Source organism: Xenopus laevis, chromosome 9_10L (assembly GCF_017654675.1).
Source record: "Xenopus laevis strain J_2021 chromosome 9_10L, Xenopus_laevis_v10.1, whole genome shotgun sequence".
NCBI classification, from domain to species: Eukaryota; Metazoa; Chordata; class Amphibia; order Anura; family Pipidae; genus Xenopus; species Xenopus laevis.
This window is the reverse complement of record NC_054387.1, coordinates 134,824,070-135,108,902: the sequence shown is the minus strand read 5'-3', so window position 1 is coordinate 135,108,902 and position 284,833 is coordinate 134,824,070. Positions and strand designations below refer to the sequence as shown.

The 284,833-nt window shown below is 43.6% G+C and overlaps 26 protein-coding genes and 2 long non-coding RNA genes across 34 annotated transcripts in view; 12 read left to right on the top strand and 16 right to left on the bottom strand.

The window, feature by feature from the left end:
• LOC108703835 (oocyte zinc finger protein XlCOF7.1-like) overlaps window positions 1-15,423 on the bottom strand; it is a 43,720-nt gene extending 28,297 nt beyond the window's left edge. Inside the window, exons 1-5 of the mRNA XM_041576353.1 lie at window positions 15,175-15,423; window positions 14,641-14,817; window positions 14,400-14,537; window positions 14,210-14,264; window positions 10,520-12,178 (exon numbers count right to left, since the gene is read on the bottom strand). Coding sequence (XP_041432287.1) covers window positions 10,520-12,178; window positions 14,210-14,264; window positions 14,400-14,537; window positions 14,641-14,781 — 1,993 coding nt within the window. The 5' untranslated portion in view covers window positions 14,782-14,817; window positions 15,175-15,423. The remainder of the gene's footprint in view (window positions 1-10,519; window positions 12,179-14,209; window positions 14,265-14,399; window positions 14,538-14,640; window positions 14,818-15,174) is intronic.
• Window positions 2,046-9,226, top strand: LOC121398096. Its single transcript, XR_005964098.1, has 2 exons — window positions 2,046-2,394; window positions 8,826-9,226. It is a non-coding gene; the product is annotated as an uncharacterized LOC121398096 (long non-coding RNA).
• Window positions 15,424-20,159: 4,736 nt separating the features above from the next.
• LOC108703836 (oocyte zinc finger protein XlCOF8.4) lies at window positions 20,160-23,438 on the top strand. The gene is made up of 4 exons (XM_041576594.1): window positions 20,160-20,211; window positions 20,301-20,427; window positions 21,736-21,999; window positions 22,459-23,438. Exons 1-4 carry the CDS (start codon window positions 20,179-20,181, stop codon window positions 23,415-23,417), a joined length of 1,383 nt encoding a protein of 460 aa, XP_041432528.1. The 5' UTR covers window positions 20,160-20,178; the 3' UTR covers window positions 23,418-23,438.
• A 30,789-nt stretch (window positions 23,439-54,227) lies between these two features.
• Window positions 54,228-64,122, bottom strand: LOC121398086 (histone H4). Its single transcript, XM_041576636.1, has 2 exons — window positions 63,886-64,122; window positions 54,228-54,587 (listed from the first exon to the last, which is right to left on the bottom strand). Coding segments are annotated over exons 1-2 (312 nt in total). The 5' UTR covers window positions 63,888-64,122; the 3' UTR covers window positions 54,228-54,277.
• Window positions 55,328-55,786, bottom strand: LOC121398076 (histone H2B 1.1-like). Its single transcript, XM_041576627.1, has one exon. The coding sequence runs from the start codon at window positions 55,753-55,755 to the stop codon at window positions 55,375-55,377; it is 381 nt and encodes a 126-aa protein (XP_041432561.1). The 5' UTR covers window positions 55,756-55,786; the 3' UTR covers window positions 55,328-55,374.
• Window positions 56,106-56,613, top strand: LOC121398074 (histone H2A type 1-like). The gene has a single exon (XM_041576625.1). The coding sequence runs from the start codon at window positions 56,162-56,164 to the stop codon at window positions 56,552-56,554; it is 393 nt and encodes a 130-aa protein (XP_041432559.1). The 5' UTR covers window positions 56,106-56,161; the 3' UTR covers window positions 56,555-56,613.
• Window positions 64,123-66,173: 2,051 nt separating the features above from the next.
• On the bottom strand, window positions 66,174-67,107 carry LOC121398056 (histone H1B-like). The gene has a single exon (XM_041576608.1). The coding sequence runs from the start codon at window positions 66,894-66,896 to the stop codon at window positions 66,225-66,227; it is 672 nt and encodes a 223-aa protein (XP_041432542.1). The 5' UTR covers window positions 66,897-67,107; the 3' UTR covers window positions 66,174-66,224.
• A 7,977-nt stretch (window positions 67,108-75,084) lies between these two features.
• Window positions 75,085-75,496, bottom strand: LOC121398089 (histone H4). Its single transcript, XM_041576639.1, has one exon. It carries the CDS (start codon window positions 75,445-75,447, stop codon window positions 75,136-75,138), a length of 312 nt encoding a protein of 103 aa, XP_041432573.1. The 5' UTR covers window positions 75,448-75,496; the 3' UTR covers window positions 75,085-75,135.
• A 650-nt stretch (window positions 75,497-76,146) lies between these two features.
• On the bottom strand, window positions 76,147-76,630 carry LOC121398078 (histone H2B 1.1-like). The gene has a single exon (XM_041576630.1). The coding sequence runs from the start codon at window positions 76,571-76,573 to the stop codon at window positions 76,193-76,195; it is 381 nt and encodes a 126-aa protein (XP_041432564.1). The 5' UTR covers window positions 76,574-76,630; the 3' UTR covers window positions 76,147-76,192.
• A 289-nt stretch (window positions 76,631-76,919) lies between these two features.
• On the top strand, window positions 76,920-77,428 carry LOC108703789 (histone H2A type 1-like). The gene has a single exon (XM_018240107.2). It carries the CDS (start codon window positions 76,980-76,982, stop codon window positions 77,370-77,372), a length of 393 nt encoding a protein of 130 aa, XP_018095596.1. The 5' UTR covers window positions 76,920-76,979; the 3' UTR covers window positions 77,373-77,428.
• A 1,142-nt stretch (window positions 77,429-78,570) lies between these two features.
• LOC108703799 (histone H4) lies at window positions 78,571-78,966 on the bottom strand. Its single transcript, XM_018240117.2, has one exon. It carries the CDS (start codon window positions 78,931-78,933, stop codon window positions 78,622-78,624), a length of 312 nt encoding a protein of 103 aa, XP_018095606.1. The 5' UTR covers window positions 78,934-78,966; the 3' UTR covers window positions 78,571-78,621.
• Window positions 78,967-88,201: 9,235 nt separating this feature from the next.
• Window positions 88,202-89,114, bottom strand: LOC108705953 (histone H1B-like). The gene has a single exon (XM_018242687.2). It carries the CDS (start codon window positions 89,033-89,035, stop codon window positions 88,367-88,369), a length of 669 nt encoding a protein of 222 aa, XP_018098176.2. The 5' UTR covers window positions 89,036-89,114; the 3' UTR covers window positions 88,202-88,366.
• A 23,952-nt stretch (window positions 89,115-113,066) lies between these two features.
• On the bottom strand, window positions 113,067-114,014 carry LOC108703798 (histone H4). The gene has a single exon (XM_018240116.2). The coding sequence runs from the start codon at window positions 113,428-113,430 to the stop codon at window positions 113,119-113,121; it is 312 nt and encodes a 103-aa protein (XP_018095605.1). The 5' UTR covers window positions 113,431-114,014; the 3' UTR covers window positions 113,067-113,118.
• Window positions 114,015-114,169: 155 nt separating this feature from the next.
• Window positions 114,170-114,751, bottom strand: LOC108703796 (histone H2B 1.1-like). Its single transcript, XM_018240114.2, has one exon. It carries the CDS (start codon window positions 114,592-114,594, stop codon window positions 114,214-114,216), a length of 381 nt encoding a protein of 126 aa, XP_018095603.1. The 5' UTR covers window positions 114,595-114,751; the 3' UTR covers window positions 114,170-114,213.
• Window positions 114,752-114,851: 100 nt separating this feature from the next.
• On the top strand, window positions 114,852-115,566 carry LOC108703786 (histone H2A type 1-like). Its single transcript, XM_018240104.2, has one exon. The coding sequence runs from the start codon at window positions 115,001-115,003 to the stop codon at window positions 115,391-115,393; it is 393 nt and encodes a 130-aa protein (XP_018095593.1). The 5' UTR covers window positions 114,852-115,000; the 3' UTR covers window positions 115,394-115,566.
• Window positions 115,567-116,093: 527 nt separating this feature from the next.
• On the bottom strand, window positions 116,094-118,041 carry LOC121398087 (histone H4). Its single transcript, XM_041576637.1, has one exon. It carries the CDS (start codon window positions 116,453-116,455, stop codon window positions 116,144-116,146), a length of 312 nt encoding a protein of 103 aa, XP_041432571.1. The 5' UTR covers window positions 116,456-118,041; the 3' UTR covers window positions 116,094-116,143.
• Window positions 118,042-118,643: 602 nt separating this feature from the next.
• On the bottom strand, window positions 118,644-119,149 carry LOC121398065 (histone H3-like). The gene has a single exon (XM_041576615.1). The coding sequence runs from the start codon at window positions 119,100-119,102 to the stop codon at window positions 118,692-118,694; it is 411 nt and encodes a 136-aa protein (XP_041432549.1). The 5' UTR covers window positions 119,103-119,149; the 3' UTR covers window positions 118,644-118,691.
• A 708-nt stretch (window positions 119,150-119,857) lies between these two features.
• LOC121398062 (histone H1B-like) lies at window positions 119,858-120,703 on the bottom strand. The gene has a single exon (XM_041576612.1). It carries the CDS (start codon window positions 120,569-120,571, stop codon window positions 119,909-119,911), a length of 663 nt encoding a protein of 220 aa, XP_041432546.1. The 5' UTR covers window positions 120,572-120,703; the 3' UTR covers window positions 119,858-119,908.
• A 5,297-nt stretch (window positions 120,704-126,000) lies between these two features.
• Window positions 126,001-154,906, top strand: LOC398339 (zinc finger protein). Of its 4 annotated transcripts, none has more exons than XM_041576574.1 (5): window positions 143,512-143,648; window positions 151,570-151,725; window positions 151,832-152,053; window positions 152,187-152,265; window positions 152,781-154,906. In XM_041576574.1, exons 2-5 carry the CDS (start codon window positions 151,606-151,608, stop codon window positions 154,229-154,231), a joined length of 1,872 nt encoding a protein of 623 aa, XP_041432508.1. In that variant the 5' UTR covers window positions 143,512-143,648; window positions 151,570-151,605; the 3' UTR covers window positions 154,232-154,906. The 4 variants fall into 4 exon arrangements, with proteins under 4 accessions (XP_041432509.1, XP_041432508.1, XP_018095528.1 ...); XM_018240038.2 differs by lacking the exon at window positions 143,512-143,648 and adding an exon at window positions 149,854-150,021; XM_018240039.2 differs by lacking the exons at window positions 143,512-143,648; window positions 151,832-152,053 and adding an exon at window positions 149,805-150,021.
• Window positions 129,654-134,292, top strand: LOC121398052 (oocyte zinc finger protein XlCOF6.1-like). Its single transcript, XM_041576598.1, has 3 exons — window positions 129,654-129,706; window positions 129,796-129,919; window positions 131,840-134,292. The coding sequence occupies exons 1-3, from the start codon at window positions 129,674-129,676 to the stop codon at window positions 132,886-132,888; spliced, it is 1,206 nt and encodes a 401-aa protein (XP_041432532.1). The 5' UTR covers window positions 129,654-129,673; the 3' UTR covers window positions 132,889-134,292.
• Window positions 154,907-162,121: 7,215 nt separating the features above from the next.
• LOC108703776 (oocyte zinc finger protein XlCOF7.1-like) lies at window positions 162,122-166,440 on the top strand. Its single transcript, XM_018240085.2, has 3 exons — window positions 162,122-162,174; window positions 162,309-162,378; window positions 165,367-166,440. The coding sequence occupies exons 1-3, from the start codon at window positions 162,142-162,144 to the stop codon at window positions 166,422-166,424; spliced, it is 1,161 nt and encodes a 386-aa protein (XP_018095574.1). The 5' UTR covers window positions 162,122-162,141; the 3' UTR covers window positions 166,425-166,440.
• Window positions 166,441-173,478: 7,038 nt separating this feature from the next.
• Window positions 173,479-218,011, bottom strand: LOC108703756. Its single transcript, XM_041576352.1, has 12 exons — window positions 217,976-218,011; window positions 217,768-217,846; window positions 212,961-214,579; window positions 197,381-197,487; window positions 191,132-192,105; window positions 190,685-190,918; window positions 187,936-188,003; window positions 186,626-186,778; window positions 186,385-186,522; window positions 186,211-186,289; window positions 183,661-185,014; window positions 173,479-174,576 (listed from the first exon to the last, which is right to left on the bottom strand). The coding sequence occupies exons 1-12, from the start codon at window positions 218,006-218,008 to the stop codon at window positions 174,075-174,077; spliced, it is 5,340 nt and encodes a 1,779-aa protein (XP_041432286.1). The 5' UTR covers window positions 218,009-218,011; the 3' UTR covers window positions 173,479-174,074.
• LOC108703762 (E3 ubiquitin/ISG15 ligase TRIM25) lies at window positions 190,020-199,542 on the bottom strand. Its single transcript, XM_018240060.2, has 2 exons — window positions 199,411-199,542; window positions 190,020-192,105 (listed from the first exon to the last, which is right to left on the bottom strand). The coding sequence occupies exon 2, from the start codon at window positions 192,102-192,104 to the stop codon at window positions 190,560-190,562; it is 1,545 nt and encodes a 514-aa protein (XP_018095549.1). The 5' UTR covers window position 192,105; window positions 199,411-199,542; the 3' UTR covers window positions 190,020-190,559.
• On the top strand, window positions 199,500-204,362 carry znf585a.L (zinc finger protein 585A L homeolog). 2 transcript variants are annotated; one of them, XM_018240029.2, is made up of 5 exons: window positions 199,500-199,638; window positions 200,133-200,260; window positions 200,364-200,501; window positions 200,637-200,715; window positions 201,406-204,362. In XM_018240029.2, exons 2-5 carry the CDS (start codon window positions 200,168-200,170, stop codon window positions 203,154-203,156), a joined length of 2,061 nt encoding a protein of 686 aa, XP_018095518.1. In that variant the 5' UTR covers window positions 199,500-199,638; window positions 200,133-200,167; the 3' UTR covers window positions 203,157-204,362. The 2 variants fall into 2 exon arrangements, with proteins under 2 accessions (XP_018095518.1, XP_018095519.1); XM_018240030.2 differs by lacking the exon at window positions 200,364-200,501.
• An 8,091-nt stretch (window positions 218,012-226,102) lies between the features above and the next one.
• LOC108703747 (oocyte zinc finger protein XlCOF22-like) lies at window positions 226,103-237,792 on the bottom strand. Of its 3 annotated transcripts, none has more exons than XM_018240033.2 (3): window positions 237,784-237,792; window positions 237,330-237,453; window positions 226,103-228,608 (listed from the first exon to the last, which is right to left on the bottom strand). In XM_018240033.2, the coding sequence occupies exon 3, from the start codon at window positions 228,346-228,348 to the stop codon at window positions 226,744-226,746; it is 1,605 nt and encodes a 534-aa protein (XP_018095522.1). In that variant the 5' UTR covers window positions 228,349-228,608; window positions 237,330-237,453; window positions 237,784-237,792; the 3' UTR covers window positions 226,103-226,743. The 3 variants fall into 3 exon arrangements, with proteins under 3 accessions (XP_018095522.1, XP_041432502.1, XP_018095521.1); XM_041576568.1 differs by lacking the exon at window positions 237,784-237,792 and adding an exon at window positions 237,543-237,594; XM_018240032.2 differs by lacking the exons at window positions 237,330-237,453; window positions 237,784-237,792 and adding an exon at window positions 229,011-230,471.
• Window positions 237,793-246,032: 8,240 nt separating this feature from the next.
• LOC121398093 lies at window positions 246,033-247,766 on the top strand. Its single transcript, XR_005964095.1, has 2 exons — window positions 246,033-246,277; window positions 247,675-247,766. It is a non-coding gene; the product is annotated as an uncharacterized LOC121398093 (long non-coding RNA).
• Window positions 247,767-247,955: 189 nt separating this feature from the next.
• On the top strand, window positions 247,956-251,447 carry zscan29.L (zinc finger and SCAN domain containing 29 L homeolog). The gene is made up of 3 exons (XM_018240019.2): window positions 247,956-248,095; window positions 248,185-248,308; window positions 249,038-251,447. Exons 1-3 carry the CDS (start codon window positions 248,063-248,065, stop codon window positions 251,074-251,076), a joined length of 2,196 nt encoding a protein of 731 aa, XP_018095508.2. The 5' UTR covers window positions 247,956-248,062; the 3' UTR covers window positions 251,077-251,447.
• Window positions 251,448-255,002: 3,555 nt separating this feature from the next.
• LOC108705889 (oocyte zinc finger protein XlCOF7.1-like) lies at window positions 255,003-275,252 on the top strand. The gene is given in 6 exon segments (XM_041576351.1): window positions 255,003-255,126; window positions 255,216-255,339; window positions 256,084-257,840; window positions 257,842-257,862; window positions 271,882-272,002; window positions 272,747-275,252. Coding segments are annotated over 6 exon segments (3,663 nt in total). The 5' UTR covers window positions 255,003-255,093; the 3' UTR covers window positions 274,354-275,252.
• Window positions 275,253-284,833: the final 9,581 nt, after the last annotated feature.

The following is a 284,833-nucleotide window of genomic DNA, read 5'->3' as shown; positions in this document are numbered from 1 at the left end:
TAGCTTTTATAAGTTAGTACACCACAGCTATCAGACATGTAGGCAACATTATTCGCCAACATTGGTATATATTACAATCCTGCCATCAGAATATAATGTCATTTCAACAGGTACCTTTACTGCTGAATAAACGTGGAAAAGCCTCAAAGATCAATTGTTAAAAGCTGATATTGGGGGAAAAACGTCTTCTAAACATCTATTTTTACAAAACCCCAAATTCTCTTTCCCTTGTTTGCAGTGCAATCAATGTAATTCTGTCATAAAGGGTAGTTTTTTTTCATCACCCGCATAGGGGGAATAAATACATGATAATTAAATACTTCATCTGCAATTCATCATATGTGGTGTATTTCCTGAAATGCCTCTGTGGTTTCCTTTATGTAGGAGAGACTACACAAAAGATACGTGATCATATCTCTAAACACAAATCCACGATGTGCAAAGAACTTACCGCATTACCTGTCTCAGCACATTTCCATTCAGCCCGACACTACATCAGCCAACTTAAATTTCAGGCCATTGACACTGTGGAGATGCCTAGAAGAGGTGGCAATAGGCTCCTAATGCTTAAGAAATTGAAGAAATGATGTGGATCAATAAATTGGACACAATTTGGCCCTGTGGTCTTAACAGAGATTATACTCCGGCCCAGGGCCGGACTGGGATTAAAAAGCAGCCCTGGCAAAAAAAATCAAAGCAGCCCACTTCAGGTATGGGGGTTATTCGGAAACCCATTTTCCGGAAAGCTCCAAATTACAGAAAGGCCATCTTCCATAGACTCCATTATATTCAAACAATCCAAATGTTTAAAATTGATTTCATTTTCTCTGTAATAATAAAACAGTAGCTTGTACTTGAGCCAAACTAAGATATAATTAGTCTTTATTGGGAGCAAAATTATATTATTGGGATTATTTAATGTTTATATGATTTTCTAGTAGACTTAAAGTATGAAGATCAAGATTTGGGAAAGATCCATTATCCTTAAAACCCCAGGTCTGGAGCATTCTGGATAACAGGTCCCATACCTGTATATATGTGTGACATTGGCAACCAAGCTCCCCCACCCACACAAGCTATAAATAAAACATTGGTGGTCAGGGCCCCCAATAAAATTAGGAAAAAAAGGTGGTCCAGGCCTCCGATAAGTAAAAAAACAGCAGACTGTGCAGAGAGGCCCATGTGGAGGGCTGGTTTTACCAACTGTGGGGCCCAATTGAAACCATTTTGGCATGGCCCCCTAAATGGAGTTTTTCCATTTGGCACAGGGTTCCAAGGCTGGGTGACGAAAAGTGACTGCCTTTCCTTTTGTCCCATGATAATTACTCATTTCACTTATTTATTTCTATAGAGTTCAACTGCAAACATAACACAGGAATTCATTTTCACAGTATTTTTGTATTTTAAAAGAACTACCTTCAAACCTTCCTGTTATATGGTAAATAGAACAGGGGAATACCTATGCTGCCATCGTTTTATGGGATCTCTCTGAACAGACTATGAGCAAACTTAGGGACTGTTCCTGCTGAATTGTGCTTAGTACAGGGGAATACCTATGCTGCCATAGTTTTATGGGATCTCTCTGTACAGACTATGAGCAAACTTAGGGGACTGTTCCTGCTGAATTGTGCTTAGTACAGGGGAATACCTATGCTGCCATAGTTTTATGGGATCTCTCTGTACAGACTATGAGCAAACTAAGGGACTATTCCTGCTGAATTGTTCTGTGACCATGCCCACTATGGGAGGAATATTGAATATAGATAGCTAAACATTTATTTTTAAAAAAAAGACACTGATGCAATTTAATTTATAAAACCCAAAAGACACAGTTGCAATTCCATGTATACTACCCCAGAGGAGAGTAAAAGCAGGATGAACACAGTGAGAATTCCGTGAATAAATACCCCCAGAAATGGCACAAATGCAATGGAAAGGGTTAAAAAGGGTTAAAAAAAAAAATCACGAGGCAGTGTAATAAAAATGATTTGTATCCTCTTTACTTGCCCAGCATTCTTTCTGAACTGATAGTCTGGGGCGGGGGGGGAGAGGATGAATCTGCAGCACCAGTGTCTGCAATCCATCCTGCCTGTCAGCTGAATACTGGACAACACAGACATACACTGGCACCTTTTTCCCTACCTGCAATTGGCTGTTATCTGTGACTGTCCCATAGCTGAGAGCACACAGGTGACGTATAGGACGCTTCTTCTTCCAGTCCCACCTCTCCTCCGCATACTTGCTTAAACCCCCACCCCCCTCAGCAGTCCAGACACGGGAAAAAAAAAAACAGAAAAGAAAACATACGCGGCCCTTGGGGTGAGCTCTTCAGACTGAAGAAAATGATCTGTTTATCGTCTGCTACTGTGCGCACAGAGGATCTTGCGGGAGGAAGTAAGCTCCTTAATTTTGTTATGGTGCGGTGCGCACTGCCCCGCGGCCCATTTACACTGCACAGGCAGCGGCCCAACGGGCATTTGCCCGTATTCACAAACGGCCAGTCCGGGCCTGCTCCGGCCTCATTTTCAGGTAATTAGGAAGTTCCTTTGTGAGCATTTTCAAGATTAACCTTGGACAATTTATTTTCACTTGTATTATGGACAATTTATTAATTTTTGTCAACTACTTTGTGGCTTATTCCTTGGTTGTTGTCATTACAAGGAAAGGGTGGAATCTGTAGGATTTTGATGGTGTAACACGGGGCTTGATAAAGGGTCTGGTAGGCCCGAAATGTTGCCTTTTCTATGCTATGGGCTGAATAAATTCTTCATTGAACAGTATTGCAAATCGTACAGTGTGCTGCTGGTAATCTCTTCAATGCATTGACTGTGTCAACCATAGTGACAGAGAAACCCATGCTTCTGACTGAAAGCTTGAGAATATCCAAGGAGGCTTCTGCACAGAAGTCATTGAGGAGTTTAACTTCTTCAACAGAATTTAAAGTATCTTTTCTACTAACCCTTTTTTATAGTGCTTCTTCAGCATTAGTTATCCAGGTGTTATTGGCTCTGGTTATTTCTCCTGCAACAGAGTAAATCTTTTTTAAAGCTGAATCTTGTCTTCTCTCCATGGGGGGGCCTAAGGGAGACCCCTTCGTCAGTAGGTAAAGTGGTTCTTTTTGCTACTCTAGTAATAGCTACTGCTATTATCCTTGATGGAGCACACAGCTGCTCTTTCTATATAATCTGACTAACTCACTCTCCTAGAGAGTCTATTAAATAAACTACCCTGTGCTTGCTAACATCGTTCACAGGGTTTCCTGGTCCCTGACTTCATCTCTAAAGGTACAAGTCCCTTTAGGGCGGTGGTGTACCCAGGCTCAATGGGAAACACCTAGCTGGAGGGACACCAGGAGCCAAAGGGGAAGATCCACCCCTTTCCAAACACTATAAGGAAGTGTTGCAGGAAGTGATCATTGCACCAGTTGGCCAATAACTACTGGTTATGCAAATACTTAAATAGATACATAGGCCTTTGCCTAGTAACTAGGGAAGTAAAGGAGAAGGGTATGGATTTAAAGTTATAGGAGCCTAACAGATCCTATAGGTCCCTTCACAAAGGACAAAGGTTTTGTAACAAAGGGCACTCAATAGATAAGTCGAGTGGTACCTGTAGCTAGAGGTGAGCCGCAATCAGAAGATAAAGATAACGAGCACTCCATGTCCACTCATAGGTCAAAAGTAATGAACTTTATTTTATCTTGTTAAAACCATTACATATCACATATCCTGACTGGCACGACCACCCCTCCCGGAGTGCTGCAGCCAAACTCCCCCAGCAAGTCTCCCCCTGTACTGTGTCACTTGCCTGGGTCTCCAACCCCCACACTCCCTCCCCTCCATGTCAGGGAGAGAAATGAATGGATCCTTTCCGGGGAGCGGGACTGACTTCCCAGGAGCTGCTCTGGGCAATATATGCAGCAGCCAATAGAATGAGAATCAGCGGCACAGACACACCCACTTACTGGGCCCTCCGATCCCATACAAACTGGGGCCCATTTCTACTCAGAGCCAATAGAAATATGATCCCAATATTCAGCCTCGGGAAACACAGGCACCTCCGAGCTACAGGTTAGAGACTAGGGACAGAGTGAAGGGGTGGGGAAATAAGAATCAGCCAATAGAAAGGAAATTATATACCAACACGTGACCAATCGGGGCACAGGAGATATGTATATAAGGAGGACGAGGCAGAGCAAAGTTAAATATTTTGTTACACTTGTGTATTGGTGCGAGTTTAGATCTTAGAATGGCTGAGACCACTCCCGCCCCTCCCCCGGCTGAACCCGCCACTAAAGCCAAGAAGAAGCAGCAGCCCAAGAAGGCAGCGGCTAAAGCCAAGAAACCCTCCGGTCCCAGCGTGTCCGACCTCCTAGTGAAAGCCGTGTCCGAATCTAAGGAGCGCACTGGGGTGTCCCTGGCCGCTCTCAAGAAGGCTCTGGTTATAAAGCAGCATATCCACATCCTGCTACTGGGCAGCGCCAGACCCGATCCAGTACCTCCAACAGTCCGGCCACTTCTGAGAGTGAACCATTGCCTCCACGACGGCAGCAGCAACGACAAAGTGACAGAGTCAATTGGCAGAACATGGCTTTTGATGAGAAGAAGATTCAGGAGCAAGAGCAGAAGAGAAAAGAGCAGAAAAGCTTCAAGGTGAATCTCCCACAAACCAGCACAAGACCTAAGCTACGGTATGAGGATTCATCTCAAGCTGCTTATGAGATTTCATCTGATCAGGACTTTCCAGAGTTGCCTAAAACAGCAGTGAGACCATCAGAAGATCCAAGTGTCCGGCGCCGGAACCAAACAGAGGGCAAGAAGGTCTCACATAAAGCAGCCGAGAGTAGCCCAGAATCTTAAGTGAAAATGGAAGTGGCGGCTTTGTGTGTGTGGAATGAAGTGGCTGAGAGTGTGGTCACAGATAGGAATGAGTGTGAGCAGATGGAAGTGAGAGAGAGTCAAGCTGAAGAGGCAGAAGTGAGAGAGAGTGCGGCTGAGCAAACAGAAGTGAGAGGGAGTGCAGTTGTGCAGCCTGGACAAGAGAATGCAGCTAAAGAGTCTGTGACTCAGGAGGCAGGGTTAGAGGTGGAGCAATTTGGTCATATAGCGAGCCAGTCAGATCAGGTACAGCAGAGAGTGGAGGTAGAATCTATTCAGGTAGGAGGGGTGGATGAAACGGCAAACAGTTTTTGGGGAAAGCGAAGGCTCTTTGCAACCCCAGACGTGTCCCATGATAACCAACCCTTTAAGAGGAAAGATTGGGTACAAATTAAATGGGATGGAGAGGAAGAACAAGTTCCATCTAGAAGGTTTCTAGTAAGAACAGTCATACTGGATAGTATGGGTTTCAGGCCTGGGGATTTATCAGCTGTTATAGCACAAACCAAAACTGATTTTGATGTCACTTTTAAGCTTCAGGAAGCACTTGAACACTTTTGGCGAATCTATAATATGCAAAAAGGGAAGGTAACCAAAATTGGGAGCATTTTGTGGTAATCCCTATGACAAAGCCTGAGACAAAAAATATCACGATTGCAACAAAGAATGACGCCATTCCTCAGGAATAGGGATGGGCGAATTTTCACGCCTTGTTTCGTCACAGAAATTACCCCCATTGACTTGTATGGCGTTGTGCGACAAAAAAAGACGCGCGTCAAAATAATTTTGCCTCACAACAAAAATTTTTTGAAACCCATAGACTTTAATGGCCGTAGGTGCCATTTCGGGTCAAATTCACCCATCCCTACTCAGGAAGACATTCTCATATGGTTGCGCAGGCGATGTACAGTTCGTACACCTCTAGTTAAGATTTTTGATGAGGATGGAGTCTGGAAAACACAGGTTAAGTAAACATCTCAGGTAACGTTCCACAGCACCTGCCCAATTCTTTTTTCATTGGGAAAGAACGAGGTACCTGTTTTTATGTTGGGCAGCCCCATAGGTGCTTTAAATGTGGAACAAGTAACCATTTGGCCAAGTCATGTGCAGTCCTGAGGTGCGCCCCATGTAATGCAATTGGTCATGTTGCAGATGCATGTGTTAATGTCAGGTGCAATCTCTGTAATCAAATGGGAGACGTGCATAGGAGTTGCCCTGAGGCCTACCATAATATAGTCACCCTTTTCCCAGAGATTGACAAGGAGACGAGGAAGGATTTTGTAACACCAGAAAGAGAGACCAGTGAGGAAAGTGAAACAGAAGTGAGGGACTCACAGAGTAGTATTGTTCCAAAGAGGCCTGTGGAGAAAACATTGAGAACAAACAGAAAGAAGAACACAAAACCAGTCAGAGAGATAAGGGGGAAAGCAGTGAGGAGCAATACTAACAAGGAAGGTAAAAAGGATGAGAATGGCTGGCAGACAGTCAACACAAAAAATAAAACCAAAATGCAGGCTGACTTGTTAGACCCAGGGGAAGGTTCTGCTACTTAATTCTTAATTACCACCAAAAACAAATTTGTGGTTTTGGTGAAGGAATCTGAGACCTGGGGAGACAGAGCTGAAAGAGAGGAGCAGGAGGAACTAGAGAAAGAAGTAGAGTGAGAACTAGAACAGGAAAATACAGAGGAAATGGAAATCCAACTCCCTTTAAAAAAAAGAGGAAGGGAAGGGAGTGACCAGACTGATCAGGACGGAGAGAGTGTTTGTCTTGAGGATGGAATGAGGATGGAATGAGATCTCGCTGTGGTCCTCAAGTCAAGCGATATGGGGAGGAAGCTGTAAAACATCCTCACAAGCATTCATGATGGGGCAGCCTACAATAAGATTCTTGAGCTCTAATGTTTGCAGTGTGAGATTGCCGCGCACAAGATTCATGGCATTCGAAAGTTTAGCAAACTCAGATGCTGAGGTTTTTTTCCTTCAGGAAACCCGACTCACTACCCAGGCAGATCTTAGAAAGGCAAGAGCTGATTGGCGCCATGGGCCTTACTTCTGGTCTATAGCAGAGGAACCATGTGGGGGAGTAGCAATACTGTTTCGGGGTGGCCTCAATATTACAGTACACCGTTGTTTGCTACTGGATGTCACGATAAGCGTAAGTCGTTTCCGTCTTATAAACATCTATGGGCCGCAGTCTATGGCAGCCAGGAGGGCCCTACTAGTTGAAGTGAGACCTTTTCTGCACACTTCCCTTCCAATCATCCTGGCTGGTCCTTGGACCAGGAGATCATTCTGGTAAAATGAGAAAATCAGAAAGTTATTATTTAAACATGCTTATTCAGCAGGCTGGTCTGGTTGATGTTGCAACCTGGGGTGGCTGGAAGGCCTCACATACCTATAGATGTGCAGAAAGAAGCAGCCATCTAGATATGGCTTTTGTCAGGGCTGGTGAGATCACTAAATGTGAAGGAAGTTGGGGTAGATAGTCTGATCACTTGGCATTCTCAGGGGCTATCCTGGCCCCTCCGCCGCCTGAGGCAGCAGCAGAGAGGGCTAGTACGCTAGCGCAGAGAGTCTAACTGCGCTCTCTGCACTAGAAGAGCCAAATTTTCGGTTTGAAAACCGGAAATTCGGCTCTTAAAAGTACCAGGAGAGGCATTTTTGCTGCCCCTGGTACCTAGTGGGGTGCTGCCGCCTGAGGTGACAGCTTCAACTCGCCTCATTGCCCCCGACTCTCTTTTACAGTGGGATCCTCATCTATTCCAGTGAAGGTGGCTGAGTGTGGATTCCCTGGAGGGTGAGTCAGTTCAACAATCTTTTGAGGCTCTTCTTTGCCACCATCTCGACAGAGTCAATTTTTACAACTCTGTCATTATGGTGGGAGGATGCCAAATTCTCATTCCGGACCTTCTTCCGTAAGCTATCTGTACGTAGGGAGGGCAATAAGTATAAGAAGTACCTGACTCTTTTTTAAAGAAGTTGGAGTCCTTTATTTCGGATGGGGTGGAGGGGTCAAAAATTGCACAGCTGAAGGCCCAGATCAGAGAATGTCAGTACAGCCGGAACAAATCTCTTGTGCAGGAAAGGGACTATGGGAGTTTTCACTTGCCGGACCCCTTTTTTTTAAAAAAAATATTTTATTACATTTTTTCACAAAAATAACACAAAAATGAAATAAAAGAAGAGAAAAAAAGAAAATATAGGAAAAGAAAGTAGCATTTACATTATCTCCTATATGTAACACACCACATCTAAATAATAATACAAAAAAAAAAAAAAAAAAATTCCCCAAATAACCTCCCCTCGGCAAACAGGGTTTTTATTTTATATTTTACAGCATTCATCCGCTTAAGCGGTAATCCAAATCAGTCTGACCTTTTTAGACGTGCTGAGCAATGTATCATTTTCATAGTTTAACCATGGAAGCCATATTTTATTGTATGTTTCTGTATTGTGTAGTAATATATGGCCAAGCTTTTCATTAGCTGCTATCTGGATTATTCTGGTTTTAAGGGATGACATAGATATATCTGTCTTTTTCCAGTTGCTAGAAATATTTATCCTAGCTGCCATAAGAATATGTTGACACAACCTGTATGTTGCTCTAGGCATTTTTTTTGGTCTCATTCCTAGTAGCATGACAAAGGCGTCCTTACTAAACCTGGAACGTAACACTTTTGATATAAACTGGGCTACCTTGAAAGACATTTTCCTTTTCTAGTTAAAGAAACTAATGTAGTAATTCCCTTGTTGATCCACCACCCAAAGTGTTGCTGCGACAGTCCTGGGATAAATTCCCGGTTATTTAAAAAGGAACTAAGCAACGAAGGGAAAGAAATTAGATCATTCTTTTTTGCGAGTGTTCGCCAGAGGCTTAACATGTCAAACATAATAGGAGATAACTCTATAAAGTTTTGAAATGGTATTTTTGATTTTTTTTCACCAGACCCCTTTTTAAACTGCAAAGAGAATGTTGGGCGGAAACTTGTCACCGGTCTGGTCGATCCCAAGAGTGAGTTACAAACATCAAGGGAGGGCACATCCTTGGGATAGTAAAAGACTTTGACGGTTCTCTGTTCTGGGCCAAAGCTTTGGATAATGGAAGGACTTCATCCTTCCTGGAGGCAACCCCAGAGCCTGATGTAACTAATTTGAACTTTGAGCCTTTGACAGCTGAGATCACGGAGGATGAAGTCAAAGTTGCCATCGACTGCCTCACTAAAAAGAAGGCTCCAGGACCAGATGGCCTTACAGCCAAATGTTATAAGAAATTTAAAGATCAGCTGGCTCCGGTTCTCATATGTAAAACCCTGCTTCATGTCAATAAACCATATTCATAATAATATACTTTTTATAGTAGTATGTGCCATTTAACATTGCAATCCTAAATAGAAAATTGCCATTTTAAAAAATAAGGACAGCCCCTGGGATCGTAGGATTTGCAGTGTAAACAAAAATACCAAACAAACCATACATGTTAGGTCACATGAGCCAATTAACAGACAGAAATCTTTATTTTGCTTCCACAATTCTTCCTGTTACCGTTAAGAGTTGTAGTATTTCTGGTCAGGTGATCTCTCCCTGTTACAGTTAGAGGGGTGGGCGTGTCCTAACGGTCCCTGCCAGAAGCACAGTAGGAGGGGGACAGCCAATCACAGGCCTGCAGTCACACAAGCACAGACAGGCTTCAGTTTTCCTATCAGGTCCTGCTAGCCACCGGCTCCCCTGCACAGCCTGGGAATTCAGGGAACAGGAAGTGAAAGAGAAGGGAGGTATTATTAGGGTTTTTGCAGAAATAAATCTCCTGAATAAATCAGCCTGAAACACTACTTTTTTAGGGAGTCATTTTGTGTAAAAAATAAGGATGTACCAGTGCATTAAACTCATTTGGATATAGAAGAATTGTGCTTAAAAAGTAGTGTTTCAGGCTGAATTATTGAATATTTCTGCAAAAACCCTAATAATCCCTCCCTTCTCTTCCACTTCCTGCTCCCTGAATTCCCAGGCTGTGCACTCAGCTCACTGCACTGTAGGACAGGAACCAATCAGAAGCTAACAGGACCTGATAGGGAACTGAAGCCTGTCTGTTCTTGTGTGACTGCAGGGCTGTGATTGGCTGTCCCCCTCCTACTGTGCTTCTGGCAGGGAACGTTAGGACATGCCCACCCCTCATTTGAAACACAGACAGGGACCAGAGAACATCTATAGGGAGCTCCAATAAAGGGGCTATTTTTAAAGATAATATAAATTTTTAGCACCATGTAAAAGCAACACCATATATTTCTTATAATTGCCTACAAAATTAGAGTTTTTTCATTTATCCTATTTGTCTCCTTTAAGAATTTGGGAAAAAAAGAATATTGGGATTCTACCAAATACCTAACAAATTCTAAGATATGGTTTGCAAAAGCGAATGTTACCATAAATGCAAACGAATTTCAATATTCTGTTCTGTGGTCACATGACTGAGGTGTGTGTTATGTTTCCAGGGGCTGAAGAGACTCTGAGAATACACAGTGCATTTAATTTACCAAACGAGCGCAGACGTTTATTGGAAAAGTGGCATTTGAACTCGAGAAAAACAAATGAACCGTGTGTTACTGAATAATAATGTCTGACATTCAGATTTGCGAATGTTTTATTGTTCCATTGTGGCTTCAGTCACTTCCTGTGAGGGACAAGCAGAGTAGGAAGTATTTCCCTCTTCCAGGGGAGAAGCCAGATATCCCTTATGACACTTGAGGTGTCTGGTGAGATGCGAGCGCCGTGCAAAGCAGTGGCCACACACAGGACAAGTGAATGGCTTCTCTCCAGTGTGAATTCGGAAATGTCTGTTGAGTTCAAAGCTATTATAGAAACATTTGTCACATTCAGAGCAGGCGAAGGGCTTCTCTCCCGTGTGAATTCGAAGGTGTCTCTTAAGCTGAGAGCCATGTACAAAACACTTCCCGCACTCTGCACAACTATATTTGTCTCCTGTGTGATAACGTTCGTGACTTTTCAGGCCCGAGCGATGAGTAAAGCATTTCCCACATTCGGAACAAGAGAACGGCTTGTCCCCTGTGTGAAGCCGCCAGTGGATTTTAAGGTCCGAGCTGTATGCAAAGTGTTTCCCGCATTCTGTACAAGAAAAGGGTTTTTCCCCAGTGTGGATTCTGTAATGGATTTTCAAGTCTTTGTTGTATAAAAAGGATTTCCCGCATTCGGAACACGAATACGGTTTCTCCCCCGTGTGAATTTTAAAGTGTGTTTTCAGGGCAGAGCGATCGGTAAAGCATTTTCCACACTCAGAGCAAGAAAATTTCTTTTCTAACTCATGACTCCTTTTATGATGTCGAACAGCTCCCCTTTTACTGTCAAACGATCTGTTGCACACGGAGCACTTGTATATGAGCTTCAATGCTGTCGGGGATTGATTAGTAATATTGTATCCTGGCAAGTCATTAGTCTGGCTAAAAGCAGTAAAGGAATCTGCTCCATGCATCTGATCTGAAATTGTAATAATTGTGTAGTCTAAATGATTCTCCTCTTCATGTGAAGTTCCTTCTCCCTTAATAGTGTTCAGTGCAGAATCAGAAGACAAACTGTTATTCAGGCTGCCTCCCATAACAGGAGAAGGCACATCTGATTCCTGTAGCTCATCAGAAACAGTGATGATTCTGTAATCAAAGTGATCTTCCCCCTCAGATGATGTTGGCTCCTCTTTAATAGCATCCAACATATAATTAACCGATGGGATGTCATTTGAGCTGCATCCCATGATAGGAGTAGGTGTATCTGTTCCCTGTTTCTGTTCTTTAAGTGGATTAATGCTGCAATCTGATTGGTTTCTTCCTTCCCATGAAACTGCTTCCTCTTTAATAGCAAGTGATATGTAATCCTCTGCCAAGCTGCATCCCATGATAGGAGTAGGTGTATCTGTTCTCTGTATGTGCTCTGTAAGTGGATTAATCCTGCAATCTGATTGGTTTCCTCCTTCCCATGAAGTTGACTGCTCATTAATACCATTTAATATATAATTATCTGTCAAACTGTTATTCAGTCTGCATCCCATGATAGGTGTAGGTGTATCTTTTCCCTGTATCGGTTCTGTAAATGGATTAATGCTGCAATCTGATTGGTCTCTCTTTTTACATGAAGCCACTTCCTCTTTAATCACATTTGTAGGTGTGTCCCATTGAATCAGAGAATTTTCAGGGTTTGTGAGATTTCCTTGTTCACAAAAATCTGCTTCTTCTACTGCCACAATATTGCTTGGCTCATTATTATACAATGTTGCCTCCAGGCCAGATTCAATATCTGAAAATGATAAAAACAGGACTATAACAGCCAATGGCAATCCCTAAAATATTTTTTTTTTAGTTACATTCTTCCTACCCACAGATAGCAATTACATTTTGGGATTTTACCTTCTTCCCTAAATGATTTTCTCTCTCTCTCTCTCCTGAAACATTTGTGTAAAGATAAAATAGTTTGATCTGTCCAGTGCAAAGTGCATCAGCAGATGAGCAAGTGGAGAAAAACTGCAGCTACTCTTCACTTCCTGATGTTCCGATCACTCAGCCTATCAGCCAACTGAATTAGAATCTGTCTGTTCAGCCTGCATGCTGATTGGTTGGCTACTGAAGAGTACTGACCAGTATGGCAACCTTAGCTCCCCCGATTCTAACTTTACCCCCCAAACAACTCTTCCCTCCACTTTCCCTTCTCCCTATAACAAATACAAATACTTCTAATCATGATCTTACATTCATAGCACAAAGTCCTTTCTCAAAGCCTGCCTAAATGCCCGGCCCATAAATAAACATTATCTATCTATCTTAATATCACACTGCCAGATTATTCTGCGGCACCTACTGAGCTGGGCCTAAAAGACACAGGTGGGTGAATTTAATTCTACCGTCTGAAAGAATCCTCTGCCTTCTTGTTTGCTTAACTTCTTGCATAATTATTTTACAGTCACATGGGCAGTTGTATTTCAACTGAATTGACATTTTGTCAGTACTCCAGTGTGTTATTTATCGGTAGGCTTTTTCAATTTCCTTCCTTATTTGGCTTCTCTCAATTCCATCACAATCATTAACATACTGAAGATCTTATCTCTTTAGAGGGATCCTATAGGCCTCTCAGTTGCTCAGTGATGAATATAAATGTGTTACTCCCAATGGCAACATATTCCTCAACATATTCAACTCTGCAGAATATTTTGTTGTTTAACAAATACATGATAATAATTATATACACATATATATATGCTCCCACCCTTCCCAGCTATAGTCAGGTGATCCGACTGGTGTCTAATAAAAGGGCAGCCAAGTTTGCGAGTTTTACTTTGAAAGCACCAAGTAAGTTGCAGGTAAAACTTAGTCCCTTGTATAATGTATAATGAAGCAATAGAATTCTTAATGAATCAGATGAAAATTGAGCATAGGACTGGCCAGATATGGGATGAGTTTGACGTAGTTGGCCAGCTTAAATATATTGCAATATATGGACAAACAATCCCTGTTTTGTTTAAAGGGTAAGGCATTTTTCAGTAGAAGTATGCACAAAATGTCTCTGTCTTAAATATATTGATAATGGGTTGAGTGCAGAGGACTTGTATTTGACTAGATGTATTTTGTGGTCACAGCCTCATTGCACCCCCACCTAATGGTTTTAAAAATTAATGGTGAGCACAACTTTCCCTTGTTTGTAATATATCTATCTATCTATCTATATATATATCTATCTATATCGATCATAATTACAAATAATCTTCTGTTGCCACTTACACATCTGATACACACACCTTAGATGTCACTCCCAGTGACCCCAAAGCAGGAGCTTATTTTTTGATTCAGGGCTTGGAGGAAAGTTTCGGTTGTATAAAAAACAGATGCACTGCCAAACAGATTCTCAATGTAGGTTGACAAGCCATATAGGGGCTACCAAATGGCCAGTCACAGCCCTTATTTGGCACCCCAAGAACATTTTTAATGCTTGTGTTGCTCCCCAACTCCTTTTATTTCTGAATGTTGCTCACGGGTTCAAAAGGTTGGGGATTCCTGACATAGGGAGTGATATTTTGAGAGAGTTTGCATTGGTTCTCATTTTTTACTATTTGTGGTTTTTGAGTTATTTAGCTTTTTATTTAGCAGCTCTCCCGTTTGCAATTTCAGCAATCTGGTTGCTAGGGCCCAAACTGCCCTGGCAACCATGCACTGATTTGAATAAGAGACTGGCATATGAACAGTAAGAGGTCCTGCACAGAAAGAGGAGTAATAAAATAGAACAATACATTTGTAGCCTTACAGAACATGTTTTTTTTTAGGTGGGGTCAGCACTTACTTATTGAGAGGAACTGCTGGGGTTCCACCTTCTTTCCTTTTATATAGTCCCACTCCTATAAGAAAAAAATAGATGGAAACATGATGAGTCCTTATGGCAACCTGTCACACACAATGTTCCAGTCATCCCCCAGCCAGAGAAAGGGATTATCATCCACTGTTACTAAACAATAAGGGGCCGCTGTACCCACCTCTCCAGTCAGCAGCTGGATGATGTTGGACATGAGTTCCAGGATCTTCTTGTCATTCTTGTTATTTTCCTTCTGTATGACGGAGCCAGGGGCATGCAGGGCCCCCCCATCATCTGACATCTTCCTAGGGATGTAGTGCTAAATATTGAAAGGAAGAGAGAATGGTGTTTGAGCTGCAGAGAGACCCCCTTTGTACAGACAGACAGTCTCTTGTCAGTGTGCCAGTCACAGTGCCCCTCACCTCTCCAGTCAGCAGATAGATCATCTCCAGTGTCAGATTCACCATTCTCTCCTTCTTCCCCCGCTCCTCCTCCTCCTCATTTTTATCCTTCTTCTTCTTCCCCTTCATCCCTGTGTCACTCGCTTCCTCCCACATTCCCATTGGCTCCTTGTGGGAGGGACTGACCTGGAAGTGACCCTGGAATTAAGCACTTACACATTTCTATACAGGATTATTCCCAGCAATATCCCCCAATAGAATTACAGGGGCCGAGATCCATAGAATCCCTCCCTAGGGCTGGTGTCTCTACAGCAGGAGAGTCTTTCCTTTATTTTGTTGATGAGCTGAATGTACAAAACACAAGAGACACAAATGTCTGTGTATAAGGCACAACTTGCAGGTAGTCAGACTAAACTCCCAGGCCTCACCAGTGTCCTTAGTCACATAACCATTAGGGCACAACAACAATGTTTAAAACTGTCACACAGATATCAGTCCCCAGTGCACGGCCAACCAAACCTGATAGTGTCAGCACAGACTCTGCCCCTTACTCACCTATTCCTGCTTCCCAGGGGTAGAAGAGCTGTGTTGCCTGGAGATATGCAGGAGACAGCGGAACCCACTCGTTCATTGATAAAGAGGGGAAGGAGCGAGATACAGACGGTCACTTATAGCCAGTGAGCTCCCCTTGTCACCCAAACATGATCGCCTTAAATCAGACTCTGCCAATTTTTTGCGTCACGCTTCCTGTTTCCTGTTTTGGGAGAGTTTGCCAGTAGCTTTGCAGGAAGTGACGAACATATCAGCTTGGTAGGCGGGGTCGGGCAGAGTGAGCCAGGATTGGTTAGTGTGTCCTGTCAGCCAAATGGGAAATGCCGCTGGATTTGTGCGTGTGATGCATAGCGGGGAGGGGCCAAAGAGTTAGGGATTGAGGGTAAATGTGCTGAAGTTTTATAAGAGTAAAATTCTCTTTTCTTCTTGTTTCATATGCTCAATAGCAACACCATATGCACCGTCTTTGGTCATTGTCATTAAGAGCAAATGATTAACCCACGTGCAGTCAGTAAATGTCCTCCTTCCCTCAGGTGCAGCAGTGGCAGCACAATGAATTGACTCTCATATATATCACTGCATTCCTGTATCCCCAAGAGACTATCCCCAGAAATACATTGCAATCCCCTATAGACTCCACTGGCTCAGCTCTCCCACAATACAAAGCAGCTGGGGAATGGGGACCAGTGTTGTGGTTTAGAAGACTGTCAAGCAATTCAGCTTTCATTTTGCAGGTGACAGAATAACTAGGGGTCATTATGGAGCCAAGGGGCACTTGCAACTCATTTGGTAGTTTATATATTTATATACGGGGCAGGAGAGATAAACTGGAGCTGATGGTTATATAACACCCTCTTGGCGACCCCCCTGCTGGCAAGGTCGTAGCATCTCACCAACTCTGCTCCTGAATCCCCTTTGCAAGGTAAAAGGCTACTGGAAAATTCTTCTCATGGCAGTGCCTCCACCTAATGGGATCCGGTAATAGACCTGCGGGTGGCCTCATTAAGAAAAACATTCACACACTTAGTACTGTATAACAAATAACTTTATATATAGAGAAAGTGCAGTTTGAAGGGTAAGTAAAACTGTCATAGTACACATATGCATTTCAAATAGCATGGCCCACTACCATGGGGATCCTGTGACAGTCCAGTCATGGCACTTCCCTACCAGGCAAAGTCCTGCACTACTTGGCAGATACAGAGTCTCCGTCCCTTATCCCCAATGAGCACAATTGGTCCCAGGTAGCGCTATTGCCAAAATACCTCTCCGCTGGATCCTTTCCTTTTCTACCCTCCCACAGGCCACTCACCCGGGGGCTCACACAGAGCTGGAACAGGCTTCCACAAAGGCTCCAGGCTCTCCTAGCCGAACCCACAACTTGCTTGATCCAAATGACAATGGCTCCCAGCACTGTCCATAGCGCTGGCACACAGTTGCTTAATCCATAGCTGAACTGTAGCTCCCAGCACAGTTTATAACGCGAGCACTCCAAATCCAGATTTGGAATTAGGGAGCTCTAGTCCCTCCTGGTGTAACTCCCAGGCATGGGGCTGCCGCACCCCAGCCACTGCTGAAATGACTCTCTCCTCAGTGAAGTAGTATCCAGCAGTAAGACAGTAAGATCAGTACAGACACAAGGGCTCCTGCCCCTGCCAGAACCCTAGGAGACCCCATAGCTCAAGTCCAAACAGAGGACTTCCACACCATGTGGTTTAGACAGTAGGGAATTAACCCTATGGGTCCCTACAGTTACATCTTTCATTGGCAAATTGCTGAGAACAAGAAAAACAAAAAAAAAAAACACTTGATAAGTTATTAGACTCACTCTAAATAAGAGAGATGCCTGGATAAATGGAGGAATCAGAACAAGCATATTGGAAACCCTCTGTGCTAGAATGGAGTTGCGTTACTGAAACAACCAACATCCTTCAGGTCTGGAAATCTGCTGTGGCCTTTCACATCCTCCGTTATTCCGTGTTTATTAAGCCTAACTCGTCTCTGTAATAAAACCAAAAGCTGCAGAGAATATGAAAACAGAAACTGAAGGAGCTGAGCAAATAGCAGCGAAATGAGAGAGGGGGGAGAAGAAGGAAGTAAAAAGACACAAGATGATGTGAAAGGGTAATAGGGTTGCAAAAAAGTAAAATAAATGAAGTGAGGGTATTTCACACACCACGGGGAGCAAGTGCCAGAGTCCCCTCCTTAGTTCTCCCTTATACAGTAGGCATTGCTGGGATGTCTCTGCACTGACACTAGTAGAATTTTGTGGGTCTTCAATAAAACAGTAAAAAATGCAACTTTTCTAAGCACTTTCCTTCTCTATTCAGAGAACTATATTGCACTGGTATGTGTTTTTTTTGGCTTTGTTTTGGCTTAGCATTGCAGCCTATGTTTGCCTGTGTAAATGCCGGGCTGTGATAGCAGGAGATTTAGATGACACCTTGGTATTTACACTGCACCACATACAGTTAGTGATGGGTGAGGTTGGATCATTTTGCTTCACTGAAAAATTTGCGAATTTCCAGCAAAATTCATGAAACAGCTAAAAATTCACGAAACGCATTGAAGTCAACGGGAGTCAAAACTATTTTGACGCGCGTCAATTTCGACCCCTGCATCAATTTTTGTATGCGAGCCTATTTTGTCCAGATGCATTAAAGTCAATGGGCTTTCAAATAATTTTGACACGCGACAATTTTTATGAGAACAACTATTCTGACGCAGCACATTTTTCACCACCAAAATTTCACCGCAGTTTTGCAAATTTATTCGCCCGCAGCGAAACGCAGAATTTCACCACGAATTTTCACCTGCCGAATTTATTCACCCATCACCAAATACAGTAGGTGCCTCTCTTGAGCTGGTTCTAAAATTGTAATAATAGTGTAAGCTTGGTTTCCTCCTTCCCATTGGCTGGTGGGGGCTGTTTCACTGGAAAACAGGGTTTGGAAGATTTACGTCTGAACAAAAATCTGCTCTTTGAGTCTCAATGTTGCTTGGCTCATTATTTTTACATGATGTTCTTTGCAGGTCATTTGTTATAACTCTCTTATTAGTGTCTGAGTGGCCAACCAGGAAAACCCCCAGTGGGCCCAGGTGTCAGTGGGTCCCTGATGCTGCTCAACATTTGACCTATTTAATGGTCTTTCCCTATTTCTCTGACAGGGGGTGGGCCCCTGGTCAAAGGTTTATTTGATGGGCCCCTGGTGTAAGGTTTTTTGGTGGGCCCCTGGTCGAAGGTTTATTTGATGGGCCCCTGGTCTAAGGTTTTTTGGTGGGCCCCTGTTCTAAGGTATCTGGGTGGGCCCCTAGTCTAAGGTTTTTTGATGGGCCCCATGTCTAAGGCATGTGGGTGGGCCCCTGGTGTCCACACTGATTATTTTCATATTCACTTTATGGAAAATAATAGAAGCAGGGAATAAAATAAACATCCAGTGTCTGATGGAGGCGCCCGGGTTGGGAGAGATCCCCCTCCATTCTGCTTTGCTAAATTCCCAAATTCTGCAGGTATCACCCCGACATTTACTCCCTCTTCTCCTTACAACGAGTTCTATTCACTATACAGACACTGTTGTTTATGATGTAGACAAGTAAATCATTATAAACAGCACAACTTTATTGACTAGCTCATGTAGACTGAACCAAATGGTAAATGTTCTATGATAAGGACGGAGAGTCGTTAATCTAAGGCAGAGTCACTGGCTCCAGTCAGTTACAGTTCAAGTCATGTATCTAAAGCTCAATGCGACTGATGTAATTCCCTGTGTGGAACAGACTGAGCTCTTTGTAGTGATGTAAACACGCTCACTGATTGGCTGACAGTAGAGGGGCAAGTATACTCTACACCAGGGATCCCCAACCTTTTGAACCCGTGAGCAACATTCAGAAGTAAAAGGATTTGGGGAGCAACACAAGCATGAAAAATGTTCTTGGGGTGCCAAATAAGGGCTGTGATTGGCTATTTGGTAGCCCCCTATGTGGACTGGCTGCCTACAAGAGGCTCTACTTGGCACTATACTTAGTTTTTATGCAATTAAAACTTGCCTCCAAGCCTGGAATTCAAAAATAATCACCTGCTTTGAGGCCACTGGGAGCAACATCCAAGGGGTTGGAGAGCAACATGTTGCTCAGGAGCTACTGGTTGGGGATCACTGCTCTACACTTACAAAAGCTCTTTGACATTTGCTCTCGGTCCCTAACTTCCTCTTTCACTCGTCTATTAGCCAATGAGGGCCTGGTCCCGCCTTCTTGTGTCCCGCCCCTTCTGCAAAGCTTCAAGCAGCGCAGCGATTCTTCTCTGGGAAACAGAAGCAGGTCAGTAAGATAAAGAGATTCAGATTTTGGGATATAATGAGATCAGCTGCATCAGTTCCCTCCTCACATGTCTTCCTCTAGTAACATTAATATGCCAACTGCAAACCCAACCTTCTCCCCATTCTCTTCCTCCTTTATCTTCTAACTCTTTCCTTCCTGCCCCAGAGTCACATGGGCACAATCATCCCCAGTCTGACCTCTCAGAAGCAGGGAAATGGCCCGATAGGGGAGATTAATTGGGGGATATTGCTGGGAATAATCCTGTATAGATATAGAAATGTGTAAGTGCTTAATTCCAGGGTCACTTCCAGGTCAGTCCCTCCCACAAGGAGCCAATGGGAATGTGGGAGGAAACGAGTGACACAGGGATGAAGGGGAAGAAGAAGAAGAAGAAGGATAAAAATGAGGAGGAGGAGGAGCGGGGGAAGAAGGAGAGAATGGTGAATCTGACACTGGAGATGATCTATCTGCTGACTGGAGAGGTGAGGGGCACTGTGACTGGCACACTGACAAGAGACTGTCTGTCTGTACAAAGGGGGTCTCTCTGCAGCTCAAACACCATTCTCTCTTCCTTTCAATATTTAGCACTACATCCCTAGGAAGAAGTCAGATGATGGGGGGGCCCTGCATGCCCCTGGCTCCGTCATACAGAAGGAAAATAACAAGAATGACAAGAAGATCCTGGAACTCATGTCCAACATCATCCAGCTGCTGACTGGAGAGGTGGGTACAGCGGCCCCTTATTGTTTAGTAACAGTGGATGATAATCCCTTTCTCTGGCTGGGGGATGACTGGAACATTGTGTGTGACAGGTTGCCATAAGGACTCATCATGTTTCCATCTATTTTTCCTTGGACGAGTGGGACTATATAAAAGGAAACAAGGACCTTTACAGCGAAGGGATAAAGGAGGAGGAGCCCCAGCAGCTCCGCCCACTGGGTGAGTAATGTGTGCAGGGCGCAGAATATCAAAACATCTTGCTTAATTAAACTTTTTAAAATGAGCACTACAGGGCTGTCTAGCAATAAACCCAACTATCCTTCGCATAGAGAATATCAGAACCATGTGTAACAGGACTTATTATCTTTTTTATTATTATTAATAATAATCATCATCAGTACGAGGATAGTCTGGTCAAGGTATTGGCCTGTGCAGCATAAATGCCATGGCCCATAATGGGTGCCAGTGTGATCCATCTGAATTGACTCTAAAGCACAATAAAGCCTGTTGAGTAAAAGAGGTGGTAGAGAGAGAATAAAAGCTTAGTTTAAGCAGATAACTGTATTGTGTTCTGGCTTGATTTAAAGGAGACGCTTTGTGTAAAAAATAAGAATGTACCAGTACATTATACTCATTTAGATATAGAAGAATTGTGCTTAAAAAAGTAGTGTTTCAGGCTGATTTATTGAATATTTCTGCAAAAACCCTAATAATCCCTCCCTTCTCTTCCACTTGCTGCTCCCTGAATTCCCAGGCTGTGCACTCAGCTCACTGCACTGTAGGACAGGAACCAATCAGCAGCTAGCAGGACCTGATAGGGAACTGAAGCCTGTCTGTGCTTGTGTGACTGCAGGGCTGTGATTGGCTGTCCCCCTCCTACTGTGCTTCTGGCAGGGACCATTAGGACACGCCCACCCCTCATTTGAAACACAGACAGGGACCAGAGAACATCTATAGGGAGCTCCAATAAAGGGGCTATTTTTAAAGATAATATTAATGTTTAGCACCATGTAAAAGCAACACCATATATTACTTATAATTGCCTACAAAATTAAGGTTTTTTCATTTATCCTATATGTCTCCTTTGACTTTTATAACATAGAAAAAACGACCACTAGTCAGAAATGGAAATTCTGAGATAAAATGGAAGATAGTTAAAGTATCTGCTGTTTTAAAAAGGCTGATCATGTAAGAGCAGCACAGAGAGAAAGTGCATTTAGCAGTTCAGACCCCAAAGAAAAGAGATTATGAAAAGCAGGAGGCAGTCAGCAGAAGGAAAGGTAGTTTGGGGGTGGCGAGATCCCCAGTAGGAATTTTCATGTCCAGTGGACAGTCTGGTGGGAGAAAGACAACAAATTCAGTCCTTAAATCCATAATATTTTGTTCATAATTTATCATACCTAAATATATATATTCACAGATTATGAAGTGAATGTAAGAGTAATGTGACAGTTCATTAGAAAACAGCATTTTTCTGTTAACAAAAATACATCAGTTTGACCAGTCATGTTTTTGTATCTTTGCCAGACTGTGAATATGAAGATAAAAAAGATATCACAGCTGATCTGGGAGGAACATTATGTTCTAATAATGAGACAAGCAAGATTGGGGCTGAAGGAACAGATTTTTGTGTCAACGGAAATCCCACAAACCCTGACATTTCTCCAGTGGAACAGCCCCCACCAGCCAATGGGATTAAAGAGGAAGTGGCTTTATTTGAAAAGAGAAACCAATCAGATTGCAGCATTAATCCACTTACAGAACAGCTACAGGGAACAGATACACCTACTCCTATCATGGGATACAGCCTGAATAACAACTTGTCAGATAATTATATATCAGATAATATAAAAGGTGACATGGCTTTATGTGAAGATAAACATCTGTCTGATAACAGGATTATTACTGCTTTAAAAACTGTACAGGAAACAGACACAGCTTCTCTTATCATGGGATGCAGCCCTAATAACTCCATGTCGGCTGATTATATATCTGTTATGTTTGATGAGGAGCTAGTTAGATGGGAAGCAAGAAACCAATCAGATTGCAGCATTAATCCACTCACTGAACAGATACAGGGAACAGATACACCTACTCCTATCATGGGATACAGCCTGAATAACAATTTGTCAGCTAATTATATATTAAATGAGATTAATGAGCAGTCAGCATCATGGGAAGGAGGAAACCAATCAGATTGTAGCATTAATCCACTTACAGAACAGATACAGGGGACAGATACACCTACTCCTATCATGGGATACAGCCTGAATAACAACTTGGCAGCTAATTATATATCAGATGGGATTAAAGAGGAAGTGACTTCATGGGAAGAGGGAAACCAATCAGATTACAGCATTAATCCTTTTACAGAACAGACACAAACAATCGCTGATATAAATTATCCTTGTGCGAAATGGGGGAAATCTTTTCCACAGGGATCAAAGATCACTTTGAATGAGAGAAATCACTCAAATGAGAAGTTATTTTCTTGTTCTGTGTGTGGGAAATGTTTTGCCCTTAAAACAGAGCTAACTATTCATTGCAGAAGCCACTCGGGAGAGAAACCCTTTCATTGCACTGAATGTGGCAAATATTTTTCACATCGCTCAAACCTTAGGAGACACCAAAGATATCACACAGGGGACAAACCATTCACTTGCTTCGAATGTGGAACATGTTTTGTTAATTATTCCTGGCTAATGCTACATATCAGAATGCACACAGGGGAGAGACCATTTTCTTGTTCTGAGTGTGGCAAACGTTTTGCGCGGCGCTCAGTTCTGGAGGCGCATCAGAAAATCCACACAGGGGAGAGACCATTTTCTTGTTCTGAGTGTGGGAAAGGTTTCATAAAGCAATGCGACCTTGCTAGACATTACAGGACTCACACGGGGGAGAAGCCGTTCCCATGTCCTGAATGTGGAAAGTGCTTTACGCAGAGCATGCAGCTTATTCGCCATCGCAGGACTCATACGGGGGAGAAACCATTCGCTTGTTCTGAATGTGGGAAATGTTTTGCACAAAACTCACACCTTACTCAGCATCGTTTAGGTCACACAGGAGAGAAGCCGTTTTCCTGCTCAGAATGTGGGAAATGCTTTTCTCGACGCTCTCACCTTGTTGCACATCTCAAGAGTCACTTGGGAACTGAGCCACTAAATGCCAGTAATACTGCAATGGAAATCACTCCTTACTGCCACTCATAAATAATAAATGTGTCTATTTCATGCCATGGGTTTTCCAGTTTATGTGTGCTGTCAATTACTCTTTCCAATTACGTTAGAGGACATTATAGACAGATAGCGGGGGATCTTTTTCCCATAAAAAGGATGAATGCACCAGAGCCCCCCCCCTCTAGAATAGAGGAACAGAATTTTCATTTAAAGGAACAGAGTAGGGGGTTCTGAAGTTGGTTAATGCACTGCTGGGCAATGTTGTAAGTGCAGATTCTGTTAAAGGAGAATTAAACCCCCCATTGTGATAAGTCCTCATTGGCCTCCCCCCCTGCAAAATCTTATGCCTGAATTCTGTCCCCTCTAGAAATAGCGACTGCAAATGCAGAGTGAGCACAGCGGAGCTCACGGGCGCCATCTTCTTCTTTTCGGTAGGAGGGGCCAATGGAGTCTTAACACAATGTGGGGTTTACTTCTCCTTTAATGAGCTTGGATGATTTCTTGGACAAGCATAATGCCTAAGGTTAATTTAGTGTGAATATATATATATATATAGATACAGTTCAGGTACAGGCACTATAAGCAATACCAGCCTGCGCGAAATCCACAAGATGCACTGAAGTAATAGGAAACAGAAGGTCCCACTCACAGTATCAAATTGAGAATTTATTTGTGGAGGCTGATGTTTCGGGTAACAAAATAGCCTTTATTCAAGCAAAGAGGATGTAGTGAAGGGGAGAAACTGACATCATAATGATATCACTGAAGTAAACTAAGGCTTGAAAAAGAAAAGGTAAGAACAAAATTAGAATAAAAACAATGAAACTGAATCCAATCCTGTAAATGAGATAAATCCAGAACATAAACATCAGCTTATAGTCAGAAGTCATAGTGCAAACATACACATATTATTCAGCATATCATGAAATCTTTAACTGTGTATCCAGCAGCAAAACATGTCAAAAAAGCAGTTTAAGGGGGCGTGGCCTGAACATGGTCAGATCAGGACGTTTGTTCCAAAGCTCTGTGTATAGAGACATTACAAAGAATACAACTCAACTCCATCCCTAAATAGAATGGGTAAACTAAAGAAATGCAAAAAGGGTACAGAAGACCAAGATTTACAACAAAAGACGCACTTATCAAAGTTTTTCCAGAGACGTTCGGCCTCATGTTCTGAAGCAAAAGGGCGGGCGCCATCTTGTAATTCGCCTTCCCCTGAACGTGCTGCGCAATGCCATCGGCGGGACGAGGGAGAAGCAAGGGAACCGGCACATACCTCTAAACAAATGCCGAGTACAGACACACTCCGGTTCAACCCGGCGATCAGCAGGCGGAGGCCTCACCGAGCTGGGACAGTGGAGATGACTGGCAATTACCGACTGCGTCACTCCTGCCGACAAGCTCCCAGAGGGACGGAGCGGATAATGAGAACTGCACACTAACTGCAAGTACCTCTCTACCTACTATTAATCACTCTGCCTCAGATGTGTCACGGTCGGCACCCAACACCAGAACAAATGGCAGCACCCTGGTCTCGGCTCGTGCTTCACCTGTAGTGTGACCGCCGTTGGCCTTGGGAGGAGCCCTCAGCTACTTGGATGCCACCAGGACTTAAACGAGAGGTGCAAGGCAAGAGGTTCTGGATAGGCAGAGGGGCACGACTGTTAGCGAGAGTCTTTAGTCTGAGGGACACGGTACAAAACAGGAAACAGAATCGTAATCAGGCAGGCAAAGGTCAAAACCGGTTAATCAATCAGAGAGGAGGGTTCAGCAGAATGATAGTCGATATTAGGCAAGGGTCAGATATAGAAGTCAGGATAATCGTATAGCCAGGCAGGGGTCAAAACCAGAAACAGAATCAGAATCAAAACAGCTCACAAAGCACCAGGAAAAAGATCCTATCACGGGCGGTTTGCTCAAGACTGAATTCCCATTTTATACCCTGGTGTTTTCACGCCATTGCGTCCTTTTGCGCGTCAGTGTCATCACGCCAGCGCGTCAATAAAGGAAACGAGACGCGGGCGCGCACGCCCTAAGAAGCAGCAATGGTGGAGGAAGAGGAACCATGCGGCGGGCATCCCCGCCACACCACTGGACCACCAGGGTGACTAGATTTTATCACAAGATGACTCTGATAGGGGCTCGACAACTTGTAAGGCCCCTCACATTACTGGATAATGAGTTGAGTGCGCACTTACTCTCCCTGCCTTCTAGACAGGACATTGAATCTCTTATTTGTAACTCGTAAACAGCCCGCAAATCCAAAATAACGGCATTACACACAGAGCTTCAGCACATGGGGGAAAGGTATTCCCAATTGGAAAAGTCGGTAAATGCAAATACCGCACATACCAACAATATTCACTCAACATGAATCTCACTTCCTTTACTAGATGATCAAGAAAATCGTTCTAGAAGAAATAACATCAGGATCAAAGGCCTGAAACGGCAGATCTAACAGGCAGCCGGCAAGATCTCTGTCCATAGAAAGCATACTACACCGCTCCCACGCTCAACTAAATGCTCCCTGTCAATGAATCACTGGCGCTCGCAGCTCTTCTGTAGAGCTTGGCTGGCGCTTCAAGCAGTATTGGAACTAGCGAATAGGGTCACGACCCAGAAGAGGAGTTATAACGTTTGAATGCCAGATTCTCAATGGCCACGGCGAGCTCTGTGGCATGCTGGCAGTGAGTCCTGAATGGCCCCGGGGCCACACGCAATATCGAGGGGCGAATCTAACAGCAATGGACAAACCTTCTCGCTTGCTCGCTCCTTTGCTGTCTGCTCGTGCTTGTGGGCAGGGACGAGCGCAAGCAGCCCTGAGAAGGACCCCGACGTGATTGGCGTGGCGCCAAGATTAGACTGAGAACCAGCACCTCCCCCTATGTACGCCCAGTCCTTCTCAGTGGCTGCTGCTCGCAGAAGAAAAAGACAGGGGACAGGGAGATGGCCGACGGCCGCCCTGCTTTGCAGCACAGATACCAGCACCGGAAATAAAGAGAAAGGGAGGAGCTACATAAGAAACACAAAGATAACAGAAAAACTGGACACAAAAGGTATATGAGACACAACGTTTTATTCAATTTTATTACAAAACCAATTGATTGAGCCTAAATTGAAAAGTATGGTATATGTCCCCTTTAATCTACCCCAAATTGAAATCCCTGATTGGGAATCATTCAACCGTCTCATCTCCTTGACGTTCTCAAAAAGACACTAGTGCCTACAATTGTTCGACTATTCGACCATTTGATAGTCGAAGTACTGTCTCTTTAAAAAAAACTTCGACCACCTACTTCGCCACCTAAAACCTACCGAACACCAATGTTAGCCTATGGGGACCTTCCCCATAAGCTTTCTAGGCAATTTCTGATTGAAGGAAAATCGTTTGATCGATGGATTAAAATCCTTTGATTCGTTCAATCGAACGAAATGCGGTAAATCCTTCGACTTCGATATTCGAAGTCGAAGGATTTTACTTCGATGGTCGAATATCGAGGGTTAACATAGTAACAAGCCCGTTAAATTTTTAGCGAAAGCAACTAAACAACGTCAAGGAATCTCTTTCATCCCTGCTATTAAAACATACAATGACCAAATAATTCACAAGGACCAAGAAATAGCCAAAGCCGTGCATCAATATTATACTGAACTTCACAACATTAATTCTCCACATAAAAACTACACAGAAACTCAATCAAGTGGATATTGATTTCTTAGAAACCCCACTAACTCAAAATGTGTTACAACTCTCAGGGGAAGGCCCCTGGCCCTGATGGGTTTCCAATCATATTTTATAAGATACTACAACCCGACCTCGGTGGTCTGATGCTACAAGCCTTTGATAACTTGGACACAAACCCTAGCTCTCCCTCGGCAATGCTTGAGGCACATATCTCTTTAATCTCTTTAATCCCAAAACAAGGGAAAGACCTCCTTTCTTGCTCTAGCTACAGACCCATATCATTACTGAATGTGGATATTAAGTTATAATCGAAAATCATAGACGAAAGACTTAAAACTCACCGACCACACTTAACTCTGATCAAGCCAGGTTCATTCCCGGTAGAGAGGCAAAAGACAATACTCTAAAAGCAATATCGATCATAGATCCTGCCAGGCGATGTAAGATCCCCCTGCTGGCCCTGTCGACAGATGCTGAGAGAGTGTTCAACAGGGTCAGCTGGGTCTTTTTAAGGGAATCATTAACCCAAATAGGAATGGGCCCGAAAGCCACTCAATGTATTATGGAACTTTATAATAAACGTAAAAGAACAAACTTACACTCGCACACCCTGGCCGTCCAGGAAAAAACGAATCCCAGGTGCTCGATGATAGAGGAATTGGGCAACCTCAAAAGCAACGTAGACACAGAACACACCGGCACAGCATGGGTATTACTAGCAGGTATAACCTTGCTCGTTTATTGCGGATGCAACGTTTCGGGGTGTGACCCCTTTCTCAAGCTTGAGAAAGGGGTCACGCCCCGAAACGTTGCATCCGCAATAAACGAGCAAGGTTATACCTGCTAGTAATACCCATGCTGTGCCGGTGTGTTCTGTGTCTACTTTATAATAAACCCCAGGCCAGGATTAAAATTAAAGGTTCCTTATCAGAACCCCTTTAAATTAGCAATGGGACTAGGCAGGGGTGCCCTCTCTCCCCCCTTTTATACGATCTCTTGGTCTTTATCACTCAGCCAATTTTATCCCTGCCCTCTTTGTTGAAGGAGAAAGAATATAGTCTATTTAGCAATTATAAAATCAATTTTGATAAGTCCGAAGCACTAAATGTTTCTCTACCTACTCAATTGCAACAAAATATTCAATCAAATTACCCCTTCAAATCGAAGTATGACTCTATAAAATACTTGGGAATTCACATACCAGCAGACCTCACAAAACTATCAGCTATAAACTATATGACGTTAATGTCACAAATCCAAACAGATCTGAAGAGTTGGCAAACTCTCCCACTGTCTTGGTTTGGTCGTATTAACCTGATCAAGATGAACATATTACCCAGAATTTTATATCAACTACAGACTATCTCAGAAGCTCCCCCAAAGCGTTTCCTTGTTACCCTGCAAACTGCTTTGGCACCTTCATTTGAAATGGTTCCAAGCCTAGGATTAACAAAAATATATTAGCAAAACCAAAATCCCAGGGTGGATTGGGCCTACCCCATTTGGATAATTATCTGAGCGCAGTTACATTAAGCAGAATACTAGAATGGTTCTATTACCCTACCAGCAAAAATTGGATTCTGTTTGAACAATCCCTGGTAGATAGACCGTTACAAGCTTTATGTCGGACTTTCCTGGCCATCCTCCGTCAACATGGATCCAAAAACACTAATGGGTATTTCCCTCTAGCTCCGAAGCCAGGACAGAAGGACCAATCTTGCACGGCTATAAGACCCTCCCCTTCCTGTGAACCGACAGTCTTTTTCCTTCTGTCCGAGCTTCGGACATGTTATTTTTTTTTTAAGCACTCACGTGGTCCCCTTGGATCACGATTACCGGGCGCAGTCCTTAGGAGTTCCCTCCGCCCGTTGCCCCAGTCCCTGTGTAGCAACGGCGTTGCTTGGGCGGGGACCCCTGCGGCGGGGTGTTGCTGTTTCAGCAGCTTCTACGCGGCGCTTCTGTGAAGGGCGCATCGCGTGACATCATCAAACGGCGCAGAAGAGATTTAAGGAGCGTTCGGCGCGATTCCGTGCCGGTGTTGTTCCACTGCTGCGAAGATGGATCCGGCAGCCAGTAAGAGAGCCACTCCCAAGGCGAGAGAGTGAGTGCTTGTTTTTTTCTCTAACTACGAAAGGAACTCCCATTATTGCTGGTACTATTATACCTTTTCAGTATGTCTGCCCCTTCAGAAGAGCCTGAGAAGAAGAGGGATAGGCTAGAAGCTGAGAGGCGCTGTAAAGCTTGTCATAATCCTGCTATGAGGGATAAGAGGGTGTGCAGAGAATGCTTTTCTGAGATGGCTAGAGAAATTTCAGGCTCCACTTCTGGAGAATTATTATCTGATAATACTGCCATTCCTTCTACATCTGCAGCTATTCCTGATCAGCAAACACTATTGACATGGATTAAAGATACAGTGTCTCAAACGGTCAAAGACTCTATGCATACTATGTCAAGACCAGTACACAGAACCAGAGATTCTATTTCGGTTCATGATAGTTCCTCTGAGTCTGATATGTCGTCAGAAGAGGAAGAAGAGTTATCTTCTGCATTTGACCAAAAGCATTTGGGCCCATTGATTAAAGCAATTAAGCTTACGTTGAATATTGAGGAGGTGGATCCCCCACCAGCCTCTCTGCTTTTCTCTAAAAAGAAGAAGTCAGTCTTTCCTCTACACAAAGAGATCAAAGATCTGATTTTGTTAGAATGGAATAAGTTATCTAGGAGGATACCAGTTGAAAGTAAAATTGAAAATTTATATCCTTTCTCTGATGAGATGGTTGAGATTTGGAATACGCCCCCTACAGTTGATGCGCCTGTAGCAAGGCTGTCAAGGAAGACAGCGTTACCGATAGATGATTTATCGGCCCTTAAACACCCTATGGATAGGCGCATGGAATCAGAGTTAAAGAAGGCATATATGTCGGCTGGAGCCACAAGTAAGATAGCTATAGCTTTGGTTTCCGTGACTAAAGCTTTGTCCCTTTGGGCAGAAAGATTGGAAGTGGCGGTTAAAGATATGTCGCCGGGGGGCGTGGCCGCATTTAGAGGAGGAAAGACGCACTAACCTGCGCTCCGTCCCGACACCCGCCAATCAGCCCATATATTGTGAATCCTAAGGGCCGAACCGAACCAGCACATCTCCCCTTTGCTCCGCCGACTCCCCAGCAGTGCCGCCTGCGGAAGAAATGGGACAGAAGCGCACGCAAACGCCTAAACAGAAGCGAGCACGAGGAGAGAGGGAAATCCAAGATGGCGGCCGCAGCTCTGTGACAGGCACGGCGCATGGGAAGCACGGTGAGCCGCGTGGGCATGATATAAGCGCACATACTGCACAATAACTAGAGCGTTTTGCCAGAGAGCCCAAGGATAGAGGCAGCAGTGGCAGCTCTGTTGCCCCCACCCTAGACATATCCAGTGTCGCCATGCAGGAGCCCCAGATTTCAGTGGAGCTGGGGGAGGGTGCAAGCCAACAGCCACCTGCTCCATCAGAGGCTGAGAACATGGTAACTAACCAGGCCTCCTCCCTGTTTGAAAGTGCTGCGTTGGCAGAGATCATGTCTGTATTAAACAGCAACCATGCCACCACTATTGGTAAAATTGATGAACTACGCTCAGATTTTACTATTCTCCGGCATGACATACAAAACATCAGGGAACGCACCCAAGAAGTTGAGAGAAGGGTTGGGGAACTCGAGGACACAGTTAACCCTATTCAGGTGCAGATGCAGTCCATGGAACAAAGACTGGCTAACACAGAGGCTAAAGCGGATGATCTGGAGAACAGATTACGACGCAACAATATCAGATTGCTCGGCCTACCGGAAAGAGTGGAGGGGGGGCGGCCTGAGGTTTTTCTGGAGCAGTGGCTTCAGACCGTTTTTCCAATGATAACCTCACCCACCTTTGCAATTGAACGCGCCCATAGGGTGCCAGGTCGACCCCCTCCTCCAGGTGCCCAGCCACGACCCATGATAGCACGATTGCTCAACTACAGGGACAGAGACAAAATACTAAGGGAAGCACGGGTCAAAGGGGATATCATGCATGAAAACTCCAGGATATCCATATACCCGGATTACTCGATTGAAATCCGCAAACAACGTATGAAATTCACGGATGTTAAGAAGCGGCTAATACAACTACAGCTCCCATATGCCATGCTATATCCAGCGAAACTGCGGGTGGTTGACAACGGCCAAACCCACTTCTTCACTACTGCCTGAGAAGTGGACGCATGGCTGGAAAACAGGCCTGGGAGATCTCCCCGCAGATAAGTATGGAAATGCTCTGCACCATAGACACACTATGTTTTGATGTACTTACAAAGGAATACCTTAGGATGCACATACATATATCCTGAGAAGGGACCGGTGTGGGTCTGCAACCCAAAACCGACATTGGAGAACATGTCTTTTCTTATTGAGACTCTGGTCTTGTCACTTTTGCTTATTCGAACACTTTTTGGGAGTCAGATCCACTGTAAGTTGGGGTTGATGGTGGATAGGGTGGGGGCAGGGAAAGTTAAGCATTACTTAATTAGCTCATGTCTTAAGTATCAAGAAAGACTTTACACTCAGAATGGATCAACATGCCAGATACTATATCGGGACACTATCAAGAAACTGAAGGTTAGGAGGGTAATGGATAGATATACTACAGGTCATTATTTGTATGTTTTTCAATGTATAGCATTAAGTTGATCTCTTGGAATGTCAGGGGCCTGGGTGACCAAATCAAAAGGGGACTGGTCAACAAATTCCTGAGGAAACAGAACCCACAGATAATATTGCTTCAGGAGACGCATCTAGATGGGAGTAAACTAACCACGCTTAAAAAACCGTGGGTTGCGGCAGCTTATCATGCGCCGTACTCCAGCTACTCCAGAGGGGTATCCATCCTTATTGCCAAAACTTGTACGTACACCCTGCACACTGTAATATCTGACCCTGGGGGACGATTTCTAATACTGCATCTCTCTATAATGGGCAGACACCTGACGATCGCCAATCTGTATATCCCGCCACCATTTGCTGACACTGTATACGGTCATGAGCAAAATTTCTTCACTCCCCTTGGCTCCTATAATAATTATGGGTGACTTTAACAATGTACTTAATAGAGATCTAGATAGGTTGCCAGTACCCACTATTTCCGACCAGGCACTGCTGAAATGGGTAGACACGTTCCACTTGACAGATCTGTGGAGAGCCCGCAATGAAGGAGTGAAGCAGTTTACTTGTTTTAGTCCTATTCATAACACTCTTTCTCGCATTGACCTGGCGCTGGGCTCGCCAGAGGTTGCTCGTGCCACTATGGGAATACAAATATTAACTAGAGGAATCTCCGACCATTCTCCTATCAGCCTAAATATACAGGTTTGCCCAGAGCCCCGAGACAATATCTGGCGGCTGAGCCAACACTGGATAAATCATCCAGAACTGGTAGCACCTATAGCCTCCTCTATCACTGACTTTCTATCCCATAATGAAGGTACAGCAGACGATACAATGGTTTGGGATGCTCTTAAAGCGTATATTAGGGGGGAATACTCTATGCTGATTAGTCAAGTTAAGAGGCAGGCCATGGCTCACATAGAAGAGAAACAGGAGGAAACAGAATCTAAAGAAGCCCAATATATAGCCAATCCCAACGCAGCCACCATGGCATTATGGCAAAATGCACAGACAGCACTCCTTCTTGCCCAAACGGAAGCGTTTAAGAAAAACATCCTCTATCACAAAACCAATATCCTAGAGTTAGGTGACAAATGTGGCAAATTACTGGCCTATCTTAGCAGGGACCCCTCCCAGCAAACAGCGATACCTGTAATAAACAAAAAGACAGGGGTCACTACCATGGACCCCAGGGAAATTAATGACACTTTCAAGGAATATTATACAGCTCTTTATGACTCTAAATTGGTCTGTAACTATGAGGATATATTAAGGTACATGGGGAAAGTTGACATGTCCACATTGGACATGCCAGGAAGGCTACTGTTAGACACTCCTATAACAGCCCAAGAGATTAGTGAAGCCACTGGATCATTTCCGAGAGGCAAAACTCCAGGGGTTGATGGGATCCCCATAGAATGGTACCGGTCTTATACAAAAGAGTTGACCCCCAGTCTGGTTAAGCTGTTTAATAATGTCAGAGAGGGCACACCACTCCCAGAATCGATGAACAAGGCCTTGATTATAGTTCTCCCAAAGCCGAATAAGGACCCTAAGGAATGTGCCTCCTATAGACCGATATCTTTAATGAATTGCGACGCCAAAATACTGGCGAAGGTTCTGGCCCGGCGCCTCAACACAGTTATCACTCAAATAATTGATATTGACCAATCGGGGTTTATTCCACAGAGGACCACAGACATAAATTTAAGAAGGTTATATACAAACCTCATGGTAACTCATGACAACTCCAATTCTAGAGTTATTGCAGCCCTAGATAATGAAAAAGCGTTTGACTCAGTGGAGTGGCCCTACTTGTGGGCAGTGATGAAGTGTATGGGCTTCCCTGATAATTTCATGAAATGGGTAAAAATGCTGTATAGGGCTCCGGAAGCATCCATCCGCACTAACCATAATTCCTCTCAATCATTCAGGCTCCACAGGGGGACTCGTCAGGGTTGCCCTCTCTCCCCTTTGCTTTTTGCTGTAGCCATGGAACCCCTAGCCTGCATGATAAGACAATCCCCTAGGATAGAAGGGCTAAAAATAGGAGGGGTAACTGAAAAAATATCCATGTTTGCGGATGATACGTTACTTTATCTGGCTAACACTGATCAGGACCTGGGGACAGCACTGGATATCATTGATGTACACACCACATACTCTGACCTAAAGATCAACTGGGGTAATTCGTCACTTTTCCCCATAGATCCTCTACCAACGCCTCTACCGGTACTGCCTCAAGGCTTGACTTGGACAGACAAATTTAAATATTTGGGCATCACCATACATAAGGACCCAGGTAAATTTTTAGACTTAAATTTAGCGCCCTTACTTCAGGGACTGGAGTGGAAAATTAAACTATGGACCCGTCTACCACTGTCACTGATAGGGCGTATAAACCTCTTCAAAATGATCATGCTCCCCAAATTTACATACATGTTTCGGCAATCCCCTGTAAGGATCCCGAATAGTTTCTTCCAGAAAGTTCGAAAGTTCCTTATACAACTGTATTGGCATCCATCTACCCCAAAAATAGCCATAGTCAAGCTCCAACTCCCAACCCACGCTGGGGGACTGGCTGCTCCGAACCTCTTTCTGTTACTTGGCAGCGAAACTGGCCGTAGCAAAGTGGTGGATAACCCCATCGCTAGACAACCCCGCCATACGCTTAGAAGCCCAAACCATAGGGTCATATGAGGAACTTAAGAACCTCCTTTACAGAGGTTGTAACTATACGGCAAAGGCATGATATCCATGAGAGAAATTGTATGGGCATGGAAAACAGCTAATGGTCTCTTTCCTAAACTGGCAGCGCATTGCTCAGGACTCACCCCTCTCTGGTGCAACCCCAAATTGCCACACATGCACACTGTACCAGATCCTCAAGCCTGGGCTATGCACAATATTAAGTATGTTCAGGACATTATGGTTGATGGTAAACTACTGGACTTCCCCACCCTTAAAAATAAATACGACCTGCCCAACAAAATGTTCTTTAGGTATATTCAACTCCGGCATGCCACGCATTCCCAATTTAATGGGGGGCCGGTGATAACTACCCCCTCCCAAATAGAAGTGAGGGCATTGGCTGACGCGCATACTAAAAATCTGTCCGTTTTTTATGCCATTCTCATGACTGCAGGGACCTCCCCATTGGGTAAATTACTGGAGAAATGGCAACGTGACATACCCGAATTGGATGCTGAGGCATGGAAGGAGACACTTGATTCGGTCTTTGACCATATTGTGGCATCCAGAGACAAAATGATACAGTTCAAATTTCTGCATAGAGCATATCTCACTCCAAGTGTATTGGCTAAAATGTCCCCGGCCACGGTTGATGAATGTCCACGGTGTCATCATTCCCCAGCGAATTTCATACACATGGTTTGGTCATGCAACAAGATACAAAGGTTCTGGGGGGCTATAGCGCAATACATTTCTGATATGATGGAAATTCCTATCAGGGTGGAACCCCTAGGTATGTTACTGAATCAGGTAGCAGATCTAGCACCAACTATAGCTGAGAAATCGTTACTCTCCATAATGTTTGCCTATGCCCGAAAGTCCATAACCCTGAAATGGAAGGCACAAATAGCCCCAACTGTTGGATTTTGGGAATCCCAGATCATACATGCAATACCGCTATATAAACTTCTCTATACGAGAAGAGGCTGCCCGGCCAAATTTGAAAAAATATGGTCCCCATGGCTGGACATCCACGTTGACCATAATTGACCGCTGAGACATTGCCCCTAAAAATTTCCTAGTAATGTGGTAGGACAGGCAACCTCCCTCCTTCACTGTCCTATGTTTTCTGAGTTGACTTTGATACACGTACAAGGAAGTAATGCATAAGTTAGGTTAGGTTAGTTCTTTATTAAAATGGTAGTAAAGCGATTACACGATATGAATATCAGTACATGCATGGTGTAATATTGGAAACTGTGATATGTTTGATGTCAGCCGATACCACTGTATGCAACGGTGGCTGTGATTTAAGGAACGCTGTATAAACCTGCTTAATGACCATGTTAATGTACTCTACTTGAATAAAGCTTTTTTGTTAAAAAAAAAAAGATATGTCGCCAAGAGAAAAGATCTTAGTGGCAATTTTTTCAGGCCTTCCAGACCCAAGGCCCCTAGATCGCCTAAACAGCAACCCAAGGCCCAATGATGGTCAGCATGCCCTACCTCCAGTGGGGGGAAGACTTCTCACATTTTACAAGGTTTGGGCAAGAGAAGTTCAAGATTTTTGGGTTTTAGCCACGGTGCAAAGAGGATATCGTTTAGAATTTCAAAAGAAGCCTATTTTGAATCATTTTGTGGCCACAAGCGTGCCAACAGACAAAGAGAAACAGAAAGCTGTCCTGCAATATATTCAACAGCTGCTAGAGAAACAGGCTATAGCTCCAGTTCCAAGTCAGGAATACGGAGAAGGGTTTTATTCGCCTCTCTTTCTAATCACAAAGGCGTCGGGGGATCTACGCCCGATTTTGGATTTGCGCATGTTGAACAAATATCTAAAACGACAAACCTTCAGGATGGAAACATTAGTGATGGTGAGGAAGGTCATTCACGAGGGAGATTGGTTGGCGTCCTTAGACCTCAAGGACGCATATCTCCATATTCCAATAGCACTAGAACACCAGAGGTACCTATGTTTTTCTTTCCAAGGCCATCATGTCCAGTTTCGTTGCTTACCTTTCGGTCTAGCGACGTCTCCGAGAACATTCACCAAAGTCCTTGTAGTAGTAATAGCAAAATTGAGACTCCAGAAGATCGAAATATATCACTATTTGGACGATCTCCTTTTGGTGGCCAGGAGTCCGGAGACTCTGAAGAAGAATGTGTCGATAGTGAGATAAGTCCTGGAGGACTTTGGATGGTTAATAAACGAGGAGAAAAGCCAGACTATTCCATCCCAGAGGATGGTGTATTTGAGGGCGCAGCTGGACATGCGTTTAGGGCTCCTTTCTCTTCCTCAAGAAAGGATACAGCGGATAATCCGAACTGTGTTTCAGTTCAAGAAGAAATCTTCGGTGGGAGCAAGAGAATTCATGAGTCTGGTGGGTCTCTTAACATCCACAATAGGCCTAGTCAGGTGGGCCAAATGGAGGATGAGGCCAATTCAGTTATCTTTCCTGAGGCAATGGGATCCCGTGAGACAGAATTGGTCTCAAAAGATTCATATCACGCAGGAGTGCAAGAAGCAGCTAGTTTGGTGGCAGGAACCCAGCAATCTGAGATTGGGGTTCTCCTTGGAGGAACCTCCTTGGGTGGAGATCTTCACAGATGCATCGGGCATAGGATGGGGAGCCCATCTGCAGGATTTGTGGGCTCAGGGAAGCTGGAGCAGAGATCTCTCGGTGATCCCATCCAATGTGCTGGAGCTCAAGGCGGTGTTTCAAGTTCTTCTAGCATTCCAAGATGTTTTATTGGGTGCAGCAGTGCTTATCAGGTCAGACAATGCAGCAACTGTTGCTTATATCAGAGGTCAAGGGGGTACCCGGAGCGCTTCTCTCTTCAGAGTGACGAAACCGATAATGGATTGGGCTCAGGAGAACCTGTTAGACATAACAGCTCGGTACACAGGACCGCCATCAGAAATCACAGGGCCCCATACGACAAAATTTCCTGGGCCCCCTGGGCTGCGCCCACTGCAAGCCCCACCTACAGGTCTGCCCCCCACCACACAGTAAAAAAACAAAAATAATATTGGTGGCTAGGGTTCCCACATGTTAATAACAAAATAAAAAGATATTGGTGGTCAGGGCCCCCCATAAAAAAACATTTGTGGCCAGGGCCCCCCCATTAAAAAATATTGGTGGCTAGGACCCCACATGAGAAAAAAAAATTGGTGGCCAAAATTGGTGGCCAGGCCCCCCCCACATTATAAGAAAATTGGTGGCCAGGGCCCCTTAAACGTGCATGCCTTCCCATAGTCAGCAGCTCTCAGAAAGATGGGGGCCCAGCTAATCAAGTAAGTGTGCCGTGGCCGGGCCCCCCTTACCCTCGGGGCCCCCTACAACTCTCCCCCCTGTCCCCCCCTGATGGCTGCCCTGTCGGTACATACCGAGCCCACAGAATGTAAGAGCAGACTTCCTCAGTCGACATTGTCTCCCGAGGGGGGAGTGGGCCCTGTTTCCATCGGTGTTCACTTGGATAACATCACGTTGGGGTTGTCCTCAGTTGGATCTGATGGCGACAGTGGACAACAGGAAGCTTCCGGCTTTCTTTTCTCGAATACCTTGTCCAGAAGCCTTGGCGACGGATGCGTTTGCCCAGAGTTGGGACAATCTTTTTGTTTATATCTTTCCCCCAGTGCCAGTGATAATGAGAGTGTTGCAGAAAATTTGGCATTCCAAAGTAGAGGTGATAGCCATTCTTCCGAATTGGCCCAGGAGGCCATGGTTCCCATTATTGAAGAGGCTAATTCTCAAATCTCAAATTCCGAGCCTTCTAGTCCAAGGAACATGGGAACATCCAGATCAACACAGATTCAATTTAATGGCCTGGAGGTTGAGAGGGGAATTTTGAGACAGCAAGGGTGCTCAGAAGTAGTCATAGATACTTTGATCAAAGCTAGAAAACAAAGTACTCTGGCCAAGTATCATAAAGTGTGGGAATGCTTTTCATCTTATGCAAGACTACATAAGTTTAACCCAGTTTCTCCTACTGTTCCGAATATTCTGGAATTCCTCCAGGAAGGATTGCAGAAAGACCTAAGTGCCAGCACTCTCAAAGGTCAGGTCTCGGCTTTATCAGCGATTCTTGGTAATAGATGGGCTAAGGACCCTCTAATTCAGAGGTTCTTCCATACGGTTAGTCGTGTAAAACCTTCAAAAAGACCAGTATGGCCTGCCTGGGATCTACCGTTAGTTCTGGGAGCGCTCATGGTAGCACCTTTTGAGCCGTTGGAGCAGGTGACTTTATGGCTGCTCACATTGAAGGTTGTCTTCTTAGTGGCTATCACATCAGCCAGACGCATTGGGGAACTTCGGGCTCTGTCAGTTGACCCGCCTTATACCATCTTTCATGATAATAAAGTAGTGTTAAAGCCTGTATTGGAATTCCTACCAAAGGTAGTGTCATCATTTCATGTTAATGAGCCTATTATTCTACCAGCCTTACTTTCGTTGGAGATGTCTCAAGAGGATCTCTCTGCTTTGGATGTCAGAAGATGTCTACAGATATATATAAAGAGAACAGAGGAATTCAGAAAATCGAGAATTCTCTTTGTAATCCCTGCGGGTAAAAGGAAAGGAGAGCCAGCGGCCAAAGCTACCTTAAGTTCATGGGTTGTCAAGACCATTTCAGGAACAAGGCAAATCTCCGCCATTGGGGGTGAAGGCTCATTCAGCAAGGGCGGTGTCAGCATCTTGGGCAGCAGAAGCAGGAGTGTCCATGGAGACCATCTGCAAAGCAGCTACGTGGGCTACACCAAACACGTTTATTAAACATTATAAGTTAGATGTTTGGTCAGTTTCTCAAGCCCTGTTTGGGCAGTCAGTAATTTGTTCTGTTCAGAATAAATAAGTGTGTCAGCATGAAGCAGTAGTATTATTCCCACCCTGGGATTGATTGCTTGGGTATAACCCATTAGTGTTTTTGGATCCATGTTGACAGAGGATGGCCAGGAAAGGAGAAAATCATTATCATACTTACCGAGATTTTCTTTTCCTGGCCATCCTCCCAGTCAACATGCCCCCCCTAATTCTGTGGTTGTATTTTTCACCTTTATAATAGACTGTCGGTTCACAGGAAGGGGAGGGTCTTATAGCCGTGCAAGATTGGTCCTTCTGTCCTGGCTTCGGAGCTAGAGGGAAATACCCATTAGTGTTTTTGGATCCATGTTGACTGGGAGGATGGCCAGGAAAAGAAAATCTCGGTAAGTATGATAACGATTTTCTCCTATACCCTCCCTTAGACCCCCTTTAACCTCTCTCCCTAAAATCTGCCGAGAAATACTTTCCCAAGCAGATAAATATCTCAAGAGGTCTTAAAATTTGTTTTCACAAGAAGGCCCTCTCACCCCTATAGTGGGGAACCCACAATTTGCCCCTGGTATGATGAGTGCAGGCTTTCTTGGGAGGAGTGTTAGAAAATAATGTTTATTACCACTAACTCGCATTTGCCCCAATGAACTGGACACATTTTTAATTAGGTTTAAATACTCTCAACGTCGTCACTGGTTGATGGCCCCCCAAAGGGTGAATTTGAGAACCACCCCTCTCACCCCATTTGAAAATCTATGTGTATTTAAATCCCCAGCTAAACATCTAATCTCTACATTATATAAGTTAACAGACCCAAAAGGAAAGTCGGCATTACCAAAATATGCCATTAAATGGGAGAGGGTATTGCAATCTGAATTTACAGAGGAACAATGGGAGTCCTGTTTCACCCTAACTCATACATTTTCCATAGCATGTAAATCACAAGTGCTACGCAATATGTTGGCACTATATAGATACATGTTAATAATAATAATAATCACAAGAAACTAATTATAAAATAGTTTCTAGATGGTATAAGTGTCAGACCTTTGCTGGAGGTTTAATGGGGAAGTCGGTTCTCCCTTGCATATTTGGTGGCATTGCCCAATCCTGAAACCCTTTTGGACATCTTTCAAACATTAAAGGGGTTGTTCACCTTCCAAACACTTTTTTCAATTTAGTTGTTTTTAGATTGTTCCCTAGAAATAATGACTTTTTCCAATTACTTTCCATTATTTATTTTTTAAGTTTTTTCCAAAATCTAAGTTTAAAGTTGAATGTTCCTGTCTCTGGTGTTTGAGTCTGGCAGCTCAGTAATCCAGGTGCAGATTCTGAACTGTTACAATTTTGCAACATTTAGTTGATACATTTCTCAGCAGCATCTCTGGAGTATTAGCAACAATTGTATCAATTCTAACAGCTGCCTGTAATGAAACCCAGAGATTCTGCTCAGCAGGGACAAAGATAAGAAATGTATCAACTAAATGTATCAATTTAGAACAGTTTACAGGATCGGCGACCCCCCCTCCCAGAGCTGCTTCAGAAGGAGAGAAATGACACTTTATACTTCAATATTAGAAAAACCGTGACACATAGAAAATAGAAAGTCATTGGAAAAAGTCGTTATTTCTGGTGATCTATCTGATAACAACTAGTTGTTTGAAGGTGAACAACCCCTTTAAGAACACTTACAGGAGTGACTTTACAGGTTGAACCGTCCGTGGGCCAACTTTCCATGCTACCAGGCTCGCCCACCAAGCATAAAAAATTGGGTACTGTCTCAGTGCTGCTAGGGCGGTAATTCCCCGACATTGGCGTTCCTCCACCCCTCCCACAATTACAGAATGGTGGGCAGAAATGGGTTCCATCATGAGAATGGAAGAATTGTTAAGCCACACATAAGGGAAAACAAATCTATTTGTCAAAACTGTTCTGATGAAATCCGAGTCTCATTCTCACTGTTAACTGGACTAGGAGCATCCTACAGCTTTTCTCAGACATAATTTCTAATTTAATAAGCAGATCCTCTATGGTATTTCGACTATAAACATCTTTGGTAGTGTAATAGGGCATCCAGGAACAACTGAGCACTCCTTTTTCTTCTTCTTTTTCCTTATTGATTTATTTGTCTAATTTTCTACGTGTAATCTTTTATTCTTTTTATTCTTATTTATAAAGCTCTATTTATAGACAGCAAGAGGCATTAGTCCTTCAACATATCCTAATCCTCAATTGTTATAATGGTTACCATATTGAGTAAGGATTGCACAAGTATTCTCCAGTAACTGTAATATTCAATTTTTTGATTGCATATATATGTAACTTGGCAACAGCAGGGTCCGATGATAGTTATGTTGTTATTGTGAACAATAATCTGTACAACTCGTGTATCATGATATAATTATCTTTCTGCTTATTTTTGGGTTCCCTTCCCTTGCTGGTTAAATAGAGAATATACACAAAAAAAAGCAGTTTAAAGAGGAACTCCTGCTTCCAAAGCAAAATGTGTTAAATAGTCCCACATAACACAGAAACCCCTAATATACCCATCAGAATTACATGTTTTTTTCAAAAAGTATGAATAAATGCCAGTGTCTATGCTGAAACCCAGCTGTAGCAGTTCTTCTCTTTCTGTATCATTTGAAATCCTGGCAGGGAAGGAGGGACTAAACACTAATGTTACACATTGTAACAACTTCTCCACAGCTTACAGACAGCATGCAGGAACTACATAACCCATAATGCATTGCACTTGGATGTTCCTTTCCTTATTGAAATCACATGTGCAGGGAATTGTGGGGTTTGGAGGATGCAGGCTGAGGACAGATGGCTGTTGATACAAAGTAATAGTAGTCAGACAGCTCAGCAAAGTAGTCAGACAAATGAGCAGGAGAGTAGGGGGCTAGGCTTAAGGAACTGTTCCAAACCATTAAAAATCATGAAAAGTCTGCATATTTTTTTAATTGATGTATATTGCAAAGTTGCGTGAAATTATGTTTACTTTTCAAAAAGATTTAATTATGGGGGGGGCGTGGCTAGCGCTCAAGGAAGATGGCCGCATAAGTGTGAGCTCCGAGTGAAATCATCCCACTGACCACTCTCACCGGTGATAACATGGGGAAATCGCAAGGAAACAAGCCTCTTAAGGAAGGAAGCAAGACTCCAAAGCACTCCGGTCACCAAAAAGAAATCCCAGCGATGTTCGGTAAGCCCGGGAGAGACGCGCCGCACACAAAGATGGCGCCCGCAAGGCCCGACCAGAGGGAGAGTAAAGGTGCTGCAGACTATCATACACAAGACTCATCGGATGCGGAAAGCGATGCGGACAGCTCAGTTGATATGCAAACTTACCTGCGACAGCTCCCATCGAAGAAAGATATCAAAGACATGCTGCACTCCGCCATGGCCGAAATACGCAGTGACCTCCAAGGCATCAAACAGGATATGGAGAGCATCGGCAACAGGACGGACACGCTGGAAAGAAATCAAACAAAACTTGTAAGTAACCAGAAACAGCAAAACGAAGTATTGCATAAACAAACCCAAGAAATAGCAGAATTACATAGACATGTGGAGGATTTACAGAATAGAAGTCGTAGGAATAATATCAGAATAAGGGGTATACCAGAGACTGTACAGAAGGAAGATATCATGCCAGCCCTTACGCAGTTATTCAATGGCATTTTGGAACGTGACCAGAACACAGCAATAGCAATAGACAGGGCCCACAGAGTGTTCAAATCAAGGAACGCTCCTCCTGAGGCCTCCAGGGACATTTTATGCTGCATTAACAGCTTCCCGCTGAAGGAAGAAATACTGTCTAAAACACGGGCCGGGAAAAAGCTGACATATGAGGGTCACCCCATTCTATTCCTGCAAGATCTAGCGCTTTCCACACTATTAAAAGGAAGCAATTAAAGCCTCTGACTGACCAGCTTAAAGAGAAAGGAATACAATTCCGTTGGGGCTTCCCCTTCAGTTTATCGGCTAATAAAGATGGAGTACAGGCCTACATAAGATACCCAGAGGATACAAGGGACTTTATACAGAAATTTCAACTTGTGGAAGTACAGATTCCAGGATGGCTGGAACCATTCAACGATCAGTCAGGAACCTACCAGGAGTTGGATAACACCTGGAGAGACATTCCACAGTTACAAAGAACCCCCAAGACACCAAGACATAAGATAAGCAAAATGTTAACACCCAACAAGAAAATGCCGAATAATGACTGGTCGGAGACATGAATATGCTGATGTTGGTGTAAGTTACAAACATCACAGATCTTAAGGAGATTGAAACATGCCTATGCTCACATGTTATTTCCTCTTCTTTTCTCTTTATTGATGGGTTAATGTGTTAATGCTTTCAATTTACCGAATGTTTTGCTGTTTACTATTTACTGTTTTCTATGTGAATTGCTTGAAACAGGGAAAAAAGAAGTGATTTCTTACCCCCCAGAAATGTTATCACTATTGTTATATTGTGGTTATAAAAGGTCAGTGGGATGCACTACAGTGACCACTTCACTTTACTGCCAAACTCCAGACAACCCACCCCCCCCTAGTGGTTGACACACCTAGTCTCATCTAGGTGGATTAGACCCAATAAAAAGGAACACATTCACCTCTGTTTTGTGTTCACTTCTTCTTTTATTTTTATTTTTTCACAAAATGTTACAAATGTTTATTGGGCATTCCTCCCCAGTTCAGAATCTACTATTCTATCTTTTCTTCCCCTCTCCCCGACAAGGAAGCAGACTTCAGAAGATATATAGCCCAATCTCAACTAAAGATGGGTCGCAACATACAAATCAAACTATGGTCACAAAACGTTAACGGATTAAACAATCCACGTAAGAGAGCTCAAATTATAAATAACTGCCACAGACAGGGTACAAAAATTTTATTTATACAAGAAACGCATATTAAAAGTTCACATGCTGCAATAATCAAAAATAAATGGTTCCCACATGTGTTTTTAAGTACGAACCCTGAAAAAAAAGTCAAAGGCACAGGTATATTACTACATAAGGATCTGCCTATTAAAGTTTTGGATTCCAAAACGGACAAGGAAGGGCATTATACAATGTTGAAAGCACAAATCTATAACACATGCATGACTTTATGTTCAGTATATTTACCAAATGTCAATCAGGCCAAATATGCAAAAGAAGTAATATCCCAACTTCAGGAATTCGCTGAAGGGATCATCATACTTGGAGGAGACCTCAATGTAGCTCTCAACCCTCTAATAGACTGTTCATCCGGGAAATCCGCCATTGCCTATAAGACGTTGAAAAAAATTAAAACCTATTTAGGACAATTAAACATGATAGATATATGGAGAACGCACAATCCCACAACGAGAGACTATACCTTCTATTCAGCTGCAAAAAACACTTACTCAAGAATAGATAATATACTAATTAATCAGAGATGGCTGCACCTCATAAAACATGCTCAAATTGACACTATGATTTTTTCGGATCATGCCCCATACATTATTGAAATAGAAATACCAAATACATTGAAAGAAACCTACAGCTGGAAATTTAATGAGAGGCTATTATTAAGGAAACAACATAGAGATAACATAGCTAAATTTATTCAAGAATCCATCCAAAACAACAACTTACCGGAGACAGACCCCTCAATCTTGTGGGAAACGATAAAAGTAGTAACCAGAGGAAATCTCATAGCCTTGTGCGCTAAAATTAAAAAAGAAAGAGAAGGAAAAATTAAACAATTAATAACTGAGATAAAAACATTGGAAAATAAACATAAAGAATCACTAATGAAAGATGTACAGGTAGAATTAGATAATAAGAGAATCTCGTTAAAACAACTTTTAAACACATATACGGAACAAGCCTACCTGAGATGTAAAAAAGACTATTATGAATGGGGCAACAAACCTTCCAAACTACTAACCAAAAAGATAAAAGAGCAAAAAAACAAGACTTACATAACCCAGATGAAAGACTCTAAACAACAAATTCATTGTACCTATCCGAAAATAGCCAACTGTTTTCAGGAATTTTACCATGCCTTATACAATCTGGATACAGAGCTACAAAAAGAAGAGAAAACAAAGAGAATTGAGTCTTACTTACAACAACTATGTTTACCCAAAATTACCGAAACGGTAAAAAAACAGTTGGAACAACCATTTACATTAGCAGAGCTAAACAAAGTCATTACAGGGGCCCCAGCCAACAAAAGCCCAGGCCCGGATGGATTTAGTGCAGGCTTCTACAAGGAATTTTACCAGCAATTATCAACAGTATTGCTAAAACATTTCAATAGCATTTCGGCAACCAAACATTTTCCCAAACAAGCACAAGAAGCCCAAATAACTGTTCTTCTTAAACCAGGGAAAGATCCGGCTATATGCAGCAGCTATAGGCCCATATCCTTAATCAACCTGGACCAAAAATTCTACGCTAAAATATTGGCTAACAGACTCCAACTGATTATACCCACTCTTATCCACCCCGATCAAGCGGGTTTCGTGAAAGGTAGGGAAGGTAAGGACAACTCGACCAAACTCATAAACATCCTACACCATGCAATTCAACACCAGAGACCAACACTCCTTTTAACAACTGATGCTGAAAAAGCCTTTGACAGGGTGGATTGGAATTTTTTGGAATTGACATTAACGAAATTTGGTTTTGGCCCTAAATGTGTGGCGCAAATAATGGCTCTCTATCAAGCTCCGCATGCAAGAATAAAAGTCAACGGAATCCTATCTCAGCACTTTGATATCACTAACGGAACCCGACAGGGGTGCCCCCTATCTCCAATTCTCTTCATATTGACTATGGAAACATTTATAACGTCCATCAGACAAAATAAAGATATAACCGGAATGAAAATGGGAATCCATGAACACAAAGCTGCAGCGTTCGCGGATGATCTATTATTAATAATCTCACAGCCGGAACTATCTCTACCAAACATCATCCTAGAATTCAAGAAATTCAGTGAAGTCTCTAACTTTAAAATAAATTACTCCAAATCAGACATTTTAAATATTACTATACCACAGAACCAAACAGAACTGTTAAAGAGAAAATTTCCCTTTAAATGGGCTACAAAATCAATTCAGTACCTGGGAATCAACATCCCATCACATCCCAACAAACTATACGAAATGAATCATCTACCGCTATTATCCGAAATACAGACTCTACTCGCCAAATGGAAAACACAATCCTTATCCTGGTTTGGGAAAATTAATATACTAAAAATGATGATTATGCCGAAAATTTTATACTTACTACAAATGATTCCAATAAAACTCCCCAAACAATTCTTTTTAAAAATTAACTCTCTTTTCTCACAATTCATATGGGCTATGAAAAGGCCTAGACTTAAACTCTCTATTCTTATGACAACAAAACCTAAAGGAGGACTCTCTATACCCAATGTTGAAAATTACTATTTAGCCACTCACCTACAGAGAATCTGGACTTGGAAACAAGACGGATCTTTTAAGCTGTGGAAAGAAATAGAGCAGAATGAGATGCAAATTAATATAAGCAACATCATGAATATACACTACGACAATATACCGACTTCAATCAAAACACATCCCACTATAGGAGCAACGTTGGAAGTATGGCATGGTTTACAGAAGAAACATGATATCTCTCCTTATCCGTCTCCAGAGACCGAGCTATTAAACAATCCGGACTTTCCACCGAGTTGTGATAGAGGCCAAATTGATAGGTGGGCCTGCACACAGGGTAAACCCACTAAACTCAAACAATTTATTAAACGAGGACGAATAATTCCATTAAATAAAATCCAATCTAGATGGGGCTGTCACCCCAGGGACCAGTGGAACTATCGTCAAATCTATCATTATTTAAGCTCGTTAGATCCCAAGAACATCACCAGACCATTGTCAGAATGGGAGGTATTGTTGAATCAACCTGTAATTACCCACCCTATAGCTAAATTTTATAAGAAACTATCAGAGGAAGATAAAACTAGTAACCAGAAAACCAAAGAGAAATGGGAACGAGAACTGAACATTAAAATTGGAAGGAAGACATGGGAAAATATAATGCTGGCAGCGCATAAAGGATCGAGAACGACAAAAACACAAGAAGCCAACTACAAACTACTCAGTAGATGGTATAGAACACCAGTATTCTTAAACAAAATTTACGACAATGTTTCTGAGAAGTGTTGGAGATGCAACCTTGAATTAGGAACATATAGCCACCTCTGGTACAAGTGTGCTAAACTCTCTACATACTGGGAGGAAGTATTCGAAATAATAGAAACCCTAAGACCAGGAACTTATCAGAATTGTATTGAGACAGTAATCCTCACCGTCAATAAACATACTGAAGAAGTAATAAAAGATAAATTGATACTACAGATCATACAAGCAGCCAGAAACCAAATCCCAAGAAAATGGAAAATAGAAGAGCCACCAAGTAAAATAGATTGGATTAGAGCCCTAGAAGAAGTTAAAACAATGGAAGAACTTATAGCTTTAAAACAAGGAACAATGAAACGTTTTGAAAAATTATGGGAGCCATGGAATGAACACAGACACGGAAACCATACAAGCCAAAGACAGGTGGAATAATGCTAATAACAAAACTACTTACCTTTACTCTTACGTATCAAGTAGTCTCGAACTGGAACAATATTGCTGGAAATGAAAGAAAAGAAGATCTAATCTGCTTCTCTCTCTCTTGTCCCTCTATCACCCACCCCTCTTCTATCTGTTCATCTCCCACCCCCTCTATAAAATACAATAACTTAGTACTAAACAACGATAGATCCTACGTATTAAAGTGATTCTAATGATAAACAAAAGAGAATAGAGATAGTCAGGACTTCATTATAATATGTGTGGAAATGTACTATGTTATTGTTTATACATATCTGAAAAACATAACTGTTTATTATTACTCATTCCCCCTCCCTTTTTCCTTCTGTACCCTTAATTTTTCTTTAAAATTGAAAATAAAGACTTACAAAAAAAAAGATTTAATTATGTTTGTGTGGAGTTCCCCTTTAAATGTATGTAGAAATGTTTTCAGAGGAAGACACTACATTGTCACTAAAGGTTGCAACATTGTAGTCTTATTAAGAGGAAAGCACTAATATAGCAATGCAGAGTTATTATTAGTGGTTCTTGTTGGAACGGCAGTCAGGCTACAGTGTACTGATTTACTGTGTAACACCAGGGGGACTAGAGGTGCTTCTATGTGTGCACAACACAAGTGGCCAGTGTACAACACAAGTGGCCAGTGCACAACACAAGTGGCCAGTGCACAACACAATTGGCCAGTGTACAACACAAGTGGCCAGTGCACAACACAATTGGCCAGTGTACAACACAAGTGGCCAGTGTACAACACAAGTGGCCAGTGCACAACACAAGTGGCCAGTGTACAACACAATTGGCCAGTGTACAACACAAGTGGCCAGTGTACAACACAAGTGGCCAGTGCAGAACACAGGCTGTGCCTAACAGGCTATTAAAGTCCCAGGGGGTATTGAGAAACTTTGTTTGAGCTTGGATAGAAAATCCCCTGTGTCTAATGATCTTTTTTTAAAGGTTTGAACTTGTTGAAGTATTAGTATTGGAAACTGTTTGGGGGACCCTTTCCTGTTTCAGCACAATAATGTCACCATGTACAGAGCAAAGTCCATACAGAATAGGTTTGCTGACTGTACTGAGCCCAGACCTCAATTCAACTGAACCCCTGTGGGATGAATTGTAACCCCGTCTGTGAGCCTCATCCCCAACATCAGAGTCCAACCTCATCCCAGCAACAATGTTCCGACATCTAGTGGGACCTTCCCAGAAGCGACGGGGCAGTTATAGCCGCAAAGGGAGGGGCAACTGTATAATAATCCCCTTCTGTTGGAAATGAGATGTTGGACAGGCAGGTGTCTGGATATTTTAGTCGTAAAGTGTAGTTTCCATTTAAAGGAAAACTATACCCCCCAAACAATGTAGGTCTCTATAAAAAGATATTGCATAAAACAGCTCATATGTAAAATCCTGCTTGATGTAAATAAACCATTTTCATAATAATATACTTTTCTAGTAGTATGTGCCATTGGGTAATCATAAATAGAAAATTGCCATTTTAAAAAATAAGGGCCGCCCCCTGGGATCGTAGGATTCACTGTAAACACAAACAAACCAACAAACGATACATGTTAGGTCACATGAGCCAATTAACAGACAGCGTTCTGTCTTTTGCTTCAACACTTCTTCCTGTTACAGTTAGAGTTGAAGTATTTCTGGTCAGGTGATCCCTGAGGCAGCACAGATAGAGTCACGAAATGGTGGCTCAAGGCAAGAGATGTAAAAGGGCAATATTTACTTAAATATATATTCCAGTTTGGTAAGATTCTTTAATATGCCACTTAATATGATATGAACTATCTGTTGCTTAAGTGTTCATTTTGGGGGTATAGTTTTCCTTTAATGATTCTGATTTTGGTGTTTAAGTTCCCTGATTAATGTCTGTCCTTTGGTACAATCGGAATGATTGTTCTGTTCTATATATTCCCCTAAATCAACGTTGTTTATCTTTGCTTAAAAATAATATTGTCACACTATATGTAGGGGAAAACCATGTTTGTACTTGCACAGGGGAAGGTATTTGCTGGTGCACATGTGCATAAGTAAAAAGAGGGACAAAAAATTTTTTCCCGCACGTAGCGCAGCAATTTTTTGACCACATCCCTTTCTGTGGCCACACCCCCTAATTACCATGTTTGTTTTACAAAATTTGGCAGGTTGTGAAAGTTTGAAAATATTTCTCCTTATCTTAACTGTGTTTTTGTGTCTCAAAATTGTTACAAAGTATCTTATTTGCACCTGTTAAGTGAGAAACTTTGTTTCTTTTTCTGGCTGTTCAGTGCAGAGAAAAGAGGGACTTTCCAGTACAAATGAGGGACTGCGGGTTGAGCTGTCAAAAGTGGGACTGTCCCTCCGAAAAAGGGACAGTTGGGAGTTATGCATGTGCTTCCTCTTGAACAAAAACAGAATCCAGAGACACAAGTGTTAAATTGAGCTGGACTTTAGTTGTGGAAGCTGAGTCTTTTCATCCCTCTCTCACAGGTCATTGCTCACATAGTAACCATTGCCATGATAGAAATCACTTAGATCTTGTTTCTTCTTCTGGAATCCACAATCACAGCAAGCAGGTAGGAGACATTTTTATAGTAAACTTTGTATCATTCCTAAATCTTGTGTATGTGGCAGGATGGGGGAGCTGATGCCCACGCCCAGGATACACAAGTACAGTCACTAAGAGGGTAATGTGAGGGGGCAGTGCCAGTGCAGGAAGTGATTATAGAGAGGAATGTGAGGGGGCAGTGCCAGTGCAGGAAGTGACCAGAGAGAGGAATGTGAGGCGGCAGTGCCATGAAATAAAATGAGGCATAGGGGGGGGAGACAATATTTGATTGACAGTTGAGATTTTTTTTACATGGTTTTATAACAGTAATGGATGTTTATAAAAGAAAAAAAATGGGCTTCATGATGAATTTGAAAAGGCTTTTCTTATACAGCTTTTTGTGTCTGGTGACAGGTCCCCTTTACATTCCATTGGAGATAATAATGGGGCATCAAGCACAAGGGGTTAATCCCAGGCCTTCACCAGCACTTTTTCATGCAGTTCTCACTTTCACTGCCGCATTTACAATCAAAGTGTTGGTTCTGTTCCCATGTCCTTACTTTAGTCTGCTGCCAGTCCTGCCATGTGAACCCTTAGAGTTCTTGCACTCTGGACCCGACTGGAGAAACCTGCAATTGGTGGCACCCTTGGGTTACATACATCAATACCTTTTAGCATTAGCAGGGGATAGAAACAGTCCCAAATTCTGTTGTACCTGGTAATTTCCCTGGGCTCTAAAAGGGTCTTAATAACCATTTCTGACCAAACCTGCACTCATGAGCATGAGCGTCTGCAGAAAATATACCTGGGGGGGGGAGGGGGCAAGGAAGAAAATATATTATACAAATGACTTGTAACCATATTTTGGTTTCCACACAAACCTGTTCTATAAATATATAAAGTAGTGACTGTTGCACATGTATAGCATTGCCATTCTATTAATGACACAAACTCGTTGTTTGCCAGGACAGCACTTGCTCTTTTCTACTTTCTTATGAGAATTACTAGGCAGCAGCTTGTAGAATGTTATTCCCTCTATAGTTTTAATTACAGCTGGATATATACAGTGAAGCCTCCCTTTTACTTAGCCTCATTTTAAAGGAGACATATAAATGAAAAAACCCTAAATTTGTAGGCACTTATAAGTAATATATGGTGTTGCTTTTACATGGTGCTAAAAATGAATATCTTTAAAAACATCCCCTTTATTGGAGCTCCCTATAGATGGTCCCTGTCTGTGTTTCAAATGAGGGGTGGGCGTGTCCTAATGGTCCCTGCCAGAAGCACAGTAGGAGGGGGACAGCCAATCACAGCCCTGCAGTCACACAAGCACAGACAGGCTTCAGTTCCCTATCAGGTCCTGCTAGCTGCTGATTGGTTCCTGTCCTACAGTGCAGTGAGCTGAGTGCACAGCCTGGGAATTCAGGGAGCAGCAAGTGGAACAGAACAATGTACAAAATAGGGGTGTGGAAGCACTCTAAAGGCTAAGTAATAGTATATTTAAGTATAATGGAAGTGCTAGTTTTAATGCACATTCCCTGGGCCCCGTCTCAAAAGTAAGTTTACAAAACAACTTAAATATACTATTACTAAGCCTTTAGAGTGCTTCCACACCGCTATTTTCTACATTGTATTGTTGCCAGAAGCTGTGGCTGAGCTTCATGTGGTTTTTAATAGCACCCCATACCTCCCCTTAAACTAATGGGGCCCTATACCTTTAAAAATGGGCGTTGGTTGGACAATTCCTCTCCCTTAAAAGCTGCATACTGGCGGGGGAGGGTAGATCCTTTTCACTGAAACCAAGGTTCAACAGACACTGATTACACTGAATGCTACTATGCAGTAAGACTTTTTATACTATGGCCGAAAGGCAAATAAGTTAGGGACCGCCATGTGGGGTTTACCTTGATGTGGTATGGGGGCTTTTCAACTTTATGATCATAACTTTGTAACTAAAAACCCCTGTTTTGTAAACTTACTTTTGAGACAGGGGACCAGGGAATGTGCATTAAAACTAGCACTTCCATTATACTTAAATATACTATTACTTAGCCTTTAGAGTGCTTCCACACCCCTATTTTCAGCAAGTGGAACAGATGGACTGGCTAGTTTTTGTAGAAATTTACAGAAACCCTACTTTTTTAAGAACTAATATTTAAGAGTATAACACACTGGAACATTCCTGTTTTTCACATAAAATATCTCCTTTAAAATATTATATGGGGCCCCTGACTACCCATGCTAAGGGGGGGGGGGTAATCTGGCCAGCAATTTATTTTTTCAATTTTCCATGGGGCCACTGTGACCACTAATTGTATTTTTAACTTGTATAAGGGGGAGGCAGCAATAGTTTTTTTTTTTAACTTGTAGGGTGTTCCTGGTCACCAATGGCATACCTCCCAACATTTTGGAAGTAAAAAGAGGGACAAAAAATTTATTTCCGCACGAAGCGCAGCCATTTTTTGACCTCACCCCTTTCTGTGGCCACACCCCCTAATTTCCATGTTTGTTTTACAAAATTTGGCAGGTTATGAAAGTTTGAAAATATTTCTCCTTATCTAAACTGTGTTTTTGTGTCTCAAAATTGTTACAAAGTATCTTATTTGCACCTGTTAGCTGTTCTGTGCTCTCTGCTAAAAGCCAATTATGTGAGAAACTTTGTTTCTGTTTCTGGCTGTTCAGTGCAGAGAAAAGAGGGACTTTCCAGTACAAATGAGGGACTGCGGGTTGAGCTGTCAAAAGAGGGACTGTCCCTCCGAAAAAGGGACAGTTGGGAGGTATGACCAATGGGTTTTTAGTGGCCATGTTTGTGATGCTTTGTGGTGTGTGTGTGTGTGGGGGGGGGGGGGTGTAGTGGTGGGCGGGACCATGGTTTTTTATTGTACAGGCCCCTGTGATGTCAGAGCTGTTGGTGTGAGTGACGTCACTTCCCAGTGATAACGTATTAGCACTTGTTCTTCTTACTATGGCGGTCCCTTTACGGGACTGAAGTTAATTTTTATAACAATTGTATAAGCGATAAAACAAAGAAAACAGAACGATGACGTTTCTGCAACCTCATTGTGCGTTCCAAGCCTCGCGCAAGAAGCACTTCCGGGTTACACCTGCCCGGCCTATCCCTACAGACTAAGCGTCACGTGACTTCCGGCAGCCGCACACAAAGGATAGAAGCTGATATTCAGGGAGTTTTGGATGAAACCCCCTTTCGATGTTTATGGATGGGCGTCTGTATAAGGCTCTCATTACAGATCATGTACATTTCTATTCCGCTGCTCCCTGAGGAAGTGTTAGTGCGGCTCTCGCTCAGTGTCATTGCTCCATTAATAAACATCGCAAATATGGAGCAAAGCGCCCGCTGTGATTATTCTATGCGTCGAGATAAACGAGTGTACAGCTCCCGAATGATTGAAGAGCGCGCCCTGTGAGGAGCTTGTAGTGTCACAGAGTTGCCGCACGGAGGCGCAGTTTTACTCGGACTGAAATTCTCTGCCCCGCCTTGAATCCGCTCCTTTGTTCTGCGGACAATTCCCGCCCTGCTGTAACGCACGTTCCCCCGTCTATTCGCTCCGCACAGACACAACCAATATACACAGGATCTCGGGCACCAAAACCCCCTTCCCGCTGTGAGTTGCGCTGCTAATGAATAGATTAAAGGGATTTCCCCGCTGTGTTTAGCCAACCCGACTGTCTGACAGAAACTGGAAACCCCCAGTCCTATAACCCCCTCTAATCCCACGTGATTTTATAGAAAGGAATTCGACCCTCAGTTACACATGAACCAGTGGACAGATCTTCAGGACCGTGTGGGCGGCTCTGAAAAGAGCCTTTGGGTATAAGATTAGTGGGAAGGAAGAGATTTATCCGCCGAAGCCGTAGAGAGTGCGGCCCTGGCGCTTGAGAGCGTACACCACATCCATGGCGGTAACGGTCTTCCTCTTGGCGTGCTCGGTGTAGGTGACGGCGTCCCGGATGACATTCTCCAGGAAAACCTTGAGGACCCCACGAGTCTCCTCATAGATGAGGCCAGAGATGCGCTTGACTCCCCCTCTCCGTGCCAGGCGGCGGATGGCGGGCTTGGTGATACCCTGGATGTTGTCCCTGAGCACCTTCCTGTGCCGCTTGGCGCCTCCTTTCCCCAATCCTTTTCCTCCTTTGCCGCGTCCAGACATTCTCACCAGTTGTTTGTCACAAATGACTAAACCGTCTGTACGCACACAGTTTTATATAGCATGAGGTTGGACCTGACAGGGAACTTAGAAAGTGGGTGTAGTTTATCTACGCCACGCCCTTCTATTCTTCAACAAATCGCTATAAACTGCTGATAGAAAGACTCTGCCGCTATTGGCGGATTTAAACTTTAAGATCTGCCCAACGGTTCATTGTTGCCGAGCTCAGGTCAATCTAACGGCCGCAAAGCCAAAATAAATCCGCGCTACACACGGACATAAACGGGAGAAGTCAATTATTATTACTTGTGTCTAACAATAGGTACAATGTTCTATCGGCAACCACTGAGCACCGTGTCCCGCCCAACACTTAATCATTATCGCTGCTTCCTGCTTGGGACTCTGCACTGTTTGTCAACCGGTTTAAAGATTCTGCTTTAGATCAAACAGCGTAATCTCTCACCTCCCCATTTGAAACAAACTGAAATATGTAAGAAACTGACATTTCTGTTCAGAATGATTCACTCATAGGGAATAGGACTTAGTTTTAGTTAATGCAGTAAAAATCCTCTGTGTATGAAGTCAGGTTGTAGAGCAAAGAAAGCAAAGTATATTCCATGTTTAAGAACTTCCCCACAAGGACACTGATTTACTCACGGTATAAACATTGTTAGATCAGAGAGAAAAACTCTAACAATTAAACGACAAAGAACTGTTACAGATAATTGTAATGAGAAGGTGGGTGGCTCTTAGAAGAGCCTTTGTGTTTGGGGGGCAGAGAATGGGGATTACTTGGCGCTGGTGTACTTGGTGACAGCCTTGGTGCCCTCGGACACGGCGTGTTTGGCCAACTCCCCAGGCAGCAGCAGGCGGACCGCGGTCTGGATCTCCCGGGAGGTGATGGTGGAGCGTTTGTTATAATGAGCCAGGCGGGAGGCTTCCCCTGCGATGCGCTCAAACACATCGTTGACAAAGGAGTTCATGATGCTCATGGCCTTGGACGAGATGCCGGTATCGGGGTGCACCTGCTTCAGCACCTTGTACACGTAAATGGCGTAACTCTCCTTCCTTGTCTTCCTGCGCTTCTTCCCGTCTTTCTTCTGAGTCTTGGTCACCGCTTTCTTAGAGCCTTTCTTTGCGGCTGGAGCGGACTTGGCTGGTTCAGGCATAATTGTACCGCTTCTCTCTCACACTCTACAAAACTGTTTCTTTCTCCTCCCGGGCTCCTGCCTTTATAGCCTTCCCATGCAAATAAGGCAGTCCGAAATCTTGTAATATTACTGGTCGGTTTTGTCACATGGTATGAAATCCTCCCACCTACAGATTCTGGCAGCCAAGGATTGGTGTTCCCATAAGCATCTGTGTAATTGGCTGCAGTAAAGGAAAGAAAGAATTCATTGAGCAATTGATTGGTGCTTACTAAACCTACAATGTCATTGGCTGGATCAGAACTCACCCAATTAAAGAAGAGAGGTGTGTCCTTTGCTGCCTACAAATAACAGTGCGTGAGGGTACGAACGTCATATGCTGATATATTTTTTTGCTCCTCTGTGTTATTGAATTGTATAAGAAGCCATGTCTGGAAGAGGCAAACAAGGTGGCAAGACCCGCGCTAAGGCAAAGACTCGCTCATCTCGGGCTGGGCTGCAGTTCCCAGTGGGCCGTGTTCACAGGCTCTTGAGGAAGGGCAATTATGCCGAGCGGGTGGGAGCCGGAGCTCCGGTCTATCTGGCCGCAGTGCTCGAGTACCTGACCGCTGAGATCCTGGAGTTGGCCGGTAACGCTGCCCGGGATAACAAGAAGACCCGCATCATCCCCAGGCACCTGCAGCTCGCTGTGCGCAACGATGAGGAGCTCAACAAACTGCTCGGAGGAGTCACTATCGCTCAGGGCGGGGTCCTGCCCAACATCCAGTCCGTGCTGCTGCCCAAGAAAACCGAGAGCTCCAAGTCGGCCAAGAGCAAGTGAAATGCCCACTCCCAGCGCCCCCTTCATTGAACAACACAAAGGCTCTTTTCAGAGCCGCCCACACCCGCTAAACAGAGCTGCACAGACACTATGTTCTGAATTACTTTATATTAAGGCGTCTTCACTGTAAAATGTACTGTAACCGTTACATTCACGTCAGTTATAATAATGTTCTTTGAGGTTTGGATTAAAAGAAAATCCGCGTCCCTTTCAGTTGCATTGAGTCTGTAAATACAGTCCAGGTTGGGGGGAGCCAGTGAGGCGGACTCTGTACTCTTAATAGAGGGATCAGGAAACAATGGACTTGTTCAACTGTGAATCGTTTATAGGGAGTTTTTACTCGAATACGTTCGAGCCCTAGGGAGGCGACTCTATAGTAGAAACAGATCCGGACTAGAAGTGTCTCCCACTTGGAATAGATTTCGGGTCACACGATGATACAGCGGAGGCTCCAGTTGTCAGTGCAGAATTATCAGAGCGATTTCCCGGGAGTAACGTGAGCTCAAAAGCCTGAAACTCATCCCCATATGTATAAACGTTACAGGAATGAGCCGCTCCTAATATAGCGAACACGGGAGAAATTGAATAACGCTACCAAGTAACTGACATTATTTTTCTATAAATCTAGATTAATCACACTGGATAGAAAACGGCTAGGGATGTAGCGAACGTCGGAAAAAAAGTTCGCGAACATATTCGCGAACTTGCGCAAAAATGCGAGCGGTTCGCGAACCCCATAGACTTCAATGGGAAGGCGAACTTTAACATCTAGAAAAGACATTTCTGGCCAGAAAAATGATTTTAAAGTTGTTTAAAGGGTGCAACGACCTGGACAGTGGCATGCCAGAGGGGGATCAAGGGCAAAAATGTATCTGAAAAATCTGCCTGTGTGTGCTTGGAAGAGATAGTGTAGGGGGAGAGCTGTTAGTGATTTCAGGGACAGATGATAGTAAGTTTGCTGGCTAGTAATCTGCTTGATACTGCTCTGTATTGGAGGGACAGAAGTCTGCAGGGATTTGAGGGACATTTTAGCTTAGGTAGCTTTGCTGGCTAGTAATCTACTGTTCTCTTTAAACAACTGCCATACGTTGACCTTGTAGGCATTGTTTGCCCAGTTTTTTTGGCCGCAGCCACTGAAGCACAGAGGCCAGAAAAAATATGCCATATAAATGCTGAAAATAGTCATTTTTTTGGTCGCAGCCACTGAAGCACAGTTGCCAGAAAAATTATGCCATATAAATGCTGAAAATATGCATTTTTTTGGTTGCAGCCACTGAAGCACAGAGGCCAGAAAAATTATGCCATATAAATGCAGAAAATATGCATTTTTTTGGTCGCAGCCACTGAAGCACAGTTGCCAGAAAAATTATGCCATATAAATGCTGAAAATATAAATTTTTTTGGTTGCAGCCACTGAAGCACAGAGGCCAGAAAAATTATGCCATATAAATGCTGAAAATATGCATTTTTTTGGTCGCAGCCACTGAAGCACAGTTGCCAGAAAAATTATGCCATATAAATGCTGAAAATATGCATTTTTTTGGTTGCAGCCACTGAAGCACAGAGGCCAGAAAAATTATGCCATATAAATGCAGAAAACATGCATTTTTTTGGACGCAGCCACTGAAGCACAGTTGCCAGAAAAAATATGCCATATAAATGCTGAAAATATAAATTTTTTTGGTTGCAGCCACTGAAGCACAGAGGCCAGAAAAATTATGCCATATAAATGCTGAAAATATGCATTTTTTTGGTCGCAGCCACTGAAGCACAGTTGCCAGAAAAATTATGCCATATAAATGCTGAAAATATGCATTTTTTTGGTTGCAGCCACTGAAGCACAGAGGCCAGAAAAATTATGCCATATAAATGCAGAAAACATGCATTTTTTTGGACGCAGCCACTGAAGCACAGTTGCCAGAAAAAATATGCCATATAAATGCTGAAAATAGTCATTTTTTGCCATACGTTGACCTTGTAGACATTGTTTGCCCAGTTTTTTTGGTTGCAGCCACTGAAGCACAGAGGCCAGAAAAAATTAAACCAGTAGGGTTTGCACCCTAGTTTGTAACGGTGGCGGAGGGAGGAGGAGGACGCTAAAGGACAGCTGTGTGTGGAGTCATGAGGCTTGAAGAGAAGGACAGCTGCATAGAAGTCAGAACAAGTCTTCCGGCGTGCAGTAACCCTCCGAGATCCACCCCTCATTCATTTTAATAAAGGTCAGGTAATCGACACTTTTGTGACCTAGGCGAGTTCTCTTCTCAGTTACAATCCCTCCTGCTGCACTGAAGGTTCTTTCTGAGAGGACACTTGAGGCTGGGCAAGACAAGAGGTTCATGGCAAATTGTGACAGCTCTGGCCACAGATCAAGCCTGCGCACCCAGTAGTCCAGGGGTTCATCGCTCCTCAGAGTGTCGATATCTGCAGTTAATGCCAGGTAGTCCGCTACCTGCCGGTCGAGGCGTTCTTTGAGGGTGGATCCAGAAGGGTTGTGGCGCTGCCTTGGACAGAAAAACATTTGCATGTCTGACGTTACAGACTGGCCAAAGGGCTTTGTCCTTGCAGGTGCGCTCGTGGCAGGATTACTGGCACCTCTGCCCCTGGAATGTTGATGAGTTCCTGAAGTGACATCACCCTTAAAAGCATTGTACAACATGTTTTGCAGGCTGGTTTGTAAATGCCGCATCTTTTCGGACTTGTGGTATGTTGGTAACATTTCTGACACTTTATGCTTGTACCGAGGGTCTAGTAGCGTTGCGACCCAGTACAGGTCCTTCTCCTTAAGCCTCTTGATACGGGGGTCCTTCAACAGGCATGACAGCATGAAAGACCCCATTCTCACAAGGTTGGATGCAGAGGTATCCATCTCCGCTTCCTCATTATCAAGGACTGCATCATCCACGGTCTCCTCCCCCCAGCCACGTACAAGACCAGGGGTCCCCAAAAGGTCACCACTAGCCCCCTGGGAAGCCTGCTCCTGTTGGTCCTCCTCCTCCACAAAGCCACCTTCCTCCTCTGACTCCACTTCTGGCACCTCTCCCTGCGTTGCAGCAGGTGCCTGGGTTCGTTCTGGTGATTCCGACCAGAAATCGTGCGCTTCCAGCTCCTCGTCACGCTGGTCTACAGCCTCATCTGTCACTCGTCGCACGGCACGCTCCAGGAAGAAAGCGAAGGGTATTAGGTCGCTGATGGTGCCTTCGGTGCGACTGACCATATTTGTCACCTCTTCAAAAGGTCGCATGAGCCTGCAGGCATCGCGCATAAGCACCCAGTAACGGGGGAAAAAAATCCCCAGCTGTGCAGATCCAGTCCTACCACCCAGTTCAAAAAGGTACTCGTTGACGGCCCTTTGTTGTTGCAGCAGACGTTCCAACATAAGGAGCGTTGAATTCCAGCGAGTCTGGCTGTCAGAAATCAAACGCCTGACTGGCATGTTGTAGCGCTGCTGAATGTCAGCAAGGCGTGCCATGGCTGTGTAGGAACGTCTGAAATGGGCCGACACCTTTCTGGACTGGGTGAGAACGTCTTGGAATCCTGGGTACTTGGAGACAAAACGTTGGACTATTAAATTTAACACATGTGCCATGCAGGGCACATGTGTTAAATTGCCTAGTCTCAACGCTGCCAACAGATTGCTTCCATTGTCACACACCACTTTTCCGATCTGCAGTTGGTGTGGGGTCAGCCACCGATCGGCCTGTGACTGCAGAGATGACAGGAGTACAGATCCGGTATGGTTTTTGCTTTCCAGGCACGTCATCCCCAAGACAGCGTGACAACGGCGTACCTGGCACGTCGAATAGCCTAGGGGGAGCTGGGGGTGCACAGGTGTGGAGGAGGAGAAGGAGGACCCAGCAGCAGAGTAAGAAGAAGAAGAAGACGAGGTAGAGAGCGATGGAGGAGTAGAGGTGGTGGCAGAACCGCGTGCAATCCGTGGCGGTGACACCAACTCCACTGTTGTTGTTGAGCTACCCATTCCCTGCTTCCCAGCCATTACCAAGTTCACCCAGTGGGCAGTGTAGGTGACATACCTGCCCTGACCATGCTTGGAGGACCATGCGTCAGTAGTCATATGGACCTTTGGCCCAACACTAAGTGACAGAGATGCGGTGACTTGGCTCTGCACATGGTGGTACAGGTGTGGTATTCCCTTTTTAGAAAAAAAATTGCGGCTGGGTACCTTCCACTGCGGTGTCCCAATTGCTACAAATTTGCGGAAGGCCTCAGAGTCCACCAGCTGGTATGGTAAAAGCTGGCGGGCTAAGAGTGCAGACAAGCCAGCTGTCAGACGCCGGGCAAGGGGGTGACAGTCAGACATTGGCTTCTTACGCTCAAACATGGCCTTCACAGAAACTTGGCTGGTGGCAGATGACTGGGAATGGGAACAGGTGGTCAAGGTGGAAGGCGGAGTGGAGGGTGGTTCAGACGGGTCAAGGACAGCAGAGGTAGAGCAGTAAGATGCTGGACCAGAAGGAGTGTGGCTTTTAGTTTGCCTGTTGCCTTTGAGGTGTTGCTCCCAAAGTGCTTTGTGCTTGCCGCTCATGTGCCTTCGCATAGAAGTTGTACCTATGTGGCTGTTGGGCTTACCAAGGCTCAGTTTCTGACTGCACTCATTGCAAATTACAATGCTTTTGTCAGAGGCACACACATTAAAAAAATCCCACACTGCTGACTTTTTGGAAGTGTGCGATCTGGCGGTAACAGTAGAAGTTGGCGGCATTGGCGGCAATGGCGGGTGCGTTGGCCGGCTGAACACAGGTGCCGATACATGTTGTTGCCCTACTGATCCCTGCGGGCTGTCCTCCCTGCTTCTTCTAAGTCTTATTCTCCTACTGCCTCTCTGACTCTCCGTCTCTCCATCTGAACTACCCTCCTCTTGCTCTCTTCTACTGGGCACCCACAAAACATCAATCTCCTCATCATCATTCTCCTCAGATGCATCAATTTCTTCTAACAGCTCACAGAAGGAAGCAGCAGCGGGGACCTCCTCATCACTCATTATGTCCATCTCTGTTGTGTTCTCTGCCAGAATTAAATCTGGTGTAACGTCCTCATCTCCTTCATCTTCTTCTGGCAATAATGGTTGCGCATTACTCAGTTCAAGAAACTCATGGGAAAATAACTCCTCTGACCCCAGTGAAGAAGGGGCACCGGTGGTGGAGGAAGTGTTACGTGGGGTGGCCATAGCAGTGGAGGATGAGGAGGATGTTGTGGTAAAGTTAGAAACGGTAGAGGATGGGGTGTGCTGTGTAAGCCAGTCAACTACCTCTTCAGCATTTTGGGAGTTCAGGGTCATTGGCTTTTTAAAACTGGGCAATTTGCTAGGGCCACAGGATTGCATAGCAGCACGGCCCCTAGCACGGCCTCTGCGTGGCGGCCTGCCTTTGCCTGGCATTATTTTTAAAAAAACAACAACAACAAAAACTCAGTTGGTTTTTCTGGAAACGATAATACACACAGCTAGATGGCGGGTTGAAGAAAACAGTGTGCAAATAATGCCTACAAGGTCAACGTATACACTACTACAGCGGTGGATACGGATTACGTAAAATATATGAATGCTGCTTGAAAAAAAGTAACTCAAGTGGTTTTTCTAGAGACGATAATATTATCAATATTTAGACAAAATGTGAACAAGCTCACACAGCTAGATGGCGGGTTGAAGAAAACAGTGTGCAAATAATGCCTACAAGGTCAACGTATACACTACTACAGCGGTGGATACGGATTACGTAAAATATATTATGGCTGCTTGAAAAAAGTCACTCCGGTGTTTTTTCTGGAGACGGTAATATTATGGATATTTAGACAGAATGTGAACAAGGTCACACAGATAGATGGTGGGTTGAAGAAAACAGTGTGCAAATAATGCCTACAAGGTCAACGTATACACTACTACAGCGGTGGATACGGATTACGTAAAATATATTATGGCTGCTTGAAAAAAGTCACTCCGGTGTTTTTTCTGGAGACGGTAATATTATGGATATTTAGACAGAATGTGAACAAGGTCACACAGCTAGATGGCGGGTTGAAGAAAACAGTGTGCAAATAATGCCTACAGGGCAAATAATGCCTAAAAAGTCAACTTATACACTACTACAGCGGTAGTAAAATAAAAAAAAGTAAAATAAAAAAAATGAATATTAAAAAAAAAAAAATTAAAGTTGGTGCTGCTGAACTACTAGGAGCAGCAGATTAGCACACCAGTCCCACTCCCCAACACTGCTAGACTAATAGCACTGGGCTCTTATAGTAGTAGTAGTAGTAGTAGTAGTAGTAGTAGTAGTAAAACAACAAAAAAATAAATAAAAGCAGTCCTTACAAGGACTACTGTTATTGCAGCAGTCAGCAGATGAGATCAGAAGCAGGACAGCTGCCCACTGCAGCTACATACAGAGCACTGCAGTAGAAGGTAGATTACTAGCCAGCAAAGCTACCTAAGCTTAAATGTCCCTCAAACCCCTGCAGACTTCTGTCCCTCCAATAACAGAGCAGTATCAAAACGATTACTAGCCAGCAAACTTTCAACTGTCCCTGAAATCACTAACAGGCAGCAGCTCTCTCCCTACACTATCTCTTCAGCACACACAGGCAGAGTGAAAAAACGCTGCAGGGCTTCAGTTTTTATAGGGAAGGGGAGTGGTCCAGGGAGAGCTTCCTGATTGGCTGCCATGTACCTGCTGGTCTGGGGTGAGAGGGCAAAAAAAAGCGCCAACAATGGCGAACCCAAAATGGCGAACGTCGCGCGACATCTCTAAAAACGGCTACGATACAGAACAAGCAGTAAAAGCTCTGAGTGAGTGTGTGGGCGGTTCTGAAAAGCTGTGTTTAGTTAGTGACCCCGACTGTCTGGCAGAAACGGGAAACCCCCAGTCCTATAACCCCCTCTTATCCCACGTGATCTTATAGAAAGGAATTCGACCCTCAGTTACACATGAACCAGTGGACAGATCTTCAGGACCGTGTGGGCGGCTCTGAAAAGAGCCTTTGGGTATAAGATTAGTGGGAAGGAAGAGATTTATCCGCCGAAGCCGTAGAGAGTGCGGCCCTGGCGCTTGAGAGCGTACACCACATCCATGGCGGTAACGGTCTTCCTCTTGGCGTGCTCGGTGTAGGTGACGGCGTCCCGGATGACATTCTCCAGGAAAACCTTGAGGACCCCACGAGTCTCCTCATAGATGAGACCAGAGATGCGCTTGACTCCCCCTCTCCGGGCCAGGCGGCGGATGGCGGGCTTGGTGATGCCCTGAATGTTATCCCGGAGCACCTTCCTGTGCCGCTTGGCACCTCCTTTCCCCAATCCTTTTCCTCCTTTGCCACGTCCAGACATTATTTTCTCAGCTCTTGAAATACAATGAAAAGCATCAGGGTCGCTCCACCTCTTTATATGCAGCTGGAGAGGACCTGACAGAGAACTCACTCTATAGAGGCGGAGTTTAGATGCACCGCCCAGAATCTTAAATCTCACATTTCACGTTCAAATTCTGACGAACTCAATCCAAATCCTTTTACATCAGGAATGGAATTATAATTCTAAACAGCCTCTGAGATGTGTCTCATTCACTTTATATTCTGACTTGTATTTATCCGATAAAAGTGTCATTCTGTCGCATTTACATTACACATTGTGTTATATTGAAGTTCCAAATCTAATTTTATCATTTGTGATCACATTCAGACGTAGTTACATTTGAGTCCTGGATAACTTCACATAAAGTATCAAACATAAAATTGCAGATAACAAAAGTAAAAAGGAGAGTAAAGGAAGGTTTTATTGTTACAGAGGGGACAGAATGTCCAGGCACAACATTGTGTCACAATAACGTGTATCATTTCCAGTAATGTGCGGCCTCTTCTCTCCCAACAACTACAGCAAATACGGAATCTACTCCATGGGCTTTACTGCTTCTCTCTCTAGTAGATCTCTTCCATCCCCACAATTTATTTTCTCATTCATTACTGGAACGAGTGCGCTTGATGTAATGAAAGAGCTTTAGGGAAAACTATGGGTTAAGTGTGATCGGAATTCCCACATCTGCTGAGACTGATTTGTCACATTGCGCCTCCAGTTTGGCCACTGCATTAGGTTCTTACTGGGGAGCTGCCAAATCGCTGCAGTTTTATACAAGGAGGGAAGTGGAAGCCGCTGGTAGATAGAGGTTCACTCGCAAATAAAGTCTCGGTCAGGTTTTACTATTCACAGAAGTCGCCATTTGGCGTCAGATGAGGCTCAGGAAGTCAATATAAAGTCATCGTTTTTCAATTTATAGAATGGGGTGGTGGGTGCAGGTTGGTGACTGGGGGAAGGTTACAATATATAATGTTATTAAAGGAAATTGATCAGCTCCAATGGCTGCGGGACACTGTTACATAGAAGTAAACATTCAGCTGATTTGACTGGGGATGTGGTGGCTCTGAAAAGAGCCTTTGAGTTGTGCTGCTGGGACGAGTGATCTAAGCCCTCTCGCCTCGGATCCTGCGGGCCAGCTGGATGTCCTTGGGCATGATGGTGACCCTCTTGGCGTGGATGGCGCACAGGTTGGTGTCCTCAAAGAGAGCGACCAGATAAGCCTCGCTGGCCTCCTGCAGAGCCATGACGGCCGAGCTCTGGAAGCGCAGGTCGGTCTTGAAGTCCTGAGCGATCTCCCGGACCAGGCGCTGGAAAGGCAGTTTGCGGATGAGCAGCTCGGTGGATTTCTGGTAGCGGCGGATCTCGCGGAGAGCGACTGTGCCGGGCCGGTAACGGTGAGGTTTCTTGACTCCGCCGGTAGCAGGAGCGCTCTTCCTGGCTGCCTTGGTGGCCAGCTGCTTGCGGGGAGCCTTCCCTCCGGTGGATTTACGGGCGGTCTGCTTGGTACGGGCCATTGTGAGCAACAAACACCTCAGTAATCCACAACGTTCTCCGTGAAAATTAGATTGCAAATAGTAGACTTCGCCGACAACCCAGGTTTTTATAAGCATCAGCTCACACTGATTGGCTGACTATAAACACGCCCCTTCTTTCCCAGCAAATCCACCTGTCTTCAGAAAATACCGCGTAAATACTTCTCACTTATTGGCTAGTTTAAATAGATCGCCCCCTCTACACGTTTACACCCTATTGAGGGAAAGAGAGGGAGAGCGAGAATACCGGTAATTATTATATATTCTCCATCAGTGGGAAATGTATCAGTTGGCGGGTTCCTCCAGGCGATTATGCTCACTTACTGCTTAATCCGTCCCAGAAACACTTGTCATTGAGCGGATACGATATCATTGGGCGACACCTAGTGGTGGTTTGGGATACTTTACAAGGTGAGGAACCGAGTAGGTACATCGCTCGCACGGATCCCTTTCCCTTCTGTTAGGGAAACAATAAACGCGTTTTTTCTCTTTGGGAGCTTTAAATATCATGTGTACCAACAGTCATTGTGATTGACTGGAGTGGAATTCGGCCTCGTTCATTACCTACATCTCACGCAAAGAATAAAGCGAAACATCGCTAATGTGAGTTTCTAGGGGCGGGTGTAAATGAGAGCAGAGGAGATTTTATGGGAATAGAGTCGGGTAGTGATTGTCATGGGGCGATAGAACAAGGATCAGTTGCCGCAGGTATCGGCTCTTTAGCTGGAGGAGGTGGTGGCTCTGAAAAGAGCCTTTGGTGCAATGCGCGGGCCCCGGGGCCACATCACTTCTTAGGAGCGGCCTTCTTTGCTTTAGCCGCTGCTTTGGGTTTGGCCGCCTTGGGCTTCGTAGCTTTAAGCTTGCTGGGCTTCTTAGTCGGGCTCTTGGCAGCTTTGGGCTTGGCGGCCTTTTTAGCCGGACTCTTAGTCGCCTTCTTGGCTTTGGCAGCTTTGGGCTTCTTGGGGCTTTTGGCGCCCGTCGCCGCCGCTTTCTTCACCTTCTTGGGGCTCTTTGCAGAGACCTTCTTGTGCTTCTTAGGAGACTTGGGCGCCTTCTTTGCCACTGCCGGTTTCTTGGCTTTGGGCGCCTCGGGCTTCTTCTTGGCCACCGCCTTGTCCTTCCCCTCCAGCTGCTTCTTGTTGAGCTTGAAGGATCCGGAGGCTCCGGTGCCTTTGACTTGGGTGAGAGTCCCCTTAGTGACCAAGGCCTTGAGAGCCAGCTTGAGGCGGCTGTTGTTCTTGTCCACATCGTAGCCTCCGGCAGCCAGAGCCTTCTTGAGAGCGGCCAGGGACACCCCGCTGCGCTCCTTACAGGCGGACACGGCTTTCACTAGGAGGTCGGACGCGCTTGGACCGGAGGGTTTCTTGGCTTTAGCCGCTGCCTTCTTGGGCTGCTGCTTCTTCTTGGCTTTAGCGGCGGGTTCAGCCGGGGGAGGAGCAGGAGCGGTCTCGGCCATTCTAAGATCTAAACTCGCACTGAAACACAAGTGTAATAAAATATTTAGCTTTGCTCTGCCGCGTCCTCCTTATATACATATCTCCTGTGCCCCGATTGGTCACGTGTCTGTATATAACTTCCTTTCTATTGGCTGATTCTTATTTTCCCGCCCCTTCACTCTGTCCCTAGTCTCTAACCTGTAGCGCGGAGGTGCCTGTGTTTCCCAAGGCTGAATATTGGGATCATATTTCTATTGGCCCCAGTAAGTGGGCGTGTTTGTGCCGCTGATTCTCATTCTATTGGCTGCTGCATATATTGCCCAGAGCAGCTCCTGGGAAGTCAGTCCCGCTCCCTGGAAAGGCTCCGCTTCATTTCTCTCCCTGACATTTGTGCCAATTGTTGGGGATCAATAGAAATCCTTCCTCTCCCGCTGTTCCCCCAGAGAAATAAGGGAGCCCCGGGTATAATATGAGTGTCTCTCACCCAGGGCCATTGTGAGCCTTGGTGGGCTCTGGGAAAAGAGCTGACTGGTGGGGCTAAAACCTGGGTGGGCTGCGTGTGGCAAAAATGTTTTGTGGAACCACGCCCACTTTTGGCCACACCCATTTAACACAACATTATTCTTGCCAGTATTAATGAATAATCAGAATATTAAACGCAGATCTGACGGTATACTACATAAAAATGGATAATAAGCATATTAACCCTAGCTGTGCCAGTATAATCACTGTAGAAACTATGAAAACTGAAGGATGAACACAGTAGCAGGTCCATGTATAAATACCCACAGAATTCATAGTAGCCTGGCACAGGGGCAATTCCATGTATAAATATCCTCCAAGGCCAGAACCCATAGCAGGAAAAGAGACAAGTAGATGAGCACATAATTGACTCACAGATTCAGTGAAGGGGTCGGCTGGGCGGCGTCACAATGTGCAAGTGGGAGAGTCGGGTAGCGCCGCAGATCAGGAGGATTTGTTAAGTCAAGTGCAGAAGGCACATGGCAGGACGGCACCGTGTGTGGGCGCCAACGCAATGCTCTGATGCGCAGCTCCTCTTCCGCTCCCTCTCTGCAAATTGAGGCAGGCGGGGCTTGGCTGGTGGCTTAGGGGGTGTGAAATGTAAGTGGATCGGCCCCGGGGAGGGAGCCAGCCCTGACACACTACAACACCAGCACCAAGTACTGATTGAAAAAAAAAAAGGCCAACAAAAAAATTTAAAACTATAAGACTCAGTAGTTGGCCCCCAAAATAAGTGAGTAGGCAGATGCCCACTTTGCCTGCTTATTAAAGCGGCCCTGCTCTCACCCACCAACTAACTGGCCGTGTGACCCCATCATGTACAATCAGTGTGGCCCTTTCATTGCTCCGCATTCCTTTAAGTCAAACAAGTCAGTCTCGGGCTGTAAATCCCAGAGCAGAGGGATTACAGGTCCGTACTGAGAATTAAAATAGGCCCTGGCATTTCAAGTACACAGAGGGCCAATCAGCCCACAAAGAGGCCCAAAAAGGCCCCACAAGCCCACTAAATACTGACTTTCTATGGGACTTTATAGCAGCCCCTCTGGCATTTGCCAGAACCCACAGATTGTCAGTCCGGGCCTGAGAGGGAACAACTGGATCTGTCTCTATCCAGAGATGCCCCCCGTTGAGTTCCAAAAGACGGGAAGATGGTGGATGGATGAAGCAAAAGAACCAGGAGTAGAACTGAGCTCACAACTGCGAGAAAGCTCAGGAAATGAAAGGATTTTGCTTTAAATGGGTTATTCATCATTAAATTAACTTTTAGTATGATATAGAGGGTGATATACTGAGACAATTTGCAATTGCTTTACATTTTGTATTATTTGTGGGTTTTGAGTTATTTAGCTTTTTATTCAGCAGCTCTCCAGTTTGCAATTTCAGCAATCTCGTTCCTAGGGTCCAAATTCCCCTAGCAACCATGTATTGATTTGAATAAGAGACTGGAATATGAATAGGAGAGGCCTGAATAGAAAGGTGAGTAATAAAAAGTAACAATAACAATACATTTGTTGCCTTACAGAGCATTTGTTTTTAGATGGGGTCAGTAAACCCCACCTGAAAGCTGGAAAGAGTCTAAAGAAACTATAAAAAGAAAAAATGATGGGCAATTAAAAAATGACTCACAATTAGCTATTCTATAAGTTACTAAAATTTAAAAGGAGACATATAGGATAAATGAAAAAACTCTCATTGTGTAGGCAATTATAAGTAATATATGGTGTTGCTTTTACATGGTGCTAAACATTAATATTATCTTTAAAAATAGCCCCTTTATTGGAGCTCCCTATAGATGTTCTCTGGTCCCTGTCTGTGTTTCAAATGAGGGGTGGGCGTGTCCCTGCCAGAAGCACAGTAGGAGGGGAACAGCCAATCACAGCCCTGCAGTCACACAAGCACAGACAGGCTTCAGTTCCCTATCAGGTCCTGCTAGCTGCTGATTGGTTCCTGTCCTACAGTGCAGTGAGCTGAGTGCACAGCCTGGGAATTCAGGGAGCAGCAAGTGGAAGAGAAGGGAGGGATTATTAGGGTTTTTGCAGAAATATTCAATAAATCAGCCTGAAACACTACTTTTTTTAAGCACAATTCTTCTATATCTAAATGAGTATAATGCACTGGTACATTCTTATTTTTTACACAAAATGTCTCCTTTTACGTAGGTAAACCTTCCCTTAAACTCTGCCTTATAGTGTAGGATAGCATAGGAATGCTCATTGCTGCTGTGGGAAAGATAAGGAAGGTAGCCATGATACCTGCCAGGTGTACGACTGCTGCAATACCCGGGCTGAACTCTTTGTTTGTTCCCCCCCCTTCCCTACAATTCGCACTATAAAGTAGAATACATGATATATTCGATTATTTATTATACAGTAATATATAGCTTCTTTTAAATGAGAATTCAACTGTTTAACAAAAAAAAAAACCCCACCCCACATGTAGGGTTTTTTGGTAAAGGGTCGAATTCTCCTTTAAGAAAACCTGTAGTTTCTGATACAAACTCGTTTTCAGGTGGAGTTTGTGATGCAAAATAAGGTTTGAGCGACGAGTGAAGAGTTTCCCACAATCGGAACAAGAGAAGGGCTTTTCCCCGATGTGAGTTCTGTGATGCACGTTGAGATTTGAACGACGTGTGAAGCATTTGCCACACTCCGAGCAACAATATGGCTTCCTGCCCGTGTGACTCTGCAGGTTTATAGCCAGGTAGGTGCGCATTGTAAAACACTTCCCACACTCACTGCAAGAGAACGGCTTCTTTACTGAGTGACTCTGGCTGTGTACAATAAGGGACGAGCGTTGTGTGAAAGATCGGCCACACTCCGAACAGGTTAATGGTTTCTCCCCTGTGTGAATCCGCAGATGTTCGTTAAGAATTGAGCGACTTTTAAAATATTTTCCGCATTCAAAACAAAGAAATGGCTTCACTCCGGAGTGTCTCCTCTGGTGAGAAATAAGATGTGGGCGGTGTGAAAAACACTCCACGCACTCGGAACAAGTGAAAGGTTTCTCCCCTGTGTGAATTCTTTCATGAACACGAAGGGTTTTGAGAAGTGTAAAGTGTTTGTTGCATTCCGAGCACGAGAAGAGATTCTTCCCCGTGTGACTCCTCTGATGGATGTGAAGGTACGAGCGCTGGGTAAAGCATTTGCCACATTCAGAACAATAATATGGTTTCTCCCCTGTGTGAGTCCTCTGGTGTCTGACAAAGCTTCTCTTCCTACTAAAACATTTATCACATTCAGAACAGTTATATGTAGAATGGGAACTTGCAAGGGACGTCTCTTTGGATTTATTCATGTTGCTGCTGTTTTCCCTGCACGTCATTTCTGATGAGCCGTTGTTGAAGATGACTACTATGATATGGTTTGTTCCATCAGTTCTCTCTCTGTGCTCTGTAAGGAGATTCATGCTGCAATATGTATGGTCTCCTCTTTCAAATGCTAAACACTTGTTTTTATCAAAATTTCATATAAAATTATCTAACCCACAGTTATTCAGGCTGCATCCCATGATAGGAGTGTGTGTATCTGTTCCCTGTATCTGTTCTGTAAGTGGATTAATGCTGCAATCTGATTGGTTACTCTCTTCCCATGAAGCCACTTCCTCTTTGGCTGGTGGAGGTTGTTCCACAGGGTTTGGGAGATTTCCATCTGCTCCTTCAGTCACAATCTTGCCAGATTTATCAACTCTTACATCACTTTCATGTTCATACTCATTATCTGTCAAGGACATATATAGTAGAAATATGAAAAAAGCTCCATATACTGTAAACATAATGCCCAATATCTATTAAAGGACAATGAAGCATTTCAGCAAGATATAAAACCTGCCACATGGATCTAGTGAATCTCTGATACTGTCAGGTTTGATAAAGAATAAACAGCGTCACATAACAGCAACCTTTAGCTCATGTCTACAATAAGCTATTTATTTTGGGATTTTCAATATGTATTTCTTTCTCCCAGCATGCATGTGTGAATGGGCAAAGGCAATCTAAGCATAGTAAATATGGGAGCCTGAAGATCAGAAAGGAGAGATGTTTGTATTATGTTTCAAATAACATCCCCTGTAATATCATTATTGTCATGTCCACTATAACTTTTAGTCAACTCTTCACTGAACAGCCAGAAAAAGAAACAAAGTTTCTCACTTAATTGGCTTTTAGCAGAGAGCCCAGAACAGCTAACAGGTGCAAATAAGATACTTTGTAACAATTTTGAGACACAAAAACACAGTTTAGATAAGGAGAAATATTTTCAAACTTTCATAACCTGCCAAATTTTGTAAAACAAACATGGTAATTAGGGGGTGTGGCCACAGAAAGGGGTGTGGTCCAAAAAATTGCTGTGCTACGTGCGGAAAAAATTTTTTGTCCCTCTTTTTACTTCCAAAATGTTGGGACGTATGGCAGTGCCAGTGCAGGAAGTGACCAGAGAGAGGAATGTGAGGGGGCAGTGCCAGTGCAGGAAGTGATTATAGAGAGGAATGTGAGGGGGCAGTGCCAGTGCAGGAAGTGATTATAGAGAGGAATGTGAGGGGGCAGTGCCAGTGCAGGAAGTGACCAGTAGGGATGTAGCGAACCGCCGATAATGTGTTCACGAACGCCGTTCGCGAACACCGGCAAAAAATGCGAACAGTTCGCGAACTTCGAACAACCGAAAATCGTTCGATTCGAACGATCGAAGGATTTTAATCGTTCGATTTTAGCGACCGAATGGTCGAATGGTCGAACGATTTTGACGCGAACGCCTATTGGCGAACGTCGCGCGACGTTCGCGAACTTGCGGCGGACGCGAACAGCCGATGTTCGCGCGAACAAGTTCGCCGCAGAACAGTCCGCGACATCCCTAGTGACCAGAGAGAGGAATGTGAGGCGGCAGTGCCATGAAATAAAATGAGGCATGAGGGGGAGACAATATTTGATTGACAGTTGAGATTTTTTTTTTACATGGTTTTATAACAGTAATGGATGTTTATAAAAGAAAAAAATGGGCTTCATGATGAATTTGAAAAGGCTTTTCTTATACAGCTTTGTGTGTCTGGGTGACAGGTCCCCTTTACATTCCATTGGAGATAATAATGGGGCATCAAGCACAAGGGGTTAATCCCAGGCCTTCACCAGCACTTTTTCATGCAGTTCTCACTTTCACTGCCGCATTTACAATCAAAGTGTTGGTTCTGTTCCCATGTCCTTACTTTAGTCTGCTGCCAGTCCTGCCATGTGAACCCTTAGAGTTCTTGCACTCTGGACCCGACTGGAGAAACCTACAATTGGTGGCACCCTTGGGTTACATACATCAATACCTTTTAGCATTAGCAGGGGATAGAAACAGTCCCAAATTCTGTTGTACCTGGTAATTTCCCTGGGCTCCAAAAGGGTCTTAATAACCATTTCTGACCAAACCTGCACTCATGAGCATGAGCGTCTGCAGAAAATATACCTGGGGGGGAGGCAAGGAAGAAAACATATTATACAAATGACTTGTAACCATATTTTGGTTTCCACACAAACCTGTTCTATAAATATATAAAGTAGTGACTGTTGCACATGTATAGCATTGCCATTCTATTAATGACACAAACTCGTTGTTTGCCAGGACAGCACTTGCTCTTTTCTACTTTCTTATGAGAATTACTAGGCAGCAGCTTGTAGAATGTTATTCCCTCTATAGTTTTAATTACAGCTGGATATATACAGTGAAGCCTCCCTTTTACTTACCCTCATTTTTAAGGAGACATATAAATGAAAAACCCTAATTTTGTAGGCAATTATAAGTAATATATGGTGTTGCTTTTACATGGTGCTAAAAATTAATATTATCTTTAAAAATAGCCCCTTTATTGGAGCTCCCTATAGATGTTCTCTGGTCCCTGTCTGTGTTTCAAATGAGGGGTGGGCGTGTCCTAACGGTCCCTGCCAGAAGCACAGTAGGAGGGGGACAGCCAATCACAGCCCTGCAGTCACACAAGCACAGACAGGCTTCAGTTCCCTATCAGGTCCTGCTAGCTGCTGATTGGTTCCTGTCCTACAGTGCAGTGAGCTGAGTGCACAGCCTGGGAATTCAGGGAGCAGCAAGTGGAAGAGAAGGGAGGGATTATTAGGGTTTTTGCAGAAATATTCAATAAATCAGCCTGAAACACTACTTTTTAAAGCACAATTCTTCTATATCTAAATGAGTATAATGCACTGGTACATTCTTGTTTTTGGAACAGATGGACTGGCTAGTTTTTGTAGAAATTTACAATAAAGTAACCAGAAACCCTACTTTTTTAAGAACTAATATTTAAGAGTATAACACACTGGAACATTCCTGTTTTTCACATAAAATATCTCCTTTAAAATATTATATGGGGCCCCTGACTACCCATGATAAGGGGGGGGGGTAATCTGGCCAGAAATTTATTTTTTCAATTTTCCATGGGGCCACTGTGACCACTAATTGTATTTTTAACTTGAAAAAAAAAACTATTGCTGCCTCCCCCTTATACAACTTGTAGGGTGTTCCTGGTCACCAATGGGTTTTTAGTGGCCATGTTTGTGATGCTTTGTGGTGTGTGTGTGTGGGGGGGGGGTGTAGTGGTGGGCGGGGCCATGATTTTTTATTGTACAGGCCCCTGTGATGTCAGACCTGTTGGTGTGAGTGACGTCACTTCCCAGTGATAACGATGAATGATAATGAAGTGACACAGTGTGTGAGTTGTAAATAAGTTGATGGCCACTAGGGGGCGGGGTTGCAAGATAATTATGTTTTGAGGAACAATAGGATTAGGGAGTGGGTGGGGCTGTGATAGGCGTGAGTTTCCCAGAATTCAGTGGCCGCTAATGTATTAGCACTTGTTCTTCTTACTATGGCGGTCCCTTTACGGGACTGAAGTTAATTCTTATAACAATTGAATAAGCGATAAAACAAAGAAAACAGAACAATAACGTTTCTGCGACCTCATTGTGCGTTCCAAGCCTCGCGCAAGAAGCACTTCCGGGTTACACCTGCCCGGCCTCTCCCTACAGACAAAGTGTCACGTGACTTCCGGCAGCCGCACACAAAGGATAGAAGCTGATATTCAGGGGATTGTGGGAGTTTTGGATGAAACCCAATTTCGATGTTTAGGGATGGGGACGAGCGTCTGTATAAGGCTCTCATTACAGATCATGTACATTTCTATACCGCGGCTCTCTGTTGTCTCTCGCTCAGTGTCATTGCTCCATTAATAAACATCGCAAATATGGAGCAAAGCGCCCGCTGTGATTATTCTATGCGTCTAGATAAACGAGTGTAAAGCTCCCGAATGATTGAAGAGCGCGGCCTGTGAGGAGCTTGTAGTGTCACAGAGTTGCCGCACGGAGGCGCAGTTTTACCCGGACTGAAATTCTCTGCCCCGCCTTGAATCCGCTCCTTTGTTCTGCGCACAAATTCCCGCCCTGCTGTAACGCACGTTCCCCCGTCTATTCGCTCCGCACAGACACAACCAATATACACAGGAACTTGATCTCGGGCACCAAAAACCCCCTTCCCGCTGTGAGTTGCGCTGCTAATAAATAGACTAAAGGGATTTCCCCGCTGTTTAGTTAGTGACCCCGACTTTCTGACAAACTGGAAACCTAGTCCTATAAACCCACGTGATCTTATAGAAAGTTATTAGACCCTCAAGTTACACATGAACCAGTGGACAGATCTTTAGGATCGTGTGGGCGGCTCTGAAAAGAGCCTTTGGGTATAAGATTAGTAGGAAGGAAGAGATTTATCCGCCGAAGCCGTAGAGAGTGCGGCCCTGGCGCTTGAGAGCGTACACCACATCCATGGCGGTAACGGTCTTCCTCTTGGCGTGCTCGGTGTAGGTGACGGCGTCCCGGATGACATTCTCCAGGAAAACCTTGAGGACCCCACGAGTCTCCTCATAGATGAGGCCAGAGATGCGCTTGACTCCCCCTCTCCGTGCCAGGCGGCGGATGGCGGGCTTGGTGATGCCCTGGATGTTATCCCTGAGCACCTTCCTGTGCCGCTTGGCGCCTCCTTTCCCCAGTCCTTTTCCTCCTTTGCCGCGTCCAGACATTCTCACCAGTTGTTTGTCACAAATGACTAATCCGTCTGTGCACACTCAGCTTTATATAGCATGAGGTTGGACCTGACAGGGAACTTAGAAAGTGGGTGTAGTTTATCTGCGCCACGCCCTTCTATTCTTCAACCAAATCGCTATAAACTGCTGGTAGAAAGACTCTGCCGCTATTGGCTGATTTAAACTTTAAGATCTGCCCAACGGTTCATTGTTGCTGAGCTCAGGTCAATCTAACGGCCGCAAAGCCAAAATAAGTCCGCGCTACACACGGTCATAAACGGGAGAAGTCGGTTATTACTTGTCTAACAATAGGTACAATGTTCTATCGGCAACCACTGAGCACCGTGTCCCGCCCAACACTTCATTATCGCTGCTTCCTGCTGGGACTCTGAAGATTCTGCTTTAGATCAAACACCGTAATCTCTCGCCTCCCCATTTGGCACAAACTGAAACATGTAAAACGGACATTTCTGTTCAGAATGATTCACTCATAGGGAATAGGACTTAAGTTTTAGATAATGCAGTAAAAATCCTCTTGTGGTGTAGAGCAAAAAAAGCCAAGTATATTCCATGGCAAGAACTTCCCCACAAGGACACACTGATTTACTCACGGTATAAACATTGTTAGATCAGAGAGAAGAACGCTAACAATTAAACGACAAAGAACTGTTACAGATAATTGTAATGAGAAGGTGGGTGGCTCTTAGAAGAGCCTTTGTGTTTGGGGGGCAGAGAATGGGGATTACTTGGCGCTGGTGTACTTGGTGACAGCCTTGGTGCCCTCGGACACGGCGTGCTTGGCCAACTCCCCAGGCAGCAGCAGTCGGACCGCGGTCTGGATCTCCCGGGAGGTGATGGTGGAGCGCTTGTTATAATGAGCCAGGCGGGAGGCTTCCCCTGCGATGCGCTCAAACACATCGTTGACAAAGGAGTTCATGATGCTCATGGCCTTGGACGAGATGCCGGTATCAGGGTGCACCTGCTTCAGCACCTTGTACACGTAAATGGCGTAACTCTCCTTCCTTGTCTTCCTGCGCTTCTTCCCGTCTTTCTTCTGAGTCTTGGTCACCGCTTTCTTAGAGCCTTTCTTTGCGGCTGGAGCGGACTTGGCTGGTTCAGGCATAATTGTACTGCTTCTCTCTCACACTCTACAAAACTGTTTCTTTCTCCTCCCGGGCTCCTGCCTTTATAGCCTTCCCATGCAAATAAGGCAGTCCGATATCTTGTAATATTACTGGTCGGTTTTGTCACATGGTATGAAATCCTCCCACCTACAGATTCTGGCAGCCAAGGATTGGTGTTCCCATAAGCATCTGTGTAATTGGCTGCAGTAAAGGAAAGAAAGAATTCATTGAGCAATTGATTGGTGCTTACTAAACCTACAATGTCATTGGCTGGATCAGAACTCACCCAATTAAAGAAGAGAGGTGTGTCCTTTGCTGCCTACAAATAACAGTGCGTGAGGGTACGAACGTCATATGCTGATATAGTTTTCTGCTCCTCTGTGTTATTGAATTGTATAAGGAGCCATGTCTGGAAGAGGCAAACAAGGTGGCAAGACCCGCGCTAAGGCAAAGACTCGCTCATCTCGGGCCGGGCTGCAGTTCCCAGTGGGCCGTGTTCACAGGCTCTTGAGGAAGGGCAATTATGCCGAGCGGGTGGGAGCCGGAGCTCCGGTCTATCTGGCCGCAGTGCTCGAGTACCTGACCGCTGAGATCCTGGAGTTGGCCGGTAACGCTGCCCGGGATAACAAGAAGACCCGCATCATCCCCAGGCACCTGCAGCTCGCTGTGCGCAACGATGAGGAGCTCAACAAACTGCTCGGAGGAGTCACTATCGCTCAGGGCGGGGTCCTGCCCAACATCCAGTCCGTGCTGCTGCCCAAGAAAACCGAGAGCTCCAAGTCGGCCAAGAGCAAGTGAAATTCCCGCTCCCAGCGCCCCCATCAGGGAACAACACAAAGGCTCTTTTCAGAGCCGCCCACACCCGCTAAACAGAGCTGCACAGACACAATGTTCTGAATTCCTTTATATTAAGGAGTCTTCACTGTAAAATGTACTATAACATCGTTACATTCACGTCAGTTATAATAATGTTCTTTGAGGTTTGGATTAAAAGAAAATCCGCGTCCCTTTCAGTTGCATTGAGTCTGTAAATACAGTCCAGGTTGGGGGGAGCCAGTGAGGCGGACTCTGTACTCTTAATAGAGGGATCAGGAAACAATGGACTTGTTCAACTGTGAATCGTTTATAGGGAGTTTTTACTCGAATATGTTTGAGCCCTAGTAAAGCGACTCTATAGTAGAAACAGCTCCGGACTAGAAGTGTCTCCCACTTGGAATAGATCTCGGGTCACAGGATGTTACTGCGGAGGCTCCAGTTGTGTCAGTGCAGAATTATCAGAGCGATTTCCCGGGAGTAACGTGAGCTCAAAAGCCTGAAACTCATCCCATAAGTATAAACGTGTGACAGGAATAGGGATGTAACGAACTGCCGATTTGGTGTTCGCGAACACCGGCAAAAAATGCGAACGTTCGCGGACAGTTTGCGAACTTCGAACACCCGCTAAAATCGTTCGATTCGAACGATCGAAGGATTTTAATCATTCGATCAAAGGATCAAATGCTTTTCATTCGATCGAATGCTTACAATCGTTCAAACGAATGGAAATCGTTCGATTTTTAGCGGTCAAAGGAATTTGAATGGTCGAACGACTTGTATTCGAATCGAACGCGAACTCAAAATGTGAACGTTCCCATACGTTCGCGAACATTCGGCGGACGCGAACGGTCGAAGTTCGCTACATCCCTAGACAGGAATGAGCCGCTCCTGATACAGCAAACACGGGAGAAATTGAATAACGCTACCAAGTAACTGACACATTATTTTTAAAATCTATATTAATCAAACTGGATAGAAAACGGCTACGATACAGAACAAGCAGTAAAAGCTCTGAGTGTGTGGGCGGCTCTGAAAAGCTGTGTTTAGTTAGTGACCCCGACTGTCTGACAGAAACTGGAAACCCCCAGTCGTATAACCCTCTTATCCCACGTGATCTTATAGGAAGGAATTAGACCCTCAGTTACACATGAACCAGTGGACAGATCTTTAGGATCGTGTGGGCGGCTCTGAAAAGAGCCTTTGGGTATAAGATTAGTGGGAAGGAAGAGACTTATCCGCCGAAGCCGTAGAGAGTGCGGCCCTGGCGCTTGAGAGCGTACACCACATCCATGGCGGTAACGGTCTTCCTCTTGGCGTGTTCGGTGTAGGTGACGGCGTCCCGGATGACATTCTCCAGGAAAACCTTGAGGACCCCACGAGTCTCCTCATAGATGAGGCCAGAGATGCGCTTGACTCCCCCTCTCCGTGCCAGGCGGCGGATGGCGGGCTTGGTGATGCCCTGGATGTTGTCCCTGAGCACCTTCCTGTGCCGCTTGGCGCCTCCTTTCCCCAGTCCTTTTCCTCCTTTGCCACGTCCAGACATTCTCTCTTGAACTAATATAACACAATGAAACGTATCAAGACCGCTCCACCTCTTTATATGCAGCTGGAGCGGACCTGACAGAGAACTCACTCCATAGAGGCGGAGTTTAGATGCACCGCCCAGAAGCTTTCACATTCAAATTCTGAGGAACGAGCGCGAACCAAATCCAAATCCATTTACATCAGGAATGGAATTATAATTCTAAACAGCCTCTGAGATGTGTCTCATTCACTTTATATTCTGACTTGTATTTATCCGATAAAAAGAGATACAAGTGTCATTCTGTCGCATTTACATTACATATTGTGTTATATTGAAGTTCCAAATCTAATTCTATCATTTGTGATCACATTCAGACGTAGTTACATTTGAGTCCTGGATAACTTCACATAAAGTATCAAACATAAAATTGCAGATAACAAAAGTAAAAAGGAGAGTAAAGGAAGGTTTTATTGTTACAGAGGGGACAGAATGTCCAGGCACAACATTGTGTCACAATAACGTGTATCATTTCCAGTAATGTGCGGCCTCTAGGGATGTCGCGGACTGTTCGCTGGCGAACTTGTTCGCGCGAACATCGACTGTTTGCGCTCGCCGAATGTTCGCGAACGTCGCGCGACGTTCGCCATTTTGGGTTCGCCTTACCTGGCGCTTTTTTTTTTACCTCTCACCCCAGACCAGCAGATACATGGCAGCCAATCAGGAAGCTCTCCCTCCTGGACCACCCCCACACCCCCTGGACCACTCCCCTTCCATATATAAACTGAAGCCCTGCAGCGTTTTTTCATTCTGCCTGTGTGTGCTTGGAAGAGCTAGTGTAGGGAGAGAGCTGTTAGTGATTTGAGGGACAGTTGATAGTAAGTTTGCTGGCTAGTAATCTACTTGATACTGCTCTGTATTGTAGGGACAGAAGTCTGCAGGGATTTGAGGGACATTTTAGGTTAGGTAGCTTTGCTGGCTAGTAATCTACCTTCTACTGCAGTGCTCTGTATGTAGCTGCTGTGGGCACTGATCTCTTCTGATCTCATCTGCTGACTAGGGATGTAGCGAACTGTTCGCCCGCGAACTAGTTCGCGTCCGCCGAATGTTCGCGAACGTTTGGGAACGTTCGCATTTTGAGTTCGCGTTCGATCGTTCGACCATTCGAATTCCTTCGACCGCTAAAAATCGAACGATTTCCATTCGTTCGAACGATTTTAAGCATTCGATCGAATGAAAAGCATTCGATCGAATGGCTTTGATCGTTCGATTCGAATGAAAATCCTTCGATCGAACAATTAAAATCCTTCGATCGAACGATTAAAATCGTTCGAATCGAACGATTTTAGCGGGTGTTCGAAGTTCGCGAACGTTCGCATTTTTTGCCGGTGTTCGCGAACACCAAATCGGCAGTTCGCTACATCCCTACTGCTGACTGCTGTAATAACCCAATAGTCCTTGTAAGGACTGCTTTTATTTTCTTTTTTGTTTTACTTTGCTAGTTGCTACTATAAGAGCCCAGTGCTATTAGTCTAGCAGTGTTGGGGAGTGGGACTGGTGTGCTACTGTGCTGCTCCTAGTAGTTCAGCAGCACCAACCCGAGAATTTTTTTTTTTTTTTTAATATACATATAATTTTTTTTTTATTTTACTTATCTTACTGTTCTTTAACGTGTACAGTGCTGTTTGCTGTTCTTCATAGTAGTGCACCAATAGTAGTGCACTTGCAGGCATTATTTGCCCAGTGGCCATCTAGCTGTGTGAGCTTTTTCACATTCTGTCTAAATATCAATAATAATACCGTCTCCACAACCACCACCTGAGTGACGTTTTTCAAGCAGCAATAATATATTCCGTATCCACTGCTGTAGCAGTGTATACGTTGACCTTGTAGGCATTGTTTGCCCAGTGTGTTCTTCATTTTCAAACAACGGCCATCTAGCTGTGTGAGCTTTTTCACATTCTGTCTAAATATCAATAATAATACCGTCTCCAGAAACACCACCTGAGTGACGTTTTTCAAGCAGCAATAATATATTCCGTATCCACTGCTGTAGTAGTGTATACGTTGACCTTGTAGGCATTGTTTGCCCAGTGTGTTCTTCATTTTCAAACAACGGCCATCTAGCTGTGTGAGCTTTTTCACATTCTGTCTAAATATCAATAATAATACCGTCTCCAGAACCACCACCTGAGTGACGTTTTTCAAGCAGCAATAATATATTCCGTATCCACTGGTGTAGCAGTGTATACGTTGACCTTGTAGGCATTGTTTGCCCAGTGTGTTCTTCATTTTCAAACAACGGCCATCTAGCTGTGTGAGCTTGTTCACATACTGTCTAAATATCAATAATAATACCGTCTCCAGAACCACCACCTGAGTGACGTTTTTCAAGCAGCAATAATATATTCCGTATCCACTGCTGTAGTAGTGTATACGTTGACCTTGTAGGCATTGTTTGCCCAGTGTGTTCTTCATTTTCAAACAACGGCCATCTAGCTGTGTGAGCTTTTTCACATTCTGTCTAAATATCAATAATAATACCGTCTCCAGAAACACCACCTGAGTGACGTTTTTCAAGCAGCAATAATATATTCCGTATCCACTGCTGTAGTAGTGTATACGTTGACCTTGTAGGCATTGTTTGCCCAGTGTGTTCTTCATTTTCAAACAACGGCCATCTAGCTGTGTGAGCTTTTTCACATTCTGTCTAAATATCAATAATAATACCGTCTCCAGAAACACCACCTGAGTTGTTGTTGTTGTTTTAAAAATAATGCCAGGCAAAGGCAGGCCGCCACGCAGAGGCACTAGGGGCCGTGCTGCTATGCTATCCTGTGGCCCTAGGAAATTGCCCAGTTTTAAAAAGGCAATGACCCTGAACTCCCAAAATGCTGAAGAGGTAGTTGACTGGCTTACACAGCACACCCCATCCTCTACCGTTTCTAACTTTACCACAACATCCTCATCCTCCACTGCTATGGGCACCCCACGTAACACTTCCTCCACCACCGGCACCCCTTCTTCACTGGAGTCAGAGGAGTTATTTTCACATGAGTTTCTTGAAATGAGTGATGCGCAACCATTATTGGCAGAAGAAGATGAAGGAGATGAGGACCTTACACCAGATTTAATTCTGGCAGAGAACACAACAGAGATGGACATAATGAGTGATGAGGAGGTCCCCGCTGCTGCTTCCTTCTGTGAGCTGTCAGAAGAAATTGATGCATCTGAGGAGAATGATGATGAGGAGATTGATGTTTTGTGGGTGCCCAGTAGAAGAGAGCAAGAGGAGGATAGTTCAGATGGAGAGACGGAGAGTCAGAGAGGCAGGAGGAGAATAAGACTTAGAAGAAGCAGGGAGGACAGCTCGCAGGGAACAGTAGGGCAACAACATGTATCGGCACCTGTGGTCAGCCGGCCAACGCACCCGCCATTGCCGCCAACGCCGCCAACTTCTACTGTTACCGCCAGATTGCCAGCTTCAAAAAGGTCAGCAGTGTGGGATTTTTTTAATGTGTGTGCCTCTGACAAAAGCGTTGTAATTTGCAATGAGTGCAGTCAGAAACTGAGTCTTGGGAAGCCCAACAGCCACATAGGTACAACTTCTATGCGAAGGCACATGAACGGCAAGCACAAAGCACTTTGGGAGCAACACCTCAAAGGCAACAGGCAAACTAAAAGCCACCCTCCTTCTGGTCCAGCATCTTACTGCTCTACCTCTGCTGTCCTTGACCCGTCTGAACCACCCTCCACTCCGCCTTCCACCTTGACCACCAGTTCCCATTCCCAGTCATCTGCCCCCAGCCAAGTTTCTGTGAGGGCCATGTTTGAGCGTAAGAAGCCAATGTCTGCGAGTCACCCCCTTGCCCGGCGTCTGACAGCTGGCTTGTCTGCACTCTTAGCCTGCCAGCTTTTACCATACCAGCTGGTGGACTCTGAGGCCTTCCGCAAATTTGTAGCAATTGGGACACCACAGTGGAAGGTACCCAGCCGCAATTTTTTTTCAAAAAAGGGAATACCACACCTGTACCACCATGTGCAGAGCCAAGTCACCGCATCTCTGTCACTTAGTGTTGGGCCAAAGGTCCATATGACTACTGACGCATGGTCCTCCAAGCATGGTCAGGGCAGGTATGTCACCTACACTGCCCACTGGGTGAACTTGGTAATGGCTGGGAAGCAGGGAATGTGTGGCTCAACAACGACAGTGAAGTTGGTGTCACCGCCACGGATTGCACGCGGTTCTGCCACCACCTCTACTCCTCCTTCGCTCTCTACCTCGTCTTCTTCCTCTTCTTCCTCCTCTGCTGCTGGGTCCTCCTCCTCCACACCTGTGCACCCCCAGCTCCCCCTAGGCTATTCGACGTGCCAGGTACGCCGTTGTCATGCTGTCTTGGGGATGACGTGCCTGGAAAGCAGAAACCATACCGGATCTGTACTCCTGTCATCTCTGCAGTCACAGGCCGATCGGTGGCTGACCCCACACCAACTGAAGATCGGAAAAGTGGTGTGTGACAATGGAAGCAATCTGTTGGCAGCACTGAGACTGGGCAATTTAACACATGTGCCCTGCATGGCACATGTTCTGAATTTAATAGTCCAAAGTTTTGTCTCGAAGTACCCAGGATTCCAGGACGTTCTCAGGCAGTCCAGGAAGGTGTAGGCCCATTTCAGACGTTCCTACACAGCCATGGCACGCCTTGCTGACATTCAGCAGCGGTACAACATGCCAGTCAGGCGTTTGATTTGCGACAGCCAGACTCGCTGGAATTCAACGCTCCTCATGTTGGAACGTCTGCTGCAACAACAAAGAGCCGTCAACGAATACCTGTTTGAACTGGGTGGTAGGACTGGATCTGCAGAGCTGGGGATTTTTTTCCCCCGTTACTGGGTGCTTATGCGCGATGCCTGCAGGCTCATGCGCCCTTTTGAAGAGGTTACAAATATGGTCAGTCGCACCGAAGGCACCATCAGCGACCTAATACCCTTTGCTTTCTTCCTGGAGCGTGCCGTGCGACAAGTGACAGATGAGGCTGTAGACCAGCGTGACGAGGAGCAGGAAGCGCACGATTTCTGGTCGGAATCACCAGAACGAACCCAGGCACCTGCTGCAACGCAGGGAGAGGTGTCAGAAGTGGAGTCAGAGGAGGAAGGTGGCTTTGTGGAGGAGGAGGACCAACAGGAGCAGGCTTCCCAGGGGGCTGGTGGTGACCTTTTGGGGACCCCTGGTCTTGTACGTGGCTGGGGGGAGGAGACCGTGGATGATGCAGTCCTTGATAACGAGGAAGCGGAGATGGATACCTCTGCATCCAACCTTGTGAGAATGGGGTCTTTCATGCTGTCATGCCTGTTGAAGGACCCCCGTATCAAGAGGCTTAAGGAGAAGGACCTGTACTGGGTCGCAACGCTACTAGACCCTCGGTACAAGCATAAAGTGGCAGAAATGTTACCAACGTACCACAAGTCCGAAAGGATGCTGCATTTACAAACCAGCCTGCAAAACATGTTGTACAATGCTTTTAAGGGTGATGTCACTTCAGGAACTCATCAACATTCCAGGGGCAGAGGTGCCAGTAATCCTGCCACGAGCACACCTGCAAGGACAAAGCACTTTGGCCACTCTGTAACGTCAGACATGCAAATGTTTTTCAGTCCAAGGCAGCGCCAGAACCCTTCGGGATCCACCCTCAAAGAACGCCTCGACCGGCAGGTAGCGGACTACCTGGCATTAACTGCAGATATCGACACTCTGAGGAGCGATGAACCCCTGGACTACTGGGTGCGCAGGCTTGATCTGTGGCCAGAGCTGTCACAATTTGCCATGAACCTCTTGTCTTGCCCCGCCTCAAGTGTCCTCTCAGAAAGGACCTTCAGTGCAGCAGGAGGGATTGTAACTGAGAAGAGAACTCGCCTAGGTCACAAAAGTGTGGATTACCTGACCTTTATTAAAATGAATGAGGGGTGGATCTCGGAGGGTTACTGCACGCCGGAAGACTTGTTCTGAGTTTCTGACTCCCCATGCAGCTGTCCTTCTCTGCACGCCTCATGACTCCACACACAGCTGTCCTTTAGCGTCCTCCTCCCTCCACCACCGTTACAAACTAGGGTGCAAACCCTACTGGTTTAATTTGAATCCAGGTAAATCCTGCGTTTTTCTGGCCTCTGTGCTTCAGTGGCTGCGACAAAAAAAATGAATATTTTCAGCATTTATATGGCATATTTTTTCTGGCCTCTGTGCTTCAGTGGCTGTGACAAAAAAAATGAATATTTTCAGCATTTATATGGCATATTTTTTCTGGCCTCTGTGCTTCAGTGGCTGTGACAAAAAAAAAATGAATATTTTCAGCATTTATATGGCATATTGTTTCTGGCCTCTGTGCTTCAGTGGCTGCAACCAAAAAAATGAATATTTTCAGCATTTATATGGCATATTTTTTCTGGCCTCTGTGCTTCAGTGGCTGCAACCAAAAAAATGAATATTTTCAGCATTTATATGGCATATTTTTTCTGGCCTCTGTGCTTCAGTGGCTGTGACAAAAAAAAAAGAATATTTTCAGCATTTATATGGCATATTGTTTCTGGCCTCTGTGCTTCAGTGGCTGCGACCAAAAAAAATGACTATTTTCAGCATTCATATGGCATATTTTTTCTGGCCTCTGTGCTTCAGTGGCTGCGACCAAAAAAAATGACTATTTTCAGCATTCATATGGCATATTTTTTCTGGCCTCTGTGCTTCAGTGGCTGCGACCAAAAAAAATGACTATTTTCAGCATTTATATGGCATATTTTTTCTGGCCTCTGTGCTTCAGTGGCTGCGACAAAAAAAACATAATTTTTCAGGAAAGTACACATGCCTAATTTTTCAGGGTTCTGCAACAGTGGCAAAATCGCATCTTTTATGGTCACCGCAGGTGATCAATAAAGTAGACCAAAACTGGGCCCACACTGCAGAATCAGTGTTTTTTGGTTCGCTTCACTGTACATTGAATTACCTCTGCCTGACCGTGCACGTGCGCACAAGCACGGTGACTGCTAAACACACCACTACAGAAATATTGCCACCAACAGGACGAACATCCTGGAGGTGACAAGCTCAACTAGTAATTAACAACTATCATTTGCTCACTTGACGGTATCATTCATTAAAGCTCTTTGCTTTTTTTTGTGTTGCAGTAAGCGCCGCGTTTCGTCTTTGCGTGTGAACAGGCTGTAACCTTTACACGACTTGATTGGCATGTAGACGCCGGACGTTTTAAAGCAGTTTATTACACAGGTTTAGAAATGTAGTGTGATTTCTGCCCTTTACAGCACAAAACGCAGCGCTGTGTCAACAATGGATTTTTCAGAAACATTTTTGCCCTTGATCCCCCTCTGGCATGCCACTGTCCAGGTCGTTGCACCCTTTAAACAACTTTAAAATCATTTTTCTGGCCAGAAATGTCTTTTTTAGCTTTTAAAATTCGCCTTCCCATTGAAGTCTATGGGGTTTGCGACGTTCGCGAACCGTTCGCATTTTTGACGCAAGTTCGCAAATATGTTCGCGAACATTTTTTCCGACGTTCGCTACATCCCTAGCGGCTAGGGATGTAGCGAACTGTTCTGCTGCGAACTAGTTCGCGCGAACTTCGACCGTTCGCGTCCGCCGAATGTTCGCGAACGTTTGGGAACGTTCACATTTTGAGTTCGCGTTCGATTCAAATACAAATCATTCGACCATTCGACCATTCGAATTCCTTCGACCGCTAAAAATCGAACGATTTCCATTCGTTCGAACGATTGTAAGCATTCGATCGAATGAAAAGCATTCGATCGAATGGCTTCGATCGTTCGATTCGAATGAAAATCCTTTGATCGAATGATTAAAATCCTTCGATCGTTCGAATCGAACGATTTTAGCGGGTGTTCGAAGTTCGCGAACTGTCCGCGAACGTTCGCATTTTTTGCTGGTGTTCGCGAACACCAAATCGGCAGTTCGCTACATCCCTACTAGCGGCCTCTTCTCTCCCAACAACTGCAGCAAATACGGAATCTACTCTATGGGCTTTACTGCTTCTCTCTCTAGTAGATCTCTTCCATCCCCACAATTTATTTTCTCATTCATTACTGGAACGAGTGCGCTTGATCTAATGAAAGAGCTTTAGGGAAAACTATGGGTTAAGTGTGATCGGAATTCCCACATCTGCTGAGACTGATTTGCCACATTGCGCCTCCAGTTTGGCCACTGCATTAGGTTCTTACTGGGGAGCTGCCAAATCGCTGCAGTTTTATACAAGGAGGGAAGTGGAAGCCGCTGGTAGATAGAGGTTCACTCGCAAATAAAGTCTCGGTCAGGTTTTACTATTCACAGAAGTCGCCATTTGGCGCCAGATGAGGCTCAGGAAGTCAATATAAAGTCATTGTTTTTCAATTTATAGAATGGGGTGGTGGGTGCAGGTTACAATATAATGTTATTAAAGGAAATTGATCAGCTCCAATGGCTGCGGGACACTGTGCTACATAGAAATAAACATTCAGCTGATTTGACTGGGGATGTGGTGGCTCTGAAAAGAGCCTTTGAGTTGTGCTGCTGGGATGAGTGATCTAAGCCCTCTCGCCTCGGATCCTGCGGGCCAGCTGGATGTCCTTGGGCATGATGGTGACCCTCTTGGCGTGGATGGCGCACAGGTTGGTGTCCTCAAAGAGAGCGACCAGATAAGCCTCGCTGGCCTCCTGCAGAGCCATGACGGCCGAGCTCTGGAAGCGCAGGTCGGTCTTGAAGTCCTGAGCGATCTCCCGGACCAGGCGCTGGAAAGGCAGTTTGCGGATGAGCAGCTCGGTGGATTTCTGGTAGCGGCGGATCTCGCGGAGAGCGACTGTGCCGGGCCGGTAACGGTGAGGTTTCTTGACTCCGCCGGTAGCAGGAGCGCTCTTCCTGGCTGCCTTGGTGGCCAGCTGCTTGCGGGGAGCCTTCCCTCCGGTGGACTTACGGGCGGTCTGCTTGGTACGAGCCATTGTGAGCAACAAACACCTCAGTAAGCCACAACGATCTCCGTGAAAATTAGATTGCAAATAGTAGACTTCGCCGACAACCCAGGTTTTTATAAGCACCAGCTCACACTGATTGGCTGACTATAAACACGCCCCTGCTTTCCCAGCAAATCCACCTGTCTTTAGAAAATACCGCGTAAATACTTCTCACTTATTGGCTAGTTTAAATAGATCGCCCCCTCTACACGTTTACACCCTATATATCTCACGCAAAGAATAAAGCGAAACATCGCTAATGTGAGTTTCTAGGGGCGGGTGTAAATGAGAGCAGAGGAGATTTTATGGGAATAGAGCCGGGTAGTGATTGTCATGGGGCAATAGAACAAGGACCCTGATCAGTTGCCGCAGGTATCGGCTCTTTAGCTGGAGGAGGTGGTGGCTCTGAAAAGAGCCTTTGGTGCAATGCGCGGGCCCCGGGGCCACATCACTTCTTAGGAGCGGCCTTCTTTGCTTTAGCCGCTGCTTTGGGTTTGGCCGCCTTGGGCATATTAGCTTTAGGCTTGCTGGGCTTCTTAGTCGGGCTCTTGGCAGCTTTGGGCTTGGCGGCCTTTTTAGCCGGACTCTTAGTCGCCTTCTTGGCTTTGGCAGCTTTGGGCTTCTTGGGGCTTTTGGCGCCCGTCGCCGCCGCTTTCTTCACCTTCTTGGGACTCTTTGCAGAGACCTTCTTGGGCTTCTTAGGGGACTTGGGCGCCTTCTTTGCCGCTGCCGGTTTCTTGGCATTGGGCGCCGCGGGCTTCTTCTTCTTGGCCACCGCCTTGTCCTTCCCCTCCAGCTGCTTCTTGTTGAGCTTGAAGGATCCGGAGGCTCCGGTGCCTTTGACTTGGGTGAGAGTCCCCTTAATGACCAAGGCCTTGAGAGCCAGCTTGAGACGGCTGTTGTTCTTGTCCACATCGTAGCCTCCGGCAGCCAGAGCCTTCTTGAGAGCGGCCAGGGACACCCCGCTGCGCTCCTTACAGGCGGACACGGCTTTCACTAGGAGGTCGGACGCGCTGGGACCGGAGGGTTCATTGGCTTTAGCCGCTGCCTTCTTGGGCTGCTGCTTCTTCTTGGCTTTAGCGGCGGGTTCAGCCGGGGGAGGAGCGGTCTCGGCCATTCTAAGATCTAAACTCGCACTGATACACAAGTATAAGAAAATATTTAGCTTTGCTCTGCCGCGTCCTCTTTATATACATTTCTCCAGTGCCCGATTGGTCACGTGTCTGTATATAACTTCCTTTCTATTGGCTGATTCTTATTTTCCCGCTCCTTCACTCGGTCCCTAGTCTCTAACCCAGCGATCCCCAACCAGTAGCTCGTGAGTAACATGTTGCCAGGGTCGGACTGGGAGGCATGGGGCCCACCGTGGCTACTGCCCCAGGGCCCCCCTCCGGCCGCCGCTACCGCTCCGGAGTGCTTTAGGGGACTAGTGCGCATGCGCGCGGTGCCGTGTTTGTGCGCAGGCGCGCATGCGCAGTTACTCTATTATACCGCGACCCCAAACAAAGTGGGGTCGCGCCGCCCCACTAAGTAGCGGATCTGGGCCGGCGGGGCCCACAAGAGCCCGGGGCCCACCGGGGCCCAGTCCGACACTGCATGTTGCTCTCCAACCCCTTGGACGTTGCTCTCATTGGCCTCAAAGCTGGTGCTTATTTTTGAATTCCAGGCTTCAAGGCAAGTTTTGGTTGCATAAAAACCAGGTGTACTGCCAAAAAGAGCCTCAATGTAGGTTGACAATCCACATAGGGGCTACTAAATGGCCAATCGCAGCTCTTATTTGGCACCCCAAGAACATTTTTCATGCTTGTGTTGCTCACCATTAGTGATGGGCGAATCTGTCGCGTTTCGCTTCGCCGAATAATTCGCGAATTTCCAGCGAAATTCGCGAAACGGCGAAAAATTTGCGAAACGAGTCGCGCGGGCCGATTTTGTCGCGCGTCAAAATATTTTGTCGCGGACGCAAGTATGTGTTTTAACGCGCGACGTTATTTTTGACGCGCAGTGCAATTTGATGAAGCCCATCTTCTATGGGTGTTTTGTTTGTATAACCTTTTTTCATCTTTGGGCCTACAAATAAAAATGTTCCCCTTAGTTTCAAGCTTTGTAGTCTGTGATGATAAATGAACATGGTATCTTTTGCTTTGTGTCTGAATGTGCTGAATTGGATTGGACTCCATGGGAAGACCAATACACATGCGTGTTTCACTTAGTATACTGCTACACACATGCCCTGCATTGTTAGAGGACTCCTATCTTGAAAAAATGGCTCCCATTTTGCAAGTTTCTTAAACTTTTAACGTTTGTGGATTTTTTCACATTACCTCTGGTCAACTGGTAATGGTATCTACTACTACTCTATATCACTGTTTAACCAAAAAGTACCATCTGTACTTCATATATCTAATAGTAGATTACTAACACAAGTACAACTAATAAATCTGAACAGATAGTATCTGGATGCTTTGTATCTCAGATAAAAATGAATAAACCATATGTTTATGTGAATCAACCTTATATTTACATCATGTAATTGTAATGATTCTGAAATACTATGTAATGTAATTTTAATGACTCAGATTAAGAATAGTCATCGTTGTGTTATTAGAATCCAAACAATTCCAAGTACCATGTGAGTATTAGTTTAGTCAAATGAAAAATGAACTCAAAATATAGAGATATAAAAAAAATTTTTAATTTACAACATATAGCACAACGGTGCTGTAACAAACAATAAATAAATTAAAGTGGAGGAGGAGGAGGAGCAACTACCCTCTGCAGGTTGTCTACAATGTCCCTAACCTCTCCCAGCTCCTGCCGCATGGCATTAACTTGGTGGACTAGGGTGACCAGGAGCTCAGTCTGGTCGTAGTAGGCATGCTCTGTCTGAGTGCCTACACTGAGCCCCTGGTCGTCCACTAGTCGTGCCGCCTGGTGAGGTGGTGGTGCCGCCTGGTGAGGTGGTGGTGCCGCCTGGTGAGGTGGTGGTGCCGCCTGGTGAGGTGGTGGTGCCGCCTGGTGAGGTGGTGGTGCCGCCTGGACAGGTGGTGGAGGCGGTGCTGCCTCATCAGGTGGAGGCGGTGCTGCCTCATCAGGTGGAGGCGGTGCTGCCTGGTCAGGTGGTGGTGGTGGTGGTGGTACTTCCCCATCATCATCGGGATCATCTTGGATCCATTCAGCTGGCAATGAATAAATTTCAGTTTGAGTAACACAGCAATTGCATTTGTATAGTATAAATTATACAGGATAAGGTGTCATGTTGTAACTACAGGAAAATTAACTTTATTGTAGTTAAGAAGGGAAACCTATTTTTTCCGTTTAAATAAATCTACCTTTATGTGAAGTAAAATTCTTATTAGCCTTGTCACAGGCCTAAACAAATACACATTTGCTCCAAAATACCAAAATAAATAGGAATCAAGTGCAGGGCAAGATTTACATAGTAGGCACCCCTAGGCCCACTGCCATTCGTCGCCCCTGTCCCCTCCCCTTTATTCGGGCAAATTTTTATCATCTGGACAGGAGCAATGGGGATTGCTGCATGGGAAACTATTGTATCTCCTGTGCATCCCCAGTGTTTCTGAACCAATATGGGTGTGGTTGGGCAGCATGCCGCCCCCCTAAAATCCTCCAGCCCTAGGCCCGGGCCTTGGTGACCTTTCCACAGATCCGAGCCTGATCAAGTGGCTTTATTGTAGTTAAGAAGGGAAACCTATTTTTTCCGTTTAAATAAATCTACCTTTATGTGAAGTAAAATTCTTATTAGCCTTGTCACAGGCCTAAACAAATACACATTTGCTCCAAAATACCAAAATAAATGGGAATCAAGTGGCTTTATTGTAGTTAAGAAGGGAAACTCATGTATTGCATTTAAATAAATCTATTATAATCTGTTTAAATAATCTCCATTTGACAGCTCATTTACTTGTTATCTAACTTGTCTGCAATTATGTCAGTCAGTCAAAGTCAACTGTTCCAATCCTAATTACAGTATTCACTTAAATACATTTTTGCTGTAAAATAGCAAATCATTATAAGATGTTTTCTTTTTAAATAACTCTACCTTCCACCTCCACGCGCAGCTCATCAACAAACGCGCTGTGGCGTCTTTTGAGATCGCTCCAGATCCTCTGGAGCTCCCGCAAACTTAAGCGCAGGCGGTACTCCCTCCGCAGCCTGCTCCTCAATCTCTCCATTATGCTCCTCCGGAGCGCCTGGATTCCTCTCACTCCAGGAGGGATATTGTCGTATCCCTCCTGGTGCAGGTACCTGACGAACCTCGTCGCGACGGCGACGAAATTGATAAATTGACTACTGTAACACTCAAATACATTGATTTTTTAAAATAAATTATGATATTAAGTCACACTATATTTGGCAATTAGGCACTATTAGAAGTAACATTATTCCCCTAGCAATCATACATTGATTTAAATAAGAGACTGGAATATGAATAGGAGAGGCCTAAATGGAAAAAAGTAGCAATGACTAACAATACATTTGTAGCCTGACATAGTATTTGCTTTTTAGTTGGGGTCAACTCATTGACCCACATTTAAAAGCTGCAAAGAGTCAGAACTTAGAAGAAAAAGGCAAATAATAAAACCAAATTAAAAGTTGCTTAGAATTTGCCATACTATTGCATACTAAAAGTTTCCTTAAAGGTGAACCACCCCTTTAAGGGCTTTGCACTGGATCTATGAATACGTTGTGTAAAGTGTTTGGAAACAAAGGATGGCGTGTGTTCTCTTTGAAGGTTATGGACAGCAAACTGGGACAAGACTGCTTGTGAAGTTGAAAGTCGCAAAATAGCAGATGCAGCTGAAAGTGGGATGTAAGATGGACATCATCTAGGAATGAAATTCCTCTTTCCATTAAGCAAACTGTGTTGTCTCGTTTATTTAACTCAAGGACAAAAGCATTCATAGAGGACAAATTCAATCTAAATTATTACTTACAGCATGAATTTAAGTAGAGTTTATGGCTATGTTTGCGTCAGCCAGGGTTGCCAGGTTGGTTGGTTTCCAGTCAAATTTACTGGGCGGATGGTTGGGGCCTGTTTGGGCCTCTGTGTAATTTGAATGCCAGGGCCTATTTTGACTCCCAGACCAGACATGGCTTTGGGACTACCATTAAAACATTTCCCTTACTTTTGTACACAGTGATGAATGTATATATGCCATGTTTTGCTTTGGAATCAATGGGAAGAGCAATTCGCACCTATGTTCCACTCAGTTACTGCTATACACACATGCCCTCCCTGTATACATTTTTTAGAGCACTCCTATCATTTCAAAAGAAAGAATAATGACTGAGGCACAGGACTTTTGGCCGCAGTCGTTTCAGGGGTAATAATAGTGTGAATACATTTGACAACCAAGCAGCAAGCATTGTTGTAATCAATTTTATTAGAGCCAGAAGAATTAAATGAGGCAGGCCTCAACCCCCAGAAGAAATTAGTCAAACAATGGGGCTGTATTCGAAGAAACATTTTTAGAAGCCATGATAGGCCTCAACCACCAGAAGACATTAGCCAAACAATGTGGCAGTATTCGAAGAAACATTTTTAGAAGCCATGATAGGTCTCAACCCCCAGAAGAAATTAGCCAACAATATGGCAGTATTCGAAAAAACATTTTTAGAAGCCATGTTAGGCCTCAACCACCAGAAGAAATTAGCCAACAATGTGGCAGTATTCGAAGAAACATTTTTAGAAGCCATGTTAGGCCTCAACCAGAAGAAATTAGCCAACTTAGCGGCAAAATTATAAGCAACATATTTAGAAGCCATGTTAGGCCTCAACCAGAAGAAATTAGCCAACAATGTGGCAGTATTCGAAGAAACATATTTAGAGGCCATGTTAGGCCTCAACTACTAAAAAAATTTGCCGACAATGCAGCAGTAGTATCTACGATAGCAGTAGGAGCTTTGATAGGCCCCCACCATAAAAAAAATGCCGACAATGCAGCACAGCAGCAGTACTACTAGGGCTAGTAGCAGGCTACAGCAGCAGCAGCAGCAGCAGCAGCAAGGGCAGCAGGTGCAGACAGATGGGGAAAGGGCAATACTACTGAGGAGGAGAGTATGGGCAGCAATGGAGAGAGGAGGATAAATCTGTGGAGGAGAAGGAGGAGAGGAGGCTAGTCTCTGCTGTCTGCAATGGGCACTTGGATATCCCCGCTTATCCATGCCTCATTCATTTTAATGAATGTCAGCTTATCCACGCTGCCAGTGGATAGCCGTGTCCGCTTCTCAGTGACCACCCCACCTGCTGCACTGAAGACACGCTCTGACAGGACACTGGCAGGGGGGCAAGTCAGCACCTCCAGAGCGTACTGTGCCAGTTCTGGCCACTGGTCGAGCCTCGATACCCAATAATGCATGGGGTCATCGTCAGGGCGAATGGCATCCTGCACGCTGACTGACCCCATGTAGTCAGCCACCATATGCTCCACCCGCTGCTGGTGGTGGCTTTGGGTGCTGACTGGGCCTGCTGCTGGCCGTTGAGGCTCGAAAAAGCTCTTCCACACACCCATGAGATCTCCGCCCTTGCTGCTGCTGCTGCTGCTAGGCCCCCGTCTCTGCTGGGTGTGTGGAGTAGTGGAGGCCTGAGAAGTGTCAGACTGGGGGAAGGCCTCCACTAATTTTGAGCACAGAGCCTTCCTCAATTGACCCATCCTCCTCTCTCTCTGGCTGGGTACAAGGAACTCCCCCACCTTTCCCTTGTACCGTCGGTCAAGCAAAGTAGCCACCCAAAAATCCTCCCGGTCTTTGATAGAACAGACCCGGGGATCGCTTCGGAGGCAAGTCTGCATATGGGCAGCCATGTAAAAGAGGTGCCCCCGACCAACCTCTTCTTGACTGCCCTCCAGATGCAGCAGGTCATCTGGCTCGACCTGCCCCTGCTCTGTACCCTCCCAGCCGCGGACAATAGCTGGGGTGGTTGGGTGGCATGTGCCCTGCTCCCCATGCTGCGCAGGCACCCAGTCCTCCTCTCCCTCATCCTCCTCATCGGGCACCATCTCCTCCTCAGCCCCCTCTGCCTGCCTACGGGGCCTACTCTCCTCCTCCTCAGGCACGTCACCCTCCTCTAGCAGCCCATCCAACGTGCGCTTGAGGAGGAACACCAGGGGTATCACATCGCTAAGACATGCATTGTCCCTGCTAACAAAGCGTGTCGCCTGCTCAAAGGGGGCAAGTACTTGGCAGAGCTGCCTCATTTGCTGCCACTGCTCTGCACTAAAGTACCCCAAATCCGCCCCCTGAGTACCCCTGGCACTGTGCTCCAGCAGGTAATTGCTGACCGCCCAGCGCTGCTCTACGAGGCACTCCACCATGTGCAGGGTGGAATTCCAGCGCGTCGGCAGGTCACAGATGAGCCGGTGGGGTGGCAGACTATGCTGCCGCTGCATCCGTGCCAAAGACGCGCTGGCGGTGGGGGACCTGCGAAAATGGGCACATACCCTACATACCTTCTCCAGCATGTCACCCAACCCTTGGTAGCTCTTGAGGAAGCGCTGCACCACAAGGTTGAGGACATATGCAAAGCAAGGCACGTGGGTCAGGTGCCCTAGGCGGATGGCGGCCAGCAGGTTGCGACCGTTGTCGCAAACAATATTACCTGCTTGGAGCTGGCGGGGAGTGAACCACCGCTGCACCTGAGTCTGGAAGGCAGCCATGAGCTCAGGTGCAGTATGACTCCTCTCGCCCAGGGAGAGGAGTTGCAGCACAGCCTGACATCGCCTGTGCTGCACTGAAGCGTAGCTGCGGGGACGCTTCAGGGGTGGCTCATCCATAGTGGAGGAGGAGGAGGAGGAAGTGGACATGTGGGGTTTGCCCTGTACCCCACGGGGAGGCACCTGTAGCCTGAGGGGAGCGCCCCGGCTTGCACCCTCCCCAGCACTCATGAGGGTGACCCAGTGCGCAGTGTAGGTTATGTACCTCCCCTGCCCATGCCTGCTGGTCCACGTGTCAGTGGTGCAGTGCACCCTGCCGCCAACAGCATGATCCAGCGACAGGGACACATTCTCAACCACATGCTGGTGGATGGCAGGGACGGCCTTCCTGGCAAAATAATGGCGGCTGGGGATCCGCCAGTTAGGGGCAGCGCAAGCCATCAGCTGTCGGAAGGGGGCTGCTTCGACTAGCTGATAGGGCAGCAGCTGCACTGCCAGAAGCTTTGCCAGGCAGCCATTAAGCCTCTGCACTTGGGGGTGGCTGGGGGAGAGAGGCGTCTTGCGGCTGAGGAACTGGGGGAGGGAAACCTGCGGGACAGGGGCCGCATTGAGGAGGAGGAGGCTGCAGAAGAGGCTGAGCTACACAGTGGCTGCCTCCGACTGTGAGCCCCAGAATCCTCTTCACCTGCTGCAGGGTCTGGGGAGCTAGCACCTCTTCCCTGAGGAATGGGAGGAGGTGGACAGGAAGCACCACTGCCACCCGGTGCCCTGCCACTTTGGTGCTGCTCCCACGTCATCCTGTGATGACGTTTCATATGGGAACTTAAAGCTGATGTTCCCATATGTGACCCTGCCTGCCCCCTTCGAACCTTCTGCCGGCAGAGCTGGCACACTGCTATTGCCTGGTCCTCTGCCTGGCACGTGAAAAAAGCCCACACTGCTGAAGTGCGGGCCACTGCCTTGCCTGCTGTGGAGGGTTGAGGATGGTCCCCACCCGTACGCACATAGGCTTTGGACCTAGGCGCAGTGCTGCCCTGTTGCCTGCCCCCCCTAGCAGTGGTCGGTGGAGCCGACTCTTCATCCTCATCAACAACAAACAGTTCCCCCCCTGAACTGCTGCTGTTATCCTCTGGAGCCGGCTCCCAGGGTCTGTCCCTGTCATCGTCAGACCAGACCCTGCCTCATACATGGCATCAATACCCACATCCAGCATGCTGGTGTCTGACCCCACACCAGCAACTTGCTGCCCTGCCATAAGGGGACCCTGCCCAATATCCCCTATTGATGTGGGCTGTGACATGACCACCTCCTCCTCTTCATCAGACATGAATGCCCCCCCCATTCCTGCCTGATCATCAAAAAGATCCAGGGTGTCTGGGCCCAAATCCACCTCAGGATCAAATAAGAGGGATGGGGTGTCATCCCACACTGAGCTAGCAGGTGATGCCACCTCCTGCCGCTCACTGGTGCCCGCTGCAGATGAGGTAGCCTGGGTCAGCCAGTCTACCACTGCCTCTACCTGCTGCGAGCGTATGGGTCGCGAAGCAGTGGCAAAAAAATCGGGCACAGTCCTACGTGGACCAGTTGCCCCGCTGCTGCGACCCACAGCCACCTGCTGCTGTGGCATTTGCTGCTGCTGTTGTTGCGGCTGCTGCTGCTGTTGTTGTTGCAGCTGCTTCTGTTGTTGTTGCAGCTGCTGCTGTTGTTGTTGCAGCTGCTGCTGTGATGGCAGCTGCTTTGATGGCAGCTTGTGCTGCGACTGATTTACAGTGCCCAGACTGGGCATGGCACATGGCTGTTGTGGGGTTGGATGCCCACGGCCAGCACCACGGCCTCTTCCTCGGCCACCCCTCCCTATCCCACCCTTCTTCCCACCACCACCACCACCCATCCCCCCTCTCCCACGGCCCGTCATATTGGGCAACTAAACTTAAAAAAAAAATATATATATAAGGGGGGGGTTTGGATATTTCGGGGAAGGAAAGGAGAAAAAAATAAAACCCTCAACTAAATCCCCTCAGCAGAAGTGTGCACCCACTAGGAGTACACACACCAGCACAGACAAAGACAAAGACAGTTAGCCCTAAAAAGGGCTATTGGGTGGTGAGCAGGGAAGCAGAAGAGGGAAAACAGTAAACTGAAATCCACAACCTCCACTTGCACTGACTCAGAAAAAAAAAAGCTCTCTACACAAACTCCACTAGCTAAATCACACACAAATCTCTCACTATCCTGCTCTCTCTACCTCTACCAGAAACGCCACGAGTAATGGCCGCCTCTGCAGCTCCTTATATAGCCAGTGGGTTGGCTCAGGGATGGCTCACATCTTATTGGCTGCTGTGGGTGATGTTTAGTTTGTCGCGCGTCTTTTTGTTTTGACGCGCATTAGCGGCGTCGCGGCTCGTCGCGCGACGAAAATTTCGACGCGCGCCGAAACGAGTCGCGAGGCAAATTTTTGCCGCAATTTCGCGAAAAATTCGCCCGCGGCGAAACGCAGAAATTCGCCGCGAATTTAACCATGGCGAATTTATTCGCCCATCCCTACTCACCATCTACTTTTTCTTCTCAATGTTGCTCACGGGTTCAAAAGGTTGGGGATCCCTGCAAGTCTAACCTGTAGCTCGGAGGTGCCTGTGTTTGCCGAGGCTGAATATTGGGATCATATTTCTATTGGCCCCAGTAAGTGGGCGTGTTTGTGCCGCTGATTCTCATTCTATTGGCTGCTGCATATATTGCCCAGAGCAGCTCCTGGGAAGTCAGTCCCGCTCCCTGGAAAGGCTCTGCTTCATTTCTCTCCCTGACATTTGTGCCAATTGTTGGGGATCAATAGAAATCCTTCCTCTCCCGCTGTTCCCCCAGAGAAATAAGGGAGCCCCGGGTATAATATGAGTGTCTCTCACCCAGGGCCATTGTGAGCCTTGGTGGGCTCTGGGAAAAGAGCTGACTGGTGGGGCTAAAACCTGGGTGGGCTGCGTGTGGCAAAAATGTTTTGTGGAACCACGCCCACTTTTGGCCACACCCATTTAACACAACATTATTCAGTCTTGCCAGTATTAATGAATAATCAGAATATTAAACGCAGATCTGACGGTATACTACATAAAAATGGATAAGAAGCATATTAACCCTAGCTGTGCCAGTATAATCACTGTAGAAACTATGAAAACTGAAGGATGAACACAGTAGCAGGTCCATGTATAAATACCCATAGAATTCATAGTAGCCTGGTACAGGGGCAATTCCATGTATAAATATCCTCCAAGGCCAGAACCCATAGCAGGAAAAGAGACAAGTAGATGAGCACATAATTGACTCACAGATTCAGTGAAGGGGTCGGCTGGGCGGCGTCACAATGTGCAAGTGGGAGAGTCGGGTAGCGCCGCAGATCAGGAGGATTTGTTAAGTCAAGTGCAGAAGGCACATGGCAGGACGGCACCGTGTGTGGGCGCCAACGCAATGCTCTGATGCGCAGCTCCTCTTCCGCTCCCTCTCTGCAAATTGAGGCAGGCGGGGCTTGGCTGGTGGCTTAGGGGGTGTGAAATGTAAGTGGATCGGCCCCGGGGAGGGAGCCAGCCCTGACTCACTACAACACCAGCACCAAGTACTGATTGAAAAAAAAAAAAGGCCAACAAAAAAATTTAAAACTTTAAGACTCAGTAGTGGGCCCCCAAAATAAGTGAGTAGGCAGATGCCCACTTTGCCTGCTTATTAAAGCGGCCCTGCACTCACCCACCAACTAACTGGCCGTGTGACCCCATCATGTACAATCAGTGTGGCCCTTTCATTGCTCCGCATTCCTTTAAGTCAAACAAGTCAGTCTCGGGCTGTAAATCCCAGAGCAGAGGGATAGGGAACAACTGAATCTGTCTCTATCCAGAGATGCCCCCTTGAGTTCCAAAAGACGGGAAGATGGTGGATGGATGAAGCAAAAGAACCAGGAGTAGAACTGAGCTCACAACTGCGAGAAAGCTCAGGAAATGAAAGGATTTTGCTTTAAATGGGTTATTCATCTTTAAATTATCTTTTAGTATGATATAGAGGGTGATATACTGAGCCAATTTGCAATTGCTTTACATTTTGTATTATTTGTGGGTTTTGAGTTATTTAGCTTTTTATTCAGCAGCTCTCCAGTTTGCAATTTCAGCAATCTCGTTCCTAGGGTCCAAATTACCCCCCTAGCAACCATGTATTGATTTGAATAAGAGACTGGAATATGAATAGGAGAGGCCTGAATAGAAAGGTGAGTAATAAAAAGTAACAATAACAATACATTTGTTGCCTTACAGAGCATTTGTTTTTAGATGGGGTCAGTAAACCCCACCTGAAAGCTGGAAAGAGTCTAAAGAAACTATAAAAAGAAAAAATGATGGGCAATTAAAAAATGACTCACAATTAGCTATTCTATAAGTTACTAAAATTTAAAAGGAGACATATAGGATAAATGAAAAAACTCTCATTGTGTAGGCAATTATAAGTAATATATGGTGTTGCTTTTACATGGGGCTAAACATTAATATTATCTTTAAAAATAGCCCCTTTATTGGAGCTCCCTATAGATGTTCTCTGGTCCCTGTCTGTGTTTCAAATGAGGGGTGGGCGTGTCCTAACGGTCCCTGCCAGAAGCACAGTAGGAGGGGAACAGCCAATCACAGCCCTGCAGTCACACAAGCACAGACAGGCTTCAGTTCCCTATCAGGTCCTGCTAGCTGCTGATTGGTTCCTGTCCTACAGTGCAGTGAGCTGAGTGCACAGCCTGGGAATTCAGGGAGCAGCAAGTGGAAGAGAAGGGAGGGATTATTAGGGGTTTTGCACAAATATTCAATAAATCAGCCAGAAACACTACTTTTTTAAGCACAATTCTTCTATATCTAAATGAGTATAATGCACTGGTACATTCTTATTTTTTACACAAAATGTCTCCTTTAACGTAGGTAAACCTTCCCTTAAACTCTGCCTTATAGTGTAGGATAGCATAGGAATGCTCATTGCTGCTGTGGGAAAGATAAGGAAGGTAGCCATGATACCTGCCAGGTGTACGACTGCTGCAATACCCGGGCTGAACTCTTTGTTTGTTCCCCCCCCTTCCCTACAATTCCCACTATAAAGTAGAATACATGATATATTCAATTATTTATTATACAGTAATAAATAGCTTCTTTTAAATGAGAATTCAACTGTTTAACAAAAAAAAACCCCACCCCACATGTAGGGTTTTTTGGTAAAGGGTAAAGGGTCGAGTTTGCGATGCAAAATATGGTTTGAGCGACGAGTGAAGAGTTTCCCACAATCGGAACAAGAGAAGGGCTTTCCCCCGATGTGAGTTCTGTGATGCACGTTGAGATTTGAACGACGTGTGAAGCATTTGCCACACTCCGAGCAACAATATGGCTTCCTGCCCGTGTGACTCTGCAGGTTTATAGCCAGGTAGGTGCACATTGTAAAACACTTCCCACACTCACTGCAAGAGAACGGCTTCTTTACTGAGTGACTCTGGCTGTGTACAATAAGAGACGAGCGTTGTGTGAAAGATCGGCCACATTCCGAACAGGTGAATGGTTTCTCCCCTGTGTGAATCCGCAGATGTTCGTTAAGAATTGAGTGACTTTTAAAATATTTTCCGCATACAAAACAAAGAAATGGCTTCTCTCCGGAGTGTCTCCTCTGGTGAGCAATAAGCTGCGGGCGGTGTGAAAAACACTCCACGCACTCGGAACAAGTGAATAGTGATGGGCGAATTTGCGCATTTTGCCGCCAGCGAATAAATTCGCGAAACGCCCGCGAAAATTTTTTTTTTGTTTTTTTTTCGAAATCTTTGGATTTATTCATGTTGCTGCTGTTTTCCCTGCACGTCATTTCTGATGAGCCGTTGTTGAAGATGACTTCTATGATATGGTTTGTTCCATCAGTTCTCTCTATGTGCTCTGTAAGGAGATTCATGCTGCAATATGTATGGTCTCCTCTTTCAAATGCTAAACACTTGTTTTCATCAAAATTTCATATAAAATTATCTAACCCACAGTTATTCAGGCTGCATCCCATGATTGGAGTGTGTGTATCTGTTCCCTGTATCTGTTCTGTAAGTGGATTAATGCTGCAATCTGATTGGTTTCCTCCTTCCCATGAAGCCACTTCCTCTTTGGCTGGTGGAGGTTGTTCCACAGGGTTTGGGAGATTTCCATCTGCTCCTTCAGTCACAATCTTGCCAGATTTATCAACTCTTACATCACTTTCATGTTCATACTCATTATCTGTCAAGGACATATATAGTAGAAATATGAAAAAAGCTCCATATACTGTAAACATAATGCCCAATATCTATTAAAGGACAATGAAACATTTCAGCAAGATATAAAACCTGCCACATGGATCTAGTGAATCTCTGATACTATCAGGTTTGATAAAGAATAAACAGCGTCACATAACAGCAACCTTTAGCTCATGTCTACAATAAGCTATTTATTTTGGGATTTTCAATATGTATTTCTTTCTCCCAGTATGCATGTGTGAATGGGCAAAGGCAATCTAAGCATAGTAAATATGGGAGCCTGAAGATCAGAAAGGAGAGATGTTTGTATTATGTTTCATATAACATCCCCTGTAATATCATTATTGTCATGTCCACTATAACTTTTAGTCAACTCTTCACTGAACAGCCAGAAAAAGAAACAAAGTTTCTCACTTAATTGGCGTTTAGCAGAGAGTCCAGAACAGCTAACAGGTGCAAATAAGATACTTTGTAACAATTTTGAGACACAAAAATACAGTTTAGATAAGGAGAAATATTTTCAAACTTTCATAACCTGCCAAATTTTGTAAAACAAACATGGTAATTAGGGGGTGTGGCCACAGAAAGGGGTGTGGTCAAAAAAATTTTGCTGCGCTATGTGCTAAAAAAATTTTTTGTCCCTCTTTTTACTTACAAAATGTTGGGAGGTATGGCAGTGCCAGTGCAGGAAGTGACCAGAGAGAGGAATGTGAGAGGGCAGTGCCAGTGCAGGAAGTGATTATAGAGAGGAATGTGAGGGGGCAGTGCCAGTGCAGGAAGTGATTATAGAGAAATATGTGAGGGGGCAGTGCCAGTGCAGGAAGTGATTATTAGGGATGTCGCGGACTGTTCGCCCGCGAACTAATTCGCGCGAACATCGCGTGTTCGCGTCCGCCGAATGTTCGCGAACATCGCGCGACGTTCGCCAATTTGGGTTCGCCATAGCTGGCGCTTATTTTTGACCTCTCACCCCAGAGCAGCAGATACATGGCAGCCAATCAGGAAGCTCTCCCTCCTGGACCACCCCCACACCCCCTGGACCACTCCCCTTCCATATATAAACTGAAGCCCTGCAGCGTTTTTTCATTCTGCCTGTGTGTGCTTGGAAGAGCTAGTGTAGGGAGAGAGCTGTTAGTGATTTGAGGGACAGTTGATAGTAACTTTGCTGGCTAGTAATCTACTTGATACTGCTCTGTATTGTAGGGACAGAAGTCTGCAGGGATCTGAGGGACATTTTAGGTTAGGTAGCTTTGCTGGCTAGTAATCTACCTTCTACTGCAGTGCTCTGTATGTAGCTGCTGTGGGCACTGCTTCTGATCTCTCATCTGCTGACTGCTGTAATAACCCAATAGTCCTTGTAAGGACTGCTTTTATTTTCTTTTTTGTTTTTTTACTTTGCTAGTTGCTACTATAAGAGCCCAGTGCTATTAGTCTAGCTGTGTTGGGGTGGGGAGTGGGACTGGTGTGCTGCTCCTAGTAGTTCAGCACCAACCAGAGTAATTTTTTTTTTAATATATATATATTTTTTTTTATTTTACTTATCTCACTGTTCTTTAACGTGTCCAGTGCTGTTTGCTGTTCTTCATAGTAGTGCACCAATAGTAGTGCACTTGCAGGCATTATTTGCCCAGTGTGTTCTTCAAACAACGGCCACCTAGCTGTGTGAGCTTGTTCACATTCTGTCTAAATATCAATAATAATACCGTCTCCAGAAACACCACCTGAGTAGGGATGTAGCGAACTGTTCGCCGGCGAACTAGTTCGCGCGAACTTCGACTGTTCGCGTCCGCCGCAAGTTCGCGAACGTCGCGCGACGTTCGCCAATAGGCGTTCGCGTCAAAATCGTTCGACCATTCGACCATTCGATCGCTAAAATCGAACGATTTTCGTTCGAATCGAACGATCAAAGCCATTGGATTGAATGAAATCATTCGATCGAATGGCTTCTATCGTTCGATTCGAACGAAAATCGTTCGATCGAATGATTAAAATCCTTCGATCGTTCGAATCGAACGATTTTCGGATGTTCGAAGTTCGCGAACTGTTCGCGAACTGCTCGCATTTTTTGCCGGTGTTCGCGAACGGCGTTCGCGAACACATACTCGGCAGTTCACTACATCCCTACACCTGAGTGACGTTTTTCAAGCAGCAATAATATATTCCGTATCCACTACTGTATACGTTGACCTTGCAGGCATTGTTTGCCCAGTCTTTAACCAAGTGCAAGTGTGATTTCTGCCCTTTACAGCACAAAACGCAGCGCTGTGTCAACAATGGATTTTTCAGAAACATTTTTGCCCTTGATCCCCCTCTGGCATGCAACTGTTCAGGTCGTTGCACCCTTTTAACAACTTTAAAATCATTTTTCTGGCCAGAAATGTCTTTTCTAGCTTTTAAAATTCGCCTTCCCATTGAAGTCTATGGGGTTCGCGATGTTCGCGAACCGTTCGCATTTTTGTCCGGAAGTTCGCGAACATTTTGTCCGACGTTCGCTACATCCCTAGTGATTATAGAGAGGAATGTGAGGGGCAGTGTCAGTGCAGGAAGTGATTATAGAGAGGAATGTGAGGGGGCAGTGCCAGTGCAGGAAGTGATTATAGAGAGGAATGTGAGGGGGCAGTGCCAGTGCAGGAAGTGACCAGAGAGAGGAATGTGAGGGGCAGTGCCAGTGCAGGAAGTGATTATAGAGAGGAATGTGAGGGGGCAGTGCCAGTGCAGGAAGTGATTATAGAGAGGAATGTGAGGGGGCAGTGCCAGTGCAGGAAGTGACCAGAGAGAGGAATGTGAGGGGCAGTGTCAGCGCAGGAAGTGACCAGAGAGAGGAATGTGAGGGGCAGTGTCAGCGCAGGAAGTGATTATAGAGAGGAATGTGAGGGGACAGTGCCATGAAATAAAATGAGGCATAGGGGGAGGGGAGACAATATTTGATTGACAGTTGAGATTTTTTTTACATGGTTTAATAACAGTAATGGATGTTTATAAAAGAAAAAAAATGGGCTTCATGATGAATTTAAAAAGGCTTTTCATATACAGCTTTTTGTGTCTGGGTGACAGGTCCCCTTTACATTCCATAGGAGATAATAATGGGGGTTTAGGCAATGCATCAAGCACAAGGGGTTAATCCCAGGCCTTCACCAGCACTTTTTCATGCAGTTCTCACTTTCACTGTCTCATTTACAATCAAAGTGTTGGTTCTGTTCCCATGTCCTTACTTTAGTCTGCTGCCAGTCCTGCCATGTGAACCCTTAGAGTTCTTGCACTCTGGACCCGACTGGAGAAACCTACAATTGGTGGCACCCTTGGGTTACATACATCAATACCTTTTAGCATTAGCAGGGGATAGAAACAGTCCCAAATTCTGTTGTACCTGGTAATTTCCCTGGGCTCCAAAAGGGTCTTAATAACCATTTCTGACCAAACCTGCACTCATGAGCATGAGCGTCTGCAGAAAATATACCTGGGGGGGGCAAGGAAGAAAACATATCACACAAATGACTTGTAACCATATTTTGGTTTCCCCACAAACCTGTTCTATAAATATAGTAGTAGTGACTGTTGCACATGTATAGCATTCCATTCTATTAGTGACACAAACTCGTTGTTTGCCAGGACAGCACTTGCTCTTTTCCTGGCCATCCTCCGTCAACATGGATCCGAAAATACTGATGGGTATTTCCCTCTGGCTCCGAAGCCCGGACAGAAGGACCAATCTTGAACGGCTATAAGACCCTCCCCTTCCTGTGAACCGACAGTCTTTTTCCTTCTGTCCGAGTTCGGACATGTTATTTTTTTTTAAGCACTCACGTGGTCCCCTTGGATCACGATTACCGGGCGCAGTCCTTAGGAGTTCCCTCCGCCCGTTGCCCCAGTCCCTGTGTAGCAACGGCGTTGCTTGGGCGGGGACCCCTGCGGCGGGGTGTTGCTGTTTCAGCAGCTTCTACGCGGCGCTTCTGTGAAGGGCGCATCGCGTGACGTCATCTAACGGCGCAAAGGAGATTTAAGGAAGCGTTCAGCGCGGTTCCATGCCGGTGTAGTTCCACTGCTGTGAAGATGGATCTGGCTGCCGGTAAGAGAGCCGCTCCCAAGGCGAGAGAGTGAGTGCTTGTTTTTTGTTTTATTTTTTCTTAACTACGAAAGGAACTCCCCTTATTGCTGGTACTATTATTACCTTGCATGCTTCTTTCAGTGTTGCTGCCCCTTCGGAAGAGCCTGAAAAGAAGAGGGATAGGCTAGAAGCTGAAAGGCGCTGTAAAGCGTGTCACAATCCTGCTATGAGGGAGAAGAGGGTGTGCAGAGAATGCTTTGCTGAGATGGCTAGAGAAGTTTCAGGCTCCACTTCTGGAGAATTATTGTCTGACAATACTGCCATTCCTTCTACATCTGCAGCAATCCCTGATCAGCAAACACTATTGACATGGATTAAAGAGACAGTGTCTCAGACGGTCAAGGACTCTATGCAAACTATGTCAAGGTCAGTTCACAGAACCAGAGATTCTTGATAGTTCCTCTGAGTCTGATATGTCGTCAGAAGAGGAAGAAGGGTTATCTTCTGCATTCGACCAGAAGCATTTGGGCCCATTGATTAAAGCAATTAAGCTTACGTTGAATATTGAGGAGGGGGATCACCCACCAGCCTCGCTGCTTTTTTCTAAAAAGAAGAAGCCAGTCTTTCCTCTACACAAGGAGATCAAAGATCTGGTTTTGTTAGAATGGAATAAATTATCTAGAAGGATACCAGTGGAAAGTAAAATCGAAAATTTATATCCTTTTTCTGATGAGATGGTTGAGATTTGGAATACGCCCCCTACAGTTGATGCACCTGTAGCAAGGCTGTCAAGGAAGACAGCGTTACCGATAGATGATCTATCTGCTATGAAACACCCTATGGATAAGCGCATGGAATCAGAGTTAAAGAAGGCATATATGTCGGCTGGAGCCACAAGTAAGATAGCTATAGCTTTGGTTTCTGTGACTAAAGCTTTGTCCCTGTGGGCAGAAAGATTGGAGGTGGCGGTTAAAGAGATGTCTCCAAGAGAAAAGATCTTAATGGCTCTAGAAGATTTTAGAATAGCTTTAAGTTTTTGTTTGGATGCTGCCTTGGATATTACCCGGCTTTCATCTCGATCCTTAGCATTTACAATAGCAACCCGCAGAGCGCTGTGGGTCAGGCAGTGGTTTGCTGATACAGCGTCTAAGAATGCTTTATGTAAGATGCCTTATGAAGGTAGAAGACTATTCGGTAAAGCCTTGGATGACATAATATCTAAGTCTACAGGAGGGAAGAGCACTTTTTTGCCTCAAACAAGGCGTTTTCGTGAGCCAACGAGAAAACTGCCTGATGCGTTTTCCAGGAAGAAGGATGACCCAAGATTCTATAGGCCAGGTAAAGAGTTTAGATCTACAACCTGGAGATCTGGGCAAAGCAATTTTTTCAGGCCTTCCAGACCCAAGGCCCCTAGATCGCCCAAACAGCAGCCCAAGGCCCAATGATGGTCAGCATGCCCTACCTCCGGTGGGGGGAAGACTTCTCACATTTTACGAGGTTTGGGCAAGGGAAGTTCAAGACTTTTGGGTTTTAGCCACAGTGCAAAGAGGATATCGTTTAGAATTTCAGAAGAAGCCTATTTTGAATCATTTTGTGGCCACAAGCGTGCCAACAGACAAAAAGAAGCAGAAAGCTGTCCTGCAATATATTCAACAGCTGCTAGAGAAACAGGCTATAGCTCCAGTTCCAAGGCAGGAATACGGAGAAGGGTTTTATTCACCTCTCTTTCTAATTACAAAGGCGTCGGGGGATCTACGCCCGATTTTGGATTTGCGCAGGTTGAACAAATATCTAAAGCTACAAACCTTCAGGATGGAAACATTAGTGATGGTGAAGAAGGTCATTCACGAGGGAGATTGGTTGGCATCCTTAGACCTCAAGGATGCATATCTCCATATTCCAATAGCACTAGAACACCAGAGGTATCTACGGTTTTCCTTCCAAGGCCTTCATTTCCAATTTTGTTGCTTACCCTTCGGGCTAGCGACGTCTCCGAGAACATTCACCAAGGTCCTTGTAGTGCTAATAGCAAAATTGAGACTCCAGAAGATCGAAATATATCACTATTTGGACGATCTCCTTTTGGTGGCCAGGAGTCCGGAGGCTCTGAGGAAGAATGTGTCGATAGTGAGACAAGTTCTGGAGGACTTTGGATGGTTAATAAACGAGGAGAAAAGCCAGACTATTCCATCCCAGAGGATGGTGTATTTGGGGGCGCAGCTGGACACGCGTTTAGGGCTCCTTTCTCTCCCTCAAGAAAGGGTACAGCGGATAATCCGAACTGTGTTTCAGTTCAAGAAGAAATCTTCGGTGGGAGCAAGAGAGTTCATGAGTCTGGTGGGTCTCTTAACATCCACAATAGGCCTAGTCAGGTGGGCCAAATGGAGGATGAGGCCAATTCAGTTATCTTTCCTGAGGCAATGGGATCCCGTGAGACAGAATTGGTCTCAAAAGATTCATATCACGCAGGAGTGCAAGAAGCAATTAGTTTGGTGGCAGGAACCCAGCAATCTGAGATTGGGGTTCTCCTTGGAGGAACCTCCTTGGGTGGAGATCTTCACGGATGCATCGGGCATAGGATGGGGAGCCCATCTGCAGGATTTGTGGGCTCAGGGAAGCTGGAGCAGAGATCTCTCGATGATCCCATCCAATGTGCTGGAGCTCAAGGCAGTGTTTCAAGCTCTTCTAGCATTCCAAGATGTTTTATTAGGTGCAGCAGTACTTATCAGGTCGGACAATGCAGCAACTGTTGCTTATATCAGAGGTCAAGGGGGTACCCGGAGCGCCTCTCTCTTCAGAGCGACGAAACCGATAATGGATTGGGCCCAGGAGAACCTGTTAGACATAACAGCCCTGTACATACCGGGCCCACAAAATGTAAAAGCAGACTTCCTCAGTCGACATTGTCTTCCGAGGGGGGAGTGGGCCCTGAATCCATCGGTGTTCACCTGGATAACATCATGTTGGGGTTGCCCTCAGTTGGATCTGATGGCGACAGTGGACAACAGGAAGCTTCCGGCTTTCTTTTCTCGGATACCTTGTCCAGAAGCCTTGGCGACGGATGCGTTTGCCCAGAATTGGGACAATCTTTTTGTTTATATCTTTCCCCCAGTGCCAGTGATAATGAGAGTGTTGCAGAAAATTTGGCATTCCAAGGTGGAGGTGATAGCCATTCTTCCGAATTGGCCCAGGAGGCCATGGTTCCCATTATTGAAGAGGCTATCGATCCGGGAACCTCTAGACCTGTCTCAAATTCCAAGCCTTCTAGTCCAAGGAACATGGGAACATCCAGATCAACACAGATTCAATTTAATGGCCTGGAGGTTGAGAGGGGAATCTTGAGACGGCAAGGATGCTCAGAAGTAGTTATAGACACTTTGATCAAGGCTAGAAAACAGAATACGCTGGTCAAGTATCATAAAGTGTGGGAATGCTTTTCTTCTTATGCAAGTCTACATAAGATTAACCCAGTTTCTCCTACTGTTCCGAATATTCTGGAATTCCTCCAGGAGGGATTGCAGAAAGACCTAAGTGCCAGCACTCTCAAAGGTCAGGTCTCGGCTTTATCAGCGATCCTTGGTAATAGATGGGCTAAGGCCCCTCTAATTCAGAGGTTCTTCCAAGCGGTTAGTCATGTAAAACCTTCGAAAAGACCAGTATGGCTTGCCTGGGATCTACCGTTAGTTCTGAGAGCACTCATGGTAGCACCTTTTGAGCCGTTAGAGCAGGTGACTTTATGGCTGCTAACATTGAAGGTTGTCTTCTTAGTGGCTATCACATCAGCCAGACGCATTGGAGAACTTCGGGCTCTGTCTGTTGACCCGCCTTATACCATCTTTCATGATAATAAAGTAGTGTTAAAGCCTGTATTGGAATTCCTACCAAAGGTAGTGTCTTCATTTCATCTTAATGAGCCTATTATTCTACCAGCCTTACCTTCATTGGAGATGTCTCAGGAAGATCTCTCTGCTCTGGATGTCAGAAGATGTCTACAAGTATATATAAAGAGAACGGAGGAATTCAGGAAATCGAGAATTCTCTTTGTAATTCCTGCGGGTAAAAGGAAAGGAGAGCCAGCAGCCAAAGCTACCTTAAGCTCATGGGTTGTCAAGACCATTTTAAAAGCCTACCAAGAACAAGGCAAATCTCCACCCTTGGGGGTGAAGGCTCATTCAGCAAGGGCGGTATCAGCATCTTGGGCAGCAGAAGCAGGGGTGTCCATGGAGACCATCTGCAAGGCAGCTACGTGGGCTACACCAAACACGTTTATTAAGCATTATAAGTTGGATGTTTTGTCGGTTTCTCAAGCCCTGTTTGGGCAGTCAGTAATTCGTTCTGTTCATAATAAATAAGTGTGTCAGCATGAAGCAGTAGTATTATTCCCACCCTGGGATTGATTGCTTGGGTATAACCCATCAGTATTTTCGGATCCATGTTGACGGAGGATGGCCAGGAAAGGAGAAAATCGTTATCATACTTACCGAGATTTTCTTTTCCTGGCCATCCTCCTAGTCAACATGCCCCCCCTAATTCTGTGGTTGTATTTTTCAGCTTTATAATAGACTGTCGGTTCACAGGAAGGGGAGGGTCTTATAGCCGTGCAAAGATTGGTCCTTCTGTCCGGGCTTCGGAGCCAGAGGGAAATACCCATCAGTATTTTCGGATCCATGTTGACTAGGAGGATGGCCAGGAAAAGAAAATCTCGGTAAGTATGATAACGATTTTCTCCTTTCTACTTTCTTATGAGAATTACTAGGCAGCAGCTTGTAGAATGTTATTCCCTCTATAGTTTTAGTTACAGCTGGATATATACAGTGAAGCCTCCCTTTTACTTAGCCTCATTTTAAAGGAGACATATAAATGAAAAAACCCTAATTTTGTAGGCACTTATAAGTAATATATGGTGTTGCTTTTACATGGTGCTAAACATTAATATTATCTTTAAAAACATCCCCTTTATTGGAGCTCCCTATAGATGGTCCCTGTCTGTGTTTCAAATGAGGGGTGGGCGTGTCCTAACGGTCCCTGCCAGAAGCACAGTAGGAGGGGGACAGCCAATCACAGCCCTGCAGTCACACAAGCACAGACAGGCTTCAGTTCCCTATCAGGTCCTGCTAGCTGCTGATTGGTTCCTGTCCTACAGTGCAGTGAGCTGAGTGCACAGCCTGGGAATTCAGGGAGCAGCAAGTGGAACAGAACAATGTACAAAATAGGGGTGTGGAAGCACTCTAAAGGCTAAGTAATAGTATATTTAAGTATAATGGAAGTGCTAGTTTTAATGCACATTCCCTGGGCCCGTCTCAAAAGTAAGTTTACAAAACAACTTAAATATACTATTACATAGCCTTTAGAGTGCTTCCACACCGCTATTTTCTACATTGTATTGTTGCCAGAAGCTGTGGCTAAGCTTCATGTGGTTTTTAATAGCACCCCATACCTCCCCTTAAACTAATGGGGCCCTATACTTTTAAAAATGGGCGTTGGTTGGACAATTCCTCTCCCTTAAAAGCCGCATACTGGCGGGGGAGGGTAGATCCTTTTCACTGAAACCAAGGTTCAACAGACACTGATTACACTGAATGCTACTATGCAGTAAGACTTTTTATACTATGGCCGAAAGGCAAATAAGTTAGGGGCCGCCATGTGGGGTTTACCTTGACGTGGTATGGGGGCTTTTCAACTTTATGATCATAACTTTGTAACTAAAAACCCCTGTTTTGTAAACTTACTTTTGAGACAGGGGACCAGGGAATGTGCATTAAAACTAGCACTTCCATTATACTTAAATATACTATTACTTAGCCTTTAGAGTGCTTCCACACCCCTATTTTCAGCAAGTGGAACAGATGGACTGGCTAGTTTTTGTAGAAATTTACAGAAACCCTACTTTTTTAAGAACTAATATTTAAGAGTATAACACACTGGAACATTCCTGTTTTTCACATAAAATGTCTCCTTTAAAATATTATATGGGGCCCCTGACTACCCATGCTAAGGGGGGGGGTAATCTGGCCAGCAATTTATTTTTTCAATTTTCCATGGGGCCACTGTGACCACTAATTGTATTTTTAACTTGTAGAAGGGGGAGGCAGCAATAGGTTTTTTTTTTCAACTTGTAGGGGGTTCCTGGTCACCAATGGGTTTTTAGTGGCCATGTTTGTGATGTGTGTGGGGGGGGGGGGGTGTAGTGGTGGGCGGGACCATGATTTTTTATTGTACAGGCCCTTGTGATGTCAGAGCTGTTGGTGTGAGTGACGTCACTTCCCAGTGATAACGTATTAGCACTTGTTCTTCTTACTATGGTGGTCCCTTTACGGGACTGAAGTTAATTTTTATAACAATTGTATAAGCGATAAAACAAAGAAAACTGAACGATGACGTTTCTGCAACCTCATTGTGCGTTCCAAGCCTCGCGCAAGAAGCACTTCCGGGTTACACCTGCCCGGCCTATCCCTACAGACTAAGCGTCACGTGACTTCCGGCAGCCGCACACAAAGGATAGCAGCTGATATTCAGGGGATTGTGGGAGTTTTGGATGAAACCCCCTTTCGATGTTTAGGGATGGGGACGAGCGTCTGTATAAGGCTCTCATTACAGATCATGTACATTTCTATTCCGCTGCTCCCTGAGGAAGTGTTAGTGCGGCTCTCGCTCAGTGTCATTGCTCCATTAATAAACATCGCAAATATGGAGCAAAGCGCCCGCTGTGATTATTCTATGCGTCGAGATAAACGAGTGTAAAGCTCCCGAATGATTGAAGAGCGCGGCCTGTGAGGAGCTTGTAGTGTCACAGAGTTGCCGCACGGAGGCGCAGTTTTACTCGGACTGAAATTCTCTGCCCCGCCTTGAATCCGCTCCTTTGTTCTGCGGACAATTCCCGCCCTGCTGTAACGCACGTTCCCCCGTCTATTCGCTCCGCACAGACACAACCAATATACACAGGGACTTGATCTCGGGCACCAAAAACCCCCTTCCCGCTGTGAGTTGCGCTGCTATTAAATAGATTAAAGGGATTTTCCCGCTGTGTTTAGTTAGTGACCCCCGACTGGCTGACAGAAACTGGAAACCCCCAGTCCTATAACCCCCTCTAATCCCACGTGATCTTATAGGAAGGAATCAGACCCTCAGTTACACATGAACCAGTGGACAGATCTTTAGGATCGTGTGGCGGCTCTGAAAAGAGCCTTTGGGTATAAGATTAGTGGGAAGGAAGAGATTTATCCGCCGAAGCCGTAGAGAGTGCGGCCCTGGCGCTTGAGAGCGTACACCACATCCATGGCGGTAACGGTCTTCCTCTTGGCGTGCTCGGTGTAGGTGACGGCGTCCCGGATGACATTCTCCAGGAAAACCTTGAGGACCCCACGAGTCTCCTCATAGATGAGGCCAGAGATGCGCTTGACTCCCCCTCTCCGGGCCAGGCGGCGGATGGCGGGCTTGGTGATGCCCTGGATGTTGTCCCTGAGCACCTTCCTGTGCCGCTTGGCTCCTCCTTTCCCCAATCCTTTTCCTCCTTTACCACGTCCAGACATTCTCACCAGTTGTTTGTCACAAATGACTAATCCGTCTGTGCGCACACAGCTTTATATAGCATGAGGTTGGACCTGACAGGGAACTTAGAAAGTGGGTGTAGTTTATCTACGCCACGCCCTTCTATTCTTCAACAAATCGCTATAAACTGCTGATAGAAAGACTCTGCCGCTATTGGCGGATTTAAACTTTAAGATCTGCCCAACGGTTCATTGTTGCTGAGCTCAGGTCAATCTAATGACCGCAAAGCCAAAATAAATCCGCGCTACACACGGTCATAAACGGGAGAAGTAAATTATTATTATTATTATTACTTGTGTCTAACAATAGGTACAATGTTCTATCGGCAACCACTCAGCACGTGTCCCGTCCAACACTTAATCATTATCGCTGCTTCCTGTTCGGGCTCTAAACCGGTTGACAAACAGTGTTAAGATTCTGCTTTAGATCAAACACCGTAATCTCTCGCCTCCCCATTTGAAACAAACTGAAATATGTAAAACGGACATTTCTGTTCAGAATGATTCACTCATAGGGAATAGGACTAAAGTTTTAGATAATGCAGTAAAAGTCCTCTGTGTCGGGTTGTAGAGCAAAGAAAGTCAAGTATATTCCATGGTAAGAACTTCCCCACAAGGACACACTGATTTACTCACGGTATAAACATTGTTAGATCAGAGAGAACAACGCTAACAATTAAACGACAAAGAACTGTTACAGATAATTGTAATGAGAAGGTGGGTGGCTCTTAGAAGAGCCTTTGTGTTTGGGGGCAGAGAACGGGATTACTTGGCGCTGGTGTACTTGGTGACAGCCTTGGTGCCCTCGGACACGGCGTGCTTGGCCAACTCCCCAGGCAGTAGCAGGCGGACCGCGGTCTGGATCTCCCGGGAGGTGATGGTGGAGCGCTTGTTGTAATGAGCCAGGCGGGAGGCTTCCCCTGCGATGCGCTCAAACACATCGTTGACAAAGGAGTTCATGATGCTCATGGCCTTGGACGAGATGCCGGTATCGGGGTGCACCTGCTTCAGCACCTTGTACACGTAAATGGCGTAACTCTCCTTCCTGGTCTTCCTGCGCTTCTTCCCATCTTTCTTCTGAGTCTTGGTCACCGCTTTCTTAGAGCCTTTCTTTGCGGCTGGAGCGGACTTGGCTGGTTCAGGCATAATTGTACTGTTTCTCTTTCACACACTACAAAACTGTTTCTTTCTTCGCTCGAGCTCCTGCTTTTATAGCCTTCCCATGCAAATAAGGCAGTCCGAAATCTTGTAATATTACTGGTCGGTTTTGTCACATGGTATGAAATCCTCCCACCTACAGATTCTGGCAGCCAAGGATTGGTGTTCCCATAAGCATCTGTGTAATTGGCTGCAGTTAGGGAAAGAAAGAATGCATTGAGCAATTGATTGGTGCTTACTAAACCTATAATGTCATTGGCTGGATCAGAACTCACCCAATTAAAGAAGATAGGTGTGTCCTTTGCTGCCTACAAATAACAGTGCGTGAGGGTATGAACGTCATATGCTGAAATAGTTTTCTGCTGTTCTGTGTTATTGAATTGTATAAGAAGCCATGTCTGGAAGAGGCAAACAAGGCGGTAAGACCCGCGCCAAGCCAAAGACGCGCTCATCTCGGGTCGGGCTACAGTTCCCAGTCGGCCGTGTTCACAGGCTCTTGAGGAAGGGCAACTATGCCGAGCGGGTGGGAGCCGGAGCTCCAGTCTATCTGGCCGCAGTGCTCGAGTACCTGACCGCTGAGATCCTGGAGTTGGCCGGCAACGCTGCCCGGGATAACAAGAAGACCCGCATCATCCCCAGGCACCTGCAGCTCGCTGTGCGCAACGATGAGGAGCTCAACAAACTGCTCGGAGGAGTCACTATCGCTCAGGGCGGGGTCCTGCCCAACATCCAGTCCGTGCTGCTGCCCAAGAAAACCGAGAGCTCCAAGTCGGCCAAGAGCAAGTGAAGTGCCCGCTCCCAGCGCCCCCTCACATGGAACAACAAAGGCTCTTTTCAGAGCCGCTAAACAGCTGCACAGAATGTTCTTTGAGGTTTGGATTAAAAGAAAATCCGCGTTCCTTTCAGTTGCATTGAGTCTGTAAATACAGTCCAGGTTGGGGGGAGTCAGTGAGGCGGACTCTGTACTCTGAAAAGAGGGATCCGGAAACAATGGACTTGTTCAACTGAGAATCGTTTGTAGGGAGTTTTTACTCGAATACGTTCGAGCCCTAGGGAGGCGACCACACGATGATACAGCGGAGGCTCCAGTTGTCAGTGCAGAATTATCAGAGCGATTCCCGGGAGTAACGTGAGCTCAAAAGCCTGAAACTCATCCCCATAAGTATAAACGTTACAGGAATGAGCCGCTCCTGATACAGCGAACACGGGAGAAATTGAATAACGCTACCAAGTAACTGACATTTTTCTATAAATCTATATTAATCACACTGGATAGAAAACGGCTACGATACAGAACAAGCAGTAAAAGCTCTGCGTGAGTGTGTGGGCGGTTCTGAAAAGCTGTGTTTAGTTAGTGACCCCGACTGTCTGACAGAAACGGAAAAACCCCAGTCCTATAACCCCCTCTTATCCCACGTGATCTTATAGGAAGGAATTAGACCCTCAGTTACACATGAACCAGTGGACAGATCTTTAGGATCGTGTGGGCGGCTCTGAAAAGAGCCTTTGGGTATAAGATTAGTGGGAAGGAAGAGATTTATCCGCCGAAGCCGTAGAGAGTGCGGCCCTGGCGCTTGAGAGCGTACACCACATCCATGGCGGTAACGGTCTTCCTCTTGGCGTGCTCGGTGTAGGTGACGGCGTCCCGGATGACATTCTCCAGGAAAACCTTGAGGACCCCACGAGTCTCCTCATAGATGAGACCAGAGATGCGCTTGACTCCCCCTCTCCGGGCCAGGCGGCGGATGGCGGGCTTGGTGATGCCCTGAATGTTATCCCGGAGCACCTTCCTGTGCCGCTTGGCGCCTCCTTTCCCCAATCCTTTTCCTCCTTTGCCACGTCCAGACATTATTTTCTCAGCTCTTGAAATACAATGAAAAGCATCAGGGTCGCTCCACCTCTTTATATGCAGCTGGAGAGGACCTGACAGAGAACTCACTCTATAGAGGCGGAGTTTAGATGCACCGCCCAGAATCTTAAATCTCACATTTCACGTTCAAATTCTGACGAACTCAATCCAAATCCTTTTACATCAGGAATGGAATTATAATTCTAAACAGCCTCTGAGATGTGTCTCATTCACTTTATATTCTGACTTGTATTTATCCGATAAAAGTGTCATTCTGTCGCATTTACATTACACATTGTGTTATATTGAAGTTCCAAATCTAATTTTATCATTTGTGATCACATTCAGACGTAGTTACATTTGAGTCCTGGATAACTTCACATAAAGTATCAAACATAAAATTGCAGATAACAAAAGTAAAAAGGAGAGTAAAGGAAGGTTTTAGTGTTACAGAGGGGACAGAATGTCCAGGCACAACATTGTGTCACAATAACGTGTATCATTTCCAGTAATGTGCGGCCTCTTCTCTCCCAACAACTACAGCAAATACGGAATCTACTCCATGGGCTTTACTGCTTCTCTCTCTAGTAGATCTCTTCCATCCCCACAATTTATTTTCTCATTCATTACTGGAACGAGTGCGCTTGATCTAATGAAAGTTTAGTTTCATCAGTTCCTTCTAAAGAGGCAGGGAACTGGTTAAGAGTAAAGGGTACTTACAAGTGCGGGGCGAACGTCTGTAAGACATGTCAAGTGGTTTCAGTCGGGCCTGATTTTAAATCTAATGTATCAGGACAGACTTTTAAGAACACTGGTTTCTACAATTGTAATACGAGGAACGTGATATATTTACTGGAATGCAGCTATTGCAACAAACAGTATGTGGGCTGTACATCCCGCATGCTGAAAGAAAGGGTAAGAGAACATATCAGAAGTATTAATAATGGAGAGGAGAACACTCCGGTAGGTAGACATTTTAAGATATGTTCACCTAATGGTCAAAAAGACCTAAAAGTGAAAGTTATTGAAAAAGTATGGGTCCCCATTAGAGGCGGGGACATCATTCACAAATTAAACCTCAGAGAGGCGTTCTGGATCCTTAAATTGGATACAAGGATCCCGAATGGTCTAAATTATAGACATGATATCAGTTATCTGTTCTAATAAGTTTGTTATAAGGGCCTCTATTGAATATTTCTGATAAGCCGCATTTGAATATATCTGTTAAGCCGCATTTAAATAGCAAGGACTCTAGACCTCTAGTGGCTAGTGATTTTTACCAGAGAGGCAGGATACCCGTACTACTTCAGCTACAGAAGCCGTCTCGATAGTTTGTTCGGTTTTTAATTACCCAATGAACACTGTTTTCAGGAAATTCCCCTTTTAATATGTTTTTATGTTTCACTTCGTTTCAGATTTTAAGGGATCTAAATAAAGTTGGAATTTTATGGATAGCCCACTAGAGGGCGTCATCACCTTGTGTATAAATAATTCAGTTGTAACAAGTGAACTCTTGACCTATGACTAAGGGATAACTCCCGAAACGCGTAACGTTTTTTGCAGGAACTCGAATAAATCCCAATTTTCAGAAGTGCCGTCTCTTTTTTGAGCTTTTCGTGATCTAATGAAAGAACTTTAGGGAAAACTATGGGTTAAGTGTGATCGGAATTCCCACATCTGCTGAGACTGATTTGCCACATTGCGCCTCCAGTAGTGATGAGCGAATTTGCGCCGTTTCGCTTCGCCGAAAAATTTGCGAATTCCGCGAATTTATTCGCTGGCGGCGAATCGCGCAAATTCGCCGCGAATTCGCGCCTGGCGAATAAATTCGCCCATCACTAGCCTCCAGTTTGGCCACTGCATTAGGTTCTTACTGGGGAGCTGCCAAATCGCTGCAGTTTTATACAAGGAGGGAAGTGGAAGCCGCTGGCAGATAGAGGTTCACTCGCAAATAAAGTGTCGGTCAGGTTTTACTATTCACAGAAGTCGCCATTTGGCGTCAGATGAGGCTCAGGAAGTCAATATAAAGTCATCGTTTTTCAATTTATAGAATGGGGTAGTGGGTGCAGGTTGGTGACTGGGGGAAGGTTACAATATATAATGTTATTAAAGGAAATTGATCAGCTCCAATGGCTGCGGGACACTGTGCTACATAGAAATAAACATTCAGCTGATTTGACTGGGGATGTGGTGGCTCTGAAAAGAGCCTTTGAGTTGTGCTGCTGGGACGAGTGATCTAAGCCCTCTCGCCTCGGATCCTGCGGGCCAGCTGGATGTCCTTGGGCATGATGGTGACCCTCTTGGCGTGGATGGCGCACAGGTTGGTGTCCTCAAAGAGAGCGACCAGATAAGCCTCGCTGGCCTCCTGCAGAGCCATAACGGCCGAGCTCTGGAAGCGCAGGTCGGTCTTGAAATCCTGAGCGATCTCACGAACCAGGCGCTGGAAAGGCAGTTTGCGAATGAGCAGCTCGGTGGATTTCTGGTAGCGGCGGATCTCGCGGAGAGCGACTGTGCCGGGCCGGTAACGGTGAGGTTTCTTGACTCCGCCGGTAGCAGGAGCGCTCTTCCTGGCTGCCTTGGTGGCCAGCTGCTTGCGGGGAGCCTTCCCTCCGGTGGATTTACGGGCGGTCTGCTTGGTACGAGCCATTGTGAGCCACAACCACCTCAGAAAGCCACAACGATCTCCGTGAAAATGAGATTGCAAATAGTAAACTTCACCGACAACCCAGGTATTTATAAGCACCAGCTCACACTGATTGGCTGACTATTAACACGCCCCTGCTTTCCCAGCAAATCCACCTGTCTTTATAAAATACCGCGTAAATACTTCTCACTTATTGGCTAGTTTAAATAGATCACCCCCTCTACACGTTTACACCCTATTGAGGGAAAGAGAGGGAGAGCGAGAATACCGGTAATTATTATATATTCTCCATCAGTGGGAAATGTATCAGTTGGCGGGTTCCTCCAGGCGATTATGCTCACTTGCTGCTTAATCCGTCCCAGAAACACTTGTCATTGAGCGGATACAATATCATTGGGCGACACCTAGTGGTGGTTTGGGATATTTTACAAGGTGAGGAACCGAGTAGGTACATCGCTCGCACTGATCCCTTTCCCTTCTGTTAGGGAAACAATAAACGCGTTTTTTCTCTTTGGGAGCTTTAAATATCATGTGTGTACAGTCATTGTGATTGGCTGGAGTGGAATTCGGCCTCGTTCATTACCTACATCTCACGCAAAGAATAAAGCGAAACATCGCTAATGTGAGTTTCTAGGGGCGGGTGTAAATGAGAGCAGAGGAGATTTTATGGGAATAGAGCCGGGTAGTGATTGTCATGGGGCAATAGAACAAGGACCCTGATCAGTTGCCGCAGGTATCGGCTCTTTAGCTGGAGGAGGTGGTGGCTCTGAAAAGAGCCTTTGGTGCAATGCGCGGGCCCCGGGGCCACATCACTTCTTAGGAGCGGCCTTCTTTGCTTTAGCCGCTGCTTTGGGTTTGGCCGCCTTGGGCTTCGTAGCTTTAGGCTTGCTGGGCTTCTTAGTGGGGCTCTTGGCAGCTTTGGGCTTGGCGGCCTTTTTAACCGGACTCTTAGTCGCCTTCTTGGCTTTGGCAGCTTTGGGGCTTTTGGCGCCCGTCGCCGCCGCTTTCTTCACCTTCTTGGGACTCTTTGCAGAGACCTTCTTGTGCTTCTTAGGAGACTTGGGCGCCTTCTTTGCAGCTGCCGGTTTCTTGGCTTTGGGCGCCGCGGGCTTCTTCTTGGCCACCGCCTTGTCCTTCCCCTCCAGCTGCTTCTTGTTGAGCTTGAAGGATCCGGAGGCTCCGGTGCCTTTGACTTGGGTGAGAGTCCCCTTAGTGACCAAGGCCTTGAGAGCCAGCTTGAGGCGGCTGTTGTTCTTGTCCACATCGTAGCCTCCGGCAGCCAGAGCCTTCTTGAGAGCGGCCAGGGACACCCCGCTGCGCTCCTTACAGGCGGACACGGCTTTCACTAGGAGATCGGACGCGCTGGGACCGGAGGGTTTCTTGGCTTTAGCCGCTGCCTTCTTGGGCTGCTGCTTCTTTTTGGCTTTAGCGGCGGGTTCAGCCGGGGGAGGAGCAGGAGCGGTCTCGGCCATTCTAAGATCTAAACTCGCACTGAAACACAAGTGTAACAAAATATTTAGCTTTGCTCTGCCGCGTCCTCCTTATATACATATCTCCTGTGGCCTGATTGGTCACGTGTCGGTATATATCTTCCTTTCTATTGGCTGATTCTTATTTCCCCGCCCTTTCACTCTGTCCCTAGTCTCTAACCTGTAGTGCGGAGGTGCCTGTGAGGCTGAATATTGGGATCATATTTCTATTGGCTCTGAGTAGAAATGGGCCCCAGTTTGTATGGGATCGGGGTCCCCAATAAGTGGGCGTGTCTGTGCCGCTGATTCTCATTCTATTGGCTGCTGCATATATTGCCCAGAGCAGCTCCTGGGAAGTCACTCCCGCTCCCCGGAAAGGCTCCGCTTCATTTCTCTCCCTGACATTTGTGCCAATTGTTGGGGATCAATAGAAATCCTTCCTCTCCCGCTGTTCCCCCAGAGAAATAAGGGAGCCCCGGGTATAATATGAGTGTCTCTCACCCAGGGGCATTGTGAGCCTTGGTGGGCTCTGGGCAAAGAGTTGACTGGTGGGGCTAAAACCTGGGTGGGCTGCGTGTGGCAAAAATGTTTTGTGGAACCACGCCCACTTTTGGCCACACCCATTTAACACAACATTATTCTTGCCAGTATTAATGAATAATCAGAATATTAAACGCAGATCTGACGGTATACTACATAAAAATGGATAATTAGCATATTAACCCTAGCTGTGCCAGTATAATCACTGTAGAAACTATGAAAACTGAAGGATGAACACAGTAGCAGGTCCATGTATAAATACCCATAGAATTCATAGTAGCCTGGTACAGGGGCAATTCCATGTATAAATATCCTCCAAGGCCAGAACCCATAGCAGAAAAAGAGACAAGTAGATGAGCACATAATTGACTCACAGATTCAGTGAAGGGGTCGGCTGGGTGGCGTCACAATGTGCAAGTGGGAGAGTCGGGTAGCGCCGCAGATCAGGAGGATTTGTTAAGTCAAGTGCAGAAGGCACATGGCAGGACGGCACCGCGTGTGGGCGCCAACGCAATGCTCTGATGCGCAGCTCCTCTTCCGCTCCCTCTCTGCAAACTGAGGCAGGCGGGGCTTGGCTTCCTTTGCTTCGTGGCCATTTCCACTTCACCGGTTTGGGGGGGGGTTGTGAAATGTAAGTGGATCGTCCCCTGGGGAGGGAGCCAGCCCTGACACACTACAACACCAGCACCAAGTACTGATTGAAAAAAAAAAGGCCAACAAAAAAATTGTAAAATAAATAAATCAATTTACGACTCAGCAGTGGGCCCCCAAAATAAGTGGGCCCTAGGCAGATGCCCACTTTGCCTGCTTATTAAAGCGGCCCTGCACTCACCCACCAACTAACTGGCCGTGTGACCCCATCATGTACAATCAGTGTGGCCCTTTCATTGCTCCGCATTCCTTTAAGTCAAACAAGTCAGTCTCGGGCAGGGGATCCGTAAATACTGTAAGTCCCAGAGCAGAGGGAACAACTGGATCTGTCTCTATCCAGCGATGCCCCCGTTGAGTTCCAAAAGACGGGAAGATGGTGGATGGATGAAGCAAAAAAACCAGGAGTAGAACTGAGCTCACAACTGCGAGAAAGCTCAGGAAATGAAAGGATTTTGCTTTAAATGGGTTATTCATCTTTAAATTATCTTTTAGTATGATATAGAGGGTGATATACTGAGACAATTTGCAATTGCTTTACATTTTGTATTATTTGTGGGTTTTGAGTTAATTAGCTTTTTATTCAGCAGCTCTCCAGTTTGCAATTTCAGCCATCTCATTCCTAGGGTCCAAATTACCCTAGCAACCATGTATTGATTTGAATAAGAGACTGGAATATGAATAGGAGAGGCCTGAATAGAAAGGTGAGTAATAAAAAGTAGCAATAACAATACATTTGTAGCCTTACAGAGCATTTGTTTTTAGATGGGGTCAGTAACCCCCATCTGAAAGCTGGAAAGGGTCTAAAGAAACTATAAAAAGAAAAAATGATGGCCAATTAATTATTTACTTACTTTAAATTACTTACAATTAGCTATTCTATAACTTACTAAAAATTTAAAAGGAGACATATAGGATAAATGAAAAAAATCTAATTTTGTAGGCAATTATGAGTAATATATGGTGTTGCTTTTACATGGTGCTAAAAATTAATATTATCTTTAAAAATAGCCCCTTTATTGGAGCTCCCTATAGATGTTCTCTGGTCCCTGTCTGTGTTTCAAATGAGGGGTGGGCGTGTCCTAACGGTCCCTGCCAGAAGCACAGTAGGAGGGGGACAGCCAATCACAGCCCTGCAGTCACACAAGCACAGACAGGCTTCAGTTCCCTATCAGGTCCTGCTAGCTGCTGATTGGTTCCTGTCCTACAGTGCAGTGAGCTGAGTGCACAGCCTGGGAATTCAGGGAGCAGGAAGTGGAAGAGAAGGGAGGGATTATTAGGATTTTTTACAGAAATATTTAAAATTCTTCTATTTCTAAATGAGTATAATGCTGGTACATTCTTATTTTTTTACACAATATGTCTCCTTTAACAACATAAAAACTGCATTGAATAAAGTAGACATATAGTATAAACCAAGAATCTGCTAGTGCATTATACTCTATACTATCTATAGAAATGTACATAAAAAATATTTGTGACTGATTTATTGAAAATATCTGCAAAAATCCTACTAGTTCCGCCCATCTGTTCCCTTTGCTGCTGCCTCCTTTCCCAGGCTGTGCAGTGGAGCTGGCAGCACTCTGCACTGTAGGACAGGAACCAATCAGCAGCTAGCAGGACCTGATAAGGAACTGAAGCATGTCTTTGTGTGACTGCACAGTGATTTGACCCCTCATTTGAAACACAGACAGGGACCAGAGAACATCTATAGGGAGCTCCAATAAAGGGGCTATTTTTAAAGACAATATTCATTTATACCCAAAAGTACAATCGGCACCATATAGTACACATTATTGCTCACAAAATGAGGGTTTTTATTTTAAATTATCCTACATGTCTTCTTTAATTTTTAGCCCCAACTAAAACAAACTCATATATTATTAATTATTGCCTGCAAAATTAGAGGGTTCTTTTCTTATTCTGTATGTCTCCTTCAAAGCTGTTCGGTGCTTCATTGTCACTAAGGCAGACATATAAGATAGGAGAAGAACCCTCTAATCTTGCAGGCAATAATTAATTATATATGGTGCTGGTTTTATTTTGGGCTTAAAATGATCATCTTTAAAAATCACCCCTTTAATGAAGCTCCTCATGGATCCACGATGGTCCCTGTCCATGTTTCAAATGAGGGGTGGGCATTTCCTAACAGGGCTACAATATATATTGGTTAAACATGAGGTTCTGATAGTTGTCTTGTATACTTTTGCCCAGATCAGTGGAGTTCCCTTTTATTAAAGGAACAGTAACATCAAAAACATTTGCCCCCAATCTGCCGCATTTCATTCTCTCTCTCTCGCATTCCCATAAATCACTCACACTCACATATGCTGGCCTGCCTGTACTGCCACCAACCCACTGCTTTGCTTGCTCCTACGTTCCATTTCTGCTTCTCTGGGTATGTCTCTGTGAAATGCCTCATCTTCAAGGAAGTAGCCCCGTGCCCAACAGGCCAGTGTGTTCCTGTCAGCGGCAGATTGGGGGCATAGGGTACATGTACAGTCTAAACTGAGCTGAGGTGGGTGGGGGGCACAAAAGTGCGGAGCAGGTGAGTGTGTGACCCAGATTGGCTGAGCACCTGCAGTCAGTCAGTGCAGCGTGTGATTCTCCGAGTGGAACCGGCGCTGTCGCTTGGGAGAGGGAGAGAATGAAATGCTCAAGTGGATAACTGACCACGGCTGGTTTCAGTAATGTGTGAACCGATGTCACACGCATATCAGGGAGAGTCGTCGGATGAAGCGCCACCTTCCTGCATCTTCATGTGGCTGGATGTCGGAATGTTGCGGGACATTCTCTTCAGCAACCGGTGCTTCAGGGAGGGGGAGGCCGCCAGCGCTCAGCACAGTCTATTCGCCTCCGCCTCGGGGGGCTTTGCCGGAGCCAGGCCCGGACTGACAATCTGTGTGTGTTTCTCTGTGTTTGTGTCTCTTTGTGTGTCTGTGTGTCTCTCTATTTTTGTGTGTCTTTTTGTGTGTGTGTGTGTCTCTGTGTGTGTTTCTCTGTATTTGTGTCTCTTTGTGTGTCTGTGTGTCTCTCTATTTTTGTGTGTCTTTTTGTGTGTGTGTGTGTCTCTGTGTGTGTTTCTCTGTATTTGTGTCTCTTTGTGTGTCTGTGTGTCTCTCTGTGTTTGTGTGTCTTTTTGTGTGTGTGTGTCTCTGTGTGTGTTTCTCTGTGTTTGTGTCTCTTTGTGTGTCTCTCTGTGTTTGTGTGTCTTTTGTGTGTTTGTGTCTGTGTGTGTCTCTGTGTTTGTGTGTCTCTGTGTGTGTTTCTTTGTGTGTGTGTTTGTGTGTCTTTTTGTGTGTGTTGTGTCTCTGTGTGTGCATCTTTCTGTGTTTGTGTCTCTTTTTGTGTGTGTGTCTGTGTGTGTATGTTTATACGTGGGCTGCTTGGTTTGTTTTTTGCCCGGGCTGCTTTTTGCTCCCAGTCCGGCTCTGGCCGGAGCGCACACTGACACCACGGGCCACGCTTCCCCCAATGGACAGATGAGGCTGGATGGCTCGAGGGACACACTGTCAGTAGAACAGCCAGAATGGAGAAATCAAGCGCCGCAGAATGGATGGTCGCTATGCTGCCTTTTCTGAAGATGACCGGAAGTGGAGTTTCTGTAAGTTACTTCTTAATAAAGGCTTTACTATTTTAAATTTTAATTTGTCTTGGTGTTTTTTTTTCAATCTATACTAACACATTTTTTTGATGTTACTGTTCCTTTAAGTTCAGTTAAACACAAGGTTCAGATATTTTCTGCCCTGCACCTACTACTCACCCAGTGGGCGGAGCTGCTGCAGCTCCTCCTCCTTTATCCCTTCCCTGTAAAGGTCCTTGTTTCCTTTTATATAGTCCCACTCGTCCAAGGAAAAATAGATGGAAACATGATGAGTCCTTATGGCAACCTGTCACACACAATGTTCCAGTCATCCCCCAGCCAGAGAAAGGGATTATCATCCACTGTTACTAAACAATAAGGGGCCGCTGTACCCACCTCTCCAGTCAGCAGCTGGATGATGTTGGACATGAGTTCCAGGATCTTCTTGTCATTCTTGTTATTTTCCTTCTGTATGACGGAGCCAGGGGCATGCAGGGCCCCCCCATCATCTGACTTCTTCCTAGGGATGTAGTGCTAAATATTGAAAGGAAGAGAGAATGGTGTTTGAGCTGCAGAGAGACCCCCTTTGTACAGACAGTCTCTTGTCAGTGTGCCAGTCACAGTGCCCCTCACCTCTCCAGTCAGCAGATAGATCATCTCCAGTGTCAGATTCACCATTCTCTCCTTCTTCCCCCGCTCCTCCTCCTCCTCATTTTTATCCTTCTTCTTCTTCCCCTTCATCCCTGTGTCACTCGCTTCCTCCCACATTCCCATTGGCTCCTTGTGGGAGGGACTGACCTGGAAGTGACCCTGGGGGACATTTCTACAGTTGACTATGCCAAAGAATCATATTTACTAGGAAACTAGTGAGATGTGACTTCTAGGTGTTTTGAGTTGTCTGTAGAGCCAGTATTTTCACAAATATTCTAATATAAAGAATAAGATATATCTCAGGGCTGCGCGAAGCTGAATGGAACAGGTTAGAAAAGATGAAAACACTGCATACCTCCCAACTGTCCCGATTTTTGAGGGAAAGTCACGATTTTCCTTACTGAAATGTTTCCAGTTTGTCTGGGATCAACTAAACTGATACAACATTTCTAAAACTTAATGAAACAGGCTTTTTGGCAGAGAGGCCAGAACACTCAGCAACTGTACTGAGATACAACTGTAACTATTCAAGAATAAGCAGGTCTCTTGGGAGCTTAAAGGGCAATTCAGCAAAACTGGAATAACACGTAAATCATGTTCCTAAAACTGCCAGAAATCACTTCAAACTTCCCATAACTTGTCAAATTGAGTCAAATTGAAGTTGTATTTAGGGGGTGTGGCCATAAAAGGGCGTGGTCACAAATGTCAGCGCATCTTTTTTTATTACAAATTCGGCAGCATGAAAAGTCAGGCCTATATAGAAAAATATCAGGAAGCGAATGACACGCGCTAATGTCTGTCACACACAGTCCGTGGACAGTATCAGATAAAAGCCCATTCGTATCTCGGTTTATTTCAGTCCTCCCTACGGCCTCAGGGCACGAGCAGTTCCGATAGGCTGCTCGTCTGTCACGTGACGCGGTTGTTGACACAAATGCATTGTGGGAGATTTAAAAATAAATAACCCACGTCTTTTATTAGCAGGGACACAGTTTGTTCAACGCATGATTCTGCCTATTGGAGGCGGTAACTCCGATGTAGTCCATCCCAGATTGCTTGGTGTATTCTTTTTGACGTGCAATTATAATATTCTCCGGTCCCTGGAACGTTCGACGCGTCAACGCACCACGTGACCACCTAGCTAGGAAACAGGAAATGCATCCCATGCCTGCCGGAAGTCAGTGAGATTTGAATGGAAATACAAAGAAATCTTCAGAATATCTGAATTGCAGGTAATTGGGGGTCATCCACAGCACGGGAGGCTGAGGGTCTGCAACTCTGGGTATGATGCTCCGTGTGGGCACTGAATGCTGGTCCTGTAGCTCTGGGACTGAACTGTAGAGAGGACGGTGGTTCTACTGATGTGTGAGCCGCTGCTCTATCATATTGTGTTGTCACATGGCAGTTGCCTCAGCTTGGAATGTTCATAGTCCTAGTTCTCATATGTCAGACTCTGTAGAGAAACACTGCCCAGTTAGAGGCCTTTAGGCTGAAGTTTACACCCCCCAATAGATTATTTAGCCCCCTGGATAGTTTTATGTCCCAAGACTGCTCAGCACGTGAGATAATGATGTACTAACCTGACCCTCAGACAAGTCATCTAGTGATACATTGGGACACTACTGACATCTAATAATTTTTCTTTATATATTTACTAATATGTTTCCCTACCATCCGCTCACTGCATTAGAACTTTTGCCTTCGATCCTAAAATTATTTTGGAATGGAAAATGACCGTCTCATGTGAACAGTCTGTATAAAGCAATGTGTAATATGTTGGTGCTAATAATAATACTAATAACAATCCTTTCATAAGACTCAGATTAAGTGCAATTGAGAAGCCCCCTGAGTTTGTTCATAGCCCTCCTAGAGAAATACACAAAACGTACTCAGTATAGCGATTCCTCTGTACTCCACATCCCAAAGTGGCCATACACTGGGCCAACCTGTATAACATTCTGACTGGTCAACCCATGGACTGAATCAGAGGTCCCCAACCTTTTTTTACCCGTGAGCCACATACAAGTGTAAAATGAATTAGGGAGCAACACAAGCATGAAAAAATCCCTCAGGTGCCAAATAAGGGCTATGATTGGCTATTTGGTAGCCCCAATGTGGACTGGCAGCCTACAGGAGGTTCTGCTTGGCAGTATACTTAGTTTTATGCATCTAAAACCTGCTTCCAAGCCTGGGATTCAAAAATAAGCACCTGCTTTGAGGACACTGGGAGCAACATCCAAGGGGTTGGTGAGCAACATGTTGCTCACGAGCTACTGGTTGGGGATCACTGGACTGAATGAATGGCTATTGTACAAGGAGCTGTACACATATAAGTCCACCTTTTATTGTTCTGATCATTCATTCTGACAACCTGAACTATTGGAACAGCAGGAAAAGGTACCTTTATTTTTTTTGTTCTGGCCAACTGACTAGCCATGCATATGGTCAATAACGGCCAAACTGCCAGACTAAACCTGGGCATGTATGGCTAGGATCAGTCAGCTTTTAGTTTGTACAAAATAATACTGAAAGAGTGATAGAATAGATATAGATCTATGTACTTAGCATAATTTTCCAGGAACATTTATGAAATATCCTACAACTATGACAACTATGGATATTTGTTATATTCTGCACATAAACATTTTGGGTTTTCACTCCAGATGAAGGGCTCTGCGTGAGACTGAAATGATGAGTAATACATCTTTTTTTTTTTTTGTGCATGCATATTTTTTGTTTGCCAATTATATAAAGGAAACATTTTATATAAAAAAACAAGAAGGTACCAGTACATTTTACTCATTTAGATATAGAAAGAAAGTGCTTCAAAAAGTAGAGTTTCTTACTACTTTATTGAGAATTTCTGTAAAACCCTACTAGTGTCTCCCATCTGTTCCACTTGCTGCTCCCTGAATTCCCAGGCTGTGCACTCAGCTCACTGCACTGTAGGACAGGAACCAATCAGCAGCTAGCAGGACCTGATAGGGAACTGAAGCCTGTCTGTGCTTGTGTGACTGCAGGGCTGTGATTGGCTGTCCCCTCCTACTGTGCTTCTGGCAGGGACCGTTAGGACACGCCAACCCCTCATTTGAAACACAGACGGACCAGAGAACTTCAATAAAGGGACTATTTTCAAAGATATTTATTTTTAGCACAATGTGACACCAACATCATATATTATTTATAATTGCCTACAAAATCCTATCCTTTAAATCCCAGAAGTGCTGTTCTTGGTGCAGTGTATTATTTTGTACTAGCACCCAAGTTTTGTTGCTACACATAGTGTGTACCCATTGGACTATTTCTTATATATATTTATATATTCCACAAGGAGCCAATGGGAATGTGGGAGGAAGCGAGTGACACAGGGATGAAGGGGAAGAAGAAGGATAAAAATGAGGAGGAGGAGGAGCGGGGGAAGAAGGAGAGAATGGTGAATCTGACACTGGAGATGATCTATCTGCTGACTGGAGAGGTGAGGGGCACTGTGACTGGCACACTGACAAGAGACTGTCTGTCTGTACAAAGGGGGTCTCTCTGCAGCTCAAACACCATTCTCTCTTCCTTTCAATATTTAGCACTACATCCCTAGGAAGAAGTCAGATGATGGGGGGGCCCTGCATGCCCCTGGCTCCGTCATACAGAAGGAAAATAACAAGAATGACAAGAAGATCCTGGAACTCATGTCCAACATCATCCAGCTGCTGACTGGAGAGGTGGGTACAGCGGCCCCTTATTGTTTAGTAACAGTGGATGATAATCCCTTTCTCTGGCTGGGGGATGACTGGAACATTGTGTGTGACAGGTTGCCATAAGGACTCATCATGTTTCCATCTATTTTTCCTTGGACGAGTGGGACTATATAAAAGGAAACAAGGACCTTTATGAGGAAGGGATAAAAGAGTCGGCTCAGAAGCTCCACCCACTAGGTGAGTAATGGGTGCAGGGCAGAAAATATCAGAACCTTGTGTTTAACTGAACATAATAAAAGGGAACTCCACTGTTCTAGGCAAAAGCATGCATGCATTTTGAAATGCAATATTTGAATTATTATTTTTTTAAATGTAGTGTTAGGCATTGTTTTCACATATTAATCCTAATTCCAGCCTGCACACTGAGAAAAGGCTTTGTTTTCACATATTAATCCTAATTCCAGACTGCACACTGAGAAAGGCTTTATCCTTTTGGCCAGGACTGGAACTAGGCAATGTTAGGACAACATGTTCTGTTAGTACCAGTTTCAATGGAGGTTCAGATTCTGGCTGATTTCCAGGAGGAAGAATCTTTTGTGAGAATCATCCACTTAATTTACGGAAAGAGATCTTGGTACAATCTAACAGTCTGTGACTGTGTTGCAATGATAGATAGAAGTAAAGTATTGGTATTGGAAGGCCTCAGAGACATCTGTACAGACTCGCCAATGTTTAATCCCCAAAACCAAAGGAAATAATAAATGCTTGTTGTCTTGGCAGAATGCTATGCAGTTTAGGCACAATTACCCATGCCTGCATGTGAGATGGGTGTCTGTGGTCTGGGTATGAACTTTATACAGGTTCAGGGCTAGTTATGTGATGGGGAGATGGTAAAATATGCCATTCATTCTTTAACAGTTCTGTTCTGTGGGCAACGGGAGCCATTTTCAAGTTTCACCTGCATTAAGTATACATATAACTAGATCAGGATTTCTTTGGATTGCCCCTTCTCTACCAGAGAGTGTAATTTCATTAGCCCTTCCCTGTTTGACTGTGTCGGTGCATTACTTGTACTCCATCCCACTATAGGGATTTAAAAGTACTGTAATCTCCATTAAAAAAACATTGTGCTATTTGTGTGCCCCAGTAAATCACAGACTGGATTTTTATTTTTGTGCATCTTAATATGGGCTGAAGTGGGCCAAGAACATTCTTGGAATACTCATATTTGTAATGTCATTTCTAAAAATGCTACAAAATTACAAAATAATAACGAGAAAAAAATTGCCAATGTTTATGTGGTTCGCTTTTTAATTTTTAAGGATTTTTAGAAGAAAAGATTGTAAATGAAAAAAAGACAGTGTCAAAAATTGGTTCAAAATTGATTTTATTTTTTCTAATGATATTTCCCCTTCTTAAATAATTAGAAGAAGAAGCTTGGCCGTGTTAAGTGGTGAGGTTTTTATTATTTAAGATGGAAAGATATGTTTGTTAAAACAAGATGGCATCAAGAATTGCAATTGTGACAAAAAATTGCTGATTATTAAATGTCCCTTTAATATGTGGATTTTCATGATCCCAAGAAGCAGGCTTTAGCTACCATTTAAAGGAGACATTTTGTGTTAAAAAGAACAACGTACCAGTGCATTATACTTATTTAGATATAGAAGAATTGTGCTTAAAAAAGTAGTGTTTCAGGCTGATTTATTGAATATTTCTGCAAAAACCCCTAATAATTCCTCCCTTCTCTTCCACTTGCTGCTCCCTGAATTCCCAGGCTGTGCACTCAGCTCACTGCACTGTAGGACAGGAACCAATCAGCAGCTAGCAGGACCTGATAGGGAACTGAAGCCTGTCTGTGCTTGTGTGACTGCAGGGCTGTGATTGGCTGTCCCCCTCCTACTGTGCTTCTGGCAGGGACACGCCCACCCCTCATTTGAAACACAGACAGGGACCAGAGAACATCTATAGGGAGCTCCAATAAAGGGGCTATTTTTAAAGATAATATTAATGTTAAGCACCAAGTAAAAGCAACACCATATATTACTCATAATTGCCTACAAAATTAGGGTTTTTTCATTTATCCTATATGTCTCCTTTAAAATATTTGACATTTATTGTTTCACAGTAGTCTTTAAATGCTTGTGTCTTTGCCAGAATATGAAGATCAGAGCAATATTACAGCTAATCTGGAATGTTATAATAATAAGTCAAGCAAAACTGGGGCTGTTTGTTGTGCAGACGAAAACCTCACAAACCCTAAACCTTCTCCAATTAAACAGCCCCAACCAAAAAATGGTATTAAAGAGGAAGCAAGTTCATGTGATTTGATGTGCATGTCTCAACCAAAAATACATATCTTACATGGAAGGACTGGCTGCTGTGAGCTGGATGAAGCCATTAGCAAGAACAAAGTTGTTGTTAAAGATCAGAACTCTTCTAAGAAGGACAAGAAACCATTATCCTGTACCGATTTTAGGAAATGTTTTAAAAAAGGCTCCCAGGGTACTTTGCATCACGGCAGACAAAGAGGGAAAATGTTTTGCTGCTCAGAATGTGGAAACTGTTTCTCGGATCAGTCACAGCTTCATTCTCACCAGAGAGTTCACAAGGGAGAAAGACCATTTTTACGTTCCCAAAGTAGAAAACCTTTTAGGCAAAAGTCAAATCTTCGTTTGCATAAAAGAATTCCCGCTGGAAAGAAGCAACTGTTTTGTGCTGATTGTGGAAAACATTTTATGTTTCATTCTCTTCTTGTTGCGCATCAGAAGATTCACACAGGGGAGAAGTCATTTTCTTGTTCTGAATGTGGCAGACGTTTCACGCAAATCTCTGGCCTTATTGTACATCAGAGAATTCACACCGGGGAGAAACCATTTTCTTGCTCTGAATGTGGCAGAAGTTTCACGCAAATGTCCGGCCTCAATGCCCATAAAAGAATTCACACCGGAGAGAAACCATTTTCTTGTTCTGAATGTGGCAGATGTTTTACTCAAACCTCCGGCCTTAACGCTCATAAAAGAACTCACACCGGGGAAAAACCCTTCTCTTGTGCTGAATGTGGCAAGCGTTTTATGCAAATTTCAGGCCTAAATGCCCACAAAAGTACTCACACGGGGGAAAAAACGTATTGTTGCTCTGAGTGTGGCAAATATTTTGCACGACACACAACCCTTCTAGCACATCAAAGAATCCACATGCGATAGAAATCATATATTTTTATATATATGTGGAAAAAGCTTTGCACAGAGCTCCGACCTTATGGTACATTAGGGTTGCCACCTGGCAGATATTTTACCGGCCTGACCAGTAAAAAAGGTGGCTGATCCCAATGTTATTAATAAGGAAAAATTATAAATATATAAGAAGGCCGGTATTTTTTTCCAGAAAAGTTGGCAACCTTATGGTACATAGAAATATTAAAAGCGAAGGAAAGCCGTTTCACACTTCCATGTTAGGCACGCCCAAGTGATTATATTGACTTACCTAAAACCCCAGGCTGGTGCTCCTTTCAGCAGAAAACTGCACCGGCCTGGGGTTCTACCAGTGAGCACCACAGAGCGATCCTCTTCTGTCTTCTTCTTTCTACTCGCGGCTGCGCATCAGAGTGAAAAGCCGAACTTTTAACTAAAAAGTCGATTTTTCATTCTACTGCACATGCGTCTGCCCCGGGAAATTTGAAGAAAGAAGACAGAAGTCTCAATTGTATAACCCCGGGCCTAACATTTGCCGTGAAAACGACTTTCCTTCTCCTTTAACCGGTAAAAGGTTTTATAATAGGTTATAACACAGAAATATTAAACTTATTCTACACATTTATTATATACATAGAATCTGTAATTTTTTGAAATCTAGATGTTTATAAAAAGTCTTGCAGCATTTCATCAGTTACACACAGGGGTGTCTCTGGCCCTCCTGCAGTGTGAGGATGCCGCCTACTTCTACAGCTGTGAAAGAGCAGAGAGCACATATACATCTTCAATGCCAGCACTGCCCAACTTTTACATGTGGTGGGCCAATTATTTCTCATATAGAATGTTTGAGGGCCATAGTCAGTTAAAATGTTGATGTCATGCAGTAAAGTCTATAGAGCCTTTGAGTAGACTGGGGGCCATTAAAATCACTTGGAGGGCCACATCCAGCCCTTGGGCCTCCAGTTGGACAGCCCAGCTAATACAACCTCATTTTTGGTATTAAAGATACCAAACCAAGATCAGCAAGGTACTCCCCTTGCCTCATTACAGAAGCAGCCCTGGTCACATACATGACAACAAGTAAAATAGGAGCACAAGGTTCCCACAGACTGCTGTTGAATTGTTTTTTATAAGCCCAACCCAAGAATTCTTGAGAAGTCAAGTGACGGTACTTCCATAAATGAAATACGATGACTTGTCCCATAAGTGGTAAAACATAATAAATATTGGTCTCCCAAAAAAACACTTTTTAAACTAAGATCACTCTGCGAGAGATTATTGTCAAGTTTTTTAAGATTCCCTCTCCCCCATTACTAGCACATTAATGAAAACACTTGAATGGGAATACTGTAATTACAAAGATTACATCGTTCCATTTATTTTTAATCATTTGGAAAATAAAATATCTCAAAATTACTTTTTCCAGAAATGTTCTTGAATTGTTTCTTGTACATTTGCCCCTTAAGGTCCTAGTGGTCTCAATTTATTGCAGTTGAGGTTGGAATACTGAAACAAAGGTGTTACCATGAGACAAGGTTAGGACCATTTGGACTAATTTGTACCCAGGCAGTAGCCCATAGTAACCAAGCCATTTTGGTTCCCCAAGCATGTTTAATCTGTGCCCAGAAATAATGATGTTTCTGTTCCTAGTGTGGCATCAGAGATAAAAAAATCATTAAGACTGATGTGTAGCAGACATGACAAAAACATTTTCTTTTTTTATTCCTCTTTCTGGGTACAGTAATCCATCTAGCCCAGGGGTCCCCAACCTTTTTTACCCGGGAGCCACATTCAAATGTAAAAAGAGTTGGGGATCGACACAAGCGTGAAAAAGTCCCTTGAGGTGCCAAATAAGGGCTGCGATTGGCTAGTTGGTAGCCCCTATATGGACTGGCAGCCTACAGGAGGCTCTACTTGGCACTATACAATTAAAACTTGCTTCTAAGCCTGGAATTCAAAAATAAGTTCCTGCTTTAAAGCCACTGAGAACAACAGCCAAGGGGTTGGAGAGCAACACGTTACTCACAAGCTACTGGTTGGGGATCACTGGTCTAACCTTTACTGTATCAAAGTGAAAAGTGTTAAAAGGCTATGGGATAGCACCGTACTCTGGTTTGAGTAGATCTACAAGGTATAATTAGAGCTTTATCTTATTTGTATTGTCTATGTGACTCACAATGCACTTGAAGAAAAGAAAGAAGAGCAGAGAACTGTTTGAGGAGGGGGAGACAGAAAATTGTTAGTTAGTAAGTACAAGCTCAAGGCTACAAGTCCATCTCCAGAGACGTTCTTATCCTGTGGCCACCATGCAACCTGTGGCAATGTAAGCCAATCCTCCTGTATTTGGGCACATGAGCAAAATCATCAAAGACTAAAGAGAAGGATTATTCAAATTATTTGATCAATTGATGCACAGAATCAAGCTGAACTTTAGGCACAAGGAACAATAGCTTCAACTCTATCATCTGTCACCATCTTAAAGGGGACCCGCCACACAAAAAAATAATTCCAAATCCTATTTTATCACATTAGTCAAGCAAAATGAACTTTAATTACACTATATAAATTATTTGAATCTTGTTTCCTTCAGTCTGGGAACTCATTGTTATAGCAAGCGGGCAGCAACCATTTTGTGGGACACTGTTATTAAGACAAGTCTTGTATCATCTCAGAATCTTGGTTGTGCACCAGAATGGGGGACCTGATGTCCATCCCCATGTCCTGGTTATACAATTAAATGGTGAAGAGAACGGGGGAATGTGTGGAGAGCAGTGACATGTAGGAAGTGCTGAATGGAAAGTGAAAGCAATTGTCTGCCCTGCCTCTATGCCTAGGCATAGAGGAGGGGCAGATGATATTTGATTGACAGCTGAGATTTTTAAATGAGCTTACAACAGCTATGAATACTTTAATAAAAAATAGAAATTGGGTTTCATGTTTAATTTGAAAAGGGCTTTTATTATACAGATTTTTGTGGCTGGGTGACAGGTCCACTTTAATGGAAGGGAACTCTGAAGGACACAAACAAGCCAAACAGAATTTGTTGGGGCATATGAAACAAAATTAGAGTTTATTTGGGAACGATAAAAATCCACAGGGCCGCTCCGGCCATGAGGCAAGGTGAGAATCTTGCCTCAGGCGGCACGGAGCGGCCAGTTACCAGGGGCGGCAAAAAGCCGCCTCTGGTAACTTTAAGAGCCAAATTTCCGTTTTTTTAAACGGAAATTCGGCTCTTCTAGCGCAGCGAGCGCAATAGCGCTCACTGCACTAGCGATGCGGTGCAGCAGCCCCTGAAACGTGCCTGAAAACCCATCCCCATAGTCGGCCTTAGACTGTTGATTTATTGCCTGTAACTGGGCGCCTTGACTCTGTGCATCATAACATCAGGAGATTATCAAGGTGGTTTGGGGAGCAATACTAAACCTAGAACCAGAAAGCAGGGTCGGTTTCACAAATCCTGGTCCCTCAAGCAGGACAATGGCCAAATCACCCAGGAATGGTTTAAGAGAAAACATTGGACAGTTCTGTCCAGCAATGAAGTGGCAGCAATGAATCTAAACCCCACTGTACTTATGGAGAGATGTGAAAACTGCAGTTGGAAGAAGCTATTACTCTAGGAGAATTGCTGCAGTTTGCAAAACAAGATTAGGCTGAATAACAAGATTCTGTCATCTTAAAAGATATAGGATTGGTTGAAAATCCATCTACTCTGTAGGCAATACTTAATAATACTTAATACTATCTTTAAAGGAGACATATAGGATAAATAAAAAACCCTAATTGTGTAGGCAATAATATATACTATATGGTGCTGGTTTTACTTGTGGCTGTAAATTAATATTGTCTTCAGAATTCGCACCTTTATTTGAGCTCTCCATATACAGTATGTTCTCTGGTCCCTGTCCCTAATGAAGGGTGGGCATGTCCTAATGATCCCTGCCAGAAGCACAGTAGGAGGGGACAGCCAATCACAGCCCTGCAGTCACACAAGCATAGTCAGGCTTCAGTCCCTATCAGGTCAGCCTAGTAGGGATGTCGCGGACTGTTCGCCGGCGAACTTGTTCGCGCGAACATCGACTGTTCGCGCTCGCCGAATGTTCGCGAACGTCGTGCGACGTTCGCCATTTTGGGTTCGCCTTAGCTGGCGCTTTTTTTTGCCCTCTCACCCCAGACCAGCAGATACATGGCAGCCAATCAGGAAGCTCTCCCTCCTGGACCACCCCCACACCCCCTGGACCACTCCCCTTCCATATATAAACTGAAGCCCTGCAGCGTTTTTTCATTCTGCCTGTGTGTGCTTGGAAGAGCTAGTGTAGGGAGAGAGCTGTTAGTGATTTGAGGGACAGTTGATAGTAAGTTTGCTGGCTAGTAATCTACTTGATACTGCTCTGTATTGGAGGGACAGAAGTCTGCAGGGATTTGAGGGACATTTTAGGGTAGCTTTGCTGGCTAGTAATCTACCTTCTACTGCAGTGCTCTGTATGTAGCTGCCTGCTGTGGGCACTGATCTCATCTGCTGACTGCTGTAATAACCCAATAGTCCTTGTAAGGACTGCTTTTATTTTCTTTTTTGTTTTTTTACTTTGCTAGTTGCTACTATAAGAGCCCAGTGCTATTAGTCTAGCTGTGTTGGGGTGGGGAGTGGGACTGGTGTGCTGCTCCTAGTAGTTCAGCACCAACCAGAGTAATTTTTTTTTTTAATATATATAAAAATTTTTTTATTTTACTTATCTCACTGTTCTTTAACGTGTCCAGTGCTGTTTGCTGTTCTTCATAGTAGTGCACCAATAGTAGTGCACTTGTAGGCATTATTTGCCCAGTGTGTTCTTCATTTTCAAACAACTGCCATCTAGCTGTGTAAGCTTGTTCACATTCTGTCTAAATATCAATAATAATACCGTCTCCAGAAACACCACCTGAGTGACGTTTTTCAAGCAGCAATAATATATTCCGTATCCACCACTGCTGTAGTGTATACGTTGACCTTGCAGGCATTATTTGCCCAGTGTGTTCTTCAAACCACTGCCACTTAGCTGTGTGAGCTTGTTCACATTCCGTCTAAATATCAATAATAATACCGTCTCCAGAAACAGCACCTGAGTTGTTGTTTTTGTTTTAAAAATAATGCCAGGCAAAGGCAGGCCGCCACGCAGAGGCACTAGGGGCCGTGCTGCTATGCTATCCTGTGGCCCTAGGAAATTGCCCAGTTTTAAAAAGGCCTGAACTCAACAGAGATGGACATAATGAGTGATGAGGAGGTCCCCGCTGCTGCTTCCTTTTGTGAGCTGTCAGAAGAAATTGATGCATCTGAGGAGAATGATGATGAGGAGATTGATGTTTTGTGGGTGCCCAGTAGAAGAGAGCAAGAGGAGGATAGTTCAGATGGAGAGACGGAGAGTCAGAGAGGCAGGAGGAGAATAAGACTTGGAAGAAGCAGGGAGGACAGCTCGCAGGGAACAGTAGGGCAACAACATGTATCGGCACCTGTGGTCAGCCGGCCAACGCACCCGCCATTGCCGCCAACGCCGCCAACTTCTACTGTTACCGCCAGATTGCCAGCTTCAAAAAGGTCAGCAGTGTGGGATTTTTTTAATGTGTGTGCCTCTGACAAAAGCATTGTAATTTGCAATGAGTGCAGTCAGAAACTGAGTCTTGGGAAGCCCAACAGCCACATAGGTACAACTTCTATGCGAAGGCACATGAACGGCAAGCACAAAGCACTTTGGGAGCAACACCTCAAAGGCAACAGGCAAACTAAAAGCCACCCTCCTTCTGGTCCAGCATCTTACTGCTCTACCTCTGCTGTCCTTGACCCGTCTGAACCACCCTCCACTCCGCCTTCCACCTTGACCACCAGTTCCCATTCCCAGTCATCTGCCCCCAGCCAAGTTTCTGTGAGGGCCATGTTTGAGCGTAAGAAGCCAATGTCTGCGAGTCACCCCCTTGCCCGGCGTCTGACAGCTGGCTTGTCTGCACTCTTAGCCCGCCAGCTTTTACCATACCAGCTGGTGGACTCTGAGGCCCCCAGCTCCCCCTAGGCTATGCGACGTGCCAGGTACGCCGTTGTCATGCTGTCTTGGGGATGACGTGCCTGGAAAGCAGAAACCATACCGGATCTGTACTCCTGTCATCTCTGCAGTCACAGGCCGATCAGTGGCTGACCCCACACCAACTGAAGATCGGAAAAGTGGTGTGTGACAATGGAAGCAATCTGTTGGCAGCACTGAGACTGGGCAATTTAACACATGTGCCCTGCATGGCACATGTTCTGAATTTAATAGTCCAACGTTTTGTCTCAAAGTACCCAGGATTCCAGGACGTTCTCAGGCAGTCCAGGAAGGTGTCGGCCCATTTCAGACATTCCTATACAGCCATGGCACGCCTTGCTGACATTCAGCAGCGGTACAACATGCCAGTCAGGCGTTTGATTTGCGACAGCCAGACTCGCTGGAATTCAACGCTCCTCATGTTGGAACGTCTGCTGCAACAACAAAGAGCCGTCAACGAATACCTGTTTGAACTGGGTGGTAGGACTGGATCTGCAGAGCTGGGGATTTTTTTCCCCCGTTACTGGGTGCTTATGCGCGATGCCTGCAGGCTCATGCGCCCTTTTGAAGAGGTTACAAACATGGTCAGTCGCACCGAAGGCACCATCAGCGACCTAATACCCTTTGCTTTCTTCCTGGAGCGTGCCGTGCGACGAGTGACAGATGAGGCTGTAGACCAGCGTGACGAGGAGCAGGAAGCGCACGATTTCTGGTCGGAATCACCAGAACGAACCCAGGCACCTGCTGCAACGCAGGGAGAGGTGTCAGAAGTGGAGTCAGAGGAGGAAGGTGGCTTTGTGGAGGAGGAGGACCAACAGGAGCAGGCTTCACAGGGGGCTAGTGGTGACCTTTTGGGGACCCCTGGTCTTGTACGTGGCTGGGGGGAGGAGACCGTGGATGATGCAGTCCTTGATAACGAGGAAGCGGAGATGGATACCTCTGCATCCAACCTTGTGAGAATGGGGTCTTTCATGCTGTCATGCCTGTTGAAGGACCCCCGTATCAAGAGGCTTAAGGAGAAGGACCTGTACTGGGTCGCGACTCTACTAGACCCTCGGTACAAGCATAAAGTGGCAGAAATGTTACCAACATACCACAAGTCTGAAAGGATGCTGCATTTACAAACCAGCCTGCAAAACATGTTGTACAATGCTTTTAAGGGTGATGTCACTTCAGGAACTCATCAACATTCCAGGGGCAGAGGTGCCAGTAATCCTGCCACGAGCGCACCTGCAAGGACAAAGCACTTTGGCCACTCTGTAACGTCAGACATGCAAATGTTTTTTTGTCCAAGGCAGCGCCAGAACCCTTCTGGATCCACCCTCAAAGAACGCCTCAACCGGCAGGTAGCGGACTACCTGGCATTAACTGCAGATATCGACACTCTGAGGAGCGATGAACCCCTGGACTACTGGGTGCGCAGGCTTGATCTGTGGCCAGAGCTGTCACAATTTGCCATGAACCTCTTGTCTTGCCCCGCCTCAAGTGTCCTCTCAGAAAGGACCTTCAGTGCAGCAGGAGGGATTGTAACTGAGAAGAGAACTCGCCTAGGTCACAAAAGTGTGGATTACCTGACCTTTATTAAAATGAATGAGGGGTGGATCTCGGAGGGTTACTGCACGCCGGAAGACTTGTTCTGAGTTTCTGACTCCCCATGCAGCTGTCCTTCTCTGCACGCCTCATGACTCCACATACAGCTGTCCTTTAGCGTCCTCCTCCCTCCACCACCGTTACAAACTAGGGTGCAAACCCTACTGGTTTAATTTGAATCCAGGTAAATCCTGAGTTTTTCTGGCCTCTGTGCTTCAGTGGCTGTGACAAAAATAAATGAATATTTTCAGCATTTATATGGCATATTTTTTCTGGCCTCTGTGCTTCAGTGGCTGTGACAAAAAAAATGAATATTTTCAGCATTTATATGGCATATTGTTTCTGGCCTCTGTGCTTCAGTGGCTGTGACAAAAAAAATGAATATTTTCAGCATTTATATGGCATATTGTTTCTGGCCTCTGTGCTTCAGTGGCTGCGACAAAAATAAATGAATATTTTCATCATTTGTATGGCATATTTTTTCTGGCCTCTGTGCTGCAGTGGCTGTGACAAAAAAAAATGAATATTTTCAGCATTTATATGGCATATTGTTTCTGGCCTCTGTGCTTCAGTGGCTGTGACAAAAAAAATGACTATTTTCAGCATTTATATGGCATATTGTTTCTGGCCTCTGTGCTTCAGTGGCTGCGACAAAAATAAATGAATATTTTCATCATTTGTATGGCATATTTTTTCTGGCCTCTGTGCTGCAGTGGCTGTGACAAAAAAAAATGAATATTTTCAGCATTTATATGGCATATTGTTTCTGGCCTCTGTGCTTCAGTGGCTGTGACAAAAAAAATGACTATTTTCAGCATTTATATGGCATATTGTTTCTGGCCTCTGTGCTTCAGTGGCTGCGACAAAAATAAATGAATATTTTCATCATTTGTATGACATATTTTTTCTGGCCTCTGTGCTGCAGTGGCTGTGCCAAAAAAAAAAGAATATTTTCAGCATTTATATGGCATATTGTTTCTGGCCTCTGTGCTTCAGTGGCTGCGACAAAAATAAATGAATATTTTCAGCATTTATATGGCATATTTTTTCTGGCCTCTGTGCTTCAGTGGCTGTGCCAAAAAAAAAAGAATATTTTCAGCATTTATATGGCATATTGTTTCTGGCCTCTGTGCTTCAGTGGCTGCGACAAAAATAAATGAATATTTTCAGCATTTATATGGCATATTGTTTCTGGCCTCTGTGCTTCAGTGGCTGCGACAAAAATAAATGAATATTTTCAGCATTTATATGGCATATTTTTCCTGGCCTCTGTGCTGCAGTGGCTGCGACAAAAAAAAATGAATATTGTTTGCATTTATATGGCATATTTTTTCTGGCCTCTGTGCTGCAGTGGCTGCGACAAAAAAAAATTAATATTGTTTGCATTTATATGGCATATTTTTCCTGGCCTCTGTGCTGCAGTGGCTGCGACAAAAAAAAATTAATATTGTTTGCATTTATATGGCATATTTTTTCTGGCCTCTGTGCTGCAGTGGCTGCGACAAAAAAAAATGAATATTTTCAGCATTTATATGGCATATTGTTTCTGGCCTTCTGGTTCAGTGGCTGCGACAAAAAAAACATAATTTTTCAGGAAAGTAAACATGCCTAATTTTTCAGGGTTCTGCAACAGTGGCAAAATCGCATCTTTTATGGTCACCGCAGGTGATCAATAAAGTAGACCAAAACTGGGCCCACACTGCAGAATGAGTGTTTTTTGGTTCACTTCACTGTACATTGAATTACCTCTGCCTGACCGTGCACGTGCGCACAAGCACGGTGACTGCTAAACACACCACTACAGAAATATTGCCACCAACAGGACGAACATCCTGGAGGTGACAAGCAACTAGTAATTAACAACTATTATTTGCTCACTTGACGGTATCATTCATTAAAGCTCTTTGCGTTTTTTTGCGTTTCAGTAAGCGCCGCGTTTCGTCTTTGTGTGTGAACAGGCTGTAACCTTTACATGTAGACGCCGGACGTTTTAAAGCAGTTTATTACACAGGTTTAGAAATGTAGTGTGATTTCTGCCCTTTACAGCACAAAACGCAGCGCTGTGTCAACAATGGATTTTTCAGATACATTTTTGCCCTTGATCCCCCTCTGGCATGCCACTGTCCAGGTCGTTGCACCCTTTAAACAACTTTAAAATCATTTTTCTGGCCAGAAATGTCTTTTCTAGCTTTTAAAATTCGCCTTCCCATTGAAGTCTATGGGGTTCGCGACGTTCGCGAACCGTTCGCATTTTTGACGCAAGTTCGCGAATATGTTCGCGAATTTTTTTTCCGACATTCGCTACATCCCTACAGCCTAGCTGCTGATTGGTTCCTGTACTACAGTGCAGTGAGCTGAGTGCCACTGGCTCCCCTGCACAGCATTTAAAAGGAGATTTACCCTATTGCTGTGGTGTGCAGTTCTATTTGTTAAGGAAAAATCCAGAGTTCCATATACATTTTTGTCTCAAAAAGTGAAATAGGTCAAAAAAATCATACACAGTAGTCACATCCCAAAAAGGGCCCCCAGTCCACGGGCCATATAATTTGGTAACGTCAAACAAAACCAAAAGTTGGGAGAGACTTACTGTTACTTGAAACAGAGGAGCCCAAATGATGTATAAAAAGTAGAAAATCCTTAGTTAGGACATAATTACGTCTGACGCATTTTGTGCCAAGGGTAGACACTTACTCATAGGCTGGGAAAGGAGGCTGCGGGAACAGATGGGCGGGACTAGTAGGGTTTTGCAGAAATTTTCAATTAACCAATCTGAAACAAGAGTAAAAGAGTATATTACATTCTTAGTTTACATTATGTTTCCTCTTAAAAAAATATATTTTTCACATAAATGAATTGCTGTGAAGGTTTCAAATGATACATGTGATTATATTGTATTTTTACTATGGATACTCCTAAAGCAAGTTTAGCCGCTTTAGACTTATCCGTATCTGTTTCAATAAGAAAATATCCAAATCATTCCATTGCTTGTATCTTTGCCAGATAGTGAACCCGATGCTATGACTGATACTACAGCTCATATGGATGTAACATTACGTTGTAATAACGACCCAAGCAAGAGTGCGGATAAAGACGTTGACACTTCTCCAGCAGAACATCACCTGGCAGCTCCATGTGGTAGGTTTTATATCTTGCTGAAGTGCTTGCGAAGGCCTCGATTGTACATTTTAGAAATGATGTGTTTATAGCATTTCCTTAGTATATAGGTTTTGGCATGTAGATGGAAATGTGGGTAAATGGCCCTTAATTATTTCCACTGCACTCCATTGATAGATCGTGTATATGGAGATACAAGTGACGTGAAAGTTGAGGAGCCTGGCAAGATTGAGGCTGAAGGAGCACATGTAAATCTCTCAATCCCTAAAATTTCCCCAGAGGAGCAGCCCCCACCAGCCAATGGGATTAAAGAGCAAGCTGCATCATTTGAAGGGAGAAACCAATCAGATTGCAGCATTAATCCACTTACAGAACAGATACAGGGAACAGATACACCTACTCCTATCATGGAATGCAGCCTGAATAACAGCTTGTCTGATAATTATATATTAAATGGTATTAATGAGCAGTCGGCTTCATGGGAAGAGAGTAACCAATCAGATTACAGCATTGATCCACTTACAGAACAGATACAGGGAACATATATCCCTACTCCTATCATGGGATGCAGCCTGAATAATCGTGTATTCACTAATTATGTATCAAGTGTCATTAAAGAGGAAGTGGCTTCGAGGGAAGAGGGAAACCAATCAGATTGCAGCATTAATCCATTTACAGAACAGATACAGGGAACAGATACACCTGCTCCTATCATGGGATGCAGCCTGAATAACAGCTTGTCAGATAATTATATATTCAATGGTATTAATGAGCAGTTGGCTTCATGGGAAAGAGGAAACCAATCAGGCATTAATCCTAATACACCTACTCCTATCATGGGATACAGCTGGAATAACTGTGCATTTACTAATTATGTATCAAGTGTAATTAAAGAGGAAGCGGCTTCATGGGAAGAGGGAAACCAATCAGATTGCAGCATTAATCCACTTACAGAACAGATACAGGGAACGGATGAATGGAACAATAGAATAAGATGCAGACCACATAAACACATGATAGATATCAACTGCATAGGAAATAGAAGAAATAAATTATGTACATCTTCCAAAAAAACACTTACGTTAAAGGAGGTGTTTGACTGTAATAAGTGCCATAAAAGTTTCAAATCTAAGGGCGCCCTTGTTAGACATCAGAAGACTCACACAGGAGTGAAACCGTTTTCTTGTTCCCAGTGTGGCAAATGTTTTGCACAAAGTTCCGACCTGACTGTACATGAGAGAACCCACACAGGAGAGAAACCCTTTGCTTGCCCTGAATGCGGGAAATGCTTTGGGCGTCACTCTCACCTTAAAGTGCACCAGAAAGTTCACACCGGCGACAAACCCTTCGCTTGTACTGAATGTGGCAAATGCTTTACACAACACAAAAGCCTGATTGTACATCAGAGGATCCACTCGGGACTGAAACCTTTCTCTTGCTCTGTATGTGGGAAATGTTTCAGAGATCGCTCAAACCTTAATGCACACGAGAGAATTCACACCGTGGAAAGGGCGTATCCTTGTTCTGTCTGCGGGAAACATTTTGCTCACAAGATCGACCTCAAACTACATCAGAGAATTCACTAATGGGGAAAAATACAAATATTTTAAACATATAGAAGTCTTTACACAAGAAATATCCCTCGTTAACGTCTACTACTTTTTTGGCTCAATTTCATCTTTACTCCCAAACTGCCTGGGTGTGTATAGAGTGGGGCAAGGGAGTTTTTATTTTGACGAGGCTCATTATCCTAGTCACACCTCACTTGGATCTCGTTGGATGGGCCAAATAAATGGATGACTAGTATTTGCTCCGTTTGTTACATAAACTCTTGATTGCTGCCTCTTCAAACCCTGCCAGTGGTGTGAGCTTTATTCTACAACTATAAAGAAGGTCTGGGAATAAGGCTGTTGTTTTTTTTTTTTGTTTTTTTTATCAAAATGTAAAATAAAACTTGTATCTTTTTTATACGATTGGCTCCTCGATTCTACAATAAGGGGCAGATTTATCAAAGGTCGAGGTGAATTTTCAAATTAAAAAAATTCGACTTTCGAGCTATTTTTGTGTACCTTGACTAGGGAATAGTGCAAATTCGATTCAAATTTGAAAAAAATTTGAATTCGGCTTCGACCATTAACCATCTAAAACCTGGCATATTGCTGTTTTAGCCTATGGGGGACCTCCTAGAACTTATTTGGAGTCAATTGGTGGACTGTCTGTAAAGTGTAAGGGTGTCTAAGATTTTCACATCCCTACACTTATATGTCTCCTTTAAAGGGATACTGTCATGGGAATTTTGCACTGAAATCCATTTCTCAAAAGAGCAAACCAATTTTTTTTATATTCAATTTTGAAATCTGACATGGGGCTAGACATATTGTCACTCCCAGCTGCCCCAAGTCATGTGACTTGTGCTCTGATAAACTTCAATCACTCTTTACTGCTGTACTGTAAGTTGGAGTGATATCACCCCCTCCCTTCCCCCCCCCCAGCAGCCAAACAACAGAACAATGGGAAGGTAACCAGTTAGCAGCTCCCTAACACAAGATAACAGCTGCCTGGTAGATCTAAGAACAACACTCAATAGTAAAAACCCATGTCCCACTGAGACGCATTCAGTTACATTGAGATGGATAAACAGCAGCCTGCCAGAAAGCATTTCTCTCCTAAAGTGTCACATGACTGGGGGCAGCTGGGAAATTGACAAAATGTCTAGCCCCATGTCAGATTTCAAAATTGAATATAAAAAAATCTGTTTGCTCTTTTAAGAAATGGATTTCAATGCAGAAGTCTGCTGGAGTAGCACTATTAACTGATTCATTTTGAAAAAATTTTTCCCATGACAGTATCCCTTTAAGGTTCCAGATTGGTGCATCTTGATCTACTCCCCTATGCTGAAGGTCTGGGACATGAGCACCCGGGCCCACCATTTAATGTGATCACCCTTTACTACAGTCCAGCAAACTGAGCTTTTCAGTTTCTTTTTATGTAAGGTCTGGAAATAAGGAGATGTGCGGGTGCATAGATCTGTGTAACCTGTACTTGACTTATAGACAAGAGCCAATAACTGAACTCCCCGCGTGCAAGGCTGTGTCTCAGAATATCTCTCTCTACATTGTACTAAATGTGAACTCAAACATCAACACCCCATTTAAGTAAATACACTCCCAGATGTAATATATCCTTATGTGAATTACAGAATCTGATGAAATGTTTAAAAAAAAATTATAATTGAAAGTAAAAAAAAATTCATTTTGACCCATTGGGACTCACAAGCAATAATAATAACTAGTGTTTATGGTCTGGTGCTGGAACTCAAAAAATTATATCAAACAATATATATCCCAAGGCTTATTTTTAGTAAAAATAAATCATTTATTAGTATTCACATTTAAAAAAAGTTAGATACATACTGACCCCACATGACCCACCTTACGCGTTTCATACCCTTGATTGGTTTTAAGAAAAAATGGGTGGGATTACCTGGGTTTATTTTGTGTGGAACATGCTGTTGATAGAGACACCTATGACTAAGTGCTGGAGGGTACGAAATGCATAAGGTGGGTCATGTGAATTGCCCTTTAAGCTGCAAGCCACAGTTTCTCCAAGAGACTTGCTTATCTGAAATTGTTACAATTGTTTCTTTGCTTGTCTTAAATTGTTAGAAATGTATTTTAGTGCAGCTGAGAGAATACACGCATCAGAACACCAAATGTAGGAGGGAGAGAAAATCATTACCCGCCGTCCGGAAGAACCATTCCACTCTGGTCACATGGGTAGCCGTATAGTAACACGATCAGAAGCGCACTTAAGGATCACCGGATCAGTCACAGGGTATATTTCATAAAGATCTTTGGTTAAAATCCACGTTTATTGGGTCTTATTAAAAGCATGTGACATATCAAACATCAAAAATAGGGCAGGGGAGTGCAAGGCTCGACATGTTTCGTGACTGTGCAAGTCACTTCATCAGAAGCCATCTTAGTGCAGCTGTCCAGTGTTCTGGGCTCTCTGCCAAAAGCCTTTTATTTAAAGGAGACATATAGGATACATGAAAAAAAACCTAATTTTGTAAGCAATTATAAGTAATATATGTCGTTGCGTTTACATGGTTCTAAAAATTTATATTATCTTTAAAAATAGCCCCTTTATTGGAGCTCCCTATAGATGTTCTCTGGTCCCTGTCTGTGTTTCACATGAGGGGTGGGCGTGTCCTAATGGTCCCTGCCAGAAGCACAGTAGGAGGGGGACAGCCAATCACAGCCCTGCAGTCACACAAGCACAGACAGGCTTCAGTTCCCTATCAGGTCCTGCTAGCTGCTGATTGGTTCCTGTCCTACAGTGCAGTGAGCTGAGTGCACAGCCTGGGAATTCAGGGAGCAGCAAGTGGAAGAGAAGGGAGGGATTATTAGGGGTTTTGCAGAAATATTCAATAAATCAGCCTGAAACACTACTTTTTTTTTAAGCACAATTCTTTTATATCTAAATGAGTATAATGCACTGGTACATTCTTATTTTTTTTACACAAAATGTTTTCTTTAATTACATTTCAGAAACTTTGTATTTTTTTCTGGTGTCAGTGCAGGAGATCAAAGAGAAAGTCTGGACATTTTTAGTAACAATCCAGGACTGTGGGTTGAGCTGTCAAAATCGGGACTGTCCTGTGAAAAACAGGACAGTTGGGAACTATGTTTAAAATGCTGTTTTGGGTCCTTTAGACTAATTGGGCAGATTATCTGCCAGTGTACGGGGCCCTCCTAGAGGCCTCCGTGACTGGTATCTGCCCAAATATAGACCAGATTGGGCAGGTTTGATTTTCCCTTCTGATTGAGGAATGCATTGACTAATTGATGCGGCCCTTGCCCAGTCAGCACCGATTCTCATTGTTGTAATCCAATTGTTTGGCCCTAGGACAGAACAATCTGAGTAGCCTATTGGCCCTGCCTTTGTTGGGCATATTGGGGAAAATTACGCTTGTTTGTCAAGTTCTCCAGTCAAACAGATCTTATAGTGTACGACCACGTTTTGACTTTACTAAGGTAACCAGGTTCTTTGCAGACTACAGGAAACAGCACCAGGTCTGGACTGAGAATTAAAACAGGCCCTGGCATTTCAGATACACAGAGGCCCAAACAGCCCCCCACTAGCCCACTAATTACTGATTTTCTATGGCAACTTATAGAAGCCCCTTTGGCATTTGCCACAACCCACAGTTTGCCAGTCCGGGACTAAGCAACACCCACATATATATAATACACAAAAGCCATGAATATCTTGTAAATTATATCCTTATAAACAGTGAATTCTGATGTCATCAGTTATAAACGGTGAGTTCTGATGTCATTTCTGTCACATGACTCACTGAAACTTGTGTATTATAGTGAATAAAGTACCCCCAGTTGCAAAATATATTAGATAGGGATGCAGCGAATCCAGGATTCGGTTCGGGATTCGGCCTTTTTCAGCAGGACACGGATTTGGCCGAATCCTTCTGCCCGGCCGAACCGAATCCTAACTTGCATATGCAAATTAGGGGCGGGGAGGGAAATTGCGTGACTTTTTGTCACAAAACAAGGAAGTAAAATGTTTTTCACAACTTACACAATAAACACAACATATAAGAGGTAGGACTGCAGCTGTTGCCATAGTAACCGATTCCTGGGGCTGCTCGCCTCCCTATTGGTGTTGCCATAAGAACAGGATGATGTCACCAACAGAGCGATTCCCTGCCCTTATTATGACGACGGGAGGAATCTGCTAAGGAATTGTTTGTGTTGCGGTTACCATGGTAACCAAACTTCTGCTGCCATGTTACGGGGCGGCTGTTTCCATGGTGATGCTGTTTTCCAAACGGGCTCAGTAGCTTGAGCTGCTATAGGATTACTTTACACAGGCTCTTTAGGATAAAAAATGAACAGAGACAGGAATAAAGCCGGGGTTGCTGGGTAACTTGATACAACACTCTGAATGCTGTCACGGAGCTGGACACGTCACTGCTTACGTTCAGTCCCCTCAGGAACTGCGTCACTGGCCCTATCAGTTGCGCTTATGTATCCATCACTCTCCCTGCCGCTTCCTGTCCCGCCTCTTTTTCTATTGACAGCCGTTGGACTTAGTTGACAGGCATGATGTCTATCACTGACTCTCTGTAGCCCGCCCCTTACTCTCTTAGCCAATGACTAAATCCGTGCCGATCATAGTGTTTGTGCGTGACCCGTCCCTCTACTCTTAGCCAATCAGCGAACGTGTCCCGCCCCCTCCGCACCTACAGACAACACAGCAGTTGTGCCCAGGGGAAACAGGAAGTAGGAACAGAAGCGGGTGACTAAGAGATAGAGGCGCGTTCCTGGTTTCGGCTGCGTATTCTGCTTTTCTTATCTTCTATTATCGTAAGGTATTGTGTCACTTACTTGTTATATTGGCCTTGCTCGTGTGTGTCCTGGGTACCCCTGGAACTATAACAGGGTGACTGTTACCCCAATGTTTCTATATATCTGTAACCTTGTTATGAGCTAAGGGGGCCCAGTCTGAAGGTCAGTTAGGGGGAGATTTGGGGTGAGTGCTTATTTGTACCCTGGGTACCCCTGGAACTATAGCAGGGTGACTGTTACCCCAATGTTTCTATATATCTGTAACCTTGTTATGAGCTAAGGGGGCCCAGTCTGAAGATCAGTTAGGGGGAGATTTGGGGTGAGGGCTTATTTGTACCCTGGGTACCCCTGGAACTATAGCAGGGTGACACCCCAATGTTTCTATATATCTGTAACCTTGTTATGAGCTAAGGGGGCCCAGTCTGAAGGCCAGTTAGGGGGAGATTTGGGGTGAGTGTTTATTTGTACCCTGGGTACCCCTGGAACTATAGCAGGGTGACTGTTACCCCAATGTTTCTATATATCTATAACCTTGTTATGAGCTAAGGGGGCCCAGTCTGAAGGTCAGTTAGGGGGAGATTTGGGGTGAGTGTTTATTTGTACCCTGGTACCCCTGGAACTATAGCAGGGTGACACCCCAATGTTTCTATATATCTGTAACCTTGTTATGAGCTAAGGGGGCCCAGTCTGAAGGTCAGTTAGGGGGAGATTTGGGGTGAGTGCTTATTTGTACCCTGGGTACCCCTGGAACTATAGCAGGGTGACTGTTACCCCAATGTTTCTATATATCTGTAACCTTGTTATGAGCTAAGGGGGCCCAGTCTGAAGATCAGTTAGGGGGAGATTTGGGGTGAGGGCTTATTTGTACCCTGGGTACCCCTGGAACTATAGCAGGGTGACACCCCAATGTTTCTATATATCTGTAACCTTGTTATGAGCTAAGGGGGCCCAGTCTGAAGGCCAGTTAGGGGGAGATTTGGGGTGAGTGTTTATTTGTACCCTGGGTACCCCTGGAACTATAGCAGGGTGACTGTTACCCCAATGTTTCTATATATCTATAACCTTGTTATGAGCTAAGGGGGCCCAGTCTGAAGGTCAGTTAGGGGGAGATTTGGGGTGAGTGTTTATTTGTACCCTGGTACCCCTGGAACTATAGCAGGGTGACACCCCAATGTTTCTATATATCTGTAACCTTGTTATGAGCTAAGGGGGCCCAGTCTGAAGATCAGTTAGGGGGAGATTTGGGGTGAGTGCTTATTTGTACCCTGGGTACCCCTGGAACTATAGCAGGGTGACACCCCAATGTTTCTATATATCTGTAACCTTGTTATGAGCTAAGGGGGCCCAGTCTGAAGGCCAGTTAGGGGGAGATTTGGGGTGAGTGTTTATTTGTGCCCTGGGTACCCCTGTAACTATAGCAGGGTGACTGTTAACCTAATGTTTCTATATATGACAGTGTATTCAGTTCAGCCAAAATTCTGCATATTTCACTCTAGGCTATATGGCCCCTCTAATTGGGGGATATTGCTGGGAATAATCCACTATAAAAATGTGTAACTGTTTAATTACAGACGGAATTCCAGGTCAGTCCCTCCCACAAGGAGCCAATGGGAATGTCAGAGAAAGCGAGTGACACAGGGATGAAGGGGAAGAAGAAGGATAAAAATGAGCGGAATGAGAAAATCCTGAATCTCACACTGGAGATGATCTATCTGCTGACTGGAGAGGTGAGGGGCACTGTGACTGGCACACTGACAAGAGACTGTCTGTCTGTACAAAGGGGGTCTCTCTGCTGCAGGCATCTCATCAGTTTCTCTCCCTCTCAATACATAGGGCTATGTGATCCCTAAGAAGAAGAAGTCAGGTGATGACATGGCCCCCCCACAGAGCTGCACTGACTGTATATTGGAAGGAGGCTGTAGGTGCCATGTGACCAACCTAACTGGAGGGAGGGCCTTGCATGCTCCTGGCTCCGTCATACAGAAGGAAAATAACAAGAATGACAAGAAGATCCTGGAACTCATGTCCAACATCATCCAGCTGCTGACTGGAGAGGTGGGTACAGCGGCCCCTTATTGTTTAGTAACAGTGGATGATAATCCCTTTCTCTGGCTGGGGGATGACTGGAACATTGTGTGTGACAGGTTGCCATAAGGACTCATCATGTTTCCATCTATTTTTCTTGCAGGAGTGGGAGTATATCAAAAGAAAGAAGGCCCTTTACATGGAAGGGATAAAGGAGGATCCCCAGCAGCTCTGCCCAGTGGGTGAGTAATGTGTGTATGTGACAAAATCATCTTAGATTATCCAATGTAACTGAACATATTAAAATGACCAGTACAAGGACTGTAAATGACATCATTCTTACTTTGATAGCATATGATATAAATCTAAGGGCACTTTTCTGCACTTGAAAACTATATTATACACAAATGAGTGATGCTAATGTCAAGTTCATCATTTTATGGTGAGTGTTGTCTAACAGTAAATGGTAACAGCATGGGCCTATAGGCACTCAAAGGACTCACACAATTTTGTTTTAATTTTACTTTTAATGACCTTTGTGGGTCTTTTGAGTGCCTGTAAGCCCATGCGGTTGCCATTTACAGATATTCACTCCCTAAGCTGAGGGTCTGGGACTTGAGCAACTGGACCACCTTCTCTACTTGGTGTTTATACAGTTGGTCTTTTATGTGCCCATTGTAATTTTTCAGTGTTGTCTAATGTTAAACATTTTTCTATGAATACAGGTCTTATATCTCATATATTTTCTCTTTACCAGGCTGTGAATATGAAGATAAGAGCATTGTTATGTGTAATCTTGAAGCCACTGCATGTCTTAATAATGACCCCAGAAATGATACGGTTTTTTGTGAACACAGAGATCTCTCAAAATTTGATACTTCTTTAGCAGAACAATCCCTGCCAGCAATTGGTATTAAAGGTGAACCGGTTTCATGTGAAGGGGCAAACCAATCAGATTGCAACATTAATCCTCTTGCAGAACAGATCCAAGGAACAGATACACCTACTCCTATCATGGGATGCAGCCTGAATAACAGCTTGTCAGATAATTATATATCAAATGGGATTAAAACGGAAGCAACCTCATGTGAAGCAGGAAACCAGTCAGATTATGGAAATAATCCTGTTGCAGAAGTACAGCTAACAGATACACCTACTCCTGTCAAGAGGTGCAGCCTAAATAGCATTTTATCAGATAATTATATAAAAGTAGCTATTAAAGAGGAGCCACCATCATGGGAAGATGAAAACCAAACACATTGCAGCATTAATGCACCAGGGGAACAGAATGAAGAAATAGATACTCCTACTTCTATCATGAGATTTTGCCTAAATAGCAGTTTGTTAGATAGCAGTTTGTTAAATGCTATTAAAGACGATACTCTGTCATGTGAAGGGGAAAACTATTCAGATTGTAGCTTTAACCCACTAACAGAGCAGACTTCCCCAGGCTGTAAACAATTTACATGTTCTGAATGTGGAAAAACGTATACACGGCTCTATAATCTGAAAGTTCACCTAAAAAGCCACACGGACGATAAAACATTTTCTTGTTCTGATTGCGAGGAATGTTTCACAGATCACACAGACCTTGTTATTCATCGGAGACTCCACCTAACACTAAAAGCCTTTCCTTGTGCCGAATGTGGGAAATGTTTCACAAACTGCACAAATCTCAGGGCCCATAGCAAAACCCACACAGGGGAAAAGCCTTACTCTTGCACTGAATGCGGTAAGACTTTTAGGGATCGCTCACACCTTAATATACATAAGAAGAGGCACACAGGGGAAAAACCATACACCTGTTCCGAGTGTGGGAAATGTTTTGCCTATCGCTCCAACCTAATGGTGCATGTCAGGATTCACACAGGGGAGAAACCATTCTCTTGCTCTAAATGTGGCAAATGTTTCACAGATCATGCAAACCTGATTGTACACGAGCGCATGCACAGAGGGGAGAAAAGCTTCTTTTGCTCTGAATGTGGCAAATGTTTTGCACAAAGCACAAAGCTAACTTTACACCAGAGAATTCACACAAAAGTAAAACCCTTTAAGTGCAATGAATGCGGGAAATGTTTTACCCAGAGCCCGCACCTTATTGTGCATCAGCGCATTCACACAGGGGAACGGCCGTACTGCTGCTCTGACTGCGGGAAATGTTTTATAAGTAGCTCACGTCTTAGTACCCATCGGAAAGCTCACAAATAAACTTAGGGATTGAATTGATCATTTTTGGGTTCAGCCAAAGACCAATCGGAAACCTAATGTGCACATTTGAGATATATTTTCGGAATTTATTGTCTGTGGAACAAAAAAACATATTGATCTTTAAAGTTACATAAATGTATAAGTTTTTGTTGAACTGAATACAACCCCCTAAAGATTCAGCTAAATCCTGTAAAATGCAGGGATTCAGCTGAATTCTGAATTGAATCCAGGGTTAGTTGCATCTCTCCTTTCATTAACCTAGTTTATTTTATTTAAGCAAGAGTAAAATAGTCTTTTTATTGTGTATGTGTAGAGACTTTGGGGGAAGTATATAATTATATAATTGGAGGCATTCGCTGCCTCCAAACTCCAGGGTCTTTGTTTGATCTCCAGCCAGGGTATGTAATTTCCTTCTGAGTCTGCATGGCTTTCTTTCAATTGCTCAGGCTTCCTTCCATACTCATAACAACATACCAGTAGGACAATAGTGTGTGAGTGTAGAGGGACCTTGGACACCACTGTGGCAGGGACTTATTGTAAATGACAAAAAAACAAGGAATTGTTGTGGAATATGTTATTTCATTAATAAGAGATTTATGTGATGTTTACAGTTTCAGATCAATTTGCATAAAGATTATATACAAACTTAAATTAATAAAAAAAAATCTGCTTAAATATGTGCCTGCTTCCATCATTTCATTTTGCCTAGTGTGCAGAGGCTTGTTGCTATTAAAAAAAAAAAAGCAATATTCAAAATGCCAAACCGTTGCACCCAAAGAGATTATATCCAATATACTCTAGTTGGTAGGGAATATGTACAGGCTATTATAACACTGGAATAAAGAATCAAGAGTACAGCCCATAGGGACATGCATGCTGCCAAGGATTAACATTATTCAAAGGGGCTGTACAACCCAACAATAATCATGTTGTGAATCTGAGATACAGATACAAAACTAGTCAACTCATGCAAATAGTCCCAGTGCCAAAGACTATCAATAGAAGTCGTTTATTGAGATCATACCTCCCAACTGTCCCACTTTTCACCAGACAGTCTTAAAGGAAAACTATACCCCCAAAATGAATACTTAAGCAACAGATAGTTTATATCAAATTGAATGACATATTAAAGAATCTTACCAAACTGGAATATATATTTACATAAATATTTCCCTTTTACATCTCTTGCCTTGAACCACCATTTTGTGACTCTATCTGTGCTGTCTCAGAGATCACCTGACCAGAAATACTACAACACTAACTGTAAGAGGAAGAAGTGAGGAAGCAAAAGGCAGAACTCTGTCTGTTAATTGGCTCATGTGACCTTACATGTGGTTTGTATGTGTGCACAGTGAATCTTACGATCTCAGGGGGCGGCCCTTATTTTTTAAAATGGCAATTTTCTATTTATGATTCCCCAATAGCACATACTACTAAAAAAGTATATTATTATGATAATGGTTCATTTACATGAAGCAGGGTTTTACACATGAGCTGTTTTACTCAGTATCTTTTAATAGAGACCTACATTGTTTGGGGGGTGTAGTTTTCCTTTAATTTTTGATGCCCAGCTTAGGGTCCTGGATTGCCCTGAAATGTCCATTTTCCTGCTAACCCCTCACAGCCTCTCGCGATGAAACTGCAGCATCACCCCTCACATTGTTGAAAGTGCAGCCACCTAGAGAGTAGAGGACAGTTATGAAAGTTATGCAAATGATGTAAGTCACAAGGCAGCCGGGAGTGTAACAGATGGGCGGGACTAGTGGAGATTTTGCAGATATTTTCAATAAAGTAACCAGAAACACTACTTTTTCAAGCAGATTCATTCGATATTTAAAAAATGTTTAATGCACTGGTACATTCTTGTTTTGCACATAATATGTCTCCTTTACTGTAACTTAGTATCTTACATAACTTGTATATCAAGCAAAGACAATACAGAGGAAACTGGCAGAGGCAAACTCCACTGACCACCTATTAAAAAACTTAAAGGAGAAACAAATCCTTTACCAAAAAAAGCCCTACCCCCCACCCCACATAGACCCCCCTCCCTCCTCCCCACCAGTCTAGCTGCCCCCACAGGGAAATGCACCTAACTTTATACTTACCTCTAAGTGCAGATTTAGGCGTCGCAGTTCCTCGCAGCCATCTTCCGGGTCTTTGGTAATCTGATTGGGAGACCGGTGAAGCGACGCATGTGCAATTTACCAGTTTGCGACAACTGCGCATGTGCCGAAATGGACGGAAATTGCCGAAGCGCCAGAAGAAGACATGAAGACCCAGAAGATACCTGCAGTGAGCTGAGATCCCTGAATCTGCACCAAGGGATAAGTAAATAAAAAAAGGGGCATTTTCCAGGGGTGGGGCAGCTAGGCTGGGGGGGAGGAGGGAGGGGGGTCTACGTAGGGTGGGGGTGTAGGAGTTTTTTGGAAAAGGGTTTGTTTCTCCTTTAAAGGACAAGGAAACCCTTCCTCTAAAGTCTTCAGTATGTCATAGAGCCCACCTTACTGTCTCTAATCACTACTTTTTTTTTTTTTAAATGAATTTGTTTTTCCCGTTTTAACTTCTCAAACTTCCACCTTACTCAGACTTGCCGGCACCATATTGACGTGCATTACATCATAAATATATCGGCTGCAGTTCTTCTGAGCATAGTATTCTTCTCCTGCTCCTAAATTCTTGTGCGCTCCTGCTGTGAGGCGTATGCTGTCTCCCGACCGGAAATAATGCGCATGCACCATGGTCTTGGTCTCAGTGCTGGAGAGATGGATTGTGGGATTTTCTTTTCTTTTACTCTGCAATATTTTCATAACTCTGGCGCTTCTACGTCTGCAAGGATAAAAACTGAGGAAGTTGTGGAACGCTGCAGAACTGACTGCTTGTCAGATGAGTTCCAATGTTTAACATACTTTCTTTGTCCTTTAAGATACATTTCACTGACCCCAAGTAACTGACTAACATTAATGAACTATTTAATGAACTGCTGTTTATATTTGGATCTATTAAGTGAATGATATCATGTGTTTCCTCATACCTCCCAACTGTCCCTTTTTCGGAGGGACAGTCCCTCTTTTGACAGCTCAACCCGCAGTCCCTCATTTGTACTGGAAAGTCCGTCTTTTCTCTGCATTGAACAGCCAGAAAAAGAAACAAAGTTTCTCACTTAATCGGCTTTTAGCAGAGAGCCCAGAACAGCTAACAGGTGCAAATAAGATACTTTGTAACAATTTTGAGACACAAAAACACAGTTTAGATAAGGAGAAATATTTTCAAACTTTCATAACCTGCCAAATTTTGTAAAACAAACATGGTAATTAGGGGGTGTGGCCACAGAAAGGGGTGTGGTCAAAAAATGGCTGCGCTATGTGCGGAAAAAAAAATTTTGTCCCTCTTTTTACTTCCAAAATGTTGGGAGGTATGGTTTCCTACATGAACTTTCTGGCAGTGGCAATGACCAGTTATTGGGCCTCACAGCAACATCATTAGTTATGTAAAAACTTACATTCCTGTCAAAGAAACACGAGTATCGAGCAGTGACAGGGGCAGACATAGGCACACCTCCCAACTGTCCCTTTTTCAGAGGGACAGTCCCTCTTTCGGCAGCTCAACCCACAGTCCCTCATTTGTACTGGAAAGTCCCTATTTTCTCTGCACTGAACAGCCAGAAAAAGAAACAAAGTTTCACACTTAATTGGCTTTTAGCAGAGACAGGTGCAAATAAGATACTTTTGTAACAATTTTGAGACACAAAAAAACAGTTTAGATAAGGAGAAATATTTTCATATCCTGCCAAATTTTGTAAAATGAACACGGTAATTCGGGGGTGTGGCCACAGAAAGGGGCGTGGTCAAAAATGTTTGCTGCGCTATGTGCAAAAACATTTTTTGTCCCTTTTTTACTTCCAAAATGTTGGGAGGTATGTATAGGGGTAGGATTTAAACTTAGCTCAAACTCCACTTCAGTGTTTTGGGCAGAAGCCTCACATTGTGTGAATGGGATATTACTGCTGGTGACTGTAGGGGCTTTGCTTGAATTAGAATATCAGGCAGGAGGACATGTCAAATATTGGGATGGGGCCACAATGAGGAGTATTTCTGTCACATCACATATAAAGGGCGTGTCTATGATTTTTTAGGGCGTGGCTATAAAGAGGGAGTGGTCAGAATATAGACAATGATATTGTGAAGGTCAGTTTGGCGTTGGGGGAGGAGCTAATTCTGCAGCATATTTCTGGGTAATATAATAGAATAAATGGCACAAAGTCTTTCCACATACAAACAAGCAGCTAACGTACTGGACATTTCCCCTCAGTCCCTAACTGTTCCTCCGCCCCCCAGTCTTCCAGCTCCGAATCCTAACCTTTGCCATATTAGCCAATGAGCGAATGCGTTCCACCCCTTCCTTCAGCGTTGACACTAGCAGCTTTAGTCTGTTTACTTCCGTCTGCCTCTGTCCCGCCCCTTCACGACTCCGCCAATGAGTGAGTGTGATTTCCCTTTTCTTGCTCTGCTATAGGCAGCACGTCTCTCTGGACTGGAGGAGCTGGTCAGTAACACTGTCACTATCAGGTTTGGTTGGAAGGGCAGACTGTATATACATTTGCTTGTGAGTGGGTAACTGTGAGTGCAGGTGAGTGGCTGCTGCTGCTGTTCCCTGTCTCAGAAGCTATGTGCGATTCTATTACTTTATTAGCTGAGTGTTGTTGTTTATATTTTGCTCTGAGGACTTTCTTTGTGTGTGGGGCACAAGTGGGTGACAGGGGAGCAACAATCAGCCTGGTCCCAGTTCTTTGAGGAGATGGGAATAGTAATTGAGAGGCACCAGGAGGCTGGGAGTTCCCAGTTTTATTCCTGTTCCTTTATAAACAATGAATTATTATACACGTAAACAGATAAAAGGGATTGAGCCAATGGCCCCCCCGCAGGTGATTATTGGATCTTGTACCTCAGCTGCTGTTACTCAGGAATCCTTTCCTTCAGCAGCCGTATAAACTGACGCATTGTACAGCAGCCGTATAAACTGACAGATAGTACAGCAGCCGTATAAACTGACGCATTGTACAGCAGCCGTATAAACTGACAGATAGTACAGCAGCCGTATAAACTGACGCATTGTACAGCAGCCGTATAAACTGACAGATAGTACAGCAGCCGTATAAACTGACATATTGTACAGCAGCCGTATAAACTGACAGTACAGCAGCCGTATAAACTGACGCATTGTACAGCAGCCGTATAAACTGACAGATAGTACAGCAGCCGTATAAACTGACAGTACAGCAGCCGTATAAACTGACAGATAGTACAGCAGCCGTATAAACTGAAAGATAGTACAGCAGCCGTATAAACTGAAAGATAGTACAGCAGCCGTATAAACTGAAAGATAGTACAGCAGCCGTATAAACTGACAGTACAGCAGCCGTATAAACTGACAGATAGTACAGCAGCCGTATAAACTGACAGTACAGCAGCCGTATAAACTGACGCATTGTACAGCAGCCGTATAAACTGACAGATAGTACAGCAGCCGTATAAACTGACATATTGTACAGCAGCCGTATAAACTGACAGTACAGCAGCCGTATAAACTGCCGCATTGTACAGCAGCCGTATAAACTGACAGATAGTACAGCAGCCGTATAAACTGACAGTACAGCAGCCGTATAAACTGACAGATAGTACAGCAGCCGTATAAACTGAAAGATAGTACAGCAGCCGTATAAACTGAAAGATAGTACAGCAGCCGTATAAACTGACGCATTGTACAGCAGCCGTATAAACTGACGCATTGTACAGCAGCCGTATAAACTGACAGATTGTATAACAGCCGTAGAAACTTACGCATTGTAAAGCAGCCCGATATCGCCCACCTCAATGTCATATTGATGTCACCAAACGAGCGGATCTCCCTGCGTATGGCCAGCTTTCGACGCAGCTAGCTGGCCACGCTGGTGGCAACCCTATCTCTTATCTATATTCTGCTTCATGAGTAAACCCAATCCTTTAATTACAGATATGGGATCTATTATACAGAAATCTCTGAAATACAGCAATGCTCATTTAGAAAAAGTTTCTTATTTTTGATTGATATGCTATTTTTTTGTTGTTTCTGTAATAAGACATTAACCTCACTTGATAATTTATTGGCCGGATAAGTGTTTGGTTTTCACAAGGCTGAAAACCAAACAGAAACTGGAGACCTGAACAGGCCTTAGAAAAATGAACTGTTTGGGTCAAAACCGAAGTGGTGGCAACCCTATCCCTGATATTTCTCATAGTCTTATCAATTAGGGGTATAACCGGATAGGTATACATTCCTTGTTGGAGATAACACAGCCACTAAAGCTGCCTGAGGCAATCTGTCCAGACATTTCCTTGGAACAAAGCTCCCTGATTGGTCTTTCTGGCCCCACTTGTGTATGAAATCTTGTGAAGAAAAGAAGGGTAACTATACCATATTGTGCTGAGAATCCGGGACCCTGCAAGTTTCCGTCTCTCCCACTGGTGGAGTCCCCGAGTCTTCAGACATGGGTTACCATGTTGGGTGGCTTTCTTCAATTCTTTGCTTTTTAAAGTACCAAGTAGTAGTTGTGCACCCTTCCTCTGGTGCTTTAAAAATGTGGCAAACTCGTGTTTTCTATTGAGCCTTTGGTTTCTCAGCCTAAAATTTAGTAAGACAAGCGACCAGTGCATGCTGGGTAATGTAGTTTTACTTTCAAGTGAGGCCATCAGAAACAAGTTGAAGTAAAACTACAATGATCTGTAAGCAGTGGGCAAAGTGTCCAGGACAGTCATCCTAGTTTGCAATTGGCATATAGAATTCCAGGGGCGAGTGGTACTGGGGGGCAGGGGCTGGACATGTTTAGTTACTTCAGATTTGAGAGGGCTGGGGAGAGATGTATTTTCACATACCGTATATATTATTTTATTGTTAAAAAATTTTTTTCTCTGAACAAATTTGACTAATATTGAAATTACTTTCATCTGTTTTCAAAAATTAGACCTGACAGCTCTGATGTATATGTTGTCCAGGTGACCGCCAGCTTCCCACCCATCAGATAGGAAAAATGACAGTCTGTCTTTCCCTGTGTGACTGGCTACCCACATCCATATGAGACAGACTAAATTGGATTTACGTGGAGCTCCAATAAAGGTGTCATTATAAAAAATGTTGCTTTTTTAGCTCAAATTTGACTAACGTGCCATAAATGTTTTTCTGTTGTCTACATTATGAGTGATTAAAAAATGTCTATATGAATCCCTTTAATGAATACCAGAATCAGTAGCACTAGCCCCATGTTTTATATACTCTCTTTCTAATGGAGAGGTTTTTTTTCTTCTTACCCCATAGTGACATTAACAAAACCATCACCATTGTGTATTCTCTCCTCAACATAAGGATGACACAAGGTCCAGTGTAAAAACACAGGCTGTTGGGAGATTTAATGGGATTCTATGGATCTGGGCCTTTTGGGGGGGATATTGCTGGGAATAATCCTGTATAGAAATGTGTAAGTGCTTAATTCCAGGGTCACTTCCAGGTCAGTCCCTCCCACAAGGAGCCAATGGGAATGTGGGAGGAAGCGAGTGACACAGGGATGAAGGGGAAGAAGAAGGATAAAAATGAGGAGGAGGAGGAGCGGGGGAAGAAGGAGAGAATGGTGAATCTGACACTGGAGATGATCTATCTGCTGACTGGAGAGGTGAGGGGCACTGTGACTGGCACACTGACAAGAGACTGTCTGTCTGTACAAAGGGGGTCTCTCTGCAGCTCAAACACCATTCTCTCTTCCTTTCAATATTTAGCACTACATCCCTAGGAAGAAGTCAGATGATGGGGGGGCCCTGCATGCCCCTGGCTCCGTCATACAGAAGGAAAATAACAAGAATGACAAGAAGATCCTGGAACTCATGTCCAACATCATCCAGCTGCTGACTGGAGAGGTGGGTACAGCAGCCCCTTATTGTTTAGTAACAGTGGATGATAATCCCTTTCTCTGGCTGGGGGATGACTGGAACATTGTGTGTGACAGGTTGCCATAAGGACTCATCATGTTTCCATTTACTTTTCCTTGCAGAAGTGGGACTATTTAAAAGGAAACAAGGACCATAACAGGGAAGGGATGAAGCAGCAGCTCCGCTCTGTGGGTGAGTAAAGTTTGCAGGTTTCTGCGACTGTGTGTGGCCCAGGGATCATGCTCATCCCTTTATATATGTAGAGGTGGAGCTACTTGCTGTAGCAGGACAGAGTAAGTATCAGTGGATGCAAACATCAGCTGTATTTAATGAGCGGTTGTACTTTTAAATTACAGGGATGTACTTGCATTTTAAAGAAGGCTGTCCCTTGTGTACTGTGTGAATTCCTTCCACAAAACAGCAGGTAAACAAAGGTTAATCCTCTTCAAACATGGAAGGACAGGAAAGCATTGCAGGGAATAAATCACACCACTCCCAGCTAGCACACAACTCAGCACTGTTGGCATATACTCTAATCACCCATCTTTGGTTCCAAGCAGGACCCAGCCTCTTATCCCCAGGATATGCTGAGAGCAACCATCAGATTGGACTTTCTCCTGTGCTGTAAGACTCAAGTCTCCATAGTAGCCCAGGGACAATACACAGTTCGTACAAAAAAATTGACTGTTACCTGTAATTTTGGGGCTTTTTATAAGTCTTTTCCTACCCTTTTTACGGTGTATAGTTGTTATTTGTTTAGCACCATCTTGGATTTGGATTTGGAGCTGTTCAAACACAGAGGCTCTACAGAATTGAATTTCTTTATTGATTTTTTTTATTTAGCTTGGCAGTATAGTACATTTTTATCTGCTTTGGGAATATTCAGTATATAGTATGTTTCAAGTAATCTGGCAGTGCTCTGTTAGTTGTAAGACACTACAAGGAAGCACACAAATATAAAATATAGTGCAGAATGTACATACAAAAACACAACTAAGTTAGGTTGAAAAATTACACACGTCCATCAAGTTCAACCTTTTTACTTTTTTTAACCTGCCTATCTGCCAGTTGATCCAGAGGAAGGAAAAAAACCCATCTGAAGCCTCTCCAATTTGCCTCAGAGGGGGAAAAATGTCCTTTCTGCAACCAAAATGGCAATGGGACCAGTCCCTGGATCAACTTGTACTATGAGCTCTCTCCCATATCCCTGTATTCCCTCACTTGCTAAACACCATCCAACCCCTTCTTATACCTATCTAATGTATCAGCCTGTACCACTGATTCACTTCCCAGCTCTCCCTGTAACACCCCTTTCCCTCCTCTAATCTCATTGGCTCCCTCCTGTCTGCTGGGAGGAGCTACTGGTGAATAAAGCACCCAACCCTTCCTTGTACCTATCTAATGTATCAGCCTGTACCACTGATTCAGGGAGACAATTCCACATCTTCACACTCTCACTGTAACAAACCCCTTCCCAATATTTAGCTGGAACCTCTTTTCTTCTAATCGGAATGGGTGACCTTGTGCAGCTGGAAAGACCTACTGGTAAATAAATCATTAGAGAGATTATTATATGATCCCCTTATATATTTATACATAGTTATCATATCACCCCTTAAGCGCCTCTTCTCCAGAGTGAACATCCCCAATTTGGCCAGTCTTTCCTCATAGCTAAGATTTTCCCTTTACCAGCTTAGTTGCCCTTCTCTGTCCCCTCTCTAATACAATAATGTCCTGTTTGAGTGATGGAGACCAAAACTGTAGGGCATATTCTAGATGGGGCCTTACCAGTGCTCTATACAGTGGGACCCCCTCCTCCCGTGACTCTCTGCCCCATTTAATACAACTCAAGACCTTATTTGCCCTTGATGCTGCTGAAAGTGAACTAACTGACAGTACCCAATATTGCCAGATCCAAAGGCCCAAAGGAGGTAATCCACCTATTTACCCAAAACAAGGGTGGGTTGTGGCTCAAAACGTAATCCCAGATGTAATGCAGACTCCGGATGGATTGCAATACAATCCATGGTCCCACGATCAGGGCGGTATGCAGGGCTTACAGTGGGTCACGATACAAATTTGAAATCCCAAACTTAAGAGATAAAGGCAACAATAGTGCGATAAATGCATTTAACAGAGCTTCATATGCATACAGTCTACTTACAGACAAGTAGTAGACTCAATGTCCATCAAAGTCAAAAAAGAGCTCTAGGCATGTTGCATGGTCCTACCAGATTTCCTCAGACAGTTGCTCCTCTTTTTGGCCTCCTAATTAGAATTTTCAAGCCATAGCATAATGATGTATATTACTCATTATTGTTTCCAGTATTAGTTTTTTTTTTTTACATACTCTATATGTCTCTTTTAAGCCCATGTTGGTCAGTTTATAAGGCACCCCAGCCTCTCTTCTTAGACTCACTGCTTTATATGATGGAGTCGTTGTGTTCAGCAGAACTATCCAGTATTTCTTAATATGAAACGGGGAGCCCATACAGCCATTAAATAAATAAATAAATAAATAAAATGAAAACTTATTTCAGCCAGGTAGTTTTAAAGGAGACATATTGTGTAAAAAATAAAATGTACTCATTTAGATATAGAAGAATTGTGCTTAAAAAAGTAGTGTTTCAGACTGATTTATTGATTATTTCTACAAAACCCCTAATAATCCCTCCCTTCTCTTCCACTTGCTGCTCCCTGAATTCCCAGGCTGTGCACTCAGCTCACTGCACTGTAGGACAGGAACCAATCAGCAGCTAGCAGGACCTGATAGGGAACTGAAGCCTGTCTGTGCTTGTGTGACTGCAGGGCTGTGATTGGCTGTCCCCCCTCCTACTGTGCTTCTGGCAGGGACCGTTAGGACACGCCCACCCCTCATGTGAAACACAGACAGGGACCAGAGAACATCTATAGGGAGCTCCAATAAAGGGGCTATTTTTAAAGATAATATTAATGTTTAGCACAATGTAAAAGCAACACCATATATTACTTATAATTGCCTACACAATTAGGTTTTTTTCATTTATCCTATATGTCTCCTTTAATAGGTGCTGTACAGTTGGAACAACAAAAGAAAATATCTAAGAGTTTGTTTTACTATTGCTGGGACTGTGTTTGTGTACGTCCTGCATGCATGTGTTTGTATACAGTTTATGCATGACATGTTTGTATCTTTACCAGATGATTTCTATGAAGATAACAGCACAATGAAATCTAATCTGGGAACAACATGCTCTAGTAATGAGCCAAGCAAGACTGAGACTGAAATGAGTGCCGATGGAAATCTCACAAACCCAGCGGAACAGCCCCCACCAACCAATGAGATTAAAGAGGAAGCGGCTTCATGTGAAGGGAACAGCCAATCAGATTGCAGGATTAAACCACTTACAGAACAGATAAAGGGAACAGATAAACCTACTCCTATCATGGAATACAGCCTGGATAACAGCTTGGCAGCTAATTATATATCAGATGATATTAAAGAGGAAGCGGCTTCATGTGAAGAGGGAAACCAATCAGATTGCAGCATTAATCCACTTACAGAACAGATACAGGGAACAGATACACCTACTCCTGTCAGGGGGTGCAGCCTGAATACGTTTTCTGAAAGTAAGAGCAGTGACAATGATACAAATATCAATGAATCCACATATACATCGTGCCAGAGGAATCCTGCTTTGACTGTCATATATTACTGTACAGAATGCCACAAAGGCTTCAATAGAAAAAGCACGCTTGTTAGACATCAAAAAATTCACACACGGGAGAAACCATTTGCCTGCAGTGAATATGGAGAATGTCCATCACATCTTAATGGGGAGAATCTGTACATTTGTTCTGAATGTGGGAAGTGTTTCAGCAATCTCTCGCACCTTAATATACATCAAAAACATCACACGGGGGAAAATCCGTACTATTGCGCCGAATGCGGGAAATATTTCAGAGATCGCTCAAATCTTATTGCCCATCAGAGAACTCACACGGGAGAGAAACCATTTGCCTGTTCCGACTGCGGGAAACGTTTTACAGTTTGCTCCAACCTTTATGTACATCAGAGAATACACACGGGGGAGAAACCGTATTGTTGCTCTGAATGTGGCAAATGTTTTACGCGGCAGTCGAACCTCATTTTGCATCAGAGGATTCACACGGGGGAGAAACCATTCAATTGTTCTCAGTGCGGGAAATGTTTTGCACGGCGTTCTGTTCTCAACGTGCATCTGAGAGTTCACCAGTAAACTTTTTTTTTTGTAATGTTTGACCCGAAATTGTTATTTGTTATTTAATAAGTAAATAAGACTTTTGGCAAAACCAGCAAACATGTAATGATATATCTGCAGGAATAGCGACACTCACTGGACTCTTCTGAAGCTTAACAAATGTGATACTTAATTGGAGACTCAACGTTTCGATCCCCCACAGAACGTATTTGTCTGTATTCTCCTGACGAAGATCCCTGTGGGGGATTGAAACATTGAGTCTCCAATAAAGTGTCACATTTGTTAAGCTTCAGAAGAGTCCCGTGAGTGTCGCTATTCCTGCAGATACAGATACAGATATGGATATATTTATCAAAGAACGAAGTTAGAGGTCGCCACAGTCCTCTAGAGTGATATTCCGCCTCTCTCCATTCATTTCTATGGGATTTTTAAAAGAGTATTTATCATTGGGTGAAAGTGAAAGATTTGATTGGTTGCTATGGGCAACATCAGAAGTGATTTTTGTCTCCTATGTTAATGAATTTGCCCCTCTGTGTGCAGAGACGAGTATTCCATCTCTCCTGTGTGCATAGTAACAGGTGAGTTGACTAATTGTATCTACACACATAATTGGGGCAGGAGGGGGCCAGATTAGTGGTCTCTCTGCCAGTCAAAGCTTTCGTGTATGGATTCAGGTTGATTCTGGAACAAATACTTGTAGGTTCCATCTCTGATTTCTGGAACCCAGGCCATTGATCTATATGAAACCCTTTCATTTTGGTGAAGTGCTATTGACCATAGTGCTAGAGAAGTGATCCCCAACCAGTGGCTCATGAGTAACATGTTGCTCTCCAACCCCTTGGATTTTGCTCTCAGTGGCCTTAAAGGGGAAGGAAACCTAGTTGACGCAAAAACCCTCCCCCCTCCCGTGTGTTGCCCACCCTCCCTCCTCCCCCCTGGCCTACCCGTCCCGCTGGGCAAATGCCCCTAACTTGTTACTTACCCTTCTGCGCAGGTCCAGTCCAGGGAGTTCACAGACGACATCTTCTTCCACGCGATCTTCTTCCTGCTGTGAACGGCGTTTTGGCGCATGCGCAGTAGGATCATTTCGCTGGTACGGATCTACTGTGCATGCGCCAAAAGTCACGCGCATGCGCAGTAGATCGTACCGGCGAAATGATCCTACTGCGCATGCGCCGTTCAAAGCAGGAAGAAGATCGCATGGAAGAAGGTGTCGTCTGTGAACTCCCTGGACTGGACCTGCGCAGAAGGGTAAGTAACAAGTTAGGGGCATTTGCCCAGCAGGACGGGTAGGCCAGGGGGGAGGAGGGAGGATGGGCGGGCAACACACGGAAGGGTTTTTGCGCCAACTAAGTTTCCTTCCCCTTTAAAGCAGCTGCTTATTTTTTGAATTCCAGACTTGGAGGAAAGTTTTGGTTGTATAAAAACCAGGTGTACTGCCAAACAGAGTCTCAGTGTAGGTTGACAATCCACATAGAGGCTACTAAATGGCCAATCACAGCACTTATTTGGCACCCCAACCCCTTTTTCTTCTGAATGTTGCTCACTGGTTCAAAAGGTTGGGGATCCCTGTGCTAGAGTGTAAATGTATGTATATAATTATATAACGCTGCTAGATAACAATAAAACCGGTGATAATACAAACTACATTTACATTAATGATTAAGAGTTAAGTGTCAAAGAAAATGAAGAAGGAGGTTCCTGTCCCTTAGAGCTTACAATCAAATTGGGTGTGTAACTTCCAGACACAAATATGAGGATATTAAGTGCTGCAGGTTACAGTGGGTGACACCGCACTACAAGTACCAGAACTGAGTCATGGGTTATGCCAGTGTTTCAAGACTTTGGTCAGAGAAGGAGAGGGAGGAGTCAAGATTACCCCCAGATTGGGCAGCAGGATAGAAGCAGGTTTAGGTGGAAAGATGATCAGTTGATTCTTTGTTAGGCTTAGTCTGAGATGATTTTGGTTCATTCAGTTGGAGATTGCTAGGTGGCAGTTAGAAATTCAAGTGTCAGATTCAGCTGTCACAATCTGGTTTGTGATTTCAGCCAAGGGCATGGGGTTTTGAGCATAAGTATACTTACCCTTTAAGCAGGCAAATGAGCCAGTAGTGGGTGAGAGAGTGTGGTTATACTCTGTAACCATGGTATTAGGGTCAGGCATCAACCTAGAAGGGGAGAGACTGGACATGGGAGAGTAAACTATGGCTGAGAGGTCTATATCAGATGTATTCAGAGTTAGTGGGGAAGGAGAGTGTAATACACAAAATATAACCAGATTATGAACAGAAAGGAAGGGGTCCCTGTTAAAATCAGCAAGAGGAAGAATTTTGGTAAAGACTAGATCTAGAATGTGGCCATGCGTAAGAGTTGGGGTGTCTGTGCCACTGCTGGAGGAGATAAGGACGGAGACAATGAGAGGCCAGAGTTGTGAAGGACCATCAATATAGCAGGTAAAATCCCCAGGGATGATCACAGGGCTGTCAGTGCAGAGGAGGAGGCGAAGGAAATCTGTACATGACAGATACACATACAGAGAGAGGATGGAAGATCTAAAGGCCATGCACCTGAAACAAGCTGAATAAAAAGGCTGAAGGAATATGTATATGTTATTAAATTCTATGCGCCGGCATTTACATGGAAACATACGGCTTCTGCCAGCACACAATGGCTGTAAATCTGACCGCATAGAACGTTTAAAAATAATTCAGCAGTTCAATCCCAGGACTCAATTTTGTTGAAATGCCATTTGTTTCTTAGAATAGTGTATTTTCAGTGCTTTGGTACTATAGGCTGCTGACAGCATTGGAAATGAGTTTGTACCTCCTTACTCTCCATGGGAGGTTCCAGTAGAGCCGACTGCATGATACATTCCCTGGAATCCTGGAATCCTGGGGTTCTTCATTAACTTATTGATTTGTGTGCATCAGGTACAGAGTGAAACTCGACTCACAAATCTGTATTGTAACTCCATTATCTATGAATAAAGCTTCCCAGAGGCCCTTCTTTCAACTATATCTTATCAACTGAAAGCATTTGTAGTTTAATTGCCAAGTGAGTGTGCAAGCACAAGCCTCTGTGACTGCAAGTTTGTTTGTGTGGAAGCCTCGGGGATGACCAACACCCTTCTATTCCCCTAGTCAGATATCAAGATTTAGAGGTTTACCTGACTATACTCTGGGATATCCCTGTTCATTAGGGGGGCAGTCACATCGTTTGGTGGATCCCACCGTACTCCCTGCAGTTGCATCCCAAGTCATCAGAAGATCATGAGGAGGTGCTGGACTCAACATACAGGTAAGTACTTCTCTACATGCCACAAGCAGGGATTCTGTTGCCTTGACCATGGTTGTTTATGAATAAACTATACCTAGTTATTTAGCCAGTGCCACATCCCTATTCAGCCAATTCTGTCCCATTGGACCTGCGTTTCAGGACTGTAAATTAAAGGAAGAGGTATTGATACAGTGACATAATGAAATGCTTATTGGCCCCAGGGCAAAATTGTTGCCCTGGGGCAAAGTGTTTCAGGCTGATTTATTGAATATTTCTGCAAAAACCCTAATAATCCCTCCCTTCTCTTCCACTTGCTGCTCCCTGAATTCCCAGGCTGTGCACTCAGCTCACTGCACTGTAGGACAGGAACCAATCAGCAGCTAGCAGGACCTGATAGGGAACTGAAGCCTGTCTGTGCTTGTGTGACTGCAGGGCTGTGATTGGCTGTCCCCCTCCTACTGTGCTTCTGGCAGGGACACGCCCACCCCTCATTTGAAACACAGACAGGGACCAGAGAACATCTATAAGGAGCTCCAATAAAGGGGCTATTTTGAAAGATAATATTAATTTTTAGCACCATGTAAAAGCAACAACATATATTACTTATAATTGCCTACAAAATTAGGTTCTTTTTTTTCATTTATCCTATATGTCTGCTTTAAAAATGGCCCCTTTATTGGAGCTCCCTGTAGACATTCTCTGGTCCATGTTTCAAATGAAGGATGTGCGTTACCTAATGATCCCAATCAGCCAATCACAGCCCTGCAGTCACACAAGCACAGACAGGCTTCAGTTCCCTATCAGGTCCTGCTAGCTGCTGATTGGTTCCTGTCCTACAGTGCAGTGAGCTGAGTGCACAGCCTGGGAATTCAGGGAGCAGGAAGTGGAACAGATGGGCGGGACTAGCAGTGATTTTGCAGAAATGTTCAATAAATCAGCCCAAAACTCTTTTACTTTTTAATGAACTTCTGTATTAAAATAATAGACAGTCACATTCTCGACGATTTTCATACAATATGTCTCCTTTCACAGTCATAAAGTCCAATTATTTCTTATAAACTTCCCTTTAAAGCTTCTTCTCCAAGTGCCCACACTCTCACCAGATGGACATTGTCATCTCTATTTATATTGTTGTACCCATAGGACCACTCATCACTGAAGGGCCAGTGCCCACAAGGACGATGTTGACATTGTACAGTCATTGCTGGAGGGGTGAGAAAAGTGTGAACAGGTCATTTTACTTGTTAGTGTTATTTGTGAACCTTACCTCTATGCGACTGTCAGTTTTATATGACAAAACTGTCCCACTTCCACACACGTCAGCTTCACAAGAGAATTTAGGAGAGTGGCCGTGAGTGTTGAGCACAATGTACGTGAGAGGCGGGGCCTTTTAGGGTTATTATTGTAAGGCTCTAAGGAAAGGCCAAGAGTCAGAGGTACAAGTGTACATGGGCTTATTTACCAATGAGAAGTTAAGGTGAAAAGTACAAAAAATAGGTGCAAAACACAATGTTTTCTACCCATAAGGCAACTTGCCCCTGGCAGCTGTATCTACCACTGTCAGACGCAAACTGTTTGCACCTCAGGTATAGTGCACCAAGAGTTGCTTCTTCAGCAGACCATCAAGGAACTCTCAGGTATATGTTTTTTAAAGGAGACATATAGGATAAATGAAAAAGCCCTAATTTTGTAGGCAATTATAAGTAATATATGGTGTTGCTTTTACATGGTGCTAAATATTAATATTATCTTTAAAAATAGCCCCTTTATTGGAGCTCCCTATAGATGTTCTCTGGTCCCTGTCTGTGTTTCAAATGAGGTGTGGGCGTGTCCTAACGGTCCCTGCCAGAAGCACAGTAGGAGGGGGACAGCCAATCACAGCCCTGCAGTCACACAAGCACAGACAGGCTTCAGTTCCCTATCAGGTCCTGCTAGCTGCTGATTGGTTCCTGTCCTACAGTGCAGTGAGCTGAGTGCACAGCCTGGGAATTCAGGGAGCAGGAAGTGGAACAGATGGGCGGGACTAGCAGTGATTTTGCAGAAATGTTCAATAAATCAGCCCAAAACTCTTTTACTTTTTAATGAACTTCTGTATTAAAATAATAGACAGTCACATTCTCGACGATTTTCATACAATATGTCTCCTTTCACAGTCATAAAGTCCAATTATTTCTTATAAACTTCCCTTTAAAGCTTCTTCTCCAAGTGCCCACACTCTCACCAGATGGACATTGTCATCTCTATTTATATTGTTGTACCCATAGGACCACTCATCACTGAAGGGCCAGTGCCCACAAGGACGATGTTGACATTGTACAGTCATTGCTGGAGGGGTGAGAAAAGTGTGAACAGGTCATTTTACTTGTTAGTGTTATTTGTGAACCTTACCTCTATGCGACTGTCAGTTTTATATGACAAAACTGTCCCACTTCCACACACGTCAGCTTCACAAGAGAATTTAGGAGAGTGGCCGTGAGTGTTGAGCACAATGTACGTGAGAGGCGGGGCCTTTTAGGGTTATTATTGTAAGGCTCTAAGGAAAGGCCAAGAGTCAGAGGTACAAGTGTACATGGGCTTATTTACCAATGAGAAGTTAAGGTGAAAAGTACAAAAAATAGGTGCAAAACACAATGTTTTCTACCCATAAGGCAACTTGCCCCTGGCAGCTGTATCTACCACTGTCAGACGCAACTGTTTGCACCTCAGGTATAGTGCACCAAGAGTTGCTTCTTCAGCAGACCATCAAGGAACTCTCAGGTATATGTTTTTTAAAGGAGACATATAGGATAAATGAAAAAGCCCTAATTTTGTAGGCAATTATAAGTAATATATGGTGTTGCTTTTACATGGTGCTAAATATTAATATTATCTTTAAAAATAGCCCCTTTATTGGAGCTCCCTATAGATGTTCTCTGGTCCCTGTCTGTGTTTCAAATGAGGTGTGGGCGTGTCCTAACGGTCCCTGCCAGAAGCACAGTAGGAGGGGGACAGCCAATCACAGCCCTGCAGTCACACAAGCACAGACAGGCTTCAGTTCCCTATCAGGTCCTGCTAGCTGCTGATTGGTTCCTGTCCTACAGTGCAGTGAGCTGAGTGCACAGCCTGGGAATTCAGGGAGCAGCAAGTGGAAGAGAAGGGAGGGATTATTAGGGTTTTTGCAGAAATATTCAATAAATCAGCCTGAAACACTACTTTTTTAAGCACAATTTTTCTATATCTAAATGAGTGTAATGCACTGGTACATTCTTATTTTTTACACAAAATTTCTCCTTTAATGAAAAAAGAAACCTATTTCCAATATACTTTAATTAAAAAATGTCTACTGTTTTTATAAGAAACCTGACTGTATGCAGTGAAATTCCCCCTCGTTTTACTTGCTCTGACTGCTGCAGATAGGAAACTTCAGACAGTCCTTAACTGCATTGCAGGGAAACAATCATACTTTCAAACAGCAGAGGGAGCCCCCACCTTACTTCCCAGAACTTGAGCAGCTTTGTTTGTTTCCCTGTAAAGCAGCCAGCGACCATGTCGAGATTTGTATCCGCAGACCCAGTGCAGTCTGTATATTCTTATTATTAATCAGTCTTGCTGGATCAGCTTCTATGGCAGATATTATTTGACTTGTGCTGTTTTATTTATAATTTATGATGATCCCTAAGGTTAACCTCCCAACTGAAGCCCAGACCACACTGAGCATTTGCGTAGTCTTGTAAAGATTTTTAACAAAGTTACAAGATGGTGACCCCCCTGTGGCCAACTTTGAAAACATAAATAATTTGTTTAATTAGACTTCTGGTGCAGAAAGTTCATGTTTATGTTTAGTATACAAAATACAGCATTTCTAGCCTTCTCAGTAAGCATTATATTACACACTTCCAGTGCCATAAAATGTATTTGTAAATGCATTTTCGGCTGATGTATGTCTACTGAAGCAATGTAATAGATATCAGCTCTCCAAGTAAGCCCTAATTCCTACAATGTCCTGTTCTACTTCTTCTGAGGCCCATAACTCACAGAGAATGCAGGGAGTTGTGAGAATGGGCTGCAGAATAGTGTTTGCTTCAAATTTCATTTTCTTTTATTACGCAACACATTCCACCATAGTGTCTTTGATAAGAGCACGTTTCTTTAGAGTCTGTGCTTGAGGTCCATTTGTCAGAGCAATCATGGCTGCTCCCATTAAAGATAAACACAAGCATGCACATAAATTTGTTTTTGCAGTACAGTTCATTGCTTATATACGAATCATTTAGACACATGATGAAGTGACTGTAAAGCCTTGTTATAAGCAGGGAATACTGCAAGAATATTAATAAATAGGGGAATGGGGTGATTCCGTTTTTCGAAAACAGGAAGTTTACGTTGGAACATTGTAGTGCTTGGAGAATTTCGCTACTGGTGAATCCTCCGGTGTAACGCCAGCTGTGAGCTTTGTGCAAAACAAATCCTGCACTCAGGACACGAATATGGTTTCTCCCCGGTGTGAAGTCTCTGATGATCCTTAAGATTTGAGCGACGCGTGAAAGCTTTGCCACAGTCAGCGCAGGAAAACGGCTTTTCCCTCGAGTGACTTCTCTGATGCACAACAAGGTTCGAGCGATCAGAGAATCGTTTGCCGCACTCAGAACAACAATAAGGTTTCTCCCCTGTGTGGATTTTCTGGTGAACATTAAGCGGAGTGCGATGGGTGAAACGTTTGCCACATTCGGTGCAAGAGTAGGGTCTCTCGCCCGTATGAATTCGCCGGTGCAACGTCAGCTGTGAGCTTTGGGTGAAAGATTTTCCGCAGTCGGAACAACCAAACGGCTTCTCTCCCGTGTGACGCCTGCGGTGAACGCTGAGGGCTGAGCTGTATGAAAAACCTCTCCCGCATTCCGTGCAAGTAAATGGTTTCCTCCCGGCGTGATTTCTCTGATGGGCAAGAAGATCGTTCTTTCTAGGAAAAGATTTATGGCACTCGTAGCAGTTATACGACAACTTCCGTGATCTTGTTTGAGAAGTACGGGCGGGTTTAGTGTGAACGTCGCCATTTAAACTGCTGTTTATGTTCCATCCTGCAATAGCATTTGGTGCAGCTGTTCCCTGTGTCTGCTCCATGAAAGTATTAATGCCCCACTCTGAATGGTTTGCTCTTTCACATGATGCTGGTTCCTCTTTTATAACTACAGGTATATAATGAGCTGCCAAGCTGTTATTTAGGCTGTATCCCAGGATAGCATTAGAGGCATCTCTGCCTTGTATCTGTTCTGTAGGTGCATTAATACCGTAATCCAAATGTTTTCCCCCTTCACATGAAGCCGCTTCTTCTTTCATGGCATTTGATATATAATTTGTTTGTGAACGATCATTCAGGCTGCATCTCACAATAGGCGTAGGTGCATCTGTTCCCTGTATCTGTTCTCTGAGTGGATTCATGTCCCTATAGTTTCCTCCTTCACATGAAGCTGAATCCTCTTTAACAGCACTTGTTGAATAATTATCTGCCAAGCTGTTATTCAGGCTGTATCCCATGATAGGAGCAGGTGTATCGGTTTCCTGTATCTGTTCTGTAAATGGATTAAAGCTGCAATCTGATTGGTTTCCTCCTTCAAATGATGCCACTTCCTTTTTAATACCATTGGCTGGTGGGGGCTGTTCCACTGGAGAAATGTTAGTAATTGTAAAATTTCCATCAGACCCAGTCCCTACAGCTGCATTCCGGCTTGGATCATTATTACAAGATGACTTTGCCTCCAAATTTGTTTCGGTGGTATTCTGATATTCATCATATTTGCAATCTAGAAAAAGATACAAGGATGACACATTATTCTTGTGTTTCTAAGAAACAGACAAATCTGTCTGAAAATTATGCAAAATGAATGAAATGTACAATATAGGGCTGCAAGGAGTTGATATGTTTTCCCTGTGTCTGTATTGGTTTCCTCCTACACTGGAACAAAGTACAGGAAGGCTAATTGGCTGCTGATAAAATCAGGCATAGTGTATCAACCTGGTGCAGGGACTGCTGTGTAATCAGCAATGTGGAATACGTTAGTGCTGTATAAAGGATGATAATAATAATGTTCCTTGACATATTTATGTCAAACAAATTACAACTTTTGTATTTACTAAATATGTGTATTTGTATTGTTCCCAGACAGCCTCCGTGCTGTTCCTGTTAGAACCTCGTTTTTAAGTGAACATATTGATATTGTGCCCTGTGCCCATTACTCACCCAGTGGGCGGAGCTGTTGGGGATCCTCCATTATCCCTTTGCTGTCAAGGGCCTGGTTTCCTTTTATATAGTCCAACACCTGCAGAGAAATATAGACTGGAACATCATCTCACCATAGGACATATATTTCAGCATTTAGTCAATCCCCCCAGGATACAGATATACAAGATCATTGGTGTATAAATCATATTAGAATGCAAAACTCCCTGTAATTGATTCATGTCCACTGCCTTATGGCAACCTGGCACACTGGGGCCGCTGTACCCACCTCTCCAGTCAGCAGATGGATGATGTTGGACATGAGTTCCAGGATCTTCTTGTCATTTTCTTTCTGTATGACGGAGCCAGGGACATGCAGGGCCCTCCCCACAGTTGGGCTGGTCACATGGCACCTGCAGGCTCCTATCAGCATACAGTCAGTGCAGCTCTGTGTGGGGGCCGTGGCATCACCTGACTTCTTCATTACAACGTAGCTCTGTGTATTGAGAGCGAGAGACAGACAATTCTCTTTTAGAAAACCATCTTTTATACAGACAGGTCTTGTTCATATACAGAATGCTATTCAGCCATTTCAAACCTGCGTGAAATCAACCCATCTGTCATTGACTTGAATGAAAAACTAGCTAGAAGTTTCCCATTCAAATGAAAAAGAGACTTCAAAATTCCCTCATCTGCCTTTCAACCAGATGAAAAGCACCCTGTGTGCTCCCGGGCTAAACCTATCTGCCATTATACTTTAACCCTGTTTATATACAGTGTTTTCATTGTTTCTTGTATCTGTTTAGGCCCAAAATACCTGCTTTTTATGCAGGAGCAGCTACTGCTTCAAAGATAATCCAGGGGAAATAAAAGCATAACATACACGTGGGATAGAGATGAACTGAAAATCCACTTATAGAGCCAACTGAAGGAGGGTGGAAACAGGTGCCATATGTACCCCTCATTGTATTATATAGATGTACCAAATCCCATAATTTTTCAATCTAACAAAATTAAAATCCTCCTCAAAACATATGGCTGAATTCTTTACTTCTACTTTAGGAAATAAATGTGTATACATGTATTGCAGATGGAAAATCTCTAAGGCAATGTCCTCTGTATCATCTCCATGAAATCACTAAGGAGGCTCTTTTATTCACCCCAAATTTGACTCACCTCTCCAGTCAGCAGGTAGATAATCTCCAGGGAGAGATGCAAGAACCTTTCATTCCATGGATCTATATTGTCTTTCCCCATGGCTGTATCAGTGGGTTCCCTGTAATTAAGCAGGTAGAGATTCATAGAAGGACAGTGGTACAGAAGCACCCAGGAATCAAATGCACCCACTTTGCTGTAGAAACGACCTCACCCTCCAGTCAAGGCGCTAGTGTTGTCTCGTCTCTAATGTTTGGTACCAGTATTTGACCATATTAGATGGATTATTGATCAGTATTCAGCCATATTAGACTGATTATGATACTAGTATTCAGACATATTAGAAGGATTATGGTATCTGTATTGGGCCATATTAGATGGATTATGGTAGCAGTATTTGGCCATATTAAATGGATCATGGTACCAGTATTGGGCCATATTAGATGGATTATTGACCAGTATTCAGCCATATTAGATGGATTAAGATCGACAATTGATTAGGGAACTATATGGGGTATTCTTTTCTCTCTTTTTTAAAAGGTAGCAGTATTGGGCCGTATTAGATGGATTATGGTAGCAACATTCAGGCATATAAAAAGGATTATGGTAGGGGTATTCACGCATATTAGAAGGATTATGGTAGCAGCATTCAGGCATATTAGAAGGATTATGGTAGGGGTATTCAGGCATATTAGAAGGATTATGGTAGCAGTTTTCAGGCATATTAGAAGGATTATGGTAGCAGTATTCAGGCATATTAGATGGATTATGGTAGCAGTATTCAGGCATATTAGATGGATTATGGTAGCAGTATTCAGGCATATTAGATGGATTATGGTAGCAGTATTCAGGCATATTAGATGGATTATGGTAGCAGTATTCAGGCATATTAGATGGATTATGGTAGCAGTATTCAGGCATATTAGATGGATTAAAGTAGCAGTATTTAGGCATATTAGATGGATTATGGTAGTAGCATATTAGAAGGATTATGGTAGCATATCGGATGGATTAGTGTAAAATGGTTTTAGCTGTGAATGAGGCGGTAGGGTCAGGAGTGGGAGGAGTATAGTCGCAGGTATATGAAGTAGACTGAGGCCCAATTATGAAGTAGACTGAGGCCCACTAGAGACTGTGGCATCATTACAGCATTAGTCACAATCCACAGTCACTCTGGGTCTGACGAGGAACAAAAAGGACTTCCTGAGAGACCAGCGCAGCACAAGTCATTGCTCAGACCAGTCACTCAGCTCTCTGCTCTGTGTCCCACACTAATAACAAGCCACACCCACAAGTCACATGTCCAATAACAGCTGCCACATACAAACCTGATAGTGTCCCATACTCACCCGCTCCTGCTTCCCAGGTCTTTCCCTGTGGAAAAATCTCTACTGTCTGGAGCTGAGCAGAAGGGGGCGGGACTCACTCGCTCATTGGCTAAGAGGGAGGTGCGGAACAGAGACAGTCAGTAGCATTCAGCGAGCCCGGCCAACTAAACCTGCTACTAGTGTGTCTGTCCCTCATTGATCTGCTTTTGTGCGAGAGCGACCGGAACAGTTTTTATTGGCTCAGAGGAGGGGCGGGACAGGAACAGCCAATAGGACGCAGTGCGCGCTCTACCAAACTGCGCTGAGGAAACATTTCACCCATTGGTTGAGAGGAGAGACGGTGCAATTAGTGTTAGAGGAAGTTAGGGACTGGTGGAAAATCTACTGACCGCTGTGAAAGAGGCGAGAAGTGTTTACATTTGCATTGCAGGTTTGTAACAGTGATAAACCCCTGTGCCCAGCAGCTGCCATTGGTTTGTGGGTGATTCAGTAAAGACATGCGCAGAACATCTCTCCCTGCTGTTCCTTACTGTATGGAGGCTCCAGTCTGACAGGATTATATAGCAGTGCTCTGTATTACACACATTACACACACATGGACACCAAACTGCCAAGAGATCAGTGTGTAGATTAGGGAGATACAGATTATAAACTTCAATAAATCTCACACTTTGGCCTCAATAAGAAACATTGGATTTTGCAGTTGAACTGATGGCAGGAGGTCTCTTATCTGTGTCTCTATCTGTGTCTGTGTCTCTATCTGTGTCTGTGTCTCTATCTGTGTCTGTGTCTCTATCTGTGTCTCTATCTGTGTGTCTCTATCTGTGTCTGTGTCTCTATCTGTGTCTGTGTCTCTATCTGTGTCTGTGTCTCTATCTGTGTCTCTATCTGTGTCTCTACCTGTGTCTGTGTCTCTATCTGTGTCTCTATCTGTGTCTCTATCTGTGTCTGTGTCTCTATCTGTGTCTCTATCTGTGTCTCTATCTGTGTCTCTACCTGTGTCTGTGTCTCTATCTGTGTCTCTATCTGTGTGTCTCTATCTGTGTCTCTATCTGTGTCTGTGTCTCTATCTGTGTCTCTATCTGTGTCTGTGTCTCTATCTGTGTCTCTATCTGTGTCTCTACCTGTGTCTGTGTCTCTATCTGTGTCTGTGTCTCTATCTGTGTCTGTGTCTCTATCTGTGTCTGTGTCTCTATCTGTGTCTCTATCTGTGTCTGTGTCTCTATCTGTGTCTCTATCTGTGTCTGTGTCTCTATCTGTGTCTCTACCTGTGTCTGTGTCTCTATCTGTGTCTCTATCTGTGTCTCTACCTGTGTCTGTGTCTCTATCTGTGTCTGTGTCTCTATCTGTGTCTCTATCTGTGTCTCTATCTGTGTCTCTACCTGTCTCTGTGTCTCTATCTGTGTCTGTGTCTCTATCTGTGTCTGTGTCTCTATCTGTGTCTCTATCTGTGTCTCTATCTGTGTGTCTCTATCTGTGTCTGTGTCTCTATCTGTGTCTCTATCTGTGTCTGTGTCTGTGTCTGTGTCTCTATCTGTGTCTGTGTCTCTATCTGTGTCTGTGTCTCTATCTGTGTCTCTATCTGTGTCTGTGTCTGTGTCTCTATCTGTGTCTCTGTCTGTGTCTCTATCTGTGTCTGTGTCTCTATCTGTGTCTCTATCTGTGTCTCTATCTGTGTCTGTGTCTCTATCTGTGTCTGTGTCTCTATCTGTGTCTCTATCTGTGTCTCTATCTGTGTCTCTATCTGTGTCTCTATCTGTGTCTCTATCTGTGTCTCTATCTGTGTCTGTGTCTCTATCTGTGTCTCTATCTGTGTCTGTGTCTCTATCTGTGTCTGTGTCTCTATCTGTGTCTCTATCTGTGTCTGTGTCTCTATCTGTGTCTCTATCTGTGTCTGTGTCTCTATCTGTGTCTCTACCTGTGTCTGTGTCTCTATCTGTGTCTCTATCTGTGTCTCTATCTGTGTCTCTATCTGTGTCTCTACCTGTGTCTGTGTCTCTATCTGTGTCTCTATCTGTGTGTCTCTATCTGTGTCTGTGTCTCTATCTGTGTCTCTATCTGTGTCTGTGTCTCTATCTGTGTCTCTATCTGTGTCTGTGTCTCTATCTGTGTCTCTATCTGTGTCTCTACCTGTGTCTGTGTCTCTATCTGTGTCTGTGTCTCTATCTGTGTCTCTATCTGTGTCTGTGTCTCTATCTGTGTCTGTGTCTCTATCTGTGTCTCTATCTGTGTCTGTGTCTCTATCTGTGTCTCTATCTGTGTCTGTGTCTCTATCTGTGTCTCTATCTGTGTCTGTGTCTCTATCTGTGTCTCTACCTGTGTCTGTGTCTCTATCTGTGTCTGTGTCTCTATCTGTGTCTGTGTCTCTATCTGTGTCTCTATCTGTGTCTGTGTCTCTATCTGTGTCTGTGTCTCTATCTGTGTCTGTGTCTCTATCTGTGTCTCTATCTGTGTCTCTATCTGTGTCTGTGTCTCTATCTGTGTCTCTATCTGTGTCTCTATCTGTGTCTCTATCTGTGTCTGTGTCTCTATCTGTGTCTGTGTCTCTATCTGTGTCTCTATCTGTGTGTCTCTATCTGTGTCTCTATCTGTGTCTGTGTCTCTATCTGTGTCTCTATCTGTGTCTGTGTCTCTATCTGTGTCTCTACCTGTGTCTGTGTCTCTATCTGTGTCTCTATCTGTGTCTCTACCTGTGTCTGTGTCTCTATCTGTGTCTCTATCTGTGTCTCTACCTGTCTCTGTGTCTGTGTCTCTATCTGTGTCTGTGTCTCTATCTGTGTCTCTATCTGTGTCTCTATCTGTGTCTGTGTCTCTATCTGTGTCTCTATCTGTGTGTCTCTATCTGTGTCTGTGTCTCTATCTGTGTCTCTATCTGTGTCTGTGTCTGTGTCTGTGTCTCTATCTGTGTCTGTGTCTCTATCTGTGTCTGTGTCTCTATCTGTGTCTCTATCTGTGTCTGTGTCTGTGTCTCTATCTGTGTCTCTATCTGTGTCTGTGTCTCTATCTGTGTCTCTATCTGTGTCTCTATCTGTGTCTGTGTCTCTATCTGTGTCTGTGTCTCTATCTGTGTCTCTATCTGTGTCTCTATCTGTGTGTCTCTATCTGTGTCTGTGTCTCTATCTGTGTCTCTATCTGTGTCTGTGTCTCTATCTGTGTCTCTATCTGTGTCTGTGTCTCTATCTGTGTCTCTATCTGTGTCTGTGTCTCTATCTGTGTCTCTACCTGTGTCTGTGTCTCTATCTGTGTCTCTATCTGTGTCTCTACCTGTGTCTGTGTCTCTATCTGTGTCTGTGTCTCTATCTGTGTCTGTGTCTCTATCTGTGTCTCTATCTGTGTCTGTGTCTCTATCTGTGTCTCTACCTGTGTCTGTGTCTCTATCTGTGTCTCTATCTGTGTCTCTACCTGTGTCTGTGTCTCTATCTGTGTCTCTATCTGTGTCTCTATCTGTGTCTGTGTCTCTATCTGTGTCTCTATCTGTGTCTCTATCTGTGTCTGTGTCTCTATCTGTGTCTCTATCTGTGTCTCTATCTGTGTCTCTACCTGTGTCTGTGTCTCTATCTGTGTCTGTGCTCAGCTGCTGCTGTTGTTGTTATTGGGATTAAACACAGGCCTCAAAATGAAGCAGAAATCTGAATCTGACTATGGCAAACCTACAAACTATACGAATGACCTTTTGTACAAATCACAAGATTGTTTTTCCTTCTAGGTGAGGGTGATGGGCTTAAACCTTTCACTATAAAAATAGGTGTTTCCTTTGAACTATTATTTCATAATGGGGGCGGGTAATGTGGCTCCACCCACCGGGGTTTTCTTTAGGAGTGTGTGAGGTACAGTCGAGAGAGAAACGACGTAGTGTCTAATAATGTAATTGCAGCACAACATGGTCTGGTCCTTGGTCTTTATCTGTGTCATGTTTGGAAAATCCTCGTGGAAGATTCCGTAGAATCCAGTTGAAATTAATACATGCCTAATATTTATCTCTGTTCTATACTAGATACTCCATTTATACTGTCTGGCTGTAAAGTCCTATAAATGGGCTGGGCAGAGGTAAGTGAGTGGAGCACTGACTGGAACTCTTACTATACTATGGGGTGAAGCCATGCAGAACACATTAGGGAAAATACTATTCAGTTTTAAGAATTTATTCACCCTTCTCAACCTCCTGATATTCCTTATTTAAAAATGTGGGTAATTTTTAAACCAATGTCATGCTTTCTTGTCCACACCCAGTCCCACCCTGATACACACCAGACTTCTCATGGAACTCCCACTGCCAATAAAAGACAGCTGAGAGTTAAGTACATATTAAATCTACAATGCTGCCACTTTGTTCACAGATAAAGTCAGAACAGACTCCAAACTATTTGAAGGACACAGAAACCCAAACACCAAACATCTCCAATAAGCCTAAACACTGGTTTAATACACCTTACAGCAGCCCCTCTAGCACTTGCCACAATCTAATAGGTTGGGCTGCATAGAACATGTCTTCTTACATTGGAGGTCAAAGAATCGGGATCCTACTGTATCAAACTGCCAGATCCAAGTTCCACTGACAGCACATTCCTTCTATAGCTGAAAAAGTAAAAAGCACTGCTACATTCTTGTTTTTTTACATAAAATGTCTTCTTTAAACTTTTTTAGATATAGAAGGAATGTCCTTTAAATAAAAAGTGTATTTCTTATTATTTTATTGTAAATTTCTGCAAAATCCCTACTAGTCCCGCCCATCTGTTCCACTTGCTGCTGCCTCCTTTCCCAGGCCGTGCAGGGGAGCCAGCGGCACTCAGCTCACTGCACTGTAGGACAGGAACCAATCAGCAGCTAGCAGGACCTGATAGGGAAATGAAGCCTGTGCTTGAGTGACTGCAGGGCTGTGATTGGCTGTCCCCCTCCTACTGTGCTTCTGATAGGGACAAGAGAACATCTATAATGAGCTTAAATAAAGGAACTATAATATATAATATTAATTTACAGCCAAAAGTAAAACCAGCAACATATAGTATATATTATTGCCTACACAATTAGGAGGGTTTAATTTATCCTATAAATGTCTCCTTTAACATCTCGAAAAATATTTTTTGGTTTTGAGGGCATTTTTATAGATAAGTCATTTCCACTTTAATAATCCAGGCAATAAATTGTCTTATTACCATATTATTGAAAATCAGCAAATAAAATACAATGGCAATGTGATAATGTATGTATAGAAAAGTTTAAAAAAGTATCTCTGTAAAAGTCAGATATTACAGTGCTTGAACAGATGTATAAAAACTGCCACGACTGCTGCTCCTCACATCACATTTGTCCCGTGTGCATTCTTTGGTGTACAATTAGGCTTGAGCGACGAGTAAAACATTTCCCACATTCCAAGCAGTGAAACGGCTTCTCCCCCGTGTGGGTTTTCTGGTGCCCACTGAGGTAGGAGTGTCGTGTAAAGCATTTGCCACATTCTGAACAGGAGAATGGTTTCTCCCCCGTGTGAGTTTTTTGATGCACATTAAGATGGGAGCGATGGGCAAACGACTTCCCGCATTCAGAACAAGCAAACGGTTTCTCTCCGGTGTGAATTCTCCGATGGACAGTAAGGTTGGAGCTGTGCGTGAAACATTTGCCACATTCGGAACAAGAATACGGTTTTCTCCCTTTGTGAACATTCTGATGGAGATTGAGATGAGAGCGATCTGTAAAACATTTGCCGCAGTCGGAACAAGAAAAAGGTTTCTCTCCCGTGTGAGTGGCTCGATGCACATTAAGGTGCGAACGGCGTGTAAAACATTTGCCACATTCAGAGCAAGAAAATGGCTTCTCCCCAGTGTGAACCGTCTGGTGGACATCAAGATGGGAACGTCGTGAAAAACACTTGCCGCATTCGGAACAGGAAAATGGTTTTTCCCCCGTGTGGATTTTCTGATGGACATTACGGTGGGTTCTGTCTTTAAAACATTTCCCACATTCGGAGCAAGAAAAGGTTTTCTCTCCTCTACATTGTTTCTCTGTATTAAGAGTTGTGCTTTGTTGAAGATCATTCATGCATTCACAGCAATAAAATAACTTTCCTGCAGTCTGACTCTTCTGTTGTACTTGCTCTAAGCTTTGAGTAAAATATTTGCCACATTCAGAACAAATAAATGAATCATGTGCCACAGACAAGTTGTTATTCAGGCTGTATCCCATGATAGGTGTATCTGTTCCCTGTATCTGTTCTGTAAATGGATTAATGCTGCAATCTGATTGGTTTGCTCCTTCCCATGAAGCTGACTGCTCATTAATACTATTTAATATATAATTAGCTGCCAAGCTGTTATTCAGGCTGCATCCCATGATAGGAGTAGGTGTATCTGTCCCCTGTATCTGTTCTGTAAGTGAATTAATGCTGCAATCTGATTGGTTTGCTCCTTCCCATGAAGCTGACTGCTCATTAATACTATTTAATATATAATTAGCTGCCAAGCTGTTATTCAGGCTGCATCCCATGATAGGAGTAGGTGTATCTGTCCCCTGTATCTGTTCTGTAAATGGATTAATACTGTAATTTGATTGGTTTCCCTCTTCCCATGAAGCCACTTCCTCTTTAATCCAATTGGCTGGTGGGGGCTGTTCCACTGGAGAAGTTTCAGGGCACAGGAGAATTCTGTCTTCTTCTAGATCAGGGTCTGGAGCCACAAAACATAACACAGCTTATAAACTTTGAAAAGTTTTAACCTTTTTTTTTAATTGTAACTATTACAACAACAGAATACAACAAACAGAAGTGCAGTGTGTATGTGTAGGCCTACTTTGAAATAAATTAAACACTGCATATCGCTATTAAATGCTAGTGTTCTCATCTGTTTAATGTGACTTCTGTTTCTGAAGCTCCATGCTGATCTTCCCTCTCTTGTCTTGTGTGTGACCGCGGTTAGGACCATGAATCATCTTGCTACGGCTCAGTCTTGCCTGTCACTCCTGGGACGTCTATACAGCCCTCGCACCTGCTGGCCGCTTCCTGCGTGTGCGACCGTGGTAAGCTAACCGTTAGCTTAGCGTGGTCTCACATTCAAGAAGCCGCCAGCAAGTGCAAGGGCTATATAGATGACGTGCCAGGCAAAGCCGTAAGACTAAGCCGCAGCAAGCAGGATGAAGAGCCGCATGAGGCTCCGGAGCCGCGGGTTGCCTACCCCTGGGCTAGGCAGAAGGATTCGGCTGAAAAAGGCAGAATCCTGGCCGATTCCCGAACCAAATCTTGGATTCGGTGCATCCCTACTCTCCTACTTTCCTTATTACAGGGTATAATAAGGGTCAACGTTGTACTATTTATGTTTAAAGGATACATATAGGATGAATGAAAAAAATATTGTAGGCAATTATAAGTAATATATGGTGTTGCTTTTACTTGGGGCTAAAAATGAATATTATCTTTGAAAATAGCCCCTTTATTGGAGCTCCCTTTAGATGCTCTCTGGTCCCTGTCTGTGTTTCAAATGAGGGGTGGGCGTGTTCCTAACGGTCCCTGCCAGAAGCACAGTAGGAGGGGGACAGCCAATCACAGCCCTGCAGTCACACAAGCACAGACAGGCTTCAGTTCCCTATCAGGTCCTGCTAGCTGCTGATTGGTTCCTGTCCTACAGTGCAGTGAGCTGAGTGCACAGCCTGGGAATTCAGGGAGCAGCAAGTGGAAGAGAAGGGAGGGATTATTAGGGTATATGCAGAAATATTCAATAAATTAGCTGGAAACTGCTTTTTTAAGCACAATTCTTCTATATCTAAATGAGTATAATGTACTGGCATGTTCTTATTTTTTTACACAAAATGTCTCCTTTAAAAGATAAACACTTGGTTCTGATATTTTGTGCCTTCATCCATTACTCACCTAACAACTGGAGATGCTGAGGATCCTCCTCTACAGATAAGGAATAAAAGTCCTTGTTTCCTTTTATATAGTCCCATGTCTGCAAAAATAGATGGAAACATGGTCACAGACTTGGACTCACAGAAAGGGATTATCATCCACTGTTACTAAACAATAAGGGGCCGCTGTACCCACCTCTCCAGTCAGCAGCTGGATGATGTTGGACATGAGTTCCAGGATCTTCTTGTCATTCTTGTTATTTTCCTTCTGTATGACGGAGCCAGGGGCATGCAGGGCCCCCCCATCATCTGACTTCTTCCTAGGGATGTAGTGCTAAATATTGAAAGGAAGAGAGAATGGTGTTTGAGCTGCAGAGAGACCCCCTTTGTACAGACAGACAGTCTCTTGTCAGTGTGCCAGTCACAGTGCCCCTCACCTCTCCAGTCAGCAGATAGATCATCTCCAGTGTCAGATTCAGGATTCTCTTGTACCGCTCTTTTTTATCCTCCTTCCCCTTCATCCCTGTGTCACTCGCTTCCTCCCACATTCCCATTGTCTCCTTGTGGGACGGACTGACCTGGAAGTGACCCTGGAATTAAGCACTTACACATTTCTATACAGGATTATTCTCAGCAATTTCCCCCAATAGAATTACAGGGGCAGAGATCCATAGAATCCCATTAATTCTCCCCATAGTTTGTGTCCCTGCAAAGGGCCCTTTCCCTCATTCTCATGCTGAAGTGAGAGGGTAGGATGGTTCATGTTGGGTAGGAAGGTAAGAGTTATGGTTACACTGCATTGAGTGAGAGGGATATTATGCAATACTTGAACCCTCCAATGGGAAGAGAAAGGTGAATATTAGTTCTGTTGGCAACAGTGTTACTTGGGAAAGCAGTGTGGGGGGCAGTGAGACCCTTTCATTCTGCAGAGGAAGGATTGTGCCTGAAAATGTTCCCCATGTTTCTATTAAAACTGATGAAAAGATTAGCCAAACAGCACAGGCTGGTGTAGCGGGGATCTCCCCTCTTTCGAGACATCACTTGACTAAATAAACGTGCAGGGGAGATCCCCGCTACACCAGCCTGTGCTGTTTGGCTAATCTTTTCTACAGATATTGCTGGGAGAGGCGCCGACCCCTCCAGCCAACACCAGGCAACTATTACCAGGAGAGAAATTAGGTATAAATTTTGCTGCTTCTATTAAAACTGATCCCTTGACATTTCTTTTATTTAACACTGTGGATTCTGAGGAGCTGAGTTTAGTTTCTCCCACACCTGCCAAGCAGAGAGAATCTCTGAATATAAGTAATGCAAATAGATTTCTCATAATAATAATAATATAGAAATGAATTGTAGCAGAACACAGCAGCACAAGATGGAGATGACGGTGTGAGATGGAGTTTCCGGTGAGAAAAAGGTTTATAGTATTAGGGTTAATGATCAGAAAGAATCTCAGCAAAAGCTCCAGTGTTTCTGGACAGTCCCAGATTCCTATTCAGGGACAAGGCTGCCGCCATTGAAGTTACCAGGAGGGACATTTGTGGTGCTGCTGCCTGAGGCGAGTGTCTGAACTTGTGTCATTGGTGCAACAGCTCTGAATATACTTTATTGTAAACCTGCCTCTCAATATACAAGAGAACACTGAGGATTTATTCATTCCACAGCCTGTAATGATACAGTGTCAGCCACCACTGTGCCCCTCCAACCAAGCCTGATAGTCTCAGCACAACCTCTCTCCATCACTGACCTGCTCTTGCTTCCCAGTGCTGAGAAGTGACATGCTGCCTGTATCTGTGCAGGAAGGGGCGGGACAAACTCACTGATTGGCTAAGGGCAGGCTAGATATAGCCAGTAGAAGTCAGTGTGCTCTGACAACCAAACAACAACGTTTCTCCCTTACTGACCTATTCCTGCTTCCCTGTGAAAAAAGGGGCGGTACATACTCACTCATTGGCTAAGGAGAGAGTGGGGAGGCACAGTGAAGGGACTGAGGGACAATAGTGATGTAGAAGTAAAACTGAATGTGCCCCTTTCACCCAGTTGTTAACTCCTTCTATAGGCACAGGGGCCTCTCAAAACTCACAGCTGTGTGTGGCCAATTAAAGGAGTGGTTCACCTTTAGTATCTTATAGAATGGCTCATTCTAAGCAGCTTTTCAATTAGCCTTTATCTTTTTTTTTTATACATAGTTTTGAATTATTTGAGTTCTTCTGTCTTTTTCCAGATTTCAAAAGGTGGTCACTGATCCCATGTAAAAAAAATACATGCTCTGTAAGGCTACAAATGTATTGTTATTGTTACTTTTTATTCCTCATCTTTCTATTCAGGCCTCTCCTATTCATATTCCAGTCTCATTCGAATCAATGCATGGTTGCTAGGGGAATTTGGATCCTAGCAACCAGACGTCTGAACTTGCAAACTGGAGAGCTGCTGAATAAAAAGCTAAATAACTCAAAAACCACAAATAATAAAAAATGAAAACCAATTGCAAATTGTCTCAGAATATGTATCACTCTCTACATCATACTAACAGTTCATTTAAAGGTGAACAACCCCTTTAAGATGAATTCCACAGTCTCTCCTCCACAGCAGCTCAGTAGCTGGAACAGATATAATGTATATAATGTCCCGCAGGCTTCAGTTATACAGCAGACTGTACCAGAGAGTGTTACACAGATGCCAAACCCCTTGCTCTGACCCTCAGCTCAGTTAACAAGATCCTGCTGATAAATACGAGCCCCACAGTCGTTTGTCTCCGCGCCAGACTTGTAGCTTTCAGGAGTGGCAATGCTAAATTTGTACCTCACACATTGCTTTAAACCATTATTATTAAAGGAGGCATTATGTGTAAAAAATAAGAATGTACCAGTGCATTATACGCATTTAGATATAGAAGAATTGTTCTTTAAAAATTCAGGTGAATATTTTTGCAAAAACCCTAATAATCCCTCCCTTCTCTTCCACTTGCTGCTCCCTGAATTCCCAGGCTGTGCACTCAGCTCACTGCACTGTAGGACAGGAACCAATCAGCAGCTAGCAGGACCTGATAGGGAACTGAAGCCTGTCTGTGCTTGTGTGACTGCAGGGCTGTGATTGGCTGTCCCCCTCCTACTGTGCTTCTGGCAGGGACTGTTAGGACACGCCCACCCCTCATTTGAAACACAGACAGGGACCAGAGAACATCTATAGGGAGCTCCAATAAAGGGGCAGTTTTTAAAGATATTAATTTTTAGCCCCATGTAAAAGCAACACCATATATTACTTATAATTGCCTACAAAATTAGGGTTTTTTCATTTACCCTATATTTATCATTTAATGTGTTTTTTAGAGTGACCAACATAGTGCGACCATTATAACACCTTTATATTGGTCTCCTCTCCTGTGACCATGTTATACAGGGGAACCTCAATTTTACATCCCCTGAATTTAAGTTTTCCCTCATTTTACATTGTTGCTTTGTGGCCCCACCTCTATATTATACATACTACATTTCCCCGATTTTACATTTTCCTGGATTTTACACCTTTTTTTTCTGGTCCCCTGAAAAACATAAACAGGGGGTTCTACTGTATGTCTCCTTTAAATTGTAAAAAAAAAAAAAAAAAAAAAAACCTTTATCGTGTAGACAATGATGAATAATGAATGGCTCCTATCAAAGCCCTTATTTGGCACCCAGGGACATTTTTCATGCTTGTGTTGCTCCCCGACTCTTTTTACATTTTAATGTGGCTCATGAGTTAAAAAAAAAAAGGTTGGGAACCTCTGCTCTAACACTTACCAAGACTCTGCCCAGCAAGTTTGGGGTGCTCAATGAATCAATAGAATCACACTCAGAAGTTACCCAATTTTATTTGTAAACCATATGTAATTAGAGTCACACCCTGACCCGTATAAACAAAACAAGGAGTTGTGATTTTTAAATACATTTTATGTCCCCCTTAACACAGAAGTTCACTTTCACACACAGTGGATAAATCGTCTCAGGGTTGATGACACAATCAGTTCATGAAATCTCCCCTGACCTCCTCTATGTATAACCTCCTCCTTATAGTTATACATGATGTCAGTGTATCACACCTCCCAATGGTCCCACTTTCTATGACAGGCCCAAATTAAAGACCCCAGAAGGGGCAGGCCTTACGGAATGGCTGACTGGGTTTTGATGCATAGAGCAGGTCTGTAGAATCAGGGTTGTAAACTTCATTGCCAATTCTGTTTAAAGTTTAAATACTGGGCGGTATGGTTTATAATGTCTCCCAAAGGTTTACCAGCACAGATAGGGGATGTTTTAAGGTGAAACTGGGCTGGGCCAGGAAGGACTGGGGCCTTTTGTGGACTAAAATGTTGTACTATAAGGCATATCAATAGGACTAGCTGCAAATTCTCACCCAGGACTTTTTAAAACTGGAAAATGCTGCATAAAGGGGCTCAGTGAAGGAGGCAGTGAAGGTGTGTAAGTGTCTGATTGGCTCACTCAGCTCATAAAAAGACAGACATCCGGCCTCATAGTCCAATGAGATTCTGATTCTCTGGGAAGTAACAGGGTATCCTACTTCTGTAATGTTATGGTCATGCACCACCAAATACTCATCCTTGAGTCTGGTCAAACACCAGGACTTGTCATTAAAACCAACACGGGACAGGTCTCCTTCCCTTTCTATACTGGCATATGACATCCCGATGCTCCAGCCCCCTGATTCGCTGCATTGCACTTCCCAGTAATGTCGCCCTGAAAGGAAATGCCTGGTGCTTAAAGCTTGAGTATATTTTATAAATCTCTGTTCTGTGAGTGGATAACACTGATTTATTGTTGTCCTAGATGCAGATTTCCTGTCCCCTGATACAGCGAGATAATTAGGAGCCGTGTTTATATCCAGTAACAGGTCTGTAGCCTCCTGCCCATAGATCTTTCCCTTTACCCCAGTCACAATCCCAGCTAAGCCTGTGAGTAATGTCTCTGAGATCTGATCGACATCCAGATATTTGTAATCCCTTTCATCATAATTTTTATCCTCTTCCTCATCTGATTCCCATTCCTGTAGGACAATGAGTGGATCTGCCATTTTGCACAGCTCCTCAATGTGACGGATCTGCATGGAGAGCTCGTCCTTCTTTACTTTCAGGTCCTCCATTAGCTCCCAGAGTTGGAGGCAAATCATCTCTTTCTGCCAGAAGATCTGATTCAGGAGTAGCATCTCTAGGGCTTCCAGCTGTTTCCTGATGTCTCCAAACAGGGCAGTGACTCTCTCTGTCTCACCGGCTGCTTTTTCTGTCACTTCTCTACTTCGCTCCTGCAGTCTCTGGATTTGCTCCTCAGTCTCCTCTATCTCTGGGGGCAGTTTCTCCAGATCATTCCTCAGTTTCTCTTTCTTCTTCTCAGAAGCCTCATTTAGTTGCTCCATTCTGTGGCCCCTGTGTTCCCCAGTCAGGCAGCAGGATGGACAGATACAGGCTCCATCTTCAGTGCAGTAATATTTCAGGAATTCACTGTGGATGGAGCATTTTCTGTCCTCAAAAGAACTGGTGGGCTCAGTTAAGGTGTGTTGTACAGATATGTTGTGCCTCTGTAAGTGAGTATCACACAGGGAGGTCTCACACTGTAGACAAGATTTAACAGCAGGTACAGGAGAGTCACAGTAAGTGCAGAAGATGTCAGTCCCATCCTCCTCTGGGTGAACAGAAAGGAAACACTGTGCTATGTTACCCAGAGTCCTGTTCCTGTGCAGGGCAGGGCGCTCCTGATACTCCTCTCTGCATTCAGGGCAGGTGTAACCCCCAGATCCCTCCTGGGTATCCAGCACCCTCCCAATGCAGTCCTGGCAGAAGTTATGGCCACACGGCAGCATTACAGGGTCAGTATAAATACTCAGGCAGATGGAGCAGTTCAGTTCATCTCTCAGATCAGCAGCCGCCATCCTGGGAAGCAGAGAGAAGAAATAAAACTAAAGGTCTCTGATGATTTAACTCACACAGAAGGGTTAGGAGTGGAGTGACTCCAAGGACCAGAATAGAGTAGAAAATGCAGTCTTTGCCTATGTACTCCATTACAAGGGCATATATAATATCAAGGATACATATTTGGCTTTACATTAAAAGATGCTTTTTGTACTACTGAAAGGGCACTTATCGGTGGAACAAGTGCTGTGGGTAAGGGAACTCCCAGTGCAGGACAAAAGCATGAAAGTAATACTCATCTTACTCATTAAGTGCATGCGCGTGACTAAATATGGCTGCCTCTACTGGGAGCTCCTTCTTTAGGAGCATATTTTGGTATTGTTTCCACCACACCCAAAAACTGTTCTGTATCAGGCAAATTGGAGAGGCTTCAAATGGGGTTTTAGCCTTCAAATGGGGTTTTAGCCTTCCTCTGGATCAACTGGCAGTTAGGCAGGTTATATTTAGACTTAAAAGGTTGAACTTGATGGACGTGTGTCTTTTTTCAACCTCACTCACTATGTTACTATGTTAAGCAGTAATAGTAACTGTGGTTCCCGGTGTGGGCTGCCTAGTGCTGCACAGCTGGGGAAAACAGAGAGAAGAAAGTCTAGCAAATACATTGATGGACAAATCCAATGAGAAATCCAATATAATCAGTACAAGGATTGAGCATCAAGTCCCCCAGCCGAGTCCCTTTATATGAATAAAATTCCAATGGACTGCAGACAGAATAAAACAAATCCAGAATAAACACTTGGGCTAATAAGCTGTTGCAGTGGCAGCCTGGGGAACTTATTAAACACACACACGGGTGCCACTGAATCTCTTCCAGATAAATCCATGAGAAATAGTTGAAAGGACTAGTAAAACCATTTTTGTATTTATCTGTCCAACCTACACATTAACTATTTGATGATAAATAAAACTATACAGTAAGGTAAAGCTGTCAGCAAGCAGCCATTGTCTCAGGTTCCAGTAAGACGTATTTCATTGTTTCCCTGCCTGTAAAGGGGGCCATAGACGCACAGATAATATTGTATCATACGATATTCGGTGCGTGTATGGTGGGAAACGAGCCGACCAATATCAGCAGAAGACTTGGATATCGGTCGGCTCATTGATCATTCTGGACGGAAAATTTTGATCGAGTGCCTTTGAAGGAACCCAGTCACTTACTGACCTGCTATTGCTTCCCTGCTCTCTTTCCAATAGGGAGAAGCTCGTGCCGGACGAGGGAGGGTACACTCATTCATTGGCTAAGAGGTGGAATAGATGCAACCAATAGTAGAGCCAGCTGCAAGATATTTCTTCAGAGCTTTTGGCCAGGCAGAAGTGAGGCCCTGCCCGTAGTGGGACAGAAGGGGCAGGACACACTCAAGTTGATAACAGTGGGAAGGGGCAAGATAAAACATGAATACGTTTTGGTGGTGGGAGCTGGTTAAGGGAAAAAAAATCTGTAGCGGTAAATGATTGGTTGTTTGGGAAAGGGGAGTAACAGAATAAGTTAGGGACCGAGAGAAAATTCACTAGTGCAAGTCTGAATGCAAAACTATAAGTACCTGCTAAGTGAGTTACAATCAGGCTCGTTTCCAAAGGCACACAATTCAAAAAACAATTCTCTATGTTCATGCTGTTATAAAAGTCCATTTATTGTATCCTATTAAAATACATAAACCCTTTTGCACAATGCTACACCAAATGGACCTCGGATCTACCAGACTGGACTATGATGACTGGGATGACCTTACCCACGTGTACCTATCTTCAGTGATTAGTAGCAATGATATTATGATCCAGTACCATACAATGGACCTATCTCACACCGGCAAGACTGCACTCGGTGGGTCTTCAGACGGATAATCTATGTTTTAAATGCGGAACAAGTCCAGGTACATTCCTACATGTGTTCTGGACCTGCCCACTAATCAATAAGTGGTGGCATTTGTAGTGGAAGCTTTAGACATGCCAAATCCCCAGAAGAGAATATTGGAGAGAATAAGGAGAATATTGTTCAGGATAAATACCAATGCACCTTCCTGAGACTCCTTTATTATTATTGCAGGAAAACTATTATCCTAACTTGGAAGTTGCCACCCCACCCACCCTAAAGAAATGGAAATCCATAATAAATCAAGCACTCCCTCTCTACAAGCTAACATATATTAGTAGAGGCTGCCCACATCAATTTGAGAAAGTCTGGGGTGTATGGGTTGATATGACTGATACGAACACACCCCAAGAATCCAACAAGCAAAACCAGCTACATACTTAGGAACAGATGTCAACTCAAGCTCACACGCCCAAATCCCCCCCCCCATGTACCCCTGATTGAGTGTTTGAGTTATAAAACAGAAAGAAGGATTTGCTCTTCAATTGTGGAAAACAATGATTCAATGATCACTCTGATTTTGATGAAGGGTTGCTCAACCCAGGTAACTAACTAATGTATACTTTGAATATTATTGTAAATTATCCTTTCTTTCTGTAAGTTTAAGATGAATCCAATAAATAAAACTTAAAAGACATAACCCCACATGGAGCCTAACGCATTTCATGCTTACCCAGCACTTATTCAATTATTTTGGAATTGCCTATGATTAAGTGCTGGGTAAGCATGAAATGCGTTAGGCTCCATGTGGGGTTATGTATATTTCTGTAGCCAATACACTTTGTGGTCTTTTCCAAAGGCCCCTGACAAAAGCGAGAGCATTATTGCTTATTCTGGCTCTGGTTGTGCATCGACCTTAGGGTTTCTTTCTTTAAAAAGAAAAAAAAATACTGGTTTTCTTATGCTTTTATATTTTTTTCTCTGTTAATAAGATTGGCATCAAGCAATAGTTTTACCAGCCAGGTGAGTAAAATACATTCCAGGTGGCGACCCTAGAGCTGCCAACTGGTCGACACTTACCCAATATTGTCCCCCAACCCCCGGTCTCTCATCGCCATAACTATTCCCCTGGTTTTACAGGCTCTCCATGAATTTCAGCGCACACAAGCGCAATAAGTGGCCGGTGAAATCATCAATGGCGTGTGCAGGGGGCGTTCAGCTGATTCCATGGGCAGAATTATGATGTTGACGTATGATGTTGACGTATGATGTTGACGTATGTATGGGTAGGTCAGGGGCAGAACTAGAGGGTATTATAAATTTACCGACCGGAACATTGCTATTAAAATTGTAATAATGGCCCCAGCCTTGGCCGCTATTTTATCAGCAATGCCCCTTAGGAACTGTCATGAACTGTGTTCATTGGGGCAGCTGCAGGGCTCTGTGCTCTGAAAGAGAATGCAGAGAGTTCTAGCAATTTATCTACATACCGCCAGGGCCGCCATCAGAAATTGCAGGGCCCCATATGAAAAAATTTCCTGGGCCCCCTGGGCTGCACCCACCTGCACCCACCACAAGCCCCACCTACATGTCCGCCCCCCCCCACCCCACAGGTCCACCCCCCACCACACACTAAAAAAAAAAAAAAACACTGGTGGCTATTGTTCCCACATGTTAATAAAAAAACATTTGTGGTCAGGGCCCTCCATTAAAAAATCTTGGTGGCTAGGACCCCACATGGGGAGAAACAATTGGTGGCCAGGGCCCCACCACTTGTAAGAAAATTGGTGGTCAGGGCCCCCCTTAAACATCCGCGTAAAAAAAACTTGCCTCCCCCTACCAGGAGTTTAAAAAAAATTTGGTGCCCAGGGCCCCACCACAGAACAGGGACCACAAAGGGTTACCTTTAGGGGGGCCCTGCCATGTTACACTTACTACATTAGTGGGGCCCACCTGCTGTCAGTGAGCTGCCAACTACAGAAGGGAGGAGGGGAGCACAGGTGGCTGCATCTTCTTCCAGTGACAACATTTTCTTCCCTTATTGGTCAAAAAATTTCAAGTCCTGGTAAAGCTGGTGATTGGATGAGCTGGAGGAGAAGTTCAAACCTCAGCTATCTAATCCCTTAGCAGCTCAACCAGGACTTAAACTCAGTGACCAATAAGGTGAAGTAATGGACAGAAGATACCTCCCCCAGGGGGGCTCGGCTAATCAAAGTGGGGCGTGGCCGGGCCCCCCTTACCCTCGGGGCCCCCCTTACCCTCGGGGCCCCCTACAACTCTCCCCCCTGTCCCCCCTGATGGCTGCCCTGCAAACCGCCATTATTACAATTCTAATAGCAATGTTCCGGTCGGTAAATTTATAATACCGTCTAATTACCATGTTCATTTTACAAAATTTGGCAGGTAATGAAGGTTTGAACATATTTCTGTGGTTTTTATGTGCTATTACAGTTTTTCTAATGAAGGTGAATTGTCCTTTTAGCTGCAAGTTACAGTTTCCCCAAGAGATCTGCTTATCTTAAATTGTTACAATTGTTTCTTTGCTTATCTTAAATTGTTACAACTGTAAGTGCACCTGCCATGTATTCTTGGCTCTCTGCCGAAAGCCAATTATGTTAGAAACTTCATATCTTTTTCTGGCTGTTCAGTGCAGGAGATCAAAGAGGAAAGTCGGGACATTAAAGTAACAAACCTGGGACTGTGGGCTGAGCTGTCAAAATCTGGACTGTCCCGCAAAAAAACGGGACAGTTGGGAGGGATGTATCTATTTTGCAGGGCACAGTGCAAAGTGCAAAAAAATGGCTGATTGCTCACAGTTTTTACACTTTGCACCCTCTATTCCATTTCAGAAATTACTCCACTATCATGCTCTGATATTCTGATAAGTTTGGGTCATTTGCTAAAAAAAAACCCTGAGGCTCATAGCAAACACATATGTGTAATATTACAGCTCGTGTTATTGGTAAGGGATGGACAATGCAGTGCAACATTTAGGCCAGAGATACAAGGTCAGTTAGCTGACCTCTGGTGGATGGTGGTAAAATTGCCCCTCTTAGTAGTGTGGAAACATATTGCATTTATAAAATCACCCTTATAGCGTAGGAAACTGAGACATCTCCTGCACAGCCTGGGAAAGCCAAGGGGATAGCAAGGTTTTTAGAGAAATTGTTGATACACAAAGGCAACATTTAAAGGCACATTTGTTTTATTTTAGAAGTGTCTAATGGAATGGCAAAGTCAGGTTATCCCTTAGGAATAGTCATCTCAAAACCCGTACAAGAACCAACTTCAGTTTTCCTGATTACCCTGTTTAACTGAAGTAACAAAAACCTAATTATGCAGAAAGGATGTTCAGCACAAGCCCTATTCATTGCACTTATGCTGCACAGTGAGGTACACTTCCACTTTAAAGGGACCTATAGTTACCGAAAATCGTCTTTCTCACTAACAGAATATTGTGGCTTTTCAATCATGGAGGTACAAAGGCTAATCAGGCGTATCCGGAATTTCACAAGTAACAGTAGACTGAGATGCTTAAAGGACAAATATAGGATAAATGAAAATACTCTAATATATGGTGTTGCTTTTACAATGTGCTAAAATGTAATATTATCTTTAAAAATAGCCCCTTTATTGGAGCTCCCTATAGATGTTCTCTGGTCCCTGTCTGTGTTTCAAATGAGGGGTGGGCGTGTCCTAACGGCCCCTGCCAGAAGCACAGTAGGAGGGGGACAGCCAATCACAGCCCTGCAGTCACACAAGCACAAACAGGCTTCAGTTCCCTATCAGGTCCTGCTAGCTGCTGATTGGTTCCTGTCCTACAGTGCAGTGAGCTGAGTGCACAGCCTGGGAATTCAGGGAGCAGCAAGTGGAAGAGAAGGGAGGGATTATTAGGGTTTTTGCAGAAATATTCAATAAATCAGCCTGAAACACTACTTTTTTAAGCACAATTCTTCTATATCTAAATGAGTATAATGTACTGGTACATTCTTGTTTTTTTACACAATATGTCTCTTTTAATGGGACTGCACTAGGCAAATCCATAATGGAGACGGAGCTTGGAGTCCTTGTAGATGATAAACTTGTCTGTAGCAAGCAATGCCAGTCAGCAGCATCAAGGGCAAATAAGGTCTTGACTTGTATTAAATGGGGCAGAGAGTCACGGGAGGAGGGGGTCCCACTGTATAGAGCACTGGTAAGGCCCCATCTAGAATATGCCCTACAGTTTTGGTCTCCATCACTCAAACAGGACATTATTGTATTAGAGAGGGGACAGAGAAGGGCAACTAAGCTGGTAAAGGGAAAATCTTAGCTATGAGGAAAGACTGGCCAAATTGGGGATGTTCACTCTGGAGAAGAGGCGCTTAAGGGGAGATATGATAACTATGTATAAATATATAAGGGGATCATATAATAATCTCTCTAATGATTTATTTACCAGTAGGTCTTTCCAGCTGACACAAGGTCACCCATTCCAATTAGAAGAAAAGAGGTTCCAGCTAAATATTGGGAAGGGGTTTGTTACAGTGAGAGCTGTGAAGATGTGGAATTGTCTCCCTGAATCAGTGGTACAGGCTGATACATTAGATAGGTATAAGAAGGGGTTGGATGCTTTATTCACCAGTAGCTCCTCCCAGCAGACAGGAGGGAGCAAATGAGATTAGAGGAGGGAAAGGGGTGTTACAGGGAGAGCTGGGAAGTGAATCAGTGGTACAGGCTGATACATTAGATAGGTATAAGGAAGGGTTGGATGCTTTATTCACCAGTAGCTCCTCCCAGCAGACAGGAGGGAGCCAATGAGATTAGAGGAGGGAAAGGGGTGTTACAGGGAGAGCTGGGAAGTGAATCAGTGGTACAGGCTGATACATTAGATAGGTATAAGAAGGGGTTGGATGGTGTTTAGCAAGTGAGGGAATACAGGGATATGGGAGATAGCTCATAGTACAAGTTGATCCAGGGACTGGTCCCATTTTGGAGTCAGGAAGGAATTTTTCCCCCTCTGAGGCAAATTGGAGAGGCTTCAGATGGGTTTTCTCCTTCCTCTGGATCAACTGGCAGTTAGGCAGGTTATATATAGACTTAAGGTTGAACTTGATGGACTTGTGTCTTTTTTCAACCTCACTTACTATGTTACTGTGTTACTATGTTACTATATTATGATGTTACAGTGTCACTATGTTATTGTGTTATTATGTTACGGTATTACGGTGTTACAGTGTTTCTGTGCTTCTGTGGTACTGTTTCCCTGTTACCGTGTTTCAGTGTTTCTATGTTACAATGTTATTATATTATAATGTTACATTGCACAGTCCAGTCATTCCCCCAATACATTGGACAGTCCAACCATTTGTCGTTTATGTGAGTCCGCACCTTAATCCGTCAATAAGTGACTGTCTGACTCTCGTACAATGAAGACATTCCCGTTCCCACTGCTTTTTCTGAGAACAAAACTTTACCTTTCAGCTCTACTCGACTGGGGTCACGTGACAGCCTCTCGCCGTATCACTTCCCGCTGCTCAGTAAGGACCGCCCTTTCCTGACGCGGAGTCAAGTGAGTTCACTTCCTGGTTACCGCGGTTCTCTTCCTGTCGCTTTGTTTGGCAGCGCGTTGTCTATTTCCCGGGCTTCCAGGAGCTCGCGGTGGATCCGGCGAGAGAGGGAACGTTTGTGTCAGTCTGAGGCGGGTAAGGCTGTAGCCGGGGAGCTGAGCTCTGCTGTGTCCGCTTCTTCCCCGCCTCTCTGCTCTGTCCCACACAGACACAATGACCTCCATTTTATTGGCCCAACAGAACGAGTAGGGGACGTCATAGCAAAACCCCGTCATAACATTCAGAAACCGTCACGTGTTATTCCTTTTCTACTTCCCTGTGATGTATTTCTTGTTACTGAGCCTTTGTGTCTGTCACTGCTCAGCCCTAGTGATTCAATAGTAACAGGGATATTGCTGCTGCCTCTGTCACTTGTTTATTCTGTCAACTCCACTTCCTGTGCTGCTTCTGCCATATCCTCTGACACTAACCAATCAGCCTCTTGTTCATAATTGCACTACTATCTGAAGCAAATCCATGTAACCCCTAGTTATAACTGAACTACAACTCTAAGCATCCCATTGCCTGCCTCATCTGTGTCCTTTATTGTGCAGAATAGAACCGATCTCTCTAACTGCTTCATTACACAGCACTTCTACGTCATTTGCCCTTATGAGGAACTGATATGATGTCTGAGGAAGCAAGTGGCACCGTAATGGGGAATAAGGAGAGAATTGTGACTCTCACACTGGAGATGATCTATCTGCTGACTGGAGAGGTGAGGGGCACTGTGACTGGCACACTGACAAGAGACTGTCTGTCTGTACAAAGGGGGTCTCTCTGCAGCTCAAACACCATTCTCTCTTCCTTTCAATATTTAGCACTACATCCCTAGGAAGAAGTCAGATGATGGGGGGGCCCTGCATGCCCCTGGCTCCGTCATACAGAAGGAAAATAACAAGAATGACAAGAAGATCCTGGAACTCATGTCCAACATCATCCAGCTGCTGACTGGAGAGGTGGGTACAGCGGCCCCTTATTGTTTAGTAACAGTGGATGATAATCCCTTTCTCTGGCTGGGGGATGACTGGAACATTGTGTGTGACAGGTTGCCATAAGGACTCATCATGTTTCCATCTATTTTTCCCTTTTAGGAATGGGGATGTTTAAAAACAAACGCAATCTCTCACGGTGAAACAAAAAAAGAAAATCCCCAGCAGCTCTATTTACCAGGTGAGTCATTCATGGAGACGTGTCAAATAAATGAAACCCCGATAATTTTGTAGGCAATAATTTATAATATATGGTGCTGGTTTTTTACATAAAGTGTCTCCTTTAAAAGACAAAAAGACATTTTATGTAAAAAATAAGAATGTACCAGTGCATTAAACTCTTTTAGATGTAGAAGGAATGTGCTTTAAAAAGTTGTGTTTCTGGTTTCTTTAGTGTAAATTTCTGTAAAATCCCCACTAGCCCTGCCCATCTGTTCCACTTGCTGCTGCCTCCTTTCCCAGACTCTGCAGGGGGCCCAGCAGCACACTGCACTGTAGCACAGGAACCAATCGGCAGCTAGGCTGACCTGATAGGGAACTGAAGCCTTTACTTATGTGACTGCAGGAATGAATGAATGAAGGGCGTTTCATTTATCCTATGTCTACTTTAATAAGAAACGGATAAAGCCCATGCAGTTACACTTTAAAGCAATTGCTAGTGCAAAGGAACGAAGTGCAGTACCTATAACAGACAGACATCAATACAACTATATCTGGATGTGATGCAATAACAGTTCATCTGATACTGTGTAAGAAGCATAGTTCTGTTATTGCCTCACAAAGAAATGTATTGCCTGCTTGTACGCCCTTGTAGGACTGATGGAGACTGATCCGTATGAGTACCACTAATTTATACCCTTGCCTTTTCCAGATTGTGATTATGAAGACAAGGCTGACATCAACATCAATCTGAATGCAACTGTTTGTTTTGATAATGAATCAAACACAAATGTAGATAAAGGAGCAAATAGGTGGGAAGCAAGAAATGTCCCAAAGTCAGAATTTCTTCCAGAGGAACAGCCCTGTGCAGCAAATAGTATTAAGGAGGAGTCTGAATTGTGCAAAGCAGAATACCGTCCAGACTGCAGCTTTAATCCACTTGGAAAACAGATACAGGGAACCGATACACCTACTGCTAACGTAGGAAGCAGCATGAATAGCAGTTTGTCCGATAATTACCTGTTAAAAACTATTAAGGAGGAGCCAGATTCATGTGAAGAAGAAAAACTTTCCGATTACAAAATTATTACCGTTTCAGAACCAGTAGCAGAAGATCAGAATCCTGCCCCATCCTGTAGCCAAAATAACCGATCATTGCCTAATTACGTGTCAAACACTATTAAAGAAGAGCCCTATGATGAGGAACATTTTAGTGACTACAGAATTATTACAGTTACTGACCCCACACAGGTAGCTGGTACCTCTCCCCACAGCACAGAAAACGGTGAATATGACAGCAGTATGGCTGCATGCACGTCTCAGCTAAGTAAAAGTGCTCTGAACGTAATGTTTAACTGCAACGTGTGCCATACAGCGTTTAACAATAAAAGCAATCTTGTCAGGCATCAGAGAATTCACACAGGAGAGAAACCATTTTCCTGTTCTGACTGCGGAAAATGTTTTACACAGCGCGCTGACCTGAATGTTCATCGGAGAACTCACACAGGAGAGAAACCATTCACTTGTTCTGTATGTGGGAAAGGTTTCACCCGTCGCACACAACTAAATATCCACAACAGAATTCACACCGGAGAGAAACCATTTTCCTGTTCGGAGTGTGGGAAATGTTTTAGGCAGAGCTCGCAGCTCTTTCTACATCGTAGAAACCATACAGGAGAGAAACCATTTTCTTGCTCCGAGTGTGGGAAGTGTTTTAAATGGCGCTCTCTCCTTATCAAGCATCACAAAACTCACACTGGAGACAAATCGTTTACTTGCGCCGACTGCGGAAAGTGTTTTAAAAAATTCTCGCGGCTCACGGAGCACCGGAAGTGTCACACGGGCGAAGAGCCGTTTGTTTGCTCTGAATGTGGGAAGTCTTTTGCACAGAGCCCACAGCTGGATTTGCACATGAGAATTCACTCAGGAGAGAAAGAGTTTGCTTGTTCCGACTGCGGGAAGTGTTTCAAGCGCATCTCGCTGCTCAGTGAGCACATGAGAATTCACACCGGAGAGAACACATTCACTTGTCCCGAATGTGGCAAATGTTTCACACAGCACTCGCACCTTCTTGCTCATCAGAAGGGTCACATGGGGAAGAAGCCTTTTTGCTGCTCTGAATGTGGCAAGCGGTTTAGGCAAAGTACTCAGCTTTACCTGCACCAGAAGGCTCATGCCGGAGAGAAACCATTTACTTGTGCTGAATGTGGCCAGTGGTTTAAACTATACTCGATCCTTGTCGAACATCAAAAGTGTCACACCGGAGAGAAACCATTTTCCTGTTCTGAATGTGGCAAATGCTTTAAACGTCACACGCTCCTTACTGAGCATCAGAGGATTCACACAGGCGAGAATACGTTTTCCTGTTCTGTATGTGGGAAATGTTTCACACGCCACTCTCACCTCACTGCACATGAGAAGATCCACCTGATCAACAGACCATTTCCGTTTTTTAATCTGTAAAATATTTCAAGCATCAGGCTGGCCTTACTACCGACCTCATAAGGCACCTGGGAAATAAAAAGATTTCTTGTACGGAAATCGGCAGTTGCTTCTTTCGGTGATTGTACAATGAGATGGAACCACAGCACAGACTTGGTGCAAGAATCTCATACACTTGTAATATATGAAGGCAGTATTGACAATTACAGTATGTACAGTAACAACGATGCCACACTATTAAAGGAACTGAAATCACTAATGGACTAAACTTTGTTGGTTACTCGTGAAACAAGTTGAGTGAGCTCGGAGCTATCACTGTGTGCCTTGCCGTCCCCCAGGTGCAGAATAATGACATTTATTGATTCACTAAGAAGGCAGCATTCACAGAAGCATTGATCTGAGCAGGGACAGGCTTTACAGTGACATGGGCCAATGTAGTTACAACTGTCGTGGGGCCTGAATTTGTTGGATCTGAGACAAATCATGATTAATGCCCTATGCTGTCCGGATTTATATGCTGCTTAGCCTCATTGACCCCAGCACTGATTGCTTGCTGCTAGTTTCCATCACGCTCCACTGGTTTTGGGAGCTAGATTGTAGATGTTAAGGTGGGAAGTAAAAGCTGCCTGGAATCTGACAGTTGCTCTTTATAGTGGTGAATTGTAGTAGTAGTGCCCCAGGCTATATTTTAGCTATTATTTTAGAGATATTTATCAGTCATTTATGAAATCTGCTGTCTTCCTGCTTTTTTCCCCATGTGCCCTAAGAGTTCTGAGCTGTGAAATTATCTTACAACTTGCTGTAAGTTCTATAGCACATGTGGCAGCCATCAAAGATACCCTCTGCCATTCACATGGGTGGGGATCACCCTGCAGGGGCAGTTACACAGGAAAATATGTTTGCCTGTTCTAAAATAATAATCATAGAAGCCTTTCCCCCCAAATGTCTTAGCACCTTAACCCTACGGTTTCCCTTACGTCATGCCCTTACTTCCCTAAAATGTAATCTGTTATATAATCTGTTATGGGCATGGCCCTGGACCCAGTGCTTTGTGTTGTATTTTTATCCCCCCACCTTATAGATACACCAGTGGTGAGAACAAAATTATTATGAACTTGCAAAAGCAATTATGTTAAATGATACTTATCCAAAACACTAATGAGTTCAATTGCACCCACTAAATTAGTCCCTGGGGGATAAAGTGGTTAATGCCGACCCCTTTGACTTCATTGTATTATTTATAGATTTATTAGAATGGCTTTGTCAGTGGTCCTACTATTAGGGTGCCTTGGTTGCACTTAAGCTTCTATTTACGCACATCTCTAGGTGTATATAGCTCTTTACTGTGTATTCAAGTGTACGCTCTTGTGAGTTACTTTGTCTTCTGTGTGCAACCTCTGTGCATCATTCTGCCTTCTGGCTGTTTTGTGTCTGCCATCATAGCTCAACATAGTATCCGTCTGCAAGAGCTGTGAGTGCGCTGGCACTTTGTTCTTGATGCTTAAGTGCAAACTGTGCTGTTTGCATCTCCTTTCAGAGTTGTCTGTATTGCGGTGTCCGTAAAATCATTGGTCAGTGCTGGGTTTAGCTGTAGATTTAAAAAACCCTCTGGCATCATGTACATCCGTGAACTCTGTACCTTTGGTGTTTATTCTTATATAATATTAGCTGTGTTCCTATATTAATAGTTATTAACATAGAGTCTGTAGCGTGGGAAATGAAAAGCACCAAGTTTGGTACAAGTGGGCATATCTGGTGCAGTGTTATTATTGTGATTGTTTATATCTGGGGTTTTTTTTATCTTCTGCCTCTAAAGCTGGCTATAGACGCAAAGATCCGGTCCGTACAAATCCTCGATTTGTATGATTTTCAGACCGCGTGTGGAGAGTCCCGACATTTTTCGTCCCACTGAGATCGGTCATTTGGACGATCAGCCGGGTTAAAACATTTCTGTCGGCCGCTGCTTATATCTCTGCATGTATTGCTGATCTGATGATATCAGAGGGAGACTGTCACCGGCTTTGTCAGGTCGGGAGATGGGGAAGATATTTGCGTCTATGACCAGCTTTACTTGGGTAACAGTTGTGGAAATGGTTGAGGGGAAGTGGGAGTAATAACTGTAAGAGTGTCAACCTCCCTATAAACCCATCCTTGCCCGGAACTGGTATGGAACAACCAGTAACTTGGCAAAGACCTTCATTTGCATGGAACGAGGGAAACGTGCAGCGTTGTGTAACTTGCCAGCACAATTGGTTCCAAGTTGTTGGCATGGGATGTAAAGTCTGACGCATATTTGTGCCGCCTATGTTACTTTACCTCAAAACATACCACTTAAATAACAAAGCCAGGCCAAGTAGTAGTTGTGCCTAAGGAATGGAACATGGCCCAGCGTGCCACCACAATCACTCCCTGCCAGATGTTACAAACTTATTCTCCCCTTCACCACCACCAACTTCCAATCATTAATTTGCTCCCAAAGCTGCTTGCAAAGTTCTCATACTTACACACACCCCCAGAAAGTGCGCCTGTAGTTTCTGACCTGCTTAGGAAAGTAAATTACTGACCAAAGGAGGACAGTGAGGTTGGGGAATGCACTGCCGGGTGATGTTGTGATGCTGATTCAGTTAATGACTATAAGAGGGACTTGGATGATTTCTTGGACAGACATAATATCAAAGGCTATTGTGATACTAAAATTTACAATAAGTATAGATATTGGTGTATATAGATATTTTGTGTGTGTATGTATATATATATATATATATATATATATATATATATATATATATATATATATATATATATATATATATATATATATATATATATATATATATATATATATATATATGTGTGTGTATATGTGTGTGTGTGTGTATATATTATATATATATATATATATATATGTGTGTATATATGTATATGTATGTATGTGTATGTGTATGTATGTATGTATGTGTGTGTATGTATATGTATATATATATATATATATATATATATATATATATATATGTGTATTTATATGTATATATATATATATATATGTGTATGTGTGTGTCTGTGTGTGTGTCTGTGTGTGTGTCTGTGTATATATGTATATATATGTGAGATATATGTGAGTGTATGGAGGGGTGTGTGTATGGATTCTGGGTTTCCTGGAGGGGTTGAACCTGAACCTTTTTCAACCCAATTTAACTATGTAATTGTAAAACGAAGACCAATGGGAAATGACTAGGCTTGCCTATAAAGCAGTTGTAGGCAGGGTGGAAGGGCTGGAAAAGTGGTACGGGGTCTCAGTCTGAAGGGCACTCAGGGAGGGTTTTGGGGAGAATGCTAATGTGCTTTAATTGCGAAAGCCCCGTTTAAAAGCTAAATAAGGTGAGATTGAGGCTGAATATTTATATTTCAAGGAGAGATTTAACCAATAAAAATGGTTTGATTTAAAAGAGATATACTGTATTGTGGAATAAAACAAGAATGTGCCAGTAAAATATTCTTAAATATAGAAGGAATGCAAAATTCCTACTAGCCACACCCATCTGTTCCACTTGCTGCTGCTGCCACTGCCTCCTTTCCCAGGCTATGCACTCCGCTCACTGCACTGTAGGACAGGAACCAATCAGCAGCTAGCAGGACCTGATAGGGAACTGAAGCCTGTCTGTGCTTGTGTGACTGCAGGGCTGTGATTGGCTGTCCCCCTCCTACTGTGCTTCTGGCAGGGACCATTAGGACACGCCCACCCCTCATTTGAAACAGGGACCAGAGAACATCTATAGGGAGCTCCAATAAAGAGGCTATTTTTAAAGATACGGATAATTTTTTAGCCCAAAATAAAACCAGCATCATATATGATTCATTATCGCCTACAAGATTAGGTTGTAAGATATGGTAACAAAATAGGCACTTTCCAGACTTTCCATCTCATGTAACAGGGGCAGCAGATAGAGACTGTTCTGAGCTTGTGCCAGTATTAGCGAATGGAACCTTCACTTTTTTGCAAGTATTAAAATGTATGGCATTATATAATCACTGTAGGGCATGGATGTGACCTCCGATGCCCTGCGTTTGCTATTCACAAGTATTTGTGTGTTATTGTCATGTGAATATTCAAGATAATGTCCTGGAAAACATTTCCAAAAATGTACTAAAATCTAGTTTTAAAGAATTCTGCTTGAGGCGCTCTGTCGAATTTTGTGTGTAGTTTTATTGCTGTGTTGCCTTGAAGTGGCCTAGACATGTACACAAAGGATTAAAAGGACATTCTGCTGTCCAGTTCTTTAGAAACCAACAGAGGCTGTGTCTGTCTTTTCTTTTTCTGATCTGTGCCCAGTGAATCCAAGGAATCGTGAGTCAAAGTAAGTCCACGTTGGGCCAAAACCCGGGCCCATTTGTATTCGCATCATCCCCTGGAGTAGTTGTATCCATTCTTCCCCAGTACTGATGCAAGTAGACAACAATGAGAACCTACAAAAACAGTGTGAGAAGTGCGGGTTCCTAGAGCAGTTTTATAGACCCAAGTCGGCCATATCTTAACTCCCTCAATGTGATGGGAAATCCTAGTCTGTCCTTTCAGTTGACTCTTTGCCACGTCTGACCATGGGAAACAGTACAGAGCTTTGTATCAAGGTAAGAACTGGGGCTGATTGGGATTAATTAACCCTCAACGATGCACCGACTGGTGCCTACACCAGTATAAAAAATGCTTTCTTCTATGAAAAGAGACATTGCTATGGAATTAGTAGGTTAAAGTGGCTAAGTTAACTTCTAGTATGTTATAGAATGGCCAATTCAAAGCTAATTTTCAATTGGTCTTTATTTTTTATAGTTTATGAATTATTTGCCTTCTTTTCCTGACTCTTTCTAGCATTCAAAGGGGGTCTAACTCTGACCCCCATCTAAAAACAAATCCTCATTTATTGTTATTGCTACTTTTTATTACTAATTATACTGTTCTGACCCTCCCCTATTAATGTTCTATATTGTCATTTAAATCAATGCATGGTTGCTAGGGTATTTTGGACCCTAGCAACCAGATTGCTAACACTGCAAACTGGAGAGCTGTTGAATAAAAAGCTAAATAATCTACTTTTTTGAGCACAATTCTTCTATATGCAAATGTTTTCTTTAAAAAAAAGTAGTGTTTGAGGCTGATTTATTGAATATTTCTGCAAAAACCCTAATAATCCCTCCCTTCTCTTCCACTTGCTGCTCCCTGAATTCCCAGGCTGTGCACTCAGCTCACTGCACTGTAGAACAGGAACCAATCAGCAGCTAGCAGGACCTGATAGGGAACTGAAGCCTGTTTGTGTGACTGCAGGGCTGTGATTGGCTGTCCCCCTCCTACTGTGCTTCTGGCAGGGACACGCCCATCCCTCATTTGAAACACAGTCAGGGACCAGAGAACATCTATAGGGAGCTCCAATAACGGGGCTATTTTTAAAGATAATATTACTGTTTAGCACCATCTAAAAGCAACACCATATATTACTTATAATTGCCTACAAAATTTGTATTTTTTCATTTATCCTAAATGTCTCCTTTAAAATGCACTGGGTTAGTGCCCCTGGTTTGGGCCCCTGTTTCCAGTCAAACCGTATGGCTAGAGGGTACAGTGACATTCCTGACAATTGTGTTTGGGGGGACTGTACTATTTCAGCAGAACTTTTCTGCACATGAGCAGCCACGAGAAGAAGCCGGAAGAGGATGGCTCCGTGGTGATCGTTGGAAGAACCCCAGGCCGGTGCACTTTTCTGCTGATTGGAGCACAGGCCCGGGGTGTCAGGTAAGTAAATACAATCACTTGGGGGTACCTAACATTTTCCACCCCAAGTAAAAAAGGACTTCCTTCTCCTTTAAGGAATTAATTATGGCATTTGTGCCCCATTTTATGGAGGCCAATCCTCAATAGCCCCGGCGAGACTGCACGTGGGCCTCAACCCCTTTTGGAATAGTGTGACACCTCCATCCCGACACACAAAACTGTCCCCCCTGTAATATGATTATCATGAGGCCCCCAAGGGGTGCGGTCTATCTTACCACCTGATTGTCACTGCCAATCATCATCTTACACCAGAGGTCCCCAAACGTTCTGCCATTTGGCCATTCCCATCCCCAGCCCATGTCACACAGACATAATGAACAGAGAGAGAAAGCTGTGAGTAATAATAACAGTAAGTAGAGCAGTGATGGCAGAGAAAGAAAAGGATGAATAAGGAGAAAAAACCATTGAGGGGTAAAAAGAGAGAGGGCCAGTGGTGTAATTTGGTCACAGTGGCCCAGGTGTAGGTGGGCTTTATGCAACACTGGATAAACACATGGGTTTGAAGGCCTGGAGGTTCTGGGAGAGATTGATGAGAGGAGGAAGGGGGTTCCAGAACATTGGTAAAGTACATTAATACTCCTGGATGGGGGAGTGGGAAGTATGAAGTGAAGATAATGAGGAGATTATGAGCAGAGTGAATGTGCCGCACTCTGTAATTAATGAGGTGGTTGTTGAGTATAAGAATGTTGACGTGGATTCTGTGTATAACAGTTACTCAGGGCAGGTATTGGCACACACTGGCAGCCATTTTGGGAGGAGGGGTGTTCAGATCCACTGGAGTGGAATCAATTTATACAGGTGATTCACAGGGAAATGTGTTCCAGTAGTCTCCACGGGACATGATGAGAGCATGGATAATTACTTTAAATGATAAGGATATTAGAAGTCACTGAGACGACTACAGTAGGGGGTACATTATCCCTTATAATACATGAGTTCCCTGTATAACTCAGCCTGTAGCCTTGTGCCTTTATATGGTCACAGAACAACCCCTCAGTGACTTCTAATATCCTTATCATTTACAGTAGGGGGTACATTATCCCTTATAATACATGAGTGATACTCAGAGTTCCCTGTATAACTCAGCCTGCAGCCTTGTGCCTTTATATGGTCACAGAACAACCCCTCAGTGACTTCTAATATCCTTATCATTTACAGTAGGGGCTACATTATCCCTTATAATACATGAGTGATACTCAGAGTTCCCTGTATAACTCAGCCTGCAGCCTTGTGCCTTTATATGGTCACAGAACAACCCCTCAGTGACTTCTAATATCCTTATCATTTACAGTAGGGGGTACATTATCCCTTATAATACATGAGTGATACTCAGAGTTCCCTGTATAACTCAGCCTGCAGCCTTGTGCCTTTATTTGGTCACAGAACAACCCCTCAGTGACTTCTAATATCCTTATCATTTACAGTAGGGGGTACATTATCCTTTATAATACATGAGTGATACTCAGAGTTCCCTGTATAACTCAGCCTGCAGCCTTGTGCCTTTATATGGTCACAGAACAACCCCTCAGTGACTTCTAATATCCTTATCATTTACAGTAGGGGGTACATTATCCCTTATAATACATGAATGATACTCAGAGTTCCCTGTATAACTCAGCCTGCAGCCTTGTGCCTTTATATGGTCACAGAACAACCCCTCAGTGACTTCTAATATCCTTATCATTTACAGTAGGGGGTACATTATCCCTTATAATACATGAGTGATACTCAGAGTTCCCTGTATAACTCAGCCTGCAGCCTTGTGCCTTTATATGGTCACAGAACAACCCCTCAGTGACTTCTAATATCCTTATCATTTACAGTAGGGGGTACATTATCCCTTATAATACATGAGTGATACTCAGAGTTCTTGTATAACTCAGCCTGCAGCCTTGTGCCTTTATATGGTCACAGAACAACCCCTCAGTGACTTCTAATATCCTTATCATTTACAGTAGGGGGTACATTATCCTTTATAATACTGGGGGATGGCTGTAACTGTATTTACTCTCTATCTGGGTTCGGACTGGGCTATCGGGACACTGAGCCCTGAGGCAGCCCCGGGCCCCCCAGTCCGACCCTGCTCTCTATATAACTGTAGAGTCTAGTTACAGTTTTTACCTGAAATAGGGTTGGACTCACAGCTCATGAAATACAATTTGGGGCACAAGCTCATTTTATTTGATGCCTCCTATTCAAATGTCGATTATATAAAACACATAATCAGACAGATAATGATACGTTCCTTCCTTCTTCGATGTATCTCAGTCTGTGCCAATAAAAGAGACTGATTGATTGAATTATAGATTGAATTATTGATTGATTGATTGTGCAAATACTAACACTTTATTATATGTACAGACATCAGTGACTCAGACCATTAAGTTGCTTCTGCACCTGCACGTAACACAAGACCCTGTTCAGTTTTAAGCCCCTTCAAAGAAAAGTTCAGTCGACTTTATTTCCATTGAATCCATAAGCAAATGGAGGGGCTGCATTGTAACAAGGAGATGGGGAGTTCAAAGCAAACAAAACAGCAAACGATTGATTATTTATTCATTTCTCCCCACATGATACGTTTAATAGCTTGGAGTTGTGCATGGAATCCACACACAACCACCTTCTATTTCTATCTTGTAGTTTCAGTTAGACAGAGGGAGACACAGAGAGAGACAAGCAGCATCGGAAAAGAAGAAACATTTGGTGGATTTGGCTTGAGTGATAAATGGAGTTCTCATTGGCTAATTCAGAAGTGATCTAACTGATATGCCTGGGGTTTTGGGCTGATTTATTGAATATTTCTGCAAAAACCCTAATAATCCCTCCCTTCTCTTCCACTTGCTGCTCCCTGAATTCCAAGGCTGTGCACTCAGCTCACTGCACTGTAGGACAGGAACCAATCAGCAGCTAGCAGGACCTGATAGGGAACTGAAGTCTGTCTGTGCTTGTGTGACTGCAGGGCTGTGATTGGCTGTCCCCCTCCTACTGTGCTTCTGGCAGGGACCATTAGGACACGCCCACCCCTCATGTGAAACACAGACAGGGACCAGAGAACATCTATAGGGAGCTCCAATAAAGGGGCTATTTTTAAAAGTATTATTTTTCATTATTGCCTACAAGATCGGAGGGTGTTTAGTTATGCCTTATTCTCCTTTAAGGCTTATGGGAGTGCCAAAGCAGGAGTGGCCCCCATTTAAATTTTTTTGGGTCCTATGCTTTACTTTTGCCTTAGGCCACATATTTTGTTTAATTGACCCTGCTTGTCCATGTGGACCCCAGGTACCCCACATTAAGTGCTCTCGCTATTAAAAGTACCCCACCTATATCCTATTGATATAAAGAGCAGAAGGTGAAATAACTGTGCATTGGAACACGTCACATTCCTTCTATTATTTTTCAATAAACACTGCTACAGCAAATGCCTTTATTGACACTGGTCCCCTTCAAAGCATCTACCAACACTGAATGAAGAATCAGCAACAAAATGAGATCTAGATGCTAAAAAAAGACACTGGTCGGGGTATAGTCATCATTATATAGTGAATAAAGTACCCCCTCTTGTAAAATATAAGGATATTATAAGTCACCGGGGAGTTTCATGACCATATAAAAGTACGAGGCCGAAGTTGACTTCTAATATCCTCATATTTTCCAACTTGTGTATTATAATAAGTTATATTACAAGTTTTAGTGTGTCATGTGACAGAAATGACATCACTACTCACCGTTTATAACTGATGACATCACTAGTCACCGTTTATAAGGATATAATTGACAAGATATTCATGGCTTTTGTGTATTATAAGGAGATAGTTTACGAGATATTCATGGCTTTTGTGTATTATAAGGAGATAACATTCACCAGAATTGATGAATTCTGCAAAGGTCAGTCAAATCTGAGCTTCTTGCACAACGTTTCCCCCTTCAGAGCGAGTATATGGTTTCTCTCCATGTGGCTTTTGTCATACGGACTTAGCTGCACAACTATTCCCTCATTCACATTAAGCATGCGGATTGTCTCCGGTGTGACTTCTATAATGTTCAGTTAGCCGTGAGCATTTTATAAAACTCTTCCCACACTCAGAGCAGATATATGGTTTCTCCCCTGTGTGAATTCTCTTATGTTCCTTTAGGCTGGAACGTTTAGTAAAGCACTTGCCACATTCAGAGCAAGGATACGGCTTCTCTCCCGTGTGCATTCTCTTGTGTTCTGTTAGGCTGGAGCATCGCGTAAAACTTTTCCCGCATTCCAAACACGTAAATGGCTTCTCCCCAGTGTGACAGCGAAAATGTTGCGAGAGAATTTGGCGGCTTGTAAAGCTTTTGCCGCACGCAGAACAAATGAACGGTCTCTCCCCTGTGTGAATCCTGTAATGGTTGGTAAGGTCCGGGTGATGTTTATAACACTTCCCACATTGAGAACAACAAAACGGCCGCTCCTCCTTGTGACTTTTATGATGCGTTTTAAGTTTTGAGATGTTTGGGAAACTTTTCCCGCATTCCGAACAAGTAAACGGTTTCTCCCCCGTGTGACCTCGAATGTGGTGAGTGAGCTGAAAGCGATATTTAAAGCATTCGCCACACTCGGAGCAGCAAAGGGCTTTGGTTTCTTTGTGAGTCGTTTGATGTATAATAAGGGACGTGCGACATATATAACCTTTGCCACATTCTGGGCAAGCGAACGGCTTCTCTCCCGTGTGCGTCCGAGCGTGGCGACTAAGCTGTGAGGAATCTGTAAAGCATTTGCCACATTCGGAGCAAGTGTGGGGCTTCTCTCCCGTGTGAATTCTCTTGTGTTCATTTAAGCTTGAGAGCTTGGGGAAATGTTTCCCACATTCAGAGCAAGGAAACTGCTTCTCTTTCGTGTGAGTTCTCTGGTGCGCGTTGAGCTGTGGGTACGACTTATAACATTTGCCGCATTCGGAACAAATGAACAATTTCTCTCCTGCGTGACATCTGTATTGTACAGTGAGCTGGGAGTGAACTGCTGAGTCTTCTCCGCTCAAGGGTTTCTCTTCTACATCAGTTTTATCTTTACTACAACTGCTCTTATTATGGCTCTCTGTGTGATTGGAAACCGTCGGTACGGTATCATCTTGCAAGTGACTATGTCCGTACGTATCTGGTCCCTCGTCTGTATTACTCCTGCAGTAGCTCTGCTCTCCATTGCCATTATTCTCATTATTGCCAAAGGATTCCATGATAGGAGTAGGTGTATCTGTTCCCTGTATCTGTTCTGTAAGTGGTTTAATCCTGCAATCTGATTGGTTACTCTCTTCCCATGAAGCCGACTGCTTATTAATACCATTGAATATATAATTAGCTGCCAAGCTGTTATTCAGGCTGTATCCCATGATAGGAGTAGGTGTATCTGTTCCTTGTATCTGTTCTGTAAGTGGATTAATGCTGTAATCTGATTGGCTTTCTCCTTCGCATGAACCCACTTCTTCTTTAATCCCATTGGCTGGTGGGGGCTGTTCCACTGGAGAAATTTCAGGGTTTGTGGAATTTCCGTCGGCACATAAATCCGTTCCTTCAGCCCCAACCTTGCTTGTCTCATTATTATAACATAATGTTCCTCCCAGATCAGCTGTGATATCTCTCTTCTCTTCATATTCACTGTCTGGCAAGCAGAAAATATTTGATTTTTATCACACGGATCATGCACAGAGATACAATTCTAAAGACAGTATTAACAGTTTTGTATCAAGTGCATTGATAAGAGAATATATTTGCTGTATAACAGAAGCAGGAGGCCAGTCTGGTAAGAACACAAATATCATTCATGTCAATACAAGAAACCACACACAAGTTAAAATTGGCATATCGGGTCTTTAAAATCCCCCTCATCCTGGATCCAATAATATATAGTGATAGAGAGCACAACTGAGTGTGTGCAGATACCCCCGTGCAGCACAGTTGCCACATTCTGTTCCCAAGTGAGAGTTGGTTGCTCATACCCTGGCCTTGAGGGCAGAACCTACTGTGCACTTCTTTATCTCCACGTTTGTTGTGGGTACTGTGTTACACTCTCAAACATACTCCCTTTCCATTCCTCGTCCTCGCAACAAACTATATATTTGTTCAGAAGTGATGTTGATGGAATTTTTCAATTCTTCACATGTTTGATTATACAAATGAGGGCCTGGATCCAGCTCAGTATTCGGCTCAATCTCCTGTGGAAGGTTCACTGTATTCCTACCACATACCCACCAAACCTGCAGTTGCTCAGTGACTGATCAATATCTTTATGGAGGATGGGATTAGCTGCAATATATGCAAAACTTGAACTCGGCCAAACCGGATCTTAAGATGGAATACATGGGCCGATAACAGCCCAGTTCATTGGCCCGTGTGTTGAAACCTTCTGTTGGCCTTCCCCGACCGATATCTGGCCCGTAAATCAGGCGGATGTCAATCGGACAGGATTAAAAATCCAGTCAGATCGCGGACCACATCTGTTCATTGATGCGATCCGACCGGCCATTATGATCCGATTGTTGGGCTCTAGAGCCTATGATCAGATCAGCTCGATATCGCCCCCCTCAAGGTGGGCATATCGATGAGAGATCCGCTTGTTTGGTGAAATCACAATACAAGTGGATCTCTATGTGTATGGCCACTTTAAGCCATAAATGTGACTGTAAGGGGATCCTGTCATCGGAAAACATGTTTTTTTCAAAACACATCAGTTAATAGTGCTGCTCCAGCAGAATTCTGCACTGAAATCCATTTCTTAAAAGAGCAAACAGATTTTTTTATATTCAATTTTGAAATCTGACATGGGGCTAGACATTTTGTCAGTTTCCCAGCTGCCCCTGGTCATGTGACTTGTGACTGCACTTTAGGAGAGAAATGCTTTCTGGCAGGCTGCTGTTTTTCCTTCTCAATGTAACTGAATGTGTCTCAGTGGGACATGGGATTTTACTATTGAGTGTTGTTCTTAGATCTACCAGGCAGCTGTTATCTTGTGTTAGGGAGCTGCTATCTGGTTACCTTCCCATTGTTCTTTTGTTTGGCTGCTGGGGGGGAGGAAGGGAGGGGGTGATATCACTCCAACAGTAAAGAGTGATTTAAGTTTATCAGAGCACAAGTCACATGACTTGGGGCAGCTGGGAAATTGACAATATGTCTAGCCCCATGTCAGATTTCAAAATTGAATATAAAAAAATCTGTTTCCTCTTTTGAGAAATGGATTTCAGCGCAAAATTCTGCTGGAGCAGCACTATTAACCGATTCATTTTGAAAAAAAAGTTTTTTCCCATGACAGTATCCCTTTAAAACCCGGGGCCAAAATAGGTGACACATCTTTAACGCATGATGTCATTCACGTTGGTGTCATTTACAATTCCCTCATCCTCCCATCTCCCTGTCTCAACCATTCCCAGACCTCCCCATATACCACTTTCACCCTCCCCATAAACCATTCTCTCCTAATTCCCACCTCAACAATACCCCCATGTTTTAATTCTACACTTCTGCCCAGGAGATGAGTTCAGTCACACTGCAGAAGTCATTGGGGCTCAATTATAAACACTGGACAATAACCCATGGCAACCAATCAAATGTTTGCTTTCATTGTTCAACCTGTAGCTGGCTGAAAAAGCCAGTCACTGATTGGTTGCTATGGGTTACTTACTGCCCACATGCAAATTTGGCCAGTGCCAAATTGTGTCTGTAGAGGAGAGATGATCTGAAGCCTCTGGGGAGAAGGAAAAGCTTGAAGATAAACTCTTCCAAACCTTTGTTCCTAACAAGGGAAACTGTTTGAATATATTCTGTTCCTAAGTAACATTGATAAAAAAAATCATCCACATCATGTGGTATAGTATAAATAACACACAGGGCTTCATTTAAATTTGGCTCTACTTTCATACAGGAAAAGAGTTTCAGTTCCCTGTCAGGTCAACCAAGCTGCTGGCTTCCCACTCACGATAGAATAGACTCACATTTTGACAAGAACTCTTTAAGGTAAGAGCACATGCTGCTATTTTGGGAGAAGTTGCCTCACGAGGAAACTTTGGCCGACTTCGGAAAGTCGAAGAGATCCGACTGCCACTTTGCCCGTGATTTACATTCTAGCCAGCGGGAAGGCAGTTCAGGGAGATTAGTTGCCCGAAGAAGAAGCGATTTGTCGCTGGGCAACTAATCTCCCGAAATAGCAGCGTGTGTCTCTGCCTTTAAAGTCTACTGTACTCCCATAATATTTTGGCTACTATAGTTCAAAGACAGTCCTTGTGCTGTTTCTTTTAAAGGAGACATTTTGTGTAAAAAATAAGAATGTACCAGTGTATTACACTCATTTAGATATAGAAGAATTGTGCTTAAAAAAGTAGTGTTTCAGGCTGATTTATTGAATATTTCTGCAAAAACCCTAATAATCCCTCCCTTCTCTTCCACTTGCTGCTCCCTGAATTCCCAGGCTGTGCACTCAGCTCACTGCACTGTAGGACAGGAACCAATCAGCAGCTAGCAGGACCTGATAGGGAACTGAAGCCTGTCTGTGCTTGTGTGACTGCAGGGCTGTGATTGGCTGTCCCCCTCCTACTGTGCTTCTGGCAGGGACCGTTAGGACACGCCCACCCCTCATTTGAATCACAGACAGGGACCAGAGAACATCTATAGGGAGCTCCAATAAAGGGGCTGTTTTTAAAGATAATATTAATTTTTAGCACCATGTAAAAGCAACACCATATATTACTTATAATTGCCTACGAAATTAGGGTTTTTTCATTTATCCTATATGTCTCCTTTAAAATGCTCTGTTATACACAAAGTTCTAGTATTGTGTGCCCTGTACCCATTACTCACCCAGTGGGCAGAGCTGTTGGAGCTCCTCCTTTATCCCTTCCCTGTAAAGGTTCTTGTTTCTTTTTATATAATCCCACTCCTAAAAAATAGATGGAAACATGATGAGTCCTTATGGCAACCTGTCACACACAATGTTCCAGTCATCCCCCAGCCAGAGAAAGGGATTATCATCCACTGTTACTAAACAATAAGGGGCCGCTGTACCCACCTCTCCAGTCAGCAGCTGGATGATGTTGGACATGAGTTCCAGGATCTTCTTGTCATTCTTGTTATTTTCCTTCTGTATGACGGAGCCAGGGGCATGCAGGGCCCCCCCATCATCTGACTTCTTCCTAGGGATGTAGTGCTAAATATTGAAAGGAAGAGAGAATGGTGTTTGAGCTGCAGAGAGACCCCCTTTGTACAGACAGACAGTCTCTTGTCAGTGTGCCAGTCACAGTGCCCCTCACCTCTCCAGTCAGCAGATAGATCATCTCCAGTGTCAGATTCACCATTCTCTCCTTCTTCCCCCGCTCCTCCTCCTCCTCATTTTTATCCTTCTTCTTCTTCTTCCCCTTCATCCCTGTGTCACTCGCTTCCTCCCACATTCCCATTGGCTCCTTGTGGGAGGGACTGACCTGGAACTGACCCTGGAATTTAAAGGAGACATTTTGTGTAAAAAATAAGAATGTACCAGCACTTTATACTTATTTAGATACAGAAGAATTGTGCTTAAAAAAGTAGTGTTTCAGGCTGATTTATTGAATATTTCTGCAAAACCCCTAATAATCCCTCCCTTTTCTTCCACTTGCTGCTCCCTGAATTCCCAGGCTGTGCACTCAGCTCACTGCACTGTAGGACAGGAACCAATCAGCAGCTAGCAGGACCTGATAGGGAACTGAAGCCTGTCTGTGCTTGTGTGACTGCAGGGCTGTGATTGGCTGTCCCCCTCCTACTGTGCTTCTGGCAGGGACCGTTAGGACACGCCCAGTTACTGCTGGGAAAGACTCCACTAGAGGTCGGCAGTGGTGAAACGTGCCCAGAGCGTAACCTTTTTGTAAAGGGAGGGGGGAGGGCAGATGTTTGGTTTCATTATACAAATCTATCAATAACAGTCGTACCCTTATGTGCAAATGAAAGACATGAGCAGTAACACTGGGGCTCATTTATTAAAGCAGCGCAGCGCATAAGTGGACGCAAAAGGTTGTCTGCGCCATCACAAGCGTGATCGCTAATATATTTGCGTGATATTGCGCATAACACAGAGCTTTTGCGATGGTTTTGTTTATGCGCATTGCGCAAAAGATTGGGCATTTATGTCGCAAACGATGCCGTGGTTGTTAGGGGCGTGGCTGTGGGCGTGGCTACAATGCGCTTGCACTGCGGCCGTCGCAGATTTGCGTCTGTATATGTGCAAAACTGCACCCGGGCAACAGCACCACAATTTTTACGCCTGCCTCTTCGTGGCGTAATAGTAACGCTCTTCAAAATGCGCATTCCTGCCCAGCTGCGCTAGTATATTCAAGATGAACAACCCTTGTAAAGTGCATATTAACCACGCCTTCCACCCAACATGTTTATATTGACCAAGGTTCCTTTAAGGGTATCAGGTAGGCTAAACACCTTTGCAACCAAACAAATATTAGCACAGAAACAAATGCAGATGCGTCTAAGTGAACGCAATATGCGCAATATGTGACGCAACTAATTAAAGCAGTGCATTCATACATGAGCACAACTAATCCTTACCTTTGCGGTATCTTCCTGTGCGCACAATTTATTATAAGCACTGCGACAGCTGATACGCAGTTTCACACGTCGCACCTGTCTTGTGTCTACATTAGCGCACAAATCGCACTGTTAAGGTATCGTGCGCTACATTATTAAATACTCGCATGCGCTGGGCAAATGTCTGGCCACTGCGCTCTTTTTAGCGCTGCGCTGCGTTAATAAATGAGCCCCACTATGTCACCATTGTTGTCTCTGCAGTGGGATAAATGTGCCAGACAGGGGTGATGTTGAACTACAAGACTTGCCCGTGGGTCAGTACAAGTCACTGAGCTGTAAACACTTGTATGTAAGTGCTGTGTATGTAACATCCCAGCCATGAAACATGACAAGACAGACAGAATGCCCCATTGCAGTCACACTGGACTTACCCAGACACAATAATATTACTCCACAAGGAAATCCTACCTGCTCAATCAGCCGCAAGCTTCTTCTACCTACCTGTGTAATCTCTGCCTGACAAGCCACACCTCCAATCCTTGCTCAGGAGCAGCGGTCACTCTGATTGGCTTTGCCTTGTCACGTGATACTCCTGTTCTCCTGAAATGTCTGCTGAGGCTGTCACGCATCATGTGACCCTCCTGCTGGTGCTCTTCTGGGAGATGTAGTTTTCTGTCAAGGATTTAACGGTATAAAGGCACAGCTGCACTACAAATCCCAGGATGCAACAGAAGTCCCTGTTCTACTGGCTATTTGCTTGGACTTTCCCTAGTTAAATGTAGCAGAGAATATGCTAAACTCACAGTGAGGGGGACAAGCAGACAGGGTGCAGCTGCAGAGTCTCTCCCGGCTTTACTCTCCTTAGTCCCAGCTGTGAGGTGTCTGTTTGCCAATTGTTCTACACTCCCCAGTGCCCTGGAACATAAGAACACAAGTGTAACTAGGGATGCACTCAATTCAGAATTACGTTCGGGATTCAACCTGGATTCGGCCGTTTTCAGCAGGATTTGGATTAGGCTGAATCTTTCTGCCCGGCCAAAACGAATCTGAATCCTAATTTGCATGAGAGGGAAATCACGTGACTTTTTGTCACAAAACGAGGAAGTAAAAAATTTGCATATGCAAATTAGGATTAGGGTTTGGTATTCGGCCATATCTTTTGTGAAGGATTCGGGGTTAAGAGTGGATTCGGTGGATCCCTAAGTTTAACCGTAATTTTCCACCCAGGATAGGCTCCCACTCACTGTGGTACTGGTTATGTTACACCCTCAGCCACATTAATGTGTGGAGGAAGAGAAAGGTGTTGCAAACCTGTAGGAATTTAGGACAGCAGGATTTTTTTTAACCAAAACAACTGGAACTCACACAGTACAAATTTCTCGGAGGTAAATATCACACACTGACACCTCCTTGGGAAAGACTTTCTAGGATCCCACGTAGGGTTGCCACCCGGCCGGTATTTTACCGGACTAGCCGGTAAAATACCTGCCAAGGCCGGTATTACAAATTTACCGGCAATGTAGCTGCCGGTAAATTTGTAATACAATTAAAAAGAGCCCTCACCTGTCCCCAATCCCCTGTAACTTAGCTTTTTTTTCCCTTCTTTTAACGTCCGTGGTGTGGCCCCGCCCTTTTTGACATCACTGCCCGCCCCTTTTGACGTCACTGCCCGCCCATTTTGACGTCACAGTCCACCGCTTTATGTCCCAGCCCCCCACCAGCCGGTAAAGAATTTTAAAAAAGGTGGCAACCCTAATCCCACGTGACCTGTGTGGGGAAGAATCCATTGGGCCTCTACTTTATAATGGCACCTCCTCGGCAAATCTAGAACTGCCAGGGAACACTGCAATGGGAAATAACACCCACACCCAGCTGTATATTGGGCCCAGCTTAGGTTAAACAGAAAATGACCAGCCCTGCATGTTTATTTGCAGAGTAATGTTTCGGGGGCACGCCCCTTCATCAGAAGGGTGGCGAACCCTTTTTTTACTGAGCACAGGACTAATATACTTTGAGAGGTCAGGGTGTGCTGGTGGGTTTTTTCTTTTGCCCAGCTAAGGTTGCCACCTTTTCTCAAAGTTTTTACCGGCCAGTTGGGGGGGTGGGAACAAAAGGAGCGTCTGGGATGCAAAAGGGGTGGAGCCACGTAAAATGCTGTAGAAGGGGAGGAGCCACATCTAGCGATTCCCAGAAGGCCGAAAAATAGGTAAGTAGGTTAAGCGGATTGGAGGCGGGCCAAGGGCTTTTTTAAGTGTATTACATCATTACAGCAGTTTTAACTTAACAAGAAGTGGAACTTGGCCATCCTATAATGGACGCTGAATCCAAAATAGATGATATTATTATTATAGTAATAGACTAGGATATCAATTTAAGGACACACTGGCCCGGACAATAGATTAAAGTGGAACAGCTTTTGTATCCACGGCTTGCCTGAAAGCATTACTGATCTTTCAACATACTAGAATTACTGCAGTCACTGATCCCACACATTCCTGCCTCCAGACTGGAAATGGACAGGTTCCATTCAGCTCTTTAACCATGCCGACTGGAGGACCCTACTACCGACGTAATCTTGTACCACTCCATGATCACTCACAAGTGGCCATAATTGTAAGCAATCCGGTGTTTTGTACACATCCATACCAAATATACATGGATCTCACCCCAACGACCCTCCAGAAGAGAAGGAACATGGGCCCAATCACCAAGGTACTACAACATAAAATACCGGTGGCTTTTTCCCTTTTGCTTATGATTCACCTATAATATTGGCAGTACTCTATAACCACTCCAATAGAAGGCCAGGACATTTTACCTAAATTGGGTTTCGTGGAACAGGCATTGAAAGACATTCCTACATCTGCAAGATGCGTTAGGAAACTCACTCCACTCTGGGAAAAAGTGAGATCTGTTCTGACACTAAATGCCATACATATAAATATGATACAGGTAAATAGCTTCAAGAGACTCTTGCTGAACATTATCAGCTCCCCATACACTGCATTACTCTTTCTTATGGAAACAACCTGGATAGGTAATAGCTGTATGGTTTATTTAGAATTTCTGTTAACCTTTATTCATACAGTTATTTTAAGGGGTATTCCCCAATTTAGTTTTTTCCATTACTTACGTCAGACACAGGGTACCATCCGTGGCAGGCCCAGGAGTCGCCCTAATGATGCTCTGTACACCCCCTTATCAATACGGGAAATATTGTTATATTTTTCTAGAGTTCTTAGTAAGGTTTATTTTTGTGTTTCTACTTGTTTTATATACACTTAACCAGCTTTATACTGCCTAATGTCGGGGTGAAAGATTGTTCAGCTATAACCATGGTGATTTTTTTAGGAGGACTGAATAGAATATGATTATCAAAGGATCCCTTTCCAGGAGGAAACAATAAATATGTGGCATCGACAGCTTTTCACTTACCCCAACTATGGAGGAGACTATTTTAGCCCTTAGTCAGAATGTGCAGAGCTTCAACTAGCCAATGATAAAAAATAAAACTTTCACATACTGTACTTGTCCTCTTTAGGTGCATATAATTACCTGCATGAAACTCATATTTCCCATGCTTCCTATCTGAAGTACCTCTACAAAAGATATCCAAAGGTGCTCTTATCTACTAGCTCAGGGATCGGCAACCTTGGCTCTCCAGCTGCTAAGGAACTACAAGTCCCACAATGCAATGAAGGCGTGGAGAGCCAAGGTTGCAGATCCCTGTACTAGCTCAACTAAAACCAAAGGGGTAGCTCTATGCTTTTCAGCAAAACTCCCAGTAATTATTAAGAGAGCGATCATGGACCCTGAGGGACACTGTCACTATTAATTAGGTTGTGCATGAAATTCTTCTGGCCCGTCTAACCGAATCCTAATTTGTGTATGCAAATTAGGGGTGGGGAGGGAAATCGCATGACTATTTGTCACAAAACAAGAAAGTAAAAAATGTTTTCCCTTCCCACCCCTAATTTGCATATGCAAATTAGGATGCAGTTGAATCTTTTGCAAAGGATTCGGGGGGTTCCAAAATAGTGGATTCGATGCATCCCTACTCCATACAGGAGAGTCTCGTTTAGCAGTGATATCATATTATGCCCCTATCTTTTAACAGTTAGGCTTTATGACCAACCTTTTGAACTATGCGAGTCCCATGAATCAGGACAGATGATCAACTGTGGAAATTCTAACCTGGGACCAAAACTAGAAGTCTATCAATATCAGGGAAACAGAAGCCAACTGTTCCCAATAAAGAAGCCCAGCAGTTCAAAAACTATTAGCCCCTTATGGTCTTGCAAATGAATGGAGAGAGGCAAATCCAGATTTTCCTCCTCCCCCTTGCCGTATATCATGGAACCAGACATGGTTGTGTCCTCTTTCCCCCCCTTTTATTTAATCTAGCAATCAAACCACTATCCTTTGCTATCAGATTCAACTCCGATATTTCAGGTATTTAAGGAGATCGACCACCTCAAAATCAGTTTCTTTGTGGATGTTTGACTTATTATTATCTCCAATGACATCACTTCCCAACTTATATAAACTCTTGGACAATTTTGGTTTATGGTCTTGCCTACAAGTCAATCATAGTACAACAGAAGCCTTGAATATGAATCTCCTTCCCTTAATCCAAACGACTTTATCTGAACTTTGCATTTACATGGCAAACCACGTATAAAGTTAAATTCATATAAAACGCTCTACGTTTAACTAATGTTTAGTAGCTTAAGTACACTTTTGGAAAAATGGAGCTCTGCACACATCTCATGAAACTTTTATATTTATTTAGAACCCTTCCAGTGTCAATACCCTTAAAGGGCATGTAAAGGCAAAAATATAAAATCCAATTTTTACTTTCTTTAATGAAAAAGAAATCTATCTCCAATATTCTTTAATTAAAAAAAGTCTACTGTTTTTATAAGAAACCTGACTGTATGCAGTGAAATTCTCCCTTCTTTTACTGCTGTGGATAGGAATTGTCAGACGGTCCCTAATTGTGCTGCAGGTAAACGATCATACTTTCAAATGGCGGGGAGCCCCCCCACCTTACTTCCCAGAACTCGAGCAGCTTTGTTGGATTCCCTGTAGAGATTTGTATCCAGAGACTCAGTGCAGTTTTTATATTCTGATTATTAATCAGTCTTGCTGTATCGGCTTCTATGGCAGATATTATTTGACTTGTGCTGTTTTTGATAATTTATGACTATCCCTAAGATTAACCTCCCAACTGAAGCCCAGACCACACTGAGCATGTGCGAGTCTTGATATTGCAGAAATGCCTAACAAAGTTACAAGATGACAGCCCCCTGCGCCAACTTTGAAAGCATAAATCATTTGTCTTATTAGGCTGCTGGTGAAGTAAGTTCATGTTTATGTTTAGTATACAAAATACAGCATTTCTAACATTATTCTATTTTACACTTTAGTTGCCCTTTAAGGGATCTTCAGAAATTTGAATCCAAAATTGTAAGATTTGTATGAGCTGGCAAGATAACAGATCTAAGTTAACAGATCTAGGTTATATTATCCTAAAATAAGGGTGGTCTACAAGGCATGTCAATTATCTCACATTCTCAGACAATAGAGGATAGAAGCAACAATTTTTCCAGCCATACATCCCGGCTGCGCTTCTTTATGCCTCCCACCACAGAGGCCCAAACAGTATAGCTAATGTTTGCAACATACTCTAAGGATTTGGGATGGGTCCTACAGTGAATTAGGCATCAATGCTCTTCATACACCAGCGGACCTCTACAAAATCCTTTCTTCCCCCCCCAGGTCTCCAAGCATCTTCATTTCCCTTGTGGATGGAATGTAACAAACAGTTGATGCCCTATCTCAGTTGTTCAAAAAAACAGGTCTCTGTCCCCCCAATAGATTCATACAAAAATATTCCATACCGGCAAATGTTGCAATTTTCGTTTACAACAGATACTTCACTTCCTTCATTCTCAGTAGCGACAAGGATATACATAAGACCTACTTTGAATGTTGGTGCCTTCATTCCCACAGAATCTGAAAGGCTGTATCCTTTCCCCTGTGGTAGCTCTTTCGAATCAACCTCCATCAAAGAATTAGGCTATAAGCAGTCAAGTGCACCTTAGAACAGGAAGACTTTGGCATACAATTAAGAGGTCCTCCAACAATGTTTCCAAAGCAAATTATGAAGTACTCCTTAGGTGGTACTAAGTTCTAGCCTGTATAGCAAAGTTTGAAGATTCAGCTGATCCTAGATCCTTTTGAGGCAGCGGGGAAGTAGGCACTATGTTCCACATATGGTGGACATACTCAAATGCTAAAAAGGTTCTAGATTAGAATATTTAAAATTACTAGCATATTGTTGAGTATACATAGGAAATTGTTACCAACGTGGAACCCTTGGTTTAAATACAGATATGGGGAGGATTCACCCAATGTCTCACTATAAACTCAACACCCTACATTTCACATATAGACGCATACATTTGTACCATGACTACAGTTTATCAAGCTATGTCAAATTTATAGATCTTATCAATTGTATGTATGTATCTTATATATGTATCTTATATGTATCTTATATATAATATTTTTGAATACGCCATATGTGGGCTACTGATGGAAATAACAGTCTGTACACAATCTCTCAAATGAAAAAAACTTTATTGAAATAAAATTAAATATCTTTATGATAGCCAAGTGCCTGAGCGTGTAAAAGCATGCCCTAGCTGACTTATTTGTGGATCTCTGCCAGCCAAAGGCTCCTTTGTTGAATAATGAAACCATGAATGTATATGAGTTGACAGGTGATACAATAACTGCACAAATCTAGGCCTCCTTCAACTGGGGCAGTACGAGTTTTACATTAGCCAAGAGTTTACCCAGACAATTTTTTAATCCAACTGATAAGTGCATTTTCTGGAGCATTAAATACATGTATATCTTTATTATATATATTAATCTTAAACAAATTAAATATATAGGGGTAACTTCTTCTATGCATCCCCTGTCCTAATAATGTGAGGCAACAATGGATCCATATACAGCTCAGGGTATATACAATATTCATTAGAAACCTCACCACCAAAGTACTTAAAGCATTCTGTTCACTGCAGAAAAAAAATACACACTTTACTTAATCGGATCTTCCATAGGGTCAAGTGCCGCTATTACAGACTTCCCAACAATTCAATTTTCTTCTCTTCCCATATCGAAATGCATATTAGGATATAATTATTGCCAAACGTATGCCTGATTTGATAAACATTTTACACAGAGAAAAAAAACTTATGGTTTTCCTCCTTTGTGCAGTTTTAAATGTTCTTTAAGATTAATGTTACGTGGAAAGCATTTCCCACATTCAGAACAAGAAAAAGGTTTCTCCCCAGTGTGGATTCGTCCATGGATAGTAAGTTCTGATGAAGTGGGAAAACATTTCCCACATTCAGAACAAGAAAAAGGTTTCTTTTCTGTGTGGGTTCGTCGATGATGGACATGAAGGGTTGATAAACTGGCAAAAACATCCCCACATTCAGAACACGAAAAAGGTTTTTCTCCAGTGTGGGTTCTGAGATGTTCTTTAAGGTGAGATTGGTCTGGAAAACATTTCTCACATTCAGAACAGGAAAATGGTTTCACCCCTGTGTGAGTCCTTCGATGACTAGCAAGGTGAGATTGATTTGCAAAGCATTTCTCACATTCAGAACAAGAATAAGGTTTTTCCCCTGTGTGGGTTCGCCCATGCTTAGTAAGTTGTGCTTTAGTAGCAAAACATTTCTCACAATTCTTACAAAAATAAGGTTTCTCTCCTGTGTGGGTTCTCTGGTGGACAGTAAGATGTGATGAGCTGGTAAAACTTTTCCCACATTCAGAACAAGAGAATGGTTTGACCCCCGTGTGGGTTCTCTGATGAATTTTGAGTTTTGATGAAATGGCAAAACATTTCCCACATTGAGAACAAGAAAATGGCTTCTCTCCAGTGTGGGTTTTACGATGGACACTAAGTTCTGATGATCTGGAAAAACATTTCCCACATTCAGAACAAGAATAAGGTTTCTCCCCTGTGTGGGATCGACAATGGACAGTAAGATCTGATGCTCTAGTAAAACATTTCCCACATTCAGAACATGAAAATTGTTTCTCCCCTGTGTGAATTCTGTAGTGAGTGTTCAGATCAGAATAAATTTTGAAGCATTTTCCACATTCAGAACAAGATAAAGGTTTCTCTTCTGTGTGGATTGTCTGATGGATATTAAGTTTTGTTTTAGTGGCAAAACATTTCCCACATTCAGAACAAGAAAATGGTTTTTCCCCTGTGTGGATTTTCAGATGTCTAGTAAGTTGAGATGAAGAGGCAAAACTGTTCCCACATTCAGAACAAAAGAAAGTTTTTTCCTGTGTGTGAGTTCTGTGATGACATTTCAGGTTAGTTTGAGTCAAAAAACATTTCCCACATTGAGAACAAGAAAAAGGTTTCTCTCCTGTGTGGGTTCTTTGGTGGACAGTAAGTTGTGATGGCTTGGCAAAACATTTTCCACATTCAAAACAAGGAAATAGTTTCTTAGCTGCATGAACGTTAAGATGATTATGAGGACTTTTGCCATGAGAAAAGGTTTTCTCACTTGTGTGGGTTCTTTGATGGCTATCAATGTCTCTTTGCTGAAGAATCTCTTTTGTCAAGTGAGATTCATGTGCGGATGTATCGGCATTTTCATCATATTTATTAGCCTGCATTTTTAAGAGGTTGCATCCCATGATAGGATTAGGTTTATCTGTTCCCTTTATCTGTTCTGTAAGTGGATTAATGCTGCAATCTGATTGGTTTCCCTCTTCACATGAAGCAGCTTCCTCTTCTATATCATCTGCCTCACTGTTATTCAGGCTGCATCCCATGATAGGAGTATCGGTTCCCTTTATCTGTTCTGTAAGTGGATTAATACTGCAATCTGATTGGTTTCCCCCTTCCCATGAAGCCACTTCTTTATTTGCATTGGTTGGTGGGGGCTGTTCCAATGGAGAAATTTCAGGGTTTGTGGGATTTCCATTGTCACAAAAATCTGCTCCTTCAGCCTCAAACTTGCTTGTCTCATTATTATAACATAATGTTCCTCCCAGACCAGTTGTAATATCTCTCTTCTCTTCATATTCACATTCTGGCAAAGAGAAGAAGAGAGAATATTATTTATGTTTGATCACAGGGTTGGGTATCAGGATAATTAAGGCCCCAGTTAAGGAAGGTGGCAGAGATCTCCAAATAGTTTCCAGTTAGTCTACATGGTGTTTACAGATCTCATGTGCCTTGCGGTTGGGAAGGAAGGCTATTGCTGATTTACATTTAGGGTAAATGGTACATCTGCTTTTTTGGCAGCTTTAAATTGGAACAATACAAAATTTAGTAGGAAACTGGTGGAAACATTGGAAGCATGCATTTATTTGCTAGTGGCCAGAGAGAATTATTCCTGTTTCCTCTCTGTTCTGAGGTGGTAACAATGGAAATATGCAACAGAAGGTTACCCGGGCCCTCCCATGTTTCCCCATAGGATTTATGTACTCACCATTAAATCCGTTTCGCTTTAGTCGACAGGGAAACACAGGAACCAGTGGGGTAAAGCACCCTCCTCCAGGAGGCAGGACACTTGATTGACAGATGAAATTTGGCATGCCAGGACTACTCCAGCTTTACCCCTAGCACTTCCTCTGTAAGATCAGTTGGTACCAAGAGTCTGGACACCTTAAGAAGAACAATAACAGGAAAATTATTCCAACTATATACATGATTATTCGGGTGGGAAGTCCTGTGTCCCCCCTGTTGACTAGAGAGAAACAGATTTAACGGGAGTACATAAATTCTATTTTCTCTGCAGTCTCCCTGGGACACAGGAACAAGTGGGGACTTAAAGCACCCCCTATAAAAGACAGGGAGGGCAGAAGTTAACTTATTTGGTTTGGCCTTTAGGGCCACACCACGGCATGCAATATCTTGCGGCCAAAGGCTGCCTCAGCCAAATCGAAAGTGTCAAGGCGATAACATTTGGTGAATGTGTGGATTGTGGTCCAGGCCACTGTTCTGCAGATCTGCTTGAGTTGCGCCAGGCCCAGGAGGCCCCCCATCGCCCCTATGGAATGTGCCTTCAGTCGAAATAGAGATCTGCCCTTAGCCACATAAGCTCTTCAAATGGTCTCCCGAATCCATCTTGCTATGGTAGCCTTAGATGCCGGTTGTCCTGGGCCCAAGGGAATGATTAACAGGGTGCACATTGTGCACATCTAGGCCATGTAGTCACTCTTCTTTTGCGTTCTTGGGGTCCAGACACAAGGACAGGACTATAATCTCCAGGTTGAGGTGAAAGGCCCCACCCTTGGGAAGAAAGGAAGGATTGGTCCGCAGGACCGCTTTGTCTTTATGAAATACTAGTAGTGTGGGGTCACAGGAGATTGCCCCTAATTCTGAGACTCTACGCGCTGATTAGTTTGCCATAAGAAATTTCATTTTCCAGGTAAGCCAATCCAAAATCACTAATGGAGGGTCCAGAAGGACTTCTAGAACTATGTTCAGATCCCAGTTGGGTGTAGATGGTTGTCTGGGAGGGGCAACAATGGCAGACCCCTGTAGAAATGATTTCACTGCATCATCCAGAGCCTGTCTGTGCTTGAAAAGGAGCGAAAGGGCAGAAACCTGAACTTTAAGGGAGCTGAGCTGTAAGACCATGTCCAGACCTCTCTGCAGAGTACCACCGGTATAGAAAATGGCACCACTTCCAATAGGTCTCCCAGACCCTGTGACGAATTTTTTCAAAGACCGGTTGCTGAGCTTTCAGCAGAGAGGACTCCTCAACCACCACACCATTAAATTGAACAGACTGGGATTGGGGTGGTGTATGGGTCCCTGATGTAGCAGATATGACCTGCAAGGTAGTCAAAGTCAAAGTAAACTTTATTGTCATCTCAGCACTATATGAATATACAGTGAGACGAGACGACGTGGCTCCAGCTAGAACATATCACAAAAAGGCACTTAAAAATACACAATAAATATGTAAACATGAAATGTGCAATATATTGGCATAAATCAGATATATACATGTGTAAACCTTTAGAATTGTGCAAATAAATTAACAGTTCACAAAGTTAAGTTCAGGTGTGTCTGGAATGTAGTGGGAGGGCAGGCAGTGAGTTGAGGAGTCTGATCGCTTGTGGAAAAAAGCTTTCACGTAGCCAGTTTGTTCGGGCTTTAATACTGCGAAAGCGCTTGCTGGATGGGAGCAGCGTGAACAGTCAGTGTGAGGGGTGTGTAGAGTCCAGTGCAATGCAGGAGGCCTTTCTTACACAGCGCTTGTGGAACATGTCCTGCAGTGATGGAAGAGCCGCTCCAATGATGTTGCCAGCTGCTCCGCTGTAGACTTTTCTGGTCAGCAGAGCTGGCACTACTGTACCAGATGGAGATGCAGCTCATCAGGATGCTCTCTATGGTGCCCCTGTAGAACACGGTGAGGGTGGGAGGCGGAAGGCTGGCCCGTTTCAGTCGTCTTAGGAAGTGAAGACGCTGCTGAGCCTTTTTGGTGATGGAGGCGGTGTTGGTGGTCCAGGTGAGGTCATCAGAGATGTGGACTCTCAGGAATTTGGTGTTCTTTACTGTCTCTACCGTGGAGCCATTGATGTTGAGTGGTGTGTGAGCAGGGAGAGTGCTCCTGAAGTCGACGATCATCACTTTCGTTATCCACATTCAGTGACAGGTTGTTCTCACTGCACCAGACCGCCAGCTGCTGAATCTCATCTCTGTACGCCGACTCGTTGTTGTGGCTGATGAGCCCCACCACAGTTGTGTCATTGGCGAACTTGATGATGTGGTTTGAGCTGTGTCTAGCTATGCAGTCATGTGTCAGCAATGTGTACAACAACGGGCTGAGAACACATCCTTGGGAGTTGTGGTCAAGAGCGCTTAGAGATAGTGGTATCAAATTCTTCTTGGCCAGGAGGGTCAGTACCCATGGGTAGTGGAGGAAACACACAGGCTAGGTTGAATGTCCAGGGTTGAGTTATTGCATCTATTCCCTCTGCCAGAGGGACCCCGCAGCAGGCAAAGAATCAAGGAACTTTGCGGTTGAGTCTGGATGCCATGAGGTCGATCTGTGGTAGGCCCCACTGACATACCAGATCCTGGAACACCTTGTGGTGAATTTCCCATTACCCTGGATTTGGTGCTGACTTAGAAAGTCTGCCTGTACATTGGAGACTCTTGAAAGTTGTATAGCAGACAGCTGTACCGAGTTCTTTTCTGCCCATCCTATGAGCTTCTTCTCCAGGTGCCCCCTTTGGCGATTTGTGTATGTACGTCACGGCCATGGTGTTGTCCCACTATATTCGGACTGCTTGCCACTGTAGGGACTTTGCCCAGTGGTGCAGTGCCACTCGTATGGCTCTCAATTCCAGCACATTGATAAGCAGCTTGGTTTCCTGATGGGCCCATGTGCCCTTTGCTGTCCTGACAGTTTGCCCCTCATCCAGTTAGACTGGAGTCCATCTACATCACTGTTCACTCTGGGGTGGCCCATGATTGACCCTTGGTCAATGTCCCTGGAGAGAGCCACCACCTCATCGAGGATGTGGTCTCCTGTGACAGTGGGAAGGTTTGCTGGAGGGATCCTCTCATCCACTACCTGAGAATGTCGGCCTGCAGGGGAAGAAGGTGCAACTGAGAGAAGGGGACTGCTCCCATAGTGGACACCATGGAGCCCAGTACCCTCACAGCTTGGTAAATCGTCAGTTGTTGAGACAGTGTAAGATTTTGCACTTGCTTCCTCGGCCTGGACTGTTTGTCTTGTAGAAGGAACATTTTCTGTTCTCATGTGTCAAACTCCTGTCCCATTAAGATCATTCGATGGGTTAGTTGGAGTTGCGATTTGGCCCAGTTAATCATTCAACCAAACTGCTGGATTAGTTAAACTACCAGGTCTGGGTTGGCATGTGCTTGTTGTCTCAATCAGGCCTTGATGAGGGGATCGTCTAACTAGAGCTTCACTGATCTTCCCTGAAGTCTCAGCGTCGCTGCCTTAACTGCTATCAGTTTTGTGAACACCCTGGGGGCTGACGAGAGACAGAATGGCAGTGCTACAAAGTGGAAATGTTGGTTGGAAAAGACAAACTCCGGTACTGGTGGTGGGCCGGCCAGATCAGTACATGCAGATATGCATTCTTGACGTCCAATGACCTCATGAGTTCAATTCCATACCGAGGATGACTGTACATAAGGTCTTTTGTTCAACCCGTTTACGTCTAGGACAGAGAGGAATGTCCCCCTCATTTTTTGGGAACATGAAGAGATTGGAGTAATTGCAGTAAAATCTCTGCTGCTGTGTCACTCGGACAATTAACACCACCCGCCGTAGTTCTATAATGGAATCCCTGAATGCAGGAGCCTTTTCTGGCTCGGTGGGAACTGAGGACATGAAGAACCCTCGAGGTGGGTATGATGCGAAGTCCAGATGTTAACCTTCTGTAACCAAACCTCTCAGAATCGCAGAAGCCTGCCCCCCACTGAATTCTGCATCCCCATTATACGGAAGTGGGTTTATCTTGGCTAGATTTCCTCTGGGGCTTGTTAGGTCTCCAGCCTGCTCGTACTTTGGCCGTGGGTCTGTGATGTGTTCCATTCATCTTGAATTACAGACAACAATTGGTCATGGACTGGAAAGCATGCTGCTGGCTTACGCTGTCACTTTAACAGACCAGGTTGGTTAGAGTTTCAGGGTCTCTGCAATTGCCCTTATAATGTCATCCACAGGTGTATTTCTCTATCCCTTTCTTTCACCTCATCCTCCTCAGAACCAAAGAGATTACTTCCCCTTCTGATTCTGATCTTTCTGAAGTGTCAGATGGCAACAGTAAAGAGGGTGGTGTTACTGCCCATTTGGAAGTTGTGCGCTTGCGTTTTTCCATTGGGGCATCGCTTATCTTGGATATAGCTTTGCCGATAGAATCTGCAATAGTGCCTGCGATGGAGTCACTAAAGAGGGAATCTGTTGAAGGGATGCCTGTGATTGAGATAACTGTATAGCCCACAAGGGTGTGTCTATCAAATTACCGGTTGTGGCACTGTGGAAAGCTCCTTCCTGAGTCCGGACTATAGGTTGGCCCCTTTAAAAAAAGCACACGGCCCGTTGTCAGTATTGTCAATGTCTCCCCAGGAGAGTACAACTGACAGAGTGGTTCTGCTTGACCACTAGTGAATTTTGAGTGACATTTAGTGCATGCAAAATAGGTGACTTGAGCCATTGCTGACGTTGTTGTGGATCGTCCCCTCGTAATACATTCCGCCATGGGTCCAGGTGAAGTGCCAGGGGGGAAGTGTAAGACACCTGCTCTCTGGGGTGGTATCTGTCCCCAAATATGAGTTTTTAAAATTGAGACAGGGCCAGGTGCAGCCCTGTGTCCATATACTGGTGGCTGCTTGGGTGGATGAGGGCATGAGTGTGCCTGTCGTGTTATGTTGCGGCAAGCTAAAATGGCCACCGGTGCCAAGGACCTCCAACATGCAAGGCTTACGTGATGTCACTTCCACATCTCAGGAGCGCAGAGGGTGACGCGCCTACCGGGAACGGGTGTGTATGTGGAAACCAGAGGTCATCTTTCCTTCTGCCTTTCTCTCCTGATACACGGTAGGAGAGTTATCCCTTACTCCGGGGGGGTCTTCCCCTTCCTTCAGACTCCCCTTGACCAGGGCCCTTGGAACGTGTGTGCTGGGTGGGGGGAGGCGCTAGTGGTGGCACCGGACACCGGATCTGCGTGGTCTACTTACCTGACCGTCATGCAGGATCTCGGCCAGAATCCCTTTTCTCATCCCAGAGACAGGTTGACAACTGGTAGGCACTATTTGGACATATGTATGGACCTGGTGCTGCTCGTTCCCGCATTGGGGGTTAACTATAAGGGTACAAGGAGTCCTACCTCAAGTACTGCCTCAGGTATCCGCTCTAACCACTGACCAAAGACTCCTTTCGTTGGGTCTCACTGGAGACCCTTTTGTCCAACCTCCTGTGGACAGGACACTTGAAAAACTGATCTTACAGAGGAAGTGCTTGGGGTAAAGTTGGAGTAGTCCTGGCATGCCCTCTTTCATCTGTCAATCAAGTGTCCTTCCTCCTGGTGGAGGGAGCTTTTCCTCACTGGTTCCTGTTTTTCCCCGGAGACTGCAGAAAAAGTTTTGTTTAGAAAAGTTTTCATTTCGTTTACTTGCAAGTAGTTACAATATTAGCTTTTGTGTAACCAGGTTACATTTAGCTGTGCCTGTTGGGATTCCCAGAATACATACCAGTGCATTATACTCATTTAGATATAGAAGAATTGTGCTAAAAAAAAGTAGTGTTTCAGGCTGATTTATTGAATATTTCTGCACAAACCCTAATAATCTCTCACTTCTCTTCCACTTCCCGCTCCCTGCGTTCCCAGGCTGGGCACTCAGCTCACTGCACTGTAGGACGGGAACCAATCAGCAGCTAGCAGGACCTGATAGGGAACTGAAGCCTGTCTGTTCTTGTGTGACTGCAGGGCTGTGATTGGCTGTCCCCTTCCTACTGTGCTTCTGGCAGGGACCGTTAGGACACGCCCACTCCTCATTTGAAACACAGACAGGGACCAGAGAACATCTATAGGGAGCTCTAATAAAGGGGCTTTTTTTAAAGATATTAATTTTTAGCACCATGTAAAAGCAACACCATATATTACTTATAATTGCCTCCGAAATTAGAGTTTTATAATTTATCCTATATGTCTCCTTTAAACACAAGAGACCTGTGTGGTTATGGAGCTGCTTTAAAGTTTTCCTATAATTGCAGGTTATTAGTAGCAGGGGCATTCATTAAAAAAAAAAAAAAATAACCTTGTCATTAAGGCCCCTGACCATCATTGATGATTTGTGATGCAGAGGCTAATGTGACTGACCTATTTGGTTAAACAAAAATGTGCATACACCCTTCACACTGTAAGCATAGAGTACAGTCCCAGCATGTATTTTGCAACTGTAGTATGGGACTATGAGCAACTGAGATGCAACAAGTATCAATCAAACCCCATAACCATTTTATAATCCCAGATCCTACCCTGCTAGCCACCCCCCCCCCCCCCAACAAATAAAGGAAGAATTTGAAACAGTAAAGAAGACATAAAAGATTAAAAAAAAATCCACAGTCTTGAATGAAATTATGAATAATTATGAATTAGTTATAGTTTAATGGTCTCACATTAAACTATAACTAAAATTAATATTTCTTTTAAAAACAGCTCATTTATTGGAGCTCCCCATTGATGGTCTCTGGTCTGTGTTTCAACACAGGTCCATGCAAAAAGCACAGTAGGAGGGGGACAGCCAATCACAGCCCTGCAGTCACACAAGCACAGACAGACTTCAGTTCCCTATCAGGTCCTGCTAGCTGCTGATTGGTTCCTGTCCTACAGTGCAGTGTGTTTCCAGCCCCCCTGCACAGCCTGGGAAATGAGGCAGCAGCAAGTGGAACAGCTGGGTGGGGCTTGCAGTCTTTTTGCTGAAATTTTCAAGAAATCAATCTGAAATACAAACTTTTTAAGCACAGTCCTTCTATATTTAGGAGTATAATGCATTTACAAGAATTCTGTTTTTTACACATAATGTCTACTTTAATAGTAGAACTAGTGTGTTAATATTATGGGTATTGCTTCCAGAGAGTTGCAGCAATAAGTTGCAAACTGAGGCTAAATAATGGCCATAGAATGTGCAGGTCATGCAGAACACCCACACCTTTGTAGGAGATTTGTATCTTGTCTCGACCCAGTTTTGACTTCCTCAGGTGATATAAAAAGGCTGCTCTTCCATTGTGGGTAATTTAGTATTTTGCCGGGTAAGTAACCTCATAAGTAATACTGACACTCTTGCGGATGTTTTTTTTTTTTTTTTTTTTTGCAAACACGGAAATTAGTAGATGCTTGTATTTTATTTGACAGGGACTTTTTCCATGGCAAGGCATAAGATTGTGCCTTGGTCACCATAGTGAAGCATAAATGTCATAGTTATAAATGACAAATGGTGGGGCTTCTCATATTGGAGGTTTAGGAAAAATTTGTTGCACCTGCTTTCTAACAAATGCTGCAGAGAAAGCACCTCCGCTGTCAGTTAGGAGGGGCTCTACTATGGGCTCAGGTCGTGCACTGCATTCTGATGTTACTGCTGAGCACAAGATCCTCCTGGTCCCTGACATGAGCTTGTAAATTGGAAAAGTGGAAACTTGAATGTTTTCTGTGATGTTTTTCATATCGCTGCAATTATTCTGTTCCATGCATTAGATACACATGCACGGATCATGTCTTCTCTGTCTATTTTTACTTTATTTATTTGTTCAGTAAAGGTGCCATTAGTGATGTAGAGATGGTGCTTTAGCAGTTTACAATATCATAAATAGGTCTGTGTATTGGTCTCCTGCATGGATTTTGTAGAGTGGACTCTGCCTCACACTTTGAGTACCATTTGTGATAAAAAATGTCAGGCTTCCTCAAGCTGTGTCTTTGCCTCACCATCAATTGCTGGGAGGATAACAGGTGTGTTCAGCTACATCTCTGACTAGTCCACAGCCCCATAATTAAACAATGCATTTTCTCGGTAGAATATGGGGGGGGGCATTACTTCATTTGGATACAACACAGATTTCAGTCAAGCGCTGCTTGGTGCATTTCCCAACACAACATGCAGGAAACTCTTACAGATCTGTAGGATAGCTGGGTGCCTATGTCATAGGTGATTACCTGGGTATAAATATATGCAAAATTCACATGCTTCCAGGTCTATCTGAAAAGACAAAATATACTGCATACATATGCCATGTATAGGATAGAAAGCAATCATTACTCACCCAGCGGCCAGAGCTGCTTCAGATCCTCCTTCTCCACCTCCTCATAAAGGTCCTTGTTTCCTTTTATATAGTCCCACTCGTCCAAGGAAAAATAGATGGAAACATGATGAGTCCTTATGGCAACCTGTCACACACAATGTTCCAGTCATCCCCCAGCCAGAGAAAGGGATTATCATCCACTGTTACTAAACAATAAGGGGCCGCTGTACCCACCTCTCCAGTCAGCAGCTGGATGATGTTGGACATGAGTTCCAGGATCTTCTTGTCATTCTTGTTATTTTCCTTCTGTATGACGGAGCCAGGGGCATGCAGGGCCCCCCCATCATCTGACTTCTTCCTAGGGATGTAGTGCTAAATATTGAAAGGAAGAGAGAATGGTGTTTGAGCTGCAGAGAGACCCCCTTTGTACAGACAGACAGTCTCTTGTCAGTGTGCCAGTCACAGTGCCCCTCACCTCTCCAGTCAGCAGATAGATCATCTCCAGTGTCAGATTCACCATTCTCTCCTTCTTCCCCCGCTCCTCCTCCTCCTCATTTTTATCCTTCTTCTTCCCCTTCATCCCTGTGTCACTCGCTTCCTCCCACATTCCCATTGGCTCCTTGTGGGAGGGACTGACCTGGAAGTGACCCTGGAATTAAGCAATTACACATTTCTATACAGGATTATTCCCAGCAATATCCCCCAATAGAATTACAGGGGCCCAGATCCATAGAATCCCATTAAAGGAGACATATTGCATGTATTTTCACAATGCACAAAATTGAGTTAAATAATGTAAAATAGGAGGAAACGTTTTTAGTTTAATATCTTTGGGGCAAATATTTCCAACAGCTTCTAAATTGCATCGCTTTTGCAAGTTTTTGGTTTAGAAGTCTCTAGTATCAGGCACAATGGCCAACAGCACTCTCTTTCTAAGAAGTCCAGTAAAGGAAGACTGGGCTTTTCTGGGGATAATATGTAGCAGGTCATTAAATACATGATCATTATAAATTCCGTAATTATGTTCTGTTCATTATTTTGTATACAAAGTGCAATCAACTGCTTTTAGGTTTAGGTACAGACAAATGTGTAGGGATTGTTTATCTATTATAATTTAATAATAGATGCAGGGAGTTGCATAGTGCCTAACGATATATTTGGGCAATACATTTTTATGCCCATTTTGGCCTTTACATTTGTGAATGATATTTGCTGTTAAACATAGGAATATACTGTTGTTAAACATAGGAATATACTGTTGCACTTTAAGTAAAGGAAAATTTTCGATTTATAGGCATATAGGATAAATGAAACAACCCTAATTTTGTAGGCAATTATACGTAATATATGGTGTTGCTTTTACATGGTGCTAAAAAATAAATATCTTTAAAAATAGCCCCATTATTGGAGCTCCCTATAGATGTTCTCTGGTCCCTGTCTGTGTTTCAAATGAGGGGTGGGTGTGTCCTAACGGTCCCTGCCAGAAGCACAGTAGGAGGAGGACAGCCAATCACAGCCCTGCAGTCACACAAGCACAGACAGGCTTCAGTTCCCTATCAGGTCCTGCTAGCTGCTGATTGGTTCCTGTCCTACAGTGCAGTGAGCTGAGTGCACAGCCTGGGAATTCAGGGAGCAGCAAGTGGAAGAGAAGGGAGGGATTATTAGGGTTTTTGCAGAAATATTCAATAAATCAGCCTGAAACACTACTTTTTTTTAAGCACAATTCTTCTATATCTAAATGAGTATAATGCACAGGTACATTCTTATTTTTTACACAAAATGTCTCCTTTAATAGTGTTTATTAAACGGTTTTTATTACAAGTAACATCCCTTGCTTTATGTTGAACATTTAAAACATATTGTTATATGGTATTGATGTGGCAGCAAGGAGACACAGCTATGTGCAGGCTGGGAACAGAGACAGACACAGGCAGGGGGGGAGGTTGTGGGAGGGCATTTCCCTGCTACTGTCAGTTCAGCCTGTCAGTCACTGCCATGATCACTTCCTGTGGGAGAATGACGAGACGTTCCCACATGGGCTGCACATGATTTGGATGGTGGGAAAGTAAAGGGACATGAGGGGTTCCCCCCAATAGTACAAAGCTGCTGTTTGGTGGAAAAGGTGAAGGAGAGAGGGGGTTGGGAGCTGGGGGAGTGTAAGCAGATAATGGAGTGGAATGAGTAAGATTTCCAGTATGTGACATGTAACAAAGCATTACTGGCCATTTGGCTGTGCAGCTGTACTGTGCCTTTAAGATGGAACAGACAGTTTGCAGAGAGTCCAGTAAGGGCCAATGAAAGGGAGATGTGGGTGTGGCCAGTACTGGGGGTGTTCCTCACACACTCACACTAATACACTGACACCATAGAAACAGAGCTCAGCGCACACCAGCGCCCAACGTTCCCTTCATTCCTAGCGGCGCCACAATTTGCCCATGATCATCCCGTGACAATGGGCAGCTCTTATCCGTCACTCACTGAAGCCCTGAAGCTCCTTATGGCAAAACAATGAGTTCCTCAGTGGCTGCTCTCAGGCTGTAGGGTGTCCTTGCTTCCCACTGGCACATGATCCCTCCCACCGCCGGACACTTACTGACTGCTGCCTCACTGCTGCCGCTCCCTCACTCACCTCTTTCCTCCTCACGCTGCTCTGCTTCCTGTACCGGGAGCAATCCGACTCATTGGCTTAGACTGGAGGGACACGCTATCCGATTGGCTAAAAGTGGAATGTAGGCGGGACAAAGAGCTACTGAGAGAAATGATTGGAGAGAAGGCGGGACTAAGAGCTACTGAGAGGAATGATTGGAGAGAAGGCGGGACTAAGAGCTACTGAGAGGAATGATTGGAGAGAAGGCGGGACTAAGAGAGATAGGCGCTGACGCTGCAGAGAGGAAACGTTTTGCTATTTTTATATAAGTAAAATATGAATAAAACGCAGACATTTTCTCATTCTAGAGGGAAACAAATACAAATATCACATAAGAGCACAAGTGTTTTGTAGTATTTCCCTCTGTCTAATTATTCGCAGCTCAGAGAGTAAAGGGGCAGGTTTATGTATCACGTGTCATGTTGCCTATAGCAACCAGTTTTGGGTAGAAATGGGAAGCAAAGCTGTGACTGATATTAAATGATTTTATTCATGTGTGGAGATGACAGACTTGTGAGAGTAATGAGTCTCGTATTAATGCTCCTCTTATACTGGACTATAGCAGCACAGTCACACAGGCCTCACACTTCCCTCACTAGTTTCTGTATGGGGGGCTGGGAGTCCAGCATGGGCTATTGGGGTGGGTCAGTCCTTACCACGATGATGAGCAGGATACAGGGAGAGGGAGCTATTAACAACAGTGAAATAAAGTAAAATTTAGGAGTAGAGTTTTCACCTTTTTGTTTTCAGAAATTTGAGTTGTCACCTATCCGGATTTCACCTGGACGACTCGGTTTCAAAAGGGCTGCCCGGGTCAAAACTGCCCGTCTAGACAGGACTCTCTTTGACTAAGGCTGATTGCTCTGTCACATATATCATTTTTTTCCCTATTAATAACATTGGGATCAACCCTAGTCCCGCCCCATCACATTATAGTTCTGTCCCCAACATGGCACATTACGTCCTGTGATGTCACCGACTGCCCCTGACAGGAGTTCCAGAGGCCGAATGTGTCAACCCTAGAGCAAAGGGTAGGCAAGGGATAGGGTTGCCATCTGGCCAGTTTTGACCCGGACAGCGCAGTATTTTGAAAAGCTGCCTGGGTCAAAACATCCTGCACGGTTTTCCAAATTAGGATCACCAGACAGGAGTCCCCATGATTGACACCGTGACCGGCCAAACGTAACAGCCCCGCTCCCTGCCCGGTCTCCACCAGGAGAAAAAAGGTGGCAACCCTAGTGAGGGAACAGACCTCTCATTCATGAAGAGTCCTTTCTGGATTTCCTCATTTGGAAAACTGTTTGAGCACTTTTAACTCAGACTACCCCAGAGGCAACACAACTTTTAAAGGAGAATTCAACCTTAAAGTTAAAAAACCCTACCCCCCTACCCTACATAGACCCCCCTCCCTCCTCCCCCAGCCAAGTGTTACCCTGGGCAAATGCCCCTAATGTTTTACTTACCCCTTGGTGCAGATTCAGGCATCAGAGTTCACAGGCACCATCTTCTTCTCTTAGGAAATCTTTGGATAGAGACTGGCGTGGCGGCGCATACTATTTTCTGTTTTGCAACAACTGCACATGCCCCGAAACTCATGAAAATTGCAGAAGCACCAATCTCATGATGAAGATTTCCGAAGAGAAGCAGATGGCGCCCGTGAACTCTGATGCCTGAATCTGCAACGAGGGGTAAGTAAAACATTATGGGCATTTGGTCGGGGTAACATCAAATGTAAAAGGTGCTGATAACCATGGGGTACCACCATAAGTAACCCAAAAGCTTAAAGGAGACATTTTGTGTAAAAAATAAGAATGTACCAGTACATTATACTCATTTAGATATAGAATAATTGTGCTTAAAAAGTAGTGTTTCAGGCTGATTTATTGAATATTTCTGCAAAAACCCTAATAATCCCTCCCTTCTCTTCCACTTGCTGCTCCCTGAATTCCCAGGCTGTGCACTCAGCTCACTGCACTGTAGGACAGGAACCAATCAGCAGCTAGCAGGACCTGAAAGGGAACTGAAGCCTGTCTGTGCTTGTGTGACTGCAGGGCTGTGATTGGCTGTCCCCTCCTACTGTGCTTCTGGCAGGGACACGCCCACCCCTCATTTGAAACACAGACAGGAGCCAAAGAACATCTATAGGGAGCTCCAATAAAGGGGCTATTTTTAAAGATAATATTAATGTTTAGCACCATGTAAAAGCAACACCATATATTACTCACAATTGCCTACAAAATTAGGGGTTTTTTATTTATCCTATATGTCTCCTTTAACAAAAATATGAGCAATAAATTGTATGGATTGCACATATACCAATGAGCTCAACCATACACTATGTAATATTTATACATAAAATGATTATAGGTTCATATATATATATATATATATATATATATATATATATATATATATATATATATATATATATATATATATACCTTATTTGAATTTTATTTTAAAGCAAAATCATACTTTGTTAATAAGCAAACTTTGTGACAGCAAACTGACAAGTGCACAAGATACGCATCATGCTTTGAAGCATTATTAAAGGAACCGTAACGTCAAAAAATAAAAGTGTTTTAAAGTAATGAAAATATAATACAGTGTTGCCCTGCGCTGGTAAAACTGCTGTTTGCTTAAGAAACACTACTATAGTTTATATAAATAAGCTGCTGTGTAGCAATGGGGGCAGCCATTCAAAGGTGAAAAAGCTCAAGTTACACAGCAGATAGCAAATAAGCCCTGTCTGTCTAATGGTTTTATCTGTTATCCATTAGTTAACCTGTGCCATATAGCCATGTTTCAATTTCGGCCATTGCTCCACAGCAGCTTGTTTATATGAACTATAGTAGTGTTTCTGAAGCAAACACATCAGTTTTATCAGTGCAGGGCAACAGTGCATAATATTTTCATTACTTTAAAACAGTTACATTTTTTGGTGTTACTGTTCCTTTAACTTAACAATACTTATTGTCTGGTTTCCACAGTTAGCAGTTGCAACTGCTCAGAGTACATGATTTGCCTCCTCTCAGAAGGGGATGACCCACTACGTTATTCTTTTGTCCTTAGAAGAATCTCCTTCTTGAATGCATCTCGTACATGTTTCCAGTGAAACATTAGTATCTTTAAGGGGCAGATTTATCAAGGGTTGAAGTGAATTTGAGGGAAAATTCGAAATTCGAAGTAATTTTTTGGATACATCGACCAACGAATAGGATACTACGACTTCAAATTCGTTTCGAAGTAAAATAGTTCGGATATTCGACCATTCGATAGTCGAAGTACTGTCTCTTTAAAAAAACTTTGATTTAAATTCCTTTCCAAATTAAACCTGCCAAAGTGCTATGTTAGCCTATGGAGACCTTCTACGTTTTTGGAAGTCGAAGTAAAACCGTTCGTTCGATCGCTAAAATCCTTCGAATCGTTCGATTCAAAGGATTTCATTGTTTGACCGAACGATTTTACTTCGACCGCACTGGAGGAGCACACGAGGAGCAGATGTTTTGCTGCCCCTTTTACCCTTGGATGGGGGTGCTCCATCATTAACCACTGATGCCCATTCCTCAGGTACCAGCCAGTTGGATTTAAATTTCCTCTTTTTCTTGGCATCTGAAGAGGAAAGGCCACTATTTGCCCCAACCCCAACAGGTATTGCAATCATGTGTACCCCCACACCCTCAGTGGTGCCCATAACAGGAGCACAATTTTTGTGGTATGAACAACTGCGGCCCTGGGGGTGCACTGACATTTCCCCCTCTTCTCTTTTGCTGCAATTGAAAGACACACTGCAGCCTTAGATAACTTCAGTGAAGAAGGGGAAGGTTTGGATGTTGTAGAGGTGGGTTGTGTAACAGCCACCTTGAGGTTCTTTAGTGAAGGAGATATCCCCTTTAAGGACAATGCTTAAATAGTCCCAGCAGGATAAGATGTTTTATTTGAGGCAATGGGGGCAGGAACAGGGCTGTGGTCTTGCAGGAAGGGGGGCACATTAGATAAAACCACCCTTGTACCCAATCCTTCTAGAGGTTCTACAGGGACATAACTCTCTCCCACTGTGATACCCCTCTGCACCAGATTATGCACTGCAGTCAGCGAACGGGCAAAGATTATGGCTTTCCTATACATTTTACTTGCTGCCACTACTGCAGAGGGGCCCACCACTTCAGCTGCAGACTTTATATAAGCCTCTATGCCATGAGTGCTTGACATTAGGCACTTTCCTTTTTATTCCCTCCCATTTTTTTTTACAAAACAACCCACAAAAAGAAAGCTTTATACTATTGATCAATGAAAAAGTAAATTAGAGAAGCTGTGGCAGGGAGAGGGTTAATGTGAGCAGGTGCCTGGGAGCTGCACTGCTGCTGCTGCTGCTGGAAAAAATGTTATACTGAGTGCAAAATCAAAACACCCACTCAATCTGTACAAAAAAAATAATTTGTGCTGAAACAGCAGAAAAATGCAAGTGAAACTGACACCCAGGTGTGGGGGAGGGGATCTAACAGTGAGTTTGTAGCCCAGAGGAAGTGAAGGGAACTGGGTTAGCAATCACTCACCTGGCTTCTGGGTCAAAAGAAAAATCTATTTTTAGTAAAGAAAATCAACTCAAAACTTCCCAAATTTCACCCACCAAGTGGACAACACATTCACACACCAAGTGAAAACAAAAAATCCTGTCTTAAACAGGTATTTCTATCCTTAATTCAGCACCAAACAGAGAGCTTTCTCCTGTGTGTAGATTTTTCAGTAGCTGAAGTTACCAACAGGACTATTTGTGTGCGCTAACTTCATTGTGGGGCCTTTAAATGCCAGATACTTTGGTAAACCTATGCACATTTGGCACCAAACTGTTTGGAGGACCCCTGGCAACCATATTTAGGGTGCTTTTTTTTGGTACGTAATGATACATGGGTGATATGGTGCTGGGAAGTTGAAGGTTTGAGGCAATTTTCAGGTATTTCACCAAAACCGACAACTTTGGATAAGGCTTGTGACTCAGTAGTTTGGAGCAGAAAGACACGGGTACCCATTTTAGATTCGGTAGAATGTGTAATTTACAAAAATATATGGTTTTGGGGAGTAAAACTATTTTTCAGTGTTTTACCCCATAAAAAATGCAGTCAATGTGTTGATTTTTCAGGAGCTGAAGTAAAGTCCTGGACAATTTGGATGTGCTAACTACATATTGAAGTCTCTAAATGCCAGATACTTTGGTAAACATATGCACAATGGGTATCAAACTGTTCAGTGGACCCCTGGCAATCATATTCACGGTGATTTTTCTTGGTACCTAATACAGTGTGGGATATGCGGAGCAGCAAATTAAAACCTTTGAAATTATGTTTTAGAATTTTAATAATGATTTATAAAAAACACTACGTTCATAGAAGCTTTGATGTTTGGTAGTTAGGAGTAGAGAGACATAGTTACCCATTTTGGAATCGGCAGAATGTGTACTTTTCAAAAATAAATGGTTTTCTGGGGTAAACCTACTGTTTCAGGATTTCTTGGCCTTGGAATCTAAAGTATGCCATTTTCTGCCTTTGTGCTATCAAAATTCGGTAATATACTGCTGGGAGTTTTTGCTGTACAGAAGTCCTAAAGCTCCATTAAACTATACATATCTGGTATTGGCACATTTGTGAGACAAGGGGCTTTCCAAACCAGTTGGATTTTCATGCGTAAAATTAAATATTTTTCTGGTATAAATTCATATATTGTGAAAAATAGGAATTTTTTATTTTTTTTCCGTATTTAGTGCTATAAATAATTTTGCAGAGGTGGAAATACATGAATAGTCAGGCAGATTTAGAAAGCTCAGTTTCTCCCAAAAACAAACAATGTATAGTTTTCCTAGGTAAACTATAGGTTTCCTCTCAGAAAATGCCCCTAAAGTGAGAGAGCACAAAATGTTTAAAAAATGTCTGGCATTTCGCATTGCCAATTGTTTTTTAATTCTGCTGGCACTTAAAGGGTTAAAAAATGCTGCGTAAAAATGATTCAAAAACGCATGTGTGTCCATAGCCTAAGGATCCGGAAAGTCTTAATGACCTCAGCTATTTTTTACACTTACAAAGCAATCTGTAAGTTTTCCCTCTGTCCCTAACTCTTTGTCTCTCCCTTGTGCTCATTAATCCAATCATTGTTCTCTGATGCTCTCTCTGTACTGCCCACATTCCACTCACAGCCAATGAACTCCTCTCTTCCTGCTGCACAGCCACAGTGTGAGAAAGAGTTAAGTAAGGGAGCGGGACGGCACTAATGGTGGCACTAAAGGAGCACATGAGCTGATTATTCCCAGGGACACTTTGCTACTGATTGTGTGAGTGCTGGGCAGCTATACATACTGGGGAGCAGGTAGGGAGAGTGGGGGAATAGTAGGGATAAGAATAGGCTGTCGGCTGACTCTGTGGTGACATAAGGGGGAGGCTTGGGGGGAGGGGGGATTGGGGCACATTGAGGCCAATAGAAATGGAAGGACATTAGTGATATATTAGGAATACTGCTCCTCTCCTTAACTGCTCACTTACCAACTGGGCAACATGGAGACACTTTCTATCCCTGGAGCCCAACCTGCAGCCACTCACTTGTTGCTCAACACTTCACAACAGCTGTAGCTTTATCTGTGCTTTCTGCCAGTTCTACTGCAACAACAGTTCTGATGTGTAGAAATAAATAGGCAGCTCTGGGTTTGCAAGGTCCCACCAGAACCAGCCGACATGGACCATAATAATATTTTTTTGCGATCTGTGTCTATGTTCCAGCATTATGTATGTGTCACCATAGCAACTGCTTTAAGTGTTGCGATTGGTTGGCGTGTAAAGAAGGCGGGCACCACGTGGCTAATGTGTGTGTGTGATCCTGCCTGCAATAGAAGAAACACCCTCATAAATAACTCTTCTGCACGTCTGTTGGGAAGATGAGCCATTGCACATGCTCGTAGTCTTTTCAGTTTTCTGGAAAGTGAAGATTTGGAACTAATGAATGGGTTTACAGTTGAGCGGTTTAGGAGCACTTTTAAAGAGGGTTTATGCCTTTCCAGAAACCCGGATTTAGGTTTACACTTTCCTTGTTCTTTAATTATACACTTGTTATAGAGCACAGGGTCCATAAACCTATGTCCTATCATTTGTTTCTAAAGGGAAAGTATCATAAACATGAAATTGTCGATTAGCAAACATTGCATCATTAAATGTAGCTGTAGTTTTTTGATTACAAGTAATTAGTGGTTTTGTATGTAAATCTGTATGTTCAATATATACAACCATTCATTGTACATTGCTGCAGAATATGTTGGTGCTTTATAAATACATAATAATGATATGAAAGTAGACGTTTCTGAACCAGCAGCTGCTGACCCACTTTCCAGTCTCATACAGTTCCAGGCAGACTGGATTTTCTTCTGTTTAATCAGTATGTGACTCCCCCAGTCAGATAATTGGTCAGGGGGCTAGCGTTTTAGCCCATGCAAAACCAATAGAATTGGCTACTGAAACATTTAGCCAACTGATCACTGGTGTGAATAACATTTGCTACTTGTAAATTATAGTGAAATATGGCCTGAATCCTCCCCACACTTTCCCTTTGAGCTTGAAAATAACAGAAAAGTCCCACTGCAGAAAGATTTAATGGGATTCTTTGGATCTGGGCCCCTGTAATTCTTTTGGGGAAATTGCTGGGCATAATCCTGTATTGAAAAGTGTAAGTGCTTAATTCCAGGGTCACTTCCAGGTCAGTCCCTCCCACAAGGAGCCAATGGGAATGTGGGAGGAAGCGAGTGACACAGGGATGAAGGGGAAGAAGAAGAAGAAGGATAAAAATGAGGAGGAGGAGGAGCGGGGGAAGAAGGAGAGAATGGTGAATCTCACACTGGAGATGATCTATCTGCTGACTGGAGAGGTGAGGGGCACTGTGACTGGCACACTGACAAGAGACTGTCTGTCTGTACAAAGGGGGTCTCTCTGCAGCTCAAACACCATTCTCTCTTCCTTTCAATATTTAGCACTACATCCCTAGGAAGAAGTCAGATGATGGGGGGGCCCTGCATGCCCCTGGCTCCGTCATACAGAAGGAAAATAACAAGAATGACAAGAAGATCCTGGAACTCATGTCCAACATCATCCAGCTGCTGACTGGAGAGGTGGGTACAGCGGCCCCTTATTGTTTAGTAACAGTGGATGATAATCCCTTTCTCTGGCTGGGGGATGACTGGAACATTGTGTGTGACAGGTTGCCATAAGGACTGGTCATGTTTCCATCTATTTTTCCTTGGACGAGTGGGACTATATAAAAGGAAACAAGGACCTTTATGAGGAAGGGATAAAGGAGGAGCCTCAGCAGCCCCTCTCACCGGGTAAGTATTGGGTGTTGTCTATCATATGCAGAGCATAGAGTCTATACAAGATATTTTATATTTTCAGAGAGACCTGGAAGAATGTCAGTTTGTCATCTATACCCAGTTACAAGCACCCAGCTATCAAACAGACTTAGTTTCCAGCATATTGTGTTGGAAAAGTGGATCTACACCCAACTTACTAACCAGAAAATACTACACATTATGTAAACCCTTTAATTATGGGGCATGATCTAATAGAAATCTACATCCCTGAGATAGGTATCCATAGATTTCACTTGCAGAAAGAGCAGACTGAAGACCGATCACCATGGTGCAAAAAATCACACATTCCCCACACAGTCCGAAAATTGTACAAACCGTTGTTTCATACGATGGTATCTTGCATCTATGGACAGTTTTACACAGGCACAATTGACTTTGATAGAAAAGCCCTGCTTGGATTGAGCACTGTATTTGTTACACTGAGCTCAGGAGAAGAGTCAGGAGAAAAAGTATAACAACTAGAGCAGAGTTTCTATGCCATCTCTTCATTGGCTGCTAGACTGGAGGGCATGTATAGTCATCTGAGCTGAGAAGAATTGAGCCAACATAAATTCTCAAGGGATAGAGACCAGTGGGTTAGAGGAAGAGATGGAAACCTTTAAAGAAGCTGATTTTTGTGGAGGTTTAAATGTCCTTTAATAATCTTGACACCCAAATCCTGTGGTCTTTTCTTCTCATTGCCAGACTGTGAATATGAAGATAAAAGCGATATTACAGCTGATCTGGGAGGAACATTATATTCTTATAATGAGCCAAGCAAGATTAGGGCTGAAGGAGGAGATTTTTGTGCCAATGGAAATCCCACAAACCCTGAAATTTCTCCAATGAAACAGCCCCCACCAGCCAATGGGATTAAAGAAGAAGTGGCTTCATGTGACGGGGGTAGGCAATCAGATTGCAGCATTAATCCACTTACAGAACAGATACAGGGAACAGATATCCCTACTCCTATCATGGGATACAACCACTTAATAATTCAGGCTATTAAAGATAATGAAAATACGTCCCCCCACGAATCTCGCTTTGATAGGCACCATACAACCCATACAACAGAGAAACAGTTTTCTCATCACATAAATCTTCATAATGATCTTAGCATTCATACAGGTAAGAAACCTTTTCCTTGTTCTGAATGTGGGAAATGTTTTGCCGGATCATCAGAACTTAATGTTCATCGACGAACCCACACGAGAGTGAAACCTTTTTCTTGTTCTCAGTGTGGGAAATGTTTTTCAAATCAAACCAAACTAAAATATCATCATAGAACCCACACAGGGGAAAAACCTTTTTCTTGCTCTGAATGTGGGAAATGTTTCTCAACTCCTCATGTCCGTGCTCGTCATCAAAAGACTCACACAGGGGAGAAACCATTTCCTTGTTCTGAATGTGGGAAATGTTTTGCCAGATCATCAGATGTTACTGTCCATCGACGAACCCACACGGGAGAGAAACCTTATTCTTGTTCTCAATGTGGAAAATGTTTTACCAGATCATCAGACCTTAATGTCCATCGACGAACCCACACGGGAGAGAAACCTTATTCTTGCTCTCACTGTGGAAAGTGTTTTACTACTTCATCAGAACTTAATGTCCATCGAAGAACCCACACGGGAGAGAAACCTTATTCTTGTTCTGAATGTGGGAAAAGTTTTCCCACTTCATCAGAATTTACTTCCCATTGGAAAACCCACATGGAAGAAAAACCTTTTTCTTGTGTTCAATGTGGGAAATGTTTTTCAAAAGACACTCACCTTAAATATCATTACAGAACTCACACAGGGGAGAAACCTTTCTCTTGTTTTGAGTGTGGGAAATGTTTTACACATAACGGTAGTCTTAAAGTACATTTAAAAATACACAAAAGAGAAGCAGATTTTTGTTCCAAAGGAAATCTCACAAACCCGGAAATTTCTCCAGTGGAACATTACCCACCAACCAATGAGATTAAAGAGGAGGCCACTTCATGGGAAGAGGGAAATCGATCAGATTACAGCATTAATTCACTTACAGAACAGATACAGGGACCATATACACCTACTCCTATCATGGAATACAACCACTTAATAATGCAGGATAATAAATATGATGTAAATGCCTGTAATTCACCCCTACAGGAAACAGATGTAACAAAACAGGCTCTTCACAAAAGAGACATTGATAGACGCCAAAGAACTCAACTTAAATATGATCACAGAACCAACACAGGGGATAAACCATTATCTTGCTCTGAATGTGGAAAATGTTTCTCAACTTATCATGTCCTTGCTCGTCATCAAAAGACTCACACAGGGGAGAAACCATTTTCTTGTTCTGAATGTGAGAAATGTTATGCCAGATCATCAGACCTTAATGTCCATCGACGAACCCACACGGGAGAGAAACCTTATTCTTGTTCTGAATGTGGGAAATGTTTTACCAGATCATCAGACTTTAATGTCCATCGACGAACCCACACAGGAGAGAAACCTTATTCTTGCTCTGAATGTGGGAGATGTTTTCCCACTTCATCAGTACTTACTTCCCATTGGAGAACCCACACAGGAGAGAAACCTTTTTCTTGTACTGAATGTGGGAAATGTTTTTCAAGAGAAACATACCTTAAATATCATCACAGAACCCACACAGGGGAGAAACCATTCTCTTGTTCTGAATGTGGGAAATGTTTTACATGTAACAGTAGTCTTAAAGTACATTTTCAACTACACAAACGAGGAAAACCATAAGTTTGTTCTCAATGTGTGAAATGTTTGTACAAATCAGGCATTTGTTTGGTATTGATTATATGTTTATATGCTCAAAGCACATCACACAAAAGTTAGAGCACTCAAACCCCCTCTGCCAGTTCTTTTTAAAAAAAAAAAAAACAGTACGAAATTGTGATGCACGTGTGGGGCAATTTTATACGCCTACTTTCGTTTAATTTTATACGCCAACTTTCGTTTAAATTATTATAAGGTAATTTCCCCAATAGACAATTTGGTTCGGTGAATTGGTGTAAGTACAGTGTGTATTTTCTTTGCCTGAACAAATGCTTAAAAATCCTTGGGGGTGAGGTTTCTAATGAATATGATAAATACAATGAGCTGAATCTGAATCCATTGACACATTGTTTTATTAGTACGGGGGATACCCAGTTGAAGCTTTGGGGTTGAGTTAATTTGTTTAAAGGAGACATATAGGATTTGATGAAAAAAAAACTAATTTTGTGAAGTTATGAGTAATATATGGTGTTGCTTTTACAATGTGCTACAAATTAATATTATCTTTAAAAATAGCCCCTTTATTAGAGTTCCATATAGATGTTCTCTGGTCCCTCAAATGAGGGGTGGGCGTGTCCTAACGGTCCCTGCCAGAAGCACAGTAGGAGGGGGACAGCCAATCACAGCCCTGCAGTCACACAAGCACAGACAGGTTTCAGTTCCCTATCAGGTCCTGCTAGCTGCTGATTCGGCCTACTTCGAATTGTACGATTGTACTTCGAATAGTTCGATCATACTTTGATTCAAATTTATTTAACTTCGACCTTCAATCTCCCAAACTCCCCCAATTGCCTCCATACAGGTTGTAGGAGGTCCCCCATAGGCTAAAACAGCACTTCGGCAGCTTTTAGGTGGTGAATGGTCGAAGTCAAGTTTTAAAGAGACAGTACATCAAAAAAATTTGAATTTCAAAGTCTTTTCAAATTCGAATCGAAGAATGACTATTCCCTAGTCTAAGTACACAAAGAATAGCTTGAAATTCGAAGTTATTCACTTCGAAACTTCAGCTCGACCTTTGACAAATCTGCCTCTAAATGTCTCCTTTAATATAGGACTATAGGATTGCTATTAATATTGAATTGATTCACACTATAGTTTGCAGCAGTAGATCAGTTCAGTGTTTAATATAGAAGCTACAAATGAGTGACAATAAAACATGCAGGCTGATGCTGTCTCTACAGACAAAATGGCCCCAGTATGCCAATACCAGAAACGCTTTACATCTTTACCAACGTTCCCAAACCTGAGAATACACATGAGCACCAATATACCTAAACCAGTATAGGAATTGTTGCCTCAGCCATTTTGTTGTTACAGCTCCATGTTCCAGTCACCATGTTCCAGTAACACGTGAGAGGATATCAAGGCACAAACTGCCTCTGAATCTATTTATCACATTAGCATTCCATACAAACATATTTTGTGGCTAAACAGGCTGTAAAGTACAGGTATGGGACCTGTTATCCGGAATGCTCTGGACCTGGGGTTTTCCGAATACCAGATCTTTCCGTAATTTGGGTCTTCATGCTTTAAGTCTACTAGAAATTCATAAAAACATTAAATAAACCCAATAGGCTGGTTTTGCTTTAAATGAGGATTAATTATATCTTAGTTGGGATCAAGTACAAGCGACTGTTTTATTATTACACAGAAAAAGGAAATGATTTATAAAATTTGTATTATTTGGATAAAATGGAGTCTATGGGAGACAGTCATTCCGTAATTCGTAGCTTTCTGGATATCGTGTTTCCGGATAAGGGTTTACCTGTTGAGCAAAATGATTTGAGACACAGAGTCATAGTTACTGGTTCGCTGCTCCTTGTTCCCTGACAGAAAAGCAGCTCTCTGGAGCTCATTTATAAACAGGCAACTTTGCCCACGGGCAGTAACCCATAGCAACCAATCAGTGATGAGCTTTTATTTCAGTCAGTTGCAGGTGGAGCAATGAAAAGAAACATTTGATCTGAGTCTAAACTCCCTCGTGGTGTGTGTTTATGAGAGTCCTCTCATGGTGGGAGTGTGAATAGATAATAAGATACAGTAGAACCGCCATTTTACATTTTTCAGGAAATCAGGAAAAAAAATGGTGTAAAGTCCAGGAAAATGTAAAATGAGGGAAATGTATTATGTATAATATACAGGTGGGACCACAAAGCAACAACGTAAAATGAGGCACATGAACATTCCTTTTTGTTTTTACACTTAGCGGCAGATGTGTGATGTTTTCTAAATAAAGATAATAAATTTGAATGTACTCGCATCTCGTATGGGAGGTTATTTATGAGAAAACTTGAACGTCTTAACATTCGATCAAATGCGAAAGATCCGATAAAACAAATGAAAAACACTCGAATGCAGCACAAGCTGAGAATTAATATGAGCCTCAATATGAGCAGCTCACACAAGTCTGTCATCTCCACAAACAAATGAAATCATTTCATATCAGTCACAGCTTTGCTTTCTCTGTCTCCTGGTTGCTATGGGCAACATTACACGTCATATATCAACTCTCTGAGGTGCGAATAATTAGACAGAGAGAAATATTTAGGTTCTTATGTCATCTCTGTATCCCTTTAGAATGAACATAATACACGGGTTTTAGTTATGTTTTTACTCTTATTAAATAGCACATTTTCCCTCAGTCCCTCTCTTAGTCCCGCCTTCTCTCCAATCATTTCTCTCAGTAGCTCTTAGTCCCGCCTTCTATCCAATCATTTCTTTCAGTAGCTCTTTGTCCCGCCTACATTCCACTTTTAGCCAATCGGATAGCGTGTCCCTCCAGTCTAAGCCAATGAGTCGGATTGCTCCCGGTACAGGAAGCAGAGCAGCGTGAGGAGGAAAGAGGTGAGTGAGGGAGCGGCAGCAGTGAGGCAGCAGTCAGTAAGTGTCCGGCGGTAGGAGGGATCATGTGCCAGTGGGAAGCAAGGACACCCTACAGCCTGAGAGCAGCCACTGAGGAACTCATTGTTTTGCCATAAGGAGCTTCAGGGCTTCAGTGAGTGACGGATAAGAGCTGCCCATTGTCACGGGATGATCATGGGCAAATTGTGGCGCCGCTGGGAATGAAGGGAACGTTGGGCGCTGGTGTGCGCTGAGCTCTGTTTCTATGGTGTCAGTGTATTAGTGTGAGTGTGTGAGGAACACCCCCAGTACTGGCCACACCCACATCTCCCTTTCATTGGCCCTTACTGGACTCTCTGCAAACTGTCTGTTCCATCTTAAAGGCACAGTACAGCTGCACAGCCAAATGGCCAGTAATGCTTTGTTACATGTCACACACTGGAAATCTTACTCATTCCACTCCATTATCTGCTTACACTCCCCCAGCTCCCAACCCCCTCTCTCCTTCACCTTTTCCACCAAACAGCAGCTTTGTACTATTGGGGGGAACCCCTCATGTCCCTTTACTTTCCCACCATCCAAATCATGTGCAGACTATGTGGGAATCCTGTGTGTCCTGCAACTCATACCCTAACTCTCTGCTCTGTGTTCCATAATATTGTCAGCTACTGATATACACACTGTCTCTTTAATGGAATTCTATGGATCTGGGGAATAATCCTGTATAGAAATGTGTAAGTGCTTAATTCCAGGGTCACTTCCAGGTCAGTCCCTCCCACAAGGAGCCAATGGGAATGTGGGAGGAAGCGAGTGACACAGGGATGAAGGGGAAGAAGAAGAAGAAGGATAAAAATGAGGAGGAGGAGGAGCGGGGGAAGAAGGAGAGAATGGTGAATCTGACACTGGAGATGATCTATCTGCTGACTGGAGAGGTGAGGGGCACTGTGACTGGCACACTGACAAGAGACTGTCTGTCTGTACAAAGGGGGTCTCTCTGCAGCTCAAACACCATTCTCTCTTCCTTTCAATATTTAGCACTACATCCCTAGGAAGAAGTCAGATGATGGGGGGGCCCTGCATGCCCCTGGCTCCGTCATACAGAAGGAAAATAACAAGAATGACAAGAAGATCCTGGAACTCATGTCCAACATCATCCAGCTGCTGACTGGAGAGGTGGGTACAGCGGCCCCTTATTGTTTAGTAACAGTGGATGATAATCCCTTTCTCTGGCTGGGGGATGACTGGAACATTGTGTGTGACAGGTTGCCATAAGGACTCATCATGTTTCCATCTATTTTTCCTTGGACGAGTGGGACTATATAAAAGGAAACAAGGACCTTTATGAGGAAGGGATAAAGGAGGAGCCCCAGCAGCCCCTCCCACCGGGTAAGTATTGGGTGGTGTCTATCATATGCAGAGCATAGAGTCTATGCAGGAAATGTTGTCTTTTCATATACCCAGTTAATAATCCATCAAATCAAATAATTGCTCAAGTCACGAGTAACAAGTCCAATGTCCAGAGCAAGATGGCTCTATAGGGAAAACACAGGCAATCCTACACTATAGAACCTGTGCACATGCAAGAGACAGCTACGCCAGTTCCAGCAAACCTCTTTTAAATTGCAATGCTCATCATTTGTTCCAGAGATAATGCAGGAGGGAACAATATTTGTCACATCTCCCTACATACCAGCTGTGTGGCTTGGGAACGTTTACATTACATGGAATAGAGAACTTGATTATCATTGAAGGCTATGCCACAAACCAGAGGTCCACTTCCCTTGTCTCCAGCTTGTGACTGAATTGGGTTTGGTTGACCCTTGTTTACTGACGTTCAGCTCAGCACACAGGTCACCTTGTAGAACACACTGGAGATAGGCATCCCTAGGTGTACACCTGTCAAATAAAGCAGATGGACTATTCACCCTGAGAGTGTAAATCTGCAATAGCCTCCCTTCCCAACCACAGGGCACCTGAGATCATTAAATGCCATGTAGACTACCTTGAATTTTATAATACAGCGAAATCCAGGGGACCTCTCCCACCCTCCTTAACCAAGGCCTTAATTATAATGATACCCAAACCTTGTGATCAAACATAAATAATATTCTCTCTTCTTCTGTTTGACAGACAGTGAATATGAAGATGAGAGAGATATCACAGCTGATCTGGGAGGAACATTATATTATAATAATGAGCCAGGCAAGGTTGGGGCTGAAGAAGCAGATTTTTGTGCTGAAGGAAACATCTCAAACCCTAAAATTTCCCCAGCAGATCAGCCCCCACCAGCCAATGGGATTAAAGAGGAAACTGCTTCATGTAAAGAGGGAAACCAATCAGATTGTAGGATTAATCCACTTACAGAAAAGGTAAAGGGAACAGATACACCTACTCCTATCATGGGATGCAGCCTGAATAACAGCCTGGCAGCTAATTATATGTCAGTTGTTCTTAAAGAGGAAACGGCTTCATGGGAAGAAGAAAAGCACCTTGCAGAACAAACTCAATCGACTCTCAAGGGTTGTAGACTGAATAACAACGTGTTCTCTAAGGATACATCAGATGGAATTAACGGGGAGTTGGTTTTATGGCAAACGGACCATAATTACTGTAAGATAAATACAATTTCAGGACAGATACAGAGAACAGATAAAATAGCTGATATTATGGACTGCAGCCTGACTAACAACTCACAAGGTGATTATGTATCATTTGTTATTAAAGAGGAAGCAGCTTCATGCAAAGAGGATAACCAAACAAATTGCAGCATTAATCCACTTACAGAACAGATACAGGAAACAGATACACCTACTCCTATTATGGGATGCAGCCTCTTAATAATAAAGGATAATAAAGATGATAAAAATGCAGAGACGTCCCCACATGAACATCATTTAACAAAAGAGATTATTCATAAGAAATATTGTTGCAGCCAGTGCCACAGACAATTTCTTCAAAAAAGAGACGTTGTTAGACATGAAAGAACTCATACAAGTCAGATACACGTTTCTCCTCACAGAAATCTTTATACTCATCTTAATGTTCATACAGCTAAGCAACCCTTGTCTTGTTCTGAATGTGAGAAATGTTTTACCAGATCAGCAGAACTTACTGACCATCAACGAACCCACACAGGAGAAAAACCATTTTGTTGTTCTGAATGTGGGAAATTTTTTTTGAAAAAAAGGAACCTTAAAGATCATCAGAGAACTCACACAGGGGAGAAACCATTTCCTTGTTCTGAATGTGGGAAATGTTTTGGCAGATCATCAATACTTACTGCCCATCAAAGAACTCACACAGGAGAGAAACCATTTTCTTGTTCTGAATGTGGGAAATGTTTTACAAGTTCATCATACCTTACTGTCCATCAACGATTACACACCGGAGAGAAACCTTATTCTTGTTCTGAATGTGGGAAATGTTTTTCGAATCAAAGGAGCCTAAGATATCATCACAAAGCCCACACGGGAGAGAAACCTTTTTCTTGTTCGGAATGTGGGAAAAGTTTTTCAACAAAATTTATTCGTAACAATCATTACAGAACCCACACAGGGATGAAACCTTTTTCTTGTTCAGAATGTGGGAAATGTTTTAGCAGTTCATCAAATCGTACTGTCCATCAACGATCCCACACCGGAGAGAAACCTTATTCTTGTTCTGAATGTGGAAAATGTTTTTCGAATCAAAGGAGCCTAAGATATCATCACAAAGCCCACACGGGAGAGAAACCTTTTTCTTGTTCGGAATGTGGGAAAAGTTTTACAAGAAAAAGTATTCGTAACAATCATTACAGAACCCACACTGGAGAGAAACCGTATTCTTGTTCTGAATGTGGGAAATGTTTTTCATGTAACCGTAATCTTAAGTTACACTTACAACTGCACAAAGGAGGAAAACCATAGGGTTGTTCTCAGGCAGTTCCTTCTTAATTTGGAAACCTAAGTGGTCATTGACTTCATTGAAGCTGTTATTTCCCTTTCTTGGGTTTAAGAGTGAAGATACATGTGCCGTTTGGTTGCCACAATTTTTTAAACGTATTGCTACATTTGTCTATAACGGCAATTTGTACTGGTGACTCACCCACCACAGTTACCCATAAACTGTTGCTCAAGATCTCTTACAGTGACCCGATGAGTGTTTTTGCGTCATGTTTAGTCATGTTTAGTGCCGTCTTTGTCTTCGAGGAAAATGCTTTTTTTTTTTTTTTTGCAACAGTTGTTGGTGTTAATTTTTTTATATTTTCAACATATGAAGGAAAAAGAAAAATAAAGAAGTAGAGCTAGGTGATACTGGGTGCATCCTCAAAGATCAGAAAATTTCAGATGAATTCTACATGAAGACTAATTTTTAAAGCTGCATGGGTTCATTGGATGGAAAACACAGAGTTACCATGCCATCAAATAATGGCTCCAAGTACTGGAAGTATAAAAAGTATTTTTCAATTGTCCCCCTAGCAGTTACTACTGTTTTTTCATCATTGATGCGGGAGCCTGTGGAAGTACTGGAGATTTCATTGCTTTCAGAAATTCAGCACTGGGATAGAAAATATATGATGGTTTTCTATTCCTTCCTTAGCCCAAGCCATTACCTGGAACAGCAGCACCAGATATGCCATTTGTGTTTGTTGGGGATGAGACAAATTCTTATTACGCCTTATACATGAACTCTAGGGTGCAGATTCATCAAGGCTCAAATAGTAAATTCAAATTCTAATTTTCAAATTTCAAAATTCACACGGTCTAATTTTAATCCCCCTATTTGAATGCAAATTTGAATGTGAGATTTATCATACCTCAACCATGGAAACTTTCCTAATTTAAATAATACCCCCCAAAACCTGCCGAGTTACATACCGTATATACGCAGCGTTTTTCAGCACCCAAAATGTGCTGAAAAAGTTAACCTCGGCTTATACTCATTGACGCGAATGGCTGTGCTTCAGCAGAATACATGCTCCTTGCATGCGCACCATTCACTTCCTACCCGGCCCGTATCTCCCCGGCACCTCCCGCTCACTCACGCTTTCATCACGTGACGTCATCAGAGGCAGAGGGCAACATGGCGACGGGCATAGTTCCTCCTACTGCAGCCTCCTCACCTCTGCAGTCCTGCGGCGACTTGCGCTAGAGGTGAGCTGTGGCCAAGTAAGGGGCTGGTGTTCTTGTCCAGGGATAGGGGCAGGCTTCTGCAGATCCAGATGCTCCAACGCAGAGGCAGGTTTATCCCTCATTGCCTTACCTGGCTGCATATGGTGTGGCACTTGCCCGACCCTTGCTTTATGTTTGTGTGTATGTAATGTATGTGTATGTAATGTATATATGTGTGTATGTAATGTATGTAAATGTAATGTATGTATACCCTTACAACAGCAAGTGTGGGCAGCACAGAGCTGTGACTGCATCCTCTTCGGATCAGTAAGTAAGAGGCGAGTTCTTCCCTAGCAGAGCACACGCAGGAGCGTGTCTTCTGCTGAAAATGTCCTAAAATGCATTTCTCACCCCTAGGCTTATACTCAAGTCAATACATTTTACAAGTTTTTGTAGGTAAAATTAGGTACCTCGGTTTATACTCTGGTGGGTTTATACTCGAGTATATACGGAAGTTAAATCGGGTTGAAAAAATACAAAGTCCATCAAGTTCAACCCCTCCAAATGAAAACAAAGCCCCATACACACACCCCTCCCTACTGTCACATAAATGATATATACCCATATCTATACTAACTATAGAGTTTAGTATCACAATAGCCTTTGTATTATGTCTGTCCAAGAAATCATCCAAGTCCCTCTTATAGTCATTAACTGAATCATCACCCGGCAGTGCATTCCCCAACCTCACTGTCCTCACTGTGATGAACCCCCTACTCTGTTCCTTTAAATGAAACTTCTTTTCCTCTAGTCTGAAGGGGAGGCCTCTGGTACGTGATTCTCTTTATGGGTAAAAAGGTCCCCTGCTATTTGTCTATAATGTCCTCTAATGTACTTGTAAAGTCTAATCATGTCCCCTCACAAGCGCCTTTTTTCCAGAGAAAACAACCCCAACCTTGTCAGTCTCCCCTCATAATTTAACTCTTCCCTCCCTCTAACCAGTTTAGTTGCACTTAGTCTCTGCACTCTCTCCAGCTCATTTATATCCCTCTTAAGGACTGGAGTCCAAAACTGCCCCCATACTCCAGATGAGGCCTCACCAGGGACCTATAAAGAGACACAATTATGTTTCATCCCTTGAGTTAATGCCCTTTTTTATACAAGAACTTTATTTGCTTTAGTAGCCACAGAATGACACTGCCCAGAATTAGACAACTTGTTATCTACAAAGACCCCTAGATCCTTCTCATTTAAGGAAACTCCCAACACACTGCCATTTAGTGTATAACTTGCATTTATATTATTTTTGCCAAAGTGCATAACCTGCATTTATCAACATTGAACCTCATTTTCCAGTTTGCTGCCCAGTTTTCCAGTTTAGACAAATCACTGTGCAAAGTGGCAGCATCCTGCATGGAACCTATAGTTCTGCACAATTTAGTCTCATCTGCAAAAATAGAAACAGTACTTTCAATACCCATACTTTCAATACCCATATATATATATATATATATATATATATATATATATATATATATATATAGATATATAGATATATAGATATATATTTATATCTAAATGAAACAGTACTTTCAATACCCATATATATATATATATATATATATATATATATATATATATATATATATATATATATATATATATATATATATATATATATATACACACACTATCCATACATAATTAAAGCTTCAGACCCACACATGTGAAAAAGTCTACTACTACTAAGTATACTAATATATGTATATATATATATATATATATATATATGTGTGTGTGTATATATATATATATATATATATATATATATATATTAGTATATATTCTTCAGACCCACACATGTGAAAAAGTCAATCTCTGTGAGACAATATCTTTAGAGTACAGAGGTTGGTCCGTGCCCCTAATGTTAGAGAGCATCAAATGAACAATTAGGGAAAACAAATTATGGGTCAGGAGATACCCAATGGGAGTGCTTGATGTAGCACGTCAGAGGGTAACTATGGATAGAGGGAATATAGGTAAGGTCAAGAAGTCCTGTTTACTGTCGTTTGTGACACATTTGGTTTACATAGCAATACTATATTCACTATATTATAATACTGTATCTGCCATATTGTTGAATATTGCCATACTGGGGTACCTTAAAATCAGCAATATCCAGCATATCCAGATGTGGAGGAGTTTCAGAATTTTCAATTTATTTCATATAGAAAGGGTCGTACGATAGGATCCCATTTGTTTCATCAGACACAAGGACACAAGTGGGAGTAGTGTGAATGTTTTGGGGTCTTGGAGTCAGGGCATGTATCATTGTCTTTCATGCTCCCAGTGTAGATTTGTGATGACAAATCTTTCACACATCCAGGAACTGGGAAGATGCACTGTATTAGGGGTTATCATAGGTGCTCCACAAAATTCATGGTATACCTCTTGGTCTGGCTGTGTGGTCTCCTCTATGTGGTTTAGACACATTGCAGATCAAGACGCGCACCTCTCAGCATTGTTCTACCATTTGTAATTACCTGTATCTAAACATTATATTGAACATGTGCATAATGAAAATCTTAGCACCACATTGATTAAATAGAGTAAATATATATTTAAGATTAATTTCCTTTGTTTTCCTCTCATACAAATATTATTTTTCCCTGTTGCTCCTTGATTTGATGTTGGTGGTTGCCAAGATACCAGTAGTGTTGACAGTGATGTCATGTCCTGTGTGTGGATGTATTTCCTGTTTGAACATTTAAAAGTGGATTACCTTGTACCTGTTGTTATTCTTTATCCCTGGTGTGATAAAGGAGTAGAAGTACTCTGAAACGCAGACGGGGTAATGTACATGCTAATGTATCTGAGATAATATGTTTCAACTACATAAGACTATTGGGCGCTGTGTCCTTTTTCAATTTTTTTCTACTAATATATAAATATATGTATAATGGTATCTCAATGTGATAAATCATAGGAATACATTATTCAACAAAAATTATTCAAAGGAAGGAACTCTGCTTTAGTGGTAACAAGAAACATCAAATTGGGAATTCATGTCCAAAGGCAGTCTCATATTTAAGGTGAAGATCCAAAAGACCTCTCGCCCCAATAAAAAGCTGGACAGATCTTCCCCTCTGTTCCTCAGTCTTACTCTCTCTGTACATTGGACCTGAAAATATTAAAAATTGCCCAAGGAACATGAATAAAAATGTTTGGACACATGGGTTTCTTTACTTATATTTATATTTGATACTTGTTTCCTGATTCTCTCTCTTGTTTTTGAGAAGTTTGCCCAACATATTGGCCTTTACAGTTCAAGCAGGTGATCAGATTGATAACATTCCTGGTGTTACAATTTATGTAATGTGTAATCTTATAAGAATTACTTTACAGGATGATGCCCTATCACCCATAACCATATAAGGGTAGATCACGCAGAGTTTTTCACCACACAGGATTATTTACTAAAATCCAAATGTATCTCATTTTGTAAATAAAAAAACCACGACCAAACTCCCATACCCGATTTTAACTTATTTATTATTAAAAAAGCTTGTTATAAATCAGTTCCAGTAAAAAACCCGATAAAATCGAACTAAAACCCAAATTGTACCATTTTTCCAGGCTTTTACCCGAAAAGCAGGATGTTTTTGTGTTTTTGGCCAAAAAGCCTGAAATGGTTGGATTTTAGGGCTAATGCCAAAGAAGACCACAGAAACATCAAAATAAGATAGGGACCTCTGCCATTGACTTATACGCAACTTTGGCAGGTCTGAGGTGGCAGATTTTTAAGATTCTGGCCTTTTGTAGCATTGGGCTTTAATAAAATTTGAGTTTTTAAAAACACCCTGAAAAATTTGAGCTTTGCCCCAAAAGGCCTGGCAAGAGTTTACCCCATAAAGGAGACAGATAGGATAAATGATAAAACTCTAATTTTGTAGGCAATTATAAGTAATATATGGTGTTGCTTTTACATGGTGATGAAAATTATTATCTTTAAAAATAGCCCCTTTATTGGAGCTCCCTATAGATGTTCTCTGGTCCCGGTCTGTGTTTCAAATGAGGGGTGGGCGTGTCCTAAAGGTTCCTGCTGTGACAAATACTGAGTGTGACCAAAATCCCCTTCTACTGGTCCCATTTTATCCATAGCTAATTGACTAGTACATATACAATCCAAGATGGTGTTTCTTCTTTGTTCTACTTTCCCGCCAAAAAGCTTTAAACAAAGGAGCTCCCAGGATAGCCCTCCAGAAGAGCTGGACAACCCCCTCCAAGGTATTTCCCCCTTCCCTAATGATGCAGCAGGGCCCCTGCCAATCAGACCTGCTTGGGTGGGGTTAACCAGAAGCAAGGCCGGCCTCCCAGCCAATCAACCCTAGGGGTTGGGGAAAAGGCCAGGTATACCAGAGGGGAGGGCTAAAGAGTTGTTGTTCGTCTGGGGTGTAACCTGGCTGCGGCAGGTCACCCTGCTCTGCGGTTCCTTGGAGTTTATCCTAGCTGAGGCAGGAAGACTCCCTCCAACAGTTTGGATCTCCCTACCTTCCAGAGGACTGTTTGTACCTGGATCCCCTTGAGGTATGGTTATTCTGTGGATTTACCCAAAGGCACTTTGCTCCTTACCCCTTTGAAATTGCCCAAAGGAACTCCCTGACTTTGTATTTGGATTTGCCTGGAGGGCGTGTGCATCTTGCTGTGGATTGCTCCAAGGGAGGCTCTTTGTTTCGGACCAGGAGTGTTTTGGACTTGGGGGAGTTCACATGCTAATGCCGTGTTCCTGATCTACTGCTTGTTGTATATCTGAAATAAACTCCTGTGTAAACCCCTCTTAAAGGTGTGGTATTTCCCTGTGTGTGCTAGTTGGTCATACGTCACACGTTTACGTGACACCTGCCAGAATCACAGTAGGAGGGGGACAGCCAATCACAGCCCTGCAGTCACACAAGCACAGACAGGCTTCAGTTCCCTATCAGGTCCTGCTAACGGCTGATTGGTTCCTGTCCTACAGTGCAGTGAGCTGAGTGCTCAGCCTGGGAATTCAGGGAGCAGCAAGTGGAAGAGAAGGGAGGGATTATTAGGGTTTTTGCAGAAATATTCAATAAAACAGCCTGAAACACTACTTTTTTAAGCACAATTCTTCTATATCTAAATGAGTATAATGCACTGGTACATTCTTATTTTTTTACACAAAATGTCTCCTTTAAAGTTGCCCTTATTTAATAACCTGGTAGGTCTATCTGGCTGCTTGTTTGAGACCATGCTAGCATCATTTTCTTTTAACAAATTTACAGCCCTGTTTCATAAGCATAGTTACATAGTTAAATCATGTTGAAAAAAGACGAAGTCCATCAAGTTCAACCCCTCCAAATTAAAACCCAGCATCCATACACACACCCCTCCCTACTGTCACATAAATTATATATACCCATATCTAACTATGCAGTACTCCACTAACAACACTGATCCAATTAGAAAATGTTCCATTTACCACCACTCTTTGTAGTCTATCTTTTAGCCAGTTCTCTGTCCAGGTACAAATACTATGTTCCAGGCCAACATTCCTTCATTTAACCAGTAAACTTTTGTGTGGCACTGTATCAAATGCTTTAGCAAAGTCTAAGTAAATCACATCCACTGCCATCCCAGAATCCAGGTCCCTGCTTACCTTCTCATAAAAATAAATTAAGTTAGTCTGGCAAGATCTATTGCGCATAAAACCATGCTGGCACACACTTATAGTAATATGATTTGCTATAAAGTCCCGTACCGTATCCTTTATTAACCCTTCGAAAAGCTTTCCTACCACTGACGTCAGACTAACTGGCCTATAGTTTTGAGGCTTCAAAAAAGATTATTTTTTGAATAGACTCGCTGCATTAGTAATTCGCCAGTCTCTCGGCACTATGCCAGACCTCAATGAATCCTGAAAAAAACAAGTAAAGAGGTTTGGCAATCACAGAGCTAAGCTCGCTAAGTACCCTGGGATGAATACCATCTGGCCCCAGACCTTTGTTTATCTTACATATTCTAGTCTCTTTTGAATTTCCTCATGTGTGAACCATGCATCATTAATTGTATCACTAGAATTGGGACTATTAAGAAGGAAACCTTCGTTAACTGGTTCCTCATTTGTGTAGAAAGATGAAAAATACGAGTTCAGAATCTGCGCTTTTATTTTGTTTTCATCAACCAGCTGACCCCCCTCTATTTTTTACTATTAAAATATTTAAAAAATAATTTAGGATTATGTTTACTGCTTGCTGCAATATCATTAGGGATGTAGCGAACCGCCGATTTGATGTTCGCGAACGCCGTTCGCGAACACCGGCAAAAAATGCGAACAGTTCGCGAACTGTTCGCGAACTTCGAACATCCGAAAATCGTTCGATTCGAACGATCGAAGGATTTTAATCGTTCGATTCGAACGATCGAAGGATTTTAATCGTTCGATCGAAGGATTTTCGTTCGAATCGAACGATCGAAACCATTCGATCGAATGATTTCATTCAATCCAATGGCTTCGATCGTTCGATTCGAACGAAAATCCTTTGATTTTAGCGATCGAATGGTCGAACGATTTTTGACGCGAACGCCTATTGGCGAACGTCGCGCGACGTTTGCGAACATTCGGCGGACGCGAACAGTCGAAGTTCGCGCAAACTAGTTCGCCGGCGAACAGTTCGCTACATCCCTAAATATCATATCGTTTCATATCAATTGTAGCTTGCCTTATAGCTTCTTTGCATGATTTATTGGCCTCCTTGTACCTTATAAATGTTTCGGCTGTACCAGCTAACTTGAAAGCCTTAAAAGCAGGTCTTTTCTTACCAACCTCAACACCAACGCTTCTATTGAACCAAAAAGGTTTTGCTTTGCAACGACGTTCCTTGCTTACAAGTGGAATATACTGACAAGTAGATTTATTAAGCAGCATTTTAAAGACTTTCCATTTTTGTTCTGTGTTTAACCCTGTGAAAAGCATTTCCCACTTAATATGTCACAGAGATGCCCTTATACTGTCACAGTTTGCACGTCTGAAATGTAGTGTTTTAGTTCCTCCCTTATAGAATTGCTTCTGCAACAGAATCTCAAAGGAGACCATGTTATGATCACTATTCCCTAAATGCCCCTCACCCATACAAATGTTAGAGATGAGTTCAGTATTATTAGTTATTACAGGTACAAAAGAGAGTTATTCCTAGTAGGTTCTTGAATGAGCTGGAATAAAAAGTTGTCATTCAGCATATTTACAAACCTACGAGCTTTTTGTGTCTTAGCAACCCCATTACCCCAGTCAATGTCTGGATAATTGAAGTCACCCATAGCAACAACGTGACCCAGCTGTGAAGCCGCTTGTATCTGCAAGAGTAACTGGGCTTCATACTCGACACTTATACCAGGTTGTTTATAACATACACCAATGATAATTCTCTTTGTTACCTTTTGCCCAGTCAAAATCTCTACCCAGAGGGATTCTACACCCTCACCAGTGGCAGCTATTGTTATTTCTTTAGCACATGGCTTTAATTCAGGCTTTACATACAAACACACTCCTCCACCCGCTATTTAATCCCTCTGTCCCTCCTAAAAAGGGTGTAACCATTTAAATTCACAATCCAGTCACATGTTTCATCCCACCAGGTCTCAGTGATACCAATGATACCATAATTTTTAGAGCAATTAATTCCAGGTCTCCCATTTTACCTAACAAACATACAGCTGAGGTTGCTACTTTTACTTTTGAAATTTACATCACTTAGTGGAGAACTAGCATATCTAGTTTCTTATCAATCTGCAATATAGGGAGATTTTTTATCTCAAAAATGCATCTTATTTGAGAAAATTGTGGGCTATAGGTTAATACACATAACGGCCTGTCAGATGTAGTTGACCTAGTGAGGCTCAAAGTTTTAGAAGTATATTTCTGAAAGAGAGAAACAAGGGGGATAGAAAATCATTCTTAAAGGCATTGATCAATAAATACATACACTACCCTGTCTCTTATTTCTCATACTTGCATAACAAAATCCTGAAAATTAGAGTTGTCTAAGGTGCAGGAATTGCCCAACAGGTACATTGTTTATTATTATTTTATTAGATGTCTGGGATGGGAAGAAGTAGCAGCAAAACGCTTTTCTAAATAGTGATGCAGTAACTTTATTATCCACACCCTCTAAATGAATATCCAAAAAATTAATATGATTATCATGAAATTCAAAAACAAATTGAAGGTTAAGGTCATTAGTATTTATATATTCTATGAATTCTCCAAATAGAGCTGTATTCCCATTCCTAATGAGCAAGAGATTGTCTATATAATGCCCATAAACTTGGATGTGATCTTTAAATTGATTATAGTCGCCATATACGTACATATACTCCCCCCCTGCCATGTACAAATTAGCGTAAGAAGGCACAAACTTTGCTCCCATAGAGGAACCTTGTCTTTGTAAAACATATTTATTATCAAATAGAAAGTAATTATGTTTAAGCAACAATTGTATAGCTTCTAGTCTAAAGCTGAAGATTCATAATCACTACGTCGATTGAGATGGAATGAAATTCCTTTCATGCCCAGACGGTGTGGAATGCAAGAATATAGAGCTGGAACATCTCTAGTGGCCAGTCTGTAGTTACTTTGTCACTCCATATTATCCATAATGTATATAACTTGCCCCATGTATTTGATGTAACTGGGGAGGGGCAATACAAGAGGTTGTAGATAAAAATCAACTATTTATAATAGGGGTTCTCTGAGTGAGCTGATCCCGGCCATTATAGATCTACCTAAGTGGGGTCTGTTGGGCTTATGAAGCTTTGGAGAGTGATGGAAAATAGCCATGATAGGGTCAGCACGGGTACTGGAAGCTCAAAGACAATATATACAGGGATAGGCAGTGGCACCATCAGCTAAATAGGAGGGAAAGTGACACTGTTACTGCACATCCAAAGACTGTGCGGCTCCTTCATCACATTAGTCAGCACAGCACTGAACATGTGAAGCACCTACGGTTGCCCCTTTATGTGGCTGGGGAGAGGGCGGGACAGTGATGCAACGGGGGCGGTGATGTTGTGGGCGGGGCTATGATATGGTGATCAGCAATTGACTGGTCACCATGTCAATTAAAGAATACAGTATAAGGACCTGGGCATCCCTTCTGTAAACCAGGCTGTCTGGGTAAAAACAGGACAGGTAAGAACCCTGGAGGCACCATTCCATCAGCACATGCACATCACTGTGGCACACAAGATTTTAACAAGGTACACAAAAGACTTAGTGCAAAGGGTGCAAGCATGATAAAGGGGCCAGACCCCGAAACGTTGCACTGCTATACTGCAATAAACGTGTAAGGTGTTCCTTGCTTGCATCAGCTCTGTGTGCCTCTGGATTGCTTGACTTCTGTTTCAGATTTGAGGTTGCCGAACCCCTACCACTGTGCACCAGACAACATTGATTTATCTCACACAAGGGTGTGCGAGAGCCACATTTCTCTTGGACACCGTTAGGACACGCCCACCCCTCATTTAAAACACAGACAGGGACCAGAGAACATCTATAGGGAGCTCCAATAAAGGGGCTGTTTTTAAAGATAATATTAATGTTTAGCAGCATGTAAAAGCAACACAATATATTACCTATAACTGACTACAAAATTAGGTTTTTTTCATTTATCCTATATGCATATTTCCCAACATTTTGGAAGTAAAAAGAGGGACAACATTTTTTCTACAACAATTTTTTGACCACACCCCTTTCTGTGGCCACACCCCCTAATGAACATGTTCATTTTACAAAATTTGGCAGGTTATGAAAGTTTGAAAATATTTCTCCTTATCCAAACTGTATCTTATTTGCACCTGTTAGCTGTTCTGTGAAACTTGTGCAGAGAAAATAGGGACAGTTGGGAGTTATCCTTTAAGTGTCCTTTAACTAAATGGCTTGTAGCTTGTGCATATGTGAAGTGAACAGAACATATCACAGGACAGGACTTATTAAGGTGGCCATACACGGGCGGATAAAAGCTGCCGACAGCCCGAGGGGCTTCCCCAATCGAGATCTGGCCGACTATCTCTAAAAATCCCGTCGGATCGTGGCCACATCTGTTAGTTGATGAGGTACCGCCCTTTCCCATTCGTTAGGATCCGATCGTTGGGCTCTAGGGCCCACGATCGGATCAGCCCGATATTGCCCACCTCAAGGTGGGCATATCGGGGAGAGATCCGCTCATTTGGCGACATCGCCCAACGAACAGATCTCTCCGTGTATGGCCAGCTTTACACTCAGCTCCAGATTTACAGTCTCCAGAGCAAATCAATGTAAGTGATTGGAATCATGGGAATTTGGGAAAAGGTAAAGTCATAGACACTACTCTCAGTTTTACACAGGGGGCAACCAATCACAGCTTTGCTTTCCTTCTCTGCTGGTTGCTATGGGCAACATTACACGTCATATAGAAATCTTGCCCTTTACTCTCTGAGCTGCGAATAATTACATAGAGGGAAATACTACAAAATACTTTGGTTCTTATGTGATCTCTGTATACTTTTAGAATTAGCATCATACACGGGTTTTAGTCATATTTTTAATCTAATTAAATAGCACAACATTTTCCCTCAGTCCCACCTTGTCGCCAATCATTTCTCTCAGTAGCTCTTTGTCCCGCCTACATTCCTCTCTCAGCCAATCGGATACACCCCTCCACTCTGAGCCAATGAGTTAGTGTGGGATTGCTCCCGATACCGGAAGCAGAGCCTGTGAGGAAGAAAGAGGTGAGCAGGGTTGCCAACCTACGGGTTTGGGCTAGTTGTGATAGGTGCCGCGGGTTTGGACTTTTAAAATTGTACTGACGTCAGTTCACTGGAGACTAGACTGACTTGAGAAGAGAGAGAGATTGTTGCTGTGCTGCACCACGTCACGTCCCCTCCCCCTGCAGCTTTGCTGGCTGTATTGTGTCAGTGTGAGTTCCTGTGTAAATAGGAGGCTTCACTGTTTGTCACGTGACTCGTCTGAGCGAAAGAGATTGCTGCTCAGCAAGATGACGTAGGACAGTGCTGCGCTACAACTTCCTGAAAGCTGCTCTGTGGAGCTGCTGCGGCCCAAGCAAAGCCGGAAGTAGGAGATGGTTTGTAAGAGGTGAGGGGACAGGGCTGTTTTGTAGGGGAGCTTGGGGTGAAGGAGAGGGTCTGTACTCGGTATCTGAGTCACTACAATGTCGCACACTGGGACTAACACCGCTTAGTAAATATTTAGCAGCTGGAAAAGCCTGTTGTGATTTGCTGAGGGCAGATGTGGCTGCTACACTGTGATATATACAGTTGTGTCTGGGACCAGTCTGTCATTTATACTGGGCTCATTCGCAGACACTTCCCAGGGCTCGGGGCGTATTCACCCTCTTTAATGTAGAAAACGTTATTGGAAAATTCCAGGCACTTCATTGATTTAAAACCCTTATTGTTTTACTTGATTTTATTAAGATTTTTTCAGTTTACGAATTTGGCTGTTTTTGGGCTACTTTTAAAATGGCTTTTAGCTAGTTTTTTGATCGTCTTTGGCTGGTTTTGAAATGAAAACCTGGCGACCCGGGAGGTGAGTGAGGGAGCGGCAGCAGTGAGGCAGCAGTCAGTAAGTGTCCGGCGGTAGGAGGGATCATGTGCCAGTGGGAAGCAAGGACACCCTACAGCCTGAGAGCAGCCACTGAGGAACTCATTGTTTTGCCATAAGGAGCTTCAGGGCTTCAGTGAGTGACGGATAAGAGCTGCCCATTGTCACGGGATGATCATGGGCAAATTGTGGCGCCGCTGGGAATGAAGGGAACGTTGGGCGCTGAGTTGTTTCTATGGTGTCAGTGTATTAGTGTGAGTGTGTGAGGAACACCCCCCAGTACTGGCCACACCCACATCTCCCTTTCATTGGCCCTTACTGGACTCTCTGCAAACTGTCTGTTCCATCTTAAAGGCACAGTACAGCTGCACAGCCAAATGGCCAGTAATGCTTTGTTACATGTCACACACTGGAAATCTTACTCATTCCACTCCATTATCTGCTTACACTCCCCCAGCTCCCAACCCCCCCTCTCTCCTTCACTACCAAACAGCAGCTTTGTACTATTTGGGGGAACCCCTCATGTCCCTTTACTTTCCCACCATCCAAATCATGTGCAGACCATGTGGGAATCCTGTGTGTCCTGCAACTCATACCCTAACTCTCTGCTCTGTGTTCCATAATATTGTCAGCTACTGATATACACACTGTCTCTTTAATTCTATTGGTCTGGGGAATAATCCTGTATAGAAATGTGTAAGTGCTTAATTCCAGGGTCACTTCCAGCTCAGTCCCTCCCACAAGGAGCCAATGGGAATGTGGGAGGAAGCGAGTGACACAGGGATGAAGGGGAAGAAGAAGAAGAAGGATAAAAATGAGGAGGAGGAGGAGCGGGGGAAGAAGGAGAGAATGGTGAATCTGACACTGGAGATGATCTATCTGCTGACTGGAGAGGTGAGGGGCACTGTGACTGGCACACTGACAAGAGACTGTCTGTCTGTACAAAGGGGGTCTCTCTGCAGCTCAAACACCATTCTCTCTTCCTTTCAATATTTAGCACTACATCCCTAGGAAGAAGTCAGATGATGGGGGGGCCCTGCATGCCCCTGGCTCCGTCATACAGAAGGAAAATAACAAGAATGACAAGAAGATCCTGGAACTCATGTCCAACATCATCCAGCTGCTGACTGGAGAGGTGGGTACAGCGGCCCCTTATTGTTTAGTAACAGTGGATGATAATCCCTTTCTCTGGCTGGGGGATGACTGGAACATTGTGTGTGACAGGTTGCCATAAGGACTCATCATGTTTCCATCTATTTTTCCTTGGACGAGTGGGACTATATAAAAGGAAACAAGGACCTTTATGAGGAGAGAGAGAAGGAGGAGCCCCAGCAGCCCCTCCCACCGGGTAAGTATTGGGTGCTGTCTATCATATGCAGAGCATAGAGTCTATGCAGGAAATGTTGTATTTTCATATACCAAGTTAATAATCCGTCAAATCAAATAATTGCCCAAGTCACGAGTAACAAGTCCAATGTCCAGACCAAGATGGCGCTATAGGGAAAACACAGGCAATCCTACACTATAGAACCTGTGCACATGCAAGAGACAGCTATGCCAGTTCCAGCAAACCTCTATTTAATTGCAATGCTCATCATTTGTTCCAGAGATAATGCAGGAGGGAACAATATTTGTCACATCTCCCTACATACCAGCTGTGTGGCTTGGGAACGTTTACATTACATGGAATAGAGCACTTGATTATCATTGAAGGCTATGCCACAAACCAGAGGTCCACTTCCCTTGTCTCCAGCTTGTGACTGAATTGGGTTTGGTCGACCCTTGTTTACTGACGTTCAGCTCAGCACACAGGTCACCTTGTAGAACACACTGGAGATAGGCATCCCTAGGTGTACACCTGTCAAATAAAGCAGATGGACTATTCACCCTGAGAGTGTAAATCTGCAATAGCCTCCCTTCCCAACCACAGGGCACCTGAGATCATTAAATGCCATGTAGACTACCTTGAATTTTATAATACAGCAAAATCCAGGGGACCTCTCCCACCCTCCTTAACCAAGGCCTTAATTATAATGATACCCAGACCTTGTGATTAAACATAAATAATATTCTCTCTTCTTCTGTTTGACAGACTGTGAATATGAAGACAAGAAAGATATTACAGCTGATCTGGGAGGAACATTATATTATAATAATGAGACAAGCAAGATTGGGGCTGAAAAAGCAGATTTTTGTGCTGAAGGAAACATCTCAAACCCTAAAATTTCCCCAGCAGATCAGCCCCCACCAGCCAATGGGATTAAAGAAGAAACTGCTTCATGTAAAGAGGGAAACCTATCAGATTGTAGGATTAATCCACTTACAGAAAAGGTAAAGGGAACAGATATACCTACTCCTATCATGGGATTTAGCCTGAATAACAGCCTGGCAGCTAATTATATGTCAGTTGTTCTTAAAGAGGAAACGGCTTCATGGGAAGAAGAAAAGCACCTTGCAGAACAAACTCAATCGACTCTCAAGGGTTGTAGACTGAATAACAACGTGTTCTCTAAGGATACATCAGATGGAATTAACGGGGAGTTGGTTTTATGGCAAATAGACCATAATTACTGTAAGATAAATACAATTTCAGGACAGATACAGAGAACAGATAAAATAGCTGATATTATGGACTGCAGCCTGACTAACAACTCACAAGGTGATTATGTACCATTTGTTATTAAAGAGGAAGCAGCTTCATGCAAAGAGGATAACCAATCAAATTGCAGCATTAATCCACTTACAGAACAGATACAGGAAACAGATACACCTACTCCTATTATGGGATGCAGCCTCTTAATAATAAAGGATAATAAAGATGATAAAAATGCAGAGACGTCCCCACATGAACATCTCTTAACAAAAGAGATTATTCATAAGAAATATTGTTGCAGCCAGTGCCACAGACAATTTCTTCAAAAAAGAGACGCTGTTAGACATGAAAGAACCCATACAAGTCAGATACACGTTTCTCCTCACAGAAATCTTTATACTCATCTTAATGTTCATACAGCTAAGAAACCCTTGTCTTGTTCTGAATGTGGGAAATGTTTTACCAGATCATCAGAACTTATTGTCCATCAACGAACCCACACAGGAGAAAAACCTTTTTGTTGTTCTGAATGTGGGAAATGTTTTACCAGATCATCAGAACTTATTGTCCATCAACGAACCCACACAGGAGAAAAACCTTTTTGTTGTTCTGAATGTGGGAAATTTTTTTTGAAAAAAAGGAACTTTAAAGATCATCAGAGAACTCACACAGGGGAGAAACCATTTCCTTGTTCTGAATGTGGGAAATGTTTTGGCAGATCATCAGTACTTACTGCCCATCAAAGAACTCACACAGGAGAGAAACCATTTCCTTGTTCTGAATGTGGGAAATGTTTTAGCAGTTCATCAAATCTTACTGTCCATCAACGATCCCACACCGGAGAGAAACCTTATTCTTGTTCTGAATGTGGAAAATGTTTTTCGAATCAAAGGAGCCTAAGATATCATCACAAAGCCCACACGGGAGAGAAACCTTTTTCTTGTTCGGAATGTGGGAAAAGTTTTACAAGAAAAAGTATTCGTAACAATCATTACAGAACCCACACTGGAGAGAAACCGTATTCTTGTTCTGAATGTGGGAAATGTTTTTCATGTAACCGTAGTCTTAAGTTACACTTAAAACTGCACAAAGGAGGAAAACCATAGGTTTGTTCTCAGGCAGTTCCTTCTTAATTTGGAAACCTAAGTGGTCATTGACTTCATTGAAGCTGTTATTTCCCTTTCTTGGGTTTAAGAGTGAAGATACATGTGCCGTTTGGTTGCCACGATTTTTTAAACGTATTGCTACATTTGTCTATAACGGCAATTTGTACTGGTGACTCACCCACCACAGTTACCCATAAACTGTTGCTCAAGATCTCTTACAGTGACCCGATGAGTGTTTTTGCGTCATGTTTAGTCATGTTTAGTGCCGTCTTTGTCTTCGAGGAAAATGCTTTTTTTTAAATTTATTTATTTATTTTTTTTGCAACAGTTGGTGTTAATTTTTTTATATTTTCAACATATGAAGGAAAAAGAAAAATAAAGAAGTAGAGCTAGGTGATACTGGTTGCATCCTCAAAGATCAGAAAATTTCAGATGAATTCTACATGAAGACTAATTTTTAAAGCTGCTTGGGTTCATTGGATGGAAAACACAGAGTTACCATGCCATCAAATAATGGCTCCAAGTACTGGAAGTATAAAAAGTATTTTTCAATTGTCCCCCTAGCAGTTACTACTGTTTTTTCATCATTGATGCGGGAGCCTGTGGAAGTACTGGAGATTTCATTGCTTTCAGAAATTCAGCACTGGGATAGAAAATATATGATGGTTTTCTATTCCTTCCTTAGCCCAAGCCATTACCTGGAACAGCAGCACCAGATATGCCATTTGTGTTTGTTGGGGATGAGACAAATTCTTATTAGGCCTTATACATGAACTCTAGGGGGCAGATTCATCAAGGCTCAAATAGTAAATTCAAATTCTAATTTTCAAATTTCAAAATTCACACGGTCTAATTTTAATCCCCCTATTTGAATGCAAATTTGAATGTGAGATTTATCATACCTCAACCATGGAAACTTTCCTAATTTAAATAATACCCCCCAAAACCTGCCGAGTTACATACCGTATATACGCAGCGTTTTTCAGCACCCAAAATGTGCTGAAAAAGTTAACCTCGGCTTATACTCATTGACGCGAATGGCTGTGCTTCAGCAGAATACATGCTCCTTGCATGCGCACCATTCACTTCCTACCCGGCCCGTATCTCCCCGGCACCTCCCGCTCACTCACGCTTTCATCACGTGACGTCATCAGAGGCAGAGGGCAACATGGCGACGGGCATAGTTCCTCCTACTGCAGCCTCCTCACCTCTGCAGTCCTGCGGCGACTTGCGCTAGAGGTGAGCTGTGGCCAAGTAAGGGGCTGGTGTTCTTGTCCAGGGATAGGGGCAGGCTTCTGCAGATCCAGATGCTCCAACGCAGAGGCAGGTTTATCCCTCCGCTCGCGTGTGGAGTGGGTTGAGCCTGTGGGGGAGCGAGCTTGTGAATTTCTCATTGCCTTACCTGGCTGCATATGGTGCGGCACTTGCCCGACCCTTGCTGTATGTTTGTGTGTACGTAATGTATGTAATGTATATAAATGTAATGTATGTATACCCTTACAACAGCAAGTGTGGGCAGCACAGAGCTGTGACTGCATCCTCTTCGGATCAGTAAGTAAGAGGCGAGTTCTTCCCTAGCAGAGCACACGCAGGAGCGTGTCTTCTGCTGAAAATGTCCTAAAATGCATTTCTCACCCCTAGGCTTATACTCGAGTCAATACATTTTACAAGTTTTTGTAGGTAAAATTAGGTACCTCGGTTTATACTCTGGTGGGCTTATACTCGAGTATATACGGAAGTTAAATCAGGTTGAAAAAATACAAAGTCCATCAAGTTCAACCCCTCCAAATGAAAACCCAGCCCCATACACACACCCCTCCCTACTGTCACATAAATGATATATACCCATATCTATACTAACTATAGAGTTTAGTATCACAATAGCCTTTGTATTATGTCTGTCCAAGAAATCATCCAAGTCCCTCTTATAGTCATTAACTGAATCATCACCCGGCAGTGCATTCCCCAACCTCACTGTCCTCACTGTGATGAACCCCCTACTCTGTTCCTTTAAATGAAACTTCTTTTCCTCTAGTCTGAAGGGGAGGCCTCTGGTACGTGATTCTCTTTATGGGTAAAAAGGTCCCCTGCTATTTGTCTATAATGTCCTCTAATGTACTTGTAAAGTCTAATCATGTCCCCTCACAAGCGCCTTTTTTCCCCCAGAGAAAACAACCCCAACCTTGTCAGTCTCCCCTCATAATTTAACTCTTCCCTCCCTCTAACCAGTTTAGTTGCACTTAGTCTCTGCACTCTCTCCAGCTCATTTATATCCCTCTTAAGGACTGGAGTCCAAAACTGCCCCCATACTCCAGATGAGGCCTCACCAGGGACCTATAAAGAGACACAATTATGTTTCATCCCTTGAGTTAATGCCCTTTTTTATACAAGAACTTTATTTGCTTTAGTAGCCACAGAATGACACTGCCCAGAATTAGACAACTTGTTATCTACAAAGACCCCAAGATCCTTCTCATTTAAGGAAACTCCCAACACACTGCCATTTAGTGTATAACTTGCATTTATATTATTTTTGCCAAAGTGCATAACCTGCATTTATCAACATTGAACCTCATTTTCCAGTTTGCTGCCCAGTTTTCCAGTTTAGACAAATCACTGTGCAAAGTGGCAGCATCCTGCATGGAACCTATAGTTCTGCACAATTTAGTCTCATCTGCACAAATAGAAACAGTACTTTCAATACCCATATATATATATATATATATATATATATATATATATATATATATATATATATATATATACATACACACACTATCCATACATAATTAAAGCTTCAGACCCACACATGTGAAAAAGCCTACTACTAATAAGTATACTAATATATATATGTATATATATGTGTGTGTGTATATATATATATATATATATATATATATATATATATTCTTCAGACCCACACATGTGAAAAAGTCAATCTCTGTGAGACAATATCTTTAGAGTACAGAGGTTGGTCCGTGCCCCTAATGTTAGAGAGCATCAAATGAACAATTAGGGAAAACAAATTATGGGTCAGGAGATACCCAATGGGAGTGCTTGATGTAGCACGTCAGAGGGTAACTATGGATAGAGGGAATATAGGTAAGGTCAAGAAGTCCTGTTTACTGTCGTTTGTGACACATTTGGTTTACATAGCAATACTATATTCACTATATTATAATACTGTATCTGCCATATTGTTGAATATTGCCATACTGGGGTACCTTAAAATCAGCAATATCCAGCATATCCAGATGTGGAGGAGTTTCAGAATTTTCAATTTATTTCATATAGAAAGGGTCGTACGATAGGATCCCATTTGTTTCATCAGACACAAGGACACAAGTGGGAGTAGTGTGAATGTTTTGGGGTCTTGGAGTCAGGGCATGTATCATTGTCTTTCATGCTCCCAGTGTAGATTTGTGATGACAAATCTTTCACACATCCAGGAACTGGGAAGATGCACTGTATTAGGGGTTATCATAGGTGCTCCACAAAATTCATGGTATACCTCTTGGTCTGGCTGTGTGGTCTCCTCTATGTGGTTTAGACACATTGCAGATCAAGACGCGCACCTCTCAGCATTGTTCTACCATTTGTAATTACCTGTATCTAAACATTATATTGAACATGTGCATAATGAAAATCTTAGCACCACATTGATTAAATAGAGTAAATATATTTAAGATTAATTTCCTTTGTTTTCCTCTCATACAAATATTATTTTTCCCTGTTGCTCCTTGATTTGATGTGCTATAACAGATTGAAGTTTGGTGGTTGCCAAGATACCAGTAGTGTTGACAGTGATGTCATGTCCTGTGTGTGGATGTATTTCCTGTTTGAACATTTAAAAGTGGATTACCTTGTACCTGTTGTTATTCTTTATCCCTGGTGTGATAAAGGAGTAGAAGTACTCTGAAACGCAGACGGGGTAATGTACATGCTAATGTATCTGAGATAATATGTTTCCACTACATAAGACTATTGGGCGCTGTGTCCTTTTTCAATTTTTTTTCTACTAATATATAAATATATGTATAATGGTATCTCAATGTGATAAATCATAGGAATACATTATTCAACAAAAATTATTCAAAGGAAGGAACTCTGCTTTAGTGGTAACAAGAAACATCAAATTGGGAATTCATGTCCAAAGGCAGTCTCATATTTAAGGTGAAGATCCAAAAGACCTCTCGCCCCAATAAAAAGCTGGACAGATCTTCCCCTCTGTTCCTCTGTCTTACTCTCTCTGTACCTTGGACCTGAAAATATTCTAAATTGCCCAAGGAACATGAATAAAAATGTTTGGACACATGGGTTTCTTTACTTATATTTATACTTGTTTCCTGATTCTCTCTCTCTTGTTTTTGAGAAGTTTGCCCAACATATTGGCCTTTACAGTTCAAGCAGGTGATCAGATTGATAACATTCCTGGTGTTACAATTTATGCAATGTGTAATCTTATAAGAATTACTTTACAGGATGATGCCCTATCACCCATAACCATATAAGGGTAGATCACGCAGAGTTTTTCACCACACAGGATTATTTACTAAAATCCAAATGTATCTCATTTTGTAAATAAAAAAACCACGACCAAACTCCCATACCCGATTTTAACTTATTTATTATTAAAAAAGCTTGTTCTAAATCAGTTCCAGTAAAAAACCCGATAAAATCGAACTAAAACCCAAATTGTACCATTTTTCCAGGCTTTTACCCGAAAAGCAGGATGTTTTTGTATTTTTGGCCAAAAAGCCTGAAATGGTTGGATTTTAGGGCTAGTAACAAAGAAGACCACAGAAACATCAAAATAAGATAGGGACCTCTGCCATTGACTTATACGCAACTTTGGCAGGTCTGAGGTGGCAGATTTTTAAGATTCTGGCTTTTTGTAGCATTGGGCTTTAATAAAATTTGAGTTTTTAAAAACACCCTGAAAAATTTGAGCTTTGCCCCAAAAGGCCTGGCAAGAGTTTACCCCATAAAGGAGACAGATAGGATAAATGATAAAACTCTAATTTTGTAGGCAATTATAAGTAATATATGGTGTTGCTTTTACATGGTGATGAAAATTATTATCTTTAAAAATAGCCCCTTTATTGGAGCTCCCTATAGATGTTCTCTGGTCCCGGTCTGTGTTTCAAATGAGGGGTGGGCGTGTCCTAAAGGTTCCTGCCAGAATCACAGTAGGAGGGGGACAGCCAATCACAGCCCTGCAGTCACACAAGCACAGACAGGCTTCAGTTCCCTATCAGGTCCTGCTAGCGGCTGATTGGTTCCTGTCCTACAGTGCAGTGAGCTGAGTGCACAGCCTGGGAATTCAGGGAGCAGCAAGTGGAAGAGAAGGGAGGGATTATTAGGGTTTTTGCAGAAATATTCAATAAAACAGCCTGAAACACTACTTTTTTAAGCACAATTCTTCTATATCTAAATGAGTATAATGCACTGGTACATTCTTATTTTTTTACACAAAATGTCTCCATTAAAGTTGCCCTTATTTAATATCCTGGTAGGTCTATCTGGCTGCTTGTTTGAGACCATGCTAGCATCATTTTCTTTTAACAAATTTACAGCCCTGTTTCATAAGCATAGTTACATAGTTAAATCATGTTGAAAAACGACAAAGTCCATCAAGTTCAACCCCTCCAAATGAAAACCCAGCATCCATACACACACCCCTCCATACTTTCACATAAATTATATATACCCATATCTAACTATGCAGTACTCCACTAACAACACTGATCAATTAGAAAATGTTCCATTTACCACCACTCTTTGTAGTCTATCTTTTAGCCAGTTCTCTGTCCAGGTACAAATACAATGTTCCAGGCCAACATTCCTTCATTTAACCAGTAAACTTTTGTGTGGCACTGTATCAAATGCTTTAGCAAAGTCTAAGTAAATCACATCCACTGCCATCCCAGAATCCAGGTCCCGGCTCACCTTCTCATAAAAATAAATTAAGTTAGTCTGGCAAGGTCTATTGCGCATAAAACCATGCTGGCACACACTTATAGTAATATGATTTGCTATAAAGTCCCGTACCGTATCCTTTATTAACCCTTCAAAAAGCTTTCCTACCACTGACGTCAGACTAACTGGCCTATAGTTTTGAGGCTGCAAAAAAGATTCTTTTTTGAATAGACTCGCTGCATTAGTAATTCGCCAGTCTCTCGGCAATATGCCAGACGTCAATGAATCCTGAAAAAAACAAGTAAAGAGGTTTGGCAATCACAGAGCTAAGCTCGCTAAGTACCCTGGGATGAATACCATCTGGCCCCAGACCTTTGTTTATCTTACATATTCTAGTCTCTTTTGAATTTCCTCATGTGTGAACCATGCATCATTAGTTGTATTACTAGAATTGGGACTATTAAGAAGGAAACCTTCGTTAACTGGTTCCTCATTTGTGTAGAAAGATGAGTTCAGAATCTGCGCTTTTATTTTGTTTTCATCAACCAGCTGACCCCCCTCTATTTTTTACTATTAAAATATTTAAAAAATAATTTTGGATTATTTTTACTGCTTGTTGCAATATTATATCGTTTCATATCAATTTTAGCTTGCCTTATAGCTTCTTTGCATGATTTATTGGCCTCCTTGTACCTTATAAATGTTTCGGCTGTACCAGCTAACTTGAAAGCCTTAAAAGCAGGTCTTTTCTTACCCACCTCAACACCAACGCTTCTATTGAACCAAAAAGATTTTGCTTTGCAACGACGTTCCTTGCTTACAAGTGGAATATACTGACAAGTAGATTTATTAAGCAGCATTTTAAAGACTTCCCATTTTTGTTCTGTGTTTAACCCTGTGAAAAGCATTTCCCACTTAATATGTCACAGAGATGCCCTTATACTGTCACAGTTTGCACGTCTGAAATGTAGTGTTTTAGTTGGTCCCTTATAGAATTGCTTCTGCAACAGAATCTCAAAGGAGACCATGTTATGATCACTATTCCCTAAATGCCCCTCACCCACACAAATGTTAGAGATGAGTTCAGTATTGTTAGTTATTACAGGTACAAAAGAGAGTTATTCCTAGTAGGTTCTTGAACGAGCTGGAATAAAAAGTTGTCATTCAGCATATTTACAAACCTACTAGCTTTTTGTGTCTTAGCAACCCCATTACCCAAGTCAATGTCTGGATAATTGAAGTCACCCATAGTAACAACTTGACCCAGCTGTGAAGCCGCTTGTATCTGCAAGAGTAGCTGGGCTTCATACTCGACACTTATACCAGGTGGTTTATAACATACACCAATGATAATTCTCTTTGTTACCTTTTGCCCAGTCAAAATCTCTACCCAGAGGGATTCTACACCCTCACCAGTGGCAGCTATTGTTATTTCTTTAGCGCATGGCTTTAATTCAGGCTTTACATACAAACACACTCCTCCACCCGCTATTTAATTCCTCTGTCCCTCCTAAAAAGGGTGTAACCATTTAAATTCACAATCCAGTCACATGTTTCATCCCACCAGGTCTCAGTGATACCAATTATATCATAATTTTTAGAGCAATTAATTCCAGGTCTCCCATTTTACCTAACAAACATACAGCTGAGGTTGCTACTTTTACTTTTGAAATTTACATCACTTAGTGGAGAACTAGCATATCTAGTTTCTTATCAATCTGCAATATAGGGAGATTTTTTATCTCAAAAATGCATCTTATTTGAGAAAATTGTGGGCTATAGGTTAATACACATAACGGCCTGTCAGATGTAGTTGACCTAGTGAGGCTCAAAGTTTTAGAAGTATATTTCTGAAAGAGAGAAACAAGGGGGATAGAAAATCATTCTTAAAGGCATTTATCAATAAATACATACACTACCCTGTCTCTTATTTCTCATGCTTGCATAACAAAATCCTGAAAATAAGAGTTGTCTAAGGTGCAGGAATTGCCCAACAGGTACATTGTTTATTATTATTTTATTAGATGTCTGGGATGGGAAGAAGTAGCAGCAAAACACTTTTCTAAATAGTGATGCAGTAACTTTATTATGCACACCCTCTAAATGAATATCCAAAAAATTAATATGATTATCATGAAATTCAAAAACAAATTGAAGGTTAAGGTCATTAGTATTTATATATTCTATGAATTCTCCAAATAGAGCTGTATTCCCATTCCTAATGAGCAAGAGATTGTCTATATAATGCCCATAAACTTGGATGTGATCTTTAAATTGATTATAGTCGCCATATACGTACATATACTCCCCCTGTCAGGCTTACCGGTGGGATCCAGGCGGAGAAGGAGCTGGAGTTGAAGATTTCGAACTCACAAGCGCCTCACACAACCACTACCCACCTGGAATGGAACAGGGAGTAGGGTTGTGGAGAGTAGCCAATGAGACTATCAAACGCGGTACAGAGGATGAGGCAAGGTCAAGGCAGGCAGCGAGGTTCGTAACGATAAGACAAGCAGAAGAGTCGAGGCAGGCAGCAGAAATCGTAGTCCAGGTTCAGGCAGGGTCACAACAGGAAATTCAAGTAGTCAGAGATGCTAGGGTTTCAGTAATAAACCTAATAACCAGGCAATGCATGTTAGTCTGGATCTGGTTTAAATGCATATTTTTTGGCGCCAAACTAGCGTCCTCACGCTGACGTCGCGGAACTGACGCCATCACGTCCGTCACAGGCGTTTCCACCTGCGTCCCTGCGCCCGCGACCGTCGCCACCGCGTCAGCGGCCGGCGTCCGCGTCACGCGCCGGCGCGCATTACCGCGCCTGCGCCGAACAGGACGCATGCGTACGTTCTTACACCCCCCGTGCCATGTACAAATTAGCGTAAGAAGGCACAAACTTTGCTCCCATAGAGGAACCTTGTCTTTATAAAACATATTTATTATCAAATAGAAAGTGATTATGTTTAAGCAACAATTGTATAGCTTCTAGTCTAAGGGGCATGTTTACTAACATTGGAGATAAATATCTGGAGAGATTTCTGGAGATGTTGCCCATAGCAACCAATCAGATCTTTGCTTTTGTTTTCTAACTTGGCTGTGGCTGTTTAAATCTAATTGCTGATTGGTTGCCATGGGCAACATCTCCAAAAATCTCTCCAGATATTTATCTCCAATGTTAGTAAACATGCCCATATAGCTGAAGATTCATAATCACTATGTCGATTGAGATGGAATGAAATTCCTTTCATGCCCAGACGGTGTGGAATGCAAGAATATAGAGCTGGAACATCTCTAGTGGCCAGTCTGTAGTTACTTTGTCACTCCATATTATCCATAATGTATATAACTTGCCCCATGTATTTGATGTAACTGGGGAGGGGCAATACAAGAGGTTGTAGATAAAAATCAACTATTTATAATAGGGGTTCTCTGAGTGAGCTGATCCCGGCCATTATAGATCTACCTAAGTGGGGTCTGTTGGGCTTATGAAGCTTTGGAGAGTGATGGAAAATAGCCATGATAGGGTCAGCACGGGTACTGGAAGCTCAAAGACAATATATACAGGGATAGGCAGTGGCACCATCAGCTAAATAGGAGGGAAAGTGACACTGTTACTGAACTTCCAAAGACTGTGCGGCTCCTTCATCACATTAGTCAGCACAGCACTGAACATGTGAAGCACCTAGGGTTGCCCCTTTATGTGGCTGGGGAGAGGGCGGGACAGTGATGCAACGGGGGCGGTGATGTTGTGGGCGGGGCTATGATATGGTGATCAGCAATTGACTGGTCACCATGTCAATTAAAGAATACAGTATAAGGACCTGGGCATCCCTTCTGTAAACCAGGCTGTCTGCGTAAAAACAGGACAGGTAAGAACCCTGGAGGCACCATTCCATCAGCACATGCACATCACTGTGGCACACAAGATTTTAACAAGGTACACAAAAGACTTAGTGCAAAGGGTGCAAGCATGATAAAGGGGCCAGACCCCGAAACGTTGCACTGCTATACTGCAATAAACGTGTAAGGTGTTCCTTGCTTGCATCAGCTCTGTGTGCCTCTGGATTGCTTGACTTCTGTTTCAGATTTGAGGTTGCCGAACCTCTACCACTGTGCACCAGACAACATTGATTTATCTCACACAAGGGTGTGCGAGAGCCACATTTCTCTTGGACACCGTTAGGACACGCCCACCCCTCATTTAAAACACAGACAGGGACCAGAGAACATCTATAGGGAGCTCCAATAAAGGGGCTGTTTTTAAAGATAATATTAATGTTTAGCCGCATGTAAAAGCAACACAATATATTACCTATAACTGACTACAAAATTAGGTTTTTTTTCATTTATCCTATATGCATATTTCCCAACATTTTGGAAGTAAAAAGAGGGACAACATTTTTTCTACAACAATTTTTTGACCACACCCCTTTCTGTGGCCACACCCCCTAATGAACATGTTCATTTTACAAAATTTGGCAGGTTATGAAAGTTTGAAAATATTTCTCCTTATCCAAACTGTTTTTTTGTGTCTCAAAATTGTTACAAAGTATCTTATTTGCAC

Excerpts from the sequence above, each read along its gene's own strand:
- LOC108703836 (XM_041576594.1), top strand. The coding sequence starts at position 20,179 with ATGTCCAACATCATCCAGCTGCTGACTGGAGAG. Across the intron at positions 20,212-20,300 it reads TCCAGCTGCTGACTGGAGAG|GTTGCCATAAGGACTCATCA; the intron begins GTGGGTACAGCG and ends TGTGTGTGACAG. Across the intron at positions 20,428-21,735 it reads CCAGCAGCTCCGCCCACTGG|ACTGTGAATATGAAGATAAA; the intron begins GTGAGTAATGTG and ends TATCTTTGCCAG.
- LOC121398076 (XM_041576627.1), bottom strand. The coding sequence starts at position 55,755 with ATGCCTGAACCAGCCAAGTCCGCTCCAGCCGCAAAGAAAGGCTCTAAG.
- LOC121398074 (XM_041576625.1), top strand. The coding sequence starts at position 56,162 with ATGTCTGGAAGAGGCAAACAAGGTGGCAAGACCCGCGCTAAGGCAAAG.
- LOC121398056 (XM_041576608.1), bottom strand. The coding sequence starts at position 66,896 with ATGGCCGAGACCGCTCCTGCTCCTCCCCCGGCTGAACCCGCCGCTAAA.
- LOC121398089 (XM_041576639.1), bottom strand. The coding sequence starts at position 75,447 with ATGTCTGGACGCGGCAAAGGAGGAAAAGGACTGGGGAAAGGAGGCGCC.
- LOC121398078 (XM_041576630.1), bottom strand. The coding sequence starts at position 76,573 with ATGCCTGAACCAGCCAAGTCCGCTCCAGCCGCAAAGAAAGGCTCTAAG.
- LOC108703789 (XM_018240107.2), top strand. The coding sequence starts at position 76,980 with ATGTCTGGAAGAGGCAAACAAGGTGGCAAGACCCGCGCTAAGGCAAAG.
- LOC108703799 (XM_018240117.2), bottom strand. The coding sequence starts at position 78,933 with ATGTCTGGACGTGGCAAAGGAGGAAAAGGACTGGGGAAAGGAGGCGCC.
- LOC108705953 (XM_018242687.2), bottom strand. The coding sequence starts at position 89,035 with ATGGCCGAGACCGCTCCTCCCCCGGCTGAACCCGCCGCTAAAGCCAAG.
- LOC108703798 (XM_018240116.2), bottom strand. The coding sequence starts at position 113,430 with ATGTCTGGACGTGGTAAAGGAGGAAAAGGATTGGGGAAAGGAGGAGCC.
- LOC108703796 (XM_018240114.2), bottom strand. The coding sequence starts at position 114,594 with ATGCCTGAACCAGCCAAGTCCGCTCCAGCCGCAAAGAAAGGCTCTAAG.
- LOC108703786 (XM_018240104.2), top strand. The coding sequence starts at position 115,001 with ATGTCTGGAAGAGGCAAACAAGGCGGTAAGACCCGCGCCAAGCCAAAG.
- LOC121398087 (XM_041576637.1), bottom strand. The coding sequence starts at position 116,455 with ATGTCTGGACGTGGCAAAGGAGGAAAAGGATTGGGGAAAGGAGGCGCC.
- LOC121398065 (XM_041576615.1), bottom strand. The coding sequence starts at position 119,102 with ATGGCTCGTACCAAGCAGACCGCCCGTAAATCCACCGGAGGGAAGGCT.
- LOC121398062 (XM_041576612.1), bottom strand. The coding sequence starts at position 120,571 with ATGGCCGAGACCGCTCCTGCTCCTCCCCCGGCTGAACCCGCCGCTAAA.
- LOC121398052 (XM_041576598.1), top strand. The coding sequence starts at position 129,674 with ATGTCCAACATCATCCAGCTGCTGACTGGAGAG. Across the intron at positions 129,707-129,795 it reads TCCAGCTGCTGACTGGAGAG|GTTGCCATAAGGACTCATCA; the intron begins GTGGGTACAGCG and ends TGTGTGTGACAG. Across the intron at positions 129,920-131,839 it reads TCAGAAGCTCCACCCACTAG|AATATGAAGATCAGAGCAAT; the intron begins GTGAGTAATGGG and ends TGTCTTTGCCAG.
- LOC398339 (XM_041576574.1), top strand. The coding sequence starts at position 151,606 with ATGGGAATGTCAGAGAAAGCGAGTGACACAGGGATGAAGGGGAAGAAG. Across the intron at positions 152,054-152,186 it reads TCCAGCTGCTGACTGGAGAG|GAGTGGGAGTATATCAAAAG; the intron begins GTGGGTACAGCG and ends TTTTTCTTGCAG. Across the intron at positions 152,266-152,780 it reads CCAGCAGCTCTGCCCAGTGG|GCTGTGAATATGAAGATAAG; the intron begins GTGAGTAATGTG and ends TCTCTTTACCAG.
- LOC108703776 (XM_018240085.2), top strand. The coding sequence starts at position 162,142 with ATGTCCAACATCATCCAGCTGCTGACTGGAGAG. Across the intron at positions 162,175-162,308 it reads TCCAGCTGCTGACTGGAGAG|AAGTGGGACTATTTAAAAGG; the intron begins GTGGGTACAGCA and ends TTTTCCTTGCAG. Across the intron at positions 162,379-165,366 it reads GCAGCAGCTCCGCTCTGTGG|ATGATTTCTATGAAGATAAC; the intron begins GTGAGTAAAGTT and ends TATCTTTACCAG.
- LOC108703762 (XM_018240060.2), bottom strand. The coding sequence starts at position 192,104 with ATGGCGGCTGCTGATCTGAGAGATGAACTGAACTGCTCCATCTGCCTG.
- znf585a.L (XM_018240029.2), top strand. The coding sequence starts at position 200,168 with ATGATGTCTGAGGAAGCAAGTGGCACCGTAATGGGGAATAAGGAGAGA. Across the intron at positions 200,261-200,363 it reads TCTATCTGCTGACTGGAGAG|CACTACATCCCTAGGAAGAA; the intron begins GTGAGGGGCACT and ends TTCAATATTTAG. Across the intron at positions 200,716-201,405 it reads CCAGCAGCTCTATTTACCAG|ATTGTGATTATGAAGACAAG; the intron begins GTGAGTCATTCA and ends TGCCTTTTCCAG.
- LOC108703756 (XM_041576352.1), bottom strand. The coding sequence starts at position 218,008 with ATGTCCAACATCATCCAGCTGCTGACTGGAGAG. Across the intron at positions 188,004-190,684 it reads ATTGGACTATGAGGCCGGAT|TTTGTCCCGCCCCTTCCTGC; the intron begins GTCTGTCTTTTT and ends CCAATCAGTGAG. Across the intron at positions 186,779-187,935 it reads GCACTGGGAAGCAAGAGCAG|GGTCACTTCCAGGTCAGTCC; the intron begins GTCAGTGATGGA and ends GCTTAATTCCAG.
- LOC108703747 (XM_041576568.1), bottom strand. The coding sequence starts at position 237,575 with ATGTCCAACATCATCCAGCTGCTGACTGGAGAG. Across the intron at positions 237,454-237,542 it reads TCCAGCTGCTGACTGGAGAG|GTTGCCATAAGGACTCATCA; the intron begins GTGGGTACAGCG and ends TGTGTGTGACAG. Across the intron at positions 228,609-237,329 it reads GAAGCAGCTCTGGCCGCTGG|AATGTGAATATGAAGAGAAG; the intron begins GTGAGTAATGAT and ends TCTCTTTGCCAG.
- zscan29.L (XM_018240019.2), top strand. The coding sequence starts at position 248,063 with ATGTCCAACATCATCCAGCTGCTGACTGGAGAG. Across the intron at positions 248,096-248,184 it reads TCCAGCTGCTGACTGGAGAG|GTTGCCATAAGGACTGGTCA; the intron begins GTGGGTACAGCG and ends TGTGTGTGACAG. Across the intron at positions 248,309-249,037 it reads TCAGCAGCCCCTCTCACCGG|ACTGTGAATATGAAGATAAA; the intron begins GTAAGTATTGGG and ends TCTCATTGCCAG.